Below are 288,358 nucleotides of genomic sequence, written 5' to 3'. Positions count from 1 at the left end.
TCCTAGACATATATGAGGTTACTTTAACATCAAATGGAGACTTTTGCTTGAGTCTCCTGCTTCTCACACGTGTCCCCTGAGACAAAAACTCTAATACTCTCACAATGGTCTCCTTTAAAGTTTTAGAAGAGATCTCAACAACATCATACACTGTGCTCAGACTTTTCTCCTTTGTGACTCTGGTGCTCTCACTCTTGTCTCCTCTAAAGTTTAAAGGAGATCTCAATAACATCATTCATTGTGCTCAGACTTTTCTCCTTTGTGACTCTGGTGCTCTCACTCTTGTCTCCTCTAAAGTTTAAAGGAGATCTCAATAACATCATTCATTGTGCTCAGACTTTTCTCCTTTGTGACTCTGGTGCTCTCACTCTTGTCTCCTCTAAAGTTTAAAGGAGATCTCAATAACATCATTCATTGTGCTCAGACTTTTCTCCTTTGTGACTCTGGTGCTCTCACTCTTGTCTCCTCTAAAGTTTAAAGGAGATCTCAATAACATCATTCATTGTGCTCAGACTTTTCTCCTGAACTAAAGACTTTGACATTCTCACATTTGTCTCCTCTAAATTTTAAAACTGATCTCAACAACTTTGCAATGTATATACCAAGTCAAATGTCTCAATGTGAACTCAAACATTTTTATCATATACTATGTATTAATAATCATATTAGTCAAGGATTGGGTCATAAGCCATTTAATGTGCCTTTCAGCAAAGAAAGTGCATGGATACCTATCCTGTAGCAATTTTCCTGGTACCTTACTATTTTGAACAACAAATTATTTGCCCTATGCACATTAACTATACTGCTTTCTTATTGTATCTACAAATAAGAGTAACGTTAACATTATTTCTGTATAATTTCACTCTTAATATAGGCTTAAACACTGAAATTATAGACTTTTTTTTTACTTTATTTGTTCACAATTTGTAAAGTAGTTGAGATCTCATCTAAACTTTAAGAGAAGACAAATGTGAGATGTCCAGTGTCTTTAGCTAAGGAGAAAAATCTGAGCACAGTGTGCGATGTTACTGAGGTCTCTGACAAGTGTTAGACTGTTGGAGTCTTTAGGAGGAAAATCTAAGCACATTGTGTGATGTTGAGATCTCGCATGAATCTTTAGAGCTGACAAATGTGAGAGCTTCAGTCACTAGTTGAGGAAAAAAAATCTGAGCACAGTGTGTGATGTTGTTGAGGTCTTTTCTAAAACTTCAAAGAAGACAAGTGTTAGACCATTGGGGTTTTTAGTTTAGGAGAAAAATCTTAGAACACTGTGTGATGTTGCTGAGATCTCTTCTGAAACTTCAGAGAAGACAAGAGTGAGAGCTCCCGAGTCTCTAGCTGAGGAGAAAAGTCTGAGCACAGTGTGTGATGTTACTGAGATCTCTTCTAAAACTATAAGAGGAGACACATATGAGTCTCTAGGTAAGGAGAAAGGTCTGAGCACAGTGTGTGGTGTTGTTGAGATCTCTTTAAAGCAGACCAGTGTGAGAGTGTTGAGAATTTGTCTCTGGAGACAAGTGTGAGAAGCAGGAGACTCAAGCAAAAGTCTCCATTTGATGTTAATTTAACCTCATTTATGTAGCAGAAACATTTGAGATGTTAACGTTTTTTCTCCCCTTTGGGTAGCTTCTATCTCATTCATGCACACCATTTCAATCAAGCACAATGCACACATTCTCATATTTGAAGTTTAGTGTAGACAGAGTTTTGTTGCACAATTACTTAACCCTTAAATGCATGACTGTTTCGCCAATCATTAAAATAAATCGTATTTTGTTACCTTTTGGAGCTTGAAAGGGCTCCGTTTGAGCAGATGTTTTATGCCATCATCACTGTCCTCGTCAGAGCTCATTTCCCAGTAAATTCAGCAAATAATGAGCTAGTTTTATGTTTGAGGTCACGAATATGAGCCCATTCGCGATCTCAAACATATTCTCAGAACTATATAATTTTCAAAATCTTCAAAATCAATATTTCGATCGCTAACAGCTTCACCAGATCCATCCAGTAACAGTTACAGTCATGTTTGATTGCGTTTAGTACTTGTTCTGCAGTAAATCGCTGAGCCATTTCATGGTTTGCTTATTATTTCATTTTCTGTCTGAATGAGTCGCCACTTCAGCATTGTGTATCAGACATTGCCACCTTGTGGAATAAAGGTGAATTGCACTTATTCCGTCATCTAAGATTCAATTATTGTTGTGCAGAAAAATATGCATACACTGATACACACCTCACACAATTTTTACAAAAAATGAATACAAAAATAGGCAAAAATAGGCATTTGTTTCTTGTTATATTCTTTATAATGAATTGATTGAGGAATACCAAGAAGGTTGATGTCTAACTTTAAAAAAATGAACAAGGAGGAGGGAAGTGAATGACGTCCCGGGTCACTAAAGACCCGAGGTATGCATTTAAGGGGAAAACATGACCATGCATGCAAAATGGGTTGTACAAGACAAACTTTACAATGTTAAATGAAGAAAAGATTATGCAACAACCATGAGGCACTGGTACACTATTAAATTTGTTAAAAAGAAAGTATTTATCTTAGCCTAAACATCTTACACTTGTCTAATCCCTTGTTTGAAATATGCACTGCATATACAATGCTGGGCATTGAAGATAAATTTACATGAGTATCCCTTCATATTCATATTCTGAAATGTATAATGCTATTTAAATAATAGTTTCAGTATTTACAATATTAGTAAACATAAATAAAATTTAACATGATTCTCCTAAAATAAAACTGAAGACATCAGGGGCTGGTTGCAAAAACTTCTTAGAGTAGTCTTAAAAGTTAGTCATCTAATTTTTTTTTATTTATTTATTATTATTTTTTTTTTACTTCAAGCCTGGTAATAACATTTTAAAGTCAGTTGCATAAAAAAAAGGTATATCTATTTAATTTGAATCAGGAAAGTAAGACTGACTGCCCTTTGGTTAACTGTCAAACTAGTTCTTAAGTTAATATGCAACTATGCAGCTGGCACCAAAAGACAAAGCTGATACCTAAATGAGACATAATTATGAGAATAAACAGCTCTTAGTATCCTGAGCTCAGAGAATGCTCTGTCAGAACCATAGCCTTGTGGACAGCACATCAACATTGAGACACAGCAGCACCTCAGACAGCATGAGTTTGAATCCCAGCTAAAGGTACTTTCCTGCTCCTTTTCCCTTCTCACCTCTCCCATAGTTTCCTGTCTCTCATTGTCCTGTCCATTATAGGTAAGAACAAAAAACAAAACAAAAAACATGTCATCAAAAAAAAAAAAAAAAAAAAAAAAACTGCTTTTGAAAATATTTTTACAATAAAGAGATTTCTTGTTTCTCATTTTGGACTCCTTTCTCTCTGAACTTTATTATGTCTCAGTTGTGTCTACTTTTATTTCTCTTAAGGCATTTTAGGAGAAACATCTGAGACAGTGTTGATACTAAAATTAGATATTTGAGAATCGCAACTAAGTCTCATGAGCTTAGAAAGAGCAACCTCCGAGCAATTAAATATTCCTATAATGGAGTCTTGATAGAGACTACAGAAAGACAATAAAGAGATGTTCTAAGTTTCTTCCACCACTCTCTCAGTTTTGACTCTTTTTCTCTCAGATATTTCTCATGTCTCATTTCTGTCTACTCTTATTTCTCCTAAGGAATTTTAGGAGAAACATCTGAAACTCTATTGATATTAAAATGAGGGACATATGAGAATCACAACTAAATCTCATGAGCTTAAGAAAAGCAACCACTGAGCAATACATTTTTCCTATGGGAGGATAAAAGGTTTAAGATTTGGATGTTCTGGGTTCATTCCGACTCTGATGAACCCAAGTTACTACGTGTACTTCTTTATTAAGATTTTCAACGTCCTCATCATTTTTTATTACACCCCAAAAATGTGGCAAACAGTTAAATTGTTATGCCCAGTTACTAGATCTGCACCTGATGGAGTCATCAATGTAACAAAGACACGACTTAATCAACCCATCACTAGGTACAAACACGTGTAGCCAATAAAACCACCAAATATTACAAGTTATTTAGGTATAATTTACTTCAACGCCTTTTGTACACCATGATTCATTCATTTATAGGTCATTCTGAACACCTGTAGTCCAGTTAAATCCTGATATATCAAACAGTATTTTGGTATAAAAAGTATACTCAAGTGAAAGCATGCATACAGTGTTTGCACATTTTCAAAATAAATAAAATTATGGTTAATTATTTGTTGTTGTTTTTTTGTAAAACTAAAATAACAAGTAGATTTACCCTAATAACTGTGGTAAAATTTAAGGGCTTTTAACTTTACAAGGAAAAAATACATTCATATTTATGCAAAATACAAAATAATAATGTGGCTTTAATAAAAATTTAATGGGCTTGCTCATTGAAGTTTACCCATCCAACTACCTATTATATTATACACTACATAAAACCCATCTATTTTTTTTAGCTCATAGCATCCATCCAAGTACTCCTGGGATAGGTTCACAAATAATATGACTGGTTATAAGGATTGAAAACAGATGGCTTTTGACATAAACCATTCTTCACAATATGGAAATGAAGTTGATCGAAATGTCTGTTTCATGCCAACGTTAAAACTGTTTAGAGGGGTTATATGATGCTGCTAAAAACAACAACATTATTTTGTGTATTTGGTGTAATGCAATGCGTTTATGCAGTTTAAGGTTATAAACACATTATTTTCCACATACTGTACATTATTGTTTCTCCTCTATGCCCCGCCTTTCTGAAACGTCAATTTTTACAAAGCTCATCGGTCTAAAAAGCAAGGTGTGGTCTGATTGGCCAGCTATCCAGTGCGTTGTGATTGGCCGAATGCCTCAAGCGTGTGACGGAAATGTTACGCCCCTCACCATACTGTGATGCCATCTCCCGGCACGACAACACAAAAACAATAAAACCCATCACAAACAAGGCCATGCATGCATGCAGTGGGGACATAATTACTACTTATAATGACTTATACTGTCTTTTTGCATCTTGCGTATCGTGCTGCGTAAACACAAAACCATGTATGCGTTTGTGATCGGAGAAACAACAAACGAGCTGCGCTACTCTACACTGCTCAAAACTCACGTCTGAATCATTAGGCCTAATTCAAGTAACCCACATTTTTCTTATTTTGCTTTCAGCCAAGTTACATATTTTTGATTTCTCTTTTATAAGGTGCACCCACTTTACAGATTTGACTCAACAAAGCAAAACAGACAATAGAGATACAAAAGCAGAAGATTCTTCATCTTCAGGAAAAAGTTGACTCTCTGACAGATGACAAAAATTTTCTCAGATCAAGATTGGAGGATGGTACGTAATAGGGTCATGAACTTTAAAAACAATTCTGCCAGTCAGTATGTTGCAATGTTTAATTAGAAATACTTTCATCAGACAAGAAAGGCTGTGGACCCTTAGGGTGACATTAGCTCCTTTTGCACTGGGAAGTTATAGGAATTTGGTTTTAGGAACTAGCCACCAGGGAGGACTATCATTCATCAGACTATCAGTTCATTATTTAGAACTAAATGTTCCTCTAGGGCAGTGGTTCTCAAACATCACCATGACGTACCCCTAGCACTGCACATTTTGTATCTCTCCCTATATCTGACACATCCACTTCAGGTCTTGCAGTCTCCACTAATGAGCTGATGAGTTGAATCAGGTATGATAGATGAGAGAGACATACAAATTGTCGTAATCATACTTTAAAACTAATATTGTCACATGGAATCGATATTGATGCCGTTGAAATTCTGCAGCAGAGTGACGACATCTCAGATCATTATCTAGTCTCATGTATCCTACATTTAGTCAAAGAGGCTAAACTGCCTCCCTGCCATAAATATGGTAGAACCATCACTTCTACCACCAAAGATCGCTTTATAAATAATCTTCCTAATCAGTTTCATCGCCTTAGCATACCAGACAGCTTAGAAAACCTCAATGTTGCAACAGAAACTATTGCCTCTGTCTTTTCCAGCACATTAGACTCAGTTGCTCCTTTGCGTTTAAAAAAGATTAAGGAAATTAATCCAACACCATGGTACAATGAGCACACTCGGGCCCTAAAAACAGCAGCTAGAAAAATGGAGCGCAGCTGGAAGAAAACAAAACTAGAAGTATTTCGCATTTTGTGGAGAGAGAGAATGATTGAGTACAAAAAAGGCCTTAAAACTGCTAGATCTGCCTATTTTTCAAAACTTTTAGAAGAAAATAAACACAACCCTAGTCATTTATTTGATACAGTGACTAAATCACATGCAATTACCATCACCTACCCTACCAAAATTCATGTTGTAGTTGTCTATCGTCCCCCAGGTCAGCTAGGTAACTTCTTGGAGGAGTTGGATGTGTTACTCTCATCCTTCCCTGAGGATGGCACTCCTCTGCTAGTACTTGGTGACTTCAACATCCATCTAGACAAACCTCAGGCTGCTGACTTCCACACGCTGCTTGCCTCATTTGATCTCAAGCGAGTGGCTACCTCAGCTACCCACAAATCAGGTAACCAATTGGACCTCATCTACACACGCTGTGGCTCCACCGACAATACACTGGTTACTCCACTACACACCTCAGACCACTTTCTCATTACTTTCACACTCAACCTGACCCCCAACTCATCACACACCCCACCACACGTCACTTTTCGCCGAAACCTACGCTCCCTCTCACCATCTCATCTATCCTCTTCGGTCTCATCCACACTTCCTCCCGCTAACCAATTCTCATCATTGGACACTAACACTGCTACTGACACTCTCTGCACCACTCTATCATCCTGCTTAGATGATTTCTGCCCCCTCTTAACCAGACCAGCCCGCGCCACCCCCTCTGCCCCCTGGCTCTCTGATGTTCTCCGTGAGCATCGGTCTAGACTCAGGGCTGCAGAGAGGAAGTGGCGCAAATCTAAAAATCCTACTGACCTTAGCTTATATCAGTCACTCCTTTCTTCTTTCTCTACTAATGTCACCAATGCTAAAACCTCCTACTATCACACTAAAATTAACAACTCAAATGACTCCCGAACACTTTTCAAAACCTTCTCTTCTCTTCTTTGCCCTCCTCCCCTCCCTCCCACATCAGTTCTTACAGCTGATGACTTTGCCACTTTCTTCACACATAAAATAACAACCATCAGCGGCCAATTCTCCACACCACACACTGACAAGAACATCTTAATTGAAAACACACAAATTCTCCCCTCCTTCTCCATGCTTTCTGAGGCAGATGTTTCCAAACTCATTCTTTCCAATCACCCTACTACCTGTCCGCTAGACCCTATCCCCACTCCTCTTCTTCAGGCCATCTCCTCCTCAATTCTACCTGCACTCACTCACATTATCAATTCCTCCCTTCACACTGGAACATTTCCCACAGCTTTTAAGCAGGCTAGGATTACCCCACTGCTTAAGAAACCCACTCTGAATCCAGCTCTTTTAGAAAACTACAGACCAGTATCCCTTCTTCCTTTCATTGCTAAGACACTTGAGAGAGTTGTATTCAACCAACTGTCTACTTATCTCTCACAGAACAACCTCCTTGACAACCACCAGTCTGGTTTCAAGAGTGGCCACTCTACTGAGACTGCCCTGCTCTCAGTCACTGAAGCCCTGAGACTGGCACGAGCATCTTCAAAATCATCAGTACTCATCTTGCTGGACCTGTCTGCTGCCTTTGACACAGTGAACCACCAGATCCTCCTGTCTACACTCATGTCGAAGGGCATCACGGGAACCGCGCTCCAGTGGTTCGAGTCTTACCTCTCAGGTAGGTCCTTCAGGGTATCTTGGAGAGGTGAGGTGTCCAAGTCACATCATCTTGCTACTGGGGTACCTCAGGGCTCTGTGCTTGGTCCACTTCTCTTCTCCATCTACACGTCATCACTAGGATCGGTCATTCAGGATCATGGTTTCTCCCATCACTGTTATGCTGATGACACACAACTCTACCTCTCATTCCAACCAGATGATCCGACGGTTGCTGGTCGCATCACAGCCTGCCTGACAGCCATTTCTGCCTGGATGAAGGACCACCACCTCCAACTCAACCTTGCAAAAACGGAACTGCTTGTGATCGGTGCAAACCCAACACTTCATCACAACCTTTCAGTTCAACTTGGGTCTTCAACCATCACTCCTTCCAGGACAGCCAGAAACCTTGGAGTGGTGATGGATGCTGGTCTAACCTTCACAGATCATGTTGCAGCAACGACCCGGTCCTGCAGATTTGCCTTGTACAACATCAGGAAGATTAGACCCTTCCTATCTGAACATTCCACACAAATTCTTGTCCAAGCTCTTGTTCTATCCAGACTGGACTACTGTAATGCTCTCTTGGCTGGCCTTCCAGCATGCACTATCAAGCCTCTACAACTGATCCAAAATGCTGCAGCAAGACTGGTCTTCAACGAACCGAAGAGAGCGCACGTCACTCCTCTCTTCATCAGTCTGCACTGGCTGCCAGTAGCTGCTCGCATCCAATTCAAGGCTCTGATGTTTGCTTACAGAACGACAGCTGGCTCTGCACCGCTATACCTTAACTCACTACTTCAGACTTACGCGCCCTCCAGAAACCTGCGTTCTGCAAGTGAACGGCGCCTTGTGGTGCCATCACATAGGGGCACAAAATCACTCTCACGGACCTTCTCCGGGACTGTTCCTGGCTGGTGGAATGACCTACCACGCTCTATCCGAGCAGCCGAGTCTCTAGCCATTTTCAAAAAAATGCTAAAGACGTATCTTTTTCGTCAGCACTTGACCCAGTAGTAGTAGCACTTACCTTGACTAATATTCTTCTCCTATCTGTGTATTTATTTATTTTAAAAAAAAAAAAAAAAAAAAAAAAAAAAATTCGCTATGAGCACTTTACTGACATAACTGTGACTTCACTCAGCACTTATACACTGTTGTTCTCATGTTGATTTAATTGATTCTACTACTCTCATTTGTAAGTCGCTTTGGATAAAAGCGTCTGCTAAATGACTAAATGTAAATGTAAATGTAAATTAACAAGAAATAAAGCTTCAACTTCTGATGTTTCCAAAGAGCACAGCAGTAATGACTTTAAGAACTTCTTTACTTGCAAGATTGATAATATTAGAGAAAAAATTATAACCATGCAACCGTCTACTACAGTATTGTGTCAGACAGTGCATTGTAGTGTCCCTGAGAAACAATTCAATTCATTTACTGCTTTAGAAAAGGAAGAATTGTCTAAAATTTTTAAATCATCAAAATCAACAACATGTCTGTTAGACCCTATACCGACTAAGCTATTTATAGCTATTAATTGCTTCCAGAGGTCATAGATCCTCTTCTTAATATCGTCAATTCATCTTTATCACTAGGATATATACCAAAAAACTTTAAGCTGGCTGTTATTAATAATCTTATTGAAAAAACTTGATCCTAGAGAATTAGTCAAATACAGGCCGATCTCAAATCTCACTTTTCTGTCAAAAATACTAGAAAAGGCAGTTTCACCACAACTATGTTCCTTTTTAGAAAGAAATAGTATCTGTGAGGATTTCCAGTCAGGATTTAGACCGTAACATAGTACTGAGACTGCTCTCATCAGAGTTACGAATGATTTGCTCTTATCATCAGATTGTGGTTGTATCTCTCTATTAGTGTTACTGGATCTTAGTGCTGCATTTGACACTATCGTTCCCATTCAGTCGGTCACGTTCAACGTACGTCGGACAGACCGACGAATAGGAATCTCGCTAGAGAGGCCAATCTACTTCGAGTGTAACTAAACGAGCCAATGCACATTGGCATGCAATCATATGCATCAGCTGCTCGCCTCGCAGCGCGGGTATATAATGAGCAGCAGGTGCGTTGCATCTTCAGCTTTTCGCTTCGGAGCCGAACGGTGTTTGTTCCTGTTCTCTGCAAGCGAGTGTCTGCTAGAAGACGAGTCAAGCTTTATGGTTGAACTTCTCTTTTTTTCCGAGTGCGGGCGAACAGCACAGCAGCGGGGTCGACGTCCTCTCTTTTTCTGTTTCGTTTGCCGTTTTTGAGCAAATAGCTGTTTGACAGCGTCAGAAGGCTGTTCTCACAGCCGGTACGGTGCGCTTTTGAGCGCTGAAAAGCCGTTTTTACGGCTGGTAAGAGTGAGCGCCTTCAAAGAGAGAGAAAGCACATGACAGGCTGCACACAATCCCTGTCTGTGTTGCGGTGGCCGTTCCCCTGCGTGCTTCAGCACTTCTAAAAGAGTAAAGTCCCTGAAAGAGCTTACACAAGTAGATTCGCGTCTTTTTAAAGACGACATCTTACTTGTGTTTCTGGATGCGATCGTTCCTGTCCTCACTGACGGCCACGATCACCGTTTCGCATGTCTGGGCGCGTGCTGAAATGATGTTCGTGGGTGTTCATGTTTTCATATGAGAACATGATCACGTCGACACGCCGGTCGTGACTCTTCTTTCTCCGGGAAGCTTGAGTCCCCTCTGTTGTTGGCCAGCTGCCGCTTGTGTGTAAAAGCACAGCCGCGGCTCTGCCCGACACCCTGGGTGACCGTGGAGATCAGCGAGAGCAAACCTCTCGCTCCTCTGCGTGTCGTGTGCCGTCGAGCTGCCGGGCTGCAGCGCGGGTTGTCACGGCAACCCAGCGCTCGCTCGGCGCTTTAGATGCGCGGTTCCCTTGCGTAATCTCCATTGTAGCGCCCTCTCTGGTGCACCAGAAGAGGTCTACTTTGCTGATATGGCTTGGGTGACATGAGGTTGAGGGGTTCCTTCGGGGAACCAACCCCCTAGGGCCCCTCCCTCTCTAGCGCATTGCAAGCTGTGCAGTTTCTGGATTGGATTGCTGGTCCTTTTCATAGGGGAACCTAGCATTTCATTCAGAGCTCCAGCTGAGGGACAGACGTCGATTGCAGCATCGGAGAGAGTGCTGTTATGCTCTGGAAATGAGGGTGACGCTGCCCACTGTAATGGTGTGTGCTTATGCTGACTCAGATTCAGAGTTTACAGCCATGCTTTCCTGGGTCTTCCAGATGTGCATGGAAAACTTGGCAGTATGGGGGTATATTGGTGCCATAAATATGGAATGCCAAAGGTGCCAATCTGCATAAGTTTTTCCTCTCTCACTACCCTCTTGGATGGGGTGGCTGTACACAGACCATACCCACCCTGCATGTGAGGCCAAGGCACTCTTTTTGCATGAGGGTAGTTCTGTGCTGGGGTTGAGCTGCGCTTGTTGACTAACCATGATCAAAGTCACGGCGCAGGCCCTCAGCCAGACGATGTCCACCTCCATGGTCCAGAAGTGCCCCCTGGCTTACCTTGTGAGGTGTGAGAGGTTGTCAAGCTAAATGCTTTCTCAATGCTCCCATCTTACGAGGTGGCCTTTCGGTGACACTGTCGAGGACTGAGCCCAGCGGTTCTCCTCAGTTAGTAGCGGATAGGGGAGCTTCCCATGACAAACCATTGAGTTCCTCTTGGGCCGCCCCTCAGTCTGCTCGTCGCCAAGGGTGTCGTCCCCTGCAAGAAACTCCGGCCCAGCAGGCTCTGCTGTATCCATTGCGGGGAGATGACGCCTCCCGTCTCTGCAGCTGTTTAACTGGTTGGTGAGAATCACCCCTGAGACGGGCGACCCAGAGATGGGTGGGGCTGCTCTTCCACCCCTGGAGGAGGGCCAGGTGGTAAATCCTTTATTGGGTTTGTTTCTGTTCCGCCACTGACCCAAGAGGCAGCGGTACCCAAATTTTAAAGAGCGGTTCCTCCATTTCCAGGTCTGAAGAGGGTTTGGAGAGCAGTGGGAGGAGAAAAACCTCACCACTCTCATCCCCCTCTTCTGTCGCCAGCGGACAGCAGCGAGCAGCGGGCAGCCAAAGCCTCGACTGCTCCCTCTGTCCATCCGTGGAGCCAGGTAAGTGTTGCCTAGCACACTGTGACGCCGCTTCGGGCCGCCTCACAAAGAGAGCCCCCGAGCCGCGTCCCTGTGTTCCACCTCGCTGCCCTGCTGCGGGTACACCGGTGGTCCCTTTGGTCCTGCTTGTACGGTCTCTGCGAGCCGGGTTAGCGCTCCCCAGTCCGTCTCGCTGGCTCCTTCGGACCATCAGGGTCGGCTTTGCGATTCAGTTCGCCCGGCTCCCCCCCCCCCAAGTTCAGGGACGTCCTCTTCACTACAGTGAAAGATGCCGATGCCCCTGTCCTGCGTGCGGAGATCGCAGTCCTACTGGCGAAGGACGCGATAGAGCCGGTCCCTCCAGCCGATTTGAGGTCGGTGTTCTACAGCCCCTACTTCATTGTACCCAAGAAAAGCGGCGGGTTACGACCGATCTTGGACCTGTGAGTTTTGAATCGGAGCCTCCACAAGCTACCATTCAAAATGCTCACGCAGAAACGCATTTTCGAGTGCATCCGTCCCCGAGATTGGTTTGCAGCGATTGACCTGAAGGACGCGTACTTCCATGTTTCAATTCTTCCGCGACACAGGCCATTCCTGAGATTCGCGTTCGAAGGTCGAGCATATCAGTACAGAGTCCTACCCTTCGGGCTGGCCCTGTCTCCCCGCGTCTTCACGAAAGTCGTGGAGGGAGCCCTTGTTCCCATGAGAGAACAGGGTGTTCGCATTCTCAACTATCTCGACGACTGGCTCATTCTAGCACAGTCCCGGGATCAGTTGTGCAAACACAGGGATTTGGTGCTCAGACACCTCAGCCAGTTGGGGCTTCAGGTCAACTGGGAAAAGAGCAAACTCGCCCCGGTGCAGAGGATCTCTTTTCTCGGTATGGAGTTGGATTCGGTCGAGCAGATAGCACGCCTCACAGAGGAACGTGCTCGGTCAGTGTTGAACTGCCTGAATACATTCAATGGCAGGACAGCGGTCCCACTGAAGTTCTTTCAGAGGCTCCTGGGGCATATGGCGGCTGCTGCGGCGGTAACACCGCTCGGTCTGCTTCATATGAGACCGCTTCAGCACTGGCTTCACGGCCGAGTCCCGAGATGGGCGTGGCAGCGCGGCACATTCCGGGTGCCAATCACTCAGGAGTGCCGCCGAACCTTCAGTCCGTGGTCGGACCCCTTGTTTCTTCGGGCAGGAGTGCCCCTAGAACAGGTGTCCCGGCATGCTGTGGTGTTCACAGATGCTTCTGCCACCGGCTGGGGTGCCACGTAATACGGGCATGCAGTCTCAGGGATTTGGACGGGACCCCATCTGCATTGGCACATCAATTGCCTCGAGTTGCTGGCAGTACGCCTTGCTCTGAGCCGCCTCAAAGGCCTGCTTCAGGGCAAGCATGTACTGGTCCGTATGGACAACACTGCGACCGTTGCGTACATCAACCGTCAAGGTGGTCTACGCTCCCGTCGCATGTCACAACTCGCCCGCCATCTCCTCCTGTGGAGTCGGAAGCATCTGAGGTCGCTTCGCGCCATTCATGTCTCCGGTGTGCTCAACCGTGTGGCCGACGAGCTATCACGAGCTGCGCTGCCAGGAGAGTGGCGACTCCACCCCCAGGTGGTTCAGCTGATCTGGAGAGAATTCGGAGAGGCTCAGGTAGACCTGTTTGCCTCACCAGAAACCTCCCACTGCCAGTTGTTTTACTCTCTGACCGAGGGGACACTCGGGACAGATGCACTGGCTCACAGCTGGCCCCGGGGCCTGCGCAAATATGCGTTTCCCCCAGTGAGCCTACTTGCACAGACCCTGTGCAAAGTCAGGGAGGACGAGGAGCAGGTCTTGTTAGTTGCGCCTTACTGGCCCAACCGGACCTGGTTCCCAGAACTCTCACTCCTCGCGACAGCCCCTCCCTGGCCCATCCCTCTGAGGAAAGACCTTCTTTCTCAGAGACGGGGCACTCTTTGGCACCCGCGTCCAGACCTCTGGAAACTCCATGTCTGGTCCCTTGGACGGGATGCGGAGGTTCTAGGTGACTTACCCCCTGAGGTACTTAACACCATCACTTCGGCACGTGCACTGTCTACGAGACGTGCTTACGCCTTAAAGTGGAACCTGTTCGTCGAGTGGTGCCCTTCTCGCCGGGAAGACCCCCGAAGATGCTCGATCAGAGTCGTGCTTTCCTTCTTGCAGTAGGGTTGGAGCGTAGGCTGTCCCCCCTCCACCCTCAAAGTCCATACTGCTGCTATATCCGCTTACCACGACCACTTAGATGGCAAATCTGTTGGTCAGCACGACCTGGTCATCAGGTTCCTTAGGGGGGCGAGACGGTTAAATCCTTCTCGTCCCCTCTCCATACCCTCTTGGGACCTCACTCTGGTGCTGAGAGCACTTCAGATTGCTCCCTTTGAGCCTTTACTGTCAGCAGACTTAAAGATTCTGTCTATGAAGACTTGCTTCTATGCAGATGCTGCTGGTGGCATTGGCCTCCATCAAGAGGGTAGGGGACCTGCAGTCATTTTCGGTCGACGAATCGTGCCTGGAGTTCGGGCCGGGTGATAGCCACGTGGTACTAAGACCCCGGCCTGGCTATGTGCCCAAGGTTCCTACCACTCCCTTCAGGGACCAGGTGGTGAGCCTGCAAACGCTGCCCTCGGAGGAGGCAGACCCAGCCCTGGCTTTACTCTGTCCAGTTCGCGCTTTGCGACTGTACATAGACAGAACCTAAAGCCTCAGGACCTCAGACCAGCTCTTGTCTGTTATGGAGGCCAGCAGAAGGGAAAGGCTGTCTCCAAGCAGAGGATGGCCCACTGGATAGTGGATGCCATCGCCCTGGCTTACCAAGCTCAGGGTGTGCCCTGCCCGCTCAGGTTGCATGCTCACTCCACGAGAGGTGTCGCATCCTCCTGGGCGCTGGCTCGTGGCGCCTCGCTGACAGACATTTGTAGAGCTGCGGGCTGGGCGACACCTAACACGTTCGCTAGATACTATAGCCTTCGTGTCAAGCCGGTCTCCTCCCATGTTCTCGCCACAGGTCAGAGGCACGGAGAGGCCCCGGCTTAGTGTCGGCTTGCTGCGCTACATGCGCTTCTTTTCTCCAGAGAGTCCCTACAAGGCAGACCCTGTCGAGTCCTCCGATATCCCTTCGGCAGCCGACGTGGCGGAGCGTCTGGCGCCAGGCCTATACTCCGTTGTATCCTTGAGAACCGGGTTTAGGCTGGGTTCCATATGTGTGACCCTACGGGGATCCCATATGGTTGGTTCCACGGTTGCTCCTAAACGAAGCCCGTGTCTTTCCCTCTGGGAGAACCTACCCTTCATCGGGTTGGAGTCACCCCAGCTCTTCCATATGTAGCACAGCCCTACAGGGTTAGTCCATATGTACTTCTCCACATAACTCCTTCGGGGAAGGATGTGGCTTCCGCAGCGTTCCTTTCCCAGCGAAGGGTACGCTTTCCCAGCGTTATCCAATAGTCTCACTGAATGGGTTTTGGGGAACAGCAGTGATCGACTCTCTCTGTGTTAGCCCTGTCCCACCATCCTCAGGCAAGGGGGTCCAGGTGGCTTACAACAGAGCGCTGGAAGGGGCAGCTCCTGTGGCGCTTTGGTAGGGATTCCTATTCGTCGGTCTGTCCGACGTACGTCGAACGTGACCGACTGAATGGGAACGTCTCGGTTACAAAGGTAACCCTCGTTCCCTGAAGGAGGGAACGGAGACGTACGTCCCGTCGCCACAGTCGCTGTACCCCGCTGATGCTGCCGCCTATCCGGTTCGGCTCCTCAGCGAAAACCTGAAGATGCAACGCACCTGCTGCTCATTATATACCCGCGCTGCGAGGCGAGCAGCTGATGCATATGATTGCATGCCAATGTGCATTGGCTCGTTTAGTTACACTCGAAGTAGATTGGCCTCTCTAGCGAGATTCCTATTCGTCGGTCTGTCCGACGTACGTCTCCGTTCCCTCCTTCAGGGAACGAGGGTTACCTTTGTAACCGAGACGTTCACAATATTCTTTTAAATAGACTAAAAAATTATGTTGGCATTAGTGGAATTGCATTGTCATGGTTCAAATCATACTTATCTGACCGTTATCAGTTTGTAGTATTAAACAAAGAGATATCATATCAATCACAAGTTAAATATGGAGTACCGCAAGGCTCAGTACTAGGACCGTTGCTTTTCACTCTGTACAGATATCATTAGGAAGCATGGCGTTAGTTTTCATTGTTACGCTGATGATACTCAGCTCTATATTTCTTCACGCCCTGACGAAAATCACCAATTCGCTAAATTAACAGAATGTATAGCTGATATAAAAAACTGGATGACCAGTAATTTCTTACCACTAAATTCAGAAAAAACAGAGATTCTAATTTTTGGACCAAAAACTTCTTCACGTAATAACCTAGAATATTGTCTAACACTTGATGGCTGCTCTGTTAAGTCTTCGTCGTCAGCTAGGAACCTGGGTGTGCTCTTCGATACCAATCTTTCATTTGAAAGCCATGTTACTAGCATCTGTAAAACCGCATTCTTCCATCTTAAAGATAGTTCATGCGTTCATGACCTCAAGGCTAGATTACTGTAATGCTCTGCTGGGTGGTTGTTCTGCTCCCTGATAAATAAACTAAAGCTCATACAAAATGCAGCAGCTAGAGTCCTTACTAGAACTAGGAAGTATGACCATATTAGCCCAGTTCTGTCGTCACTGCATTGGCTTCCTGTTAAACATTGTATAGATTTTAAAATCTTGCTAATTACTTACAAAGCACTAAATGGTTTAGCTCCCCAGTACCTAAGTGAGCAGATTTTCCTGATGCAGATTTTCTCATGATGGCCCCGTCACCCATTTCAAGTGAGGCGGCAGAGGGAATCAAGAAATGTGAACTACATGCAGAACTTGATTCAAAGCCTTGAAGATGAAGGTGACATCACTGCTTTTACATCATCAGTTCTGGTATGGTGCATTCAGTCCAAATTATTATATTTTTTCAAATATGATCTTTCATGCAGTGTGGAATGGAGCTGTGGGGAATCCATAAGTGCATGATAAATAAAGTTGTCTCTCAAAAGAAAGGATCGACTCAGAATCGCCTTTGCCTAAATGTTATCCGCCCACGATCGACCCGCACCACCCTCAATCATCACTTGTTGTGTACATGTTTAAAAAACACGGTGAAATCAAATTCTTTTTGTAAACAAGAGAAATGACCAGTGCGATACAACAGCAGTATAACCTTTAGTTGTTTTCCTGACATTTTACTGACAATTGCTGCTCAAATCTCTGCACATCAACACGGCTGTGCCAGCTAATGTTCGTCATTCTTACTTCTTATTAGTAGAGAAAGGTTGGAGCAAGATTTGTTTTACAAACTGTAATGTTATATCAGTCATTCACGTACTGAGGTGGACAAACGATTGTTCTCTCATCATGTACAACAAACTGAAAAACACTGTGAAATGTCCTGTGCAGATCATCCTTGTGAAGGAGGTTTGCGTTGAATAACTAGTTTTTTCCAGTGTTTCATCATAAGATATGGTAAAATCGACGCTGTTCCTGTCCTTACACTGTGTACAGTCGCTGGAGTTGTAAAGCCTCCGGAGTCGATTGACATAATGGGCGTTTCATTTCTGACACGCTGTGAACAATAGACCAGTAACAACCGACTGGGCCATGTGACCTGTCAGAGCAGAGAGGGCTTGTGGAAAGGTGTGATTTAGTGAGACTGAAGATTTGGATCTCTTCACACTAGTGGAATATAAACGTGTTGTAGGAGACCTCCAAACAAGTTTAAAATAGTAGAATCAGGCACTTTAAAATGTTAGGTATTGTCAGTTCAAGTTCAGGTGTTGTTAACACAAGTAAGGTTGCAGAAAGAGATGTGTGTGTGTGTGTGTGTGTGTGTGTGTGTGTGTGTGTTTTGCAGAAGAAGGGAGCAGCAGTAAGGAGAGGAGGGTTGAAGATGACAGCGAACAGGAGGATAAAACAAGGAGACGCAGAACAAGACAAGATGACCGTCAGCAGGTCATGCAGTGGATTACTGGTCAGGGGCATGTCCCCATTACTTCTGCACAAAGAGAAAAACCTAAAATACATTTTGAATTTGATCATGACTGTCAGCTTCCATATGGTCAGCACAGTTTATGCTTCCCTCTAGTAAATGCATGTTCCTGTGCTGTGACCTTTCCTACACACACCTAGAGACAAACACAGAGTTCCTCGGCATTATGAGGCAGGCTGAGAGCAACAGTAGAGAGGTTGGATTCATGAAATGGATTCCTATTATAGAGTTTACTCACTATAGTGTGTACCCTCTGTAACTGGTATGGCGTTAATAATATGTTAAAGATATAGGGGTCAGTAGCTTTTGGATATTTAACTGTAGTTTATTTTACATGTATATTTTGATATGTATTACAGCAAAAGCAGCTAAGATTGCTGCCAAATTATTCCAAACTAAATTATTCCAAAATAAATTTATTATGCTGTTCAGTCTTTATGCTTGGTGTTTTTATTCATATTTGTTGAAACAAACTCCCATCAAAGCAAGTGCAGTTCTTCGACAGGGATATTAGGATCAGCTGAATTCAGCAGATGTTCAAGAGCCCTCAACTCATCTGAACTCAAAGGACATTCAAATTCTCTGAAATCTTCACAGCCATCGTAAGGAGCTGCTGCGTCCCAGTCTAGATCTGACTCTTCGATGTCCTAAAGGTATAGCAGGCGTTGTGAACACCAGTCAAGATGGCATTCCAGGGACCAGTTTACGACAGGGCCCCGCTCTAACTTCTGGTTTGTAAGAAGATGTGCCACACCGTGATTGGATCTTTGGTGAATGAACATAAATAAATTTTAAATAAAGGGGGACCTTCTGCACCCACCAAAACCAAGGAGAGGACTTCTCATTGGACGACACATTGACTCTAGCCACCAAACTCATTCCTTAGGTTTAGGCAAGGACTGCCATAAAAATTCCTTCAGGACCTCCTGGATAGAGCAGCAGTGACTGAAATAAAGAGAGGCCACAGAGATCTATCTAAATCCATTCATACCTATGTTTGGAGGCCTTAATTTGATCTAAACTGCATCACATCCACTCCATCTTCCTGCAAAGCACAGTTTATGTTAATGGTTACTGACTGCTAAAACAGCAGGTCATGGGACAGACCTGTTAACAGATAAACCAATGCATGGACGATGATTTAACCATTTGGTGTCTATCTGTTCCCTATGATGCCTTTAATAATTTGAAAGAGGTTTGGTAAATAAATAATGCATGGGTAAAATGTTAAAGACACTAATTTAACACTGTTCTTTATGCTATGCAAATGAGTTCCACACTAGGGTGGGCAACACCGGGGCTGCTTCAGATAACAGTAGCCAATCACACTCCAGGATCGGCAAAGCGCCACATTTCAATCTCCTCCTCATCAGAAAGGGATAAATATGTCCCCCGGGTAGACACACCCTTGTTCTGCGTTTCCAACTCGACGGGGAAGGAGACATTAACAGACACTCCACGTCCTGAGTTTCTGACCTGACGAGGAAAGAGACTACAAGATGGTTAAGGTGAAGCTTTTGCGAGCAAAACCTTTTACATTGCTTTCAGCTGCATTCCAGCTGCAAAAGGGCCCCAGCGTTGAGTGACTTCATCTGACCCTTACGGCTCCTACAGCAGCGCAACCTGTGAAGATTCATCTGACCCAGCTGCCCAGTCCATCCTAAAGGACCCTCCTGGCACAACCAAAGTTCAGCATCCTCCAGCCCAGCGTGGCACGACTACTGGATCGCAACTCCGCGCCCTCCCACTGCACTCCACTCTTTTTTTTTGGGGAAATCTGTTATTGATAATGTTAATTGGAAGACTGCTTGTTTAATCCCCCTTAAACATTGTATTAATAATACAACTAAAGAAATAGCCATCTACCCTGTTAAATCATTCATTTCAAGATACTCTGATACTGATGATTTATGGTCTTTCTCTAAAAGTGAGAAAGAGTTGTTGACACGTTTATTTTTTTTATTGTAAAATTATCCAAAGTTAAATACAATTTTACATTAAAGGATATTATTTTGTATTATGAAAATAATGTCAACGAAGGTCTTGAATACATTTATTAATGATTAATTTATTTATATTATTGGCAAAATTTTACATACATAAACAAAACTGCTTAAATTCATCCCCAATATTTAAGGTGTTTATAGTGGAATTTGATTGTTTTATGTCTTCTCTGAAATTGTAAAAAAAATATATAATAATAAATTCATTAACGTTTAAAATATTATGATATAATTTTTGGACCCCTGTTACCAATTATTGTCACAATTTGTATTGCACTATTTCATGCTATGCTATGTTTGCTACTTGTTCTGTCTTTAAAAAATCAAAAAGGGTTTAGGAAAGTCTATCCCTTTAATTGCACTTTGATACTTAACCACTAGAGGGCACATATATTTCCTACTCAGCTCTCCTGTCAGATGCGCACAGGCTGTCACGGTGAACTTCAGAGCTGTGTGAAGAAAAGTAAGTTTATTTCTCATGTTCAAGTAGAAACGAGCACGTTAATGGTTTTGATGTTATTATGATGATGTGATGTTATGATGAAAATCTTGCATGTTTTTATTTGTACAATATGATATCATTCTATGTTGGGAAACTGAAAGTGAAAGTGAGATGTGAAGGCGTAACCCACACTCTGAATGTGTGCTCTGCGTTTAACCCATCTGGTTGGAGCACACACAGTAGGAGTGACGCTATGAGTACTGAACACACACACACACGCCTGAGTGATTTCTGCCTGTCCTAGAATATCTAAAGCAGATGCGCAACAGATCGGAAACCTCGTGACGCGGGGTTGGTTCCACTGCGGCTATAAGATTAATGTGCACTTTTCTCAAATGTCGCTTCTTACCTTTTCTGCTTTGTCTGTTTTCCAAAATACTGCTTTATAATCTATAAAGAAATTAATTTCTGCTTGTTAGCTTGCATTCACTCAGACTGTTGCTCGTAATTCACCGGCGGATGTCATACAGTATCTATAGGCTGCACAGCTGCTCGTACCACCGTATGACTAACATTATTTATATCATTTATTCATAAAAAAACTGAACTCCCAATATATGCTTCAGTGCGGGATATAAAGTCGTGAGAGAGACATAATATTGTCGCCAAGACCGTTCAAGCATTTTCATGACATTTAATTCATAAAAAGACTTTGATTCCCGAGCTGGTTCTGAGGCTCGACTGTCTGTCACTGTTATCCGGCGTGTCGCCATTTCACCACAACCTGTAAGTATGTTTTATTCTTTGGTGATGTGCTTTCCATTTATAGTTTCTATGTAATAGTTATTTTTATGCTGTAGCAAAGACGTAAACAAATACAGTTAGTATTACTAATTCAAACTTATTCGACAAACATCTTTTTAAACCACCAGAGAACTTCGGATGTGGATGTTTGTTGGAGTTCATGAGATCATTGTAAATTATTCTTTGATTAACGCTTTTATGTAGTGTTTACCCACATCTTCTGTGTAAACATGGTTCTTTACTGTAGTAAACCATGATAGTCTTGGTGACTATCTCATAGTTCTGGCCACAGATATTTGGCTACACTCGTTTTATAAAGACAAACATTACGCTTCTATACAGTCAGTAGTGATCACTGTAGATCAGAATCAAATAATGTAGATAAAGAATGTAAATAATCTGTTAGAACGATTATATATATATATATATAGTAGGCTATATGTAGCTTTGTTTCTGTGGTCTTCATATTAATATCCAGTAATTCAGTTTATTTATTTATATAAATACATTTTTTTAAAATAAAAATAGTATGTGAGTACACTAAGTTCTGTTAATAGACAAACACATGTTACTGTTATAAATTAAACAATTACTCTAGATTGGATTGCTTTATAATGTTTTTGTGTGTGTGTGTGTGTGTGTGTGTGTGTGTGTTGTTTTATTGTAGCCTATACTTAAATGTTCAGAGTTATTTTTATTGTAAGAAAAAAGTTATTAAATCTGTTTGGAAGACAACACTTTATTCTAACCTAATTTAATACATGATACATATAGGCTTCCATGATAAAAGCCTCAGCAATTATCTTTAAATGAAAATTTGATACCGTTACATATATAGTTCAAAGTAGGTCTATAAATAATTACATGATTATTAAAAACAGTTTGAAGCAGAAATATTTAAAAACCTTGTGTACTTTTAACTGTCGTTAAGCTAAAACACATTTGAAAAATTTGCATTGCGCCCCTAAAGTTTTTAATGCCTTCTTAAATTTTTCAACTTACGAGCACATGTGCTCCTTGGGAAAAAAGTAAGCGTCAAGCCATGCAAGCCCTAAATACAATATAGCTAGATCCGTAAGATATCGCCCAGCTCTAAAAGAAGATAAAGCACTGAGGCATAAGAAGCAAATGACTTTCTGTTTTATAAAAAACAGCAAAATTTATGTTAAAAATCTCAAAAACAGAAGGAGGATTATTAGTGCTGTTTGGTGGAAATAAAATGTAAAATGTTTAAACGCTAGCTGTAACAGCCATAACAAACATATAATCAGTTTATAACCTCAGCAGCAGTTTGAATTAGTAATAGGAAAATTATTGTTTCAAGTTTTGATGCTTAACTCTGCAGATGGCAGTAAAGATATATAATGTTACGTGGAGTGACTGATTGCGTGTGCAAGAGAGATTTCTTTTTTATTTTATTTATTTATTTATTTATTTTTTTACCTCCAAGACTGAAATGATAGAGGGGTTAGAAACATGAGGCAAAACTGAATGGAGACAGTTGAGAGTTGTAAAGTTACATATGATTAATTTGTGTTACTTTGTGTTAACAATAAACAATACTGCAAAAAAAAAAAAAAAAACTGCTCTTGCAGATCATGTCATCTTATCACCCGCCTCCAGCCCTTAATGTTTCGGCCCCTGATGTGTTTAAATCCTAGAAATGCCCGTGTCTGTAGCAGTTTCACAGAAGGATTGTGATATTCTTTACATCTAATTTGCTCTATTTTCCTCAGTTTCAGACCACACACACATACCATCACCCTTTTCCTGTTTATATTTATGCTATGCAATTGCTCACAGACGTGACCTGTACTTTTGTGGCCAACTTATTAAAGGTTTTTTTTTTTGTAGCTTCACCAGTTTTCAAGGACGATCTGGTGTTGCTGGGGCTGTGCAGGACGGGACTGCTGAAGTGAATCTAGAGGATGGCGAAGTGTAAAACAGACTGCATCGAGAGGCCTCTGTCTCTGGCATTTGAAAAGCTTGGTGGTGTCGTTGGTAGATATCCATGTGTGTTTCTTTTATCAGCTGTATGTGTAGCTGCTTCCCTCGGAGGTGGTTTCATCTTTCTTCAGGAGAGGAAGGCCAATGATATTGAAGACCAGTTTACACCTGTCAATGGACCTGCCAAGTTGGAAAGGGCGATCGTGGTGGAAAATTTCCCACAATCTGAAGAGTTTTCTCAGTTTCGGCTTGTGTCTGAAGGCACTTATGCCTCTTTGATCATCACAGGCTTGCATGGTGAAAATATATTAACTGAAGCTGCTTTTAACGACATCATAGAGCTAGACAGACGAGTGAAAAGTATGAAAGGAAACACTTTTGACAAGCTCTGTGCCAAAACAAAGGGAAGGTGCATGTCAAATGCGGTTTTAGACATTATAAATTACAATGCTACTGAAATCGTTTCTTCAAACATAAAATATCCAGTGAAAAATGGCATGTTTTTGGGAACAACCATCGGCGGTGTGGAGCTAAAGCCAAATAGCTCAGAGCTCACCAGTGCCAAAGCGGTCAGGCTTTTTTATTTCTTAGATGAGAAGAAGACAGAAGAAAACTCTGACTGGCTTGATGGCTTTCTAAAACTCCTCTCAAATGCTACAGAGCAGAAAACGGTAAGTAAAATACATTTTGTGAGTTGTATCTAGACATACTGATACCTAATGACCAGGGTTTGACACCGACAGTGTGTGTGGATTTCAGCAGGGCTTCGTGTAACTCCTTCTAGCCACTTCGGCGGGTTGAATTATATTGTAGTCTTTTAAAAAGGCATTTGAAATAAAAAAACTAATGCAACGTAGTGTTGTCAAAGATTTTTCAATACATATCGATACTAAAATATCTAATACTCAATACTCATTTCCCTCAGAACAGACACACGATACCAGCTGCTCTTGCCCTCTCTCATCTCTCCGACAGCGAGACAACTATTGTGCATAATTTTACTCATTCACACAGATATTGTTCTCACACCCAAAGTGCGTGAGCATAAACCACCTCGTAGTACTAAATTGAGCTCTTTTCGCTGCTTAAACAGTCAAATACACACAAAATAATGTCAAAATGCTGATCTTGGTGAGTATTCACATCAACACAGTCAGCTATGCTTTAAGTCAAGTCACCTTTATTTATATAGCGCTTTTTACAGTGCAGATTGTGTCAGAGCAGCTTTACATTGATAACTGGTACATAATTTGGCTGCACAGCAGCTCTTAAAGAATAGTGTCAATGCAGACAGATCAAAGCACTGTTGAATAAATGTTACTGTTGAATATCAAATGTCAAGTCAAATGTCAAGTGTCCCCAACTAAGCAAGCCAAAGGCGACAGCGGCAACGAACCCAAACTCCAACAGGTGACATCAGGTGGCAAACAAGTGGCAAATAAGTGAATAAGTAAATTAAGTGAATGTAAACAGTTGAGAAAGAAAAAGCATGTGTAACAGTAAAATGGATCTGTGCATCAGGTCTTAAAGTTACAGCAGGTATATTAATATACCTGCTGCTAAATTATGAGATAATATTAAAAGTATCTATATGGCTGAATTTCCCCATGGTATCGATGTCAAAATTGTGGCCAGTGAAAATGCTGAGTTGCTAGTAACTTTGGAAAACCACTAAAAGTTGAATGTCAAGCCCTGTTAATGACCGATGTATGTGCAAATGTACCTGTTACGGTACAGAGACACGGAGGCAGAGGTATAAACAATCCAGGTGAGTTTATTAATAATAAGCAGAGCACTGGGTTATGGTAAGCAGATAATGAGTACTGGAGAGATGAAGGGAATATGATACTGTCCTGATAATGTCTTGCAGATGCAGCTGAAGAGATGGGATGGTTGAAGCTGGCGGAGACACTCACACACACAGGCAGGTAATCACACAAGGAGGACGGGAGACGAAGGAGATGGATGAGACGACTGGAGCAGGTAAGTATGGCGTTAGGAGTCCTTAAGGTTAGCATACATAGGTAGTAGTGCAAACGAGACCGGACAGTGAGTGTGTGTGTGTGGAGAGTCTTTGTAGTGGTGTTGATTGCAGTGCTGATGAGTGGCAGGTGGTGGTGATTAGTACTCCGGTGATTGGGTACGTGGGTATGGCAGTGAGGTGGAACCTGACGTGTCTGTTACAGTACCCCCCCTCCCACGGCCCGCTCCTGAGGGCCGCGGACCCCGACGTCGTGGTGGTCTTCCTCTCGGGCGTGGGGCAGGTCTGTCAGGGTGATTGGTATGGAAGTTCTGTAATAGGATAGGATCAAGGATATCATTCTTGGGGACCCATGAGCGTTCCTCGGGACCATAGCCTTCCCAGTCGACGGGGTATTCCAGCTGACCACCACGGCGCCGGGAATCCAGGATTTCGTGAACCACGTAGGCTGTGCCGTCCTCCAGGATGAGTGGAAGGGGGGGCTCGGCGGCTGCCACGTCAGGTTCTGTGGAGGGAACAACAGAAGGGTGGTGAGGCTTGAGCAGTGATACGTGGAATGTGGGATGGATTCTACTATACTGTGCTGGGAGTTGAAGACGGTAGGTGACGGGGTTGATCTGCCGGATGATGGGGAACGGGCCAATGAAGCGGGGACTCAGCTTCTTGCAGGGCAGACGCATCCTGATGTCCCGGGTGGACAGCCAGACCTTCTGCCGCGGTTGGTAGACGGGAGCTTCGGAGCGCCGAAGGTCGGCTGTCATCTTGCGTCTGCGCAGGGCTCTCTGCAGTTGGTGATGAGCTGAGTCCCAAACCCTCTCGCTCTCCCGGAACCAGTAGTCGACTGCGGGGACGTTGGAAGGTTCCCCATCCCAGGGGAACAGTGGGGGTTGGTAGCCGAGTACGCACTGGAAGGGTGTCAGTCCAGTTGTGGCTTGGCGGAGGGAGTTCTGTGCGTACTCGGCCCAACCCAGGTACTGGTTCCAGGAGTTCTGGTGGCCGTGACAGAAGGTACGCAGGAAGCGGCCTATCTCCTGGATCTTGCGTTCCGTCTGCCCGTTCGACTGAGGATGGTATCCGGATGACAGGCTGACGGTCACACCCAGGAGGGAGAAGATGGCTTTCCAGACGTGGGAGACGAACTGGGGTCCTCTGTCGGAGACTATATCTTCAGGTATTCCATAATGACGAAAAACATGATTAAACATCAACTTAGCAGTTGCCATGGCGGTAGGTAGACCCTCCAGGGGTATCAGGCGGCAGGACTTTGAGAAGCGGTCTACCACCACCAGGATGCAGGTGTTACCGTCAGACTCAGGGAGATCTGTGACGAAGTCCACTCCCAGGTGTGACCAGGGTCTCTCAGGAACGGGCAGAGGTAGGAGCTTGCCGGTGGGAAGATGGCGTGGGCTCTTAGAGATGGCGCACTCCCTGCAGCCCTGCACGTACCTTCTGACATCGTTGGCCATGTTGGGCCACCAGAAGCGTTGTTTGAGCAACGAGAGGGTCTCATTGACCCCCGGGAGACCAGTGCCAAGTGATGAGTGGGTATTGTGCAGCAGTGGAGTGCGACGTGCCCGGGTGACGTATTGCAAGCCTTGGGGGCAACCCGGCGGAGTGCGTGTGGAGGCATTGGAGGAGGGTGTGGTTTCTTCGGACCACTGGATGGGATTCACGAAGATGGACTCCGGCAGGATTGTTTCAGGGTCTTCAGGCTTTTCCTCCGGGGAATGGAGGCGAGACAGAGCGTCAGCTTTGGTATTTTTAGAACCAGGGCGGTAGGAAATAGAGAAATTGAACCTTGAGAAAAACATGGCCCAGCGAGCTTGGCGAGGGTTGAGTCTTTTGGCAGCTTTTAGATATTCCAGGTTTTTGTGATCAGTGAGAACTTGGAATGGATGAGTAGCCCCCTCCAACCAATGCCTCCACTCCTCGAGGGCAAGCTTGACGGCCAGGAGTTCGCGGTCACCGATGTCGTAATTGACCTCCGCCGGGTTGAGCTTGCGGGAGAAGAAGGCGCATGGATGGAGTCTACTAGGTGTCCCCTGCTGCTGTGAAAGAACCGCTCCCACTCCGGTGGTGGAGGCGTCCACTTCCACGATGAATGGGAGCTCTGGATTAGGGTGGACGAGGAGGGGAGCGGTGGTGAAGGCTCTTTTAAGGGTCTCGAAGGCGTTGGTGGCTTGTTGGGACCAGGACAGAGACTTGGGCTGGTTACGGAGTAGGTTGGTTAATGGACTGACGATGGTGCTGTAGTTCTTGATAAAACCGGCGGTAGAAGTTGGAGAAACCTAGGAAGCGTTGGAGTTCTTTGATTGAAGATGGAGTGGGCCAGGACTGAATGGTGGAGACCTTCCCCTCGTCCATCCGGATGCCACTGTGATCTATTACGTACCCCAGGAATTGGACAGAGGGCTGGTGAAAGGAGCACTTCTCAGCTTTGAGGAAGAGGTGGAATTGCCGTAGGCGTTGGAGGACCTCCGCAACGTGGTGGCGATGTTCGGCCAAGCTCCGGGAGTAGATGAGGATGTCGTCTATATACACCAGAACGAACTTGTGGAGAAACTCCCGGAGCACCTCGTGTATGAAATCCTGGAATACGGAGGGGGCGTTGACCAGGCCATACGGCATAACAAGATATTCGTAGTGTCCGGTGGGCGTGACAAAGGCGGTCTTCCACTCATCCCCCTCGCGTATCCGGATGAGGTTGTACGCGCTGCGGAGGTCCAGCTTAGTGAACACAGTGGCACCACGGAGATGTTCCAGGGCCGCTGGGACGAGGGGAAGCGGGTAGCGGAATTTGATGGTGATTTTGTTGAGGGCACGGTAATCAATGCAGGGCCTCAAGCCTCCGTCCTTCTTCGCCACAAAAAAGAAGCTTGAAGCAGCAGGGGAAGTAGACGGGCGGATGTAACCTTGGTTGAGGGCCTCTTTGATGTATTCCTCCATGGCCTTCTCCTCCGGTATTGACAGGGGGTAAATGCGTCCCCTGGGCACTGGTTCACCCGGTAGCAGATCGATGGCACAGTCCCATGGCCGGTGTGGAGGAAGCTTGGAGGCGCGTTGCGGGCAGAAAACGTCACTGAAGGGGGCGTAGTCCGGGGGAACATCCACGGAGCGTTTTTCGACAGGGCTTTCGATAGAGGTTGCATTCATGGAGAGAGACTTGGAGAATGGAGACTTTGGAACAGGAAGCGTTGGGAAGCAATCTGGAAAGCAGTGGTCGCCCCACTTCAGGACTTCGCCTGAAGTGTTGTTCGAGCCACGGGCGCCCTAGAACCACGTCAGCGGTGGACTCCTCCAGAACCAGCAGATGAATCTTTTCAGAGTGTAGAATACCCACGCTGAGTTGAAGTGGTCCCACACAATGACGGATGTGCTTACGGCTCAGGGGTTTGCCCGTGATGGAGTGGATTTGATAGCTAACCGGAGACGGGGAGATCTTGAGCTTGAGTTGTCGACAGAGGGCGCCGGAGATGAAATTTCCTGCAGACCCTGAGTCGAGGAGCGCCACCACTGGAACAGAGGTATTTGCAGCAGTAAGGATTACAACAGTTGTGAGTGGTTTCATTTTATGAATGGAAGGGAAAATCGCACTCACCACGGGCCGAGGAGGACGGGTTGGGCATGTGGAGAGAACATGCCCCGGAGATCCACAATATAGACAGAACTTATGAGTCAATCTTCTTTGTCTTTCATTGGAAGTTAGACGGGAATGGTCGATTAGCATTGGTTCGGTGGCTGGTTCTGGGGAGCTGACGGGTTCAGACCAGCGGAGGAGGTTGGTGGCAGGTGACTGGCCCTGGTGCTCGAGGAGACACGACTGCATACGAGAACCCACGCGGATGGCGAGTTGGATGAAGCGTTCAAGTCCCATTGAGTCCTCGTATGCAGCGAGATGCAGCCGCACGTTGGGTTCCAATCCTTGACGGAAAGAAGTTGTGACGAGCAGGGCGGGCGAGAGCCGTGAGGGAACGGCGCGAGGCCGGTGACGCGAGTGATAATGAGCGTCACCTGCGAGGCGTGCCGGCCTCGAGTCTCTCACGGAGGAGCTCCGGAGGCATAAAAGGAGGAGCGACTACAACGAAGGACGAGAGAGGACCAGGCCTGGACTTTATTTTATGGTTTATTATGTTTGTGTGGCCGGCAGACGTCCGCGAGGGTCTGCCGGCATTACTTTCGTTTTGTTCTTTGTTTATTTTACATTAAAGTTTTGTTGAACGTTAAAAAAAAAAAAAAAATAAAAAAAAAAAATAAACATAGAACAAAACGAAAGTAATGCCGGCAGACCCTCGCGGACGTCTGCCGGCCACACAAACATAATAAAACATAAAATAAAGTCCAGGCCTGGTCCTCTCTCGTCCTTCACTGATGTCGCTCCTCCTTTTATGCCTCCGGAGCTCCTCCGTGAGAGACTCGAGGCCGGCACGCCTCGCAGGTGACGCTCATTATCACTCGCGTCACCGGCCTCGCGCCGTTCCCTCACGGCTCTCGCCCGCCCTGCTCGTCACATACCCCCAACGCCCCTCGCAGGCCGGGGGGTACCTCCGAGACTGCGCTTTACTCCCCCCCGGGGCCTGTCTCGGCGGCCGCAGCACCTGGGGGTAAGGACAGACGAGACGAGAGAAAGGAGACGGAAGCAAGGGGAGCGACAGGACGAGAGAGGGGAGAGAGGAAAAAGAAAGAAAAAAAAAATGCTGGGTCCGGCTCCCAGACACACTGCCGCTCGGTCCTCAGCCTGCCAAGAGGCTCTTCTTCGCGGTGCCATGCGGTGGCACTGGACGCTCGGTGGACGGCCCGATCCTCGACCGCCTCCTGGCGGCCGGCGATGGCTCCTCCGACTGAGGGCAGCCGGCAGCGAGTCCCCCGTCCCCTGCTCCTCCCCTTCATGGCGGACGGCAGCAGGCTCCGGCCCACGGCAGACGGCGGCGACTCCTCCGCTCCCTCCAGGTCCAGGACGGCAGCCACCCCACCTCGTCCCAGGAGCACGGCATCCGGGTCTCCGTCCCACCTTTCACAAGGCTCCAGCACCACCGCCTCGGGCAGCCTTTCGCGGTCTTCACTTCCGCGCTGCCCGAACTCCGCAGCACCGCGATCCCCCTCAGCAGCGAGGGCTCTCCGACAGCATGTCCCTCCTTCCTCCCGGGTTTCGGCACCAATGTAACACAGTTCGTAAATGTGGGAAGAAGGAGGCGGGAACCGGCGAACATTCAACGTAACTTTTAATTCAAAATAAACATAGAACAAAACGAAAGTAATGCCGGCAGACCCTCGCGGACGTCTGCCGGCCACACAAACATAATAAAACATAAAATAAAGTCCAGGCCTGGTCCTCTCTCGTCCTTCACTGATGTCGCTCCTCCTTTTATGCCTCCGGAGCTCCTCCGTGAGAGACTCGAGGCCGGCACGCCTCGCAGGTGACGCTCATTATCACTCGCGTCACCGGCCTCGCGCCGTTCCCTCACGGCTCTCGCCCGCCCTGCTCGTCACAGAAGTGATGAGGGCTTGTTCATTCCATCCGCTGGTGGCGGCTAGCGTTCGGAACTGCAAGGCATAATCATTCACAGAGAGATTTCTTTGCTTTAGATTGTAGAGTTTCTCACCAGTAGAAGAATCCTTCAGAGGTTTCCCGAAGACCTCACGGAAGTGAGAGACGAACGCCGAATATGATTGTACAACAGGGCCTTTTTGAGTCCACAGGGAATCTGCCCATTGCAGGGCCTTACCTTGCAGTTGCGAAATGATGAACGCAATTTTTGCTGTGTCGGAAGTGTAGAGGTGCGGCTGCATCTCCAGGACCAGTTCACATTGGAGAAGGAATCCGCTGCATTCCTCCGCCGATCCTGAGTAGGGCGCCGGTTTGGCCATGGGACTGGAGGTGAATGCTGGAGAAGGAGAGGTGACAGAAGGTGCGGAAGCTGAAGTGGTGGATATTGATGGTGAGGATGGCTGTGGTGTGAGTGCTCGGCGCAGTGCGTCCACGAGCTCTTGAAATGGGTCGTTGGTGCTCATGCTGTAAAGTTGTTAAGGTCCGGTCTTCTGTTACGGTACAGAGACACGGAGGCAGAGGTATAAACAATCCAGGTGAGTTTATTAATAATAAGCAGAGCACTGGGTTATGGTAAGCAGATAATGAGTACTGGAGAGATGAAGGGAATATGATACTGTCCTGATAATGTCTTGCAGATGCAGCTGAAGAGATGGGATGGTTGAAGCTGGCGGAGACACTCACACACACAGGCAGGTAATCACACAAGGAGGACGGGAGACGAAGGAGATGGATGAGACGACTGGAGCAGGTAAGTATGGCGTTAGGAGTCCTTAAGGTTAGCATACATAGGTAGTAGTGCAAACGAGACCGGACAGTGAGTGTGTGTGTGTGGAGAGTCTTTGTAGTGGTGTTGATTGCAGTGCTGATGAGTGGCAGGTGGTGGTGATTAGTACTCCGGTGATTGGGTACGTGGGTATGGCAGTGAGGTGGAACCTGACGTGTCTGTTACAGTACCTCATATGACATTAATATAATCATCTCCAAAAGTCATTTGTACAGCAATTGAAATATACCAAAATAATGAACTGAATGCCATGTCCTGTCGTAATTTATAATAATTAGTTCTGCATTGTGAATCCACTCAATGAAACACATTTATGTATACAGTAATTATACAGTAATTAACAGTGTTTTATTACTGTATTTTTTCTTCTTCTTCATTTCTACAGGTCCATGTGTCTTACTTTACATCAGTATCAAGACAAAATGAGCTCGAGACCAATTCAGACTCCATCATCCCCCTCTTCTCTGTTACGTATTCCCTGGCCATTACCATTTCAATTCTGTCCTGTTCAAGGTATAAAGACTTAAAAATAATCACATTATCACATGTGTCTCTCACTAGCTATGTCATTTATCCCTGGTCTGCTTCCACAGGTTAGACAGTGTCAGGACGAAGGTGTGGGTGGCCGCGTTCGGCGTCGTCTCCGCTGGTTTGGCCGTGTTGGCCAGCTTTGGACTGCTGCTGTTCTGCGGGATGCCGTTTGCCATGACCGTGGCCTCAGCCCCCTTTCTGATCCTTGGTAGATGTCATTAATTTCATCACCTAGTAGGTGTCTCACAGCTGAGGCTCACTGTCTCTGTTTTCCTCCAGGTATTGGTGTAGATGACATGTTCATTATGATCTCCTGCTGGCAGAAGACTGAAGTTAATAAAGCTGTGGAGGTTCGTTTAGCAGAAACGTATAAAGAGGCCGGCGTGTCCATCACTATCACCACGCTGACAGATGTGATGGCTTTCTACATCGGTCTCATGACGCCCTTCCGCTCAGTCCAGTCTTTCTGCATGTACACCAGCACAGCTCTTCTGTTCTGCTACATCTTCAACATCACCTTCTTCGGCGCGTGTCTCGCACTCAACGGACGGAGAGAGAAAGGCAACAGGCACTGGCTGACCTGCATGAGAGTCCCAGAAGCCACCGGTGATGATGGAGGTTGTTGTGTCGGTGGGGCGTATGATAAAATCACACAGAAGGAATTCGAAATGCCAGTGGATTCATTCTTTAAAAAGTATTACGGCCCTTTTCTGACGAGAGCGTGGGTTAAGACGCTCGTGTGTGTGATCTATGCCGGGTATTTGGCAGTGAGTATCTATGGATGCTTCCAAATGCAGGAAGGTCTAGATCTGAAACATTTAGCAGCAGACGGCTCATATGTTGGTAGTTACTATGACAAAGAAGATGAATTCTTCTCTTCCTACGGTCCCAATGTCATGTTAGTTATAAAGGATGAAGAATTTCAGTACTGGAACCCAACTGCTCGCGAAAGTCTCGACTTGTGTTTGGAAAACTTTCAGAATCTGACAATGGCTCGTTCAGGCATTCCGCCTGTTTCTTGGCTGAATTCATACATGCAGTTTGGACAGAGAGCAGGTGTCAATTTAGACGATGAAATGCAATTCAAACGCTATTTAACTGCATTTCTTAATCAGTCTGGATTTAGTCGAGATGTTAATTTCACTAACAGTCAAATTCATGCATCACGAATGTTCATTCCGACTGTGAACATCCGCACAGCGATCGATGAGAAGAACATGCTGAACGCATTTAGAGATACCGCAGAAAAATGTGGGAAGCTGCAGACGCCCGTTGATCTGATAGTGTACCACGCTGCTTTCATCTATTTCGACCAGTATGCCGTCATCATCAGCAATACAATCCAAAACTTAGTGGTCGCTACATGTGTGATGTTAGTCATTTCACTCCTGTTGATCCCAAACCCTCTCTGCTCTCTCTGGGTGACTATTTCTATCGCATCTGTCATTGTGGGAGTGGCCGGATTCATGGCATTGTGGGATGTTAGTTTAGACTCCGTTTCTATGATTAATCTTGTGATTTGTATCGGGTTTTCTGTCGACTTCTCTGCTCACATATGCTATGCTTTTGTGTCAAGTGAAAAATCCTCAGCGAATGAGAAAGCCACGGATGCCCTCACTAAACTGGGCTATCCCATCATTCAGGGGGCCGTGTCCACTATCGCAGGAGTGGTGGTGCTCTCGACTGCCAAAAGCTACATCTTCAGGACCTTCTTCAAAATCATGTTCTTAGTCATTCTGTTTGGGGCCATCCATGGCCTTGTGTTCATACCGGTGTTCCTGACCTTCCTCAGCGCTTGTAGTAGCAGTCAGGAAAAAAACAAAACAAATCTTCCGACGCAAAACGACATGACTGCTTTTACTCACCATTCACTTGTGAGCCAGAATGAGTCTGCTGATCCTGACTGTTACTTTTCTGAAAAAATTCACCTGTAGAATTTATTATTCAAGGTGAATTTCTCAATATACTATTGTGCTCTAGCATTTTGTGTATTTAATCAAGTTTATCTTTTTATTTTCATCCTTGTTATCAGTATTATTATCATCCTTGTTATCAGTATTATTTTCAATGCAGTTCTGTTTAATTTGCACATCTATACTAACACAACTTCACTTTTGTAATCCAGCTACGCTCAAGTACATTGATTAAACCACATTACTAAACATTGGGAATTTATGTTTGGAATTAAAAGAACTTGATCTCAGCATGACTGTCACTGAAGTGAAAGAGTGAGTAATTTATGACAGTATTTGCACGAATGCATAAACACCTCTGCCGCTTATATTCTCTGCTGTCTCTGCTTGTTGGCAGTGTAAGGGTAAATAAAAAACTGGTGCTTCATATTAGGACAGTGTTTTCTTTATTTAAAACACAATGTGTGTAAAGGTCTTGTGTGTTTGAGGAGAAGAGTGTCTTTGTCTTGTATTTGCTGTCAGTCATTGCCAATACAGCCTGTGCGTAACACTTTGTCTTTTATAACAAGCTTTTGGTCAAATATATTAAACAACAGTAAAAATAAAGTGCCCACATATAGCTATAATAACCTTTGTGACCTGTAAGTTGATAACTTGCACTTACTGCCTCACACATCTAGAAATGTAAAACATTCACTGGTGAAACACCTCCTAACTCCATTTGAGCTTGATTTTGGTAAAATGTTAATAATATAACACATAAGTGTTATACAACAAGGTTATGGAGTCAATTTAAAGCCATATATTGTTGCAAAAGAATAAAGTATAGGAAAATAAAGTATTGATCAAAAAAAAAAAAAAATTGCAAAAGAAAAATAAAGTAGTACAAAAATAAAGATATAATTAATTGCAAAAATCAATGATCCTGTTTTATCTCTGCAACATGTTTTCCATGGTCACACCTACTCATTCATTTGCAACGCTCCTTTTATTCTGTGTTTCAGTCAAGTGTGATCTCATGATTTATTATTAGCCATAGTCTACTCGCTAACGTGAACTATCTGAGATAGCCAGCATCTGCTGTTCTTTTCTGTGTTTATTGTTTCATTTTGTTAAATAAATGTGTATTACCAGTGTTTGCTTAAGTTAAAGAAGTTAGGGATCAGTTAAAGTCTTTGAGGATACTCCTGAAATAGCAGCACCTGCTGTTTATTTCTCTCATTGTGCAGACTCCTGTATGTCACTGTAATCGACTTTACCTTCATTACAATCGTCATCCATCAAAACTCTATTAACAACACTGGTTTTCTTTCTTTCTTTATCTAAGTGAGAGATTTTCTTGATTTTTGATTTTCGTGATTGTGAAAAATGTCGCCATTGTAGATTATTTATGCTGAATCGAGAACTGTAACAGAAGCTCACATCATCGTTCAGGGAAAAACTGGACGGTGTAATACAATTTTCACCTTTTCTACGTGTAAACACACTGAGGGAAGCCGGCTGAGGAGGTGACGGGAAGACGCCGTATAGCAAATCTAATAATGTCACTGATTGAACCCACTGGCAATAAAATAATCCCACAGCTGAGTGTTTTTGAAAGCGTTGTGTTTCGTTTGGTTCAGTAATTAACATTATATTTGCTAGTATGACTCTCAGTCGGTTTGAGAATGAGCAGAAGGGTCAATATCACTATAAAGTGCCTTTTAGTCCTCATCAGAATCGCTCGGTCATCATGAATGTGATGCAAAATAATTCAGTTCTGAGCTTTGATTAGAAATGGCCAAACATTTACACACAATGATAACTCTCTTGAAATGTGTTTTTCTCATTTTATACCATTTCCTTTGATTGGATGTGTGCGGTTTTGGCATGTCAACATTTGTGTGATTTCTTTATAAAGTGAAGAGAGCCAGTTAATATTGCTGCAAAGTTTGACCAGATATCTTTGTTGATAGACGTTATTTACAAAAGAAAGTGCAACTATTGCATATTTTATAGGGAAACAAATATTTTCAGTAGTTTCATTATTATCAGAAGACTTTAATTAAAATGTATTGTTGAGAAAAGGACCAAGTATCTTACTGAAAATCTACATTTTATAATCACTATGCAATGAAAATATCTTTAAACTACTTTGATTTTGTCTATGACAGGGTGGACATGTTTTATGGTTTGCTCGTATGTTGTCTGATCGCAGTTAATTTATAAAAATGTTTAATTGTTTAATTTTGTGATTTTAACTTCTGCTTTAAAAAGCATTTTTTAGATTGTAATGTTCTAATGTTCTTAACTATAAAAGGTACTACAGCTGCCAAACAAAACCAGAGAGAAATATATTCATATATTTTAAAGCAATCTAATTAAACATTAACACACACACACACACACACACACACACACACACACACACACACACACACACACACACACCATTCAAAAGTGTGGAACCACTAAGATTTTTAATGTTTTTAAAAGAAGTTTCGTCTGCTCACCAAGGCTACATTTATTTAATTAAAAATACAGTAAAAAAAACAGTAATATTGTGAAATATTATTACAATTTAAAATAACTGTTTTCTATTTGAATATATTTCACAAAGTAATTTATTCCTGTGATCAAAGCTGAATTTTCAGCATCATTACTCCAGTCTTCAGTGTCACATGATCCTTCAGAAATCATTCTGATATGCTGATCTGCTGCTCAAGAAACATTTAATGTGTACAATTGTACAAAATATTTGAGTACCATATTTTTTTTTCAGGATTATTTGATGAATAGAAAGTTCAAAAGAACAGTGTTTATCTGAAATCTAATCTTTTGTAACATTATAAATGTCTTTACTGCCACTTTTGATTGATTTAATGCATCCTTGCTGAATAAAAGTATTAATTTCTTTAATTTCTTTTCAAAAAAATTAAAATAAAAATTCTTACTGACCCCAAACTTTTGAACGGTAGTGTATAATGCTACAGAAGCTTTGTATTTCAGATAAATGCTGTTCTTTTGAACTTTCTATTCAGGGAATCCTGAAAAAAAAAAAAGTACACAACTGTTTTCAACATTGAAAATAATCATAAATGTTTCAGCTTTGCCATCACAGGAATAAATTACTTTGTAAAATATTTTCAAAAGTTATTTTAAATTGTAATAATATTTCACAATATTACTGTTTTTTACTGTATTTTTAACTAAATAAATGCAGTCTTGGTGAGCAGACGAAACTTCTTTTAAAAACATTAAAAATCTTACCGATGCCAAACTTTTGAACGTTAGTGTATATATATATATATCTAAGAGAGAGAGAGAGAGACACTAGAGAGAGACTAGAGAGAGAGAGAAACTAGAGTATGGATTCCCAGAGGTCTATATTTGAGTAAATATGGGCCTTGGAAAAGGCTAGCTTTCTTTATTGTGCTTTGACTACAGTAGGTAGTTCTGCAGGCTGCGATTTACTCTGTCACTCTTTTCACAGCTTTTGCTGGCTCTGAAACACTCGCTTGGTATTTCTCCTGCTCTTTGTCTAGCAAAAAAATCCCTCCTCACTAAATGAAAGCTTAAAATGAAGGCCTGATTATTGTCACAGGTCTATTGACTTTGAATGTCTGTGTTACCTTTGCTATATTTTCACACTTAAAACAATGCTTTGGTAATCCTCTTGTCCTCTTCTGTGCAGAGGAATAAGTCTCCTGACAGTTCTCTCCCAAGTGTTTCCATTGCTGTCTGAGAATGATTCAGTGGGCTATATAACACTTTAACTGTCAAGAAATTACTTCTCTTTAAATGTTTTGGTTCATCATACTTACCTTTTAATCAAAATTACCTTAAACTTACATCATTTTTTTAGCTCTATTTAGTAAATTGGTGTACTCATTTGTTGCAACACAACATTTGATCACTTTGATAAGAAAATCTTTTTTCCTGAATAATTTTGACATGCTTCTTTGATAATTGATCAGGCAGACTTTCTTTGTTTCTATAGAAGCCTAACATTGTTTCCAAGTAAAGAGTGATTTCTGACTCTAAGTTTCAGACTTGTGAAGGGAGTGCGGGGCACAGCCTAACGCCGGGTTGGTTTTAATACACATGGTTTAAACACTTCCACATATGCTAGCATGATGAATCTCTGTGCATTTACTAGTTGCCATATCGACAATATATAGAGAAAAATATTTCTGCAAATATTCAGAAATCTCTGGGAGATATCTCTGAACATTTATTTAACAATAGCAAAAGTAATTTGTTACAATGTGCCCCGCTGCTACTGGTGTAATGGGCATAATTAATGTGTATGAATTTCTGTTGAGAAACCATGAGGGGAAAAGGTGAAAAACACAGAGAGGAAGAACCTGAACATTTAGAGAAGATTATTTCAAGAGCATTTGTTCTGGCTCGTCTGTGTCTCTGGAGTTCTGTGAGAGCTGTGAGTGAGGGATGAGAGTGTTTGATCAGCTCTGTGTTTCTGAACGTCTGAATATGTCTCTTCATCTCTCTGTCTGTATTGTTTTGACCTATGCTGTACAGCTGTGTTATTTGTCAAACTACACAATTATTATAATTTGAATATCTAAAAAAAAAAAAAAAAAATTGCTACTTTATATGAAAAAAAAAATAAAAAAATCATCTTTTATTGACAAAATATTTTAGTTTGTCGTATTTTTTTTTTTTTTTTTTTTTTTTAATTAAATCAGATAACATTTTTAGCTGGCATATGTTCATGTTACAATGTGTCACATTTCACTTCCCTTCTTTCAGGGTAAATAAAGACAAAATAAATATTTATTTATTTACTAAGTAAATAAAGTATACACCGTATTAATGAAACAAAGCCACATATTTGTACCAGACATGTGTGAAAATAATGTGGAACAAAAGAAATTCCCTGAACCCTAAGCAGATTTACACAAACTGAGAAAATCAAAAAGCGTTTGGTTGTGCCCTGTTCTCCCCTACTCATTTATGCTGTGTGTTTATATAGATATATAGATTTATTTATTTTTGGACTGATAGTGGTTAATAAAGTCAAATAATTGACTCTCAGCACCTTTCTGTGCCCCGTACGGTGAACATCAGGCATGCTATGTGGAGATTCTCTATGCCATGATCACCTCTTACTCTAATTAATCAACCGTGATCATGCTAAAAATAATTATAAGTGAATAAATGAAGCATTTACAACATTTTCCTGTCAAAGCCTTCAGTTTTGTTTCTTCAGATAAGAATAGTCAGGATAGTTTACCCAAAAATGAAACTGTATATTGGCATGAGGGTGAGTCAATGATGACAGGCTTTCTCCTGTGGCATACTAAAAATATTCTGGAAGATGTCGGTAAGAAAACAGTTCCTCTTGGTCAATAGATTGGAAGTCAATGGGAACTGAAACCGTTTTGTTACCAAAATATTGTTTAAAGGAAGTTATATTGGTTTAGAAACACACGAGAATGAGTAAATGATGACCAAATGATGATTTGTGGGGGAACTAACCCTTTTACATCATGCATAGAGATTTTATTTAGACACCCAACTAAAACTCTGAAAACGTGCAATTTCAGCTCAATACTGTTTAACGCTAGAATCAGCAGGTTAACCGAAGAACTAGACACACACACTCATATAGTGCACACGTGTATTCCTCTGCATTTAAACATTACACTCCAAATGTGTATTTTCCATAATCAGCTGCTGCTGCAAATATTGTTTTAGTTGTTTATTAAACTACCTCAGTGGAAATCAGTAATGTTCAGTGGACTGCTGGAAGAAGCCAATGCCAATGACAGATTGGTGTTTGCTGCACTTATTTACATGATCTTTAGAAAAAATAAACAGGAGAATATAAGTGAAGAAAGCTTGTTCAAGCTGACTTTGTGTTGACTTATGTTTTACAAGATATTATTATTATTATATTACCTTTCTGGAAAATCCATCAATGCCACCAAAGATGACTATATTGTACCTAGATATTCAATAGACAACTCTCATTATAGAATTCAGCATTTCTTTTAGACAACAAAAACACTTACATTGAAAATGTTTTAGACAGACAGACAGATTGAGTTAAATAGATAGACAGACGATAGATAGATAGATAGATAGATAGATAGATAGATAGATAGATAGATAGATAGATGATTGATAGATAGATAGATAGATAGATAGATAGATAGATAGATAGATAGATGGATGGATGTATAGATGGATGTATAGATGGATGGATGGATGGATGGATGGATGGATGGATAGATGGATGGATGGATAGATGGATGGATGTATAGATGGATAGATGGATGGATGGATGGATGTATAGATGGATGGATGAATGGATGGATGGATGTATAGATGGATGGATGGATGGATGGATGGATGTATAGATGGATGGATGGATGGATGGATGGATGGATGGATGGATGGATGGATAGATGGATGGATGGATAGATGGATGGATGGATGGATGGATGGATGGATGGATAGATGGATGGATGGATAGATGGATGGATGGATGGATGGATGGATGGATGGATACATAGGCAGGCTACATTCACACTGTCAGTCCAAATCCGATTATTTGAGTATCTGTTTGGTTGTGTGGGCTGTGAGTTGTAAATTGCAATATATATGGGAACCACTGCACTAAACAACACCATCTTCTGTGTGCATATGAACTGTGAATAAAGATACTACTTATAGTACATTTGAACCCATAGTGTACTACAAGTAGTATCTAAATATATTTTTTAAATATAGAGATAGTATATTAAAAGCACATTTAAGTTCATATTTCATGGTGTCTCAAAATAGCACAGTTGAGTACACTTAGATGTTCTTAAGATGATCTTAAGTAGTATTAAAGAGGAATGTTTAGTATATTAAGTACAAAATTAGTGCAAGAAAATAGAGCACTTTAAGTACATTACAGAAATGTACTATTTTTTCACCTGGATTTAACCTTGAAGGACTCCGCATGTCATGGATGTCCACTCAGACTTATGGTCACCGATACTCACATAATAACCTCTCCCTTCTAAGTATGACCTGAACCATTTTAGGACCATCCCAGAAAGCCCAACCCAGTTTTCCAGCCTGTCAAGAAGAATGTTGTGATTGACAGTGTCAAACGCAGCACTGAGGTCAAGTAGAACCAGCACTGTTAATTTACCTGTATCTGTGTTAAGGCGAATATCATTTATTATCTTTATGAGTGCTGTCTCTGTGCTGTAATGCGGTCGGAAACCAGATTGAAAGTTATCAGAGTATCCATTCAAGCTTAAGAACTTGTTCAGCTGATTGAAAACAACTTTTTCAATGATCTTGCCTATGAAAGGAAGATTGGCCTGTAGTTGCTCAATATGGTGTTATCCAGATTGCTCTTTTTCAGGAGGGGCTTAACAACTGCAGTTCCCATTCAGTCGGTCACGTTCGACGTACGTCGGACAGACCGACGAATAGGAATCTCGCTAGAGAGGCCAATCTACTTCGAGTGTAACTAAACGAGCCAATGCACATTGGCATGCAATCATATGCATCAGCTGCTTACCTCGCAGCGTGGGTATATAATGAGCAGCAGGTGCGTTGCATCTTCAGCTTTTCGCTTCGGAGCCAAACCTTCTATGAAGACAGCTACTGAAAGCGAGTGTGGTGAACGAGTCTCTCTTCAAGACGTCTCTTTGTTGCGTGGTGCAGGCGGACAGCGCAGCAGCGGGGCCGATTCTCCTTTTGTTTTTGTTTTTGCCTTTTGTTTGATTGAGCAAAGCTGTAATCAGCGTGAAGGCCGTTCTCACGGCTGGTGAAACGGTGCGCCTAGAGCGCTAAAAAGCTGTTGTTACAGCGGCTATTCCCCTGCGTGCTTCAGCACCTAAAAGAGTCAGTCCTTGAAAGAGCTAACACGAGTAGTTCGCGTCTTTTTAAAGATGTCGTTCTACTTGTGTGTTTCTGGATGCGGTCGTTACCTGGCGCCTCGGGATGGTCACCAGCGCTGTATCGCGTGCTTGGGCTTAAGGCACGCTGAGGCAGCGTTTGTGGAATAGTCATGTACCCATTGTGGGATGATGACCATCGCGGAGTTGCGGTCGAGACTCCACTTTCTGCAAAGGGGTGGAGTCCCGGTCCCGACGCCTTGCTCCAATCCTCCTCAGAGGGTTGCTGCGAGCGGCGGGGCTGGTGACTTGAGGATAACGGTGAGCGCGCTTCCTTCGGGGAACCAACCCCCTAGGAACCCTCCCCCCTCGTGCGCTCCGCAGCCAGTAGAGCTGCCCGCGGAACGTGGTGGACCACCCCAGAGGTGTGTACCATCCGTTTCCTTCGGAGCTCCCCCAGACGACCGGATGTCGATCGCTGCATCGGAGGGTGAGCCTGATACTTCTGGGGAGGATGAGTCGGCGCAGTTGCCTCCTTCGGGGGTGACAACTGTGCCCGACACGGACCCGGAAATGATGGCTATGCTTTCCCGGGCCGCCAACAGGGTCGGGCTCGTGTGGAATCCTCCACCGTGTCCCGAACCCTCGAGGTTGGATGACTGGTATCTCGGGGTGGCCAGGGCTGGTTCTCAGCCCCCCACCCCAGTGCCCTTCTTCCCGGAGGTGCATGAAGAGCTCACAGGCACGTGGACGGCACCTTTTACTGCCCGAAACCGTGTCGGTGGGTCCTCCTCCCTCACCACCCTTGATGGCGGGGCAGCGAAGGGTTACACGCGCATACCCCCTGTGGAACGGGCCGTTGCTATGCAACTGTGCCCTAACTCCACCTGGCGGGGGGAGCCGTCTCTCCCTTCCCGGGCCTGTAAGTACTCGTCGGATCTTACCGGCAAGGCTTATCAGGCCTGTGGGGAAGCTGCCTCTGCCTTACACGCTATGGCGTTGTTGCAGGTCCATCAGGCCAAGGCACTGAGGGACCTGTACGAGGGTGGTCATGATCCACAAGTTCTCCAGGAACTTCGTGCCGCGACGGACCTCGCGCTTCGAGCGACGAAGGTTACGGCGCGGTCAGTGGGTCGTGCGATGTCCACTATGGTGGTCCAGGAACGCCATCTCTGGCTGTGTCTTGCGGACATGAGGGATACCGACAAGGTCAGGTTTCTTAATTCCCCCGTGTCCCAGACCGGCCTTTTCGGCGACGCGGTCGAGAACTTTGCCCAACAGTTCTCGGCTGTACAAAGGCAGTCTGAGGCCATCAGTCACATCCTGCCGAGGCGGTCAGCTGCTGCACCTCCACCGCCGGCAGCACCTCAGACTACCCTTCGCCGTGGGCGCCCCCTGCAGCCGCCCCCGCGCCCCAGCAGCCTCCATCCAAGTGGCGCCGTGGAGCCGGTCGCGGGCGGGGTGCCCAGCCCGTCCAGCCACCCCCCAAGAAGAAGGGTGGCAAGGCCAAGTCCAAGCGGCCCCAGGACGGGCTACCCGGAGATGGAGGGGACTGCTCTTCAGGAGGTGGTGACTGCACCGCTCCTTCCCCCGGAGGAGGGCCGGGTGGAGAATCTTTTGTTGTTTCCTTTTGTTCCGCCGCTGGCTCAACAACCAGCGGTACCCAAATTTTCTTCACTTCAGTGAAAGATGTCGATGCCCCTGTTCTGCGTGCGGAGATCGCAGTCCTACTGGCGAAGGACGCGATAGAGCCGGTCCCTCCAGCCGATTTGAGGTCAGGGTTCTACAGCCCCTACTTCATTGTACCCAAGAAAAGCGGCGGGTTACGACCGATCTTGGACCTGCGAGTTTTGAATCGGAGCCTTCACAAGCTACCGTTCAAAATGCTTACGCAGAAACGCATTTTCGAGTGCATCCGTCCCCAAGATTGGTTTGCAGCGATCGACCTGAAGGACGCGTACTTTCATGTTTCGATCCTTCTGCGACACAGGCCATTCCTGAGATTCGCGTTCGAAGGTCGAGCATATCAGTACAGAGTCTTACCCTTCGGGCTGGCCCTGTCTCCCCGCGTCTTCACGAAAGTCGTGGAGGGAGCCCTTGTTCCCATGAGAGAACAGGGTGTTCGCATTCTCAACTACCTGGACGACTGGCTCATTCTAGCACAGTCTCGGGATCAGTTGTGCGAACACAGGGACTTAGTGCTCAGGCACCTCAGCCAGTTGGGGCTTCAGGTCAACTGGGAGAAGAGCAAACTCGCCCCGGTGCAGAGGATCTCTTTTCTCGGTATGGAGTTGGATTCGGTCGAGCAGATAGCACGCCTCACAGAGGAACGTGCTCGGTCGGTGTTGAACTGCCTGAATACGTTCAATGGCAGGACAGCGGTCCCACTGAAGTTTTTTCAGAGGCTCCTGGGGCATATGGCGGCTGCAGCGGCTGTAACACCGCTCGGTCTGCTTCATATGAGACCGCTTCAGCACTGGCTTCACGGCCGAGTCCCGAGATGGGCGTGGCAACGCGGCACGTTCCGGGTGCCAATCACTCAGGAGTGCCGCCGTACCTTCAGCCCGTGGTCGGACCCCTTGTTTCTTCGGGCAGGAGTGCCCCTAGAACAGGTGTCCCGGCATGCTGTGGTGTTCACAGATGCTTCTGCCTCCGGCTGGGGTGCCACGTACAACGGGCATGAAGTGTTAGGGGTTTGGACGGGACCCCATCTGCATTGGCACATCAATTGCCTCGAGTTGCTGGCAGTACGCTTTGCGCTGAGCCGCCTCAAAGGCCTGCTTCGCGACAAGCATGTACTGGTCCGTACGGACAACACTGCGACCGTTGCGTACATCAACCGCCAAGGTGGTCTACGCTCCCGTCGCATGTCGCAACTCGCCCGCCATCTCCTCCTGTGGAGTCGGAAGCATCTGAGGTCGCTTCGCGCCATTCATGTCCCCGGTGTGCTCAACCGTGTGGCCGACGAGCTATCACGAGCTGCGCTGCCCGGAGAGTGGCGACTCCACCCCCAGGTGGTTCAGCTGATCTGGAGAGAGTTCGGAGAGGCTCAGGTAGACCTGTTTGCCTCACCAGAAACCTCCCACTGCCAGTTGTTTTACTCTCTGACCGAGGGAACACTCGGGACAGATGCACTGGCTCACAGCTGGCCCCGGGGCCTGCGCAAATATGCGTTTCCCCCAGTGAGCCTACTTGCACAGACCCTGTGCAAAGTCAGGGAGGACGAGGAGCAGGTCTTGTTAGTTGCGCCTGACTGGCCCAACCGGACCTGGTTCCCAGAACTCTCACTCCTCGCGACAGCCCCTCCCTGGCCCATCCCTCTGAGGAAGGACCTCCTCTCTCAGAGACGGGGCACTCTTTGGCACCCGCGTCCAGACCTCTGGAAACTCCATGTCCAGTCCCTGGACGGGACGCGGAGGTTCTAGGTGACTTACCCCCTGAGGTACTTAACACCATCACTTCGGCACGTGCACTGTCTACGAGACGTGCTTACGCCTCGAAGTGGAACCTGTTCGTCGAGTGGTGTTCTTCTCGTCGAGAAGACCCCCGAAGATGCTCGATCGGAGTCGTGCTTTCCTTCTTGCAGCAAGGGTTGGAGCGTAGGCTGTCCCCCTCCACCCTCAAAGTCCATACTGCTGCCATAGCTGCTTACCACGACCACATAGATGGCAAATCTGTTGGTCAGCACGACCTGGTCATCAGGTTCCTTAGGGGGGCGAGACGGTTAAATCCTCCTCGTCCCCCCTCCATACCCTCTTGGGACCTCACTCTGGTGCTGAGAGCACTTCAGATTGCTCCCTTTGAGCCTTTACTGTCAGCAGACTTAAAGATTCTGTCTATGAAGACTTGCTTCTATGCAGATGCTGCTGGTGGCATTGGCCTCCATCAAGAGGGTAGGGGACCTGCAGTCATTTTCGGTCGACGAATCGTGCCTAGAGTTCGGGCCGGGTGACAGCCACGTGGTACTGAGACCCCGGCCTGGCTACGTGCCCAAGGTTCCTACCACTCCCTTCAGGGACCAGGTAGTGAGCCTGCAAGCGCTGCCCTCGGAGGAGGCAGACCCAGCCCTGGCTTTGCTCTGTCCAGTTCGCGCCTTGCGACTGTACTTAGACAGAACTCGAAGCTTCAGGACCTCAGACCAGCTCTTTGTCTGTTACGGAGGCCAGCAGAAGGGAAAGGCTGTCTCCAAGCAGAGGATGGCCCACTGGATAGTGGATGCCATCGCCCTGGCTTACCAAGCTCAGGGTGTGCCCTGCCCGCTCAGGTTGCATGCTCACTCCACGAGAGGTGTGGCATCCTCCTGGGCGCTGGCTCGTGGCGCCTCGCTAACAGACATTTGTAGAGCTGCGGGCTGGACGACACCTAACACGTTCGCTAGATACTATAGCCTTCGTGTCGAGCCGGTCTCCTCCCGTGTTCTCGCCTCAGGTCAGAGGCACGGAGAGGCCCCGGCTTAGTGTCGGCTTGCTGCGCTACATGCGCATTCTATTCTCCAGAGAGTCCCTGCGGGCAGACCCTGTTGAGTCCTCCGGTTACCCTTCGGCAGCCGACGTGGCGGAGCGTCTGGCGCCAGGCCTATACTCCGTTGTATCCTTGAGAACCGGGTTTAGGCTGGGTTCCATGTGTGTGACCCCACGGGGATCCCATATGGCTTTTTCCACGGCTGCTCCTAAACGAAGCCCGTGTCTTTCCCTCTGGGAGAACCCATCTCTCATCGAGTGGAGTCACCCCAGTTCTTCCATATGTTGTACAACCTACAAGGTTAGTCCATATGTACTTATCCATATAACTCCTTCGGGGAAGGATATGGCTTCCGCAGCGTTCCTTATCGCATGTAAGGCTACGCTTTCCCAGCGTTATCCAATTGTCGCACTGAGTGGGTTTTGGGAACAACAGTGATCGACCCTCTCTGCGTGAGCCTGGTCCCACTGTCCTTAGGCAAGGGGGTTCAGGTGGCTCACGACAGAGCGCTGGAAGAGGGCAGCTCCTGTGGCGCTTTGGTAGGGATTCCTATTCGTCGGTCTGTCCGACGTACGTCGAACGTGACCGACTGAATGGGAACGTCTCGGTTACATAGGTAACCCTCGTTCCCTGAAGGAGGGAACGGAGACGTACGTCCCGTCGCCACAGGCGTTGTCCTGCTGATGCTGCCGCCTGCTCGGTTCGGCTCCTCAGCGAAAACCTGAAGATGCAACGCACCTGCTGCTCATTATATACCCGCGCTGCGAGGCGAGCAGCTGATGCATATGATTGCATGCCAATGTGCATTGGCTCGTTTAGTTACACTCGAAGTAGATTGGCCTCTCTAGCGAGATTCCTATTCGTCGGTCTGTCCGACGTACGTCTCCGTTCCCTCCTTCAGGGAACGAGGGTTACCTATGTAACCGAGACGTTTTCAGGGATTTTGGAAAAGTCCCAGAGAGAAGGGAGGCATTTACCACTTCTAGGAGATCTGCTTCTAAACAGTTTAACACTCTTTTGAAAAAAGATGTGGGAAGTGTGTCAAGGGCGCAGGTTGATGTTTTAAGGTGCTGTACTGTTTCTTCCAAAATTTTACCATCAATTGCTTCGAAATCAGACATAATAGCTACTTTCTGAGGCTGTGATCTGATCTGTTTTACCCCAGTGCAGCTCAAGGATGTGCTGATCGCCTTTCTGATATTATTAATTTTCTCAGAGAAGAAGGAAGCAAACTCACTACATTTGCTGTCTGAGAGCATTTCACTGGGAATCTGACTTGGGGGGTTTGTTAGTCTCTCTACTGTAGCAAAAAAGAGTGCGGGTGTTGTTTAAGTTTCTGTTTATAATATTTGAGAAGAAGGTCTGTCTAGCTTTGCCTAATTCCACATTGAAAGCATGAAGAATATCTTTATAGATGTTATAATGAATTTCAAGTTTTGTCTTTCGCCACATGCGCTCAGCTTTTCTGCATTGTCTTTTCATATTTTGCACTGCTGTTGAGTTTCTCCATGGTGCTTTTTGTCAAGAGCTCTAATTAAGAGATCAATTTAAGAACTAATTAAAAGCGATGGGGCTTAAATTGGTTATGTAAGTGCATTACTTCATGTCAATGCATTACTCCAATTCCTGTAAAAAGTTTTTAATAGTTTTCCCTGATGTGCTGGGGAAATCATTGGCTGACAGCTCCCTTATCATCACACAGACCTGATCCGATCGTTCATAATGAGAAGCAGAACCGCTCACACCCTGGATGTTTCTGGACACATCTATCATAAACACCTTCTGTCATATTGCATCTCATTCACTCACATATTTTCCTGTCGTCATCATCTTAAACTCTGTAATATGCACAGTATTAACAAACTACGGTGACCGAGAGAGCTCAAATGAAGAAAACACATGCAAATAGAAAAAAACACCAGCAAATAAAGAAAACATCTCCATCAGTTTGTCAACACATGCAAGTAGAGAAACGTGCTGCAAATAGCAAATACCAGGCCGGCGATCTCAAGCCTCTTCTGAATGATGATGATGATGATGATGATGATGATTAGGTTACTTTTAGAATTTAATTAATATTTGAATTTGCCCTGCAATAATTTATAGTGCATCACGCATAACCGACGCACTGTAATAAGATTACCGGTAACACTTTAGAGTACTGATCCTTCATTAATGAATAACTACACAGGAACAAATGAATAATGCATTATTAACACTCTAGTAATTACTATTAACTAACAATAAACTCTGATTAATGAATTAGTAAGTAATACTAATAATACACAAACTCCACATTTCAAAACACTAAAAACCTTTTTCAACCAACACATACTAACTCTATCAAAACACTGCAAACCTGATTCAAAACAGAGTCGTTCTGTCAAAACATTGCATTCTGTCCAACATGAACATATAGTCAATCAATGACTGTCAAAATACGAACAGTTGATGGCATTATGAAAACTGCATTACTGTCATGTTTCAGTTCTACCTGCAGAAAATATGAAATCCATAGTTTTTAAAATTCAGTTTCCTTTTACTACAGTAATAGTATAATGCATGCAAGCCATTCTACATGTTTGGTTGAGTGTTGAATGTGTGCATTCTTGCCAACAGAAGTGAGTCATTACTTTATAGAATGAAGAAGAAGAAAGTAACAGAATTGCTGAGGGCAGACACTGGTCAGATGAGTCTCCTCTGCAGAACTTCAGCTGACCCTCTGTTGAAATCTCTTTCTGGGGGTGGGTGTGTGGTGTTGATGGTGCCCTCATAGAGGGTGGGATTGTGTCCCCTTGGTAGTTAGTGCCCTAAAAAAATACTAATATTTTAAAATGTTTAAACTGTAGACTATTGCTTCCGGCCAGCTGTCACCAGTGCATGCATGAGAGGGTTGAGTTTATGCTTGACTTGAAGCGTGACATAAGCGCGCCGAGAAACTGTAGCAGAAGTCGGATGCCATCATTTTTTTTCTATTACAGTTTTTTTCAATTGCTAACATACTTTTGTCCAATCTGTAGTCACATTTTCAAAACTCTAAACACATTTAGCAGAACATCCGTCTGTTGTGACCACACCATTGACACAATTCATGTCGTTTTCACACAAAATGCAGTCAATTAACACGTTTCTTAAATGCTTAAATTTTCTTTTCATATAAGCTTACCTCATACCAAAATCATGGATCTTTCTCATCTTATTTGCAAATGGACACCATCAACACCACACACCCACCCCCAGAAAGAGATTTCAACAGAGGGTCAGCTGAAGTTCTGCAGAGGAGACTCATCTGACCAGTGTCTGCCCTCAGCAATTCTGTTACTTTCTTCTTCTTCATTCTATAAAGTAATGACTCACTTCTGTTGGCAAGAATGCACACATTCAACACTCAACCAAACATGTAGAATGGCTTGCATGCATTATACTATTACTGTAGTAAAAGGAAACTGAATTTTAAAAACTATGGATTTCATATTTTCTGCAGGCAGAACTGAACTCGTATACAGTGGGTACGGAAAGTATTCAGACCCCCTTAAGTTTTTCACTCTTTATTATATTGCAGCTATTTGCTAAAATCATTTAAGTTAATTTTTTTCCTCATTACAGTTTTTTACAGACGCTAGGACACATTTCTCAATACTTAGGTCACTTTTGCAAAACTCTTCACACAGTGAGCACAACAGAAGTCTATGTGGGCTAAACTGAGGATCAATTATCATTGCTTTGGCACAAAATGCATTCAATGACTACATCTCTCAAATTTCATGAATTCTTTTCTCACTCAGACACAACAACTGCCAAAACTCTTTGTATGTACAGACCGATTTGCACATGCTTACATACTGTTTTCAAAACTGTTAAACTTGTGTTCAAAACAAAAACATAATACAAAACTCAATAAGACAGCAATTTGCTACATTCCTACAGTAATATTTTAATGAAATATATTTTAAATCTTAAAATCAAATGCTATGAAAACAATTGAATTGTATCTGTATCAGTGGATGGTGTGTATAAAAATTCTTGTATTTTGGAATTATACAAAAAATATAAAAATAAATAAACAACATAAAATATTGACGAATTCTGCATCATGTCTGATTCATTCCAGTAACATATATTGCAGTGAATTATAAACAGAGATGTGTCCTTGTTTTACACAAGAAAACATTGTATAATGCTACATGTTGTTAGTGTTTTTCAGGTCATTGTTTTGTGGGTGACAGAGTGTGTTTGTCGGCTGTCAACCTTTGCTAGTGTTCTGAAAGAATGAGTTGATTTGAGACCTGAATGAAGTGTTTTGGTAGTTGTAGTGCATTTTGAATGTGAAATTAACTGCTTTGCCAAGATGAAAGTAGGTTAGGAGAACTGTGTGAAGAGTTTTGCAAAAGTGACCTAAGTATTGAGAAATGTGTCCTAGCATCTGTAAAAAACTGTAATGTACACACAGCACCCCATATTGACAGAAAAACACAGAATTGTTGACATTTTTGCAGATTTATTGAAAAAGAAAAACTGAAATATCACATGGTCCTAAGTATTCAGACCCTTTGCTGTGACACTCATATATTTAACTCAGGTGCTGTCCATTTCTTCTGATCATCCTTGAGATGGTTCTACACTTTCATTTGAGTCCAGCTGTGTTTGATTATACTGATTGGACTCAATTAGGAAAGCCACACACCTGTCTATATAAGACCTTACAGCTCACAGTGCATGTCAGAGCAAATGAGAATCATGAGGTCAAAGGAACTGCCTGAAGAGCTCAGAGACAGAATTGTGGCAAGGCACAGATCTGGCCAAGGTTACAAAAACATTTCTGCTACACTTAAGGTTCCTAAGAGCACAGTGGCCTCCCTAATCCTTAAATGGAAGATGTTTGGGACGACCAGAACCCTTCCTAGAGCTGGCCGTCCGCCAAACTGAGCTATTGGGGGAGAAGAGCCTTGGTGAGAGAGGTAAAGAAGAAACCAAAGATCACTGTGGCTGAGCTCCAGAGATGCAGTCGGGAGATGGGAGAAAGTTGTAGAAAGTCAACCATCACTGCAGCTCTCCACCAGTCGGGGCTTTATGGCAGAGTGGCCCGACGGAAGCCTCTCCTCGGTGCAAGACACATGAAAGCCCACATGGAGTTTGCCAAGATGGTGAGAAATAAGATTCTCTGGTCTGATGAGACCAAGATAGAACTTTTTGGTCTTAATTCTAAGCGGTATGTGTGGAGAAAACCAGGCACTGCTCATCACATGTCCAATACAGTCCCAACAGTGAAGCATGGTGGTGGCAGCATCATGCTGTGGGGGTGTTTTTCAGCTGCAGGGACAGGACGACTGGTTGCAATCAAGGGAAAGATGAATGCGGCAAAGTACAGGGATATCCTGGACGAAAACGTTCTCCAGAGTGCTCAGGACCTCAGACTGGGCCGAAGGTTTACCTTCCAACAAGACAATGACCCTAAGCACACGGCTAAAATAACGAAGGAGTGGCTTCACAACAACTCCGTGACTGTTCTTGAATGGCCCAGCCAGAGCCCTGACTTAAACCCAATTGAGCATCGCTGGAGAGACCTAAAAATGGCTGTCTACCAACATTTACCATCCAACCTGACAGAACTGGAGAGGATCTGCAAGGAGGAATGGCAGAGGATCCCCAAATCCAGGTGTGAAAAACTTGTTGCATCTTTCCCAAAAAGACTCATGGCTGTATTAGATCAAAAGGGTGCTTCTACTAAATACTGAGCAAAGGGTCTGAATACTGAGGACCATGTGATATTTCAGTTTTTCTTTTTTAATAAATCTGCGAAAATGTCAACAATTCTGTGTTTTTCTGTCAATATGGGGTGCTGTGTGTACATTAATGAGGGGAAAAAATGAACTTAAATTGTTTGAGCAAATGGCTGCAATATAACAAAGAGTGAAAAATTTAAGGGGGTCTGAATACTTTCCGTACCCACTGTATGTTAATTGAGTCAAACTATCTGAGTCAAGACATTTAGGAAGTATTACCCCTACACCACACTGGTTATATCCATTAAAATTACATTACACTATAATTACGTGTGCGCGTGTGTGTGTGTGTGTGTGTGCGTGTGTGTGCGTGTGTGCGTGTGTGTGTGTGTGTGTGCGCGCGTGAGTGAGTGAGTGCATGTTGCCACCATAGTATGATCAGTAGTACCTGAACTATAGATTAATGCTAGTTTCCTAAGACAAAGAACCAGACAAAGAAAAAAGAGTCTTCAGTACCCACTTTGGTGGCATTGATGGATTTTCCAGAAAGGTAATATAATAATAATAATATTTTGTAAAACATAAGTCAACACAAAGTCAGCTTGAACAAGCTTTCTTCACTTATATTCTCCTGTTTATTTTTTCTAAAGATCATGTAAATAAGTGCAGCAAACACCAATCTGTCATTGGCATTGGCTTCTTCCAGCAGTCCACTGAACATTACTGATTTCCACTGAGGTAGTTTAATAAACAACTAAAACAATATTTGCAGCAGCAGCTGATTATGGAAAATACACATTTGGAGTGTAATGTTTAAATGCAGAGGAATACACGTGTGCACTATATGAGTGTGTGTGTCTAGTTCTTCGGTTAACCTGCTGATTCTAGCGTTAAACAGTATTGAGCTGAAATTGCACGTTTTCAGAGTTTTAGTTGGGTGTCTAAATAAAATCTCTATGCATGATGTAAAAGGGTTAGTTCCCCCACAAATCATCATTTGGTCATCATTTACTCATTCTCGTGTGTTTCTAAACCAATATAACTTCCTTTAAACAATATTTTGGTAACAAAACGGTTTCAGTTCCCATTGACTTCCAATCTATTGACCAAGAGGAACTGTTTTCTTACCGACATCTTCCAGAATATTTTTAGTATGCCACAGGAGAAAGCCTGTCATCATTGACTCACCCTCATGCCAATATACAGTTTCATTTTTGGGTAAACTATCCTGACTATTCTTATCTGAAGAAACAAAACTGAAGGCTTTGACAGGAAAATGTTGTAAATGCTTCATTTATTCACTTATAATTATTTTTAGCATGATCACGGTTGATTAATTAGAGTAAGAGGTGATCATGGCATAGAGAATCTCCACATAGCATGCCTGATGTTCACCGTACGGGGCACAGAAAGGTGCTGAGAGTCAATTATTTGACTTTATTAACCACTATCAGTCCAAAAATAAATAAATCTATATATCTATATAAACACACAGCATAAATGAGTAGGGGAGAACAGGGCACAACCAAACGCTTTTTGATTTTCTCAGTTTGTGTAAATCTGCTTAGGGTTCAGGGAATTTCTTTTGTTCCACATTATTTTCACACATGTCTGGTACAAATATGTGGCTTTGTTTCATTAATACGGTGTATACTTTATTTACTTAGTAAATAAATAAATATTTATTTTGTCTTTATTTACCCTGAAAGAAGGGAAGTGAAATGTGACACATTGTAACATGAACATATGCCAGCTAAAAATGTTATCTGATTTAATTAAAAAAAAAAAAAAAAAAAAAAATACGACAAACTAAAATATTTTTTTTCATATAAAGTAGCATTTTTTTTTTTTTTTTTTTTTAGATATTCAAATTATAATAATTGTGTAGTTTGACAAATAACACAGCTGTACAGCATAGGTCAAAACAATACAGACAGAGAGATGAAGAGACATATTCAGACGTTCAGAAACACAGAGCTGATCAAACACTCTCATCCCTCACTCACAGCTCTCACAGAACTCCAGAGACACAGACGAGCCAGAACAAATGCTCTTGAAATAATCTTCTCTAAATGTTCAGGTTCTTCCTCTCTGTGTTTTTCACCTTTTCCCCTCATGGTTTCTCAACAGAAATGCATACACATTAATTATGCCCATTACACCAGTAGCAGCGGGGCACATTGTAACAAATTACTTTTGCTATTGTTAAATAAATGTTCAGAGATATCTCCCAGAGATTTCTGAATATTTGCAGAAATATTTTTCTCTATATATTGTCGATATGGCAACTAGTAAATGCACAGAGATTCATCATGCTAGCATATGTGGAAGTGTTTAAACCATGTGTATTAAAACCAACCCGGCGTTAGGCTGTGCCCCGCACTCCCTTCACAAGTCTGAAACTTAGAGTCAGAAATCACTCTTTACTTGGAAACAATGTTAGGCTTCTATAGAAACAAAGAAAGTCTGCCTGATCAATTATCAAAGAAGCATGTCAAAATTATTCAGGAAAAAAGATTTTCTTATCAAAGTGATCAAATGTTGTGTTGCAACAAATGAGTACACCAATTTACTAAATAGAGCTAAAAAAATGATGTAAGTTTAAGGTAATTTTGATTAAAAGGTAAGTATGATGAACCAAAACATTTAAAGAGAAGTAATTTCTTGACAGTTAAAGTGTTATATAGCCCACTGAATCATTCTCAGACAGCAATGGAAACACTTGGGAGAGAACTGTCAGGAGACTTATTCCTCTGCACAGAAGAGGACAAGAGGATTACCAAAGCATTGTTTTAAGTGTGAAAATATAGCAAAGGTAACACAGACATTCAAAGTCAATAGACCTGTGACAATAATCAGGCCTTCATTTTAAGCTTTCATTTAGTGAGGAGGGATTTTTTTGCTAGACAAAGAGCAGGAGAAATACCAAGCGAGTGTTTCAGAGCCAGCAAAAGCTGTGAAAAGAGTGACAGAGTAAAACGCAGCCTGCAGAAGTGACGTGGTTGTTTTCCACACCGATTATGGTTGCTCAAATCGATCAAATTGAGAAACCACAATGAGCTTTTATCGTTTATGTCAGTGAATCTCATCCTCTTTTGAGTAATGAACCCCGTCATATTTAGACCCGTCCTCAAGGACCCCAGAATAATATTGGCTTATTGGTTTCATTAACGACCAAATACAATCAAATATAATTTACTAAGTTAGTTGACTCATCCAATATTCAGTCTTATCGTCAGTTATATTATACGTATATTATCTTCTTTTATGGGAACATGTCAAATGTCAAAATATACAAAGATATTTTATAAGGACCCCTGGCATTACGTCGGACCCCTGGTTGAGAAACACTGGTTTAATTTATCTAGTTTTCTAACTTTAAAAGTTGTCTCCTTTTATAGTGTTTTGCGTCTGCTTATGCTTAAATTAATATGGGCACCTGCTTACCCTTATTGTTTTTGACGTGGTTAAATGTTCTCATTCTTCATGGTCTCGTTTGCAGGGAAGTGAAGCTATTTTATCCCATTGAATGATCATTTGGTGTTTTCACTTCAGTTTTGTAGAATCCCGTTCACAATGTTGATCTGTTACCGTGGAAACAGTGTCACGCTGCTGCTTCAGCATCATATGGCAGAAAATGTCCAAATAAATAAAAGTTCAACAAGCTGACAGAGTCGATCCATGTCTCTGTTGGAAGGGTGTAAATGTAACTGCAGTTTTAATGTTGTCTTTGTAAATATTCACTTTCCCATATGACCACGGAGGAGAATCGGAGGGCATTCAGTGGACAGACACCCTTTACAGTCTATGACAGACACGACACACTGTGTTTTTATTTATTTCAACAAATGACAACCAAAATCAAACCCGTAGAAGCTCGTGAACAGTTTTGAAGTGGCTGCGTATGAGTTAAGGGTCATGATCACTATAAAGTGCCTTTGAGACGTCACAAAATCCAAAATAAAAAGCTGAGATTTTCCATTGAACTTCATATTTGAGGTGTTAAAGAGACCTTGGGCTGTTGGAAATGCATGTTGGTCAAGCTCCAGCACTTTTTATAAATTAGCTGCAAGCAGACAACATACGAGCAAACCATAAAATATGTCCACCCTGTCATGGACAAAATCAAAGTAGTTTAAAGATATTTTCATTGCATAGTGATTATAAAATGTAGATTTTCAGTAAGATACTTGGTCCTTTTCTCAACAATACATTTTAATTAAAGTCTTCTGATAATAATGAAACTACTGAAAATATTTGTTTCCCTTAAAATATGCAATAGTTGCACTTTCTTTTGTAAATAACGTCTATCAACAAAGATATCTGGTCAAACTTTGCAGCAATATTAACTGGCTCTCTTCACTTTATAAAGAAATCACACAAATGTTGACATGCCAAAACCGCACACATCCAATCAAAGGAAATGGTATAAAATGAGAAAAACACATTTCAAGAGAGTTATCATTGTGTGTAAATGTTTGGCCATTTCTAATCAAAGCTCAGAACTGAATTATTTTGCATCACATTCATGATGACCGAGCGATTCTGATGAGGACTAAAAGGCACTTTATAGTGATATTGACCCTTCTGCTCATTCTCAAACCGACTGAGAGTCATACTAGCAAATATAATGTTAATTACTGAACCAAACGAAACACAACGCTTTCAAAAACACTCAGCTGTGGGATTATTTTATTGCCAGTGGGTTCAATCAGTGACATTATTAGATTTGCTATACGGCGTCTTCCCGTCACCTCCTCAGCCGGCTTCCCTCAGTGTGTTTACACGTAGAAAAGGTGAAAATTTTCTCCCTGAACGATGATGTGAGCTTCTGCTGCAATTCTCGATTCAGCATAAATAATCTACAATGGCGACATTTTTCACAATCACTACAGAAAATCAAAAATACTGCCCTTAACGTCACTAGAAAGGCAGAGCGATATAAGCAAACCCAGACCTGAGCGCTGCATGACAGCAGCTTCACATTCTCTATATCTTCCTCCTCGATGGCAGTCAAGTCTTTCAATTCAGTGGAAAAATAGCTCCTCTTCGTAACATAAGGGTCACCTCCAACATATGTTGTGATTTTCTGTTTATACCTTTCTAAACCAGCACATCTTCCAATTTTCACTGCTTGCCCTCCACAATAATTTCACACGTCACCAGAACCACACGATTGCAAACAACCTATTGTGTAGGTCACAAAATAGCTTTACACCAAAACTTCATTTCAAATATTTTATTTGTAGCAAACACAATATATCACGATCACCACACCACTATGCATTTACATTGCAGTCATTTCTTTTACTGAGACACTTCCACTTTCCTTTCAACCTCCCAAATGCATGTTCAGCCACACAACAGGCTTGACTTGTTCTCATGTTGTATAGTTATTGACCCTCTGTAAGCCTGCCAGTGTCATGATATGGATTTAACTACCATTTCTGCAATGGTTAACAGAATCACCAAGAATGAAGTAGCCAACATCAGTTCCACACATGTTTTTACTCTGCCAGAAAAAGCATTACTGTCTCTGGCCTAAAGGCGTGACTTTCTGAGGACCCTGGCATTGTGTTCCCTCCCTGGCTGTCCAACATTAAGGTCCCAGAACATCCCTTTACAATCCACAACTGCTTATAAAATTATGGAGAGCCAGCCTTTTCTGTTGTGGAAATCCGACTGGTATTGTGGAGGTTTCAATATAGGGATGTGAGAACCATCAATAGCACTGTGGAATCCCAAATCTCTCTTCCAAGTAATCTGCCATCTCAGACAGTTTGAATCGTGTCAGCACCTGAACACTTTCAACGGCGAATGTCTCAAATGCTGGAGGATTTCAGTGGTGTTATATGTCATGCAGATGACATTCTTGTTTTCGACCGAGACAAACTTGAGCATGATCAGCGTCTGAACAAGGTCTCAAGCAATGGGACTCACACTGAATGAAAAATGTGAGTTTGCTAAGACTGAAATACTTTTCGTCTGACACAAAGTCACAGCAAAAGGGCTAGAGGCGGACCCAAGCAAAGTCAGTGCTATTCTACACATGTCAGAATCAAAGTGCATGGCAGATGTATGTAGAGTCCTAGGAATGGCAAATTATCTTGCTAAATTCCTACCACAGCTTGCTTCAGTTTCATTTTCATTCACCTAGAGCTATGCTACACACTACATGAAAGCTAATTTTCAAAAAAACACAATAGGGGCACTTTAATAAAGATTAATAAATACAGTAACAAAGGTATTGCACATTGTTAGTTCATTTTAGTTAATACATTACCATGTAAAGCATTACCGTAAACATTACTAACCTAATTATGCTAAAGGTCTATACATTTACAGTAGGTACTACCAAAATGCCTATTACCGCCACGTGTAATGCCACCGCGAGGCCGCAGCGTTAAATACAACCCAGTGGCATGTGACACTTGTCAAGAAATCACCACCAGGTGGTGCAACATTGCGTAAGGCTGCTGTGACATTTGTACGTTTAACCTTACAGACACAAGCTGTCATTACCGCAGCCATTATTTATTTTAATTAATAAGACTGTTGTTTTATTAAGAAGTTTTTTTAACCCTTCACTATAGATGATTTATACATTCAAATGACAATATTTGTCATAAAAAGCAAAATATTTTATCTTTGGCGTGTATTACAACAATTTATATCTAAGGTTAGCGTCAAAATTTTCCATGGCATAAAGAATATCATAAAATCCCCTTATTTTAAATAATTTTTAATATAGGTATTTACAAAGATGGGCAAATCTTGAAAGTAACTATGTAAATGTATTCAATTTTATAGAAATTAAAAAAGAAAAGTGTATAAAATTACCGTTACTGTAATGTTGCAGTAAGGACATTTTGTGAGAGGAAGAGATGCAAACCATAAAAAGTATGTTCCAGATTAAAATCTTAATGTCTACATTAAATTTTTTGTAAATTTTTATATATTACAGACTAATATTCTCAGCGGAGCATAGTCTACTCCCAATGCCACCAGGGAGGCCGACCTTCTCCTACTTTAGTAGTAACCTAATCTGCCCAGCAATCCCAAACACTTCCCTCCAGAGGCGGCGTCCGGAAAGAGGGACTGCAAACGGGCAGAAACCAACTCAGACCGGATCGTAGAGATGGGCATCCGGGGGAGCAGGACGCAGCATAGCGCTTTTGAACCCTTGCAATCGAGGGGAGTTACCCTGCTCGACCTAGGATCTACAGAGCGCTTCTTGAACAAAGCACTCTAGAGGCTGAGTACTCTACATAGGGTCCCTAATGAGAGGCATACCTCCAGCTCCAACAGGAGCTGATGTACCAAGGGAGTTCTTACTAAAAGAATCTCTTAGACCTCTAAGACCAACTCAGGGGGTGAGGTCCTCTATATGATGACCCAATCAAGAGAGGGGAGAACCGACTAGACTCAACCGAGACGAGTATTGACCAAGCTCCTGAAGAGCCTACACTTGACCTAAAGTATCGCCTTCAAGGTCCAGAACTGGCAATTACTAATTGGTAGAGCAAACAAGTGTCTCTGGAACTATTTTAATATTTGATCATTTAAATATCAGTGTATAATGGATTATGAGCATGTGCATTGAAAAAGCAAATGTATGGCTTATAAGTAATAATAAAAACAATATAAATGTTAACTGTTGTTATGCAGTATAGGTCTTAATGAGTGTTTATAAATATATTTATGGAATAGTAGTACTTACTTATTAAATAAGTATAAATGAGGCTATAATTCATTATGAGGATGGTCTTCATAGAAAGTATTACCAAAGACTTCATTGTATTACAACATACAATTTATAGTATTATAATGATTTGGTGTTATTTATGAATGAATTAATATATTAATAATATATTAATATATAAGTGCTGTGATTTAATGAGGTCTAATGGTGTTTAATCTACTGTAATATGGTCTGTCTGACTTTATCAGTCTGTCTGGGGACAGATGCTACAAGCAAACAGGCGAAGACAGCACTTGTCTTGCTATCTTGTTGACTGTGTGGAGTTTTAGTTAAGTATGGTGTTGGGCTGTTGAATGTAATGACATTTATGACATTTTACTCAATTGTTAAAAAAGTAGTTTTGTTAACCCTGACCCTTGAGCTTCTAATCCTAAAACAATGATTTAACTGTACTGCTGTGCTGTTAACATTCTGGATTGCCCACATTAATCTCTCATGTTGGCCCCACAGTGAAAAACTACTGTGTGCCCTGTATGAGGTAAACCTCCGGGGGGCCCGTGAGGGTGTTCTGTGGGCAAACCCACAGTGTGTTGCCCAGAGTAAACCCTCATGGGGGCCAAACAGGCAAAACTGCTATGGGCCCCGCATGGGCTAACCCACTGGGGACCCGTGTGGGTTTTCTGTTGGAGGGGTCTACCCTTGCCCACACTGTCCCACAGAAAACCCACACTTACCCACAGGCCACAGGCATAACCTGATATTGCTGAGTTCAACATGTTCCTGGGACAAAATTTTTGTTGATCCTGGAACAACATTCAAATCAACCAATCAGATTTGAGGGACAAGTTTACAGAAAATGTCAAGTTTAGGCTTAAACTACATCAGTGTTATTCATCTATCATTTCCCTCTGATTTTTGGGGTAACTTATTGGTAGGGTTAGGTTTAAGGGTAGGAATAGGGTTAAGACTAACTTTTCAGACTAGAATGTTCTAGTGTTCTATATGTTGACCCAGGAACGCATCTAACTCAGCAGTATCAGGACGTGCTGCCCACAGTGGGCCCACACTGCGGTGTTTGCTGGGACTGAAGACAGAAGTGTCCTTATTCAGCTCAGTTCAGTGTTTGTTCTCATTCAGTGGTGTCAGTGAAGACAGATCGATAAACACAGTTTTATTCAATATTAAGTGTCTTTAAACCTCAGCTGAACAATTGATGCAATAACTGTTTTGTCAGAATTGAGAAGAAGGAAAATACGAACCATGCAGTCTTTGATATCACTAATACATTCTGATAACTTGGCAAATTGAGCGGTTTCGTTGCATTTGGGGGAAATATAAAGCTAAACTGGGTTAGGCTATAGATGCAAATCAAAAATGTGAGTCAACTTTATCTATTCTCGGGATTTTCTTAAGAAATTGTTTGATGATCTAACAGGATGACATTTGAAAAAGTCTGAACTTTCACTTCTCCTTTAGCTTAAACAAATATTGGGTAGATTTGGCCTCATGTAAGCATTTTCAACAAGACAAGATTCAACATGAGTATCCAGGTAAGTCAAATTAGATTCCATATTTGATCAGATTTTCATATTGTCTCTACATTATACAGGACATTTTTTTCTGGTTTACTAGTAATAATTGTCCATTCTGAACCAGAGGTCCTTGGCTAAAAATGATTTATTTTTTTCCACTTTATTTTTAATTGTTCTGCTGAAAGAAATGCATAAAGAAGAAAACCAAAATATTAAATGGCATGGATAAATATTTAGTCAACTGTCTCAATTATTATTTTTTTGCTGTCTATAGATTGTAAAATCAAATGTATTTGCACACAGCATATGAAACATGATGGATGATGACGTAGAATTAGCTGTTGTTGGCATTGGATGCCATTTTCCTGGAGGTAATTGTTAACAATTTATGGTGCTTCATTATTTGTTCATGTTATGATTTTGGCCTAAATTGTATTTACATTGTATTTACTCTCATCCATTGTAGGTGAGGGACTTGAAAACTTCTGGCGAGTCCTCCTTCATGGAGAGAACTGTACAGTTCAGATACCAAACGACAGGATTGATCTCTCTCAATGGTACGATCCGGATGAGAGAAAGGCAGGAAAGATGAATACAGCAAAGGCAGCACTCATCAATGGGTAAGACTTCATTTCATTTGCCTCATTAAAAGAACTTGTGATGTTTGTTAAGTTCAAAAATGGTCAAAATAATAATGCATGAGCATTTATCAATCTGTCTCTAACCCTCTGAAATGTGACATTAAAAAGCATATAAATCATCTAATTTTCTAAAGTGACACTGTCCAACAACGACACCAGCTGTTAGAAACAAAGTTACAGCGGGACGCAGCATCTCTGCCTCCCTTGAGCCCATTGAGTTTTAATAAAACCCCCTAAAGCAGGGTTCCTCAAAGCCGTCCCTGCAGAGTCGAGCTCCAGCTCAGATCAAACTCACTTACCTGTGATTTTCAGGTAACTCTGGGCCTATTTACACCTGGTCACTTCATGCGTTTTCTCTGATCAGATAGCTATCCGATCGTGAAAAGACCAGGTGTAAATGCCCTCCGAAATGCATTCAAGACGGATTTAAATCTGATTGCTCAAATCACTTCAGGAGGTGGTCTGGGACTCATTCCAGAGGAAACTGGTCAAGTCTGAATACATCTGGTTGCTGAAACCACAAATGTAAATTTTACTCCTCCCAAAAATGCTCAAAGATACACGTGTGAGAGCGTGTTATAGGCTAAATAACATGTTATAGACAGATATGACAGTGCTACTGCAACATGCATCGCCACAGATGAGCAGCTGAGGATCTCTGCCACAAACGCTCAAAACACAACATCTTAATTTACAGTAAACGATCTTACCAGTGCTGTTGCCGCTCTCTCGCCTGTTGTGGTCTTTGATTTTTAATTTAACCGATGATCAATAAAACACAGCTCATATTTGTTGCTTTCGGTGACTGAACTCCATGACATCTGCATATAATGCGGGAAGTGAAGATTAGATTTATTTTTTGCAGAGACACATTTATGTGGTCAAGTGTAAATGAAATCGTTTTGATAAATCAGATAAAAACGCATGAAGTGACCAGGTGTAAACAGGCCCTTTGATTAGCTTTAAGTAAAGTATCCCATTTTATTATCTCTCTCAGGAGAAATTTGTCTCATGCAATCAATCAAGAGAGCAGATCAAACATACAACAATCAACTATCAAAAAATTAAAAAATACACAACAACATACATCTCCCATTACACAGCAGTAAATATTACGTTGCCCATCACTTACCCTCACCCACACAATTCGTCACTTATTGTTCAATAACTCAATTGATAATGGAATCAGAGAAAACCTATTTAACTTACTGGTTGGTACCCTATATCTCCTGCCTTAATATGGCTGTATCGTCTGAAAATGTAATAATGTAGTTATTTGTGTACTGATTCCTACAATGTAAAAAGAAGGAAGGAACTTACGCAACATTTATGACATCTGTGTCAGAGAGAGTTGAATGAACCTGCTGTTGTCGTCCAATTAGAAATGCATAATACCATTTAATTATAAAAGGATTCACCTCCATCTGTTTTAACTTATTTAACAAAATATCTGGAAGTATGGTATTAAATGCCGAACTGAAATCCATAAACGTCAATCTAACATAAGCTGCCAGATTTTCAAGGTGTTTTAAAATAAAATGTGTCATAATATTTAAAGCATCCTCTGTACTCATATTCTCTTTCTGAGCAAACTGGTAATGATCTAATTTATGCAATACATTCTCCCTCAATTTCTCTATCACATTATGTTCCAGTGATTTCATCACTGTAGACGTTAACGCCACTGGTCTTTATTTTTCTGTGATGGATGACAGCCCTTTTCCATAATGTGGGAATATTGCCCGAATTGAAATAAGGGCCTCCACGCTGGGGTTAATTCATCAGCAAATGTTTTAAGTAAAAGAGCTGTAATACCATCTGGCCCACTAGCCTTTTTGGAATAAAGTCTTTTGCAAATGTTAGTGACAAGACCTCGTCTGTGTTGAATCACGTTACTTAATTAGGCAGGTCTCTGCATTTATCAATATTACCACTCACAGCCAAATCAAACCATTTATAAAGATTATTAAATTCATTTGCTTTAGCAAATTAATTTAAAACCTGCATTTAGTTCTTGTTTGAATTTAAATTAAAATCTAAATTAACTTTTTAAAATTCTTAGTTGAAACCACTTCTCTAACACTCAAGTTCCCATTCAGTCGGTCACGTTCGACGTACGTCGGACAGACCGACGAATAGGAATCTCGCTAGAGAGGCCAATCTACTTCGAGTGTAACTAAACGAGCCAATGCACATTGGCATGCAATCATATGCATCAGCTGCTCGCCTCGCAGCGCGGGTATATAATGAGCAGCAGGTGCGTTGCATCTTCAGCTTTTCGCTTCGGAGCCGAACGGTGTTGTTCCTGTTCTCTGCAAGCGAGTGTCTGCTAGAAGACGAGTCAAGCTTTTGGTTGAACTTCTCTTTTTTTTCCGAGTGCGGGCGAACAGCACAGCAGCGGGGTCGACGTCCTCTCTTTTTCTGTTTCGTTTGCCGTTTTTGAGCAAATAGCTGTTTGACAGCGTCAGAAGGCTGTTCTCACGGCCGGTACGGTGCGCTTTTGAGCGCTGAAAAGCCGTTTTTACGGCTGGTAAGAGTGAGCGCCTTCAAAGAGAGAGAAAGCACATGACAGGCTGCACACAATCCCTGTCTGTGTTGCGGTGGCCGTTCCCCTGCGTGCTTCAGCACTTCTAAAAGAGTAAAGTCCCTGAAAGAGCTTACACAAGTAGATTCGCGTCTTTTTAAAGACGACATCCTACTTGTGTTTCTGGATGCGATCGTTCCTGTCCTCACTGACGGCCACGATCACCGTTTCGCATGTCTGGGCGCGTGCTGAAATGATGTTCGTGGGTGTTCATGTTTTCATATGAGAACATGATCACGTCGACACGCCGGTCGTGACTCTTCTTTCTCCGGGAAGCTTGAGTCCCCTCTGTTGTTGGCCAGCTGCCGCTTGTGTGTAAAAGCACAGCCGCGGCTCTGCCCGACACTCTGGGAGACCGCGGAGATCAGCGAGAGCAAACCTCTCGCTCCTCTGCGTGTCGTGTGCCGTCGAGCTGCCGGGCTGCAGCGCGGGTTGTCACGGCAACCCAGCGCTCGCTCGGCGCTCTAGATGCGCGGTTCCCTTGCGTAATCTCCATTGTAGCGCCCTCTCTGGTGCACCAGAAGAGGTCTACTTTGCTGATATGGCTTGGGTGACATGAGGTTGAGGGGTTCCTTCGGGGAACCAACCCCCTAGGGCCCCTCCCTCTCTAGCGCATTGCAAGCTGTGCAGTTTCTGGATTGGATTGCTGGTCCTTTTCATAGGGGAACCTAGCATTTCATTCAGAGCTCCAGCTGAGGGACAGACGTCGATTGCAGCATCGGAGAGAGTGCTGTTATGCTCTGGAAATGAGGGTGACGCTGCCCACTGTAATGGTGTGTGCTTATGCTGACTCAGATTCAGAGTTTACAGCCATGCTTTCCTGGGTCTTCCAGATGTGCATGGAAAACTTGGCAGTATGGGGGTATATTGGTGCCATAAATATGGAATGCCAAAGGTGCCAATCTGCATAAGTTTTTCCTCTCTCACTACCCTCTTGGATGGGGTGGCTGTACACAGACCACACCCACCCTGCATGTGAGGCCAAGGCACTCTTTTTGCATGAGGGTAGTTCTGTGCTGGGGTTGAGCTGCGCTTGTTGACTAACCGTGATCAAAGTCACGGCGCAGGCCCTCAGCCAGACGATGTCCACCTCCGTGGTCCAGAAGTGCCCCCTGGCTTACCTTGTGAGGTGTGAGAGGTTGTCAAGCTAAATGCTTTCTCAATGCTCCCATCTTACGAGGTGGCCTTTCGGTGACACTGTCGAGGACTGAGCCCAGCGGTTCTCCTCAGTTAGTAGCGGATAGGGGAGCTTCCCATGACAAACCATTGAGTTCCTCTTGGGCCGCCCCTCAGTCTGCTCATCGCCAAGGGTGTCGTCCCCTGCAAGAAACTCCGGCCCAGCAGGCTCTGCTGTATCCATTGCGGGGAGATGACGCCTCCCGTCTCTGCAGCTGTTTAACTGGTTGGTGAGAATCACCCCTGAGACGGGCGACCCAGAGATGGGTGGGGCTGCTCTTCCACCCCTGGAGGAGGGCCAGGTGGTAAATCCTTTATTGGGTTTGTTTCTGTTCCGCCACTGACCCAAGAGGCAGCGGTACCCAAATTTTAAAGAGCAGTTCCTCCATTTCCAGGTCTGAAGAGGGTTTGGAGAGCAGTGGGAGGAGAAAAACCTCACCACTCTCATCCCCCTCTTCTGTCGCCAGTGGACAGCAGCGAGCAGTGGGCAGCCAAAGCCTCGACTGCTCCCTCTGTCCATCCGTGGAGCCAGGTAAGTGTTGCCTAGCACACTGTGACGCCGCTTCGGGCCGCCTCACAAAGAGAGCCCCCGAGCCGCGTCCCTGTGTTCCACCTCGCTGCCCTGCTGCGGGTACACCGGTGGTCCCTTTGGTCCTGCTTGTACGGTCTCTGCGAGCCGGGTTAGCGCTCCCCAGTCCGTCTCGCTGGCTCCTTCGGACCATCAGGGTCGGCTTTGCGATTCAGTTCGCCCGGCTCCCCCCAAGTTCAGGGACGTCCTCTTCACTACAGTGAAAGATGCCGATGCCCCTGTCCTGCGTGCGGAGATCGCAGTCCTACTGGCGAAGGACGCGATAGAGCCGGTCCCTCCAGCCGATTTGAGGTCGGGGTTCTACAGCCCCTACTTCATTGTACCCAGGAAAAGCGGCGGGTTACGACCGATCTTGGACCTGCGACTTTTGAATCGGAGCCTCCACAAGCTACCATTCAAAATGCTCACGCAGAAACGCATTTTCGAGTGCATCCGTCCCCGAGATTGGTTTGCAGCGATTGACCTGAAGGACGCGTACTTCCATGTTTCAATTCTTCCGCGACACAGGCCATTCCTGAGATTCGCGTTCGAAGGTTGAGCATATCAGTACAGAGTCCTACCCTTCGGGCTGGCCCTGTCTCCCCGCGTCTTCACGAAAGTCGTGGAGGGAGCCCTTGTTCCCATGAGAGAACGGGGTGTTCGCATTCTCAACTATCTCGACGACTGGCTCATTCTAGCACAGTCCCGGGATCAGTTGTGCAAACACAGGGATTTGGTGCTCAGACACCTCAGCCAGTTGGGGCTTCAGGTCAACTGGGAAAAGAGCAAACTCGCCCCGGTGCAGAGGATCTCTTTTCTCGGTATGGAGTTGGATTCGGTCGAGCAGATAGCACGCCTCACAGAGGAACGTGCTCGGTCAGTGTTGAACTGCCTGAATACATTCAATGGCAGGACAGCGGTCCCACTGAAGTTCTTTCAGAGGCTCCTGGGGCATATGGCGGCTGCTGCGGCTGTAACACCGCTCGGTCTGCTTCATATGAGACCGCTTCAGCACTGGCTTCATGGCCGAGTCCCGAGATGGGCGTGGCAGCGCGGCACATTCCGGGTGCCAATCACTCAGGAGTGCCGCCGAACCTTCAGTCCGTGGTCGGACCCCTTGTTTCTTCGGGCAGGAGTGCCCCTAGAACAGGTGTCCCGGCATGCTGTGGTGTTCACAGATGCTTCTGCCACCGGCTGGGGTGCCACGTAATACGGGCATGCAGTCTCAGGGGTTTGGACGGGACCCCATCTGCATTGGCACATCAATTGCCTCGAGTTGCTGGCAGTACGCCTTGCTCTGAGCCGCCTCAAAGGCCTCCTTCAGGGCAAGCATGTACTGGTCCGTATGGACAACACTGCGACCGTTGCGTACATCAACCGTCAAGGTGGTCTACGCTCCCGTCGCATGTCACAACTCGCCCGCCATCTCCTCCTGTGGAGTCGGAAGCATCTGAGGTCGCTTCGCGCCATTCATGTCTCCGGTGTGCTCAACCGTGTGGCCGACGAGCTATCACGAGCTGCGCTGCCAGGAGAGTGGCGACTCCACCCCCAGGTGGTTCAGCTGATCTGGAGAGAATTCGGAAAGGCTCAGGTAGACCTGTTTGCCTCACCAGAAACCTCCCACTGCCAGTTGTTTTACTCTCTGACCGAGGGGACACTCGGGACAGATGCACTGGCTCACAGCTGGCCCCGGGGCCTGCGCAAATATGCGTTTCCCCCAGTGAGCCTACTTGCACAGACCCTGTGCAAAGTCAGGGAGGACGAGGAGCAGGTCTTGTTAGTTGCGCCTTACTGGCCCAACCGGACCTGGTTCCCAGAACTCTCACTCCTCGCGACAGCCCCTCCCTGGCCCATCCCTCTGAGGAAAGACCTTCTTTCTCAGAGACGGGGCACTCTTTGGCACCCGCGTCCAGACCTCTGGAAACTCCATGTCTGGTCCCTTGGACGGGATGCGGAGGTTCTAGGTGACTTACCCCCTGAGGTACTTAACACCATCACTTCGGCACGTGCACGGTCTACGAGACGTGCTTACGCCTCCAAAGTGGAACCTGTTCGTCGAGTGGTGCTCTTCTCGCCGGGAAGACCCCCGAAGATGCTCGATCAGAGTCGTGCTTTCCTTCTTGCAGTAGGGTTGGAGCGTAGGCTGTCCCCCCTCCACCCTCAAAAGTCCATACTGCTGCTATATCCGCTTACCACGACCACTTAGATGGCAAATCTGTTGGTCAGCACGACCTGGTCATCAGGTTCCTTAGGGGGCGAGACGGTTAAATCCTTCTCGTCCCCTCTCCATACCCTCTTGGGACCTCACTCTGGTGCTGAGAGCACTTCAGATTGCTCCCTTTGAGCCTTTGCTGTCAGTAGACTTAAAGATTCTGTCTATGAAGACTTTGCTGCTGGTGGCATTGGCCTCCATCAAGAGGGTAGGGGACCTGCAGTCATTTTCGGTCGACGAATCGTGCCTGGAGTTCGGGCCGGGTGATAGCCACGTGGTACTAAGACCCCGGCCTGGCTATGTGCCCAAGGTTCCTACCAGTCCCTTCAGGGACCAGGTGGTGAGCCTGCAAGCGCTGCCCTCGGAGGAGGCAGACCCAGCCCTGGCTTTACTCTGTCCAGTCCGCGCTTTGCGACTGTACATAGACAGAACCTAAAGCCTCAGGACCTCAGACCAGCTCTTGTCTGTTATGGAGGCCAGCAGAAGGGAAAGGCTGTCTCCAAGCAGAGGATGGCCCACTGGATAGTGGATGCCATCGCCCTGGCTTACCAAGCTCAGGGTGTGCCCTGCCCGCTCAGGTTGCATGCTCACTCCACGAGAGGTGTCGCATCCTCCTGGGCGCTGGCTCGTGGCGCCTCGCTGACAGACATTTGTAGAGCTGCGGGCTGGGCGACACCTAACACGTTCGCTAGATACTATAGCCTTCGTGTCGAGCCGGTCTCCTCCCATGTTCTCGCCACAGGTCAGAGGCACGGAGAGGCCCCGGCTTAGTGTCGGCTTGCTGCGCTACATGCGCTTCTTTTCTCCAGAGAGTCCCTACAAGGCAGACCCTGTCGAGTCCTCCGATATCCCTTCGGCAGCCGACGTGGCGGAGCGTCTGGCGCCAGGCCTATACTCCGTTGTATCCTTGAGAACCGGGTTTAGGCTGGGTTCCATATGTGTGACCCTACGGGGATCCCATATGGTTGGTTCCACGGCTGCTCCTAAACGAAGCCCGTGTCTTTCCCTCTGGGAGAACCTACCCTTCATCGGGTTGGAGTCACCCCAGCTCTTCCATATGTAGCACAGCCCTACAGGGTTAGTCCATATGTACTTCTCCACATAACTCCTTCGGGGAAGGATGTGGCTTCCGCAGCGTTCCTTTCCCAGCGAAGGGTACGCTTTCCCAGCGTTATCCAATAGTCTCACTGAATGGGTTTTGGGGAACAGCAGTGATCGACTCTCTCTGTGTTAGCCCTGTCCCACCATCCTCAGGCAAGGGGGTTCAGGTGGCTTGCAACAGAGCGCTGGAAGGGGGCAGCTCCTGTGGCGCTTTGGTAGGGATTCCTATTCGTCGGTCTGTCCGACGTACGTCGAAACGTGACCGACTGAATGGGAACGTCTCGGTTACAAAGGTAACCCTCGTTCCCTGAAGGAGGGAACGGAGACGTACGTCCCGTCGCCACAGTCGCTGTACCCCGCTGATGCTGCCGCCTATCCGGTTCGGCTCCTCAGCGAAAACCTGAAGATGCAACGCACCTGCTGCTCATTATATACCCGCGCTGCGAGGCGAGCAGCTGATGCATATGATTGCATGCCAATGTGCATTGGCTCGTTTAGTTACACTCGAAGTAGATTGGCCTCTCTAGCGAGATTCCTATTCGTCGGTCTGTCCGACGTACGTCTCCGTTCCCTCCTTCAGGGAACGAGGGTTACCTTTGTAACCGAGACGTTATTTTGCTCTATAAAATGTGGGGAAATGTTTTTGATTTGATCCTTGATCCCTGATTTGAGCCTCCCTGGTAGAACATTTTGTACGTTTTAAAGATAAATTCATTCATCTGGTGAACTTTGAGAGTTCAAAATAAAGAGCTCCAACCCGTGTTCAGTGTTCAAATTGAACAAAGAAAAGGTCTGTGCATTGACTTGTACCTGAATCCACTGTTAAAAATAAATCATCCACCCGCCAACCGCCCGATGATGTTCTCTGATTTAGATATCTGAACCTGATTATCACATTACAATTATTCACATTCTCAGTGTTAAGCATGATGATATGGTAACATATCACACTGAAATGTACTGCTTATAAATTAACATTTATTTAAAAACAGGCTTTACTCTCTTAAACCTTAAAGTGTCTCTGTTTCATTATACCATTGATGGAAAACACTCTTATCAGAATAATGTCTGTTAGTTAAGCTTGTGTATATTTTTAGTTAAAGCTGTTAAGCTATAAAGCAATATCTCATGGAGGGTTTTTCCTTTGTGTTTTATATAATGACCACTAGGAGGTGCTCTAGGCACATGTTTTCCTTGATTGGTTTCCTTGAAGAGAAATGCGTTCAGTTGAAAATGAAAGTAAAAGAGTTCATTGTGTCTTACTGTGAAATGAGACTTCTGTGTTTTTTTTTCAAACCAACACATTAAAGTCCCCCATAGTCAATTATTTTATCCCTTAAAACTAATCTTTGATCACCAAAATGGCATATTTAAAAAAAAAAATCAAGTGAAAAAAATGTCTTCAAGCCTTAAAATGTATGTAACTCTACACCCTTGCCTCAGTAACTTTTTTACATGAATAGTTTTCTAAGTCCTTCCTTACGATGGTTAATTGACCTGTAGTGGTGTGTTTGAGGCGTGCACTAACCCCCTCTGGCACGTCTACGCCAGAAAACAGCAATTTGAGCTGCACTGACCCGAAACAATCTCGCCTCATGTTCACGTTCACGCGAGAGTGACAAAATGCTTTACGGTAATTCAGAAACAATGTATATATTATGACTTTATAAGACAATTTCGAAAATTACCCACCTCCATCGAGATTTCTTGTACTGTATTTGCAAAACTACTGCGCTGGTGAGCGTTGTAGTCGTTGTAGTCCAGAGCTGCGCTTGGAGTATTTACGACAGTGTGATTCACTGAAGGAACCTGTAGGGGGAGCTTCGCAAATCTTACTGAGTTCTGCTTTAATATACACGGATCAATGAATATGCAAATTAGCCCCGCCTCCACTCGCTCACGCCAGCTCAGAATCTACTGTTGCTATAGACCTTATGTAGCCCCGCCCCTTTCAGCGCTGCGCTCGTTGTCTTTTGACTTCCGGCTTGTATTTCCACAGTGATCTTATGTATTTATGAATGAACTGCTCATTTTAAAATCTTCCCGTTCTACTGACATTTGTTAAGACACCCGCTTTAAACATAACAATGCTCATTTTGTTAACTCTACAACACGTAAATTCACTTCACCAGCTAATTATTCCCAACGAAAGTATTGTTTAGAGTACAACATGCTGAAGATTGGCAAACAGGCTGTGGATTAATTAAATGATTAGCATCAAAGAACAGCTCTATTTCACCAAAGACAAAGTCAAACAAGATGCCATTCTTCTGTCTCATATACCCCCTTTCCACCAGTTCAGTGCTAGTTCAGAGCTAGTGCTAGTGCCAGTTCTGAGTTGGTTCAACTGAGGAGCCTTCTAAGAGCCGGTTTGCCTTTCCACTAGAGAGCAGCACAGAGCCAGGTGTTACGTCACTGAATACGTCTCATATTTCACAGCAAAGCTAGCGCACTTTTTCTGGTTCGGAGCTGGTGCTTTGTGTGTCGAAAGACAAAGAACTGATTTGAAACTAGGCTCTGGCTCCGAACCAGCACTCAAACTGCCTCGGTGGAAAAGGGGTAAAATGGAAGCTATGCCATGTCATGTAAACGGAGGAGGCAAAAAGTGGAGCCTGAACAGAAGAGACATGTGTTAGATCCCTGTGTAAAGAGGTTTGTCTACTGTTTAGTTTTGAAATGATTGTGCTCTCATCTTTTCTGCAAGACGCGAGCGCATCTGTTCTTTACATAGAAAAACAAAGAAAAAGTAGCGCATTGGAATGGAGCGCGTTCTGTGTGAACAGCCCCAAAGAAAACAATGTGCTCGACATTTAAATACGTGCTGTCGTGGTGACCGATGTGCCACCCTGCAGTCACCAGTAATCCAATAAAAATACAAATCATACAAAAATACACTTTCTGAAAACATTCAATGAGGTACTGTACTTAAAATGTTGAAATTAACAATAAACAATACATTTATTAACCTTACAGATGGAATCTTATTATAAAGTGTCATTTCATATAAATCCAAACAGTCATGCTTAAAGATGACCATCTTTAAATATCTACACAAAGGCCATAGCTGTAACGGGGCAGCAGACTCGGAGAGATCCATATGTAGCTTTATTAAATGTGAGCGTGGTCGTACAGGCAAGGTCAATCAGGAGCAAACAGGAACAGCAAGGGACAGGCAGAGTCGTAGTCAGGATACAGACAGTATATCAAGGCAGGCAGATATCATACACAGAACAGCAGACAAGGCAAGGATCAGGACAGACAGCATGGGGTCGATAACGGGTAACAGGCAGGAACAGCAACAGACAGGCAGACAAGATAATAATGCTTAGAAATGTAACAAAGGTAAACAAGACTTCGCACCCCAGTGATGTGTGAGTGAGTCCTTTATAGTCCAGATAACTAGCTACAGGTGTATGTGGCAATTGGTGATTGGTGTGGAATGTGAACATGTGACTGGCAGGGAGGATTATGGGAAGTGTAGTCCAGGAACTGACAGTGATTGTGACAATAGCATTGACATTAGACACATATTGTATGTATGTATACATTATTTGCTTCCATTTTAGAACACTGATTATTATTTAAATAAGATTTGTATTGTATTACAGTGATGATAAACGAGAACTGAAATCGAATGCATTTCTGATTTGTTTCTATATGTCTGCTGCATGAGGATACAGTTTGCTTTCTCATGACACTAGTATTAGTTATGCAACTTTGCTGCATAACGAATCGATAAAAGTGACCAGCTGGATATAAACTAATGCAAATCGATGGTAACAATCATGACATTAAACATTTGGGTCGAACTTGCATGTGTTTTTGTCACATTGTTTTAAAGACCAGGATAAAAAGTAATTTTTGCCTTAAAGAATGAATTGATTCTGAACTGCTGAAATGAGTCTTCAGCAATTCCAGTCTCACTTCCTGTTACAAACCTACATAACAATGTAAAAATTTGCGTAATGGCAGCCGGTTGCTCACGAACAACGTCTATTTTGACCCGCCTTCAAACACTGAGACTGGAAGAGTTTGGTTTGTGTTGTTGACATGTTGACATGACATCTTTACGGTGTAAAAGCAAATCCACTTTGCATGCACTTCCAAAAGACAAGGCCTTTGTTACTGTTTGAATCTGCATCTCATTTCAAAGACTGCGTCCTCCGGAGGTCGCATTTGAAGGCTGCATGCATCATTAAGGATGTCTTATTTAAGAAAAGTAGCCTAACCATAATAAAATTCATGATTATTCCTCGTGAGGTGCAGAATGCTGTATTTTCTTTCTTGCTTTGCAATCCAACGGTTGTTTTTCTTAAATGAGCCGGCCTCAGTGATGTATACAGCCTTCAAATGCGACCTCCAGAGGATGCAGCCTTCGAAATGAGTGCCTGTACAAATAGTTCAGACTATGTGCCAATATGTAGTTCATGCAGTGATATTTATATTTTATAACAGACCTATAAGTTCGGATGTTTTGGTAATGGTATTTATCCATGCAAAATAAAAGGCTGATAACTTTCACTGATTAAGAAGATTGAGTGAATGTAGGAAATAGTTCTGGTGGATGAAGGGCCCCCTCAAGAGGTAAAGCCCAGGGGCCCCTTGTAGTCTTAATGCGGCCCTGGAGACTTGATCCACACATTTGTTGCAACAAAGGAAGCTGAGATTAAATGTGGTCATGTGGTGTTGACTACGTATTGATGATGACAAAAGATCATCATGAAAGTAGCTTCATTCACCAATCTCATCTAAATTCTAATCACTGATATTAAATGTGTTGCGTCATTAATATTTTGCATTACCAACCCTCTGATATTACATCATGAGATCCAGCAGTTGCAGCAATCATTTATTCTGAAAAATATAAACACATGTTGAGCACAAAGAACTTTAATCTACTGTATAATTGTTGAAACAACAGACATCAACAATCAGCACTTGAAACTCAACAATGGTGACAATCAGATAAAAGCAATGCATGCTGGGTGCCACCAAAACTCAAAAAGTTACTGCACTGGAAAAACACCTAATGAACACTTCCATTGAACACTTGTCACTGAATGATATTTAGGTTTTGTTTGAAGCAGCTGGTAGTAATTTAAGAGATAATTCAGTAAAAAAGGATTATGTTAATTTTTACTAATGCTGTTCCAAACCTGTATGGCTTTCATGCTATTTTGCTTAAAGTCGCCATGAAATCAAAATTGACAATTCTTTTTTTTTTTTTTTTTATGGAATATTGTAGTATTTATTATAAATTAATTATCTGTGCACTTCATTTTTTTTTTTTTTTAATTCTCGTGCCCTTGTAATCTTTAATCAAAAACATTAACCTTTCCTCCCCCTCAGAATGATTTATCGTTTCTTCCTGTCACATGCTATGACTCGAGGGCGGAGCTATCTGGAACTGCCAGCAGATCCAGTGATGTCAGTGACATAAAGGGGTAAATGCAGTCTCTGGGTTATGTGGGTGAAATGATGAAGCTATGGACCCTCTTGAAGCAGAAGTTACTCTTTATTGAGAAACACGCTGTGCGTCGCTGCGGTCATCCAAAATCCAGGCAGTGACTTGGTAGTTCATATACATTCAAGGGGGAGGGATCAGCCCATTCTCTACATTTCCCAGCCATGATCTAATCAGCATAAATGTGTGATTCAAATGCATAGGTGCTAATCCAATCAGTCTGACAGTATCACCCATACCTTTACATTATCATAGAGACAAAGGCACTGCTGTATCTTGAGCTTGTCATGCCAAATGGTCAAGAAGACAAAAGGTTTATGTCACACACACCTGGGCTGCCTGCCTTGATCTCCTTAGAATGTCATTATCTTTACCTTAACATGCTAAATACAATATACTTCACCTTAGTAATTCATGTGAGGTGATGTCAGTATGTAGGATCAACAGATCTTAAACAGATTATTAAATTTGTAATCCCACAATATCAATGCATTAACCACAGCTAATGCCAGTCATTGGGGTCTACAGTACCCTAAACACTGAAAGGATATTACGAAAACATTACTCTTTGGACATGGCAAACCAATTTTTTTCATGAATGACTTAACCTGATGGAGGACACACTCGCAACCCCAGCATTTTTAAATTCATTCCTATGGAAGTGAAGCTTATGTGCGAGCGTGAGGCTCAACTTCCATAGGAATGAACCGAAAATGCTCACTCTTCTCCACTCGCTCTGCGCCAGCGTACACACACCGTCAGTCAATCTCTATCGCGCACATTCTCTTGCTGGCATTCAGATCTGCCTCCATTTTGTTAGCAACACCCAAATTCCAACGATCCAATCAATTCCCGTAGGACGAAATCAAGTCCTGCCCTCTCATTTCAGATGCTGTTTAACTCGGATAGACGTCACAGTAGAGAATAAAAGACAATCGCATCTTCCACTTCATGACGACTTTAATGTGGGTTTTTTCACCTTACAGTGAAAGTCAATGAGGTTCAGTGTTGTTTGGAGCCCATTGACTTTCAAAGTATCATCTTTCGTGTTTCACTAAAGAAAATATGTCATACAGGTTTGGAATTACGTCACATGAGGATGAGTGATGATGATATTGTCCTTTTTGGGTGAACTAACCCTGTAGTATATGAACTCCAAAAGCAATAACCCCATCATTTACTTTATATTCTCTGTAGCTTGAACGAGTTTGACCACAAGTTCTTCGGCATCACTAATGCTGAAACAATCACCATGGACCCTCAGCAGAAACTTCTGTTGCAGTGCACCTACAGGGCCCTAGAGGATGCTGGGATACCAATGGAAAAGGCCAGTGGAACGCGAACAGGAGTATTTTTGGGTAACATATAAGTTAAATATAAGATAAATAAAGTAACATTTAGTGTCTTAAATCCCAGTGCAGCTGTTCCTGGTCCCAGTATATGCACAAACTGCATTTTTTGTTTGCTTGTTTTTCAGGCCTAATGAACAGGGACTTTGAGTTGAAAAATATGAGGAATAATCCAAAATACATAGACCACAACACTGGCACTGGTGCCGCTATGAGCATCGCTGCCAACCGCATCTCATACATATTCAACTTCACTGGCCCCTCGCTGTCCATTGATTCTGCCTGCTCGTCATCCCTCGTTGCCCTTCACTTAGCTTGTCAAGCCATAAAACAAGGTAGTCTTCAAAAATATTTATGTAAACCCCATGGACCAACTTTTTTGCACATTAAGTTGTATAATTATCTGTATTCCACTCAACAGGAGATTGTGATATGGCCTTGTGTGGTGGTGTGACCTGTATATTGGAGCCAACCCTTTATGTGACTCTCTCCAAGGCAAAATTAATCTCCTCTGATGGAACGAGTAAACCTTTCAGCAGCAAAGCAGACGGATATGGCAGAGGTGAAGGATGCGGGGTTGTTCTATTAAAGCCCCTGAAAAAAGTAAATAAAAAGATTGTCTCATCTAAACACAGCACTATGACAGCAATGTACCTAATGATAAACTACTGCAAGAAACATCCATATGTTTTCTGTATTTTGACAGGCTTTAGAAGACCATGATCATATTTGGGGTATCATCAGCAAAACTGCAGTAAATCAAGATGGCCACACTGTTAGTCCAATCACCAAACCATCCATGGTACAGCAGGAGGAGCTTCTTAGAAAAATCTACTCAACAGAGACTGACCTGACTAGTGTCCAGTACATTGAAGCTCATGGGACTGGGACTGCAATTGGAGATCCAACAGAGGCAGGCAGCATCTCAAAAGTCATTGCCAAAGCAAGACCTCAAAAGTCAGGGCCACTCATCATTGGTTCTGTTAAAGGCAATATTGGACACACAGAATCTTCCGCAGGTGTTGCAGGGCTCATAAAGGTTCTTTTGATGATGCAGCATGAAACCATTGTGCCCTCATTGTTCTACTCCGTGGAAAACTCCAGCATAGACATAGAATCTCTCAATGTGAAAATCCCCACCACAGCAGAGAAATGGGTCAGTGACTGCAGAGCAGGGAGGTCAGCAGGAATCAATAGCTTTGGGTTTGGTGGAACAAATGCACATGCAGTTATCAAACAATACGTGCAGTCACAAAAGCCAAAAGCTCAGCTGATAAGCAAATCCCATCAGTATTTTGTGGTCTCTGCAGCCTCTGAAAAATCCATGAAAAATATAATTGAAGATACTGCAAAACAGATCAGTGCAGGGAAAATATCAGATCTACAGTCGTTACTGTACACATCCGCATGTAGAAGAAGTCACTTGAAACACAAATACAGGAAAGTATTTCAAACATCATCATTGGCAGATCTGCAAGAGAAACTTTCTGCTGCTGTAGAGAAAAAGCTTGTACCATCAAAGACAGACTCCAAGCTAGTTTTTGTGTTTTGTGGAAATGGTGTTACATATCAGGGTATGTGCAAGCAGCTCCTAAAACAAGAGCCAGTTTTCAGAGAGGAAATCGTAAAAATTGAAACTTTGTTGCAAAGCTATAGAAGTTTCAATCTGATGGAAATGCTGGAAAGTGAATCTGAGAAAAGTACAAAGCCATCTGATCCAAAGATTGTCCAGCCTCTTCTGTTTGCTATTCAGGTTGCTGTTTTCAAACTTCTGAAACACTGGGGCATCAATCCTGATGCTGTTTTGGGCCACTCAGTTGGAGAAGTCGCTGCAGCTCATTGTTCTGGTTTGCTTTCACTTAAAGATGCAGTGAAAGTCATCCACTATCGCAGTTCTTTGCAAAGCACTGTGACAGGAGGCAAGATGCTGGTAGTCAGTAATATGGCTGTTTCTGAAGTCTTGAAAATTGTTCCATCTTATTCAGGAAGGGTTTGCCTGGCTGCCTATAACAGCCCTCAGTCATGCACCCTCTCAGGAGATGCAGATGACATTGATAGGTTGCATCAGAATTTGAGCAACTCAGCCAGTGGGAAAGATTTGTTCCTTCGCATTTTAGATGTACCTGCAGCATACCACAGTCAAAAGATGGATCCCATTTTATCCAAAGTGAAAGACAGTATAGGTTCATTGCAGGGACATAATTTGGAGACAGAATTGTTCTCAACAGTGACAGGTGCTAGTTTGTGTTCCTCAGATTTTATTACTGGTGAATATTGGTCAAGAAATATCAGAGAGCCAGTTGAATTTGAACAAGCTGTAAAATCTGCAGCTAAAAACAAAAGGAGTGTGGTATTTGTTGAAATTGGTCCAAGAAGGTCTTTGCAGATGTACATCACTGAGACTTTGGGAAATGACTTCACTGTGATTCCCTCAGTGCAGCCTGATAAAGATCACGAGACAATGCTTGTAGCTGTTTCCAAACTGTTTGAGCTTGGGATCAAAGTGGACTGGGAAATGTTCTACAAAGGTTTTGAGACTGAACCAATTCCCTACCCACGATACCAGTTTGATAATGTGAAGAAAGATGTCTTTGCTTTAAATTCGCAGTTGATCAGTCCCACTGGCAACCATCCAGTAGTTACACAAATGGGTACAGACAGTTCAGTGTTCAGCTGTGATTTATCCTCTGAATCAGTGGCCTTCCTGAAGGACCACAAGCACAGTGGGGTTGCCATCATTCCTGGGGCATTTTATGCAGAGTTGGGTTTAGCAGCTTACATGGCATATGCAAAACCTAAGGTTCCACTAAGTTCTCTGCAGCTCAGCATAACATTCCAGAGTCCATTCGTTTTCACCCAGAATGCCCGAGATTTAAATGTACAGCTGGATCATTCAGACCATTTGGCAGATAATACATGCAACTTCAAAATACAGTCTACTTCTGCAGTCTATGCATTTGGCACAGTAAAAGCAAAACCAGGTAGAAGTCCTGAAGAACAGTTCATTTCATTAGACAGCATTTTCAAAAGATGCACAATCCTCATGACTACTGAAGAATGCTACAAACTACTAAGTCAAGGAGGATTTGAGTATGGGTCAGTCCTCAGAAATAACGCATATATTTATTGTGGGGAAGAATTTAGAGAGGCTATATCTGTTGTGAAGGTCCCAAAGGAAATATTGCCTCAATTACATGACTATCACCTTCACCCTGTGGTCTTGGATTACATCATGCATCTTATTCCTGGAGCTGTAAAGGGTGTATCAATAAGACCTCAATATCCTGCGGAAATAGGAAGCCTGGCTGTATTTGAACCATTGCAAGAGGAGATGGTTGTATATGTGAGATTAGTACATGTGGGGGAAGATGATTTTGACATTTGTGGCTGCTTAGCCAACAAACAGGGTAGGGTGTTAGTCGAACTGATGCATGGGAAGATCAGAATACTAGGAAGTCGTTCCCAAGTGGTCAAGGAGTACTTCTTCCACAACAATTTTAGTATAATCTCTGATGTTGCCACATTTGATACACTGATTACGGCACTGGTCTTTTCTGACCAGGTAGGAATTTATAACGCTTTGCAACAGTACTTGGACCCAACATCTAGATATGTGTCTTCTTCAAACAGTAACATACTGTTAAAAGATGGAATTGAACTTCTTTTGTCAAAACTGAACATTTCAAGTGTAAAGAAAAACTTCAGGGAAATTTTGTTCATGTGGGGTCATGCAGACCTAACCTCTCTCAAATCAGAGAAGGTCTTGGACAGCATGGCGGGGTGTTGTGAGATTTTCCGAAATCTTGTCAGATATCTCAAGGCACTTAATTTCCCGGGTGATATCAGAGTAATAACCTATAGGTGCTCTGAGAGCTTAGTGGACCACATAAACCCTGGGTTTGTTCTGTCAGGCATGGTAAGAGCATGTGCAGCTGAGTTGCCAGAACTTTCCTTCCAGCTGATTGACATGGGCTCTGCCACTTTTGAAGACGTCAAAGCTTTGGTTCAGGTCCTCAGATCATACCCCTGTAACAAATATCCAGAGCTGGTAGTGAAGGAGGGCAAAATTCTCACACCCCAAATCACCCACACACCTTTGCCAACCATGGCAATCTCTTCAAGAAACCTCCACTGGTTGGATGAAGAAGTCTTCACCTTGCAAACATCTGACCCATATATAATGACAAATGTGTCAGCGACTCAAATGGATAATTCCATTGAACTGATTCAAGGAAAAAATATTGAGCTTCATCTCAGTAAAATATGTGTCCATTCATCAGATTACTTCCCAGTCAGCATTTCTGACCTGAATTATGGTAAGACACTGTACTGGAACAAGCACACAAATGAAAACCATAAGCTCTTAGCCCTTGACTTCAGTGGCACTGTCACAGCTGTGGGTAAAGATGTCAGCAAATTTAAAGTTGGTGATCATGTTGTGTCATGTTACCCTGTGGCTGCCACCACTAAAGTAGTTCTTCCAGCAGCTGTTTGCTGCAAAGCAAAAAAGCTTTCATTCCTGAATGAAATCCCTTGTGTCTCTTATATGGTACTGGCTTGGGAGATCTTGCATGAGGCCTTACCCAAAGCTAAACAGAAATGGAAATTGGGCATTTTCTCCACTGTTCCTGACTCAGCTTTGATGATTGTGTTAATTGCTATTGCAAACAGATCAGGTTGGAATGTCAGAGTGAGCACACAGGCTGATCAGCTGTCTTGTGATTTCAGTGATGTTGTAGGAGCTGTTCTTCTGCCTCCTTACAATGTAAAAACAGCTGAAATAGCCAGCAGTGTTAGAGGCATCAATGACATTGTTCTTGTCTATGACAACCAGACAGAATTTCCATTCAATACTACAACATTCCGAGGTACAAATAAGGAAGTCCACTTCCATGCCCTCCTCATGTCCCAGATAATGCAAAACGGGTACCTGCAAACGCAAATGCCACGCATCTACCGTTGGCTGAAATCCATGAATTTGGACAGAAAGTCCTTGTCTTTGGACGCAACAGCTGTTCAAAGAGTGAAATCTCAAGTCACTGATCTTCCATCTGTAAAAGTATCTGAATCATACTTTAGATGCCAGATCCTACCCATTATCGTCCTGAACAGTGAAGACAAGAACCAGCTGTCTGACATTCCAGTGATGGCCAAACACAGTCTATTCAAGACAAATGCTGTCTATATTGTCACAGGTGGTCTAACAGGGTTGGGCTTCGAGACAGTAAAGTTTATTGCGCAGAAAGGAGGAGGAAACATTGTCATTCTGTCTAGAAGAAATCCAGACCCTCAGATGCAACAAGAGATAGGTCAGGTCAGTAGCCGTTGGGGTTCTGTCATTAAGTCTCTGCCATGTGATGTTTCTGTATCTGAGCAAGTGGACCAGACAATTGATCATATTGGAAAACTATTTCCATCCAGTCCCATCAAAGGGGTATTTCACAGTGCGGTTGTCCTGCATGATGGGCTGATTGAACATCTTGACAAATCTCTTTATGAGAAAGTTATGAGGCCAAAAGTAAATGGAGTGATTAACCTTCACCGTGCTACCATACAGTGCAATCTGGATTACTTTGTGTGCTATTCCTCCATGTCTGCCTTCATTGGCAATGCCTCACAAACTAATTATGCTGCGGCTAATACATTCATGGACACTTTCTGTCAGTACCGCAGAAACATTGGGCTTTCTGGACAGTCCATTAATTGGGGGGCTTTGAATCTTGGTCTTTTATTGAACAAAGTCCATGTCCAAAGATTTCTGGAGTCAAAGGGAATCATGCTTTTGGAGATTCCAGAAATCCATGAAAGTCTTGAGCAGTGCCTCTTGATCAACAAACCTCAACAGGCTGTATGCAAATTCAACTTAAAAAACAACTGGTTTAAAATTCTCAGTCAGAACAAATCACTAAAGTTGCGGTTGTACAAATTAGGAGAGGAAATCACGATTAAAACTGGAGTGAACATGTCTAGACCTGAGCATCCCGCAACTCCATCCTCACCACATGATTATCTGAGGTTTGTGATTAGCGAAACGACTGGCATTGAGGTGGACGAGCTGAATGATGATGTTCATCTTTTCAGTTTAGGCATTGACTCAATGTTAGCCATGACTCTGCAGAATCTCATCTTCAATGATAGAGGTGTGAATGTCCCTCTAGTGACTCTGCTGGATCCAAATACCACACTGGCAACTTTAATTAAAATCCTGGAGGAGAACTGTTTAGACAGAAATCAGAGTGAAGATGAAAGCAATTCCACATACTTTTGAGTTGTAATTTGTATTTCTCTAAATCAATCTTGTTGTAGTCTCAAAACAAGGACACAGCAAATTGAGGTTCTGCAGACTGTGGACTTAACATTGTTTATCATTGTTTTAATTTAGGTTTTGATCTTGAGATCACACTGGGTTTAATCACATTCACTTCAGTTTGTAATACTGTAATTCATACTGAGATGATGATGATGATTAAGATGATGATTATTTTGTCAGAGGTGACAGCAAATGTTAAATGAAATCATTAAAGTATGAAATTAAACTTAATGAAAACAATAATATCAGTAAGATTTACAGTAATTTAAAAATACATTATGTTTTGTATGCTGGATGATGTTTAAAATACTGTCTACAATCACAATTGTAAAGATGCGTTAATGGATTAATCACTTTGTGTAAAGATTGAGAGTTTCTGTGGTAAATACAAGTATCATGATATTTTACAAAGCAAATGTTGAATCAGCAGCACAACATGAGAAGTCAATATGATATGATCATTTATTAGTAAAACTACAATGAAAGAAGTAAATGAGTAATAAACAGTAAAGTACTGTTATGATTAGATGTGACTGTAATAGTATATGATGTGTGGGTATATTATATATATATATAGAGAGAGAGAGAGAGAGAGAGAGAGAGAGCAACCTTATTACCCAAGGCAAATATCTGAGAAATAAATAAATGTAATGTAGAAAGTCATGTCTTTATTTATATTTTCATTATATTCAAGATTTTTATTTATTACATAGCTCTCTGTATACCTAGTTCTTATTAGCCATTGCATTCTGATTTCAGATATTTTTATACATTGATGCTAAACTATATAATTGTCTACTGTTGTAGGCAAATGATTTCTGTCATGTTTCCCCATCACATTTTTCTTCGTGATCTGTTGTCATGGCTACACTGTAAAAAAAAAAAAAAAAAAAAAATGTCTGTGATATTAAAGGGATAGTTCACCCAAAAATGAAAATTTGATGTTTATCTGCATACCCCCAGTGCATCCAAGATGTAGGTGTCTTTGTTTCTTCAGTAGAACACAAATGATGATTTTTAACTCCAACCGCTGCCGTCTGTCAGTGGTATAACGCAAGTCAGCGGGAACTTGGACTATAAGAGTAAATAAAACACGACAGACAAATCCAAATTAAACCCTGCGGCTTGTGACGACACATTAATGTCCTAAGACACGAAACGATCGGTTTGTGTGAGAAACCGAACAGTATTTATATCATTTTTTACCTCTAATACACCACTATGTCCAACTCCATTCAGCTTCCTGCTAGTGAGGTCAAAAAACGCGTTCTGGTGACGGAAGTGATGTCTCGCCCATATACTTCAATGAGCGCGAGACATCACTTCCGTTGTCAGAGCGCGATCAGACGTCACTCACCGGAAGCTGAACGGAGTTGGACATAGTGGTGTATTAGAGGTAAAAAATGATATAAATACTGTTCAGTTTCTCACACAAACCGATCGTTTCGTGTCTTAGGACATTAATGTGTCGTCACGAGCCGCAGGGTTTAATTTTGATTTGTCTAAGCAAGGTTTATTCACTCTTATAGATGAAGTTCCCAATCACTCCTATTATTTGAATGACAGAGGGCAGCGGTTGCAGTTAAAAATCATCATTTGTGATCGACTGAAGAAAAAATGTCACCTACATCTTGGATGCACTGGGGGTAAGCAGATAAACATCAAATTTTCATTTTTGGGTGAACTATCCCTTTAACTGTGAAATTCTGTAAAATCATGACATCACAATTTTGTAAATAGAAAAACAATGAAATTTTGTTAAATTTACAGCAATAGTTTGAAAATACTAAAAATACTGTTGTAAAATTCTGAACCAAACAAAACTTAATTTTACAGTAATAATGTTAAAATAATCATAATTATTTGCAGAATTTACAAAATACAGATAAAACAGTAATACAGATAGCAATACAATGCAGTTAAAATTACAACATGACAGTGTTTCATGCAGATTTTCAATAGCACAGCAACATCGCCAGAGTTAATCCACTGAAATTCAACAGCAGAACTTTAACTCTTTACTCTAAGAGTCCTTAACACCAGGATTTTAACACAGTAAACAGCTATGGAGCTAGAAATATGACTAAATGAATTTGAATTGTGTAAATTTGAATTATTGACAAGTGTCAATAGTTAACAGAATTGAATATTAAGTGCCATTTTATATAGATTTGAATTTGAATTTTTTTAAACTTGAATCCTGGACATTTGAAATTGAATTTTTTTTATGGCATAATTTTCTATGTATTTTCAAACAGCATATTTTTTGTCCTGAATTCTAAGACTGCAAATATTCACTTCTTAAAAATACAGCTTCATGTTTTCAACATGAATAACAAATTCAAAACACCAAATTCAATATTCTAAAATTCAAAACGCAGAAATTCAGATTGTACTGAAAGTAGGTCAGAGGTCCAACTTCCGTTATAAAGTATATTTAGTATTGAAGTGATTAGCATGCTTAACATTCACACATAACTCTATAATTAATATATTTCTGCTGTATTCTGTTATCGAAGTTGGATGTTAGGCTATTTCACTCGCTGATGTTTTCAGCTCAAGAACATCACAAATGATCATTCAGATATGTGTAACATAGCAGGCGTGATTACATAACTTATTTCCGCACAATATCATGCAAATTATAGGCTTATTAAGGCATTTAAAGGCTAATTCACACTACAAACTCAAAGAAATACAGAAACGCGCTGCAAAAGTTCACAACACAACCAAATACAGAAATACGCTACGCTGCAATGATCTTGATGATGATGATAATAATTATAGGCAACTTTTATTTCCTAGCGCATCACCACATAACCGTCGCGTTGCAATAAGATGTTATAGCTAACGCCTCATTAAAAAACACAACTTGTTTAACACTAAATATATTCTCTTTTTTCCTACTACGTTTGGGCCACAAAAGAAATATTAAGAAAATAAATTAAGGTTATATACCGTTGTAACAATCTTGAATTGTCACATTAGGTGCCCTGGTAAATGTAGATCCACTACCTGACACTAGGGGCAGTGTGGCCCTGATTGCTGTAGTATATCAGCAACGTAGAGGTAGAAGAAGTAAGATTGGTTTGGTGCTACAGCATGGTGGATGGTGTCTGCAACCCACTCTTATGAGTCCTGACTGGGAATCTTTGGGGATTTTCTGCTCAGTCAATGTAAGGTGTTGTTTTTGCTTTTGTGTTTTTATGTATAGTTGTTTGTTTTGTTTTCATTTATATATGAGCTGATGTCGATTTTGTTTGCTTATTTGTAGAAGGACTCTTTAGTCTTTATGAACAATACAAAGGTGGATTATTCACCAAAAAGGCCCCTTTACCTCAGGAATTGTTGCCTTCAACTTCCTTGTGATTTCATGAGGCGCTAGGGGAAATGTATGCTGGTATGCTTGGGCACTTGTTGGATTATACCTGACTGGTTCAACTCACATCACTTCAAGATTTTTACTCCCTGGACTTCAGCTGCAAGGACTTCAACATTGCGAACTATCCAGATAAGTTACCATGTCACTTGGGAAGGGTGTTTATTTACACATGATCCTTCCCAGTGGTTAAATGATCTGACTCCAGTGGTTACTTGCTTACGGGTGATTTCATAACCTGATATTGATGATTGAATGTGTTCATTGTTTTTCTCTTTTACAAATTATATATACTTTTGCATCTACCGGTTGCCTTACTGAGTATTTTTGATTTTCATGGATCTTTTGCTGATGGTCCCTCCCTCATATAAATCTTGTGACAGTTTAGCTTAAAATACTAGGCCAAGTGTTACAAAGTGGCGCCCGAACAGGGACCTTCAGGCGTTTATAATCTTTGGTGATCAGTGTATGCTTTGAATACGTCAGTATGGCAGGTGAGGCTGCTCTGGGAGAGGATGGATTTGGTCCTGAACCAGATTTCTCATTGGAGACATTTACTACTCGAAGAGACCCATTTGGTGAGATGATTCACACGTTCAGCAGCTTATACATTGATTCTGGTGAAGAGGAGGAAAAGATCTGTGATGATGTACAGGAAACATTTCCACCTCCACCACCGCTTGAGGTTGAAAGTGAGGATAAATCGGCTACACCCACAATGACGTCAATGACGGTAGAGAGGCTATCAGAACGACTAACTACACTCGAAGGCTGCTGGGAAGAGAGCAAACGGAGGATGATTGAGTGTGTTTCTCAAAAGATGTTGGATGCCAAGTTTCAAGCCTTGAGGGATAAAATTAACTATCGTTTTGATAGAGAGAGAGATAGAATGAAGGAACAGCTGGAACTAGCAGTAAGGGATTTGGGACAATCCATGATAGACTGTTTGAAACGGAGAGATGCACAAATTGACCAAAAATTAAAATCTATCAATGCTAGCTTATCTAACTCCAGACAGACAGTTCCTAATTGCTCTACCCCATATTCAGCTTCGCAAAACCAAACTTATAGTGTACAGAACATTCCCTCAGTATGTCCAGAAAGTCATACTTCCTTGCAGTACAATCCTCCAGTAAAACTAGAGTTTCCCAGCTTTTGTGAAACGCAGGAAGAGGATCCTGTAAACTTCATTGAGCGGTGCGAGGAGTACTTTGCAGTGCGACCTCTCAGTGATGCGGAAATTATGGCTGCGTTGACTGCTGTGCTCAAAGGCACTGCTAAGGACTGGTGGATGGTGGAACGGCAACATGTGAGGAGTTGGAAGCAGTTTCGAGAAGTCTTCTTACAGTCCTTCTTAAGTGAAGACTATGAAGAAGTAGCAATTAGAAGATTGCAAGAAAGGAAACAAAAGGGGAAGGAATGTATTCGAGACTTTGCTTACCAGTACCGAGCGCTGTGTATGAAATGGAAAAGTGAGATGAGTGAAAGAGACATTGTCCATGCTATATTAAGAAACTGTAACCCTCGGCTAGCTAGTCTGTTAAGAGGGACAGTGAAGGATGTTGGTGAACTGGTAAGAATTGGCACGCAAATTGAAAGAGATTTTGAAGAGTCAAAGAGGTATTGGAGTCAAGTTAATACAGCTGATCAGAAAAAGAAAGTTCAGTCAACTCACTGTCTCCAAGTAGGACCTTCTCGTACCAATACCAGTATGTTACAACCTTTTCCTAACTTGGCTCTAACTGAAATCAAGACTGTCAACATCCCCATTATTCTCCAAGACCGGTACTGTTCAGCGATGATAGACACGGGTAGTACACTCTCCCTCATTCAAAAGTCAACTTGGGAACAGATCAGCAAGAATGAGCCATATCAGCCATGCGGTGGTCAGGCATTCCTTCTCGCCAATGGACAGCAGCAGACTGCAATTGGAAGGGTGACTTGGAAATGTGAGGTCCAGGGACGTAAGATGGAGCTAACGTTATACATAATGAATGATACAGATTTGACCGTGCCAATCATCCTAGGGATGGACTTCCTGATGGATTCTGGATTGACTTTGGACTTCCAGAGATCAAAGTACATCATACCTGCCAGTGAAGGAAGAACTGAAGAAGCGTTTCCTTTCTCTCCACATGGACCCCAAGCAACAGTAAATTTTTATATAGCCTTACCCATCCCTCTTACATCCAGTGAAACCCATCTATCCATCCGAAAACTGGTTCAACAGGCTAATACTAGTGGTCAGTTCAAAACCAAATTGGAGAAGTTAATGTTGCAATGGCCTGCAATATGCACACATGAAATAGGGCATTCCAACCTGGTAAAACACCAAATTCTCACAATTGATGAAGTTCCTGTCAGGAAACGCCCATATAAAGTGTCTGTAGACAAGCAGCAGTTCATTGAATCTGAAATAAATTATCTGCTGACTAAGAAGATTGTCAGGCCATCAACTTCTCCGTGGGCAGCACCTGTTGTAGTAGTGCCAAAGAAGGATGGTAGTTCAAGACTGTGTGTGGACTATCGTGGTTTGAACGCAAAAACCTACCTCGATGCCTACCCTATGCCCCAAATTCAAGATATTCTTGAATCTTTGCATGGTGCCGCAATATTTAGTACACTTGACCTGAAAAGTGGATACTGGCAAGTGGAAATGGCACCTGACAGCATCCAGAAAACTGCCTTCGTCACTTCATCTGGGCTATATGAATTTTGTCGTCTTCCGTTTGGGCTCAAAAATGCTGCTGCAACGTTCCAGAGACTGATGGAACAGGCTCTAAGAGAACTCAAAGGCAAGTGCTGTTTCATCTACATTGATGACGTTGTAGTGTTCTCCAAGAATGAGGAAGATCATCTCTGCCACCTACAGCAAGTTTTTCATTGTCTCCATAAAGCCGGTCTAACCCTCAACCTGAGTAAGTGTAACTTTATGCAGCAGACTCTCACCTTCTTAGGTCACATTGTGTCAAGCAGTGGGATAAAAACAGATCCAGCAAAAGTGGAGGCAGTCACTTCTTTCCCAACCCCTCAGTCACTCAAGGATGTACAGCGCTTTCTGGGGCTTGCTGGTTGGTATCACCGCTATATTGCACATTTCTCTGAGAAAGCTGCCCCACTTCATGCACTGAAACAAAAAAAAATCTACTTGGGTGTGGTCAGAACAATGCCAACATGCATTCAACACTATAAAACAGGATTTAACCCAAGCACCCGTGTTGAAACCCCCTGATTTCAGTAAACCTTTCACAGTACAAACGGATGCTAGTGAGGTTGGGTTAGGTGCGGTACTCACTCAGGAGATGGCAGGTGAAGAAAAGGTCATTGCCTATGCTTCACGCTTACTACGAGGAGCAGAGAAAGCCTACTCTGTCTCTGAAAAAGAGTGTTTGGCTGTAATTTGGGCTGTGGAAAAGTGGAGGCCATATTTGGAGGGGCGTTCATTTACAGTTATTACAGACCATGCAGCACTGACATGGGTGTTCCAACACCCAAAGCCGTCATCACGTCTCACCCGTTGGACATTAAGGTTACAAGGGTTTCACTTTACAATAAAATATCGTAAAGGCCAATGCAATGTGGTGCCTGACATCTTGTCCAGAGTTCATAACCATACTCAGGAAATGATTGCAGTAATAAAACCCACCGACGTGTTACCAAATAACATGGAAGTGGATCTAGCACAAATTGCCAATGATCAACAAAGAGACCCAGAGTTACAAGAATTGATTCAAGAGACACAGTGCAAGGATGTTGCTGATCCTAACCGCATCCATTACGTGATGCAGAATGGTTTTCTCTTTCGTAGCCTACCAAAAGGACAAGGACAAAAACTCCAACTGATGATTCCATCCAGTCAACGTGAAGCTCTGTTACATTATGCACATGACAGTCCCCTTAGTGGACACCTGGGGAGATTGAAAACTCTTCTAAAACTACTCGACATAGCATATTGGCCGAACGTGAGAAATGATGTGTGGAAGTATTGCAAGGAATGTACCATCTGTCAAAAATACAAACCTGCAATAACCAAGTTGTCTGGTCATCTCCAATCAACGCCTGTCGTCGAACCTGGGCATATGTTAGGGGTGGACTTAATGGGACCTTTCCCTAAGAGCAGTAAACAAAATGAATACCTCCTTGTGGTTGTTGACTATTGCTCTAAATGGGTAGAAATGTTTCCATTACGGAAAGCCAAGACACCGCAAATAGCTCGGATTCTTGTGGAGGAGATTTTCACCAGGTGGGGCACGCCTACGTATTTGGTGTCGGATAGAGGAGTACAATTTACATCTCAACTACTCAGTGCAGTCTGCAAACAATGGGGGGTTATCCAGAGATTGACAACTGCTTATCACCCCCAAACCAACCTTACAGAAAGGGTTAACCGCAATCTCAAAACAATGATTGCCTCTTATGTCGGTGACCAACATCGACTATGGGACAAGTGGCTTGCAGAATTTCGTTTTGCCCTCAATACAGCATGGCACGAGAGCACTGGGTTTACACCTGCAGAGGTTGCATTGGGGCGAAAATTGAAGGGACCCATAGAAAGAGCCATCCACAAACCACCTGATCCAGACAATCCTACTTACTCCCTTATCGACAGACAACAGCAGCTCCGCAACGTGGTGAAGGCAAATGTTGAAAGAGCCCAAGATAAACAGAGGAGATACTACAATCAACGGCATAAATCAGTTCAGTTTCAGGTGGGAGATGTGGTGTGGGTCCGAACCCATCCTCTTTCCAGAGCTAACGAAGGGTATATGGCTAAGTTGGCAGCAAAATGGAAAGGCCCGGCAAGAGTAGTAAAAGTACTTGGACCTGTTAATTGTTCTTTGAGGTACATTGATGATCCTAATGTTGTAGAAACTGTACATGTTCAAAATATGAAGCCATGTTATGGTTTTAGTCAACCTTCTTCTGAGGGGGAGGGTATGTAACAATCTTGAATTGTCACATTAGGTGCCCTGGTAAATGTAGATCCACTACCTGACACTAGGGGCAGTGTGGCCCTGATTGCTGTAGTATATCAGCAACGTAGAGGTAGAAGAAGTAAGATTGGTTTGGTGCTACAGCATGGTGGATGGTGTCTGCAACCCACTCTTATGAGTCCTGACTGGGAATCTTTGGGGATTTTCTGCTCAGTCAATGTAAGGTGTTGTTTTTGCTTTTGTGTTTTTATGTATAGTTGTTTGTTTTGTTTTCATTTATATATGAGCTGATGTCGATTTTGTTTGCTTATTTGTAGAAGGACTCTTTAGTCTTTATGAACAATACAAAGGTGGATTATTCACCAAAAAGGCCCCTTTACCTCAGGAATTGTTGCCTTCAACTTCCTTGTGATTTCATGAGGCGCTAGGGGAAATGTATGCTGGTATGCTTGGGCACTTGTTGGATTATACCTGACTGGTTCAACTCACATCACTTCAAGATTTTTACTCCCTGGACTTCAGCTGCAAGGACTTCAACATTGCGAACTATCCAGATAAGTTACCATGTCACTTGGGAAGGGTGTTTATTTACACATGATCCTTCCCAGTGGTTAAATGATCTGACTCCAGTGGTTACTTGCTTACGGGTGATTTCATAACCTGATATTGATGATTGAATGTGTTCATTGTTTTTCTCTTTTACAAATTATATATACTTTTGCATCTACCGGTTGCCTTACTGAGTATTTTTGATTTTCATGGATCTTTTGCTGATGGTCCCTCCCTCATATAAATCTTGTGACAGTTTAGCTTAAAATACTAGGCCAAGTGTTACACCGTTATCAGAACATGTTGAAGCTCTCACTACTCAGTTTTTAGTTTCACTTTCTGCAGTGAATAATTGACTGGGATTTGAGACTTCTTCACCAGCATAACTCTAGTGCAAAGTACAGTCCTAGTGCCTTCATGGTTTAAAACATAAACAATTCCAATATTGTGTCATGACATTTGTCTGTCAACAATTGCTCTCAAAATGATGAACAATGATTCACATTTCATATCCCACATTTCAAAAAACAGTCTATGTAAAGTGCAAATATGAAAATAAATGAAAATCTGAAAATAAAATGGCCAGTAGGTGGCGGTAAATCTAAATGTGTGAGTCATTCATTCAGTCGTTCAAAACGCAGATTCATTCAGGAATCACCGTTGCTTGGAGATGCGCCACAGCTCTGGTGCGGCCTTGTTTGAAAGTAATTTCATGAAATAGAGTGAAAACGGACTGTACTGTGGCTAATGTTAAGTCACTTAATATCAACTTGTTTACTGACTTCAATAAGATCAGTAAGTATCATGTTACGTCCCCCTTTTGTCTAGGGGTGGCGGGAGAGTAACATATAGAAATAAAAAGTAATAAAGATATATCCCTTCAGAAACACAGGGCAAAAATGAGAGCGTTGGTTCAGTCTGCACTCCCAGAACTCACACGAACACAAAATAACTCTTCAAAAGGTTTATTTAAAGTAAAGTCTCTTATAACAATCAAGGATAAGGCAAAACAATAGAGAAACTCAAACAAGTAATGATAGACAACAAGACGCTTCTGGGCTTCAGGAGGGGGATAAAGCCAAAATAACAAACAAAAGGAGTAAGCTAACTGGAGTAAGGGAGTCTAAATAACCTATCAAAACAAAACATCACATAAACAACAAATCTCTTACCTGACTACCTTACTAACCAAAAACAGGGGAAAACTGGGGTTAGTAAAAAAAGAAAAGGGCACCCACCTCCCTACTGTGTCTGCAACATTGATAATGGGGCAATTACACACTGCCACAACAGCAGATACAACAGGTGTCTCTTAAAGAAGCTTTCACAGCAGCCAAGACAATAAAAGTTCTGGGAGGGAAGACAGGCCACACTCTCTCTGGGGAAGAGCCAGCTCCCTCGGTGTAAATGCAAGTTCCTCTCCATACTCTAACGAGGAACAGGTGGCATCAATTGGGCTCCTGCAAGAGGACAGGGAGGAACAGAGGAAACGGGAGAAAAACTACACTTCCCAGCAGGCTGTTGGGCATCAGGGAAACAGTGTCACATACACATTCACAAAATTACAAAACAATGAACGATATACGTCCTGGGATGTAACAATCACATTTGCAATCATGCCAATACTCAGAGAAACAGTCTTCTCGTCTGATATTACTTAACTTAGCTACATATTAGGCTTGCATCACTTGCCCACCATGACCGCAGCACTACCCCCACCGTCATTTTGATTTTTTTATAGTAATAAAAATCATTTAGTTCAGTTAGAGAACAGATACCGTTAAAAACTCAATTTAATGAACAGAACGAGAGTCGCAGGACAGATCAGCAGCAGGAGTCAGATTTCACCCATTTCGCCTCACTTTTCTGAATGACAAGACGACGGATGAAGATTTGGTTGAAAAGCGAAATGTAAACGCACATATTTAAGTGAGTTTGTCATTGCACTGTTTTGTTGTTGTGTTTTTCATTACGAATAATAATGAATCCAGCCACCATTCAAGCAATTGCCTCCTCCGAATTGCCGCTACTTCAAAAGGGAAAGTAATATGTGCACATTCATTTCATAAAGGTGTGTTTTTTAATTAATTTTGGAGGCATTTTCCCCCCAAGCCCCCGTTAATTTCCGACCTTGCTTATTATAATCCAAATCTAGTATTTCGAGTTAATTTGGCAGAAAAAACCATCAGTATGAGACGGTCAGGTAAGTGCATCATACCCGTTTCACCTTGTAAAACGTCTCTGAAGTGTAGTCCGTCGCGCACGTCTTTTGCACTTGCTCTGCTGACTGAAGCAAAGTCTTTGAATGAAGGCATGAAAAGCAGCCGATTGCAGTATGAAACATAACTGTTGTTCAGTGAAGATGCATTTTAGGAGTTGTACTTTTTTATTCCTGTTGTATTACAGATCTGTTCATGAGAATCAATTGGGTCACTTGCACTGATGCACCTAAATATTTTTTCACACTCAAGTTATTTTCACTCACAGATGTACATTTAATGGTCGCAGTGTAGAGGCCTGTTTTATTTCACTGACTCTGCGGAGCATATGAGGATAGAAAACACCGAAAGAAGGTGTTTTATCTGATTTACAACATGTGTTTTATAACATCATATTGTTTTGGAATTATATTTATGTGATGTGTGCTCCTTGACATTTTCCCTGAGACATTTTCTTAGACTTGTGATGTGGAGCAGACGAGGAGGTGCTTTTATTGTTGTTGTTGTTGTTGTTTACTTTATTTACAATACGTATTTTGTAACATCATATTCAGAATTTACTCAATACATGGCAGCCACCTGAAGTATATATGTGTGTGTGCAGAAAACTCAGGAGGTAAGAGCTGTTGTCTGCAAAATCCGCCCTCCCCATATCTAACAGGACAGGTAAGACGCATCGGTAAGGAGTGGTCCTTAGTACAAGTGACTCAGTGAAGCTGAAACTGTTTATGTTAATTCTAACAAAAAATTTACTAAATGTATTGTATTTTGTTTAGTTTTCACAGAAGGAGAGAATCAATTTCAAGCTCAGTCAATTCAAAATGAAATAAAGTGAAAAAATAAAAAATCAAATTTGTCAGTTTCAGTTCAATCTCAAATAACAAAATAACAATCAGTGCCACTTTTCAACCACACTGAAAAAAAAATCACATATATATAAACTTTCAAATAAAGTTCACTTTGAAATTCACTTCAAAATTCACTCCAGTTCAGCTCAAAATCTCAAAAACCAATTCAAAATTCCAGGGAAAGAAAGGAAAAAGTTATACTCTGTCCATTCACGAGTTCACGAGTCAAAAAGTTCATGAATGCACACAGACGAAAGTATCCCTTCTCAGGAAAGTTCGGTAACACTTTAGATTACCGAATTAGTACTGAGTAATTACAATTTAAAGCGTAACTTCTGCTAATTATAGTGTACCTATAAAGTAAGTAGTGTAAGTATCGGGGAACAATATGTAAAGTCCTGGGAATTCAATTCAATTCATTTTTTTTTTATTTTTTTTTTTTTATGAAGCACATTTAAAACCAAAGTGCTGTACATAGAGTTAAAAGAAAAGGAAAAAGAAAAACATAAATACAAAAGAACACATACAAATTACCAAGAATTAAAAGCACAGGAAAAAAGATGTGTTTTTAACATAGATTTAAATTCGGCAAATGTAGGAGCAGTTCTGACTGGTGGTGGCAAGCTATTCCACAGCTATGTATTATAATTTATATAATTATAATCTAAGTAATAATTTTAGCAGTGTGTCAAATTGAAATGAAAGATCAACAGTATAGTAGATATATAAACGGAGCCGGGCCCGAGTGTATTTTATCTTTTGGATATTTAGGAAATAAACCCAAGATATGAAATAAGCCCCAGACCGTTTTCATGAGATTCTGCCTAAACTGAGTCTGTAATGGTCAGAGTTCAGCAGGCAGCCTCTGTGCTGACGGATCTGTGCTGCGGCACTTCCTCTGGCGGCACAATGAGCGCCAGAGCCTGATCTAAGGCCACTGCCGTCAGACCCCACACCCGATACCTGGGGCTGTGAAACACGGGGAGCGTGTACCCGAAACGATCTCCGGTGCGGAAGTGTGTGTAGCCTCTGTTCTGGGCTTGACACAAATGCTCCAGAGTCAGGGTGAAAACCTCTTCCACCTGTCAGACAAACAGAAGCCGTGAGGACAAGCACTGCCGTGATGAGGAAGATCTGAAGACATTCGGAGGAAACTGTACCTCGCTGGGATTCGGTCGAAAACACAGAGTCTCCAGCGGTCCGAGATTGGCTATTACAGGCGCGATCATCATCCCAGACTGAAAGTTAGGAAACACGGACAGTTAGATGAACAATTACACTGATCTTTACTGCAGTTCAGAGCTTTGTTTTCTTTCTGACCTTCATCACGATCCTTTAACCGTCACTGTATTTACATACCGGAGATCGATATTCAATCACATCTGTCAGTATTTGAAAACGCACATCATATTCTTGTAGGTTACATCACATTTATAATACTTTTGACTGAGATTTCATGTAATCTAAAGCCTTTATTTCGAGATACAGCAGCTTACAGACTCATAAAGGAAGTTTTTAATGTATGTTTCTGAAACAATAATTACGCATTTTGATTGTAAATGTTCCATATATGTATTTACAGGTATGTTCTTTTGAGTCCATATATGTTTGATGTAACTAACTAACTAAATAATAAAAGAACTCCAGATAACCATTATCATCCGTTTTTTGTACTGGTGGTGTAAGGGAATAAGAATGAAACTCTTACTGCATGTTTAATCATATTTTATTAAAGTTTGGTTAGTGCATCATAGTGTCATGACTTTACTTTGAGGGGCTCAATCATTACTAACTCATTATTAACTAACATCAACTAATGCATTGTTAATGCATTATTTTGTAATGACTTCTCTTGAGAGGGCACATCATAACTAATACACTGTAAACTATTTACTAAATTCAGCACATGATTTTTTTAAACTTACTATCAAATACACATGTACCAATAAAACTAGTGTTCAGGCCAGTTAAGTGACGATGTGTGGCTTTTCACGGAGTCAGAGAGAGGAGGTACAGTATCATCACGGCCTGCGTCTGGATGGAGACTGAACTGTACTGATCCCAGGAAACGCTCTGACCATGATCCCAGTTTGGTCGTTTCTTTGGGAACTGTTCCAGTGAAGTGTTCTGTGTGGGTTTTTATTTTTTATTTAATATAAGATAAGATAAATCTTAAGTCTTTACTAGATAATCCAACAGGCAACCACAGATGAAGGCAGAGACCCAACAGGAACTTATATACACAGACGATTAACTAAAATGACAGATAGCTGTGATGATTATTGCAGTGTCCATGGTGACTGATTGTGGCGGGAAAACAGAACAAAGGAGCACATGTGACTACAAACAAAACGAAAGTCCATGTGGTGAGGGAAAAGTTGCAGGAGTTTGAAGGGAAAGACAATCACAAAACAGATAAAGAACTTTTATAGCATGTAGAAATGCAGAAAACACTAAATAGCGTATTTAGTGTAGATGAGGAGGATCAATTAATTATGTGCTATTCAGTAATGTTTATGACAAAGCTGCAGTGAAAAGTTTTAACTCTGTTAATATTATTTAAATTTGTTTCAAAGTCAGAGTACTTCTTATTCCTTCTTAAAGAGGCTGTTTGATTTGGTTTAGCCATACACGTTAATTAATGCATCAACTATCATATCAAACATGCACTAACATGTATTTAAGGCTGCTGTTATTTATTCAGGAATCCATAATGACTCTGTTGTAGTTAAGGTTAGCTCTTCATTGGTTCATGATGAGTTCATGCTTTCAATAATCATTAGTTCATGCTGAATTAAGTATTAATTCAGGTATTAGTACATGATTATTCACGGACCCTCATTGTAAAATGAGACTGTCCTCCAAAAAAAAAAAAAAAAAAAAAAAAAAGAGCCTATAGGTCGTTTTTCAAGCACCTTATTACGACCTATATTTACATTTTGAAGTCATGCGCCCTCTAGCGGGCGTAAAAATAATGACAGTGTCGTGTTACGTCTGTCATCATGAAATGACATATGACTGTCATTACCAATATAAATGCGTGTTCATTTAAATGCAATGGGTCTCATTCATGAAACATTGGTAAATATACGAGTAAATATGTGAGTGATTTGCGTGTAAAGAGACCTTCCCGAAAACTCTTCTCCTGATTCACAAATACTTCGTAAACATCAGAAGTGATAGTGAAATGTGTGTGTGTGTTAATGAAATCCAATCAGTTGTAAATGGGACGCGCGTGCACGCTCATTCTCAATTACCATAAATCCCACCCATTAAATCCGACTGACAACTATATATGGGCATCATATTATGACACCAAACGAAGGATTTTGGCCATTTTATAGGAAACAATTTCCATAACAATTAAGGGGCCATTAGTTTGCCCAACCCTATTGAAATCAATTAATTATTTGATTAAAGTGCTCCATTTGCAGATGCTATTACTGGCTCTCACTATAAAAGTAAAAAGAAAAAACGTATGTAATTACTATATAATATTTTTTCAAAATGCTGTGTAATGTACCTTATTAAGGTGAATTAAAATGCAGCCTTATTAATGAGCAAAACGTTCGGATGTTAAATGCACTATTTACGCGTGGCTGGGAGCAGGTGTAGATTTCTTTCGTACCAACTAACATTTGGAAAATACGAACATTTTAATGAATCCGAAAATTTACGCCAGAACCACTTTACACACGATTTACACAAAAATTTGTTCTGCTCGTGTTTCATGAATGAGACCCAATGTGTGGACATTTTACACCATTTCTCCTATTTCCATTTAGCAAAACTCATTTATTAATGACTACACCCACCCCACCCCTAAACCTACCCTTAGTGATTTATAGTGCATACACACTTTGAGCACGGGTTCCCTTGGATCGAACCCACGATCGCATGATTGCATATTGTTATTGCACTGCTCTGCCAAATATGAAAATATGACGCAGATAAAAGAGAACAATGCATTAAAATGAAAGTGTCCTGTTGTCGATAGGGGCGCAACTTTAGTAAACGCTCCTATGGGTCGTATTTCAGGGAAGTGACAACCTATATAGGCGTATTTGTTGGAGAACATGTTGGGTAAAGTGCTACCCATAATTTTTTTATGTTAGCTTTTGATCCTTTTTTGATCCATACATAAGTGTCGAGATACTGTTGTCACTGCTAGGCCTATTGGTTTTTAAAGTTGTTTAAAGATATTTTAGGTGTATTTAAGACTGTGGATTGAGATTCTGGGCATAGATGTTTTGAATATTTTTATTTTTTTTTATTTTTTTTTTATTTATAGTTATCTGTGTTTTGTATTTTTGAATGTCTTATTGTTTGCACAACACTGTGGTCAACATATTATGGGCTTCATAAATAAAATGGAATTGAATTGAAAATAAAAAAAACAAAATAAAATAACAATCAATAACTGCTCTAGCTGTTACAGTAGGACCAGCCAGGAGACAGAAGATAGGTTAACAGGTAGTTTATTGAACACAAGCAGAGTATATGGTGACAACAGGTGAGTATGCAGATGCAAAGTTTGTGACTGATGAATGGTATAGAGAATGATACTGTGCTTTGTGGTTGCAGGGTGATGATGGAGAATGATACTTGCTGAATGGAGTCGATGACTGCAGACAACACTTCACACACAGACTGGCTATGAAGGGAGGAACTCGGAGACAAGGGAAACAGGAAAGTAGCGAGGAGAGTCCTTGAGGTAAGCATTCAGGTAAGTCCTTAGATGTGAACAAGACCGGACAATGTGACTGTGTGTGTGTGAGTGTCTTAAGTAGTGCAGGTGATGAGTGAGCTGATGAGGTGCAGGTGACGGTGATCAGTAGTCCAGGGAAAGTGTGTGCTGTGATTGGTGGATGTTGGAGCCTGGCGTGTCTGTGACATTAGGCTTGTTTGAGATGAGCAAATTCTGCGCAGAATCGATCACCGGTGATCACCGCAAGATGCATGCCGGTTAGAAATGTGTCTGAGTGTGGGACGCCTTGGGCTGCGTTCCAGTTCGGTTTTTAAATGCCCTTCCCTCGCTAACTTCCCTCGGTCACGTTGACTCGGATGTACGTCATTGCTTACGTTGCACGAGTGCCCACTACTGGCGGAACCCTTGCAATGGGCTGAACTGGAACGTCCTAAGCCCTTGATCACTTGGAATCCACAATCGGTCTTTGTCAGGTGACGTCACACTCGTGAAAACCGAAGTGCATTATGGGTGTCGCCGCCATTTGTGAGGTATCCAAACAATCTCTGTATCAGTGCAGAGTTGTTTCTTCTTTGGCTTCTTTTCATTGTAAAAATGGCACACTTTTGTTGTGTGAAAAGCTGCAATAATATGTCCCACAATAGAAAATGTCAAAAACTTTACTACGAGATTAGATTTAGTCGGTTTCCTACTTGAAAAAAGGCTGTACGGGAGAGTATGTAGAGGCAATAACAGAGGCGCCGGATCGCATGGGTTGCCGCGGTGAGACGCAAAACATCACTTTCGTCAAGATATCTCCATTCATGTATGCTTGCTCTCTACATTTTCACAAAGGTGAGTTAGAGATTTCTGTTTTCTAAAGTAGCAAACGTTATAGCAACGCATTGTTTTGGATTGTATGTGCTATGAAACAATAGTCAATTTAAATAGTCAATTTAAACTAAACCTTTACTTGAATATGTCTACATTTTTTTTTTATTCTTAATTTTGCTAAGGCATTTTTATTTTATATACTTAAGGTACGACATAACCAACGATTGTCAACTTACAACATTTTTCACAGTCGATCAAAATAGGCAAGTATTGTTTTAATGGCATATTTACTTGTGAATGTCCACTGAATGTCCAATGTAGTGTGATTAACAAGGCTATTGAATATGTCCGAATGTGCGAATATAAAACCAACTTTACCCAAGTCAGTCAGCTGACACTATGGTCCATCAGGCTGGAGAAAGTGATCATCTTCACACTGAGAAGATGCAGGAGGCTGGAGGAGATGGTGATCTGCATGTGCAGAAGTAAACCGACTTGATATGTACAGGATGTCTGATGTTTGTTTTGGAGAGGATGATGTTAATGTACTATACGGGTCTGCCAAACCTGGGAACCTTTATGGCGTTATTACAATTTATTTTTTTTTTTTTTTGGTGCCTCTGATTCCAGATGCAACAAATACAAATTTCAAATGCTTCTGTGAACCTTGATGTACCTCAGATTTGATCTGCCTGCACAACACTTCTCATGTTCCCCTGAGACAGTATACAGAACATTCAATGAAACTGTGTCATATCTATATGCAAACCTGAAGCTTTTAGCTGTATGGGCAGACAGATGATTTGCACAGAAATATCCTTTGTTTAAATACAGAGTAGCAGAGATTATTGACTGTTTTGAGATTTTCACAGAGAAACCATCCAATCTGACAGCGCATGTTTGAATCTTTTGTAGAATTGTAGTGTAGAAATGTCTGATGCTTTATCCAGTCTTGCATGAACAATAAAGCATGTATAATTAAAATTTTCAGGGTGATTTGTAGATTTATTTTATGAGTTCACAGGTATATGCACTTATAGTATTAACAGGATAATTAATAATATACACAATCTGTAAACCAGATATTTAACTTTCTTTGTTTTTATTATTATTATTAAGGCCTTCGGACAACAACAAAAAAAAGACCCATAATGTCATTGACCCAGACAACAAAGAGGTAGATGGAGGACAATAATTTACAAATTATTTTGGCTCTAAAAGGTATACTATATCAGAATGTACTATAATAAAATACACTATTAAATTTTATACATCTCTGATGATGCCTTGTTTATTGGAACAATGTTTATTGTGTTATATATTGGTTTATGTACTTAATGCAATAAAGAAAAAAATGCATGAAAAAAGGCAAGGCAAGGCAAGGCAATTTTATTTGTATAGCACATTTCATACACAATGGTAATTCAAAGTGCTTTACATAAAAAAGAATAATAAAAATAGAACATAAGGAATATAAATAACAGTAAAAACAGAGAATTTTGCTATCTGGATGGAAGAGCTAGGAAGTCTCAGGGAGTTTGTTGTTGTTGTTGTTGTTGTTGTTGTTGTTGTTGTTGTTGTTGTTGTCGTCCATCAGAGTTGGATCTAAACGGATCTATTCATCAGAGCAGATCAGAATGGATCATCCTCATCCAACAGGACTGCTACCTGTTAAGGCACTTCAAACTGAAACACAGTTTCTCCCAGTTCTTTCAACCAGACAGCAATATTTAAAATGCATTAAAAGTCAGAATAACAAGATGATACATAAAAGATATAAAATACATTAAAAATGAAATAAAAGCAGGAAAAGGAATTAAAAGAATAAAAAGATAATACGTATAAAATAAAGTGCAAACAGTTCGGACATAGCACAGTGCTCAATCAGCAAATGCATAGATAAAAAGATGTGTTTTGAGTCTGGATTTGAATGTGGCTACTGTTGGAGCACACCTGATCTCTTCTGGAAGCTGGTTCCAGCTGCGGCTGGCATAACAGCTAAAAGCAGACTCTCCTTGCTTTGAGTGAACCCTTGGTATTTCTAAATGACTTGATCCTGATGATCTGAGTGATCTGTTAGGTTTATATTCTATGAGCATATCTGCAATGTATTGAGGTCCTAGACCATTGAGTGATTTATAAACAAGTAACAGTACTTTAAAATCAATTCTAAATGCAACTGGAAGCCAGTGCAAGGACCTGAGGACTGGTGTGATGTGTTCATGTTTTCGGGTTCTGCTCAGAATCCTGGCAGCAGCGTTCTGTACGAGCTGCAGCTGTCTTATGGTCTTTTTGGGAAGACCAGTGAGGAGCCCATTACAATAATCCACCCTGCTGAAAGCATGAACAAGTTTCTCTAAGTCTTGACTGGAGACAAAGCATCTAATTATTGCAATATTTTTGAGATGATAATATGCTGATTTAGTTACTGTCTTTACATGGCTACTGAAATTCAGGTCTGACTCCAAAATCACACCAAGATTCCTGACTTGATTTTTAGTTGTTTGACCCCTAGAGTGAAGGTACATGTTCACTTTGAAAACTTCATCTTTGTTTCCAAACGCAATGACTTCAGTTTTGTCTTTGTTTAACTGAAGGAAGTTTAGGCACATCCAATTTTTAATTTCATCAATGCACTGGCACAGGGAGTCAATGGGGCTGTAGTCGTTAGGTGATAGGGCTAGGTAAATCTGGGCGTCATCTGCATAGCTGTGATATGCAATTTGGTTCTTTCTCATTATTTGGCTCAGTGGCAGCATATATAGGTTGAACAGGAGGGGTGCAAGAATTGAACCTTGAGGACTCCGCATATCATGGATGTCCACTCTGACTTATGGTCACCGATACTCACATAATAACCTCTCCCTTCTAAGTATGACCTGAACCATTTAAGGACCATCCCAGAAAGCCCAACCCAGTTTTCCAGCCTGTCAAGAAGAATGTTGTGATCAACAGTCAAATGCAGCACTGAGATCGAGTAGAACCAGCACTGATAATTTACCTGTATCTGTGTTAAGGCGAATATCATTTATTATCTTTATAAGTGCTGTCTCTGTGCTGTGATGCGGTCGGAAACCAGATTGAAAGTTGTCAAAGTATCCATTCAAGCTTAAGAATTTGTTCAGCTGATTGAAAACAACTTTTTCAATGATCTTGCCTATGAAAGGAAGATTTGAGATTGGCCTGTAGTTGCTCAATATGGTGTTATCCAGATTGCTCTTTTTCAGGAGGGGCTTAACAACTGCAGTTTTCAGGGATTTTGGAAAAGTCCCAGAGAGAAGTGAGGCATTTACCACTTCTAGGAGATCTGCTTCTAAACAGTTTAACACGCTTTTGAAAAAAGATGTGGGAAGAGTGTCGAGGGCGCAGGTTGATGTTTTAAGGTGCTGTACTGTTTCTTCCAAAATTTTACCATCAATTGCTTCGAAAACAGACATAATAGCTGCTTTCTGATGTTGTGATCTGATCTGTTTTACCCCAGGGCAGCTCAAGGGTGTGCTGATCGCCTTTCTGATATTATTAATTTTCTCAGAGAAGAAGGAAGCAAACTCACTACATTTGCTGTCTGAGAGCATTTCACTGGGAATCTAACTTGGGGGGTTTGTTAGTCTCTCTACAGTAGCAAAAAGAGTGCGGGTGTTGTTTAAGTTTCTGTTTGCAATATTTGAGAAGAAGGTCTGTCTAGCTTTGCCTAATTCCACATTGAAAGCATGAAGAATATCTTTATAGATGTTATAATGGATTTCAAGTTTTGTCTTTCGCCACATGCGCTCAGCTTTTCTGCATTGTCTTTTCATATTTTGCACTGCTGTTGAGTTTCTCCATGGTGCCTTTTGTCTGCCACTTTTCTTCCTGACTTTCACAGGAGCAATGTTATCAATGACATTCTGTACTTTTGAGTTAAAAGAATCAAGGAGAAAATCAACAGTGTCTGCAGATATGCTTGGTGTTAAAGATATAGCCTTCATGAACAGTGCACTAGTATTCTCATTTAAACATCGCTTTTTGACCGAGACAGATCTAGCTTCAACAGTTGGAGAGATCAATATATCAAAGAAAATACAGAAATGATCAGATAGCGCTACATCCTTAATGATAATGGATGAAATGTTTAGACCCTTACTAATAATTAAATCTAGAGTGTGTCCACGATTGTGTGTGGGTCCATGTACATGCTGAGTCAGATCAAAAGTATTCAAAACAGTTATGATTTCTTTTGCCATATTGCATTCTGCATTTTCTATGTGGATGTTAAAGTCCCCAGTAATAGCAAAACAGTCAAACTCTGAGGAAATTGCTGATAACAGTTCTGTAAAGTCCTCCACAAAGGCTGGAGAGTATTTTGGAGGCCTGTAAATAACTATAAGTAGAATGCGAGGAGCACCTTTTAACACAATACCCAAGTATTCGAAAGACAAGTAATCACCAAATGACTCTTGCTTGCATTGATAGACATCTTTAAATAGAGCAGCAACACCTCCACCTCTCCTAACAGCTCTGCAGACACTCATAAAAGTAGGAGGGGCTGTTTCATTCAGGATTGTTGCACTGCAGCAAGCCATGTTTCATTTAGAAGCATAAAATCTAGGTTGTTTGTGGTTATTAAGTCATTGACTAGAAGTGATTTATTTTTAAGAGAGTGGATGTTTAAAAGTGCTAACTTAACAGTCTTACTTTCTGTCTCTACAGTAATCTTAGTTTGACGTGTAATAGGTAGCAGATTAAATGGGTTTGCCAAACGGTTTGAGAAGGCCTTAGGTTTTCTAACACGTAATAAAACAGAAATAGAGAAAGCTGCAGGCACACTGGGTTCCCACTTGTTCTGTAAACATTTGATAAAGTCACTGTTATCATAGCGGGGACCCGACACACATCACTGAGAGCTGTTATCGGTTGTTTTTGGTTCACCTAGAACAGATGGAGGAGGTTGAGGGCCCTGGCGTTGTGGCAGGGGCTGAAGAGCTCTCACAGGAGTAGGAGGGCGAGCTGGGCCCACATGCTTTGGTGGTTTCGGGGCTTGACGCTTTTTTGTTGATATCTGGGGGCTCGCAGCAAAAGAGTGGGAGAGTTTGGTTCCAGCATACACCAGTTCCTCCATTTTCTCTGAGAAGCACAGAAGAGGGGATGCTGGAGAGAGGGATAACGTGTCCGGTGAGAGGGGCTGTTGCTCTGGTGTTACCGGAGGCTGTAATATGTTGTCCTGGTTTCCCTGGCTGTTTTCCCGAAAGTCGTCTTTGGGTGCTGAATCTTGGAGCAGTTCTAACACGTCACTGTCTCTCGGTGAGCTCTGTGGGTAGGGCTCAGTCAGGATTGTGTGCGTGAGCAGTGGTTGTTGTGGCTGCGTGATGTTATCATTGACCCTGTGAGATGTGTCAACCGCATGTCCATTCAGGTGCTGAAATGAAGTCCTGTGGTCAGTTGAACTCTGTCCAGGTGTGTTTGTGCCATTCAGGTTGAGTGGATTTGCACACACTGCTGAAGGATGATGGAGGCAGAAGTAGATATTGTCCTTTAGCACTCTTGAGCCCAGTTTGTTTGGGTGCAGGCCATCATGAGTGAACAGTTGTCTCTGACTCCAGAACAGATTGAAGTTGTCGATGAAATTCAGTCCTTTTAAGTTGCAGGTTTTTTGCAGCCATGTGTTAAGTCCAAGCAACCGTGTAAATCTATTTGTTCCCCTTGCTGGGAGTGGTCCACTGATGAACGACTGAACTTTTAGTCTTTTAAGCATTTCAAAAAGTTAATTGAAATCCCTCTTAAGGAGTTCTGACTGCTCCTTCCGAATATCATTCTTCCCCACATGAATGATTAGTCGATTTGCAGTCTTATATTTTTCATCAGAATGCTCTTAAGTTCCCTGTTTACATCAGAAACTGTTGCTTGTGGAAGGCAGCATGTAGTTGTATCCCTGCTGCTAATGTTTCTGATAATAGAGTCACCCACTATCAGAGTCCTGGGCTCGGCTGCTCTCTGAGCTGAGTGCCGCTGTCTGTTCAACCTTGAGCGGCAGTTAGCATCAGTGTTACCTGCTGGCTGATTTGATCTGTGGCCGATCATGTTTGCGGATTCCTCACCCACATTAGATTCCTCACCCACATTCATTAACACTTCAAATCTGTTCTCCAGATGTATTGGTGGTGGTAGGGAGCTATTGTTTGGGGTAGAGGATGCTACTGCATTAAAATATGTGCCTCGTGACAATCTGATGTCTCGAGTGCCTTTGGGTCTCGCTCCCTGTTTGAGCCATCGATTAGTATGTTGATCAATTTCGGCACTCAGTACGGTCTGTTTAGGGGCATTAGATTCATGGGACTCACCGACTGTGTGCTGAGGACGTCCATGATGAAGCTCTGTTGTGTGTTCCTTCTGGTTTGGTAGTCCCGCAAGTAACTTTGTTTCAAGAACTGCAATCCTTTGTAGAAGTCTGTGGCAGTTTGTGCAGCAGGTAGATTCTTCAACCAGAGGAGGCATATTATTTCTAATCCTTTTGGATATAGGCAGCTGTGTTTTCCCTTCTCCGGAATGTAAGCTGATGGCTGCCGTCAGTGGGAGGCTGGTTGGATAAAAATTCCCCTTTTTTGTAGCAATTCTTCCAGTTAAAAAGATTGTTGGTGCCAAGATTTGTCGTTTGAGCACTGTGCCTATTTGCTGTAGTTAAAATTAGGAGATAAAATATAAAAAGGGGTAGTATTAGTTCAAAATTCTTCCTGATCACAACACTAAACCATCCTTAATCATGCACTTGTTATATAGTTAACACGACATCATCATCATCATTATCGTTACTACTGTGTTATCGCAGTCCTTCGTTCAGAATATAAATAAATCCTGCACCCAGCCATTAAAGAAATGTCTGTGGGCTTCAAGGGATTTATAGTTTTTAAATTGTTCACTATGCGTTTATACCATAAACAAGATAGTTCATATTTAAGTATGATGATTTAGGTAGCAATGCGGGGTCAGCAGCACTCCAACTTACTGCAGTCAGCTCGTACAGATCTATGTTATGAATGGATGACAATTTCTCCAAATAACGGTCCCTGGCATCTTTGGTGAGTTTATCGCGATATGACATGTTAACTTTTTTCTTGTTCTTCTTCATTTTTGCGAGTTATTTGCTTGTTATCTCTACTCGTGTAATCTCTTTCATTCTCACAGTCAGCAGGGATACCACAAATATGGCGCCGCGGTGACGTCACACACAACAAAATCACGTGCCTGACAAAGACCGATGGAGCTGATTTATTATTTATTTTTTCCCCTTACAAATTTGTTTAATACAGCATTCTATATGTATATGTGTGTGTTTTAAATGTTTAAAAAAATAATTAATATATCATAGAATTGTTTGTGGTAGGGTAAATTAAACGCGATATGCGGTGACGTCATAATCGTGTTGCATTGTGGGTTATGGAGCTGCCTGAAGTGTACAGTTAAAATCGAGGGATCGAGGGTCTGTCCATGTAAACTTCCATCATCCACTTCACGAAGTGGAACGCACTTCAAAATGGCGGCAGGGATTCCCCCGAGGGGAAGTGTTTAGGGAAGTTCGCGAGTGCGTGTCTAAAACTGGAGTGGAACGCAGCCCAGCTCTGATGTCATGCCGACATGTGTCAGAAACCTCTCGCGAGGGCGAGGCGGCCTCATCGGATTCTGCAGTCGAGCGCAGTTGCTCTCCACCGACTGCGCTGACCAAAAGCACGATGGGAAATGACTTGCTGACGACACAGCTTAAAGCTTATTGGTTTAAACAACCGCGATGTATTGATCTGATTTAAAATGTTTGATTTTCAAACTCTAATATCATGTTTTTATGTGTAAAAATAATGTGTGAATATTCCCAAACTCTCTGACAGTGTGATCTCTCTATGGGTTATGTGATTGTTGTCATTTATAAAAAAAAAAAAAAATATATATATAAACATCTCTATAATTAAAGTAAAAATGAGTGATACACACATCTTTCGAATGGAAATAAATAACAAGTACTTTGGGTGTATTGTTCATTATGTTTATTTTCTACGGAGCCCTAATCCTGACATAGAAGAAAAAAAAATATATATCGTGGCCACGAATTAGGAATTCGTTCCCACGATTTAACAATACGTGCGCACGTTTTATTAACTCGTTCCCTCGATTTAGTTAAATCGTTCCCACGTTTTATTAATTCGTTCCCTCGATTAAGCTAAATCGTTCCCACGTTTTATTAATTCGTTCCCTCGATTTAGCTAGTTAAATCGTTCCCTCGTTTTATTAATTCGTTCCCTCGATTTAGCTTAATCGAGGGAACGAATTAATAAAACGTGGGAACGATTTAACTAAATCGAGGGAACGAGTTAATAAAACGTGCGCACGTATTGTTAAATCGTGGGAACGAATTCCTAATTCGTGGCCACGATATAATTTTTTTTTCCTTCTATGTCAGGATTAGGGCTCCGTAATTTTCATATAAAAGCAACAGAACTTAAATTACATCCAGTTTATCAGCAACACAGCGCACGAGTGTGAATCCCGCGATATCCGCCTTTGATCTCGTAGTGACGCGGCTGCTGCTTCTTCTTCTTCTACGGCGGTTGGCATCCAGCTTATTGGTGCATTACCGCCCCCTTCTGCTCCGGAGTGTGGTTCACGACTCCACAGTGACGCTGCTGATGTGTTATCTGGTGTGCCCGAGCTTAGTTTACAGTCTGAGGGAGACGCACGCTGTATTCAAGCTATTCTACATTGTTTGTATTTTGGTATTGCTATATTTTTAAAAATGGTGCGTAGGTGTGCATGTCACGGATGTCCTAATCGCGTCACAGTGCGGAGCAGAAGGGGGCGATAATGCACCAATAAGATAATGCACCAACCGCCGTACAAGAAGAAGAAGAAGAAGCAGCGTCACTATGGATATACACAGAACCGGAAGAGAAGACAATGCTGAATGAAGTCGTAGTTTTTGATTTTTTTGGACCAAAATGTATTTTTGATGCTTCAACAAATTCTAACTAACCCACTTCTAGGCAAATATAGCCCAGTCTCTAATTTACCTCTAGGCATGCACAATATGACTCACCCCCATCACTGCTTTGACTACAGGATGTTTTCAAATCCAGCCCCAGCTAATATTATGCAAATCAAAATCCAAATCTTCCATAAGGCATTGTCCAAGCACTCAACTCCATGATGCAGGAAACTGTGCTAAATCAAGTCTGAGGGAGACAAATGAGTAGTAATAGTTTAAACTAATACTCATGACAATCTAGCAGCTGCATTAATTATGGAGGGTGGAGATGATTAATCACAATTACATTTACCAAGCTGTCATTCAAGCAGCAGCTACAAATTAAAAATGAAGGAAGACCCCACACCTAAGCTGGACATCATAGGCTACATCAGTCATCTTTACGAACTGGCCAAACATGCTCTTTTAACAAGGACATTCAAAGACAGCAAGATGTGTTTTTTTTCTTCAAGCAATAGATACGTTTAATTATATTTATATGGTCTAGCTATATATGTATACCAGGGGTGCCCAATCCTGCTCCTGGCGATCGACTGTCCTGCAAAGTTATGCTCCAACCCTAATCAAACACACCTGCCTTTAATATTCAAGTGATCCTGAAGACCCTAATTAGTTGCTTCAGGTGCGTTTGATTAGGGTTGGAGCATAATTGTGTGTAAAGCTTTTTGTACTTTTAATGAGATTCATGCCAGGACAAGTGCTTTTCATGATTTCACCATGGCATGCATGACACACCCATTTTTCACAAAATGAAAGTATATAAAAAGATAAGTGCCCCACACTTCCACATCAGCTTCAGTGTGTGTGGAGCATATGATCTGAACTGGCCCGAGCATCCGAGCTGTGTCTGAATCTCACATACACGATGACATGCAGTGACATGTATGCTCATGTGTGAAAACGCTCCTTCACTGGGTAAGACACAAACCTGAGAATCCGCTTTATTTTATAATCTGTGAGTGATTAAAATTAGGGGATCCAATTGCAATCCAATTGTTTTCTGCATGTGGACATTAATATTATATGTCAGATTATCTACAGCCAAAATAACTTGTTTTAAACTTGTCTGAGGAGAATTCTGTTTAGCTTGCTTGTTGTGTTATTAATTTTGTTTTGGGTAACGGCACTGTTTGATGTGCAGTTGTGATGATAAAATATTGGCTTATTTTGTACAGATCATGATGCTAGGATATTGATAGATTTGAGATAAGTATGTTTTGTAGAATAGGTTAGAAGATTCAGACACTCAGACAAGTCATGTCTATTTATGAATGGTTTCATTTTTGAAGTTGGTTGTTCTTGCATTACTTTTTATTTACAGTGAATTGAGAAAGAGATGGGTCATGGCAACATGTAAAAAACAAACAAACAAACAAACAAGTCAAGGTGTCAACTGCATATGGCATAAATTAATTGTAATTTCGCTCAGCTTCTGGTCAGTAAGTGTCACTTTCTGTTTCTGTTTCACAACTGTTTCTACAAACAATGTAGGGATAACAGGACTTGTAAGGGATAATGTGTGTCTCATAGATTTACACTCTTGTGATTAGTGTCATATATGGTGACAGAAGGGAAAATATTTGAGATTATTGATACACAGGTTATAGTGAGTCACATGCATTGATCATATTGAGATAAAAGATGTTTTGCAAAACTAACCAAATTTCTAATGTAACTGTACAGTCAGACTGATTACAAACACTGGGGTAAAAAAAAAAAAAAAAAAAGTAAAACTTTTTTTTTTTTTTTACATTACATGTTTTCCTCAAAACGTGCAGATAGTATAATTTGTAATTAAATATTAGTATTAAATAAAAATAAGTAAATAAATATTTGACTAGTGCCCTTTTGGACCCCATCTATTACAGGATGTATTAAATACTTAAATGAAGTGTTGTCTGTTTGCTGTTTATTGATGGCATGAAACTCTCAGTCGTCTGTATTTACTGATAAAGAGGTCTGTGAACTTTGATTTATAATCATATAGAAATTGAAAGCAATATAGAGTTCTCTGAAATCATGTGACCTTTTGCATGCTATGCAGTAAGTTTCGTTTCCTTTGCAGGGAGCAGGGGAGGTGCAGGTAAGGCACTCGGCTCTGCTCATATTTCCTCTCACGTGATGCAAACCACGACCATACAAGCATCAATGTTTTTCACATGATTTCTCCTTGTACCAGGTGTACCATGTATGCCTGGCCATATATACATATACATATATATATATATATATATATATATATATATATATATATATATATATATATATATATATATATATATATATATATATAATGTGTGTGTGTTTAGTATACTTTAAATTTTTTAAATCTATATATATAATGTGTGTGTGTTTAGTATACTTTAAATTTTTTAAATATTGTACATTTCAGCATCTATCCAAAATATATGTGACCGGGGATTTAAATTCACCACCAGGAACACATTGAGGGGTTCTACTCATTTTGTTGTTTATTCATTTAGTGTTTTCGAGACCATTATTAACCATCAAAAGCAGCTTCTCAATTTAATGGAGAAGAAAGTTCACAAAAAGATCTCGAAAAGTGAAACAGAATTAGTGAAACACAATATAACCCTTTATGAGTAATGCAACACAAATCAAAATGTTACAATACAATACAATACGGCAGTGGGAATACTGTACAAAAAGAACAAAATGACATAAGTACATTTTTATATTACCCACTTACACCATTTGAGTAAAATGAGAGAAAATAACACTCACATAACGATGAGCTCCTAAATAACATCACGTTCACCTTTTACAAAGGCTAAAATCCCCAACATATGTTGTTCACTGTGTAAGGAATCACATTAAATACACATCACATGAAAAACACAACAACATATAAAAAAATAAAGTGCATAACATTTTAGTAAAGTTAAATGAAACGGGCTAAACCGCATGGTATGACGTCATAACAGCATGGACATTATATACGACATATCGTTTCAAATACGACAGTTCTCCAAATCAACATAACAAAATATACACCTAAAATGGGCATTTAACTAAAATTTAATCACAAATCAGTATATTTACCCATAGATGACCACAATCTCCAGAGAACACGCAATACTTGCACTGCTTGCACACCTCGCAATCTCAACAGGATATTTCAGAGTGAGAGCGCATGCGCACTGTCTCATACGCAACACACACAGTGCCACCTGCTGACCACTCCAGGAAAATACATGCAACTACTGTTTATCTTAACTTAATACACTGAAAATAATGAGAATCAGAAAATAATAGATTTTTAACATGTAAGGAGAGAAAGAACTTTAAGGTTATTTACCACCCGGTTACATTCTCCCCTGCAATAAGTCAGCGTCCTCGATGACTCATTCAATCACAAATTTCGGCATTCATGGCACCTTGTAATGCCTTCTCGAACAATGCGGTGCCAATACTGGTCAACACCTGAGACACCATATCTGTGCTGACGCTCACTGCATGACAAGCAGACCTGGGTGCATGAAAAGGATTTGTGTGAACACCCGCAGTTGACCGTTTGCTTCTGCGCACAGCTGGAACTGGTACTTCTCTAAAATCAGAGTTACTCATGTCACCAGTCTCTAGCTCCTCCAACTGGCCATGTTCATCAGTAGCCCTCGGGACCATATCATCATATTCTGCAGAGTCTCTACCAGTATCCACTGATGCTCGTACTTGGATATCTTCAGAGCTCTCACCTCCTAACCCCGAAGTACCGGATGCTTCCGAGTCCAATGGACTGTTTGCGGCCACCCCCACAGAGGGTTGCACAACCTCCTCTACCACCACAAAATCTGGCTCAGACATCCCATTCTCATTCATGATGATAGGCTTTATATCTGGCTGAGATTTTTCCTTACTCCTAGGCTTAGGAATGGGTACGGCACCTGGACGCAACTCCGACCTATGAACCCTCTTCGACGGCCCTCCCTCTAAAGGTTCCACAGTGTAAGTTGTGCCTACTATTTCTACAACTCGGTACACAGTCGGGCTCCAGGCATCTTGAATTTTGTTCCGGCCTGGAGGCCGCTGGCGCAGATATACCAACTCGCCCACACTGACCTGGGGACAAAAGGTCTTTTCATTCAGACGTGTCACTCTCTCTAGAGCTTTCTCTTCAGAATACTCCCTAGCTTTCTCATGGGCATATCTGAGCCTTTCCTGATGCACAGACAACCAGTCTTGTTTCTGCTCAGAGACGTCCTCACCACCTAACAATGCATCAATGGGCAGATGTGGTAGTACCCCAAAAAGAAGATAATAAGGGGAAAACCCTGTAGTGGCATGCGGAGTCACATTATACGCATATACTAACTCCGGCAAGTACTCAGGCCAACGGCGCTTACGTTCTGGCGGTAATGAACGTAACAGGTTGTGAAGTGTTCGGTTGTACCGTTCACATTGAGCATTTCCCTGCGGCCTATACGGGGTTGTACGGGTCTTTTTCACCCCATAGAGTCTGCACAGCTCGGCGATTACCTCACTTTCAAAGTTTCGACCTTGATCGGAGTGCAAACTCTCTGGGACGCCGTATTTCATAAACCACTCCTTTAACAAGACCTTTGCTGTGGTATCAGCCTTTTGATCTTTTGTGGGAAATGCCTGTGTAAACTTTGTGAAAACGTCGGTAACAACCAAAACATTTTCACGGCCGTCCGAAGCGGGTTCTAAGACTGTGAAGTCCACCGCAATCACTTCCAGGGGTCTGGAAGCCAAAAACGCTCTCACAGGGGCACGAACTTTGGGCTGAGGCATCTTTGTGAGGATGCACCGCTGACATTTCTTTACCCATTCCTCCACGTCCTCATACATACCGGACCAAAAACACCTCTGCTTCAACAACCCCAATGTCCGTTCAATGCCCTGGTGCCCCAGATCATCGTGCACACTTCGCAGCACTTGTTCCTTTAAACACCCTGGCAACAACAGTTGCCAGCAGCTCTCCTCAGAAGGGACATCTACAACTCGATACAGCAACCCATTTCGTTCTTTTATGAGGCTCCACTGCTTCAGAAGACATTTCACAGACCTGGACAGAGACTGTCTTTCCAGGTGAACTGGTTTCTTCTTTTTATCCCAGAAACCTCGAAACACTCGCAGAACAGGGTCACTTTTCTGAAACTCAACCAACTGTTCCCTGGTGTAACCGGGAAGTGTATGAGTGTTACCTTGGAGAGTAGTGATGTCTTCTTCCCCAGCCTCCAACGCACGAATTTGCCTCAACCTACTGCATTCAACACCCTTCAATGCAAGTTCAGGTTCCAAGGTGGTACCTCGCCTTATCACACCGCAAATTGCTACACACTCATCCCAGTCAGCGTCTGGATCAGGTTCAGGCTCCCCTGCAAACTCCTGCCTAGACAGAGCATCAGCTGCAGCATTACTCTTGCCCGGTCTATACTTCACCTCGAAGTTGAATACCGACAGCTGTGCTACCCATCTCTGTTCGATCGCTCCTAACTTGGCAGTTTGCAAGTGACAGAGCGGATTATTATCAGTAATCACCTCGAACCAAGACCCAAGTAAGTAGCCGCGAAATTTCTCGACTACAGCCCACTTAAGAGCTAGCAGCTCGAGCTTCATGCTACTGTAATTACGATCATTTCGCTCTGCATTACGCAACCTACGGCTGGCGTACGCAATGACCCTCTTCTCGTCACCCTGTTTCTGGTACAGGACGGCTCCTAAGCCATTCTGGCTTGCATCGGTTTCGAGAATGAAAGGACAAGTGAAGTCTGCGAAACCGAGTACAGGTGCTGTCGTCAGCTTCCTCTTCAACTGATTGAAAGCATGGTCACATTCAGCAGACCACAGACTGCAAAAGCGACGACCACTCCTTACACACCTGCCTTCACTCAAACAAGCATTTACTAGGTCATGTAAGGGTCCAGCTATCTTTGAAAAACCCTCGATGAACTTCCTATAATAGCTGCAAAACCCTAGAAATGACCTCAACTCCTTGACAGTCTCTGGGGTCTTCCAATTACTGACTGCAGCAACCTTGTCTGGGTCAGGAGAAATCCCTTGCGCTGACACCTGGTGACCAAGGAAACGCACAGAGTCTTGTAGAAACCGGCACTTGCCCAACTTGACCTTTAAACCAGTCTCAGCCAACCGTTTCAGCACCATCTCTAATCTTTCTAGGTGTTCCCCAAATGTCTGTGAAAACAGCAAAATGTCATCTAGGTACACAATCAACACCTGGAAGATCAAGTCGCTCATAACAGCCTGCATAAGCCGCTGAAAGGTCGACGGTCCATTACAGACCCCAAACGGCATCCTCCGGTACTCAAATAAACCAAAAGGCGTGGTGAACGCCGTTTTGGCCCTATCCCTGCCACTCACCGCAATCTGATGATACCCAGAGGCCAAGTCCACAGTTGAGAAAAACTTCGCTCCCCTGAGGGCATCAAAGCTCTCGTCAATTCTGGGTAGCGGAAATGCGTCACGCCTAGTCTTGGCATTGAGTTTGCGATAATCTACGCACAACCGTAGCGACCCATCAGTTTTGCGCACCAGCACCACAGGCGAGGCGTAAGCACTCACACTCTCTTGAATGACACCCTTCTTCAGTAACTTAGTTATGTGCTCTCTAACCTCTTGATACTGATTTGGGGGAATTCGTCGGTACGGTTGATTCACTGGTATGTCATCAGTCAGATGTATCTCGTGCTGAACCTTATCTGTATAACCCAAATCATCGTCCTCCAGGGCAAACACACTTGAATACTTGCCCAGCAGAGCTTTTAACTGAACCTGCTGCTCAGCAGTGCCTCCCATGTTGACATAATCCAAGACTGACTGGGCCTGAGGCTCAGAAACAGGACCTCCACCCATAGTGACCTGTTCTGTGTCTGCAGAGATTCGCTGAAACCTTACTTCGCAGGACGAACCCTCACTGTTACCATCTACCGGGGACAGCAAACCCAAACGGGCCCTAGGTTGAAGCCAAAGGTCTTCCTGAGACAGGTTAAGTACTCTCACTGGACACACAGGTAACTCTGACGTGATCAAGGTCGGTACTACAACCAAACCTTCTGGTAAGGGGAAATTTGCTGGTTCTACCAACCACACAGAACCATCCTTTTTACTGCATTCAATCCCGTTAATCAGGACAGTGGCTGCCGACCAAGCTGGCACATGAGCAGGAGTCTTACCCACGACCCGAGCAGATGAAACTCGCTCAACTAACTCTACTGATTGTGCCTGCTGGAAGACTGCCCTCCAGTCAGAATCCAGCCTACCACCCAGCGTGGTGTCAAATTCAGCGTGAACGATCTGTCGGCACTTACTGATAATGTTCATTCCGATGAGCACAGCCACAGACGAATGGCTAGGAGCTTCTTTCACGACCAAGAACCCACACTCGGGCAGGGTCATCCCCATAACCTCCACGTCCAGCTCCATGTAACCCAAATAGGGAATATCTAAACCGTTGGCTGCTGTGATCTTCAGCCAGCTAGAAGTAGACAACACATCACTCTCATCCCCAAACAGGTGCTCTCGGAAAAAATTCTCAGTAATAGTACTGACCTGACTACCAGTGTCGAGCAAACATGACACTGGAACAGACTTGATTTTCAGTTCTACCATGGGGCATGTTCCAACTGCACGTTCCAAGAAACGGTCTCGACTAGTTCCCTCAGGCGGTAAACCAGAAACTACCCCTTGTGCAGCCTGACTCATCGCAACAGAAGGACCTTGTTTTTCTTGACCTTCAGTGGTCTGGGTAGCACTTTTAGGTCTCCCACCCCGTCTCACAGTGCAGCGTCTAGCGATATGCCCAACCCCGTTGCACCTGAAACAGATAGGTTCTCCCTTTTCTGTAAACCTGGGAGGAGATTTTGATGAAGGCGCAAAATTCTGCAGAGCCGACACTGACCGCTGCACAGTCAATTCTTTGACTACCTTAGTGAGCTCTGAAATAGTCTGCTCTTGCTCACTTATTCGCTTGTCTTGCCGGGAGATTACCTGTAAAATATCATTCAACACAGAAGAGTTTTGATTCTCAGACCCGACAGAAGTACCTTCAGGTTCCCTTAACACTTCTGAATGGACCGCTCGACTGTTCGCTACTCTGGTAGGCCTGCTTTCTTCCATGGACCAAAGAATGGCCTCATTACGAATCTCAAGAAGGGTCAAATAGGGCTTTTCCCTGATTATTTTACGCAGCTCTCGCCTCAATGCAGCATCTCGCACACCCTCCACAAACTGATCACGCAAAATCCCCTGCTCGTTAGCCAAACCATCTGGGGACTGTTTTACAATGGAACTTAACAGGCGAGAGAGAGCATGAGAGTAGTTTCGGAGATCTTCCCCCTCCAACTGTTTGCGATTGTAAAACATTTGCAACAATTGAGTCCCACTACGCCGTTCCCCAAACGCGTCCCGCAAGAAAGTAAACAAATCACTGGCCTGTCTGGACTGATTTCCCACACATAAACGCACCTCTTCCAGTGCAGGCCCCCGCAAAAGTGAGATGATAAAGTCCAGCTGTTCTTCTTGTGTTTGGTCTCTGGCCCGTAGAACCCTTTCCACCTCCTCAATAAACTCCTCTACAGACCTTCCATCTTTGTTATACTCCCCGCTAAAAGTTTGAACCTGGCGTTCTCGGGGAACATAAATGTAAGAGCGGGTTGTATTACCCCCACCAGCAGCCCTATTGGCCAGAGTGTCATTCCTCCAGTCAGTTAAATCTTGAATTTGACCCTTTATTTGCTCTATGACATCATTCCCCACAGCCCCAACATCAGGGACTTGTACGCTCTCTTCAGGCAGTTCGTCAGAGTCAGACATTTTCTACAGAAGTAGGTCAAAAAGCATTAACTCAGAATTAACTCAACTCAGTTGAAGATTAATGTCCTCATCCCGCTTTCTCAGTCTTTTTTCAGTACCTTAGACACACCCTCACACTAATGCACAGTTCCTGGGATGCAGCCATGAGATCCTGGAAGGCAACACGTTGACAGCAGGAAACGCCTCAGTCTGGAACGATCTTCTTAGCAGCCGTCACGCCTGGCACACTGGAAAACCAATCAGTCGCACACTGACCACCTCATCCGCGATCCTCCGCGCTCTGAATGTCCTGCGCCTCTGTAAAATATTCCCCACTGCCGTATTGTCTAACTAAACCGCTCTGCACAAAAAAAACTAATCAAATTGAATAAACAACCCCACTCCTGGTACCAAAATGTGTGACCGGGGATTTAAATTCACCACCAGGAACACATTGAGGGGTTCTACTCATTTTGTTGTTTATTCATTTAGTGTTTTCGAGACCATTATTAACCATCAAAAGCAGCTTCTCAATTTAATGGAGAAGAAAGTTCACAAAAAGATCTCGAAAAGTGAAACAGAATTAGTGAAACACAATATAACCCTTTATGAGTAATGCAACACAAATCAAAATGTTACAATACAATACAATACGGCAGTGGGAATACTGTACAAAAAGAACAAAATGACATAAGTACATTTTTATATTACCCACTTACACCATTTGAGTAAAATGAGAGAAAATAACACTCACATAACGATGAGCTCCTAAATAACATCACGTTCACCTTTTACAAAGGCTAAAATCCCCAACATATGTTGTTCACTGTGTAAGGAATCACATTAAATACACATCACATGAAAAACACAACAACATATAAAAAAATAAAGTGCATAACATTTTAGTAAAGTTAAATGAAACGGGCTAAACCGCATGGTATGACGTCATAACAGCATGGACATTATATACGACATATCGTTTCAAATACGACAGTTCTCCAAATCAACATAACAAAATATACACCTAAAATGGGTATTTAACTAAAATTTAATCACAAATCAGTATATTTACCCATAGATGACCACAATCTCCAGAGAACACGCAATACTTGCACTGCTTGCACACCTCGCAATCTCAACAGGATATTTCAGAGTGAGAGCGCATGCGCACTGTCTCATACGCAACACACACAGTGCCACCTGCTGACCACTCCAGGAAAATACATGCAACTACTGTTTATCTTAACTTAATACACTGAAAATAATGAGAATCAGAAAATAATAGATTTTTAACATGTAAGGAGAGAAAGAACTTTAAGGTTATTTACCACCCGGTTACATATACAAAAAAAATTGTTTTGCTAATTTTTTAATTGCTAATTTGTTTTATATATTAAAAAAATACTTTTTTAATGCAATATATTTTTGCACAGTTACATGATTTGTAAATTTTAAGACTAAATTTTGATTAAATTTATTGTAGTTTACTGACATGATTGTGTTAACAGATTATTATCACAATATTTTTTACAAAACTAATAATGACAATTATTGTAAAAGAAAAATATTAAAGGGTTAGTTCACCCAAAAATGAAAATGATGTCATTAATGACTCACCCTCATGTCGTTCCAAACCCGTAAGGCCTTCATTCATCTTCAGAACACAGTTTAAGATATTTTAGATTTAGTCCGAGAAGACAATGCTGAATAAAGTCCAAAGACCAAAATGTATTTTCGATGCTTCAACAAATTCTAACTAACCCACTGATGTCACATGGACTACTTTGATGATGTTTTTATTACCTTTCTGGACATGGACAGTCTACCGTACAAACACTTTCAATGGAGGGACAGAAAGCTCTCGGACTAAATCTAAAATATCTTAAACTGTGTTCTGAAGATAAATGAAGGTCTTACAGGTGTGGAACGACATGAGGGTGAGTCATTAATGACCAGGGACATGCACAGGAATTTTGAGGGGCAGTTGCTCTGACCTAAAAAAAGGGCACATCCCTACCCCTACCCCTACCCCTACACACCCCCCCCCCCAAAAACAAAAAAAAAAAAAAAAAACTCACGGCCCAGGTGTGCATTCTTTTTCTACTAATTCAACGGCCCGTCGTCAATTATTCCTTACTTGAATCACAGCTTAAATAGTGTTTTGACATCGACAACCCAAGTGCATTTTACCTCAAACTTGCGTCTAGTTAACTTTCTAAAGTAGCAATCGCTTCTCGGGTCGACATTAACACACTGACAAAATTATATTATAATTAAAAATATTTTTATACCACTTTTTAATGTGTGATTGTGTAAAGGTTTTCACGAGATACCAACCTTTCGCGAACTTGCTTCCAACACTCGTTCTCATGGAGGCGCGGTGTGCACGGAGGGGAGAAGCTGTGCGCGCGCGAGTATGTGAGAGAGACGCGTGAGTGAGAGACGCAGGGAAATGAAATGCAGCTGAACGTTTGCTCTATGAAAGACATTGACAAAGACGAAAACTAAGGACATTTAATCTATAATTTTATTTTATTTTAGTTAGTTTTGCCAAACACACATTACAGTTTTGGTTAGTTTTTTGTAATGCCTCGTTTTTATTTTTATTTCAGTTAACGACGATGTTTTTTCCCACCTAGTTTTCGTTTTTTCGTTCGTTTTCGTTAACGATTATAACCTTACTCACCTTTCCGACAACGTTAAGTCGTCTAACCCGACAACCGCGACAATCTCCTTCTAGTGCCGCTCATGCAGGCTCAGCTCAGGTGCCGGTCGCGTGCAGCGCTGCAGCCACGTAAACAGAGTTTGCCCTTCCCCTACTGACTTTCACTTTCAGACGGGTGTCCGAATAGGGAAGTGAATGAGGCTTTGCGATTTTTTTTTATCTAGGCCTACGTGAAATTCTGCATCCATTGTACGATTTTTTTATTTATTTTTTTCCACCTCAGAAGGGCAACGTGAGTCGAGAAGGGCATATGGGCAGTTGCCCGGGCAACCTGAGCAACCCCCCTGTGCACGTCCCTGTTAATGACATCATTTTCATTTTTGGGTGAACTAACCCTTTAATATTCTGTATTGGGTCTGGGCTGTATGAGGCTCAGGTGCGGCTCAGGTTTGGGGCTTCTGGTTTATTTAAGGCTTAGATTTGGGATCAATACTAAAACTTATTCTGGCCCAGTGCAGAGCCACTTATTAGTTATTAATTAGCAGAAAATCTGAATTGCTCTAAAAACCACTTAAACTCCTTTGTACAGTTTTTTTTTGAAGATGCTCTCTGGCTTACCTCAAATCATGCTGGAGAAGAAGATCATCGGGTTTTGCACAAGTTGCTCCAGCGCTGCTGTCAGGAAGTAAAAAGGGGCAGGATACATTTGAAACCTTTCTCAATTATTTGTTTTAATGAATTCTTTGGTAACACTTTATAATAACTGCAGACTATGAAGCATTAGTTAAGCATTAGTAAGTAGTAAATTAATGATTTATAAAGCATTAATAGACATTAGCAAGCAGTTTATAAATACAGATATAAATGCTTTATTCTTGATTTATAAGCATATCTATAAAGTGTTTAATAACTATATTTTCATACTTTATTAATGATCAGTTTATCATTTCTAAATTATTACATTATTCACAAACAAGATATTTAGGAGTTGTCAGTGGTTCATAAGATCATTTAGAGAGTTTAAGTAAATGATTAATAAACTATTTAAATGTACATTTATGCATTATTATTATGACATATAATAGTTACTTAATGTTACAAATTTTCACTAATGTACAGATAATATCATTTGTTATGAAATGTTTGCAGTAAATAAAAAAAGAAAAAAGAAGCATTTTAACTGGTTTCCTTTTGGACCCCATTTTTTTAAAGGCTGGAAATTGAATGGAAATGGAAATGGAAATTGAAAGTAATATAGAGTTCTTAGAAATCATGTGACCTTTTGCATGTAATGCAGTAATTGGTAAATTTTGTTTCCTCATTGTCCTGCTCTTTGCAGACATCATCTGAGAATGGAGTGTCCTCGATGCAAGTATGTGTCTCCAGAGGCAGCAAAATTCTGTAGTGAGTGTGGCTGCAAGCTGTCATCTGAGACAAATGAGACAGCACCAGGTAAGTGCTTGCATCTTCATAGATCACATTTATCATTTTATGATTCTAGTGTTAGTTCTTTTCATTTGTTACTTACAAATATTTATTTCCTAATTTTGAATGGTTATTTCTTCATTTTTCCATCTAAAATAAATAAATAATGAATACACAATTTACATTGAATTTATTAACTTTTTAATATTATAGAACAATCACTATTACAAACAAATAGGTTATTACAAATTATAACCCACACACACACACACACACACACACAATAATTAAATAAAATAAATAAATAATAAATTAGGGCTGGGAGTTTAATGCGTTCATATTTTTAACACACTTGCCCCATCCCTAGACCTATAGGTCATCTGGCATTTCATGCTGGGTTGATGATGCAGGGTTAGAATGTCCATAAACATATGAAAGGTGATCGATTTAAAGACTTTGAAGCATACGACAACACCGTTAAGATCAGAACGTTCTTTACACGGTGTGTATCGCGACAGCTATAGTGCCTGCGTGACGTCGCCCCTTCATTAATAATAAATGTTAATTAATTTAGTAACCTAGCTTTCTAGATAGCCTTCAGTAAATTAACTTTCTAAGAAAATGATTCATAAAACATCAGTTGACCATGTCATCATGTTTATCATCATACTGATAAAAAAAAAAAAAAAATATATATATATATATATATATATATATATATATATATATATAATTCATGTAAAATCCCTAGTTTGTGCATCCACTGATCCTAATGGAAAATTAAGAAACCTAAATGGATGATGACATGCAGAAAATATAGTCTAGATAGAAAATATATCGGCCTATAGAAAATATCTTTCCTTTGCAATGCCATAATTTAATGCAGTCTTAAAGTGGTACTGACTTATCTGCTGGATAAAATAATAAAAACAATATAGCTGAGCTAAATCTCAAACTGTGTATCATTTATATCAGCAACATATTTCTATCGCCCAGCCCTAAAACTGCTCAATATGAGGCTAAAGCTTGCAGACAATGACTTTTGTAAAGCTACTTTGAAGCGATGTGTATTGAGTGTTATACAAATAAATTTGACTTTACTTCACTTGATGTAGTCCTGGCTCTATATAGGCTATATCGAATTAGGAATTCGTTCCTCATATTTAGCAGTATATTAGACGGCGATAGTAGAGTATCATACACACTATGTAAAGGTGATTTACGGCCTAATTTATGGCCCCTAATTTTCTGTGTGTTGTCACTCAATCTGACTGGTCAGTGGTTGTCAAAAAAGTTTTATGAGTGCTGTGAGCATTGATTGGCAGGTCAGTGGTGGTCAATGTCTGTTTTTATGGCTGAATTTATGGGTGTTGTGCCCCTGATTGGCAGGTCAGGAGTGTCAATGAAATATAGGGTTTGTAGGATTTATAGTTAGATATATGGGTCTATTTATGAGGGTTATATCTCACCCCAGATTGTTGAATTCTGGGTATCTGGCTCCTTTCAGTCTGTTGGGAACTGATGATGGCCATGTTTTTCCTTTGATTGTGGGGGTGAAAGTCACCAAAGCAAATTTCACATCTCACTGTTAAAGTCTGTGCTGTTTGGTCAATGGGGCATATGTTAATTGAGTCAAAATATCAAGACATTAAGGAAGCATTACCCCTACCCCACACTGGCTATATCCATTCAAATGACATGTCTGGGCATGTTCTTTTTAGAACAACTGTCTCTCTGTGTGTGTGTGTGTGTGTGTTGTACCAGAACTATAGATTAATGTTAGTTTCCTAAGAAAAAGTATCAGAAATATTCAATATTCTCTCACACAAAAACATCTTATACTGATTTAGTATGCATAAAATTATTCAATTCAATCCAATTCAAATAGCAATACTCTGATAAAGAACTGATATTTGCAAAATGTCCCCAAGTACAGTTGTAAAGTAAAAATGTCTACTGCTGCTGTGTGACTTTTGCTTTTGTATTTATCAGACAAGTCACAAGACGAGTCTCAGTCATCCTCAGACTTTCCACATGGCACGGATAAAGAAAAGACTGATCTCAGGCCTGAATCAGAAGTGCTGGATTACCGGATCACCAGTGTATCTCCAACACGACCAAATGAAGACGTCAGCATCTCTAACTCAATGAAAAAGGTGCTGGATATCAATTTTAACAGTGAAATACTCTGGATTTAGATTTAGATAAGGTTTCTTATTCTGAAAGTCTGTTGTTGGTGATTTATGATGCACATTTTAATTCATCCTGTTTGCATGCAATTGTGAAATTAAACACTTATTTTACACAATATTCTAAATTGACTTAAAAATAATTTCAAATAGAAAATATGCTCCGTGCTTTCATGAGGGTCTCAGTTAATTCGAGAACAGGCCCCAGAGGGAGCTGAAGCCTTGGCCAGTGGCTGCTGGCTAAAGTTGATAATCACAGAAAGCATTATAAATATGAACTTAAATGATGACACTTTTGGTTTATTTTGCATTTCGAAGAATCAGGGTTCCAGTGTAGATTCACCGGTGAAGGCCAAGCACAGTCAGGAGCAACAAGAGTCTGCACATGGGAAGAAAAATTTCGCTGCAAAGCAGAAATACAATGAAAGCAAGGATAATGAAAGTCAGAGTGTTGCGCCTCCAAAAAGGTGAATGCAGATTCATGTGATGAATGCGCTTCTTCACAGCACTTGATGTACAATACGTTTTTCATGGATTCTTATCTTATCAATATTTTTAAATTGCAGAAATCCAGCATCAAAACAACAAATAAGTCCCAGTGACAGACTCACCATTTACTTTCATGCGGTCCTTTCAAAAGACTTCAGCTTTAACTCAGAAAAGGATTTTATCTGCATAAGGGCCGGTGGTAACATTGGTAACTGGGAAAGTGATTTGGTTAAACTGTCTGTGTTACGGTTAGTGAAAATTTCAAGGACCATTTATTCATTATTCATTACTGGAATCAACAGTTTAAGAAAAGTTTGATTTCAGGGATCTTGGAGAGCATGGATTTCTTGTTGGAGGGAAGTATGTATGCAAAAAGACTGATGCTGCAGATGTGCCCATCCCGTACAAGTATGTGGTTTATAAAGAGCATGATAAGAACGAGTATGAGTTATGCTATGAATACATATACAAATCAGATTCAAAAGAAACCACCAACAGATGTCTATTTGTTAAATCACAACTCCTGAATGATGAAGGTAGGCAAAGCTCATAAGATCATACTTTAGTTTAATTTTCATTATTTAATGGACTTAATGGGTTCTTTTCATATTTTTCAGGAGAATGGCATCAGTATGATGACATCATCTGTTCAGAACCATCGAAAAATGTGCTTAATCGGGTGATAGAATTTGTGTGGTCTGAGCAGAAGAGAAAAATAATCAAGGGAAGAGAAATCGCTGGTGAATTCATGCTGGAAACTATCTTTGACCTCCTGAGAAGCTGGAGCAAAATTAATCTCAGCAACTTCTTTTGTCAGCTGAGACAGTTTTATGAAGTCTATGGAAACCCTTGTGTATTTGAAAAGAAAATGGTGAAATGGGGCTCGCTAAATTATGGTGAAAAAGATGTAAGTGAACCATGTGTATCTCAGCATATAATGAAAAACAATTTATTCAAATCTTTACCCAAAAATCAACAAAAACTTTTAGACTTAACTTAAACAAAACTTAAACAATTCTGACCATCATCATTTGCCTCATTGATAAACTCATTTGCTTCATTACAAACTCAAATGACTTCGTGCCACACCCGCTCAACGTGATTTTGGCCACCGCGGCGCTGCCCCCCTAGAAATATAAATGCCCCTCAGATTTATGTGCCCTGGCACTGGCACCTTGTAAAACGCAACCAACAAATGCTTTGCCAGCATTATCATGGGCAATCCCTTAACATTTGAATGGTTTCAAAGAGTTCGCTTTCCTCAACGGACATTCTAACAAATATTTTATTGTGAATATGAGATTGAGCTGAAGAATGAATGCTATATCAGAAGCAGGTAATACACTCATTTAGTCGATCTCTCTCTACATAATACAAAAAGCTTTCAATAAAGCCACACAACATTAATTTGTTATTAATTCTAATGTTTTTGAATTAGTAATGGAGGCTTGGACTCAAATTTCAAACTTTGAACTTGAGGTTTGAATTTGTGGTGGAAAGAAGTTGTTTAAAGTTTTCTTTAAGACACTCTGGTTGTTTCTTATTTAGAACATAATATCACACTTGTAGCTGTGCAATATTGCTCTATATCAGCACATATAGGATTATCTACGGCACTTTGCGGTTGAATCACAATTGATGTGGTATGGTCAGAGTGAGGTGACCATGACACATGCAATGTTTGGTGTCAATAAGTTAAAGCATTGCAGAGATACAGCCTCAAGAGTCATTTTTGCATCATTTTTGCATCATTGCTGGGGTATATTAAATTTGTTTGATGAATCAATTTTTTGTCGGCATGGTCAAGTAGGTTTTTAAAGAAAAAACAAATGGTGAATAGCAAGTTCGGCAGCCTATGGCAAAATTGGTATCCATGTTCTTGGCATGACCCAAGAAATCAATTAAGACCAGTCTCATTGCACTATGTTAAATTATTCAAAAGCTTAATTAAAATTTTATTATAACATTTGACCACAAGATGGTGCTGTCTCAACCTTTTGGGGAAAAGAATTGGTGAAAATATCTTATTTTGGAGTTTATATGTATGAGAACATAATTTTTCGCAACGGTCGGAGTTCAAAAAAGTAGGTTTTACGGAAAATTCTAAATGGTGGGAAAATATTCATGATGTAAAAGTGGCTTCAGGGTGCAATCGAATCATCTTGAGCCAAAGAATCGGAGGAAAATATACATTTTAATTTCTTGGTGAACAATGCCCTTAGATAAACTGAAAAATAATAATAATAAAAAACTGTAAATGCAGATGTCATCATATAATTCAGCATATTATCTTAATTTCATCCTGTCAGGTGAGAAAGCTTCTGAAGGAGTTCATGCTGAAATGGGTAACCCCAGAGCTACAGAGAGGCAATCAAGGAAAGAGTGCATTCATAAAGGAGCCACTGAAAGCTGCTCTCATTATGCTCTACATGTGGAAACAGTACAGTCTAGATTTAGACAGCGGGACTCTTTCTCGTCTCTGCACTGCCCTCTGCCTGCCAAAACTGCCTAAGGAGGAGTTCCTCTCTTTCTGGACTGACATAACAGAATCATTTCCACTGATAAACATGTGAGTACTGTTATGTAGTTTACAGTTTCGTATGATTCCTCCATATGAAAATGAAGTTTATTCAAGTGTGCTTTTAGTATACTTCTTTTAAATGTATACTTTTTTAATATACCACAACTTTAATATAAAATAAACAAAGAACGAAACAAAAGTAAAATGTTCCTCACGGACAACTGCTGGCCACACAAACATAACAAAACATTAAATAAAGTCCAGGCCTGGTCCTCTCGCCCACCCAACTCGTCACAATCCCTAATTCTGAGTATCTGAATTTTGATGTAGGCTAGTCCACTAGTAGTGTATATATGAACTTAAGTAATATATATTTTACTCTTTCTCCACCACTGACTGAATGTTCCGGCAATCCATGTTTTCACCGTTATGCAGTGGGTGGTGCTTTTGAGGATTCAGACACAGTATTTATTAGGAGTAATCCAAAATCAAGTCCAAAAACAGGCAAATAGTCAAACACAGATAGGCAGTCCAAACAATGAGAACACAGGCAAACCGAACAAGGGAAAACACAATGAATTCAAGAAACTTATAAAACCAGAAAACCAAGGCTAGGGAAGCAGTGTAAACATCAGCAAGACTGAGCAATGAATAAGACCGAAACCATGGTTGTGTCCAAAATCGCCCCCTATACCCTTAAATAGGCCATTTGTAGTGGTGTCTGAAACCATAGTGGATGATGTTGAGAGCACTCATGCAATCCCACAATGCACCACAATAACATATGTGTACAACCAATACACGCTCAATGTCTAGAGAATACCCATGATGCGTGGTGAGAGTCGCATGCTGAATGAATTCCTGCGTCTTGCCAGGAGATGGCGCAGCTGAATCAATCATCCATTCATTTTCCAACTATGGTGGTCCAACATAATATAATACAAGTATAAATTGTAATCGATCATTATACGTTTTTTTTGTGAAGTAGCTAACATAGCATAATCAGACGCAGCTTTATTTTTAGTAACAGTAATACAGCATTTTCTCCATCATACAATATGTTTTAAAATGAATTGCATGCCATTTATCAACACAATCATCCAGCATTTAATCTGATATTGTAAAATGGATCTATCTTACTGCAGTGTGTAACAGTGTCTCACAGCAGCCGTCGAGCGAACGCACAGAGTAACGTTATAAAATCATTTTCAACACTCTCAAATGTATCTAATATGATAAACAGAGCTGTGTTACCTCATACTCATGACCGGAAAAGCGGAAGCGGCGCCGGCGACTGTGTCATAATAAAAGTCCCGCTGCTCGTGAGGCGTGTGTTGATCAATCGCTCCAGCTCCTCGTTCAGCTCCACAACACTCGCTCCTGCTCTGCTTCACACTACAGTAACGTTAATAATCGCATCCATGAACATGATTTCTTCACGAGTCCAATCCCTATTCTTTTTCACTGGCTGTGATGTGAAGACCACATGTCCCAAGATTCCGCTCTAAAACTTGGCATCATCAAGCTACGCCTTTGTTTTGAATAGGCCTCTAGTGGACAGAAAATATAACATAGTGCACCTTTAAGCATTAATAATCGTACATATCCACCGTCTCATCCATTTAAAATTGGGGCTTCAAACACAGGTTTGCAGCGGTGATATCAAATCTCACTCCTTAGGGGTTGTCACTTGTGATTTGTGACCATCACAGACATGCCGAATTTGAGTTGCTTTGTTGAGTTGAGGTGCAGCGTGACACGTTGAAGGATGGAAATGCAGATCAGGGGAATGTTTGCAGCAATTATACACTTTAATTTCATTCTGTAACTTACATAAAATTATGGGCATTTCTCAAGTTTGCAAAGTGTGGATTGCGTACTTAGTAGTTCGGACTTGGCAAGAACGGACTCCCAAAGACGGGAGGACACAAGTCCGGTGATACTGCAAACGGCACAGCACGTACTTGACAGCGTCTATGGCAAGCCATTTTACTTTAAATTTTTCCCAGTGTTACTTGTCATAATTACATACAGAGATCTACAATCATATTCTTACTAGTAAAAAAACTTGTATTCATTAGATGCAAAACAGATTTGGGATTACACCCATTTCCCTCACAAAATCCTGCCTGCGATGCTACTCTTCAAAATAAAAGTCCTATTAGAACATCTTGTCATTGTGTCAAGGCAGGAACACACCAAGCCGACACTGACAAACTAGTGGTGATGAAAGCAGACTGCGGGTTTGGCTCACGTCGGCAGCTTCTGTGTCCAAAGTTGCCCTGACACACCAAACCAACACTCGACAGTCGACGGCCAAGTAGCACGTCAGTTCTGCGCCTGCGTGAGATGAAATGCCTTTCCGAACCAGCGGGTGGTAGTAGCTGAACAGCCAATCAGAATGATCAGATGGCCCGACGAGCTCCAACGGCGATTCAACATTTCCAATCAGCCGTAACAAAGGCGACAAGGACCAACTTCAGTCGACGGTGCAGAACACATTGAGAAAACTTAGTCGGCCGACGAACAAAAACTGCCAAAGTATTATAATAAAAAAGTATTATAATTTCAATGCAAATGCTAATCAAAATTCCACTACTACATTCAAACAATACTGTCTGGCTGGCCTATTATGCTCTCTACTTATCATACTAAAGGAACACATGCATCCCCTCAGAGCACTTACAGGTTCATGTTCAAGACCATTCACACCTGTCCCTGAACAATGCAAAAGGCATCCCCCCAAAATCATTCAGAGCTCCTAATGCTATAAACTGCTACTTGGCCAACACTCAAAAAAATCTCAGGATCATTCAGAAGTTAAAAAAAATACAAATATACAGGGAGTTTCAGATACTGCACTAGATGATGGAGTTTCAAATTCCACATACGGCCCTGTGTTTAATTCTGGTATAGGCTAAACAAAGTACAAATTTAACAGAAAAGCACATTTAGAACTTAGTAACAATGAATCTAACAGTTTAAATTTCAATTTGTGACCATGTGAGAAGTGCAGTGTCCTTATGTGATGTGTAGGAGCACAGGCTATTTTGACTCATTGTAGAATTACAACATGGACTTAACAAGCTCTAAATCAAATTTGATTAATGTTTTCCAAAATAACTAAATATGTATGTGTTCTAGACATTGTAATAAACACACAAAACATATGTAATGAAATTTATTTACTTGAATCTTGACAAATCCAGTCATGTAAAAAAATAGGAGTTGAGCTTGACGCGAAGTTTGCAGGTAGAGTAACTTCATGGCCAGATGACCGGACCTATAAACATTTATTCTATCCAATAGCATTGTGAGAACAAACAGTGGAACCCATTAACTATGTAAATGTGGTCTTGAGAGAAAAAAACATTTGCAGGCATTTTTTTTTTAATTTTTGAAAGTGTTGTTATAATTCTGCAACAGTGGGTTTTACTGGGTTAAAGCTGAAATCCAACCTGAATGATGACAACACAGAATAAAATACTAGTGATGATCAAGTCCTTTTAACAGTTTATTTTACACACTTTGTGTTTAAGTCTCCACTTTTTCACAAAACCTTTGCTCTCCAAAAACCCAGTCAGTTTGGTTTAAAAATCTTTAAAAAGCTTATAAACACTGAATTATTACCAACATATGAAATTAAATTATGGACAAAAATTGGGAATGTTGGACAATACATATATAACAGAATATAACAGCTTGTTTTTGCAGTGTTTTCTTATATAAATGTCCATTAAAGCAAGATTATGTAAACAAAAAAACACAGCCACTGTGTCCAAAAGTGGCAATTATGGGATAACAGACACAAAGCATCATCATGTTCTATAAGATCACATTTGTAGCGTGATCCGGAACGGAATAATTTATAGTCATAAAAGTCATTAAAAAGTCATACAGTCAAAAATAAAATGTCAAATCATATGTAGAAATGTTTTTTTTTTCACTATTTTATATTGGCTCATACATAAATTATTCCCTTCAAATGTTATTGAGCTTTAAATTATTGCATATTTATGTATGACCGTATATACAGTTGTGAAAAAAGCCATTTTTACACAGTTTATTTTAATAAATATTAAAAATATAAAGGTGTGCATTATAGCTAACATGTAGATGAAGACTTTACAGTTGGTTTAATGACTGTAAATTATTTCCTTCAAATGTTATTGAAGGTGGAATAGTGCATACCAATTTCGGATGTAACTTTAGAGACGGTCCCTAAAATTACGATTATCAAATGTCTAATGGCAAACCAACTTTATGCCAGTTGTGCGTTGCTGTTGGGCTGCCAGTGGTGCGGTCCTTTCTGAATGAAGCCAATATTTCCGCTGATCTAACTCCTTTGGGATCAAATAAATTTGTAGTTCTGACACTGTTAAAACAGCTAACAGCACCACATATCCCAGACATACTGTAAACTTGCTGTGAATCTTCTGAGAGTGTTTCGTTGGCCTTTTTCTGGTAGTTGTGGATGCTGTCACCATAGACCTAAACACGGTGCGCAGCTGTGACCGGACACAAATATGGTGGCAATCAGAGATGGGCATAAATACATGGAAATGTATTTAAAATACAAATACAAAATACTGTGTGGAAAAATGTATTTAAATACAAATACAGTATTTTGTATTTTGAAAGTACACAAAATACATGTGAAATTGAAGATTCAGTGCAGGTATCCCCATTAGGCTGAAATCTATCTGGGCCTATTCTGAATGCCAAAAAGCATTTAGATGTGTGCAACTACTTAGAAACTTTCATTTTAATTTTATATACCTCTTCCCTTCCCCTGTAGGAAATAAAAAACTACAAAAACAAAAAAAATCTTTTAACTTTTATTATGTTTTATCATCATCATTAAAAGCCAATGTGACAATGTGTAATTTGTTAGCTAATTATAAATAGTCACAGTGAATTAAGAAACTACATAGGCCTACTGACTTTTAATTCCTTACCTCATTTCTGCACTCTCTGTCATTCTCTCTCTCTCTCTCTTTCTTAAGTGCTTGCTTCCTTGCTGGTAATTACCAATAAACTTATGTAGTGCAAAATAGCAGCCATTTATATACTTACTTCTGACAAGGTTACAATGTAGTCTATTACTTATGGTGAACACTATTAAATAAAACTGTAAAACTGTGGGAACCTTTTCTGCTATATAGCAAAGAATAGGGATGGGTGATATGACAATATATGGCATGGTTTCACAATTATCAATATCAGTTTTGATACCACAGCAAAAACTGAATTTCAAACTCTTTTGATGCTTTTTTTTACGCAAGTAGTATAGTAACTTTTATATTTAGTTAATGTAAAGTTTATTTGTTTCCATATACATAATTAGAAAATATAAAGTTTATCTAAAATAAAAAAATTTTTAATTAGAAATCATTTGGCACTTTTTTTGGTGAACAATAAAACTAAAAGTGTAGTGTATCTTTCATCATTGTCATCACAAATGCACACAATCACTACACTAAACTGATGGAGACAGACAATGATTAACCTAATTATTTCGTCTCTATATAAACAAACATTTGCATAGATGGGTAAACACAATCACAATTTGGAAATGTGTCCAGTTACATTTTCATAAAGCACCATGTTTGTAAAATTTAAAATGATTACATTTACAAAATGAGCCTGCATAGCAGAAATAATTAATAAAGTAATGGTCGGTGTTTAATACAATCGTTAATTGAAATAAAATAATGAATTAAAAAACATATATAACACAGTATTGTTCAATTTAGTGTTATACATATGTTATCATATTAATATGTTTTGTTCTAATGTCTCAAGTCACAATTTCAAGTTTACTGGGTTTAACTTGATTATTTGGGTAGGGTTTAAGAAGTGTACTAAAAAACTTTTTCACATGTGTCGTCAAAATGACCTACAACCTAATCAGTTTACATGTGAAGAAATCCATTTATTCACAAACTTCTCACGAGACGAGTGTTTGACATAGTATAAGAGGTGTTTGACAAATTATTCGGCAAACTACTTCCTCTCATTGCTGCTTCTTGGTGGTTTGGAGAACAATTACTCAGAGTCGCCCTCTGTCGTTTTTCACAGAATTATACAATGGAAAGCACGTCAAGCATAAAAGCCTAAAACTGTGTGTTCACACCGCCGGCGGCGAGAGCGGCAAAGTGACGCTAGTCATTCATTTTCAATGAGAGCCGGCGGCGAGCTCCGGCGAGAGCAGCGCGGCGCGTCTTGGACGGTGAGAGCGTCGAGGAGAGTTGAAATCAGGTTAACTTTATGGTAATGAGCTATGACGCTGTTCGGAGGCAACCAACTGGAATGTAGAGGTCCTCGCTTGAGAGGCTTCCGATTGGTTGACGCGACTTGTCATTTACTTTGACCCTCCCGTCGGCGGCGGTTTGAACGAACAGTACTGCGTTGTTGGCAGGGCGGCCAAGGCGACTGTTGACGCTCTCGCCGGCGGCGATGTGAACGCACGGTAATAGGTTTACTGAGGAGCGCGCGCAGTAAGCAGGTAACAGGTTCATGGCGTAGAGCCATGCGAATTGCGAAAGTATAAACAAGGCTTCAACTGCACAAAGCTAAAGAGAAAGCGGAAAGTCCTATCTAAACATTGTCATGTTTATGTGTACGAAGCTATGCTTGCTGATATTGTGGTCTATAACTCCTCCCCGAACTCACGTGAACGAGCAGCGATTTGCCTGTGATTTCGGGCATTTGTCTGCGATTTCTCAAAACCTGTCGGCGAGCCAAAATCGGGGCTAAAATCGTGCAGTCTGAACTCGGCTTAACATGCAGTAACGTTAACGGGATAGTTCACCCAAAAATGAAATTTTGATGTTTATCTGCTTGCCCCCAGCGCATCCAAGATGTAGGTGACTTTTTTCTTCAGTAAAACACAAATGAGGATTTTTAACTCCAACCGCTGCTGTCTGTCAGCCAAATAATGGGAGTAGATGGGGACTTCGGCTAAAAGAGTAAAAAAAGCTTGCTTAGACAAATCCAAATTAAACCCTGCGGCTCGTGACGACACATTAATGTCCTAAGACACGAAACGATCGGTTTGTGATGTCTGATCGCGCTCTGACAGCGGCAGTGATGTCTGACACTCATTAAAGTATATGCGCGAGACATCACTTCCGTTGTCAGAGCGCGATCAGACATCACTAACCGATGCTGAACGGAGTTGGACATAGTCGTGTATTAGAGGTAAAAAATGATATAAATACTGTTCGGTTTGGATTGGGGGGCGTGTCTGGTCTGAACCTGGTCTGAACTAGTTGATGCATGAAAACAACACCCTGATAAAGAGGTTGACTGTCTCAAAGTATTTTGAGTATTTTGAAAATACAAAAATACTCATCTTAAATGTATTTAAATACAAATTACATTTGTTTTTTTCCAAAGGCTTTAAAATACAAAATACAAAATAGTATTTTGTATTTCAAATACGTATTTTAAATGCATGTATCTGAAATACTGCCCATCCCTGGTGGCGATAAAATACAGTGACGTCCATGAAACCCATATGGATATCCTCAAAAGTATAAACTACTGTGTTTGTATCATTCATTGACATTAAACATGACATTAAACAGGCTGTTTTAAATTTTTGAAAAAAATCCATGTAAAAACAACAGCGACACAATGAAAATATCATGTGTAGCAGCGAGTTTTACTGTAACAGCCCTTTCGGCGTTGAAGAAAAGAGGCAGAGAGTTTTTGACGGGTGCCTTCGATTTATTTTTCTCAGATGCAATGAACTTCATTGCTGAAGTATTCGTAGTCTCAATTCTTTGTTGCAAATTCTCTCCATGCATCATAACAATATCATCACAGCATCATGGCATTCATAATAAAAACAAAACATTCATTACATTAACTACACATTTGACATTGTTCAAGTTAATCAACAATATCACACCATCGAAATACATGGAAAACAATCAAACATACCTCACTCATTGTATCACTAGATCCCACACACAGAACACAAGTCTGAGCTGAAGAGTGAAAGCATTTAACATAATCCACTGGAATCTCCTGACTGTAAGGCATTTATAAATGTTTATCAACTTCAAAACAAATATTCTTCATAAAAATGGTGCTTTTGAACACTGACGAGCTTACAACTACATCAAATCATATACTGATCATTTACTAAAGGTTTGTTCAACATTTGTTCACGATTAACAATTGTTTATTGAGATAATGATGCTAAAACAATTTTGACATAAATGCTTCAATGATTTATAAGTGATACATCATGTATCAACTAATAATTTATAAACCATCTACTAATGATCTGTTTGATTTATTTCATGATTTACACATTTTTAAGATAACTTACAACACATTTGTAAATTAGCATACCACTTATTAATCAATTATGACGGTATAGTCATGTTTTGAAAATTATTCGTTCATCAACTAATAATTTATAAATTACTTAATGTTATTATAAATGTTTCCACAGTATGTCACAGGTGCACTCGACAGACCTTATATTAACACAGAACATTGGTTTAATGAGCAGAGAACAGACTTGAGTCCAGCTTTTTCATTTTGATTCCCTCTTCAGCTTGTCTGACATGGTGGACACACTGATCAAAAGGGTAAGAGCAGAGCACATGTCCACTTGGATCATCGTCATTCCACTGCTGCATCTTCTCAAAGGCACTTCAAAGCCATTTCAGCCAGTGTATAATCAAGTCAGCACACAATCAGAGCAGAGCTGGGTTGGCCTGCAGGGACTGAAATCACCACATGTGATAAACGATAAAAGGTATTAAATCTAGGTATTAAATAGTTTTCCAGATTTTCATTTTAAATTTCCTGGTAGATACCATTAAACATTTGAACCCACTTGGGCTTCAGTTGAAAGTACCATGGCGAGTCCTTAGTTTTTCAGATTTTTTTTTTTTATTGTTAAATCCCTCTATTTTAGGGTGATGCTGGATCTCATGAAGGCACACAGATATTTGTTGGACGTAGACAGACTGCTGGCGCGGTCTTGGATGTACTTGATGACTGTAGACGAGTTAATCGATTGCAACTCCATCATCCATGCAGAGCTCCTGGACATCCTGCAGATTTTCATCATGAAATGCCCCAAAGAAATATCAAACAGGACTTCAACAGTGAGTATCAAGTTATGACAAAAAAATAACCATATATGCATAAACAAGATCAAATTAAATGATCATGGAGTGAGAAAAATACAGCAGTCTAAATCATGTATATTTGATTGTTATTATGTTGTCGCAGAGCATTTTGAAGATTCTGGAACACATTCAGATTCACTTGATCGAACAAAGATACAGGTAAAGTTCTAAAATTAAAATTAAACTAAAAATAAAATAAGAGCTGCACTATTAATTATTAAAAGATTACGATCTCCATTCAAACACCCATGCAATCATACAACTCACAAACATACAAATCACAGAAGTACTGGGATTAATGTTTATAGTGTGGGTATGAACACTGATGTCTATGGAAGCAATCAAAATACCTCTTGAAAGATTTTTGACACTTGTATGTATTGAATTATTATCTCATTATGCCAGGTGGTGGCGACAACTAACTATAAAAAACAGTATTTGTCTTTGAACCATTCATTCAAGAGATTCATTCACAAATGCTGATTCATCCAATAACAAAACAAATCTTTATGAATCAAACATTGACTCTGTTCAAATTATTTTAAAAATTGCTCTAATTAATATACACTCTGCAAAAAAATGCTTTTCTTACTTATATTTGTCTTGTTTCCAGTCCAAATATCTAAAAATTCTTAAATCAAGAAGCATTTTCTAGACAAGTAAAAATTTTCTTGTTTTCAGAAAAAAATAGTCAAAATGAAGTGAGTTTTTCCTTAAAACAAGCAAAATAATCGGCCAATGGTTTAAGCAAAATAATCTTGTTTTTGGACTGAAGTAAGATTATTTTGCTTGTTTGAAGGAAAAACTCACTTCATTTTGACTATTTTTTCTGAAAACAAGACAACAGAAGAACTGTGGCTGTGTCTCCAAGGCGCTTGAAGAAATCTTCCTGAAAAGCGATACGCAAGTGTACCTGGACAAACACAAAGAGTGGTCACACCAAATATTGATTTGATTTAGTTAATAGAAATTAACTGATAAATAAAATCTATTTGATAGCATTTTTGAAAGCATCCTCACTTTACAGCATTTTTACACAAATACCTAATACTCTTCACAATACTGTAGCTTTGCGGGTCGGTTTCTTCAAGTTTCCTGGAGACACGGCGACAGTTCTTCTGAATTTAGTCTGTCTCAGTTTGAGAATTCATGAGAATGAATGAGAATTAATAGTTGAATGTCTCACAAAATAGAGGTGCAATAAATACCACCAAATACAGGTGCTGGTCATATAATTAGAATATCGTGAAAAAGTTCATTTTTTTATTGTAAATTATTTTAAAAAATGAAACTTTCATTTATACTAGATTCCCTACATGTAAAGTAAAACATTTCAAAAGTTTTTTTTTTTTTTTTTTTAATTTGTTGATTAGAGCGTACAGCTAATGAAAGTCCAAAATCCAGTATCTCAAAATATTAGAATATTTACATTTGAGTTTCATTAAATGGCCATCCCTACAGTATAAATTCTGGGTATCTCTTGTTCTTTGAAACCACACTAATGGGGAAGACTGCTGACTTGACAATGGTCCAGGAGACAATCATTGACACCCTCCACAAAGAGAGTAAGTCACAGATGGTCATTACTGAATGTGGTGGCTGTTTACAGAGTGATGTATCAAAGCATATTAAATGCAAAGTTGACTAGAAGGAAGAAATTGGGTAGGCAAAGGTGCACAAGCAACAGGGATGACCACAAGCTTGAGAATACTGTCAAGTAAAGCCGATTCAAACACTTGGGAGAGCTTCACAATGAGTCAAATGAAGCCGGAGTCAGCGCATCAAGAGTCACCACACTCAGACATCTTCAGGAAAAGGACTACCAAGCCACTTCTGAAACAGAAACAACATCAGAAGCATCTTACCTGGGCTAAGGAGAAAAAGAACTGGACCGTGAACAGTGGTCGAAAGTCCTCTTTTCAGATAAAAGTAAATTTTGCATTTCATGTTGACATCATGGTCCCAGAGTCTGAAGGAAGACTGGAGAGGCACAGAATCCAAGCTGCTTGAAGTCTAGAGGGAAGTTTCTGAAGTCAGTAATGATTTGGGGGGCCGTGACGTCTGCTGGTGTTGGTCCATTGTGTTTTATCAAGTGCAAAGTCAATGCAGCATCTTCCAGGAGATTTTGGAGCACTTTATGCTTCCATCTGCTGACAAGCTTTATCGATATGCTGATTTCCTTTTCCAGCAGGACTTTAGCACCTGCCCACAGTGCAAAAACCACTTCCAAGTGTTTTGCTGACCATGATATTACTGTGTTTTATTGGCCAGCCAACATGCCTGACCTGAATCTATGGGATATTTTCAAGAGAAAGATGAGAAACAGTCGATCCAACAATATACAGATGATCTGAAGGCTCAATAGTGCCTCAGCAGTGCCACAGGCTGATCACTTCATGCCACACTTCACTGATGCTGTAATTTGTGCTAGAGCAAGTCATTTGCTGTAATATGTGCTGCCGACCAAGTATTGAGTGCACAAATGAACATACTTTAAAGAACTTGAACTTTTCTGTTTTGAAAATCCATTTTTTGATTGATCTTAGGAAATATTCTAATATTTTGAGATACTGGATTTTGGACTTGCGTGAGCTATACACTCTAATCATCAAAATTTAAAAAAAATAAATAAATAAATTGAAATGTTTTACTTTACAACAAACTGTCCTCTAGAATATATGAAAGTTTCATTTTTAAAAATAATTTACAATAAAAAAATTAACTTTTTCACGATATTCTAATTATATGACCACATGTGTTTATATACCTGTATAAACACATGTGAACAATAGACAATTCTTATCTGGAAGAAGTTGGTGAGACAGACCGAAATCCAAACAATGAAGGTCTTGCAAAATCACAAAAAAAAGTATAATCCACAGTTCCTGTTAAATCCTCAAAGACAAAAAATATGTATGTAATCCTTGTGAAACGCTGTCCATAAACAGGAATTCACACAGGTTGAGGCATTTACTGCACTTCAATATCAGATCTCCGTACACCAGCTGTTGTCAGACTCCTTGTGTATTCAAAAATCTACATGTTATTTTGTTAGATTGATCATGGAAGAATTGCAATCTCCATTTTTTTAAGAAGATTCTCAATTTATCCAGAATTGTGCAGCTCTATGAATATTTAATTAATTTGTCTCTGAAATTCTTTCTATATTTAAATAATGTAATATTGCCTGTTGTGTGAATAATAGTTTTTGAGGTGCAAATGTCAAGTTACCAATCACTCTATATCACTAGTGAAACATCTAATACAATATAATGAAATTGTTTATTGTTGCTTGCCAAAATTTGAGCACATCTTCTTTTGAGTGGCTGCCAGTGGAAAAACACAATAGTGTAGAACAGCAGCTATTAGCCAAACATGAACCACGAATGCTACAGTGTTTCCTCTACATTCTTTCAAGTGGTAGAACACCACAGTAAGAAAATTACCACCACACCACATAGGTTAATGAGAAATTGAAAATCATAATAATGAGCCTTTAATTGCCTATATATAATACATACCCTAATCAGCATACCCTAAGAAGAATTACAAAAACAAGAGGGTCTACAGCTCTTTTGGGGCTATATATATATATATATATATATATATATATATATATATATATATATATATATATATATAATATATATAATATAATATAATATAATATGTAGATGAAATCTATAATTCTCTAGATGAAAAATCCAATAACCCTATCAATGTGCACTCATTAACTGGCTTTCATTACTGTTGTAGCTGTCTGAATGAGGATTATGGCATTCAGTGCATACAAGCAGCTTGCAAACTTCTAAAGAAGATGTGCAAAGAAGTCAGGAAAACTGATATCCCTCTTGCTTGCGTGAACGTTGTGGCTTCTGTATCAAAATGTGCCCAGGTATTTCATGTTGAAATCAAATTATCTTTGTCTTAAATAACTGATTTAAGCTAATAGATGTTCAGAAGACTGACTCAATATGCCTGACATTTGTTCAACCCTAAGACTACACAACAAACAGACTCTTTTTCTGAGAAGACTTATGCGTTACTCAGTGATGCCAAGCAAACTGTCCGAGCATGGATTGGAGAAGCTTTCAGAGCCAAACTATTGAACAAAGGCTTTCGATCAGCTCTCAGCTTCACTGCAGAGATTGAGGTAAGCAGAGCAAGTATGTTCAAACAAATTACCCAATGGTAGATTTCAACTATATACAGGTTATTAAATATAATTTTGTTTGTTCTGCTTCACAGATGTGGAATAATATCATTGCCATAGATTTCATGAGTAAGGACTTCACTAAAGAATGGAGAGAGACCTTTACCGGGGACTTTGAGGGAAAATATCAACAGGTATTCATTAAAGAAATTCTAGAGTGTGTGTCTAGTAGGGTTGGGAGTCAATCCACTATTTTATTTGTACTTTTTTCCAAAATAATAATGATCGCTTTTCATGATTTCCAATTCAGTCAACATTATACAATGATACTAAAACACCCAGACAGTGAAACAATGTCACAGCAGGATTTGTTTCATTTTTTATTTTATTTTATTTATTTATTTATTTATTTTAGCTATAGAGTTTTGAGCTTGCAGTCTGAGTTGAATGTGATGAGATAGTAGGACTGACCACTGCAAAATAATGCATAGAAAATAAATATAGTCGCTTGTTTCTGCTGCTTCTGTAACGTAGCGGGGCTCAGGCAGAGATCCATTTGCAAGTAACGGCAACAGACAGGCAGACAGGAATAATAATGCTCGGAAATGATACAAGAGTAATCAAGACTTCGCGGTGAGGTGGTATGTGTGAGAGTCCTTTATAGTCAGATAATGTGCAACAGGTGTATGTGGCAACTGGTGATTGGAGTGGAGTGTGAGCATGTGACTGGCAGGGAGGATGATGGGAAATGTAGTCCGGGAACTGATAGGATTCGTGACAGCTTCTTTGCCTATGTTTTAATCCGGACTTCAGTACAGAGAACCAACGCAACAGAGTGACAATATTTGATGGGTGTGGGCGGTTAGAAGTGTAGACATTATGAAAGATTGATTGTTCATATTCATTGTGTTATAAGAGCTGATTAACTGAGAGGTCAGCTTTTTAGACATTATAAAGGGAGCGCCTTCTGTCATTCCAAATCGTGCACACAGCAGGTTGCTTTTCTGTTAAATCTAACTTGTTTGTGAATGTTGAGGCTTTAAAAACAAATATTTAATGAGATCGTTTATGCTGGGTTGTGCTGGCAACACATAACTTAATATTTAATGTAAATTTCATGGATGTACTGACAAAAATCTATATAGGCTATTTTTTGTGGGATTTTGCAGGCATGAGTGGGACAAAACATGAATGTTGTGGGCGGGAGCTGGACAAGATAAAAAAAAAAATTGTGGGAGCAGGACAGAATCCTGCGGGAGCAGGTGGCCGCGTGACAGGAAAATCCATCTAGAAGATATGCGATAGCACCTCCTACCATATAAAAGTGAAAACACAGAAAGCAGGAAAATTCTGTAAATGGCGAGGAAAGAGTTAAAAAGCTGCCCACTGTTGCTAAAACAATTCTTTCAGGTTCTGCACATTCTTTGGTTTTCTAGCATCTTATTTAAGAAAGTTCAATTATTTTTAAAGGGGTGGTTCACTGTTTTTTTTCTAGGCTTGATTGTGTTTATGAGGCACAGTTTAATATGTCTCAATGCTTAGTTTAAAAAAAAAACGCCATATTTTTCATATATTTTACCTTTAATCTACACCGCTGTTTCCCTTCTCCTAAAAACGCTCTTTTAACCCTTGTGTGGTCACTCAGGGTCTTTGGTGTTTTACATTAATTTTACTCTGTTTATTAATGTTTTTACTCAACATTTGTGCAGTTTTTGGAGGATTTATCATATCTTTTAAATTTATATAAATAAATATTTTGTTGAGTAGGTTTTATACAAAAACAGCTTTTTATGTAAAATTCACTTTATAAAAGACCCACATTTGTAACTTTCATTCATGGGGATAACATGGATAATTTGACATGGTTTAGTGTGAGATTTTTGCCCATCTTTAGGAAAATGGAGTTTTAAAAGTAAAAAAATGATCACTTTATGTGTTATTTGACTGACTGAAAGACATCTTTTCACAAGTATTTTCAGTTTGATTCAAATCTAAATATTATGAAATCACAATTATGACAATAAAAGCTACTTTTTGTCAAAGTTTCATGTCATTTGGACAAAAATAACTTTTTTTTTTATTTTTTTATTTTAGCAAACGTCGTTTGGGGTCAAAGCCCCTATAAGGGTTAGGTTCCTAGTTCTATGAAGCCCCTCCCTCAGAAATACACAATGGGCTCAGATTGGTTAGTTGACCCTGTGTATTATGATTCGCTGTCCGAAATGCGTTGTCCGGAAACACCTTGGCCCTTACCATTATGGGCAAACGTCACGTGTGCTTAGGTCAAACTTCAAAGTCCAGTCAAAGTTAGTGGAAATGTAAATAATGGCATCAACATTGCCGTATCAATTTAAGCCCGAATCAGACTCGCATAGCAGTAATGATGAAGAGGCTCAAGCAGAACATCTGCAAGCACGGCTTTTAATGGATGTTTGTGAATGTTAAGTATTTTTGTTTGTATTTGTGTCAAAGTGTTTAGATATGCTGTCACTTGTAACTGTTACTGCTGCCCCAGTGTTCTGATTAAAGCTTTACTGGTGTGTTTAATTCCCGTAAATGAACTTCCTGTAAAATTCCTGTGCGCCTACAGAAATAAAATAAAATCATAAATAAAGTTTATTATATACAAATAATAAACAAAATATTCTAAAATAGTAACACATTTTTTTTAACTTAAACTCTCTCTGAATTAATTCGAATGATGTCACAGCCACGAGGGGCTACAAGTAAAAACAGACGCTCATCCAGAAACAGTCATAAAGTCAAAACTTTATTGGCATGATAGGGCATTTACAGTATTTAACCTACAGAATACAAACTTTAAGTAACATAAAGTACAGAATATTAATTAGATAAAGAAATATGGGAAATGAAGGGTAAAATAAAGCAAATAAATGTACAAATGTAACTAATAATAATATAAACATATTAAATAAAAAATAAACGATAAGTGAATGGATTTAAAAAGACTGTTGGATGGGATTAAAATGAACAATGTTTAAACATTTATGTTTTAAACATCGCGTGCAATACAATATAATGTGCACTATGTTAATATAATAATTTCTTAATTCCGTTCTTTTTCTAAATTGAAAATAAATATTATTGGTCTTATCCGTTTCTGATGATTTCTGGTTGCTATGTTTGCGCAGGTTGTTTACACATGTAACTCGTGGCCATGAGAAAAATATATCGTTCCCTCTATGATCTCGAGGCCACGACTTCACATCGCGTGGCCATGACATAAGGATGTTGTTACCTCAACAAGCTGATCTCGTGGCCACGAGTTATCATCACCTTCCCACGAGTTTATATGTTGTAGCACGACAAAACTAAGTAAACCGATGTCCCCTCCCGGTCACCGTAGAGGCGCGTTGTAGTCCAATCGGTCATTTTTGTAGGCATTAAACTACGATAACTTTAAAAGACAATATCTCCGTTTGCATTGAACTTTCAGCGCTGTAACTTTGCAGCAACATTACACACTAACTAAAGTTAAAAAAGTGAAATCGCATTGAACCACCCCTTTAAATAATTTTAAAGAAGCCGGTTGGACAGCGAAGCATGATGGCAGGTTAAACTGCTAGCTCCCTTAAGTCAGTTTTAAAACTCCGCTAAACTTGATATTTACTTATTTAACACTTACGTGTGTTGAGAAATGAGCGGAGGGACTAAATCTAAAGCTAAAAGAAACCCCGAAAAGCAAGATAAAGGCTCTAAACGAAAAGAAACGGACAGCATGCAAGAAAAAGCAGAAGATGGCGACCGAGACATCACAGAGCTCTGGCACCGAAGCCCAAAGCAGATCAACCCCCGAGGGCAATCGTGGTAAATTTTTTACAATATAATACAAAGGAGAAAGTCCTGAAAAGAGCCTGGGAGAAGAAAAAAATGTATATGTATTGACTTACAGGAGACTTGGACATTGAAGGAAATAATATATATAGTATGAGTGCAATAACCTATAATAGGCTGCATCTCATATCTAGAAGGGGGCCCTCCGTTCAGCAGAGGCTTTCCCTCTCAATGAAGACAGTGACTCAAAACCCTAAGTTCTGGGTGAACATTTCCATCTGGAGGTCAGTTGACACCATTTTAGTTCATTTAATATGTTCTGGTTTATGTAAAAGTTGTTTAGTTGTTTATACTTGTTCAAATGTTAGCCAGTGGGGTTATCATTATATGAGGATTACTGTAGTGAGTGTTGTATGCAAGAGAGAGACATTGAGATAATGTCTTTGAATGCAAATGGATTGGGGAACCCAGTCAAAAGGGCTAAAGTGATAGCTAAGCTGAAAAAGGAAAAAAAGCATATTTTCTTCTTGCAAGAAACTCACTTATCAAATGAGGAACATGAAAAACTTAAACTTGGTTTTAAAAATATTTTTTATAGTTCATGTTCAACCAGTCGTAAGAGGGGGGTCATTATCTTAATTCCAAAAGGTGTTAATTTTGAGTGTCATAAAGAAGTAAAGGATAAGGAAGGAAGATATGTTATTGTTAAAGGAACAATTAATAGTAATGTCGTAACCTTGGTAAATGTTTATGCCCCACTGGAAAGCAATAAACAGTATTACAAAGCATTATTTGATATTGTGGCAAAGGAAATGGAGGGGGTTTGTATATGTGGAGGGGACCTAAACATAGTGCTAAACCATGACTTGGACACAACAAGCCATAAAAGGAAACAAAAATCATATAACCAAACTCATGAATCACATATGTACAGAAATGGGCCTAATAGATGTCTGGAGGGAACTACACCCATTAGAAAAAGATTATAGTCACTACTCTGCCACACATTCTGTTTATTCTAGAATAGATTATTTTCTCTTACAAGAAGAAAATAGACACCGGATACAGAATTGTCGAATTGGGGTTGCTGACGTATCAGACCATAACACTATTTATGTGAAGATTTCACTGGGTGGGGAGAAAAGAAACACGCTGTGGAGATTAAATCTAGGAATATTAAACAATGAATCTATAGTTGAGCAAATTCAAATAGAAATAAAAAGATATTTGGACAAATAACAATGGTGAGGTGGACCCCTCTATACTATGGGATGCACTTAAGGCAGTGATTCGAGGAAAATTAATAGCAATTACAAGCACTTTTAAAAAAGAAAAGAAAGCTCATTATGAAAAACTTATTTCAGAACTAAAGCAACTGGAGCATAAACATAAACATAATGCAAATAAAGAGGTGATGTCTCAAATGGGAGAAATAAGAAAGGAAATGAACAACTTATTACAGTTAGAAATGGAGAAAAAGGCTAGATTTCTTAAACAAACTTACTATGAATCAGGACCAAGAGCGCTTAAATTATTAGCAAGGCGAATGCGAAAGCAACAAACTGATAATTTAATCACTAAAATACGTGATCCTAAAACAAATCAAATTAAACATGATCCAAAAGATATAGGAAATATTTTTAAGAATTACTATGAAGAGCTATACAAACAGACCTCTGATATAAATAGAATAAAAGTATAAGAGTTCCTTAATACATTAGATATGCCATCTATTGGTAATTTACAAAATAAAAGTCTAACTGCAGAAATAACCACTGAAGAATTACAACAAGTTATGCATAAATTTAAATCAGGTAAATCACCAGGGAGTGATGGATTCCCTTCAGAGTGGTGTAGAACCTTCTGTAAAGAACTGATGCCATTATTAAGGGACACCTTCAATTGGGTCATAAAAGAAGGAAAAACTCCTCCATCATGGAAAGAGGCTATAATTTCTGTAATTCCTAAGGAGAAAAAAGATAGGGAACACTGTCAAAATTATAGACCCATATCACTCCTTAACACAGACTATAAAATCTATAGTTCCATTTTAGCATCTAGAATACAACTATTTTTATCAGACCTGATAGATGAGGACCAAACTGGTTTTGTTAAAGGTCGACAAACATATGATAATATGAGAAGAACTCTTCATATAATAGATAGGACTCATAGAAATAAACTACCTGTCGCTCTAATCAGTCTTGACGCCGAGAAGGCTTTCGACAGAGTTAGCTGGGATTTCCTTTACCTATCACTAGAAAAGTTGGGATTTAATAACAAATCTGTCCAGTGTATCAAGTCATTATATCAAAATCCAACAGCTAGAGTAAGAATAAATGGGTCTCTATCAGAAAGTTTCCTCCTGGAAAGAGGAACTAGACAGGGTTGCTGTCTTAGTCCCTCTCTTTTCGCCATTTACATTGAACCATTGGCTCAATTAATCAGACAGCACTCGTTGATTCCAGGGGTTGAAATTAACGGTATGGAACACAAAATTAGTCTTTTTGCAGATGACGTTATGATTTATTTAGCTGAACCCAAAAAACATTTCACAAATCTTATGCAAGTATTAGAGCAATTTAATGAATATGCCGGATATAAATTGAACGTAACAAAAACCCAAATACTTATGCTTAATTGTAAACCAAACATGGAACTCAAACAAAGCTTTGAAATTAATTGGGATGCAAAATGCCTAAAATACCTAGGTGTAAATATAACTAAAGATTTAACTAAATTATATAGGGCATTTTTATGATCCAATTACTAATAATATAAAGAGTGATATCGAGAGGTGGTCCACATACCCCACTAGCTTTAGTGATAGGATAAGAGGAATAAAAATGAATATCCTACCGCGCTTACTTTATTTGTTTCAGTCCCTCCCAGTGGAAATCCCACCAAAGCAATTCTTTGAATGGGACAAAGTAATATCCAGGTACATATGGGGGGGTAAAAGACCTCGAGTGCGTTACTCAACACTCCAATTACCTAAAGAAAAAGGTGGTATGGCTCTTCCAAATCTAAAAAATTATTTCTGTGCAGCACAGTTACGTCACATCTTTTATTGGTGCACTTCCAGCTACATAGCTAAATGAAAAGACATAGAAACAAATATAAAAGATATTCAAGTTCAGTCATTGATAGGGGAGAGTGAATTTCATAGCTATAGTGAAGACAAACTGGACCCAATAATGACATTCTCATTGAAGGTTTGGCATTCTATTGTTAAACATCTCAAGTTGGAGAAAGAAATTGGAATACTTAGGTGGATTACTTATGATGAGGAATTTAAACCAGGAAAGAAAGATCCAATATTTCATCAGTGGAAGGAGAAGGGAATAACAGCATTATTCTGTGTAATTGCAGATGGTGAAATTAGAAGCTTCCAGGATTTAAAGGAAAACTTTGGACTAAGAAATAAGGACTTATTTAGATTTTTACAGTTAAGGGATTACTACAATAAAAAAAGGAGAATTGGAGTAAATGACATTCATTCCCTTATTAAAATGATGATTGATGCCTATGACCATGTATTACCAAGAATAATTTCTTCTCTGTATGAGGTGTTGATGAGTTGCAGTCCCTCCTCCACATTATATATAAAATTTAAATGGGATAAAGAATTAAAAACTGAAATACCAGAAACGGAATGGTATGAGATGTGGTTAATACACCAAACTACTACCAGTTCACAAATATGGAGAGAGTTCTGCTGGAAGTGCCTTATCCGCTTCTTCATAACACCTAAGATTAAAAGCAAGCAAGTCTCCAGGCTGGAGACAGTGCGGACAGTTAGAAGCGGATCATACACGCATTTTTTGGAGTTGTGAGAAAATTCAGTCTTTTTGGGATGATGTGCAGGTGGTTATGACTGAAGTGTTTGGATATAAAATTCCTAGAACCTCTTTGTTTTTACTTATGGGAAATATTAAAGGCATTGTAGCTAAAAGTGATAGATACTTATGTAAGATTCTCCTTGTGGCTTGTAAAAAAACTATAACTAGGAATTGGCTTAAAGATGCTACTTTGAATTGTAAACAATGGTTTGGAATTATTGAAGAAATCCGGGTTATGGAAGAAATTGCATATATTTTAAAGATGAAAAAAAGTGCTTTCAAGTTTGACTGGGAAAAGTGGTTGAAATATAAAGAACGTAAAGATATCCTCAGCTAAGTAAACAGTAATTGTTATAGGAATGGTTAACCTCACCTGTTTGGCGTTTTTTTTTTTTTTTTGGGGGGGGGAGTACGTGTATATATGTATTTATTTATATATATATATATATATATATATATATGTGTATATGGGTGTATGTATTTATATGTATATGGGCATGCATGTATATGATCATTGATATCTAGGAATAAGCACGGATATGTATGTAGAAGTATACAGTTGTGAAACATACATTTGCTGTTCATATATGTATATTTTCTTTCCTCCCTCTCTGTTAATATTGCTTTTTGTTTTTTTCATTGTTATCTTTGTAATTAAAATAAATAAAAATAAAAGTAAAAAAAATAATAATAATTTTAAAGAAAGACAGTACACAACTACATATAAACATTTTTCAATCTGCCTATTTAGTATATAGGATTGATTATTATGGATGGGAGAGAATCAAGTCTTAATTTTTTGAAGGATCTGGAATTGTTAGAACAGACTAGTTCAAAATGTGACTTGAGTCTAACATTTAACAGTGACCTGGACTCATTCACATATTTCAATGTCAATGTTTCAATTTCAATGTTTTCTATATTTGTATAAATACAAATGTATTTTTTTTTTCTCTCTTATTAGGAAGATCGTCTGGACCAAATCCAGGTTTATTGCTCAAAGATTGAGGAACTTAATGCCTCCCATCCTTTATTGGTGGGTAGCGTGGAGAAGTGTGCTCTCCAGGCTGTTACTGCAATATGCCAGGTAAAGGTCCTTCAATTTGTTCCCTCTGACTACATGAGTCATATAGCATCATAGACTCATACTGTACATTAGAACATTTAATAAAATGAGATTAGGTCCAAAACCTTAGTCTAGTTTAAGAATTATTTCTCCTCTTTGTACCAGCAGAATTTAGTTTCTAGTGTAGTGATTTTTACTTTTGCCCATCCGAGGATGCAAAGTAAAGTAGGGATTGGTACTCACGTCACCGCTGACATTGTGATTTTTGGATCACATAAATAAACGAGAGAGTATTTGTTATTAACTAACATCAGCTATATTACATCTAATGGAAATTAGGAAATTATATGCTGATAAAATACAACAATGCCAAGGTCTCTGGAAAGAGGTTTGGTTAAGTGATATTTACGTTCCACTTGGTCGAGTCCGATGACGGTGACGTCTTCCACTGGTTGTGCTGGGTGACAATGCAGTGGGGAGAGGAGCCAGAATCTGTTTCAACAGTCTTGAACACGAAGCTCTGTGGGATGCTGATCTCCTGGAGCACCAAAGGGTCCTAAAATCTGGAACACGCAGATGAGGCCCTGGTGTAGGTGCAGAAGGTCCTTAACAATCTGGAACACGCAGACGAAGGTACCTTGAAGTGAAGGTTTGCTCTCCTGAGAAAAAGAACAAGGAGTGTACCTTTATCCCTTTCCGATGAGGAGGAGATTGCATTTTGGTGCTTCTCCATTTGAAGAACTGCCACACGTAGTGGTGTTTCGTGAATGAATCTGTGACTCTGAATGAATCAAAAGAGTAAATGATTCAATGACCCATTCATAAATGCAGCCACTTGCTTCGTAACTGAATGAATGAATAAATGACTCCATGTGAGTCACTCCACGACTCACTCATTAAGACAGTGCCTTACCGACAACTACTGGGGATTTAATTTAATATTTAAAAGTATCACTTTGGTTTTTTTTTACCATCATTACATATTTCTCTATTGAGCCTTTTTTTAATTAAAACATTTTATTTTAAATAAAATAATACTTTTATTTTATTTATTTATAAAGGTACAAAAATACACTGGAAAACCAATTTAAGGGGGCAACTATTGTACCTTAAAGGCCCTATGGCATGAACATTTCACTTTATGAGGTTTTTTAACATTAATATGAGTTCCCCTAGCCTGCATATGGTCCCCCAGCGGCTAGAAAAGGCGATGGGTGTAAACCGAGCCCTGGGTGTTTTGCTTCGCCTTTGAGAAAATGAAAGCTCAGACGATCTGGAATCTTCCCCATGTCGTCATAAGGGGAAAGGTTACTCTGCTTTGCCCGCCCATGAGAAAATGTGCGAGCCTGTTTTTATTTTTTTTATTTTATTTGTTTTTATTGCATTCTGTTTTTATTCACAATTTGTACAGTGTCCCAACTTTTTTGGAATCGAGTTTGTGTGTATATATATATAATATTAATATTACATACACAATAGCAAATCAGAGCAACATGAAAAGCCAACAATGTAGGCTAGCATTAGCTACATGATAATAACTGCATACATAAACAAACCAATTAAAGTACCATATCCTGAGTAGCAACTTCTTCAATCCGGTGCTTCTCCATCCAGATCAGATTCTGGGTCAAATTGATTGCTGCGCATCTTCGAGCCATTGCAATACATCCACTGTCAACATTAGCGCATGGTACCGTGGCTGCAAGCTGGTTAAGGCCACACCCACCCTCCACCTTGCCCCGCCTCCTCATTAGCATTTAAAGCTACAGACATGGAAATGGCACGTCCTGAGTAAAGCTCATTGTGGGACTGGCTTGTAGTGGCTGAAATTCTGCACCAAGGCTGAATTTCAGGAAAGGGACTTCAGATACAGTACTAGGGACCACTTAGCCTATATAAAAGCATCCAAAGAGTAGCATGTCATAGGACCTTTAATGGAAAAGGTGTGACTGCAGTCTGAGTGGAAGAGAGCAGCAAGATGTTAAATGCTTCAGGGGGTCCTCAACTCTAATAAGTTTGAGAACCACTGCATTAAATCATGAGCATATAGTTTATGCTATCTGGATAATCAATTTCTATCGGGGGAATACATGTTTTAAACTGTTATCGTACAAGTGATTTGCCTTTCTAAACTAATGCGCTGCTTCCTATATAGCTTAAACGCACGTGCAGATCGCACGCACTTTCGCACACATAATCATTAATAACTTATTGTCAGTGCTGTCCTGCGATTTATCAACAAGTTGATTAGGAACTGAAAGTTATATAGTGTATATGTGTTTCTGTTTTGAAGTTATTTAAACTCAGCTTCACTATTGTTAATGAGATGCAGCACAGACTGGTAGGACAAATTCATACAAACAATTGTTCTCCCTAATGCATTCAAATAAATGTAATCTTACTGTTACACTTCATCTGTATCTGATTTAGAATGAACAGAAATCTGTAAGTAATGTATGAAAATAAACTGTGGGTTCCTCCACAGTTTGGAAAAGTATGGAATTTTAATTTGAGTAATTGCTTAGCGATCCTTTATTTGATTATTTAACTCAATTGAGTCAATTCAAGGTGTACATTTTTATTATGCAAAGCTCTTTATCTTTTACGATAAGCAAACCTCTTTTGAACTGAAATTAATGTGAGTGGGTCACTCAAACTAGCCACAGATAAAAGAAAAAACGATCTAAAACAGACTACTTTGCTGTTTGATGAGCATCCAACATCAAACAATGATTACAGTATCAAATTAAAGTGTCAGAGGTGAATATATGCAGGTTATAAAGCGTTTAGGCTTCTCATTATGTAAGCCCAAGTTTTCACTTTGAGAAAACCAATTATAAAAATATAGCTGCAAGCAGCAATTACGGGGCCAAGCACAAAAACGGCAGAAGAAGCCAGCCAACATGGCTGGGAGCATCAGACCAACAGCAGCAGTGAGCAATTAGAAAAAAAAGTTATTAGCATTTTTGTCAATTTTGTTATAACTTTTGACCACAAGGTGGCGCTGGTCCGAAACTTCTCAGGCTCCTTCAGGGCATTGTCCTGATGACCCATACCAAATTTATGAATTTTGGTCAAACCCATCAGAAGTTATAAGCAAAAATAGCCATTATTCATATCTCCACTCCAGTAGGTGGCGCTGCGCCGAAACACTGTATGATGCCTCAGGTCATGCTTGTGATGACACGTACCAAGTTTGGTCTGAATATGATAAAGCATTGCAGAGATACAGCTTCAAGAGTCATTTTTGCATCATATCTCAAATGTTTTGCTCTGGTATACGAAAACGGTTTGACTTATCAACTTGAAATCCATAACTTTTTGTCGGCATGGTCTGAAGATGATACGGTTCAATTTTGGTGAAAATTGGAGCAACGGTCTAGGAGGAGTTCGAAAAAGTAGGTTTTTAAAGTAAAACAATATGGCGGACAGGAATTTCAGCTGACTATGGCAAATTTGATATCTTTGTTCTCAGCATGACCCAAGGAATCTACTGAGACCAGTTTCATTACAATTGGTTAATATAGACAAAAGTTATTAGCATTTTTGTAAATTTTGTTATAACTTTTGACCACAAGGTGGTGCTGGTCCGAAACCTCTCAGGCTCCTTCAGGGCATTGTCCTGATGAACCATACCAAATTTATGAATTTTGGTCAAACCCATCAGAAGTTATAAGCAAAAACAGCCATTTTTCATATCTCCACTCCAGTAGGTGGCGCTGTGCTGAAACATTGTATGATGCCTCAGGTCATGCTTGTGATGACACATACCAAGTTTGGTCTGAATATGATAAAGCATAGCAGAGATACAGCTTCAAGAGTCATTTTTGCATCATGCCTCAAATTCGTTGCTCTGGTATGCGAAAACGGTTTGACTTATCGACTTGAAATCCATAACTTTTTGTCAGCATGGTCTGAAGATGATACGGTTCAATTTTGGTGAAAATCGGAGCAACGGTCTAGGAGGAGTTCGAAAAAGTAGGTTTTTAAAGAAAAACAATACAGCGGACAGGAAGTTCAGCTGACTATGGAAAGTTTGATATCTATGTTCTCAGCATGACCCATGGAATCTACTGAAAACAGTTTCATTACAATCGGTTAATATACTCAAAAGTTATTAGCATTTCTGTAAATTTTGTTATAACTTTTGACCACAAGGTGGCGCAGTGCTGAAACTTCTCAGGCTCCTTCAGGGTATTGTGCTGGGGACCCATACCGAGTTTCGTAACGATACGCTAATGCGTTCGTAAAATACAGCATTTTAGCACGAAATTCAAAATAGCCGACGGCCAAAATGTCCGATATGGGAAAATTGGATATCATTTGACTCGGCATGATACCCCGAATCCAACAAGACCAAATTTATGATTTTTGGACAAACCCATCAGAAGTTATAAGCAAAAATATCCATTTTTCATATCTCCGCACCAGTAGGTGGCGCTGAGCCGAAACACTGCATGGTGCCTCAGGTCATGCTTGTGAAGACATGTATCAAGTTTGGTCTGAATATGATAAAGTGTTGCAGAGATACAGCCTTACTTCTATTTTCGCAAGCGCTACGTACAATTCGTTCGTGTGTTTTTCGAAAACGGTTTGAGCAATCGACTTGAATTCCATAACTTTTTGTCACCATGGTCTGAAGATGATCTGGTTTAATTTTCATGAAAATCGGACTAACGGCCTAGGAGGAGTTCGAAAAAGTAGGTTTTTCAGAAAATTCAAAATGGCGGAAAAATTTTCATGACGGAAAATGACGTCATATGATGCAATCGATTCGTCTTGACCCAAGGAATCATAGGAAAAAAGAATTTTGTTTCTAGCCCTTATGGTTCAAAAGTTATTAGCATAAACATAAGTGCAAATTTGGACAGCTGGTGGCGCTAGAGGGATTGAGTTAGAGACTCCAAATTTGCTATGGACAAAGGTCATTCTGTCCTCTAACTGTGTGCCAAATTTCACAACTTTCCCGCAAGCGGTTCTATGGGCTGCCATAGACTTCAAGAGCGGAAGAAGAAGAAGAATAATAATAAGCGTACGGGACGCCAACAATAACAATAGGTGCCTAAGCACCTTCGGTGCTTGGCCCCTAAAAACAGAGAAAATAAGAATATTTACAGAAATGATCAATCTCCCAACACAGTATGATTTCCAATGAGCTTGGGATTCTAATTGACCAGGATAAAACCACGGGTCCTGCCACGTCCATTGAATTCTGGGCATTAACTTGGATACAGTTAATTTCCAGGCTTCACTGCACAAGGAAAAATCAAAAGGATATTTCTGGTCACGTCCACCTTACTGGACAGTATAAAATGTTCTAAATGCAAATTGCTATCTTTGCTTGGCCACTTAAACTGTGTTATCTCCTCCGCTCCTGCAGAACCTTTGTTTCTCTGTCTAACCTTGGTTTCACGGCTGCAGCAGTGCTATCTCCTCCACCCATCAGAAGCTCTTTCCTGTTCATGGTCTTCATGGATTTCTCAATACTTTTGCCATATTCTTTTCCTTTTAATTAAAGGATTAGTCCACTTTTAAATAAACTTTTCCTGATAATTTACTCACCCCCATGTCATCCAAGATGTCCATGTCTTTCTTTCTTCAATCGCAAAAAAATTAAAGTTTTTGATGAAAACATTCCAGGTTTTTTTCTCCTTATAGTGGACTTCAATGGGCACCAAATGGTTGAAGGTCAAAATTAGTTTCAGTGCAGCTTCAAATTGTTCAACACGATCCCAGATGAGAAATAAGGGTCTTATCTAATGAAACCAGCGTTTTAACCTTAAATGCTCATCTTGAACTTGCTCTCTTCATCTTCTCCTCTATTTGAATTCCAGCAGTGTAGACACTGCTAAACGTAATACTGCCCTCCACAGGTCAAAGTTTGAACTAATTTTTATATGCAATATGCTAGTTCAATAGTATATAACAATTAGTTCAAACTTTAACCTGTGGAGGGCAGTAATACACTTAGAGAGCTTGTTGAAGATGAGCATTTATGATTAAAACTTGTATAATTTTCTTTTTTTTTTTTTTCAGAAAATGAGCAATGGTTTCACTAGATAAGACCCTTATTTCTCATCTGGGATCATGTTGAACAATTTGAAGCTGCAGTGAAACTAATTTTGACCTTCAACTGTTTGGTGTCCAGTGAAAAATCCTGGAATGTTTTCATCAAAAACTTTAATTTCTTTTCGACTGAAGAAAGAAAGACATGGACATCTTGGATGACATGGGGGTGAGTAAATTATCAGGAAAAGTTTATTTAAAAGTGGACTAATCCTTTAAGATGAAAAAATATAAAAACAGGCACTAACTGTACAAAACTTTTTTTTAACAGGCTAAAACTGAAAGGCTACTTTTTGAGAGATTGAATAAACTCTGCATAAACTGGAAATTTAAATTGCTTGTGTCTACCATCATCATACATGCCTGGCCAAGAGACAGCAAAGGAACCTATGTGGAGGATGAAGAAGTTGTTCTCAAACATCTACTGAACTGGACGGCAGCTAAGAATATCTTTGAGCTTTATGGTATTACATAGATTCTGCATAGTGCATAGCAATCCTATGTTAAATCTCACCATCTGAGACAGAAACAGTGATGGATATATTTATATATAATGTTTGAATATATGTAATGTTTAAATGTATTTAATTTTTTCTGTAGGTGCTGATGAAAATCTGATCAATCAGCTTTCTGAAGATGCCAGAAAGAAATTTGACATGGCAATCTCATTATTCAAAGACATTTTAAATCAGTTTGTTACGGGGAAAATAAAGATAAAGCTACTCAATCACATCCTGCAAAAGAGTAGCTCTTTCTTTGAGCTGCTTAATTTAGGTAAAACACATTACATGATATTTGACGCTTTACAAACTATAATGTGAGGGGTTATGACATTGTTGTTTTTTCCAGACTGTTTTTGTGAAATGGATACACAATACACGGACACCAAAGCCATGGAAAGGCTTCTTGACTGTAGACAGAAGGAGATGAATGCTATTTATCATGAGATATCACTGGTAGATGCCCTCATTACAATGTGTCGCAGTCTACAGGAACATGGGAGGGGTATAAGCTTTCTTTTTAACACATGGCAATAACATATTGCTTTTAAACTGAGATTTAATTTAAAATGTGTTCCATTTACAGTTGATTTTGAATGGTTGGAAAACAAACGCCATATTGACATTGATGAGATGAACCTGGACAAGTTTGTGGATGTTCATTTATTAAATCAAACTCCCTCCACAAAGTCAAGAGTACTCAACTACTTTGAGCTTGAAGATGATGTTCGATCTATGGCAGAGGTCCTAAACCCCTTCAAAGACAGCTACATCTTCAAAGTGTGTTGGATGAATGAGGCTGCAAAGTTTGCTAAAGCTAATAAAGCAATTCCTCCAGCAGGCGAGATGGTTATCGCACTCGGAAAGCTGCACAGTGACATATTTAAACCTTGCTACAATGCCTACAAAGACATATACACCGGGCTTAAAGATGGCAGCATTACTTTTGAAAAAATTGATGAAACATTCAGAGCCTACAAGGGAAAATATAAAAAACTGGCAGCAGAATTCGCAATCATATGCAAACTAGATCGTAGTGATGATCAAGGTTGGGTCCAGACAAGAATCCATCAGATTGAGCAGTACCATGAGCTTCATCTGGCAATACAGTCAGCTGAGGTGGTCACGATGGTCAAAGAGACACTTTGCCTAACAGGAGACTTTCAAGTCTTGGAGAAGTTACTTGTTACTGTAAGTCATCAAATTGTTGCCACCATAAGTGCATTTTTTTTTTTTATCAAAAAGAAATAAGCAATATGGTAAACCCACAATGCTTTCTTTACTTCAGAGACATGAGCATTTTAAAAAGGAGCGTCTTGTTAGCATTGACGATGAATTGGTGCAGGCAAAAATTGTGCTTGTGGATATCACAGAATCCCGGAGACTGTGCCTTCAGGAGCTTGGCCTCAAAAAGAATTTTGTTCTGTGGGTTACAAATGCTCTTACAGGTAAATAAAGTAATTGGATAGTATGTACTAGTAATTAGATGTGATTTCATACATTTCTATGCTCTTTTATAATCAAATGTTATTCCTCTTCATAACTTCAGACATCAATGAGTTAAAAGTCTTTGTGGATTTGGCTTCGATCTCTGCTGGAGAGAATGATTTGGAAGTGGACCGTGTGGCCTGTTTTCATGATGCAGTTCTTGGCTACTCCTCAATGCTCTATGATTTGAAGCCAGATGCCGACTTCAATCTTTTTAAAAGGATGCTGAAGAAACTGTGGAAGGCACTTGACAATGACCCCAACCTCCCAAAGAAATTGGTGAAAGAATCTACTAGCTTTAACAACCAGAAAAAGAAAGAGTGATGTGTCACATCCTTGTTCATCAACATTTTCTTTGTTTCAGTGTGACTCTGCAAGACACATAGAATGGTTAAAGACAGTCAAGGACAGTCATGGGTCAGTGGAAATGTCTTCTCTGTCTCTGGCATCAGCTATCAACATGAACGGAGTGTACGTTATTAGTGCACAAAATCAAAAGAAGGTTTGTCATTACTATTTAGGTTCAGGTGATGAACACACAGCCTTAAGTTTGCTTTAGCTGAACTTTTCAGCAGAGTTTCCTTGAGGAGCAGTGACATGCTACATTAGCACAATGCTTATTTTTAATAAGTACATAATACTTGGAAAATCTCAGCCCTTGAATATTGCTTTTTCAGTTATGCTTGGAAGGTGTTCTGAAGTTACATATTACAGAAGAGCATGATGAGGGCTGTGAGGCACATACTTATTCTCTTGAAGACCTCAGGGACCTTCAGAATAAATTAATGCTAATGTCCGGCAAAGGAGATCAGGGTCAGCGTGAAGTCAATCGATTTGCAGAGGTGACTTTCCACCTTTTAGCCTTTTTTTATTATAAATTTCACCATGGCTACTGTAATGAACTTCTTTCCTGTTTTCAGGTCTTTGCCAGTGTGCAGAGGTTGGCCTCTGCATATATTGATTTGTCTGTTGCTGGCAACCCGTTGTTCAGAGAATGGGAGGCAAAGGTCAAGTGTAACAGTAATGAAGCATGCATCATTATGCACCTCCATTTAGGAAATGATGTTAGTGTCATAGTGGAAGGTGAAGTCACAGAACAGTTGCCAGAAGTCTGTAAGAAAATGGAGAGCTGCCTTCACTTCTGGAAGGCTTTTATGGACAAGCAGAGATCTCAGCATTATTACTTAAACTATTTCACTGCAGAACAGGTGGTCTACCTGTGCAGTCAGCTCACCCAGAATAATGTGACTGATATTAAAGATGAAGTTCTCATTATGCTCTCTTTTATCAAACCTAATTGCTCACTTTCAGATTTGAGACAAGCTTGGCATAAAATGAGCAAAATGAATCATGAGCAAAATGGTGACTTAGACTTTCAAACCTTTGTGAAAGTTCCCAGCATGGATGAGCATGATTTGAATACTGGGGAGCCATGCCTATCATTTGATAACTTGGCAAGTCAGTTGAGGCATGTTAATGGGTCAGAAAAGCTAGATGTGATTTGGAATTCTTACATGCGACACATGAACAGTTTCCTGCCACACTTCCTTGATGTCAGAAATCTTGGATATCTTCTGGAAATTTTGGCCAACAGTGAATATGAAGGAGATTCCTCACAGGATGGGAAAACAAGGAATATTCAGAGAGAATTGCCAAAGGGAATGCTTACTGGAAATCCAAATCTAGTCATCTGCCCTTCAGAAGAAATTCTAATAACTTGTATTTCAATTTACATGAAGAGTGAAAAGGAGCCTCTACCAACCTACGATGAAGTACTCCTCTGTAGTGCTTCCACTCAATATGAAGAAGTGGAGCTTTTCCTCAGGCGGTGTCTCTCTGCTGGCAATGGGGGAAAGAAGATATACACAATGCTTTATGTGGACCAACTGACCTATGAAGTTAGCTACAAAGTGGAGCAATTTTTTCAGCAACAAAAGGCACAGAGCAGAAAGGATTACAGACTGGTGTTGGTCTGCAGCTCTAATAGAGAACATGCATACCTTCCCTCAGCCTTTAGTCAATTTAGATTGCACTTGCTTCCTCAAGAACCAATCATCAGCATTCAACGATACCTTGTTGGGCATTTTACAGTCCCAGCTGACGTATCCAGTGCTGCTGCTGTGTTCAAAGACAGACAGTGTGTGGGAGCTGTATATTCAGAAAGGTCAGGAGTAGGTGAGTATAAAATCAAGTAATGGATAGAATTTAAAATCAATATTTTTATTAGTTGGCCAAATAAAAAGAGACTTTTTGTGCTCATTTTGATGTGTTAATAAAAATATTTGGCAAAAAATGTGAGAAGATGTGTTACATCTGTGTGTTGCATTCTAGGAAAATCACTTTACATTAAACGAATATATGAGAAATTGAAGACGATCACCAAGAACCCTTCGCAGCTGAAGAGCATCAGGTTAATTGAGCCAAGAGTTGATGAAAATGTCATCCTTCAGTCCATGCACAACAGCTCCAAAAAAAATGAGCTTTCAGTCTATCATTTTGACATAACCACTATGGTATCTACCTGTTTTTACTTTTTTATTAATTTGATGAACACATGTGCGCACACACACACACACACACATATATATATATACGTGTTGTAAAACGTATTGTTACTTACAGGTGAAGAAGGGACTTCATGAATTTCTGTTCAGGCTATTGATCCTTGGATACCTCATGGACTCAGAAGGAAACATGTGGAAAAGCAGTAATAAGCACTTGTATGTATTTGAGATTCTAAGACCTGATGGACGGACATCCCAAAATGACAGAAGAGTTGTAAGAACATTTATATAAGTTATTTCATTAAGTCATGTAGAATTTTTTTTTTTTTTTTTTTCATGAATCAGACAAATGCCTCATGGTTTAATTTGTCTTTTTATGGCAGGGTGCAAAAGTTCCATCTTCTTTCTTGGATGTGTTTCCAAGTGTTTACTGTCGTCCACCCAAAGAAATCCTTGAGTTAGAAATGAAAATCCAGCAAGATCCATCGTTTAAAGGAGACGATCCCCTCATGGATGACCAAGAGTTCCGAAGTGAGGCCTACCAACGAACATACCAGTACCTACGTCGTTTCCACAATGGTGACAATTTAGATTCCTTTAAGTACCAAGGAACTGAAGGAACTCATGTTGAATGCCTGCAGATGTTGTTTATCTACTGTGGCATCATCAACCCCTCTTGGGCAGAGTTGCGGAATTTTGCTTGGTTCCTGAACTTACAACTTAAAGATTGTGAGGACTCGGTTTTCTGTGATGTTGCTTTCGTAGGTGACATTTTGTTCGGATTTAAAAAATTTGTTGTTGATTTCATGATTCTCATGGCAAAGGATTTTGCCACTCCTTCGCTTAGCATCTCTGACCAAAGTCCAGGGAGATTGCAAAATGACATTCCTTCTGCCAGTGAAGAGCATCTGGCTCCCTTTAGGATAAGAAAACGGTGGGAGTCAGAACCACATCCATACATTTTTTTCAATGATGACCATGTGTCCATGACATTCATTGGCTTTCATCTTCAGCCAAATGCAAAGAATGGGATTGATGCTGTAGATCCATCAACAAAAAGAGTGATCAAGCAGAACATCATGACCAGACAGCTCTATGACGGCCTTAAACTACAAAGAGTTCCTTTCAATATTGATTTTGACCAGCTTCCAAGATGGGACAAAATTGAGAAACTTTCCAGGGTGTTGGGAATACAGTCTCCTACTGACCCAGATGAAACATATGAGCTCACCACAGACAACATGTTGAAAATGCTTGCAATTCACATGCGCTTCCGCTGTGGAATTCCTGTTATAATCATGGGTGAGACAGGATGTGGGAAGACAAGGCTAATAAAATTCCTTTGTGAGATGCACAGAGGTGGAGTTGCCACCGAAAACATGAAATTAGTAAAGGTTCATGGAGGGACAAGTTCAAACATTATTTACACAAAAGTGAGAGAAGCAGAGAGCATGGCATCGAAAAACAAGAAGGATTATGGCTTTGACTCTGTGTTGTTTTTTGATGAAGCAAACACAACAGAGGCCATTAGCAGCATTAAGGAAGTCCTCTGTGACAACACTGCTGAGGGACAGCATTTGACAAGTGACACTGGCTTGCAAATCATTGCCGCTTGCAATCCATACAGAAAACACACAGACGTAATGATCAAGAGATTGGAGTCAGCTGGTTTGGGATACAGAGTTCGTGCTGAGGAAACGGACGAAAAACTTGGATCCATTCCACTTCGCCAGCTTGTGTACAGAGTGCATGCTTTACCACCTAGCATGATTCCACTAGTTTGGGACTTTGGACAGCTAAATGACCATACTGAGAAAATGTACATCAAACAGATAGTTGAAAGGGTAGTTGAAACCCATTCTATTGATTCAAACTACATCACAACCATCACAGATGTTCTGTCAGCCTCACAGAAGTATATGCGAACAAGACAGGATGAATGTAGTTTTGTGAGTCTGAGGGATGTAGAGCGCTGCATGCAGGTTTTTGGCTGGTTCTACAAAAACCACTCAATGTTACTCTTAGAGATTGGCCACTTTGAGAGTATTCAGAGAACACAGAGAAATGAGCAACATCAGGGGGACACTGATCAAAGAAACCCAGTTCTCTGGTCAATAATTATGGCTGTTGGTGTGTGTTACCATGCCTGCTTGGAGGACAAAGAGAACTACAGAATAGAAATTTGCAGGTTCCTCCCACAATACAGCCAAATGAAAGTGATGGAGGAGATCTCAGTTATTCAGGATGTTTTTCTGAATGGAGTTCGTGTGGGTGAATCCATTGCCCGAAACAATGCTTTAAAGGAAAATGTCTTTATGATGGTGATTTGCATTGAACTACGTATACCGCTCTTTTTGGTTGGAAAACCCGGAAGCTCTAAGTCCTTGTCTAAAACTCTAGTTGCAGATGGAATGCAAGGCCAAGCAGCTCATTCAGATTTGTTTAAAAAGCTAAAGCAAATTCACCTGGTTTCCTTCCAGTGCAGTCCTCATTCTACACCAAATGGGATCATCAACACATTCAAGCAGTGTGCCCGTTTTCAGGAAGGCAAGAATCTAAAAGAGTATGTCTCAGTGGTTGTGCTAGATGAGATAGGCTTGGCTGAAGATTCCCAGAAAATGCCCCTGAAAACTTTACATCCTTTGCTGGAAGAGGGATGCATAGATGACCAGACAGGACCCCACAAGAAGGTGGGATTCATCGGTATTTCAAACTGGGCTTTGGATCCAGCCAAGATGAATAGAGGGATAACCGTTTCCCGTGGTGATCCTGATGAAAAGGAATTGATTCAGAGTGCCGAAGGAATATGTTCCTCGGATGCCATGATCCTTGAAATGGTGAGACATAACTTTAGGCCATTTTCCCAGGCTTACCTGAACATCTGTAATGGACAAGGAAAAGGTTTCTTTGGTCTGCGAGACTATTACAGCTTGATAAAAATGATGTTTTCTGTAGCCAAAGCTTCTAATCAGAAGCCTAGTGCAGAACAGATTGTGAAGGCTGTGCTGAGGAACTTCAGCGGCAAAGATAATGTGGATGCTGTCACAGTTTTCACCAATAAACTAAACATCAAACACAGTCTTGAGAATATCAGTGCCATTGAGCTTGTAAGAGAAAACATCACAGCTATTGGTCAAAATGAGGAATGCAGATACCTGCTGGTTCTGACCAAAAACTACGCAGCCCTTCGAATTCTTCAGCAAATGTTTTTTTCAAACCAGTGCCAACCAGAGATTATCTTTGGTTCGAGCTTTCCAAAAGACCAGGAGTATACTCAGATATGTCGCAACATTAATCGTGTCAAGGTTTGTATGGAAACCGGTCAAACCGTTGTGCTTCTGAACTTGCAGAACTTGTACGAAAGTTTGTATGATGCTCTCAACCAATATTACGTCTGGCTTGGAGGTCAGAAATACGTGGATTTGGGGCTCGGAACCCACAGAGTCAAATGCAGAGTGCACCGAGATTTCAGGCTCATTGTCATTGAGGAGAAGGACATTGTGTACAAGCAGTTTCCCATTCCACTGATCAACAGGTTGGAGAAACATTGTCTTGACATCAATACCGTACTAAAGCGTGAGCAAAAAGTCCTTGTTGAGGAGCTTGAACAGTGGATTGAACGGTTCATTGCTATTAAAGAAAATCAGGCAATTGCTCCTCAAGTACGCAGATACCTTGCAGCTGATGCTTTCATTGGCTATAACTCAGACACTTGTGCCTCTGTTGTCCTGCAAGTTACAGAGCAGCTCAAAACAGACCCTACAAAAGGGATCTTAGATGAGGCTAAACTGATCCTTTTGAATTGTGCTACGCCAGATGCAGTGGTTAGGCTAGACTGCACTTCGCTCCCTAAAGTAGAAAGTGAGCACTTGTCAAGGGTGTACTTTCAAGACCAGAAGCATGGCTCATTTGCTGACTTCATCCTTTCTCAAACACAGCAAGCAGGGTCTAACCATGCCTTTTTCACAGAGGTAAGCCTAATGTATTTAAAATGCTTTATTACTCTAGAACAATTCATAACTTTTGTATCTGTGCAAGTTTAGTGCATAAAGTTTCTTTCTGTCTTTTCCTGATCTTGTAGGTAACTACATTCTCAAGGCTTCTGACTGCAGCAGAAACTGAAGAGCTACAGAGCATAGCTCAAAACGTACAACTCCTCTCTCTACAGCAGTTTGACACGGAAAACTCATTCCTCAAGAAAATCAAGTATTGTACTTACAACACCACATCATATCATATCACAACAACAACAAAAAAGTAAATTTAATCATATTTAAATTAAAATTTCTGTGTTCAGGAACTATTTGGAAAACACCACTGGAGACAAGATACTTATCATCCAGACCAACTTTGATGAAGGCTCACAAAGTTTAAATATCATTGGATCTGCAAAGTGAGTTAAATGTGGTTAGTGGCACACTTTACGTGTTCAGTAAATGCAATCAAAAAACATCATTTGATATATTTCCCAGGTATTCTTCTCTCAATGAAATCAACAAATTCAGGAAAGAGTGCAATGGAAAGATTTTTGTGTACTTTATCACTAAACTATCCAGAATGGAAGGTGGGACTTCTTATGTTGGATTTCATGGTGGTAAGTTTTTTTTTTTCTTTTGCATCACTGACCAACATTATGTTTGTTTTACACAAAATCTCATTAAATATCATTTTTAAAAGGCCTTTGGAAGTCAGTGCATATTGATGACCTGAGAATATCGAAAGATATTGTACCTGATATAAAAGCCTTGCAGTGCCTGACCATCAGTGAGTTGTTTACAGATAAAGCAGAGGGAGCAGATGAGCCTGAAGGTGATGTTGTTGTTGTTGTTGTTGTTGTTGTTGTTGTTGTTGTTTTTAATATTAAGACTCATCTTTAAAGGAGTGATTGGTATTTTCTAACAATTTTTATTGCTTTCACCTAAAGAGGATGAAGACATATGTACAGAAGAAGAGAAGATGGAACTAGAAGACAATACTGTGGGTCACAATCTCAACAACAGCAATACATTTTCTGCATATTTGTGATACTATTTTCACCCTGTTGAGTTTAGTAAGCTTCAAACTTTAGTTATGTTTCTTGTGTTCTTCAGGGCTTGGAGAATGTTTTAGACAGCAAAGTGCTGGTTCGTAGCTGTGTTCAGAGTGCAGTTGGCATGCTGACAGATCAGACAGAGGCAGGTGCACGCAGCACCAAGAGAGTAGAGATTCTTCTGATGCTCTTGGCTGACAATGAGACTCTACATGGTGAGACTTATCACTGTTTCTGTTGTAATTTTTTATTGCTTTCATTTGCCTTTCATTTTTTATATGCTCACTGAAATGTACATATTTATGTTACCAGATGAATTTATGAAAACTTTAAAGAAGAGACTTCATTCTCTACTGACGGCTCATGATGATAACACGATTTTACCCAGGAGCTGGGTCATCAAGGAAGCACTAAATATTGATGCATTACAAGAGGCTGGGACTTTTAGGTAGGTGAAAGAGGAGATAAACTGCATAAAGCCCTTGAATTGAAGCTCTTTGAGAAACTCTGTTCCTTATATTTAAGATAACTCTTCTTAAAATATTATTCATTTCTGTATTTCAGTCATGCCCTGTGGAGACGAGTTCAAGCTGTAGTAACTCCTATGTTGGCGCAAATTGTTTCAATTATTGACCGTGACTGTAATCTAGACCTTTTGCTGGATACAAACTGTAATGAATCCTTGAAGAAACTGTGGTTGGACATTTTTGGAGATATCCAGTTACTGAATGTTCCTTACACAAGATTGGAGAACAAGTATGTTATTATTTGAGTTGTTATATTGAGTTATTGAGTTTGAGTGTCTGGGCCCAAAAGACTCTAATGCTCCTATAGCTACATTTTATTTTGTTCCACAGTGTGTCTGACAACAGTTCACAATGAAAATATGCATTGCATTCCCAGCAGTACTAGACAGTTGTTTTTTTTTTTGTTTTTTTCTTTCAGGTCAACTACTGTTAAAAATAGAATTCAAGTTAGTTAACCTGTTTATAGCTAGCTACCCAAATGATAACATTAACACAGACTCAAGGTAAATTGTCTCACAATATGGAAAGCAAAGTATACATGTTAAATGTGCATGTCTATTGTAAATTTCTGACTTTAAAAGCAATGACATTGAAACTAAAAAATCCTGTCTTTTAACAGCTCAGAGAAAAAGACAATCTTGGTTCAGAACTACATTGCAGTTCACAGCAATGCGGCTTGCAAAATGCCTTTTAGCTGGAGAATTAAAGATTATCTAGAGGAAATCTGGGAACATGCTTTGCAGAGAGAAGGTATATTTATATATTTTTTCTTTTATTTCTTTTCTTTTTTTCTTTTCTTTTTTGATCAATCATGCTTAGGTCATAGTGGTAAGTTCCAGTGGTGGACTAGACGTTTGGGCGAAGGGTGTTGTATAATGTAAATTCGAATTAATTTAGCGTGCTCTGACTCAATGCAGTGGATCAAAAGCGCTTTTCAATGTCAAAATGTCAGAAATAGCCAAACAAATCGAAGGAAGCATATAAATCCTTATTGTTCACGACTTGGCGCTTGAAGAATGCAGTGCAAGCTGAGGTAAGATGTAAACAGCTGAACATAACGAGACAATACAGCAACATTTGCTAACTGTCTTCAATAATTTTTTTAAAAAAATGTTTCCATGCAAACTACTACTACTGGACATTTTTCGAATTTCACAGATTTTAAAGCCATTTACGTTATGCGTCACACAATATAGGTTACCAAGAGACAAAAACATTTTCAGCATATTAGTTATGAGATAAGAACAAATGCTTCAGTAATTTCACTTGCCTAAGAAAATTATTCACAAATCTCAAAACATCGTTCTCAAACTTACATTAGAACATGGTAAATCTGACGACTTGTCATGTATTAAAATAAAAAAAATATATATATAATGTGATAATTAGTTGACATGCATTATTTTATTTAAACATTAGTGGTCAAAAGTTTTTTTTCGAGTAAGAAGGTTGAGTTTATTTGATCAAAAAATATGCTACATTAAAACAATATTATGAAATATTATTCCAATGTAAATCAGCTGTTTTCTATGTGAATATATAGTAAAGTGTAATTTATTCCTGTGATCAAAGCTGAATTTTCAGCATCATTACTCCAGTCTTCAGTGTCACATGATCCTTCAGAAATCATTCTGATATGATGATTTAGTGCTTCATTATTATAAGTAATTATTATAAGTTATTAATTGTGCTTAATATTTTGTGATATTCAAATTTTTCAGGACCATTTGGTGGATAGAAATTTAAAAATAACAGCATTTATTATAATAGAAATAAAAATCATTTGTAATAATTATAAATGTCTTTACTGTCATTTAAATCAAGTTAATGTGTCCTTGTTAAATAAAAGTATTGATTTAATTTTTTTAAAATATTACCCCAGACTTAAATGACTTAAATGGTAGACTTAAATGTAGTGGATCACATTTTCCATTAAAATTAGATGCATCACAACAGTTTTCAACATTGATAATAATCAGAAATGTTTCTTGAGCATCAAATCATCATATTAGAATGATTTCTGAAGGATCATGTGACTCTGAAGACTGGAGTGAAAATTCAGCTTTAAAAAAATATATTCAAACTGGAACAAATATAAAACTACAATAATATTTCCCAAAATTATTTCTCATAATCATGAGAATGTGTTTACTTTTTTTCCAATAGGAGCTGTATTCCATAAAATGACAAGAAATGTCAAGCTCCTAAAAGGACAAGTACTGTAACCACGATAAAGTCTTACTGATACCAACTATACTAATGCTATATACTATACTAACTATAAAGTCTACTGATACCATACCAGAGCATTGTGTTAAATTAGATTTTATGGTAGGTAGTTGAACGTGAGTGATACTAAACTGTCCCTGTATGGAAATGAGCTTTCTTTCTTTCTTTCTTTCTTTCTTTCTTTCTTTCTTTCTTTCTTTCTTTCTTTCTTTCTTTCTTTCTTTCTTTCTTTCTTTCCTTTCTTCCTTCCTTCCTTCCTTCCTAGGAAAAAAAGTGAACAATAAATGTCAATGCATTTTTTCAACAGGACACACGCTAGAGCAATTTGAAGAGTTCTTTCGGGAGATCCCCTTGGGCATGTACATCTCTGAAGCAACCCAAGAGATGCAGAAGGAGTTTTTCCACAGGTATCTCCAGGATTTCATCTCCATGACCTTGAATGTAACACTGGAGGTGGATCTTGAGGTGAGAGTCGGACTTTTTCAAAGATTTCTATACATCATCTGCTGATATCATCTGTTGATATTGTTGTGTATCTGTTTTTACCTTTTAGCTCTTACATGAAGCCCTTACCTGTGGTGTAAATGAGCTCCGAGGTGGTCAGGAAGAAGAAGTTATTTCTCTGCCGTTGGTTCATGCTGCTTACCATCATTTCAAGAACCGAATACAGAACCTCCACAGGATGATCATCATACAGCCTGAGATAGCTCAGATGCTCCTAGATAACAGATTTGCCAGAGAGGGTACAGAACTGGTAAGTGCTTGCAACTTTCTTCTGTTTGCATATTTTCTTGCAATGTTTGTGTGCATGTTGTCCTTTGTTTACTTCCCTCTGACCACCGTTCTGTTTCTCAGATGCTAGATCTGTATGCGGCGGTGGCCTGTATTGAATGGCTGGAGCCCCGGTCTCTGGATGGAGATCAGAGTCTGGCATGGCTTAGATGGGTAAAAAAGCTACAGGTGCCGATTGAGCTGGTCTGCTGTGAGGAGAGTCAACGCCATTATGGAGGAAGGAGCAAACAGTTGGCCACCAGCATCCAGTGAGTTATATGCTCCAAAAGATATAGTCCTGTCATCAGTGTTGAGGAATGTTATTTACATGTAACAGCCCACCACTGTCTACAACAATTTTTATTTTAATAGGTTACTTTACTGTCCTAACCACAACCTATAAACACACTTGTCAAAGCCACACATTTTACCATGTTCTAGTAGGACTTGAGGATGATAAGTGAATTTACTCAAGAGGGCTATCAGGAAAGTATAATAACCGAGTTCATAAATTCAGCAACAATATGCCCACATTAATTCTTAATCTTAACCCTCCATATTGCTTTCAGGCATTTAAAGGTCCCATATTATGTCCATTTTTACAAGATGTAATTTGAGTGTTAGTGTGCCCAGAATGTGTCTGTGAAGATTCAGCTTAAAATACCTCACAGATCATTTATAAATCCATGTTGTAAATACCCATTTCTGACTACAGTCAAGAACAGGCTGTTTTTGTGCATGTGCCTTTAAATGCAAATGAGCTGCTGTGCCCCGCCCCCTCTCTACATCACAGTTCCTGCCTCAATCAGATTCTCTGCCAAATACTAACAAGACATCTGCTTGGTTTTGATTATCATCTGTATCGCGATCACTCTCATGGATAGCATAGTTTTTCTTTCATCATTAAAGTTTATTATTTCCACGTGTTTTAAAGCTATACCAGTTTAAACTTCTAATGGATTGTTTTCTGAGTGCAAACACACACAGACAGATGGCTGTCAGGCGTCAAGACTTCTCTTTTACAGTTTTTGTTGTGTTTAAACTGTTTAACTGTTAAACACACAAGGTTCTTGTTCACCGTTGTCGCTTGTGAAATCAAAATGGCAGCTCAGTGGGTGGAAGCGTGCAGATTAAGGGACGTTAATATTATAATAAGATCCTCTTCCTACGTCACAAGGGGAGCGAAATCTGAGCGGCTCGTTTTTTCACATGCTTGTAGAGAACAAAACAGAGTTACTGGGTTGTCCTTTTTCACATTTTCTGTGTTGGTAGATGCAGTGGTTATAGCACTTTTAAACTGTAGCACTTAAACAGAGGAATTCAGATTTTCATGATATGTCCCCTTTAACATATCTATAGTAACACAGTTAAGACAATCAAGTATTAAATGATTAGGTTAGATACATCTTGCATCTCACTTTTTGACTAGATCACCGTGATGGAATTTACACTCAGCTTCTGTAAACAATAACAGTAATGCCCAATGCCTTTAATTTGATTGGTCATCTCAGTCATTTTGACTTTGGCAGGTACTGTTAGACCACTGATCAGATCACATGAGTCGTTGGTTATATTGCTGTTGTACAAAATCTTTGTAGCAGCAATGTACAGCTATTATTAAGCAATTATTTCACAACTTTTATAATACACCACACTTCAGTGGTGGGCCCCAGTTCCTTGGTTGAGAACCACTGCTTTAGGTTGCATTGCATTGATATAATTATTTACAGTTCAAAAGCAGGTCATTTAAATACATTTTCATTCATTTAGACATGGTTGGCGTCGCATTTACTGTCTGGCCTTGTTTGTGGAGCACATGCTGCTGGGTGTTGAGGATGTGCATTTGGAGCTGAGACCACTGGTTCTTGACTACACTCGACACCTAGCACAAGTGAGTCAGCTTTCAGTCCTTCCTTGAAAATAGCTAATCAATTTAATTTCTGCTAATCAGTATTCATCTCTTTACTAAAGGCCCTAGAGCAGGACTCAGACCTCAAAAAGAAGCAGCCCTTTGATGCAGTGATCACCGTACTCAAATCCTGCAAAGATGAAGCATCTCAGAAGATTTTAAGGTATGATTTGTTATTATCTATACTTACCTTAAAGGGTTAGTTCACCCAAAAATGAAATTTCTGTCATTAATTACTCTCCCTCATGCTGTTCCACACCCGTAAGACCTTCATTCATCTTCAGAACACAAATTAAGATTTTTTTTTTTTTTTTTTTATCCTGCATTTTTATCCTGAAAACAATGACATTACCACTTTCAAGGTCCAGAAAGGTACTAGATCAATGAAGGTCTTACGGGTGTGGAACGACATGAGGGAGAGTAATTAATGACATTATTTTAATTTTTGGGTGAACTAACCCTTTAATCCAGGGGGTTGGGCAATACAGTAAATCTGCTAATTGTTTATTGTTTGGTTTGTCTGTCTCTCCATCCATCCATCTGTCCATCCATCCATCCATCAGTCTAAAAGATTATTTTTTCCGTCATTAGGGGTCTCATCAGTGAAAATGCATTGCTCAGAAAGCGATGCAATGCTTTCTTCATTGATCTGGTGTCCACAGTGTGCTTCAGGGACAACACTCCTCCCAGCAGAGACATCATCCTCCACCTGTTGTCCCTGCTAAAGGTAGAGATCTGCTCGCTCCCTCAGATCAGAGGTATGTCTGTCTGTAAAACATATGTTTGGAGTTCTAGATTATGATTAAAATGATTGAATGACCAGAATGTTGTTCCTCATCCTCTCAGGGCAAGACCGGAGGTCCTTGACTAATACTCTTTCTCCCTTCAATGACTCTGTGGAGAGAAATCCAGTGGTGCATTCAGTGGTGCTGAAGCTCCTGCTCAAGTACAGGTGAGTGGAGGGCTTCTAACGGCTCACACCACAGTCTTCTTAAACATTTTATATATATATATATATATATATATATAAGTATTTGTCTCTGTTCTTCTTTCAGCTTTGATGATGTTAAGAATTATCTTCAGCAGAATCTGACAGAAGTTGAGCAAAGCAACATCATTGAGGAGACTAATAAAACTGAGCTTTATTCCTTGTACATAAACTGTTTGGAGGTGTGTATATCACTGCTTTGACCACTTCAGTTTGCTTGCCATATTTTACAGTATAGTTTTAGAAGATTATGATTATGATTTTTGATGATGGTTTACGGTCACTTCTGTGACAGATGAATTGGGAATCTTGCCAGAGTGACCAATCTATTTTTGACTGTAAACTAAGTGAGCCAATGCACATTGCCATGCAATATTTGCATCTGTCTGCCACACCTTGCTGCGTGGGTATAGGCAGCAGGTGCAACGCATATGGATAACACATATGCTTCGGAGCCAAAGGTTTGTTTGTCTGCTCTTATGATCTAAAAGAGTGTTTTCTAATAGAGCCAAGTTATACAGGGAAGAAGCCTCTTCAGTGTTGGTGTGCCCCTCACCTCTCTTGCACTGTGCAGCCAGTAGATCTGCCTAAGGAATGTGCTGGACCATCTATTCGATGTGTACCAGCCGTATCTTCAGTACCTCTCCTTGAAGAACAGATGTGTCGATTGCTGCATCGGAGGATGAGCTCAAGTGGAATCCTCCATCGTGTCCAGAGCCCTCAAGGTTGGATGATTGGTTTCTGATGGTGGCTCACGCTGGTTCTCAGCATCCCGCCCTGGTCCTATTCTTCCTAGAAGTGCATGAGGAGTTTACTAGGTAGTGGACGGCACCTATTACTGCCAGAAGCAGACACCAGTTTGTGGGGCAGCCAAGGACACGGGCAACCCAGGGATGGAGGGAGCTGTTCTTCAAGAGATGAGGGCTGGGTGGAGAATCTTTTGTTTCATTCTGTTTATGTTCCACTGCTGTATGGCCAGCAGTACCCACATTTTCAAAGAAAGAGCAGTTTCCTCTGTCTCTGGGTCCCAAGAGGGCACAGAGAGCAGTGGGTAGCGAAAAAACCTCACCACTCACATCCTCCTCTTCTGTTGCCAGTGGGTAGCAGTGGGCATTTCGAGACCATGACCAAGTCTTCTCACGCACCCTCTGCCCAACAGTGGAACCAGGTAAGTGTTGCACTGCACACTCAGATGCCACTGCAGGCCACCAAAGTGCCCCCTGGCCGGGTCCTTGTGTTTCACCTTTCTGCCCCACTGCAGGTACATCTGTGGTTCCCTTGGTCCCACTTACTCGGTCTCTGAGAGCCTGGCTAGTGCTCCCCAGCCTGTCTCTCTGGCTCCTTCGGACCAACAGTCTCGGCTATGCAATTCAGTTTGCCTGGCATCCTCCCAAGTTCAAGGGCATCCAGTTTACCTCAGTGAAGGCTGGCAATGCTCATGGCTGATTTGGAGACTTTTTGGAGCTGCTCAGGTAGATCTGTTTGCCTCTCCAGAAACCCTCACTCCAGTTGTTTTACTCCCTGACCAAGGGAACACACGGCATGGATGCATGTCTGGTCCTTGGATGGGACACTGAGGTTCTAAGTGACCTACCCTAGGAGGTAGCGGACGTCATCACTTCAGTGTGAACACCGTCTACACTTACTCCTTGAAATGGAACCTGTTCAGTGATTGGTGTTCTGCTCACCAAGAAGACCCCCAGTAGTGCTCGATCAGAGCCGTGCTTTTCTTTCTGCAGCATGGGTTGGATTGAAGGCTGTCTCCCTCCACCCTCAAAGTATATGCTGCTGCAATTTCTGCATATCACGACTGCATAGGAGGCATGTCCGTAGGGCAGATCAACCTGGTTGTCAGGTCCCTTAGGAGGGCCAGAAAGTGGAATTCTACTCTGCCTCCCACCTAACCCTCTTGACACTTGGCTCTGGTGCTCAGAGCACTTCAGAGAGTCACATTCGAGCCTTTGCACTCAGTAAATCTAAAGTTTCTGTCTATGAATACTGTCTATGGTTGTATTGGCCTCCAACTCCAAGAGGGTAGGGGACCTGCAGGTTTTCGGTCGATGAATCTTACCTAGAGATGGGCCGGCTGACTCCAGTGTAATTCTTAGACCCCGGCCTGGCTATGTACTCAAGGTTCCTAACAGTCCCTTCAGGAACCAAGTGGTGAACCTGCAAGGGCTAACCCTGGAGAAGGCAGACCTAGCCCTAGCTTTGCTCTGTCCTGTCCGCACTCTGCGACTGTACATGGACTGAACACAAAGCTTCAGGGCCTCAGAGCAGCTCTTTGTCTGTTATGGAGGCTAGCAAAAGGGAAAGGCCGTCTCCAAGCAGAGGATGCCGGGTCACTGACGTGGCAAAGCGTGGCAGTCAGATGCAAATATTGCATGCCAGTGTGCATTGGCTTGTATAGTTTATATTCGAAGTAGATTGGTCTCTCTGGCAGGATCCCCAATTTGTTGGTCACTAATGTGATGTCTCTGTTCCCTCCCTCAGGGAATGAGGGTTACATATGTGACCTAAGTTAATTACAATTTTAAATTTGTTAGGGAAATTCATAAAAATGAATTTTATATAATATTTGTCTAAAAAACGTATTTTGAGCAATAGTTAAATCAAAATATTTTTAGACTATGTGAACAACAATTAATGATTAATAAAATGTTTTAATTTTCTCTTAATTTTCAATTTTAATGTCTTAAGAATTAGGTTTTTAGTACACGTTATTTTATATGTTTAAGGTTTGGTTAAAAGTACATTAAGTTCCTCCTGTGTATGCAGGACTCCATGTATGATCGGGCACAATGGCACTCTGTGGTGGAGAAGCAGGCCTGTTTGCAGCAGGAGACATGCTTTCTGCTGGAGTTTCTTGATTCTGTGTCTGCACAAACTGCATCTATAGAGCACCTGCAGCAGGTGGCCAGAGTTCGACTATGCCTAGATATGGCTGCTGACCTGCTAGTCAACAGAGTAACTAATACTGGTAAAGTCTTTAGTCCTCAGTTTCACTCTCTGGGTGCCTAATATGCAGTGTTGGGGAAGCTACTCTGAAACTGTAGTTTGACGAGCTACAAGCTACTCATAAATTAAAGTAGTTAAACTACAGTCAAGCTACCCTTTTGAAAAAGTAGTTAGCTACACTACAAGTTACTATCAAAAAGTAGCTAGCTACATTGAAACTACTTTTAATTATTATTATTTTTTTTAATTACATAGCTTATTACAAATAACTATAACTGAAGAATGTTTAAGTAAGATGTCTGGGGTTTAAAACAAAGCAATGCACTACAATTATGATTTCAAAGCGTACTGTTTTATTTTGAAAACTATATCAAAAGATACAATACTCAAATGTAGCCTATATCTCACACTGACTCTCTTTGCACACTTTATATATAATACATTCAGAATTTTAAGTTTAAGTATATAATATAAGTTTTGTTTTTCATGCTATGAGAGGACCGACCACCAATTGCACTCTTCAGTTTCAGAAGAGATATCTACATATAAATGCACTAGGATTCATGCTCAAAATTTCTATCATAACCATAACACGGGACAAAAATATGCAATAATAATAAGCAATGTAAGTGCAGACTACAAAAATATTAGAATTTTTGTATCAATATTTTTGAAATTCTATTTAAAATTATTTGTAAAATGACTTAAAATCTTAAATGTCTCACTAATGCTATTCTTATTTTGGTGGAGCTGTTGTTAACACATTACATCTGCACTTTACTATAGCAGCCTCACTGATTTCAGAGGCACCCTCAATTATTTGATTCTGGAACCGGACCTGCAGTTAAACCGAACCGGAACTTAAATTGGATACACAAAAAAAAAAAGCATGTTAAACTCACAGCACATGCAGTGATGAAAATTTGAGACGCGAATCATGCGCTTTTTGTGTGATTGAACATTCTTATACCCGACCAACCGGTTTTATTAGATCAGCCTTTGCCATGTGATAAGCGCACTAAACTATATCGCGGTTTTGTTTTCAGTTAAGTTGACGGATGCTTTGCCAATACAGTGACTCAAAACACTGCGTTAGTGATCTTATGTTCATTATAAAACTGGCAGGACAGATTATGGCGGGTCACCACTGTAATAAAATAGTTTGCATACATTTGATATCGACTGCAATAAAGCAGGACAATCCATTTTAAAAGGCTATTATTCACCTGTATGTGCTTGAAGTCTTTGACACAGACAGCGTTTTAATCATTTGTTTATAAATTAATCGATTCATGCAGTGTGAACCCACTCCTGTCCTTTACATAATCACCAGACGATCTCTTCTCGATGAACTGCTGATGAACTGATAAAGCCGCAAGATGCGTGATATAACAATAGATGGCAGTGATTTTAGTTCGTGATCTGAAGACGCTGTGCTGCTTCATGAATGAGCTCGTCAGAATGCAACACAAAACGGAATGTAGCTTGTAGCTTTTGGTCGTGCTACACCGCTACTTGCTGGAAAATGTAGTTAACTACTGGAAAAGCTACTCTGTTTTAAATGTAGCTGAACTACATACAAGCTACTGAAAAATGTTAAACTAGTAGCGCCGCTATATGTAGTTAACTACTCCCCAACACTGCTAATATGATTTAATCTATCACATGATTTATCATTTCTTGAAATTCTTGAAATGTTTTGATCACTAAAATAAATGAATTGATGAGCAGAGCTGAAAGTACCATTAGAAGAATCAGAGGGTTTATTTCACGAAAACTGTCATTACATTTCACCCAAAAAACAACAGGAAAAAAGAAAGAAAGAAAGAAAGAAAGAAATACTGTATATTGTGCATAAAGTGATGAAACGTATTTTATGACTATTAAGATATTTTGTATTGTGAATTAACTTTATTGAAAATTAACTGCATTTCTCATCAGTTTTCAGTGGCATACTGTATGATCTGGAAAAGATTTCATGGGACTCAACCAAGTGCAACAAATGTTTATCTCTTGCCATGAAAGGCTAGAGCACTTTGTGTTAACCAAAAGTGAGAAATAAGTGTATCATTTTAATTTAATTTTATTTAATATAGATAATGTTTCTCTTTGTTTAGGTGCACAGGATGATCATTCATCTGTTATCACAGAATTTTTGAAAAGAGTGGTTGATTTGTGCTGTCAGAGCAGAAATGACTGGTACAGGGTTTACCTCATCAGAAAGATATGCAGTCTTCATGGGATTGAATATGTCCAGAAACTACTGCCACAGAAAGAGTTCAGATGGCTGTTTCCTCAGGAGATTCTTGAGTCGGTGGGTTTTAGTTGAAATAACTTCATAATGCTGACATATTATTTGTGTTTTAGCTGTTTTCATTTTTTTTTTCTCTCAGAATCAAGATAGCAGCCAGATTGACCACTATCTAGCATGTGGACCGGACTACAAAACTATTAGAGATGCAGTAGCCGAAGCCATGCTAGATTGCAACATGAACAGAATACAGAAAGCCATTGAGGTATTAATTTACTCATTTACAACACTCACACACACACTCACTCAGTCACACACACACACACACACACACACACTGTGTTCCAAAACATAATGAGCTGCCTAGGCCATACCAGAATGCATCTGTGTGGCAGTGACCATTAACAAAGAAATCCTTTACTTGTGAAGTTCTAGTTGGGTTTTGATGCCACATTAGACAGAAGCGAGAGTGTTCTCTAGGTTTTGGAACAGATCTATTCTTTCTGGCTTTGGTTGAACAACAGCAAACAGGTATGGCAGAGATCAGGCAGAATCGTAGTCGAGAAACAGGCAATGGGTCAGGGCTGGCAGATAACAATCGTAAATCCAAAACAGAACAAGTAGTCCAAAGGGCAGGCAGCAGAGAATCATACACGGGGAACAGACAGGAACAGTAACGGCCAGACAGACACAAGGATAAACGCTCAGAAATGTAACTAGAGTATACAAGACCTCGCCATGTGTGTGAGGATGTGACTAGCTTAAATAGTCCAGATAATGTGCTGCAGCTGGGTGTGGTGATTACTGATTGATGAAGTGAGTGCAGGTGATGACCAGGGAGGATTATGGGAAATGAAGTCCGGGAATGACTGGAACTGTGACACCCAATATGCTATATTATCACCAAATATTGGATTCAGTATATTTCTTAACTTGTTTTCTTTCATTTAGGACAGGTTTTGTGTTTCTGTTTGGATCAGATTAACCTCAGTTTTTGAGTGAAAAAAGTGTTTTTTTGTGATTTTTTTTTTTTTTTTTTTTTTTTTTTTTAAATTTTACAAAAAATATGACAGAAATTGCATTGTTTATCACACTAGTGTGCTTTAATGTTTAAGCAGGAAATGTGTGGCTTTGTGTTTTGGCTTTTATTTATTACAAAAAGGCATAAAGTCACACTTGTGGTTTTCCTGGTCAAAATTGACTGGCCTACAAAAATAGCTTATAAATCACTTATTACACTATTTTATCACCAAATACTGGATTCAGTCTTTTTGGCGCATGTGTGGATACATGCATACTCATGCATCCGTGCACATACACACACACGTTCATGTGCACAAGCAAACCATTCTGAGTATTACAGACTTTCTTTTACACAGAGATGAACTTTTTCCTCAAATCAGTGAGGCTCAGATCGGTTTCAAAGATCAATCAGTTTCAAAAAATAGATACAAAACCTGTCCAAATTTAAAGAAAACAAGTTGACAAAAAGACTGAATCCAATGTTTGGTAATAAAGTAGTGTAACAAGTGATTTATAAGTTATTTTTCTGCAGGCCGGTCATTTTTGACCGGGAACACCACAAGTGTGACTTTGATATTTTGTAATAAATAAACTAAATAAAACCATTTCAAAACAAATTTCCTGCTTAAACATTAAAGCACACTAGTGTGATAAACAGTGCAATTTTTTTTGACACAATTTACAAAATTATCCACTAAAAAACGGAGGTATGTAAGCTCAGATAAATAAGGCCTGTGATCGAGCCATTTTTTGCACGCCTGTCATTTTTGACCTGGAACACCACGAGTGTGAAAGGGTTTTCAACACCGCACAAGGGTTAAATATTATACCTTAATATAAGTTTAGATTCTGTTTTTTAAGAGATTTTTCTAAGACATAAGAACAGGCAGTAAATATTCTTTCATGCCATTTAATATGTTGGCTTTCATCACTATATCTCTTTGTCTTTCTTTAAAAAAAAAAATAAAAAGAAAGAGAGAAATAACAAAATCCAGAATTTGAGCCAGGGAAGTTTCTGAAATTTGGTTGATCTGACATGCAATGACTCTATTGTGTCTGTTTTCAAATAATCAAATGTTTGGCATTTCTTTTCCTCACTCTAATAAACTATTTTATCAGTGCTGATTTTGCAAAAAATCTTTGTTTGAAGGACTGCAACTGCACACCCATGAAGAAAGCTGTTTACGTGCTAATGGCTTTGTTCAGAGAAGTCACCTCCCTGTACAGAAATGAAAACTCCACCTTCCACCCTAAACCTGAGGTAAAAACACAAACATATGCTACACAACAAGGCACTTATTGCTTTACAATTCAAAAGTAGTGCTTCTAATTTGAAAGAGCAGTATGTTCTTGTTACAACAGAGACACGGAGGCAGAGATAATGACAATCCAGGTAAGTTTTATTAATGTTAAGCAGAGCACTGGGTGATGGTAAGCAGATTATGGGGAGATGAGAGATGAAGAGAAGATAATACTGTCCTGATTTTATCTTGCAGATGCTGGTGATGGAAGGAGTCGGCGGAGACACTCACACACACAAGCAGGTAAGTACACACGAGGAGTAGGAGACGAGGGAGCTGGAGGAAACGTCTGGAGCAGGTAGATATGGCGTTGGGAGTCCTTAAGGTAAGCATACGTTTGAGGTAGTGCAAACGAGACCGGACAGTGAGTGTGTGTGAGTGTGGTGTCTTTATGCTGGTGGTGATTGCAGTGCTGATGAGTCACAGGTGGCGGTGATCAGTAAGCTGGTGATTGAGTGCGTGGGTAAGGGAGTGAGGTGGAACCTGACGTGTCTGTGACAGTACCCCCCCTCCCACGGCCCGCTCCTGAGGGCCGCGGACCCCGACGTCGTGGTGGTCTTCCTCTCGGGCGTGGGGCAGGTCTGTCAGGGTGATTGGTATGGAAGTTCTGTAATAGGATAGGATCAAGGATATCATTCTTGGGAACCCATGAGCGTTCTTCGGGGCCATAGCCCTCCCAGTCGATGAGGTATTCTAGCTGACCACCACGGCGCCGGGAATCCAGGATCTCGTGAACCACGTAAGCTGTGCCGTCCTCCAGGATGAGTGGAAGGGGGGGCTCGACGGCTGCCACGTCAGGTTCTGTGGAGGGAACAACAGAAGGGTGGTGAGGCTTAAGCAGTGATACGTGGAATGTGGGATGGATTCTACTGTACTGTGCTGGGAGTTGAAGACGGTAGGTGACGGGGTTGATCTGCCGGATGATGGTGAACGGGCCAATGAAGCGGGGACTCAGCTTCTTGCAGGGCAGACGCATCCTGATGTCCCTGGTGGACAGCCAGACCTTCTGCCCCGGTTGGTATACTGGAGCTTCGGAGCGCCGAAGGTCGGCTGTCGTCTTGCGTCTGCGCAGGGCTCTCTGCAGTTGGTGATGAGCTGAGTCCCAAACCCTCTCGCTCTCCCGGAACCAGTAGTCGACTGCGGGGACGTTGGAAGGTTCCCCATCCCAGGGGAACAGTGGGGGTTGGTAGCCGAGTACGCACTGGAAGGGTGTCAGTCCAGTTGTGGCTTGGCGGAGGGAGTTCTGTGCGTACTCGGCCCAACCCAGGTACTGGTTCCAGGAGTTCTGGTGGCCGTGACAGAAGGTACGCAGGAAGTGGCCTATCTCCTGGATCTTGCGTTCCGTCTGCCCGTTCGACTGAGGATGGTATCCCGATGACAGGCTGACGGTCACACCCAGGAGCGAGAAGAAGGCTTTCCAGACGTGGGAGACGAATTGGGGTCCTCTGTCGGAGACTATATCTTCAGGTATTCCATAATGACGAAAAACATGATTAAACATCAACTTAGCAGTTGCCATGGCGGTAGGTAGACCCTCCAGGGGTATCAGGCGGCAGGACTTTGAGAAGCGGTCTACCACCACCAGGATGCAGGTGTTACCGTCAGACTCAGGGAGATCTGTGACGAAGTCCACTCCCAGGTGTGACCAGGGTCTCTCAGGAACGGGCAGAGGTAGGAGCTTGCCGGTGGGAAGATGGCGTGGGCTCTTGGAGATGGCGCACTCCCTGCAGCCCTGCACGTACCTTCTGACATCGTTGGCCATGTTGGGCCACCAGAAGCGTTGTTTGAGCAACGAGAGGATCTCATTGACCCCCGGGTGACCAGTGCCAAGTGAAGAGTGGGTATTGTGCAGGAGTGGAGTGCGATGTGCCCGGGTGACGTATTGCAAGCCTTGGGGGCAACCCGGCGGAGTGCGTGTGGAGGCATTGGAGGAGGGAATGGTTTCTTCGGACCACTGGATGGGGTTCACGAAGATGGACTCCGGCAGGATTGTTTCAGGATCTTCAGGCTTTTCATCAGGGGAATGGAGGCGAGACAGGGCGTCGGCTTTGGTATTTTTTGACCCAGGGCGGTAGGAGATAGAGAAATTGAACCTTGAGAAAAACATGGCCCAGCGAGCTTGGCGTGGGTTTAGTCTTTTGGCAGCCTTCAGATATTCAAGGTTTTTATGATCTGTGAGAACTTGGAATGGATGAGTAGCCCCCTCCAACCAATGCCTCCACTCCTCGAGGGCAAGCTTGACGGCCAGGAGTTCGCGGTCACCGATGTCGTAATTGACCTCCGCCGGGTTGAGCTTGCGGGAGAAGAAGGCGCATGGATGGAGTCTACTTGGTGTCCCCTGCTGCTGAGATAGGACCGCTCCCACTCCGGTGGTGGAGGCGTCCACTTCCACGACGAATGGGAGCTCTGGATTGGGGTGGACGAGGAGGGGAGCGGTGGTGAAGGCTCTTTTAAGGGTCTCGAAGGCGTTGGTGGCTTGTTGGGACCAGGACAGAGACTTGGGCTGATTACGGAGTAGGTTGGTTAATGGACTGACGATGGTGCTGTAGTTCTTGATAAACCGGCGGTAGAAGTTGGAGAAACCTAGGAAGCGTTGGAGTTCTTTGATTGAAGATGGAGTGGGCCAGGACTGAATGGCGGAGACCTTCCCCTCGTCCATCCGGATGCCACTGTGATCTATTACGTACCCCAGGAATTGGACAGAGGGCTGGTGAAAGGAGCACTTTTCAGCTTTGAGGAAGAGGTGGAATTGCCGTAAGCGTTGGAGGACCTCCGCAACGTGGTGGCGATGTTCGGCCAAGCTCCGGGAGTAGATGAGGATGTCATCAATATACACCAGAACGAACTTGTGGAGAAACTCCCGGAGCACTTCGTGGATGAAGTCCTGGAATACGGAGGGGGCGTTGACCAGGCCATACGGCATGACGAGATACTCGTAGTGTCCGGTGGGCGTGACAAAGGCGGTCTTCCACTCGTCCCCCTCGCGTATCCGGATGAGGTTGTACGCGCTGCGGAGGTCCAGCTTAGTGAACACAGTGGCACCACGGAGATGTTCCAGGGCCGCTGGGACGAGGGGAAGCGGGTAGCGGAATTTGACTGTGATTTTATTGAGGGCACGGTAATCAATGCAGGGCCTCAAGCCTCCATCCTTCTTAGCCACAAAAAAGAAGCTTGAAGCAGCAGGGGAAGTAGACGGGCGGATGTAACCTTGGTTGAGGGCCTCTTTGATGTATTCCTCCATGGCCTTCTCCTCCGGTATAGACAGGGGGTAGATGCGTCCCCTGGGCACTGGTTCACCCGGTAGCAGATCGATGGCGCAGTCCCATGGCCGGTGTGGAGGAAGCTTGGAGGCGCGTTGCGGGCAGAAGACGTCACTGAAGGGGGCGTAGTCCGGGGGAACATCCACGGAGCGTTTCTCGACGGGGCTTTCAATAGAGGCTGCGTTCATGGAGAGAGATTCGGAGAGTGGAGACCTTGGAACAGGAAGCGCTGGGAAGCAATCTGGAAAGCAGTGGTCGCCCCACTTCAGGACTTCGCCCGTGCGCCAAGAGATGGTGGGATTGTGTTGTTCGAGCCACGGGCGCTCCAGAACCACGTCAGCGGTGGATTCCTCCAGAACCAGCAGATGTATCTTTTCAGAATGCAGGATACCCACGCAGAGTTGAAGTGGTCCCACACAATGACGGATGTTCTTACGGCTTAGGGGTTTGCCCGTGATGGAGTGGATTTGATAGTTAACCGGAGACGGGGAGATCTTGAGCTTGAGTTGTCGACAGAGGGCGCCTGAGATGAAATTTCCTGCTGACCCTGAGTCGAGGAGCGCCACCACTGGAACAGAGGTATTTGCAGCAGTAAGGATTACAATAGTTGTGAGTGGTTTCATTTTCTGAATGGAGGGGAAAATAGCACTCACCACGGGCCGAGGAGGACGGGTTGGGCATGTGGAGAGAACGTGCCCCGGAGATCCACAATATAAACATAAGTTCAAAGTTAGTCTTCTTTGTCTTTCATTGGAAGTTAAACGTGAATGGTCAATTTGCATTGGCTCGGTGGCTGGTTCTGGGGAGCTGACGGGTTCAGACCGGCGGAGGAGGTTGGTGGCAGGCGACTGGCCCTGGTGCTCGAGGAGACACGACTGCATACGAGAACCCACGCGGATGGCGAGTTGGATGAAGCGTTCAAGTCCCATTGAGTCCTCGTATGCAGCGAGATGCAGCCGCACATTGGGTTCCAATCCTTGACGGAAAGAGGTGATGAGGGCTTGTTCATTCCATCCGCTGGTGGCGGCTAGCGTTCGGAACTGCAAGGCATAATCATTTACAGAGAGATTCCTTTGCTTTAGATTATAGAGTTTCTCACCAGTAGAAGAATCCTTCAGAGGTTTCCCGAAGACCTCGCGGAAGTGAGAGACGAACGCCGAATATGACTGGACGACAGGGCCTTTCTGAGTCCACAGGGAGTCTGCCCATTGTAGGGCTTTACCTTGCAGTTGCGAAATGATGAACGCTATTTTTGCTGTGTCGGTAGTGTAGAGTTGCGGCTGCATCTCCAGGACCAGTTCGCATTGTAGAAGGAATCCGCTGCATTCCTCCGCCGATCCTGAGTAAGGGACTGGCGGTGAATGCTGGAGAAGAAGCGGTGACTGAGGGTGAGGAAGCTGCAGCGGTGGATGGTGATGGTGAGGATGGCTGTGGTGTGAGTGCTCGGCGCAGTGCATCCACGAGCTCTTGAAACGGATCGTTGGTGCTCATGCTGTGAAGTTGGTAAGGTCCGGTCTTCTGTTACAACAGAGACACGGAGGCAGAGATAATAACAATCCAGGTAAGTTTTATTAATGTTAAGCAGAGCACTGGGTGATTGTAAGCAGATTATGGGGAGATGAGAGATGAAGAGAAGATAATACTGTCCTGATTTTATCTTGCAGATGCTGGTGATGGAAGGAGTCGGCGGAGAACTTAATGAAATAGTCATGATTAAAGGGCCCATGTCAAATAGAGAATGTCTGAATAAATTAAAATGGGTTCATGTACTATGAACTCATACTGTAACTTTTAGAAACTCAAACTTTCTGCCCAGTCCAACAGGCATTTATTGCACAGATGAATGGTGATTAGAATCATGTTGAGGTAATAAAGAGAAAGCAGAGTAAATACTATTATTCCTAACCACCTGAAGAATGGGTAGCAGAGTAAAATGTGGTGAAGTATGTTATACCATGTGGTGCTCACATTTACATTTAACAGATGCTTATATATATATATATATATATATATATATATATATATATATATATATATATATATATATATATATTTTAGGGATGTGCATCTCTATAACCAATGCATAGCCAACGATACAACACATTAAAGATACTGATGCGAAGTGATGCAATTTCAGTTCGGTGAAATCAGTCCCAATCAGAGCAGAGCAGGCTCTCGGACATGAGGGATTTAGAGAGACTGATTCACCCATCGAGTCGTTTGAGAATCATTGAACAATGTGGTGATGTACAGCGTGTAATATGAGAAAATGAAAGTGTATTTTGACCTTGGATGAATGTAAACCTGTTGTAGGAGAATCAAAACAACATTTATTAACCTTTCAAATACCATATAGAGGCACTTTAAATTGATGTGAGCAACCAGTGCAATATTATGAGGAGAGGTGTGATGAGCATCTGTATATTTATAAATATATATCCCTATGCCTGATATCCATGCCTTTGTTTTCCATAGCAATGTAGTGGCCTTCAAGTTTTTATCAGAAGTGCAGAAATCTTCGTCAATGAGGAAGTGAAAGCGTTTGCTGAAGCACTGGTGAATAATCATCTGCATGCTCTGCGTGTACAGCCACAGACCTCAGACAAAGAGTTTCGTCTGGTGGAGGTCACAGTTCACATGGCTGCAGTCCTGCTATGTGGAAATTTGCCTTTACTGCAGCCACTGCAGCAGCTGACACTGTCCCCAAACAACATGACGGTATGAACCCTTCACAGTATGATATCAAGGAGTCGCATGGAGACTAGAAGGTGTTTGAGTGTGATATTTCTGCCATGTTCTCCTCACAGGCTTCATTCATCCCAACTATGCCGGATGGTGTGTGGGCTGTTGCCCAGCAGGCCATGGCCATGACCAAAAAGCGCTTTCGGTGGTATTGTGAGTCAATTCTGTGTATCGTTGCTGCTATAGAATTTTCACAGACTGGAAGGATTTGTAGGATTATTTGTTGTATAGACTTGTAGGATTTCTAATCAGGTGACAAATTAAATCCCCCACAATTTCTTTCAGCCAATAGAATTGCTTTGGAATTTTGAAAGGTCCTTGGAACTGACACAGGGTTCTGCATTTGAACACTCTTCCTTTCTTTTAAAAACATTTCTTAATCTCTGGTGTTTTTTGTTCTTCACAGACTGTCCTAATGGTCATCCCTGTACAGTTGGTGATGTAGGGTCATATGACTTAATTCCTATGATTTGGCTTGTTATCACAGCATTAAAGGATTAGTTCACTTTTTGATATAGTCACCCTCAAGCCATCCTAGTGTATATGACTTTCTTTTTTCTGATGAACCAACATCCATCATAAACGTGCTCCACACGGCTCTGGGGGGTTAATAAAGGCCTTCTGAAGCGAAACAATGCATTTGTGTAAAATAAAAAACATATTTAACAAGTTATGATGTCAAATATTAAGTTTCCACCAGACCGCCTTCCATATTCAACTTACAAAGAAAGTGTAAACTGTCCTTGTGTCAGTTAAGCTTTTTCCGTAACTTGAATATTTTACTTCATAACTTTTTAAATATGGATATATTTTTCTTACACAAATGCATCATTTCACTTCAGAAGGCCTTTATTAACCCCTGGAGTCGTGTGGAGTACGTTTATGATGGATGGATGTGGATGGAGACACTTTCTTCTGATCATACTCATTGATCCTGCTCACTGCCATTATAAAGCTTGGATGCATCAGGATATTTATTAATATTTCTCAGATTGAGATTCATCAAAATGAAGAAAGTCATATAGGCTTGAGGGTGACTAAAGCTTGTGCTAATTTTCATTTTAAGGTGAACTAATCCTTTAATTACATTCAGTATCTTAAAGTCACAGTATTAGATTTAATTTGATTTGATCAAATAGTTTTTTCCCCTTAAATAATAAACATTCATTCTCTTCATGCATCTATCCAGTGTGGCCGACCCACGCAGACCAGCAGATGTATAGAGTGTAAAGCAGTAATAGGTGGTACCAACCACATACCTGTTCGCGGCTTCCAAGCCATGGAGACACAGTGAGTTACTCGTGCAGTGAATGCTTGTTGTTCCTGTTTTATTGTGTTTAGTTTGGTAAATATAGTTTATCACCTGGCACCTGTCTGTTCAACCAATATGCAACCATTGAAAAGTTTGAACACACAACAACTTGTTTCTCATGATCTTAAAAAAAAAAAAAATAATAATCCAAAGGATTCTACTTAAATGCTGAGATTAGTTTTGTAGACAAACCTACAATAAGGTTCAATTCGTTAACTTTAGTTAATGCATTAGTTTTTATGAGCTAGTAATGGACAGAATTTTTTTCTTAAAAAAAAAAAAAAAAAAAAATCCCAATAATTTACTCACCTCCATGTCATCCAAGGTGATTCATGTCTTTCTTCAGTTTTTGATGAAATCATTCCAGGATTTTTCTCCATATAGTGGACATTTGAAGGTCCAAATGTCAGTTTCAGTGCAGCTTCAAAGAGCTCTACATGATCCCAGACGAGGAATAAGAGTCTTATCTAGAGAAACCATCAGACATTTTCTAAAAAAAAATGTAAATGTAATCCTGAAATGTTTTCATCAAAAACCTTAAAGGTGCCCTAGAATTGAAAATTGAATTCACCTCGGCATAGTTGAATAACAAGAGTTCAGTTCATGGAAATGACATACAGTGAGTCTCAAACTCCATTGTTTCCTCCTTCTTATATAAATCTCATTTGTTTAAAAGACCTCAGAAGAACAGGCGAATCTCAACATAACACCGACTGTTACGTAACAGTCGGGATCATTAATATGTACGCCCCCAATATTTGCATATGCCAGCTCATGTTTAAGGCATTACACAAGGGCAGCCAGTATTAACGTCTGGATCTGTGCACAGCTGAATCATCAGACTAGGTAAGCAAGCAAGAACAACAGTGAAAAATGGCAGATGGAGCAATAATAACTGACATGATCCATGATAACATGATATTTTTAGTGATATTTGTAAATTGTCTTTCTAAATGTTTCGTTAGCATGTTGCTAATGTACTGTTAAATGTGGTTAAAGTTACCATCGTTTCTTACTGTATTCACGGAGACGAGAGTCGTCGCTATTTTCATTATTAAACACTTGCAGTCTGTATAATTCATAAACACAACTTCATTCTTTATAAATCTCTCCAACAGTGTGTAATGTTAGCTTTAGCCACGGAGCACTATCAAACTCATTCAGAATCAATGTAAACATCCAAATAAATACTGTACTCACATGAAGCGATGTATGCGTGCAGTATGCATGACGAACACTTTGTAAAGATCCATTTTGAGGGTTATATTAGCTGTGTGAACTTTGTTTATGCACTGTATTATAGTCGAGAGCTCCGGGGGCAGGGAGCACGAGATTTAAAGGGCCAGCAGCCCCTGAATCAGTGCATATTTAATGATGCCCCAAAATAGGCAGTTAAAAAAAAAAAAAAAAAAAATCTATGGGGTATTTTTAGCTGAAATTTCACAGACACATTCAGCGGACACCTTAGACTTATATTACATCTTGTGAAAAAACGTTTGATGGCACCTTTAATTTCTTTTCGACTGAAGAAAGAAAGACAAACATCTTGGATGACATGGAGGAGAGTAAATTATCAGGAAATTTTTATTTGAAAGTGAACTAATCCTTCGATATAGGTTAGGGTTAGTTTATTTATATACTACTTTTGTTAATTGCTGTGCATTAATGATACTTTAATGCAAATTTGTTGCCATCTGGATTTAAATAAGCAAATTTTTATTTCTTTTGTTTTTTTGGCAGTGATTAATGTGTTTCTGGAATGTAATGTTTGGCAACAATTCTTTGTGCATAGCTTTTTACTTGTCATACGACTGCCTGTCCAAACAGAAAAAGAAAAAACAGAAAAAAGAAAAGTTGCACAGTCTAATATTTCATTGGACTGCCTTTAGCTTGATAACATTGTGCTTTCGTTTCGACAACATTATGCACCATCACAACATTTATTTCTGTCAAGAGGTGATCATTTTTGGCTGAGATCTTTATTTACAATGGCCAGGCAGTGTATGTAGAAATCAAAATGAACCAAGATTAATAAATGTAGAAATATTGGTAACACTTTACAAAAGTCTCATTTGTTAACAATTCATTAACTGATATGAACTAACAATGAGCAATGTATTCTTACAGCATTTATTAACCTTTGTTAATGTTAAAAAATGTTAATAAATAAAATGTTGTTGTAAAGTATTAATATTATATCTTGTTAATTATTGCATTGATGTTAATGTATAGAGCATTATTGTGAAGTGTTACTGAAATTAATTACAACACTAACATAACTTTTTTTTATGCCTCTAAAAAATCTGTTGTAGATCATTTTTTGGTCTAATTGTTAAAACATCATTTAATCAACTTTGCAGAAGAGAGGACACTGAATCAGGACACATTCTGGGTGATGCACAACGCCGTGATCATCCCGATATGCAGGACACGAAGAATATGTCACCTGCCCCCTTCGCTCTTCTCAGACTGTTCACACACATGGCCATGCTGCTGGGAGCTGGGAAAAACCCACAGGTATTACATTCTTTCTGCCTTTTTATGGTTTTGTGATATACAGGGGTGGAAAGAGTGCTGAACAAATATACTCGGGTTAAAGTAGCATTACTTTCCAACCGCCACGGCTCGTGGGGCAGAGCCACCAAAATATTCAGCTGAACATAGACCTCTATATAGACTGAGTAATAATAGAGCTATGGAAGTAAAATAATACCATATGTTTTTTTTTGTGTTTTTCTTTGTTTTTTTTTAAAAAAGCATCTTGAATTGCACTACTTGAAGAAAAAAATATGCATTGCATTAACCGTGCTTGTATTTTAATGCATTGTATTTTTAGGGCTTGCATTTTTATGAGCTGAAATTCAATGGTTGTATATTTAAGCTGTGAATATTTCAATTCAAAACATTTCATACACATTTTCATTGTTAAATTCAATAATCCATATTCACCTTTCAGATTTCACTTCCAAAATATTCATTCTGTTTAAAAATAAAACCTATAATATTCAGCAGAAAATTTTTGGTCCATTTTATTTTGCGTTCACAAATTCAGTGGTTCAGCAACAGTTAGAGCCATTCATTCTGTTCTTTAATTAAAACAGATTTACATTAATGGAGCAAGCGGTAAGTGAATGTGTGATGATTATCAGGGACAGTATAAATGCAGAAAAGCTGATAAAGACACAAAAGCTGCATTTATGTTTAATTCAGTGTCTTTACTGTTACTTTCCCTGTTTAGGCTAAAGCTTTCTCTACAGTGAACGAGATTATAACGTTATTCCCCAATGCTGATGTACAGTTCAAACGTTAACTTTCCTTAACTTTATATCACAGTGCTGTGCTGCAGTACTGGGGTTTCCCTCAATATGTCATGCTCCAGGTCCCCTGCCGTCGGGACATACAGAACGCTTAACTCATATTTATAGACTAAATACAGTGATATAAACACCACCGAACTCGCACCTGTACTATACTATATAGGCTACAGACAAGCAGGTGGACTCAGAATATGGACGAAACGTGCAAAGTTTGACACTAAGCGTTTCCCAGTGAAATACTGGCATAAAGTTGGCATCACACCAACATGAACACCCTACAGACTGTAATTCATTCTCTTCAAATACTATAGAGCTTTAAATTATGGTATATTTTGTGTATGAGCATACATTAGGCTAAGTGAAATATATAACGATATTTACATATAACTTGACTGTTTAATTTATTCAATATCAAGAATCTAAAAGGTGTGCATCATACCTGAAACCTACATGAACACTTTACAGTATGACGTATTGAGGGAAACCCCAGTACTGCAGCACAGCTGCGATGTAAAGTTAAGGAAAGTTAAATGTCTATCTCAGATTTAAAATGAATGAATCAGCCATTTGAATTTCAATGACTCACTCATTAATGGTGACTTGCTGCCACCTAGTGGCAACTTTGTATCTTTTCACATTTTAAATAATTTCAAATATCAGTATTCAACATTTTGTTTAAAATATCTAAAGATTGTTCATGCATTTATAACTGCAGGCCGTTCATTTGTCACCTCAGAGCTGAATTAAACTGTCTGTGTAAATGATCTAAATGCCTCTTCAGATGCAGCTTCTGTTTCCTCTATTGCAAAGATTCATTTTGTTGAGACTTATTTAATTTGATTGGCCATAGTCCTATTGTGTCTTATTATTATTATTATAACTGAATTTCATTAAATTTATGAAATTGACATAAAAGATTATGCATGTATAATTAGGTTTAAAAATTGATTTATAAAGGTAACAATTTAGCCCTTCATTGGTTCATGATTAGTTCATGCTTTCATTAGTCATTAGTTCATGCTGAATTAAGTATTAATTCAGGTATTAGTACATTATTATTCATGGACCCTCATTGTAAAGTGCTACCCAACCCCTCAAAGTCCTGGTCTAGTCTTGGTCTCAGATTAGGTGATCTTGACTACAACACTAATAGATGGGTAATTTAGTGTGAACACCTTTAACTATCTTCATCCCATAATCTTGCATGTTTCTGTTTAGAGTGTCCTGCAGATCATCAAGCCTGCTGTGCCGGATCCTGGGCCGTTCCTTGTGGCCCATCTTTTGAAGGACATGGAGCAGCTGAGCAGAGCTTTGGGCAAAGGGGTGGATGAGACAGACAGTACCATCCATTTGATCATCCACAGTCTACTGGAGCCCCATCAGACCCGCCAGTGTAAGAGCTCACACAACTCACCTTACATTTGCCACTGGCCATATTGATCTCCTGCCACAGAAATTCAACAAATGTAACATTTTGATACAGGGCCTGTTCCTTATGATCAAACACTTTCCACTAAAGATGCAAGAAACGGATGGGAAAATGCCATGAATAATGATGTCATTACCCATCAGCTGAAGGTAAACAGCATGCTTTTAGTATATTATGTATCATCAATATTTAGTGTATCCTGCTTGATTTTCCATTTTTTAATTTTTCATTATGTCTAAAATGGATAGACAATATCAAATTTAAATGAATCAGTCTGTTGTTGTACCTGGACTTTAAATTTGACTCAATCTTTGTTGAGTTGTCATATAATATCTATCTTAATAATAGTACAAATATTAATATATTACTGCACTGTAAAATAAATGTGGGATTAAGTGAAGCTCTACCGCAGCAGAATCAAGTTATGCGGAGTGCGGCAGTATCGTTAGTTAACAAATATAACCATTAAAATAAATGGTCCCACTTTATATTAAGTGGCCTTAACTACTATGTACTTACATTTATATTAATCATTTGATACAATGCACTTATTGTGTACATACATGTTTTTACATTGTACTTATATTTTAAAAACACCTGCATGTAATTACATCTGTAATTAATTTCTGTAATTACATTTATAATTACACTGTTGACCCATCCCTTAACCCTTACCCCTACCCTTAAACCTACCCATACCACCAAAGCTTTCCCTAACCTAACCTCTATCCTCCTCAATAGCAGCAAAAGTGTTTTGCAATTCAATATGAACCCAACAAGTACATTGTACTTATTTTTTGATGTAAGTACATAGTAGTTAAGGCCACTTAATATAAAGTGGGACCAAATCATTTTTTACAGTGCATGTACAAATACTATTATTTAACCTTATAAAAACTCACTTTAACCAACACATGATTCATTCATTCATTCATTTCTTTATTTAACCAGGTTAAAAAAACTCATTGAGATTAAAATCTCTTTTACAAGAGTGACCTGGCCAAGAAAGCAGCAGCAATAACATAGACATACAAATACACATCAAGACACAAAAAAACAAAACAAAAAAGAATCAAGGATCACAACAGCAATTTACCAAAGGATAAAACACATAATCTGTTAAAAGTAACTTAAACTCATTTAGTGATGGAAGCACAGTCAGCTTTAAGACATTTTGTAAGGTATTCCAAACAGTGGAAGCATTATATTTAAAACCTTTTTTACCTAGCTCTGTTCGAACTCGAGGAACTTTAAGATATAACAAATTGTTTGAACGAAGATTGTAACAAACATTTGTGTTTGAAAAGCTAAGAGACAAGTAAGATGGAGCTAGACCACAGATAGACTTATAAATAAAACAGTAACAATTGAAAGTTCTTCTAGTACACAGAGATGGCAACTCAGCCTTGTCATATAAAGTGCAATGATGTGCTTGATAGCCATAACCAGTAATAAAACGTAAAGCACTATGATAAACAGTATCAAGTTTTTTTAAATAATGTACTGGGGCAGTCATGTAAAGCAGATCTCCATAATCCAATAATGGTAAAAAGGTTGCAGATACCAAATATTTCCTTGCACTAAAAGAAAATAAAGTTTTGTTTCTGAAATAAAAACCCAATTTAAGCTTAAGTTTTAAAAGTAATTTATCAATGTGTGGCTTAAAGGTTAATTGATTATCAAGTAAAATACCCAGGTACTTATAGCTCGCAACACATTCTATTTTTGCTCCCTGTGAAGATATTATATCAGGAAGATTACTTGATAGAGCTTTAGAATTTGAAAAAAATCATTAGTTTAGTTTTATCTATATTTAAAACTAGTTTAAGTTGACATAGTCGAGACTGAACAATATCAAATGCTGACTGTAAATAATGAAGAGCTTGTGAAGCTGATGAAGCACAGCAATAAATAGCAGTGTCGTCTGCATAAAGATGGTACATAGCATTGGGAATGTTATCACAAATATTATTTATATACAAAGAAAATAAAATGGGTCCCAAAACAGACCCCTGAGGGACACCTTTAGTGACTGACAGAACAGATGAAGTACAACCCTTTAAAAACACACACTGTGTTCTCGCTGAAAGGTAGTTTGCAAACCATTTGATAGCATTATCTGAGAAACCAACAATGGAAAGTCTTTTTAGAAGGATGTCGTGATCAACTGTGTCAAAAGCCTTCGATAAATCAAGAAAAAGAGCTGAACAAATTTCTTAAATGGTAAGAAAAAACCATTTAATCAAAAATCTTAAATGGTAAGAAAAAACATGTTTAATGTCTGCAGATTTATGTAGTTTTTTCCTTTTTTCTATTTTTACAGAAAAAAAATTTGTATATAAATAATGAAATATTAATTAACATTTTATATAAAATTACACATTCTGTAAAAATACAGAAAATTTCCTTTTAAAATCTGCAATTCCGTGTTAATTTAATAGTAGAAATTTAAAATTGCACCATTACCTGTAAAATTACTTTTATTTTAATCAGTGTAGCCATAAAACTGGGCCCTGGAATATGTAAACTGCACATTCAAATAAATAACTGGGGCTGCACAATTAAAATAAAACTCAATTTATCCTATCAAACTGTGATAGGATAAAAAGAAGCACATGTAGTTGCACTGATTCTGAGTGAAGAGTAGCAGTGTGTTCATTTACATGTGTGCAGCTTATAATAATGTGTTCTCACAAACTCCATCTCTGCAAGCACTGTGAGTGTGACATAATTAGGAACACAGTGTGCACAAAATGCATGTTCACTTTATTTATACTCACATTTGCATAATTTCCAACTATTATGTGAACAGAATATAGAATATATACATTCACCAATATTCCACCAAAATAAAAGCTTGTGGATTTGAAGTTAAAATGATCAATATACTGTTTACTTGCATGCCATGTGACCATTAGCTGCCATCAGAGAACTGTACTTCAAGCAAATAGACCACATCTGCTGTCTAAAAGTTGAGAAACCTCTGGATTAAAGCTCAACTCTACTGTGATCTTTCTCTCAGGATCTGGACAATCAGCTAAATGAAGTGAGTGCATTCATCAGGAAAGATGAGCGAGTGTCTTCTAATCCAGTGATGAAGTTGACGTTTGGGAAACCAGAGCTTTTCCTGCACTGTTTACCCCAGAACTCCCTTATCCATAATTCATCCATCTGGAGCTGCAGGAGGAAGGTCTCGATGTTGAGTCTTGCCCACATTGTGGAGCAGAACAATGGCCGAGACACTTTACCTGTACTCTGGAGGTTCCTTCAGAGGGTAAGATCTGAAGTGATTATTCCACAATAATAAATGTGTATGGGGGAAAAAATCAAAATAAAGGTAAACTGGTGTAGAGGAAACACAAAAATAGTGACAAAAGTGACTTTATAATACTCATGCCCAAAAACAAATTTTCCTAAAAAAAAAGTACAGATTAAACAGGTTCAAGTTAATATAGTTGGATTAAAAAAAAACCTCTCTGAAGTTGTGTAAAGTCATCAGATTAGGTGCAAGATTGAAACTTTCAGTTCCCTCAATATTCTATCGATAGCTAACATTATGGGAAAAACAACATTCTCCACAAAAATATGAAGCCCATATTGAATCATGCCAGTGAAATTAAGCGGTCAATGGTATTCGAGCATTAATTCATCAACTTCATCCTGTTTATAGAAGAAGCAGCCTGAAGAAAGTGTGCGCATCAGCCTTGTTCTTGACTCGGCATGTTTCATGAAGAGGAGCTTGTAGGGTGCTGTCCTGTTTGGGTTGCCTCCACAGCGAATGTTTCAAAGAGCACTGGGTTTAAAGGCGGCAGCATCATCTGTGATTTCACGAGGGCTGTTAAACATGCTCACTTTTACTCGAGCCTCACATTCCCAGACCATCTTGCCCTCAGGCCACGTGAGAATCGCTGTGGCATGTACTTGCCTCACAGCTTTTTACCAGAGGGGCGCGGAGATAGAGCTGGTCTCCAGGCAAAAACACAGTCATAACAGAAGCATCTAGCTCGAGCTAGGGTGCATGGCCTTAGAAGCTTGGCTTTACAGTGTATACGACTAACTCATAATAAGTGTTTTCAAATTTGCTATAATATAAGAGAAGCACCATTTATATAGTGTGAAAAATATGAGTGAATTACTTGAAATGAGCAGGATTTCATCGTTGATGATTTGACGTGATCCAGGATTGTTAAGTTCTTTGCAGTTCATCCCGGAGTTGCCATCAGCATCATCTTGTCTTCATCTTGACAAAATAAGTTTAACTGTCCCGGGACTTTATGTAGGCCTGTGTTGAAAATGTTTAGTATTTACAGAGCAACATTCTGACATGCAGGGAAAAACAACTCATGCATGTTTATCATCATCCTGTTTAGTTGAAACATGAGGACGCTTCATTGGAACATTACATCCCTGCGTTTTGATTCCGCTGTAGTTAATTTGTGGCTACATTTTAGCCTATTTTTTTGTTTCTTCATTTTTCAAATCAAAAGAGCAAATTAATAGCAAGTTCTCACATTTTAAGTAGGCTGGAAGGCTACAAAGAGACATTCAACAATTTCTTAATGCATGGATTAACTTTATTTTTCTGCATGTTATGTGCAGAGCTCTGGGGGACTAGTGTCATGTTAACCAACTGTTTATTTCAGGATGCAGAGCTACGGCTGGTGCGGTTCCTTCCTGACATCTTGGTTCTCCAGAGGGATTTGGTAAAGAAGTTCCAGAACATGACAGACCTTAACTTCAAAACCATTGGAGAGTTCCTGGATAGCCATAAAGAAGGTACGGCTATATCAGAGAATGAAACATCATTTTCCATGGCTAAATGTTGTCTTAGGGTAGGAGTGGACAACTTTGTCCGGCACTGTCTATTGAGGTGGGATATGGAGAAGGAATCACCATCTGTCTCTGAAGCTTGCAGAGAGCTCCAGACACCGTCTCTGTTAAGGCCTTTGAAGAGAACTGGTTTTATGATCTTTGGGGCCGGTGACTTAGTTTGAACAAAAGGGGAGAGGCTTTTATGATGCCTATTGCATTTCAATCAAGTCTATTTGTTTCAAGAGTTTCAACTGAACCCTAATCAAACACACCAGAACAAATGCATCAGTGTCTTCAGGATTACTATAAAGATACAGACAGAGTTTGATCAGGCTTGGAGCTCATCTCTGTAGGAAAATGAACCTCGGTGGCCAGAGTTGTCCATCCCTGTCTTAGGCTCAGTGTGAGGATGTTCATGATTGATTGATTGATAAATGAACTGTTGTTAAATTGTAAAATTGTTGTTTATGCTTGTTTATAGTTAATTTGCCCATTTCAGTGCAAAAGTGTTCAGTAATTATGCAAGCAAATGCCATTTCTCTGTAAATAAATATTATGTTCACTACAAACAGTAAAAGTGCCATGTTTTCAATCGACAGCTTCACTAGCTTGGTATGAAAGGTACATAAAGATCTTCTTGTCAACATGGAACCAGCTCAGGGTGTCTCTGGCTACCACAGGTAAACCAGCTCCTACTGAACTAACCATGATTTAAGAGACTGTTAAATCAATGCTTGAGCAGACAGGTAATGTGTATTGTTTTCATACATGATGTTTTCTGTCAGGAGAGATAAAGCTGCCGGCTGAATATACTCAAGAAGATCTGGGTCTGAAGACTGACCTGCAGGTGCTGCTGCCACAGAGACAGGGTCTGGGCCTCTGCTCCACTGCCCTCGTCAGTTACCTCATCACCCTTCATAATGACCTTGTGTACACTGTGGAAAAACACACCGGAGAGGAGTCTGGGTAAGTAGATGTCCCATGTCATTTGATATAGTGATCATTGGCCATGTTGGGTTATTGCGTTGAACAAAACCTTAACCCTAGGATTAATTGTTGACTCATCCTACACCGTGGATATGAGCGATGTTTCAAATCATGAGGCTTGATGAAGAAAAAAGCCCAATGATGGTGGATGAGGAAAAAAACACCCATAGATATGCATTTAAAGAAGCTTCTGAGCAATAGCTAGATGACTTAATGGGCTCTTTTGATTTGGACCAGTAAGCATCTACCTACAGTAGTGACCCACACAGACACTCAAACTAGGGCTGCAACTAATGATTATTTTGATAACTGATTAATTAGTAGGACACAATTTGTAGGAATTTTTAATTAAAATATCCAAAAACCATTAGAACAATGTTTAGCTCCAACATCACTCGCCCTGCTCTTCTTCATACTACAGTAATGGTAATAATCTCATCCTGAACATGATTTCTGCCCGTCCTGATTTTTTTCCACCAGCTGTAGATGTGAAGACAACACCTCCCATGATTCCACCAAATCAATGTGTCAAGCTACGCCTTTGTTTTGAATAAGGGTGAAAATTTACATATTGTGGCTTTAATTGGATGAAAAAATCTAAAAAGAAATAATTAAAAATAAATTGTAATTTATTATTTTAAACAATGTTATTCCATATCCTGCCCAGTGGTGTCCTCCAAACAATGTGTAATGTAAAGCCTTGCAAAAAATATATTTATAGTGAATGTATCTATGTAGACTATGCTGTGCGTTATAAGTAAAAAAGGGTTAAAACATTACATTCAAACCTAAAAACAACGGATTGCCATTTTAAAGTTGCTTTTAATCATTATATAGTGAAAGTTTTATTATTTGAAAATTGTACTTGTCATTTTAAAACACTCAAGCATTTTTTAAACCTTTCAAATGTAAGAAGAGGCAAAAGAGATCTCGATTCACAATCGCGATTTGTTTTCTGTGCACATACTCAAAGCACACGTGCACACAGAGACACCTTTAAACATAATCAAGCCCGGTTTTGTGACTCCTTGCACTTGAACGGACACATACAAAATAATCTCAAAATACGCCATCTCGACAAGTATTCTCGTACACAGAAATCGGACATGTTTCATCATGTTTGTTCTGTGCATTTAGTGACAGCAGCCTAAAAATAACTACAATCTCATTATTTGTCAAACAACAAAACACAGCTTTAACAATGATTATTCAGTATTTCATTTATACATTGAACACTAGTGTAATAACAATTATATTTAGCCTGTATTATTACATTTCTGGATCTGAATACTACCGTTAGACCTAACTTTATTTGTAAGTGTTCTATAGTGTTTATCTATGTTTTAATTTGTATACTCTTATTTTTACTGTCTGTTAACGTGTCTTTAACAATGTTTGAACTTTATTAGTTGAGAGTATTTGCTGTAGTGTCAAAGTACTTAAAGTGTTCTTTAAATAAATTAAATAATTCAAAGTTACATGTGCAACACCCCCACCCACCCAATCATTTGTATTTTATTTATTTACTTTTATTCTTTTTTATTTATTTAGTGTTTTTTTTTAATCCGGTGACTTGAAAACCATAATATGATCCAAACGGTGAGTTTTGTGATCCGTTGCACCATCACATCTGTCAGAGCGTGACTGGGAGAGACTTAAAAAACACTTATGCCTTTGTTTGAAGCGCTTATAAATATAAAGCACTCTCGTGTTTCGGACAGCTTGCATCATGAACATTTCCTCCAGCTGCTTGTAACGAAATGTAGCGGTTATTAATCAATTTATGGATGAAATATGAATATAATAATTCATAAGGTTATGAATAAATTATGATTCATATATCGACCCAACGGGGAATTAAACATATATCGTGAATCAATTACAACGAATTATAATCAATTACATATATGATTAGTTCTGGTTTAATAATTATTTCGAGAAACTGTTCGTTTGTCCAGCAAACTACGTCCCTCACAGAATATTATAAACAAAGTTATCTGGCCATGAAAACAACCTGTTATTATAACATCACAGAATAAAACGATCGAAAAACGTTAAAGTGACTTGGGTTTTCAGCTGAAAGAACAAACAGAACAATCGAGCATGAATAACGTTTTAATATATGCAAACTACGAATACAGAGGTTATACATCTAAATATATATACAAGAAAATACACACCTATGTACAAGAATAAGTAGAGAAGGAAAGAGAGAAGGCAAGTAGCAAACTCACAACCAGTCCTAAGCCAGCACGGAAATCAGTTTCATCATCTAAGATTGAGAAACGGCAGTATACTTGCATTGGTTGCGTGTGTCGAATTTCAGGTTAGCGCTGGTGCAGTTCGTTGGCTTCCTCCGTTCAGCGGGAAGGTTTGAACTGAGGACGAGAGTGAGGTTCGCTGGAAGATGGCGATCCCGAAGCTGAGCGCGATGACAGTGCGTGGTCACCGGAGGGGTCCGGGAAAAACGTGCACGAGATGCTCGTGAGACAATCAGGAGAGAACACACAAGAAATTGTGCGTCTTTGCTTTTATGACAGATAAGCCGACACACCTCCTTGAGGTGGGGTAGCCAATAACATGGGTGCAAAGTTGGCGGGAAAGCTTTCCCATTGTTTGGCCTCACGACTTAATCCAATGATTTATGACTACCAGATCAGATCTCCAAAAGGAGTGTGTTCTTCACAGTATCATTAAACACATAGAAAAATGCATTTGTCCGTTTGGTGACATGTCTCAATGAATAGCTCGAGTCCGGAGCTTTGAAACGAGATCAAACTCGATAGGTCAGAAAGGCATAGGAGAGAAGTTATGGTTTACAGACAAAATTATATCATTAAAATATATATATATATATGCAGTTAAAAGTGTATGTTTGTGTGTTTCTGTATGTGTGTCTGTGTGTGTGTGTTTTTGTGTGTGCCAGTGTGTGTGGGTGCTGGAATGTGGATCTGGCCCGTAGTCCACATGAGGGGCCCCTTTGATGTCCTAAGAGCAAGGAAATTGGGCCTGCTGTGTTAACTCGGAGGGCCACAAAGGTGTCAAGTGGGCTCATCTTTAGTAGACAGTTCGGAGCCGATTTAGTGATTAAGAAACAAAGTTCATCAGGTTAAAAGCGTTCTGAAAACTCCAAAGTTTATTGATTATCCTGATACGTGTGCATACGCTACAGATTCCCCCTTTCGGCCAACAAAGTTCCTGTGCGGACTTCGTTGGATGGTAGCCAAGTTCGATGGCACATGGATCCGGATGGTCACGCAGCAGGTGCTTCCTACTGGTCCTTGAGGGAGAGCAGATAAGCACCTGTCCATGGATTCTTGCATCCCTTTGATCCCTTGGGATAGGATGAAGGACAGGCCCAGGGCGAGTGCGTACTTGATTGCCATGGAGAGGCAACGGATTGTGTTGGCAGCAGTCCAAGCTCGGGCTCTAGGTGAGCTGGTCAGGACAGGCAGTCGTGAGAGTGCTTGGAAGGCTGCATCAATGGGAGTACTGTCACTTAGCTGGGACCCCCCTTTGTCAATCCTCAGTTCCATTCCTGGATCTAAGGTGTGATGGTGATCCCTGGGGGAAGATGGGATTTCCAGTTCTGACTGGTCCTCTTTGCGTGAGAGACAGTGCACCGCCAGATGGCTGCGGTGAAGGATGGAACCCAGGGGTACCTGGATCCACTTACTTGGATTGGGCAGGTTGACACGAGTGGCGGTGCTGTGCTGATTGTAGGTTAGGGTGGCAGCATGAGTGGGGGTGTGGATGAGCAGTTGATCATCCACAATCTCGGCTTGTGCTCTGCTGACTGGGGCGCGAGGCTTGGCCTCGGCAGGGCAGCGTGTGTTGCTGGTAATGGGCTGCAACCGGCCCATTCCTTCAGTGTGGTTTCTGAGGAAGAGCTGGTTTGGGCAGAAGTACTGAAAGTCTTTGGTGAAACTACACCTGCTAAAGTGGGGAGCCGGGCACAGCCGTGGGTTGCTGTTGTGGTAGGCTACCGCAACTGAGGTGTGTTTCTGGGCATGGGTGTTACGTTGCCGCCACCTGACATTGACCGTGTCTTTGGGTCTGCCAGTAGCAAAGTCCAGCACAGTTTGTGTAGGATACTGAGGAATCCTATTCATAGCCACTCTGTCCATAGGGAAGCTAATTTCTCGTGGCAGGTCTGTCAACAGAGCTATAACCAGCTGATTTTGGGCAAAGTCATTCTGGAGGACTGTAAACAGTTGCTTCCTTGAGTTCGCCGTTTGTGTGAGTGCGGAGAACCACCGCAATACCTTTCCAGGATTTGCAGGTGGTTTGCAGGGTTTGGCTCTGTGTTGCGAGTTGCTTTCTCAGTTGTAGGCGGAGCTTGTTGTGATGCTGATGAGGGGAGCAGGCTGTGATGAGACTCAAGTCTCCTGATTGGTACAGGTGCAACGGCAGTGGCACCTGCCGTGCCATCAGTAGTTCCGTGGGGAACACCGGAGTTGACTCCTGTATGGTGTCTGTGATGGCCATGAGCATAAGAGGAGGTTTTACCATCCAGTCTTTCTGGTCGACTGACCGTGGAAACGTGACTCCTCGGTTTTGCAGTGGAGCTCGGTGCTTTTCGTTTGCAGTCTGGACGTGACGGCAAACTTGACATCCTCTGGCGTGCTCTGCCACATCTTTCTGCATGCTGGGCCGGTACGCCACTTGTTTTAATGTCTCGTCCGTAGTTCTGGTGCCATGGTGTTTGGCACATGGTGTGTCGTGGGTGTATATCAGTTCACCCCCCTTTTGGCCCTGTGGCAGTACAAGCTTTGGCGCTGTGAAGACATCAGGGACATACTTTAGAAAGTTTATTCCCACACGCAGCATGTGGTCGGTCTCGTGCAGTCGTTTGTTGCTAGGGGCCGCCGTGGGACCAGATGCCGGGAACGGGAGGTTGGAGGGGTCTGAGTGGTGGTACAAAACATTTCGAATGGAAATGTTGGAAAGTTTGGTTGTCAGTGGCAGTGGCAGTGGCAGTAAGGTGGGAAATGTTGCAGGAACAGTCCGCTGGCTGCGGGTTGTTGTTGCCACACTAAGGGTGGGTGAATGGGGTGGGTGTGACCATAGCTTGTTATGCAGTGTGCCAGTCTTGGCAAGGGCATTAGTTTGGTCGTTCACACCTTTGTCACGCCCTGGTTGCTTCAAGCATCTTTTCACCTTTTCCCAGTAAACGATCATGTCGTGTGCTTCGGTGAGGTGATCACGTGTCTGGAACATGTGTTGATGTTTCACCTGCTTGTTGCATTCAGTCTTGAAACCAGTTTGTTTCCAGCCCAGAAGATGGCATGTGAAACAAGGTCTGGCAAAGTGTGAGTCTGTGCACATGAGTTCCCTGATGTTATGAGCTGAGGAGACGTGAAGGGTTTTGAGGGTAGCTGCTGCTTCACCATATTGACATGACTGGGGACCCCACCTGCTGTTCTGTGGTTGGCAGGGTTGGTTTCTTAACCATCGTACCCCTGCATTTGCCTGTGGGATGCCCTCATGGTTGTAGGAACGTCCATCGACGTAGGCCGTGGGCATTCCTTGGCACGCATTCTCTTTGAGGTATCTGTGACAGGCTGGTCGCTGTTGTTGGGGTACCAGTATCTGAAGTGTCAACGCTGGTGTGCTGTTATAGCAGTTTTGACAGGCAGCTGAATCTCCGCTCCGTGCAGACTTGTGCTTTCTGGCACGTTGTGGCAGTGGCACCTGCTGGTTCAGCCTCCTGAAGTCGCTGGTGGGTCGCCACTTGCTGTCTGGTTTGACAATGGACCAGGTAGGGGCTGAATAGGTGCTGTTGCATGGGCAGATAACACCTTTTCCTTCTGTTGAATGAACAACCTCCTGTACTGATTCATGTGGGGCGATGTGACCTTCGTACTGCCTGATTAAGGTGGGAGGAGCATTTGGGTGTGTTGCACTATGCACTGTGTGAAGTTTAGTGAGACCACAGCATAAAAAGTCTTTGTCAAATGTCACTTTGAGTTTGTGCAAGACGTTTCTGAGTTTTTGACAGTCTGCATCATTCTTTAGCGCACTTGCATCTTTCTGGATCTGTTGGCCTTTAGGCTCAAACCTTGGGAAGGGCTCCTCTGTTGTGGTGTTAGCTGTCAGGTTGGCTGTCAGAGGTGCAGCGCTTTCCTGAGTTTCACAGGCAGGCTGGTTAGCGACTGTGGGTACTGCAAGGTGTTTGTCCTCCATCAGCTCCGTTCTGTGCACCTGTTCTGTGGGTACCAGTTTGATGGAAGTGATGGAGATGCTCTTGAAGGATGCTGTGAAACTTGTGTTGCTTAAGCTTCCTTCTGGGACCATGGCAGCTGGTATTAAGTTAATGACTGTTAACTTGCGTTCAAAGTCATAGGGCCGTGGTCCATTATCCATTCTAGATGGTGGGCTTTGGGAATGCTGATGTCTGTGACCATGCATTCGTTGAGCCAGCTGTGAACTACGTAGGGTGACACTTCAGTTAGCGGTGTGGCTTTTAGAGCAAGTCCAAGTTCCACGCCTTCAGGTGACAGTGTGAAGGAGCCCAGAATGTGGCTTAGGGTTTGACCACATTGCCTGTTGAGCCAAACAGCACTCCCTTTGGTGTAAGGTGGTACTACAATTTCCTGTATGTTGATCCAAACAGCACCCCCTTTGGTGTAAGGTGGTACTACAGGTTCCTGTATGTTGATCAGGATGCAGACCTGTTGGATAGTCTGGCCTGACAGGAAGTTGGCAGTGTTGACAGGAACAACAGGAAGCTGTACAGTCATAGGGGCCCACAACAACTCACTTGCACTGTCCGTATGAGCATTAGAGTGCATCAGGAGGTCTGGAAGGACCAGGAAGTGATGGGTAAAATGCCGGTTGTTCCATTTGAAGTTCAAAACGCAGATGTCCTTGACAGTCATCATGGTTGGCAGACGAAAGTCTAGTGGAAAGTGTGTTTGCTTGTTGACAAATGGGAGGTCCGGTGTTCCTTCACTGACAGCACTTAACAGCGTGTGGCTGAAGGCTGAGTTGTCTGCCCACAGTGTGAGAATAATGTCTGTTGTAGTTACATCATTCAGCTGTGAGTCTGTCGTGACCTTGGAGCAGAGAGAGTTACAGTCTATGGTGAGTTGAAGTACGCCGGGTGGCAACCTTGAACTGTGCTCTGAGCCGGGGTTCCCGCGGTTAGCTGGGAGATTTCCCGCGACCTCTGTGACCTGACCGTCTGGCTCAGGTGGTCTGGGTGACTGGGAAGGCAGAAGTTCACACACTTGAGCCCAGATTTTCAGTGGTCTGGCGTTCAATAAGGGCTCAAAACAGTCTAGCGGGTCTTTGTGGGTGAAACAGAGAAACGTGTCCATTTGCGCTACGCACACAGGAGGTACCAGGCTCACTCGACCAATGGTGTGGTGCATGGGAGCTGTGTGTTCAAGGTGGACCTCATTTGGACTGTGAGACTGCACATTCAGCTCACATCTTTGTGACTTGAGAGTCTGGCTTTGTCTTTCAGCTTCATTTCTCAGTCTTTCAAAAAGGTGAGGACAGGTTTCTGGGCAGTGATCGGAGTCTGGGTAACTGGTTGGAATTTCTACAGTCTTTTTAGACGCAGTTCTCTGCTTGGCTTGAGCTTCGTCGACCAAGTCTCGCGGCTGCTGAATAGACATGCTGCTTGAGCAGGCCAAGGCTGCCAGATGATCACTCACCGCAGGGTGCAGCTCTCGGAGAAGCAGAGGGTTGAAGATGAAATCTTCCTCCGTTGCTGGCTGGTTACGTGCTCCGTAGTACCCTCTTTGCATTCGGCTGTAGAAAGTGTATGGGTTATTCAGTCTGCCCCGTTTTAGGTCCATGGCAGCAGGGAGCCCTTGATCTGATGCAGGGTCAGAAAGCTTTTGGATCAGAACCTGTCGCAGGTGCTGGCAGTTGGATGTGACAGCTGCTGGCGAAGGTTCTTGGCCGTTGGACGTTTTGGGCAGTGGACTTTTAACCCCATTTGGAATTAGGGCTTCTTGACTGGTTAGGGAAACTCGGTGATGTGTGTTTCCCCTCCCATGCCACTTTTCAGTACTCTGTAACCAGTGTCAAGTTCATTCACATAGTCTCTTTGTTGTTTCGGAGCCATAACTCCTTTCTGGGCCTGTTTGAGATGATTTTCACAGGTCAGGGCTTTAGTGTGTCTGTCTTTCAGCGTAGTCTCTGCTTTGGCTAGGGGAGCTTCGCTGTGTTGGAGTTTTCCAGTCAGTTTTCTAAGCTCCACCTCCAGGTGGAGCTCTGCAAGGGCTTTTTGAAGTCTTTGCAGCTCCTCCTGCAGCTCGGGTTTGGATTCGTCCGCTGTCCAACGCTGGTTCTGGGTCTCGACAAGTCGCTGATCGTGGTGACGATGAATCTGGGCCTGATTCCTCCGGGCGTCCTCCGCCTGGAGCTTGAGGTTGTGGGCGATGGCTCGGATGACTCTCGCCCACTCTTTGTAGCTCGGCATTGGATCGTGGGCCATTAGTCGATTCAGGTTGTCGTCCAGCTGCTCGTTGCTTAGGTGCTGGGTATCCACAGCGTCGTTGGGCAGGATCGTGCTGGTCAGGGAGCCCAACCCGGTCTTGAGTCCGTCCCAATGGGTGCTGGGGCTGGCTGCTCTGAACACGTTAGCTTGCTGTTGGCGAGAGAAAGACAGCACAAACAGAACCAATGCAAGCACGCGCAGGGCTAACGACTTATAATAATGCATGATTATATAATTCTTTGGTTTGGTTCCAGTTAACTGGTGCAGACAGTTAGTGGAATGTAGGCTAGACACTTAATTGTCGATAGCCAAAAGGACCACGCGGGTCAATTTGTGTGGGTGAGTGCCGGATTTGAATAAAGATTTTGACAGGCGGTAGCCCTAAGAGTCCTTTGATGACTCTCGCTGCTCGGTCGTCTATCTATTACTCAGTTTTCCGTGATGGCTCTCACAGGCTCTGCTTTTACATGAACTGAAAGAAACAAACACAGTAGAGAAGCAAAACAGAACAGGGTGGATGCAATTAAATGAGAAATAGAGCAGTAAACAAATAGAAAGGAATAAAAATAGAATCGCAATAAACTAAAACAGAAGGGCTAGAGGGGAGAAGTGAAACTTAAACTTCCTATTCCAGCTGGGTTTTGTCATGATCACCAGTGAGAGTGCCCTATCAGCCACTAGAGGGCACTCCATCTTGGACTCTTATTTTCACCCCTTGGACTTCAATACCCATACTCACTCCTGGACTCATTATCTCATTGTCATTGCACCCAGCTGTTTTGTGTTTGTTCATTAGTGTCTGCCTATTTAGTCTCTGTTGTTTCTGCCTTTGGTTGTGGTTTGTTGTATTGTTACGTTCACCGTTTGTTTCTCTGGCCTTTTGTTTTGTGGACTATCTGGATTTTGACCCCTTGCCTGCTTTTGGACTTACGTTTCTGGATTTCCCAATAAATACTTATGCTGCAACTGGATCTCTACATCTTGTTCTTGTGTGTCCGTGACAGAACAAACCACCACACAAAGGATCCAGCAGCATGAGTATTCGGGTTAGTTCCCCAGCCTCCATTGGAGAGCGGATGGCTCTGGTTCGGGCAGTATTGGCGCTGCGACAGGAGGGGAGTGAGGTAGGGTGTTTTGCCCAATTTTTCTGGACATTTTCAAGAGGACTGCGGTATAATGATGAGGCGTTAAAAGGGATTTTTAATGGATGCCTCGACAACCCTCTGTCTCAGTGGGAGTTGGAGGGGCTCCAGACCCTGGATTTTTGGGGTTTCGTTTTCTACCTCGAGGATCGGGGTAGGAGAACCTCACCTAATCTACCAGTCAGTGAGTCCGTTCCCGCCTGTGAGTCCATTCCAGAGTCCTCAGAGGAGGGGGGCACTGAGCCTCAGCTTCACTCCGGTAAAGGGAGGAGGAGGAGAAGGAAGAAGGCTTCTTCCATCCTTCAAGGCCTGGAGTCAGCTCCAGCCAGTGAGCCCGCTCCAGCCAGTGAGCCCGCTCCAGCCAGTGAGTCCGCTCCAGCCAGTGAGTCCGCTCCAGCCAGTGAGTCCGCTCCAGCCCGTGAGCCCGCTCCAGCCAGTGAGTCCGCTACAGAGCCCGCTCCAGCCAGTGAGTCCGCTACAGAGCCCGCTCCAGCCAGTGAGCCCGCTCCAGCCAGTGAGCCCGCTCCAGCCAGTGAGTCCGCTCCAGCCAGTGAGTCCGCTCCAGCCAGTGAGTCCGCTCCAGCCAGTGAGTCCGCTCCAGCCAGTGAGTCCGCTCCAGCCAGTGAGTCCGCTACAGAGCCCGCTCCAGCCAGTGAGTCCGCTCCAGCCAGTGAGTCCGCTACAGAGCCCGCTCCAGCCAGTGAGTCCACTACAGAGCCCGCTCCAGCCAGTGAGCCCGCTCCAGCCAGTGAGCCCGCTCCAGCCAGTGAGTCCGCTCCAGCCAGTGAGTCCGCTCCAGCCAGTGAGTCCGCTACAGAGCCCGCTCCAGCCAGTGAGTCCGCTCCAGCCAGTGAGTCCACTACAGAGCCCGCTCCAGCCAGTAAGTCCGCTCCAGCCAGTGAATCCTTGTTGGGTGAGCCACCGCCTCACCCTCATAAGCGGAGGAGAAGGAGGAAAAGGGCTTCCTCCGTCCGACAAGGCCTGGAGACCACTCTAGAGGTTTTCTGTGGGTTCTCCAAGCGCCTTGCCCTGCCGGCGCCAACGAAGCGCCTTGCCCTGCCGGCGCCAACGAAGCGCCTTGCCCTGCCGGCGCCACCGTAGCGCCTTGCCCTGCCGGCGCCACCGAAGCGCCTTGCCCTGCCGGCGCCAACAAAGCGCCTTGCCCTGCCGGCGCCAACGAAGCGCCTTGCCCTGCCGGCGTCGCCAGAGCAGCCGGAGCACGCTGCCGTCCCAGAGCAGCCCCAGCCTGAGCACGCTGCCGTCCCAGAGCAGCCCCAGCCTGAGCACGCTGCCGTCCCAGAGCAGCCCCAGCCGGAGCACGCTGCCGTCCCAGAGCAGCCCCAGCCGGAGCACGCTGCCGCCCCAGAGCAGCCGCAGCCGGAGCACGCTGCCGTCCCAGAGCAGCCCCAGCCGGAGCACGCTGCCGTCCCAGAGCAGCCCCAGCCGGAGCACGCTGCCGTCCCAGAGCAGCCCCAGCCGGAGCACGCTGCCGTCCCAGAGCAGCCCCAGCCTGAGCACGCTGCCGTCCCAGAGCAGCCCCAGCCTGAGCACGCTGCCGTCCCAGAGCAGCCCCAGCCTGAACACGTTGCCGTCCCTGAGTCCTCCGCTCTCCCTGATACGGCCACGGAGGCCGTCACCGAGCTGCTCGTTCTCCCTGATACGGCCACGAAGCACCCTTGGCCAGCCCTGTCGCCACCGCCCAGAACTTCTGTCCTGCCGCCATCATCCAAGCCTTCTGCCCTGCCGCCGCCCAGGCTTTCTGCCCTGCCGCCACTGCCCAGGCCGTCTGAACCGTTGGAACCAGCCTGGTCAGTTCCTCCAGCGCCACCCTGGCAATCAGCCAGGACTCCAGAACCACTGGAACCAGCCTGGTCAGTGCCTCCAGCACCGCCCTGGCTATCAGTTGGGCACCCTGGATCTGGCCCACCATCCCTCCCCCTGATCCTCCTCCTGTCCACCTCCCTCCTGAGTTTTTTGTGTTTTTGTTTGTTTTCTGGTGGAGCGTCTGGTAGCCGCTCCTTTGAGGGGGGGTAATGTCATGATCACCAGTGAGAGTGCCCTATCAGCCACTAGAGGGCACTCCATCTTGGACTCTTATTTTCACCCCTTGGACTTCAATACCCATACTCACTCCTGGACTCATTATCTCATTGTCATTGCACCCAGCTGTTTTGTGTTTGTTCATTAGTGTCTGCCTATTTAGTCTCTGTTGTTTCTGCCTTTGGTTGTGGTTTGTTGTATTGTTACGTTCACCGTTTGTTTCTCTGGCCTTTTGTTTTGTGGACTATCTGGATTTTGACCCCTTGCCTGCTTTTGGACTTACGTTTCTGGATTTCCCAATAAATACTTATGCTGCAACTGGATCTCTACATCTTGTTCTTGTGTGTCCGTGACAGGTTTATGACGGTGTCAGGCGAGTGCACGGTTGCGTCATAAAACCTAGAGGGATGGTATGGATCGAGAGCCTAAGGGTTGGCCCGCACCTGAGTAATTGAAGAATATGTAATATTCTGTGGCTTTCAATTAGGTGAAGTGACTGTATGTCACTAATTTAGGCCTGGGTGAATCGTGGGTGCTCAGATAAGAACTCAATGGCAGGCCACCTTTCCTCGACGATCAAACACTCTACTGCGGTGTCCGTGGCCACCTGTCCCCTTTGTACCACGGTGCAACCTCTCAAACAGGGAACACCAGCACAATTGCGCACTTTGGCAAGGTATTTGCGCCAACGGCCCGAGTGACCAGTCAAGATTGAGTTTTCCCTGAACTCAGAGTCTGTCCCCTTTACGGGCAGTTACTCCAAACGGGCGGTTCTGTCGTGCAGAAGCCTGAGCAGGGAAATTAAACAAAATTGCCGCTTGTTGTCACCCCGGGTCTCGTTGCCTCCCTGTACCTGATACACAACTCGCTGATGTCCTTGCGTGTTGCCCGTGATACGAGGTCAGAATGTCCACGATTCACACACGGTTAGTGTAAGAAGCGCCAGGCCAGGTAGCTCCACTCACTGGAACTCACTGGAGCAACCGTCAGCTCACCCCAGGGCGCTAAAGGGCCTTATCTGCAAGTGCACAAACAGTCAGGTAAACACGACTTAATTGTAAATTTAAAACTCAATTTAAATCTTGTTTAAATAGAATTTAACTAATTAAGTGTGTAGGATAAAAGAGTAGGGGTCTAAAATAAACTAGCTAGAAGCAGAACAAAAGTAAAAATAACATAAAACAAAAACAAATCAGATGCACTTGATTCAAATTTGAATTAAACTCTGTTCAATTAAATTTAAATGAGTGCGTAGAATAACAGGATGGGAAAAAGCGAAAAGAGGATAATTCAGAGGCACTTGATTCAAATTTGAATTAAACTTGTTCAATTAAATTTAAATGAGTGCATAGAATAACAGGATGGGAAAAAGAAAAGAGAAAGCCTTCCCTATTTGCAGATTTTTCCTAAAGAGAATTGCTTGTTGATAGCAAAATGCCAACTGATTGACACTACTTAATTTTAAAATTGAATTAAATGTTATTTAATTAAATTCAAAATAAGTGTATGAAATAAGGGAGGCTTGGGTGTGCGTGAATATTATTGCCAGCCAATAACACACAGGACCCAGAACTAAGAGTGAATAAAATAAAACATTAAGTAATAAAAGGGAATGAATTTCCAAAGTAAAACTAAAGAAATAACTTGAAAGAGAGAAAAGACAAAAAGGGAATGGATGAAATAACACAAAGTAGAATAAAAATAAAATAAATAAACTGAAATAAAATAAAATAGAGTAGATCTGTGAATCCAGGAAAAAGAATACAAGGGAAAAGAGAATTGACTTATCTGGTAGTGTCCACCAGGGGGCGCACTCTCAGAAAGTGAATTCCCTTGTTGGAAGGGAAACAATTTAAATTAAAAGTTTAAACGTGTTTAAATTAAATTTAAATCAGTAAACCACATTCCAACAATGATTGGAAAGCATAACCACCAAAAGCAAATTACTTTTACAACTCCCCGCAGTATAGAGAAGCAAAAGATAACTTGGAGATAATTTCAGTTCAAAGTATGGAGCGGCTTTAACTCAGAACGTCCACGCGGTGGCGTCACTGAGTCCACACAACCAATAAGTAGGGAGGGGTGGCACACCTGAGCAGACTGCCCTCTGGCGTCTGGTCAGAGTTACTGCATCCCCTTTCTTTAATTCGTGATATAAAACGAGCGCTTTGTGGGGTTCTGACCCTTACGCTGTTTTAACTGCACGGTCACGATTACAACTATAGAACCTCAGCGGATTCTTTCATAAATATATGTGTACCGTTTTACTCACGGGTACACAACTCTGGGAATCAGTCCCTTTGGTGCAAACTTTAATGTACGCGAATATGTAACGCTTGCGGGATTCCTTCGCCGCGGGTTACAAATCAACATTGGATCAGAATGTTGATATAGCTCCAAATTTTACACATCAATCGATAAACCAGGTGAACTGCTCTCCGATTAGATTTGTAACGGGGATCACGTGGTTTTGGGTAGCTAGTCCAAACGACGTAACCCAGGAGCAAACCGGCTATTGTGAATTTTTGGACGACACAAGAAATTTACATTACATTTACATTTATGCATTTGGCAGACGCTTTTATCCAAAGCGACTTACATTGCATTATACTACACATTTGTATCTGAGTATGTGCAATCCCTGGGATCGAACCCATGACCTTGGCACTGCTAGTGCCATGCTCTAACCACTGAGCTACAGGAAAGCCAGGAAATTCAGATTTAATAGCGGGTAAATATAATGAGGCCTCGAAAGAGTGATCGCAGGAATCTCGCCACGACCCTCTAAACTCGCTGAACACGATTCAATTTGTTTATTCAAGCGGAAATTAATATTCAAAACTGTAACTTACTGCAAAGATTGTCGTCCTTCACAGATACGAGCTTGAGATATCAATGGACTGCAGTGTATTTCACGGTCAACCAAGGCTATGCCTGCAGTGTTTCTAGACACAAACAGCAGCTTGTTAACGGTGCGTAGTGAGGACCCGTGCGTCTTCTCACTGAATAAAGCGCGCATGTAAGTTAAATCATACAAAATTATTCTACATTGCTCTTTTACCGAAAACCAAGTTTAAAACGTTGCCCGCATTCTCCACCAAATAATATGTAACGAAATGTAGCGGTTATTAATCAATTTATGGATGAAATATGAATATAATAATTCATAAGGTTATGAATAAATTATGATTCATATATCGACCCAACGGGGAATTAAACATATATCGTGAATCAATTACAACGAATTATAATCAATTACATATATGATTAGTTCTGGTTTAATAATTATTTAGAGAAACTGTTCGTTTGTCCAGCAAACTACGTCCCTCACAGAATATTATAAACAAAGTTATCTGGCCATGAAAACAACCTGCTATTATAACATCAAAGCATAAAGCGATCGAAAAACGTTAAAGTGACTTGGGTTTTCAGCTGAAAGAACAAACAGAACAATCGAGCATGAATAACGTTTTAATATATGCAAACTACGAATACAGAGGTTATACATCTAAATATATATACAAGAAAATACACACCTATGTACAAGAATAGAAGTAGAGAAGGAAAGAGAGAAGGCAAGTAGCAAACTCACAACCAGTCCTAAGCCAGCACGGAAATCAGTTTCATCATCTAAGATTGAGAAACGGCAGTATACTTGCATTGGTTGCGTGTGTCGAATTTCAGGTTAGCGCTGGTGCAGTTCGTTGGCTTCCTCCGTTCAGCGGGAAGGTTTGAACTGAGGACGAGAGTGAGGTTCGCTGGAAGATGGCGGTCCCGAAGCTGAGCGCGATGACAGCGCGTGGTCACCGGAGGGGTCCGGGAAAAACGTGCACGAGATGCTCGTGAGACAATCGGGGGAGAACACACAAGAAATTGTGCGTCTTTGCTTTTATGACAGATAAGCCGACACACCTCCTTGAGGTGGGGTAGCCAATAACATGGGTGCAAAGTTGGCGGGAAAGCTTTCCCATTGTTTGGCCTCACGACTTAATCCAATGATTTATGACTACCAGATCAGATCTCCAAAAGGAGTGTGTTCTTCACAGTATCATTAAACACATAGAAAAATGCATTTGTCCGTTTGGTGACATGTCTCAATGAATAGCTCGAGTCCGGAGCTTTGAAACGAGATCAAACTCGATAGGTCAGAAAGGCATAGGAGAGAAGTTATGGTTTACAGACAAAATTATATCATTAAAATATATATATATATGCAGTTAAAAGTGTATGTTTGTGTGTTTCTGTATGTGTGTCTGTGTGTGTGTGTTTTTGTGTGTGCCAGTGTGTGTGGGTGCTGGAATGTGGATCTGGCCCATAGTCCACATGAGGGGCCCCTTTGATGTCCTAAGAGCAAGGAAATTGGGCCTGCTGTGTTAACTCGGAGGGCCACAAAGGTGTCAAGTGGGCTCATCTTTAGTAGACAGTTCGGAGCCGATTTAGTGATTAAGAAACAAAGTTCATCAGGTTAAAAGCGTTCTGGAAACTCCAAAGTTTATTGATTATCCTGATACGTGTGCATACGCTACATGCTCAATCTGTGACTTCTGATATTTTCCATTTGCATTTAGTCTATAGAAATGGGTTATTCATTACTGTAGAGCTAGTGACTAGATGATGTTTCCGAGCACAACTAATTGATAATCCAATTCGTTGTTGATTATTTTCATTATCGATAATAATCGATTTGATCAATTAGTCATGCAGCCCTACACTAACACTAAACCATCGTCCTGTCAGAGCTGTGATCTAGGGGTTAAAGGGAGCATTTTTGCCGCATTTCCCAGTTGCCCTTATATTTCTCTGTGTCATTCTCTGTCCCGTCTCCTCCAGCTACACGGTAAGCCCAGCTGACCTGACGGAGCTGCACGTGATCCGTTATGAGTGTGAGCGCGATCTGCTGCCTCTCATACTGTCCAACTGCCAGTACAGCATGGAGTGCGGACAGGAAACACTGATGGAGTACGACCTGCCCAAGATCCAGCACCAGATCATCACCCGCTTCCTACAGGGCAAACCCCGCATAACCCTTACTGTACGTCACAGCACCACGAGGATTGAAAATGCAATTTTTGGGAGTTATTCAGGAGTTGACAACCACTAGAGTAGATATAAATACACAATTATATTTATTTATATGTGTTTCGTTTTTTAGGGTATTCCAACATTGGTGAACAGACAGGACAGAAATTATGAGATCATATTTAAGGATGTGAAGAGTAAAGTTCAACAGGTAAGTAGCATTATTTGTATTAGCATAATACATGTTTAATCTGTCAATGTCGAACCTTCATTAGGGGTCATATTGGGTATTTATTGGGTATATAATTGTTTTTTTTGTGGACTATATATAAATGTCTTTTATGTAAAATATCTTACTCAGGACAGTACTTAATAAAAAATAACATGCATTTTGTATGATCTCTCTTATTTTGTTAAAATTGTTCACAGATTCTGCAGGTGGCTCACATACTTTTTCTTACAACTGTAAATGTATTCATGTTATCTAGCAACTACATGTAAAGCGTCCTTGGGTTCTTGAAAGGCGCTAAATAAATAAAACATATTATTATTATTAATATTATTATTAATTCCTCTTCCAGTCACCATATTGAGAAGGGATTCTCTCTGCTGGAAGTTTCTTTTTTTTCATTCATTTTTGGCATTTTCACCTTTTTATTGAGATACGACAGTTAGGAAGTGAAGTGGGAGAGAGAGGGGTGGACAGGATTGGGAAAGGTCATATCTAGTGTCTAAACATATGTTTAGTGTTATATTTGCTTCTACACATCTACATATTTACCCAGTAAAATCTGTATGCTTGGTACTGACAGAATTGGCCACATGACACACTCCATACTTAAAGCAGATTATTAAATTATTGGCTAGATGATGTATACTGCTGTCTCTGTGTGATAACTTGTGTGTGGTGCTGGTAATGCCATCGCTCCCAACACGTTTGTATAGCTTGATTTGGATGCGCCTGCAAACGCTGCAGCTTTGAGTGATGAACTGGGAGTTTGTCACCTCAACCGCTGTTAGTTTAGCATGTCTCAGGTTTGACTCTAATGGGTAGGGCAGGTTCATGCTGGCTACGGCATAACTGTATACGGTTTTCTTTAGTATCAGCTACTGTCAGTGTCTAGTGAACTGAAATCGAAAGGACTCCACCAGTTACTCACGTAACCTCAACATCGAGTTAGACATGTTTGTAATGCAGAGATATATTTCTATAATTGTGCTTGTGTATCCAAAGGAGCCGCTGCATCCTCTCACACAACACAACCTCGTGAAGGAGCTGCAGTCCTACAGAGATGTGTGTGAGGCGCTGTCGACCGCTGAGCTGGCCCTGGGTTTCCTCGCCCTGACGGGGGGAGAGCCACACGTGCCACTGGGCACTTATCTGACGGAGGTGCTGAAGATGACCGACAACATGGCCCCGCACATCTTCAAGGTTGGTCATGGACACAGACTTTCGTCTTATTTATCTGTGCAAAGCAGTGTTTATAGCTCGTAATTCGGAGGGAAAAAAGTCAGAATTGTTTGAAAGAAGGTCGGAATTGTGAGATGATTATTATTTTTATATCCCATGGCGGATACAAGCTTCCATAGAAAACACCCGTGTGGCATTTGTGCTTTTTTTTTGTCATTTAATGTTGTTAATATAACAAAGTATAGTGTTATTAATGTACTTTTAAAAAAAAATTCTATATTTACAAGACCTATGCATTATAACATCACACTGCTTTGATGGCTGTAGCACTAAAAATGATTATATTGACATTATATAAATGAAAAGATAATTGTGTAAAAACCTAAATAAACATGTCAGTCTCACTAATCTAACCCACTCAATAGTAACTGAGTAAGTGTGTGTGCAGGCACTGAGCAGGTGCTGTCTGAGGCACTGTGTGGCGCTGTGGCAGCTGCTCAGCTCTCTTAAATCAGAGACGATGATAAGTCTGAAGAGGGTGAGACACTCAACACAGTAAACACTGTATTTGTGCTTTCATTGAGTTTGTATGTGATAACTGTATGTGTCCCCGTCAGGACCCGTTTGAGAGCTTCAGCGAGGAGTACAAACATCCCCTACAGGAGGAACACAAGACAACACTCAACAGTTTCTGCACTAAATCCAGTGCCGGCGCCGTCCTGCTGGAGATTCACGAGCTTCTGCTTTTGGTTCTGAAGCACCCAAATGCCACAGACACCTTCAGGCCCGACTGGGGGTACGTCCTGATGGGAATATTACCAGTGCTGCAAGTTTTCTTTGAAATTTAAACATGATTTGTGCGTAACCAGTGACTTTTTAAAGTACGAATGATTACCAGGGTACAGGTGAATAGATGCATGTAAATGTGGCAGATTTCCACTGTGAATGTTTCTGTTCTGTTTGACACATCAGACCAAACTTATGAAAGTATTCTGAAAACACGTATGAAGGGTAACTTACTGATGTAGTAATAATAATAATAAATTATATATATTTTAATATACATATTTAGTTGTGTCTTTGGCTGGGTGACCAGTCAAAATGATAATTTTTGATTTTCAATTTTGTGATCTGAATTAATTGAAATTATTAATTAAGAAAATGCACGTCCTTCTGTCCTTTTACTATGTTAAAACCATGGTTAATTTTCATAAGTGTTCATGATAGTTTTCAATGCAAGCAATGTATTATTTAACTAACTTTTCATACATGCAAATAAAACTAACGAATAATACAAATTTACAAAATAATTCAGTATGTTTTATACAACTTAGAAAACTGTGTGCACGTGACGTCACTTTGAGGCGGGGCAATTCGCTTCCTTAAATCCTTTTCGTCTGATGCCGTTTTTGTCTGAGGCTGTTTTGTCCGATGCCTAATTGTTTGAGACCTGACGTCGTTTTTCCTGAGACCTGAAGCCTTTTAGTCTGAGGCATGAAGCCTTTCGTTGTATGACTGTGGTGTGAGAATGTCCTAAAATGGACACCGTACACCTGGGATCAGACTAATCAAGTAGAAGATACAAACCGACTATAAAAACAGCACAGGAAACACTTCAGTATAAAAGACAAACACAGGGAATCTACATCATTGCACCCCACCTCACCCCATTTAGGGAGCAGATACCACCAGAAACATCTGACTCACTTGGTGAACTGCATCTGCAAGCCATTTGTGTGTCTCTTGATTTTTGTGTCTTATGAAATGTTACTTGACGTAATTTCTGACTGGTTGTGTGGAGCCCCACTGTCACATTTATATGTAGCCTACCAGCCTGCCTCTGTCGAACACAGAGTAAGAAGCAATCACACTAGGGTGAATTGTGAAACTGGGAAAATTAATTTCACGAAGAGGCAAAAAAACATTGTAATCAAGTTAACCAAAACATTTCAGAAATGTACAAACAATTGTTGGGGAATATCAGGGACATTTGTGACTGGCAGAGCAGAATCCATAAATGCCTGATTTTCATTGTGGTGATGTGCAACGTTAAGTTCATGTTGAACATATAGAAATCTATTCCAACTCATTGATTTCTGTCTGTCCCACAGTCTGAAAGACACTGTTGTGTCCTACATGGAGCGCAAAAATCTGGATTTTCCTCCTGAGGTGGAGGAGTTGTTCCCTGAAGAGATTCTGCTCTCACAGTGCATCGATATGTGGAAATACTCTGTTGGTCTCAGAAAAGAAAGAAACCAAAGTTAGATCCTCGATGAAATACTTAAAGTTTTTTTGTTTTGTTTTTTACCCTGGGAAAGCTTAGTTTTAATTTACAAATAGTCTTTTTTTTGCAAATTGAAGAATCACTTTCTCCACTTATACAGCATTGTATTCTGTAATATTATGTTCTGATCTGTCAAAGTATCTCTATGATAGTTAGCAAGTACAGTACGACTTGTCACAAAGTATAAAATGTTTCTGACAATTGTTTAACTTTTTTTTGTTTACCTGATACTCTAATAGAATGTAAACTTTTCAAGTCTCGACTCGAGGACCTTTACCGTCCCATCCCTCTCACTCCACTACTTCACTTCCTGCCTGTCTATACTGTCCTAATAAAGGCTATATATATATAAGAATGTTTTTGATCAGTAAAATATCATTGTATTGCTTAGAGTAGATTTAAAAAAATCTTTTTTTCCATTTTACAATTTTTCAAGGATTTTTGTGTAGAATCAATGGACCAACAAGTATGCTGAAACAGTGCAGCACGAAAAATGAATTTTCCTGTGATTAACTTTGATTTGAATAAAAATAAATGTTTACCTCCACTGGCATGTTGTGTAACAGTTTGTATTTAAGCATTTTTAAAACTGATCTTTCTTTTACCAAAAATGTATGTTAAGTTTGGAAATGCATTTTCTCACACTTTGAAGCATTTGAAGGTTTAAATGAAATATATTTCCAGTTGGTTCATTAAGCCACGCTATTTACAACATAATTTTATTATTGGAAATACCCTTCAATTTTCCAACTGTACTTGTATAACTGCCTCAACTACGTTAAGTGACTGCTATAGGTCTGATTTTTAAGGAAGGGAATGGTTAACTTACATAGACAATCTAAACCAGGTATAAATCACATGAAACAGTAAGGCAATGAAAATGTTTTTGCAATTTTATATAAACAAACCACCAAAAAATAATAATAATTACATTTTTCACTCTGTTATATTGCAGCCATTTGCTAAAATCATTTAAGTTCATTTTTTTCCTCAATGTATACACAGCACCCCATATTGACAGAAAAAACAGAAATGTTGACATTTTTGCAGATTTATTAAAAAAGAAAAACTGAAATATCACATGGTCCTAAGTATTCAGAGCCTTTGCTCAGTATTTAGTAGAAGCACCCTTTTGATCTAATACAGCCATGAGTCTTTTTGGGAAAGATGCAACAAGTTTTTCACACCTGGATTTGGGGATCCTCTGCCATTCCTCCTTGCAGATCCTCTCCAGTTCTGTCAGGTTGGATGGTAAACGTTGGTGGACAGCCATTTTTAGGTCTCTCCAGAGATGCTCAATTGGGTTTAAGTCAGGGCTCTGGCTGGGCCATTCAAGAACAGGCACGGAGTTGTTGTGAAGCCACTCCTTCATTATTTTAGCCGTGTGCTTAGGATCATTGTCTTGTTGGAAGGTAAACCTTCGGCCCAGTCTGAGGTCCTGAGCACTCTGGAGAAGGTTTTCGTCCAGGATATCCCTGTACTTGGCCGCATTCATCTTTCCCTCGATTGCAACCAGTCGTCCTGTCCCTGCAGCTGAAAAACCCCCCCACAGCATGATGCTGCCACCACCATGCTTCACTGTTGGGACTGTATTGGACATGTGATGAGCAGTGCCTGGTTTTCTCCACACATACCGCTTAGAATTAAGGCCAGAAAGTTCTATCTTGGTCTCATCAGACCAGAGAATCTTATTTCTCTCATCTTGGTAAACTCCATGTGGGCTTTCATGTGTCTTGCACTGAGGAGAGGCTTCCGTCGGGCCACTCTGTCATAAAGCCCCGACTGGTGGAGAGCTGCAGTGATGGTTGACTTTCTACAACTTTCTCCCATCTCCTGACTGCAGCTCTGGAGCTCAGCCCAGTGATCTTTGGGTTCTCCTTTACCTCTCTCACCAAGGCTCTTCTCCCCCAATAGCTCAGTTTGGCCGGACGGCCAGCTCTAGGAAGGGTTCTGGTCGTCCCAAACGTCTTCCATTTAAGGATTATGGAGGCCACTGTGCTCTCAGGAACCTTAAGTGCAGCAGAAATGTTTTTGTAACCTTGGTCAGATCTGTGCCTTGCCACAATTCTGTCTCTGAGCTCTTCAGGCAGTTCCTTTGACCTCATGATTCTCATTTGCTCTGACATGCACTGTGAGCTGTAAGGTCTTATATAGACAGGTGTGTGGCTTTCCTAATCAAGTCCAGTCAGTATAATCAAACACAGCTGGACTCAAATGAAGGTGTAGAACCATCTCAAGGATGATCAGAAGAAATGGACAGTATGGAGCACAGACATGCAGTGGAGGATAAATCTGATTAAAGGTAGATTAAACTGCTGGAAAATGAATGTCCGTGTGCAGGACTGAGAATCTCCGCTGTAAAACATTCAGTACAGTAAACAAGAACCTTTAAAGCATCTTTTATTATAAGCACTGGTGTTAAATAAATGAACAGATTCACATTTAAAACAACCATCGAGGTTAAGATGATGAAAACAAAACTCATAATGCTAAATCCCAAAAATACATTCAGTGTATGTTGTATAAACTGAGGCATGATGTCAAACACACAGTCATTGACCCTAAAGCCTAAACACAGCCGAGAGGAACTCAGAGAACTGGACAGGGGTATTGCATCTGAAGATCTTTTGGATACTTGGATTAAACCCAGAGTCTGAAATAAGCCCCTAAACTGAGTCTGTAATGGTCAGAGTTCAGCAGGCAGCCTCTGTGCTGACGGATCTGTGCTGCGGCACTTCCTCTGGCGGCACAATGAGCGCCAGAGCCTGATCTAAGGCCACTGCCGTCAGACCCCACACCCGATACCTGGGGCTGTGAAACACGGGGAGCGTGTACCCGAAACGATCTCCGGTGCGGAAGTGTGTGTAGCCTCTGTTCTGGGCTTGACACAAATGCTCCAGAGTCAGGGTGAAAACCTCTTCCACCTGTCAGACAAACAGAAGCCGTGAGGACAAGCACTGCCGTGATGAGGAAGATCTGAAGACATTCGGAGGAAACTGTACCTCGCTGGGATTCGGTCGAAAACACAGAGTCTCCAGCGGTCCGAGATTGGCTATTACAGGCGCGATCATCATCCCAGACTGAAAGTTAGGAAACACGGACAGTTAGATGAACAATTACACTGATCTTTACTGCAGTTCAGAGCTTTGTTTTCTTTCTGACCTTCATCACGATCCTTTAACCGTCACTGTATTTACATACCGGAGATCGATATTCAATCACATCTGTCAGTATTTGAAAACGCACATCATATTCTTGTAGGTTACATCACATTTATAATACTTTTGACTGAGATTTCATGTAATCTAAAGCCTTTATTTCGAGATACAGCAGCTTACAGACTCATAAAGGAAGTTTTTAATGTATGTTTCTGAAACAATAATTACACATTTTTGATTCTGTAAAACAACAACACCATTTATTTTGTACTTGAAAACAGAATATCTAAACAACCATTGATTTTCAGGGGCATTTTGTAAATGAAAATAATTAGAGCAATTTATTAATATAGAATTGTTTCTATATTAATTCTATATTATGGAATTAACAAAGAAAAGGTTTAGGTCACAGATCCATCTGTCTCCGGGAAAAATCACAAGCGGTTCTGTGTTTTTGATGGGTTTGATGTTGTTGAACTCTGAAACCAGAGAGAAAAGCTCTTGTGCTTTGAATGTGTTCTCGGCCGTGTCAAACCGCGACTGGATTGACTGGTCAAGGAGTTAAAGATTGTTTCAACATGCAAAGACTGAATATTTCAGAGTTTTTATGGACCCTAAACAAATGTGTTCATACAGGACAACTGATCTGCTCTGTGTCCAAACCTGTGCTTAATGTCAGATGAGCTGATCCACTTCACCAGCGGCGTCTTATATTGCATATTTAATAACATTATATGTGAAAATAAGCAGCGAATTTCAATTGTCGCATTACTCTGTACATTTTACAAATGGGATGCAAAAGTTATGAATTTGCAATATATGCAAAATTATGTATGGAAACAGCTCAAGGGCAGATTTTTTTTAGCGATATATTAAAATATGTTTTGTGTATGTTATGTATGTTTTCTGTCAAATAAATCAATATAAACAATTGATAAAAAAATAAAAAAACAACAGAATAATAAGATACTATAGGCCAGAGTTTAGGGCTGGGCGGTGTATCAAGTTTGTATGATATATCGATATATTTTTTATACATGATACAGAATGAGGCAATAGCGTTTATATTGATATACAGTAACGCTAGTTTGATTCGATTTGAAACAGAGAGGAGGACGCTGAGTGCTGCTGCGGGGAAATACATAACACAATCTGTCCTAAACATGACATGCAGGAACTCGTAAGATATAGTTAACACGTTTAGTTTAAAGCGGCTTACACCGCCAGATGCTCTAACAAACGGGCTAATAAATATGCCATGAAGAATTTTAAACCTACAAGTAAGTGTATTTTAGTGATTGCAGTAACTGTAAAGTGACTATTGTGATGGGGAAATCAAAATAGACTATATTTTATATTTTTTATATATATATATATATATATATATATATATATATATATATATATATATATATATATATATATATATATATATATATATATATATATAAAATTTAGTCTGTGCTTTTGTTTTTATTTATTTTAATTTTTTAGTTCAGTGAATTTAACATCTGCTTTAAAATGCATTATATCATAGACTACATGTTTACATAAATTTACATTTGTTTTCATAGCCTTCAATATGAACATTGTAGGACATTGGACAGGATGTGAAATAAGATTTAAAATAAATAAATAAATAAATAAATACAGTTTTTCCAGAAAAAATGTAGCAAATACCGAGGTATATACCGTATATCGCTAATCAGAGATATGATTTTTTGGCCATATCGACCAGCCCTACCAGATTCACCTCTAACCCCAATTAAACACACCTGACAGAGTGATGAGCTGAATCTGCAGACACCAGTTTACACACTTCTGCTGATAGCAGTCACACTGTCATGGGACACAAGCTGCGCCTGACATGGGCTTCACTCACACAGACTGTCAGTGCTGCTCCAATGGATTTACACAACAACTGCACAGTTTTATGAAATTAATGCCGTTTTAAATTCAAACATAAATAAATGATGAAAAAGCTCTATCATCATGACAAGAGTTGAAGGATTCTCTGATTTATTCCCTTTATTCACACAGAACTGACCTCAGGAGGGTCAAAGCAGAATCTCACACACATTACAGTTTAGAGCCGCAAGATTATGACAAAAATCATTAAAAGATACATTAAAAACATTTTAGTGTTTGGGGAAACAGACGAAACAAGCTGAGAACTGTTCATGAATTGGTTTATTAGTAAATCAAGACCTCACATTGGTTCACTTTCAGCAGCAGCAGGAAAAACAAAACGGTTATTTAAGCTGGGAATAAATTGTGTGCAGGAAGTGAGCAAAGAACGTTCCCCAACAGTCAATGACTTTAGTTATGATCGTTGTGGTGAATGAAGCCGACTGCACTGCTCTAAGAGTCTCTCAGTATCTGCTCTGGTTTATGAGGAGAGCAGTCAGAACGTCAGTGAACGAGTGCTGCATACATCTACAGCTGACTGCTTCTGCTCCAGAGACTGATCCAAATGATGCAGTCATGTGCTCTACAGACACACTGTGATTGGTAGCAATGCTCAACACTGCAAAAAAACAAAACAAAAAAACAAAAAAGAAAAGAAAGAAATCTTTGACACAACCTGAGCAGATCTAAATGTTATTCTGTAATAAAAACTTATGATTTTTTTTTTTTTTTTTCACATTTGATTTTAATCGTGACAATCGATCAAATGATTGCTAGAGTCGATTCAGTACTGATGTGTCCCCACTATCTACTCAATTTGATGCATTTTCTGCCCCCGTGTCTTGAATTTGGTAGCCATTTTTGTGACATTTACAATGAATGTAAACATATACATGGATGAATCATTTACAATAAGATTCATAACATGTATTTATTTTTCATTTCATTCTGACTTTAAGTTGTGTCAAAGACTACAGAATAACACAAGACGTGTCACTCGTATTGTTTTGAATGGGAGAAAGTGCAACGCGCAATATGGCAGAATAAGTCCCGCCTTCTAAATAAGAGCCAATCACAGACTGGTAAAGTCATCGCATCACTGCAGCGGCTGTTAGAAGCTCCGGTTCCTATAGAAACAGTCAGACACGCGCCTCCGAAATGAGGCACAAGAGACGCATTTAGGACTGCACATGCGCATTAGATTGATCCAGCCTAAAGAACGCAGTTTTTTGTCATGATTCGAGCGTTTAGAAACTAAATTTATAAGACAGTTGTTGTCAGATTTCATTGTTTATTTCAAATATGAAATTTAATCGAAACAGCTTTGGAGAATTTGATGTTTCCTCATTCAAAGAGATGGGAGCTGCACTTGCATGCCCGAGAAAGATGGCCGCCGAGTGAAATGACTTGTCTGAAAGGGACTTTGGTTGTGTTGATGAGGCGCTGAAATGTCAATTTCTTTTGCTATAGCGTTCTGTGTTAACTGTATGAATGCTTGTAATTTATTTGATGGGAAAGGAAACAATGTTTGATATGATTTTGTATGGATCGGTGTATGACACGTACACATTTGTTCATCTCAGAGGAATCTGCAGTGTCATGATGTCCTCAGTACTGTGGAGACAGAGATGGGAGGGTTGCTGTAATATGTGTCCCGTTACAGTTAAAAATGACTTCATAAAGAAGAATTCAGTAACGTAATCCAAGCACTGCAACATGAAAGTAATGTAATCTGATTACTTTTGGATTCCTTCAGGGTCACGTGTGTAAATAAAGTCAGGTGAAGAGCAATATCAAAAGTTCTTTATTTAACTATCAATTTAAAAAAAAAAAAAACTATTAAAACTAAGCAATCGTGGTCCACATAGCACAGATTTTGTTAAAAACTCTTGGTAACTTGACCTTGGTAGAGACTTTACTGATATAGAGTGGAGTGGTATTTTAGACAAAGCACATTCATCATCATCCTGTGCCAGACATGCCCTCATCCAATTTAAAATACTTCATAGGTTGCATTTCACAAATTCAACATTAGCTAGGATCTATCCTAATATTAGTCCTGCATGTAACAGATGCCAACTCTCAACAGCCACAACAGTTTTGGTCATGCCCAAAACCGGAGGGGTTTTGGAAAGATATTTTTAAGTCTTTTAGTGAAATGTATGGTGTCTCTATTGACCCTGACCCCCTGCTAGCTGTCTTTGGTACTAGTCCTGAAAACATTGTGCTTAAGGAAAGAATATATAAGGTAATCAATCACCTTTACCACACTGTTGGCAAGACGCTTAATTCTTCTTCATTGGAAAAAACCTGAGCCCCCAACACATAGCAGATGAGTTAAAGGTGTAATGTATTATATCCAGCTGGAAAAAAATCAAATTCACTGTCCGAGGTTCTAAAAGCAAGTTTTTTTTGAAACATGGTCACCTTTCTTAGTATATTTGGATGATTTGCAATTTTCAGAGGACACCTTACCATATGGGCACCTACAGATTTTATATTATTCTTTTCTTTATATTTGTTTGTGAGGTGATTTTATAATTTTTTCTTCTTATTTTTTATTTATTTATTTTCCTGATGATATGTTACTTTTTGTTTTAAAACCTTTCACGTCAGTCACAACTTTGGAAAACTGGGCAGTTTGAGGCAGGTATAAGGTCATTGAGTCCTCTCAGTTATAGAGTTGTTCTTTATTTATTTATTTATTTATTTTTTAATTAGGGGTTCAAGCACGTAGTGCTGAAACCTTATTGTAATTGTCCTGATTTTTATTATTTTTCCCGTGCCGTAAAACTGCTCGTGCAGCCCAAACCGTAAGTGCTAGAGACTTGAAACTTTGTCAGATGATAGTAGATGATAAAAATCGAGGAGAGGTTGACAAAGTATGACCAAAATCGGCCAATAGGTGGCGCTGCAACCCTTTGTCCTAGAATCAAGTGTCTTATATCATTGTAATCCTTGGGTCAAGCCAGACAAAACGTATATCTCCGATTTCATTTCCGCCAGGAAAAATTTTCGGCCATTTTGAATTTTGTCCAAAAACTAGTCCTAGGATTTTTGCCCGATCGGAACCAAACCAGTGCAGAAATGTTCTCTGGAGTCTGCATATCAATAATTATCGAGAGAAATTTGAAATTTTGATTCACGGTCGCTAGGGGGCGTAAAAATCTATGTAATGGGAGGAGCCACTTTTACTAAAATGGCTATAACTCGAGAACGAAATGACATATTTGCACCAAACTTGGTACACATATGTAGGGGCTCAATGTTTGGTCACGATAAAAAAAAATCACGCCGATTGGACACTAGGTCTGTAAGAATTTTGAAAGAAATCGGCCACAAGTTGGCGCTAACGAGTTTTACGCCTCAGTAATCACGTGGTGTGTCACAAAACCACACAATATGCATATCATTTGATAGATCTCCTCATGCTGAACAACTTTGCCTCAAGAACCAATGCTGTCAATCAAATCGTTCATTAATTATTCACAAATATGTGAAAAACCTACTTTTGCGAACTAGTCCTAGATTTTTTGCCCGATCGGAATGAAACCAGTGTAGAACAATTCTATGTACACTCTAGATCAATAATTATCAAAAAAAAAAGTTGAACTTTACCCTTTCAGTTGCTATAACAAGGTCATTTATAAAATGGGCGTGGCAAAATGTATTCAAAAGCTTATAATTCCTAAATTAAAACTCAGAACTTCACATAATTAAGTGAGCACATGCAGCATATGACTCTAAAGAAGCATGCCAATTTTTATGGAGATCGACCCATAGGTGGCACTATAACGGTAAAAGATTTAAAATACATATATTTTCAATGGTAAATTGCCTGTTTTGGCTGAAAATGGTAATTTCCTTCAATGATTTAGGTGTTTACATGCTTGCTAAATAAAACTTAAATATCTTTTAAACTTTAAAGTATCTTTTTATGCATATCTGCTTAAAGGTCTTAAATGCTTGAACCCCGGTAAATGCTGCTTGCAGCTTTAATTATTTTTATTATTGCTATACCTTTTATAATATATGTACTTTATATGCATATGCATAGTGCTGCTACACATCTGTTGTGTTGAATGTCGGATGATTGTACTGTTAGCTGTGTTCTTATAGTTAAGCTGCGCGATGGGAAATGGGAAGTATTGTAGAATGTTATGTTAATTTTTGTTGGTTTTCTTTGTATACTATGTCATAAATACCTATAAATAAAGAACTCAAAAAACAAAACAAAAAAAAAACTAAGCAATAGTGTCTTGTTTCACCAACTCCAGATTACACAGTCAAAAGGCTATACAGACATCTAGTGGCTACAGTATGGTATTACAGATGGCTTTACTTTTTATTTCTTTAAAGGATTAGTTCATTTTCAAATGAAAATGACCCCAATCTTTACTCACCCTCAAGCCATCCTAGGTGTGTATGACTTTCTTCTGATGAACACAATCTGAGGAATATTAATAAATATCCTGATGCATCTGAGATTTATAATGGCAGTGAAGAAAGCGTCTCTATCCACATCTATCCATCGTAAACACAATCCACACGGCTCTGGGGGTTAATAAAGGCCTTCTGAAGCGAAGCGATGTGTTTGTGTAAAAAAATATCCATATTTATACAAGTTATGAGGTAAATTATCTAGCTTCTGCCAGACTGCCTTCTATATTCAACTTATGAAGAAAGTGTAAACTGGCTCTGCCTCAGAGTTTTACACTTTCTACATACATTGAATGCAATAAAAGAAAGCAAAAACAAAAATAAGGACTTTATTCAACAATCTCTTCTCTTCTGTGTCATTCTCATACGTTGTCCATTGTCTATGTGAGGAGAGTTTATGCAATGACAGTCATAGCCAAAATATTGCTGCTAATAACTGTGCTAATAAGGCTTACATGTACTCAGACACATGCACAGTTCTCCTGTTATATCGAGGAACAGAGGCGTCAGAATGAAACACTACAGGTCACTGCTTATGACAATATTTCTTTTTTTTTTTACTTTGAATGAATATGTCTCATATTGTTCTTGTTTATGGAATTAATAATAATAATAATAATAATAATAATAGTAATAAAAAGCTTAATAAAATGACAATGTTGTTAGCCTACTGGAACCTGTAATAAACCTTTTTTCCAGGCTTCTGATTGGCCAACATGGCTTGTGACAGCGCTTCATAGCGTGTTTTTGCATTTTCATGTGGATGTGATTTTTTTATAAACACAGCTTATAAAAATACCCATGCACATGTGAACTAGGCCTCATTATTGGCAGGATCCTGCATCAGCATCACTGATCACGTGACCAGCTTTGGCCAATACTGAGCCAGACGATGAACCTGGAAGCGCTGGACGTAAACAGCATATGAGAATGACACAGAAGAGAAGAGATTGCTGAATAAAGTCATTCTTGTTTTGTTTTTGCACACAAAAAGTATTCTCGTCTCTTCATAACATTAAGGTTGATCCACTGCAGTCACATGATTGTTTTAACGATGTCTTTAGTTCCTTTCTGGACCTTGAAAGTGTTGATTATATTGCTGTCTATGGACGAGTCAGATACCTCACAGATTTCATCAAAAATATCTTAATGTGTGTTCTGAAGATGAACGAAGGTCTTACAGGTGTGGAACGACATGAGGGGGAGGAATTAATGACAGAATTTTAGTTTTTGGGTGAACAAACCCTTTAAAGGCATCACACATCAGCAACAGTTTGGCCAAGCACTCCTGCTGAGTGAAGTATGTTTCTAGAATAACACCTTATACATTAGGAAGTGCCTGTATGATGTTTTCAGATATTACCCTCATGCAGTGTGTAACAGAGCTTTGTGTGAAAGTAAAAGCTCTGCAAAGGGTTAAAGAGGGCAGATAAATTAAGTTATTGTCTCCTAGAAACAATCAATTCTGAACTGCTGAAACGAAGTCGTCAGTAATTCAGTCTCACTTCCGCTTCAAAATGTAGATTTTTTAACACATTTGCATAATGTCAACATATGGTCTTCATTGGCTGTTCACGTCTGTTTGCCCCGCCCTCAAACTCTAGTTGTGTCAGGAAGAACTCAAGTGAAAACCGGCAGCATCATTACTGTTCGTAAACTCAAATATGGTAATGAGCGTCTTGTGTCTGACACGCACTGTAAGCTGTTGACCAATCACAGCAGACTGGGCCATCTGACCAATCAGAGCAGAGGAAGCTCACAGAAAGGCGGGGTTTAGAGAGAACGAATCCTTGATGGAAGTGTTTCAGACACTGAGAGAGAAGAGCTGATGCTGCAGTGGATATTGTGAGAGAATTAAAGTGATTTTGATGCGTGTAAACCGTCGTGACAGACTCCAGAACAAAACCTCCTGTAACTCACCATGTCCCGCAGCGGCTTCATCACGCCCCACACCTGATCTTCAGTGACGTGGATCCCCAGCTCCTCTGCAGCTTCTCTGAGAGCCGTGTCCACCACAGATCTGTCACACGGGTCTTTCTTTCCCCCTGCAAAACTAACACAGCAGAGTTTAATTGAAACACATAATGCACCTGTGAGCATCAGAACGGAGCTTTATCTCTGGACACGAGGCGTACCTGACGTCCCCTTTGTGCCGCCCCTTCAGCTGGGCAGACCTGAGCGTGAAGAGGAGAGCGGGGCGTCCGCTCACGGCGCACAGACACACCAGCACCGCCGCCCAGCTCTTCCCGCTCCGCTCGTACAGAGCAGCGTTGGCCTGCAGCGAGCGCCGGCAGCGAGCCTCGTTCCCTGCGGACAAACACTCGTCTGTAGCGCCGCGTGTGTGAGTCTGACCCGTCAGCGCCGCGGATCGGCCCGCGGCCCGCCGGGAGACGCCTGCGCTATCTGTGCACGTTTGTCTTTTAATCCTGCTCTCGGGACAGCTCTGGCTGTTCTCCGGTGGGCTTCTGGGCAGAAGGCACTGCGATGGAGATCCGTTCAAAGACGAGCGTAAAAACAGGGAGAAAGTCTTCGGTGTGTGTGCCCAGCTAATACTGCTGAGACTCATGTGTGCTAACAGAAGATGAGAGCTACTGCATATCCGTCTCGCGGCCCGTGAACACACGTGTTCGGAAGTGTTCGAAACGCCAGGAACCCCACTGGAGGCGGAGCAATGCTGATCTCGCAGGACACTGGAAGAGCGGCAGACCACGTGAGCGTCTCTGAGCGTCAGCTCCAGTCTGTGAAACCTCAGCTGATCCACACAAGCCTTCACGTGAGGAGTCCTCAACATCCTGCAAACACACACCAGCTTTACAGGATTAGTTCACTTTCAAATAAACTCTCCTCCATGTGTAAATTATCAGGAAATTGTATTAGAAACTGAACTAATCCTTTAAAAACAGGTTCATCTGTCTGAAGACCATGACGATGGCTTAAACTCTGGGTTACAGTGACAAAACCAATCCAGTGATGACGATCATCCACTTTCTGTGTCCACTCAGGGCTCTGAACAGTGACATCAGCAGTGAGCAGCCAATCACAGTCAGAGTCAGCGTGATTGACTTCACTGAGAGACCGGTCTTTATCAGGACGGCACAGAGCATCTCCTCAGCGGTTCATTAAACACTTAATGGAAAAATAAAACCCACTGCATGAAGAAATCTGTGGTTATGAACGCAACTGTAAATAAAGGGCTGAACTTCTTAGATTTTTCTACTCTTAAATCACACCTTCAAAGTCAACTGGATTAAGCAATTCCCTAAAAACAGCAGCATGTGTCTGGAGTGTTACTCCTCACTTCATCTCTGGTCTTCAACTGGCTTTGCTCTGCGACTGCAGCATTAGCAGGATTCCTTTAAAACCAAACAGATGCTTCTTTCCTGGAACTGAATCTATAAACAGGTGTTTTATGTGGAATAAGAAGCACATTCTGTATCTTAAGAACTGGTTTTGTTATGATATTGTTTTTGTTAGCCAACTTGTTAACTCTGAAGGACTTATAAATATAATATAATGTTCCAGTCACTCCTATAGATTGTGCTGTGGTTATGGATAAAAACACGTCTATCCCTGTGGATCCTGCTGATACTGCAGTCGCTCGTATCCGTTTCTCTCTTTCCCTGTTAAGAACAATAATGGCTTCAGAGGGATCTCGTCTGGTTGTGTTGATGATCTGCTGGGGAGTAAAATCTGGAAACTTGCTCAAATACTAAATAGTAAGTACTATATTGTAAACAGATTTCATTGTGATTGTAGGTGTCTTTTATTTTGCATTTCCAGGTATTTTGTTCTCACAGGTGTAGGTGTGCATTTACGCGACAGTGTTTCTGAATTCAGCGTGTAGAGAGGTTACAGGTTGGTGCTATAGTGATATTGAAATCTTTTGTATATTTTGTGGTTTGATCAGTTCTTTAGGAGTTGTCCTCGTTCAGCTTGTTTCTGGTCAGATTTCTGATCTTTTATTGAGGTTTACATCATGCCCAGCTTTCAACTGTGCTGTAATAATGATTGATTTGTTGTTTTTTCTTCTATGACAAATATTAACATAAGTTAATTATATTAACATAAATATTACTGAATTAATCTGCTGCTTCTTCTAGCTAAATGTAGTATTCATGAATGTAAATTTGGGGGAAATAAGCCTTTGTTTTTAAGAAGTTAAACAATACCTAAATACAATGTTATGTTTAAAAAACAAGAAGGCTGTAAAATGTGTTTCTATTTGTAAACATTTTCATATTTTTATTTAATTTTATTTCCATATTTTAAGTTTGTCACTGTCTTATGTTTGATTATTCAGTGTCCCTCTGACTGTAATCATAAACCTCTCTCTTCTGCTGAAGATTAAGACATTTTAAACACATTTACACAGCAAAAACTAAAGAGATAACCTAAAAAGGGGACGAATAAAAGAAACATCTGGCTCTGTTAATGCATGTGAAACTAGTTAAGTCTAATAGTTCATAATACACTGTATAAAAATAAAGCCGGTCACAATCTGACAGGATAACAACACAAACTATCAAATTCATGAACTTTAAAATCACTGAAGCACATTTCTGCTGATATGAGGGAAACAGATCCTCGATGTATTTAAAAGTTATTTATCATTATTATGAGCATACATTAGACTCAAAATCTTAACTGGGATCTTGTGGCAGCTTGACAGGGATCTTCAGAATGATTTATGAATGTATAGTCACGGATTAACAAGATTTATAATGATGATTTAGTTGAATATAAACGAACATGAAGGAGCAAAACAACATTATTCTCGAAACTGATCACTGTCAGTCATTTATATTGATTTAAACACGTTCATTATCATAATTCACAGCGATATAAGCACACTTCTGTTTCACTCGAATAAATGATTATAAAACATAAAAACACTCACCTTAAAATAACCCGAAATCAGCGCGATGACGTCTGCCGGATGTTGTGACAGAAACTTCTTCTTCTTCGGTGGTGTTTGAATGTTGAACAGGCGCATTCCGCCGCCTGCTGGACACACACAACACGTGTTAAAACGAATTAGTTAATTATTTTAACATTTCACAGTAAATTATTTAAAAGAGTCCAGTCCAGCTCACAACAAACGTTTAAATGCTTTAATAGCTTTCATGATGGAAATAATATTGTATATTGTATCGTATAATGTATCATAATGATATGAGTCATTATCATTATCATGTCATTGATAAAATAAGTCCGTTCTTTATTTTATTGTGCTTTTTAAAATGGTTTTATTTTTTTATTCACATATTAAGCTTTTGTAATCATTTAGCCTATTCATAAACGTATAGTCTTTTATTTTATAATTATTCTTTACTGTGGTATTCTTTTAACAGCGTTTAAAGTGTCTCTGTCACTTTGTATTTATTTATTTATTTATTTATTTCAAAGTGTCTCTCCGTTGAGTGTCGAATCTTGATTCGGTTCGATCGACTCATCAAAAAGAGTCGATTCACAGAATGATTCATGACTGATCAAACGCGTTCGGTAACGCGTTGTTTTGATCGCTGGTGTCCTGAATGACTGAACTCTGCCTCTCGACTGTACAGTAAGTGCATTAAAGGGTTACACATGAGCAATATCTGCTGATATTGTGATAGTTAAACGAGTAAACACAGCAGGACAGTCACAGATGATCAAACTCAATATAAACCTCGTGTGTGCTAGAGAAACTAAAACATGTAGTGTAAATATGAGATCATTTAAGATGATTTAAGACAAAAAAACAGTTTTAGGAAGAATGTTTTGGTTAGTGTTTTATATTCTTTTATTATTTTAATTTTTTTTTAAATATATATTTTGCAACTATTTGGTAACTTTTATAAAAGGTCTTGAAAGAGACTGAATGGATGTATAAATCTACTATAGTATTTACAGTAGCTTTCTGCTCCTGTCAGTGAATTCAGTGGTGCTGCTCTTCTCACCTGAAGGAGTCAATAAAGCATTAATATTTCTAGATGATGTGGTGATTCTGACAGTAGATGAGCACTCAGGGACCTGTCTTACTGACAAACACAGTATGGAGGAACATCTGAGTCCCAGAATCACTTGAGTTTACTCACATTGAGCTGGACATGAGTAGCCTGACCTTCAGGAACCTCTTGGAAGGTCTAGTGAGTTCCTGCAGGTAATGTCTGACACTCCTGCTTCCTCTGCTCAGTCTCACACAAGCCTGTCCTCGTCCGTCACAGAAGAGCCTGTGGTGTCTCACGGTCAGCATGAGAGCGTCTGACCAGCGCTCCGGACAGGTCTTGCTGAACCACACAGAAACACGTCACTCAGGGATGTGACGAATCTCCTCAGTCGCTGAGATCAGCAGGTTCACTTCTCTGACGTAAATCATGTGTACAGTGAAATCATATTTGCCGCTTGCGTCCTGAACACGACTGATAAAATAACAGTTTAAATCATCACCTTGATGAACTCAGCGAGTCAGTGTTTGATCCTGTCCTGTGATGAGATGAGAGGATCGTTCTGCTTCTGTCATGTCTCAGGGTTCAGGAGTTTCTTCTCATCTTCTCATCCATATTCGGCTGTAGTGATGGCCCTGTCAGGTTCTGATCAGAGGGGTCTGGTGACACACAGCGGTCCTCTGTGTGCTCGACTGGAGGAGAGCGATGGATCTGCTTCAAACAGCTGCTCACACTCCACAACAAGCTTCATCAGTGAACAAACGATCACAGGGAGATGGACAGCAGCTGGTCCACACACTCCTGAGAATGATCAGAGAGTGAATCAGTCTTTACACGTCTCTCAGCAGCTTCAGCTTCATGTGTCTGATATTTCTGCTGTTATATATAGTTCTGTACTATAAAATCACGTCTGTTGATATAGTTTTCATAATTCATGGCAGTTGTTAGGTTTGTTTTTTCTTCATTTTTAATATTTTTTTATATATTTAGTAACTTTATTATCTATTTTTTACATGTGTATTTTTTACTTTTTTGTTTTTAATACTGTTTTTTTTTTTTTTTTACCCCATAACAGATCTTGTATCAGTAATGTTAGATTTGATAAAAACGGGCTAATCTTATAAAATAACTATTTACATCACTGAATATTTACAACACAAGCTTTCTGCTCATTTAATTTAAATTTAATGTATTTAAGATGACTTACATATTTAATATATTAATTTTATCTGAAATGCTATTTTTCTTAAGGATTTTTCTAACATGTCTATTAATAATAATATTTTATTGTTTAACAGCTCTTGTATCAGTGTAATGTTAACTTTAGATTAGATGTAAGCAGTCTGGCTAAAGAGCAATATAATATGTACAGGATTCTGTCACTGACTCGTCCACTGCATGTGTTGTTGTTTTCGTGAGATAACGGTATAAGGTTTTCCTCTCTTGAAGCAGTGTTCAGCAGTGGAGAATGAGCTGAAGCAGAGACATCACTGCATCTTTCCTGCAGGAGTTTGCACACAGACTCATTCAGCTTTTGGACAGCATTGATCATTCATTCTTTTACTGCCTCAGCTGAACAGTATTTGTGGGAAAGCCCAGAAGAAGGTCAGCTGATGCACTGTGATCAGAATGTCAACAATGACTTCCTCATTCTCCTAACACATGTTGTGACTTCATAATGACTGGTCCTGTTGAGAAACGGCTGAACAAAGAGTGCAGGAGACCTGACAAGTATTGTGGCATGTGATTTGCCGTGTGATTGAGGTGAAGCTGGAGGTCACAGCAGTGGATGCAGGTGGATGTGACCTGAACACTCATCACTGATGCTCCTTCATCACTCTGTATTTACTCAGACCGGTGACGTAATGATGATCTGCCTCACGCTGCTGGAGCTTCAAGCCAATGAGATGTTCCTCTGCACAAACTGAACTACAGCAGACTCATTTCCAGTGTCTCACGATCCCTCACAGTCTTTCCAGTTCTGCAGTTTTCCTGAGGAATTGAGCTGATTTAACTCTCGCGGGTTGTTTTCATGATTGAAGCAGCCCCAAACAACATGATATTTAGACCCTGCAATGCTAATTTTACCAGAGGAACCCCATCAAAAACAGATTTTACCCAACAGAAAAACTCACTTTCTAACACAGTGCAGCTGAATCAGCAGTGTCATATTTCTTTCTTTCTCTTCTTTTTTCTCAACCATTGAATTTCAATCACTTCACTTCTTTAAATTATGAATTTGTTCTCATAATTTAAGGACTTTTTTCTCATAATTTAATGAGTTTATTCTCAACATTTTATTTTGACTTTGTTCTCGAACTTTAACAAGTTTTTTCTCTAAATATAACAACTTTAATCTCAAGATGGTTTTATTTTTTATTATTGCTTGTCCCTAATCCTCTTCCGTAGCATTCTTCTAGCAGTATTTGGTTTGGTTTTTTTGCAAAGTGAGTGATATAGTCACTAATGTCAGCTCAGGCGTTATGAAATGAACAGTTTTATACTGTAGATGATACACATCACACAGCCAGAAATCACTATCACACATGAGGCATTACAATCACCTAAATTCAGTGCCGTTATTCAATCAAACATTCAGTCCAAACTTCTAATCTTTCTTATTTTTTAATATTTAAACACTGATGAATCACTATTTGTGTGGGAAATGTTTCACAGAATGAGAATACCCTGTTCCTAATCAGTCATGTGACACATTATCAGAAGATTTTCATGACATTACAGCATGGTTTAGCAGGCCGTCCCTGACCAGCTGGACAGGTTTGTCAGCCTTCCTCTCATTTCTTTCCCTCTGTGTCATTCTGGCCGTGGAAAAAGTGTGTATTTCTCAGCTAGAAGCTCCGGAGAACTCGTAATACTAGTTATAACCACACCCATTCAGCTTTAAAAGAGATGTGCCTCAGTTAGTGAAGCCATCGTTGTACTAACCCTCCAGTATCTCCAGGATCATGGCTTCATCCGCATGGGCTCCAGAGGCGTTTTCTTGCCCTATATGTTTGGAGATCCTGAGAGACCCCGCGACGCTCCCCTGCGGACACACGTACTGCCTCCTCTGCATCCAGACGCACTGGGATCAGGCAGCGGGGAAAGGCTGTGAGTGTCCTCAGTGCAGACAGCGCTTCAGCCCCCGGCCCGTCCTGGCCAGGAGCAACGTGCTCATGGAGGCCATGGAGAAGCTGAGACTGAGTGGACAGGACGGCCCAGACTCTGCTCCGTGTCCAGACGTGCCCTCGACCCAGCCCGGACTGTACCCCGCCCTGCCCTCGGGCTCCCCGCAGCTCTGTCCGCTGCATCAGCAGGTGCTGGAGCTGTACTGCTGCCACGAGAAACTGTGCGTCTGCGAGGAGTGTGGCCTTCTGGGACACAAGGGTCATCAGGTGGTGCGGCCGGACGAAGAGCGACTGAAGATTCAGGTGCGTGTCCCATTACATGTCATAAACACCTCATATTTCACACCAAACGTTTAAGAAAGAATTATATATGTAAGGAAAGATGTGAATTATCACATAAAATAAGTCCCAACAGGGTGATTAAGTCTACTGTACAGATTCACATTTCAGAAGGTAATGATTGGACTTTAGATCAGCAGGAGTTGAGGCATCAAAAGTTTTATGGATGATAACTGAAATATTACTACTGAAATCACATTAGTAATAAGTTACACTACTAGTTACAGCGATAAGTAAGTAAATAATGAGGATTGTAGTTTATTGAGGGAACAGTCGTAGTTAATAGTGAATGTTCTCTAAGCTGAAGTGTCTCTACACAGCAAGAGCTGATGGAGCTGGATGCCCGGATACAGGAGAGCATTGCAGACAGAGAGAGGGTTATTCAGAGCCTTCCCCAGGTGTCTGAAGCACACAGGGTAAAACACCGCTCAATAATCATGTAAGGAGCACTGCAGCTCTGTGTTACTGATGTAGTGAGTCTGTGTCCCGCAGAGCTCACTGCAGAAGCTGATGATGGACAGTCAGGCCGTCTTCATGGAGGTGTTGAGGAGCGTGGATCTCAGCAGCTCTCAGGCGCTCGAGCTGCTTCAGGCTCACGAGAGATCGTCCTCGAGCCTCATGCAGGCCCGGACCCACCAGATCCAGCAGGAGATCGTCCATCTGCGCCGGAGACGAGACGAGCTGAAGACGCTGGACAGCATTCAGGACCCCATCGTCTTCCTGAACGTGAGTGTGACGTCACTTCAATAATAACACTGAGTCTGAAAACATTGACCTGTTTCTGTGTTGTTGCCTGAACTGCTGTTTTAGTTATCATTTATTAACCGTTACAGAACGTTTAGTTTAAGTGCACTTAAAACAATATCATCATAATAAATGTCACATTGTGTGTTCAGTGACAAGTCACCTGATGGAGTTTGGGTTCCTTGCCGCTGTCGCCTTTGGCTTGCTTAGTTGGGGACACTTGACATTTATTCAACAGTGCTTTTGATCTGTCTGCATTGACACTATAAATTATGTACCAGTTATCAATGTAAAGCTGCTTTGACACAATCTGCATTGTAAAAAGCGCTATATAAATAAAGGTGACTTGACTTGATGATTGTCTCTGTTTGCACAAGCGCAGTCAGATCATTTTACCCAGTTGAACATTTATTTTGCACATTTGTTTTAAAAAAGTAAGAAAATGACTAATTTAAAGAGTTGGTAACAATATTTTATATGAGGATCGATCCTTTTGATACATCAAGTGACTCATAATCTTCTGCAATCCTGTAGTAAATCCCTAAATATTGTCCTTTCAAAACATTATTTATCATGAGTGATTGGATTATTGTCATCTTGGGTGTGTTCATTTGTTCATACAAACATATTCATAAAAGCAGACACGTGATCAATAATAAGGAAGGGTTATTATTGCACTGATTCGCAGACATTCATGGCGGTGGACTCCTCAGATCCGGCGGGAAGTGTAGCGATGGAGATCCTGACTCCAGAGACGGTGACATCAGGGGTCAGATCGTGTCTGGACGCGTTCAGAGAGGGGGCGGAAAATCTCACCAAAACCAGCCTGGCCAGTATCTTCAGAGTCGGTGAGTGAGTGAAGCTCTTCAGCGTCTCCCTGCCGAGCGTCAGCGTCACCCGTTCCTGTCCGTTTAGACATGAATCATTTGAGAAACGACAAACTCTCTGCATTCACATGACCGTGGTAAAATCACTGTAATGCACCGCCTTTCACAGCTCATTGATTTGAGTGAAATGAATAAATTGCAATTAATAACTGCATTAATTTATTAATAACTAGAATAAAGTTTATCTTTTTCAAGCAACATAGCTATATAGTGCATTATTACAGAATATGCATCTCCCATGTGTATATATATATATATTTGCACTTTACAGCAGCAGAATTTACTGTGTGAATCAGTTTTTCACTGTTGACTATAATAATCACTGAAGTGAGCGTCTCTCGCGTCTCCAGTGCCGTTCAGCTCAGAGTAATGCTTTATCTTCACACCACTAATGAGTCTGACTTTAATGAATGTTGTATCAGTGATGTAACGATCCGTCCCATGTGACCCTGCAGTCAATGATGCGGCCGCTCTGGCACAATCATCCAGTCAGTCATGTGACAGAGGCGTCAGCTCCAGCCAATCACAGCCGCCCTCACAGACCCCAGGTAGGCACATGTTATAGTTAGAGTACACTGAACTCATCTGAACAGGGTTATTATTGAAATCTCTTCTTCAGCTGTTCAGGTTACAGAAGTAAAGTCTGACTCTGTGAAACCGGACGTTAAACCCAAAGCCAAAGCGTCGTCTCCTGCAGCACAAGACCAGCACAAGAAACAGGACCGTCCCTCTGCCAGCCCTGGTACATCCTTTCCCTTCACGTAGAAATCATTTGTGAAATATTGTGCAAAAAAAGTATTATTATTATTTTACAAAACCCTCAAGAACATGTCCAGGTCCAGAAAATAAAATGAAATAAACTGTATAAAGTAATAAATACATATATCGAAGCAGAAAATTAGGATAATCTAGTGAAGCACACAGTCATTTTCACTTAGCACAATAATACAGTAAAGTTACTTTTACTAATAATAATGAGAAATATAAACACTCAAAAGGACAACACTTGCATTACAGGGACGGGGTTTAGGAAATAAATGTTACAATGCAAGAAAATCGTAAAGGTCATAAAATCAGTGATGGGTGCTTTAAAAACATGCATCGACCTTAAAAACATGCATCAACGTGAATCGCTTCGAACCAGAGTGTGTATCAAACTGCCAACGTCTTCGTCACGTCATAATGGTTTAGAAACGTATCAATGTCAGTGGTTCACCACTAGGGGGCGATGATCTCTGTCAACCCATGAACGCTTTTACACCAAAATTACACAGAACAATTTGAACTTTTCCCCCCAGACCTGTTTCTGTGTGCGTTTCCATCACGGTCTAAAGTACCATGAAGATTAGTCATGTGACGTAGGACTGTGTGCAGTTTTCCAGTTCCAGCTGGATTCATCCTCCGCATATAAGCTTAATAAAGCGTGAACCTCGCCGTCGCTCCATCGGCTGTATTTTTAAACTCTTGTTTATTTGAATAGTAAACCTCTCTTACAGCACCGAAACAGACTTTACATACAGTTGTTGAAATAAAATGCCGCTTAAGTCCCACCCCAAAAGCTCCTGAACTTTGGAGAAGTACCACCCCGTGAGCAGGGACTTTCTGAGGGGGACATTTTACCAGAACTTCATGTAGACCCTGATTCCTGCGCTCAAAACACACAGAGTACCATCCCTAGATCCTGCAGTGGAAGATTTTTACCTGATCTCGGATCAGTTTTATTCATCTGTAGACATTTAATGACACATTTGTATAATAAGTTGTATATATTTGGGCTAGTTTTTGTTTATTAACATGTTCTGACCAGCATGTGGTGTCTCGAGTGAATCATTTTGAAAAGCTTTGTTTCTCGCATCAGACCTGAAATATGTGTATATTATGTACTGTGACATGTCTGATCTGTGTTGTGTGTCCGCAGTGGAGGGATCAGCATCCTGTTGTCCGTCTACACCTGCTCCTAAAACCAGAGAGGAGATGCTCAAATGTGAGTCAGCTGATTCTGCAGAAATACGTCCTCTCTCTTGTTCAGGGTTTGATGGTGTGTATTTTCTTTCAGTCCGCATCGAGCCTACACTAGATCCCAACAGCGCTTTCCATCAGATCCGTTTATCCGACGGATATCGCAAGGCCACTCTGTGCGCGGAGAACCAGAGTTACCCGGATCACCCGGAGCGCTTCCTGTACTGGAGGCAGGTGATGTGCGTGGAGCCGCTGGCCGGGAGCCCGTACTACTGGGAGCTGGAGTGGACGGGACAGAGGGTAACAGACTCACTGAAGCATTATGGGCAATGTGCAGATGAGCGTTTGCTTGTGCTGGGGAGAGTGTGACGTGTGTTTCTTCTGTGGTCAGGTGACTGTTGGCGTGGCGTATAAAGACATGGAGCGCTCTGCGGCCGAGGACAGCTCCAGACTGGGCCACAACACGCGGTCCTGGAGCCTGTACTGGTCCGGAAAGGCTTTCTCCATGTGGCATGCTGGGAAAGAAACGGCTCTGTCTGGTCCCAAAGCCCGGCGTATCGGGGTGTATCTGGACCAGCAGGCCGGAGTGCTGGCTTTCTATCGAGTCTCTCACGGTCAGGCGCAGGAGATCTGCTGTGTCCACACGCACTTCCACGCTCCGCTCTTCGCCAGCTTCCGCTTCTGGTCCGGAGTCGGCTCCTCCATCACCATCTGTGAGCTGTGAGCAGAAACACGCCTTCATAGCTTTCTCTGTCCGTTTCTCATCACAACTTCACTGTCAAATAAAAACACAACACTGACGCATCATGAGGTTTTGTGGTGAATGTGTGTGTAACGTCCATCTGGATAACAGCAGAGACGTGTGAACACAGAACATACGTGACTTCAAGAGCTGCTCCTTATAAAATGTGAACTTCTCTATCCATATACATGTATTTTTATGATTGTAAAGAGCATCAAAATCGACTGGATCAAACAGAGCTACAAATGAAATGTGTTTGTTTTAGTCCTTGTCTTTCAGAGTCATCATTAACAGGTTAAAGATGTTCCAGGTACTTTTGCTCTCTGACTTGATTTCTGTCACTTTTCTTGTGTGGAGAAACAGCAAAACCACACACTGATCTGAAGTCTGTCGTAGAGCAAAACGTTTAATCTGGATCAGAATGATCTGGATTTGGAAATCCCATGTTTTGCTATCCAGGATCAGGTAATCCATCTTACTTTTGTGCAGGTTTTTCAACGCAACATCGGATTGGATCACCTGATCCAGATACACTGAATAAATCTGGATTATCAGCTCTGAATGCGATCACATGACACAGTGAAGGCTGTTAGCTATATAAAGATGTGCGTCACTTTAAGTGTTTTATATGAAGAGAAACAAACATCTTTTCAATGTTCTTTAAATTCATGTGACCCACAACAAAAACAAATATTCAGTAAGAGATGCAGCTGTTAGAAACTAGCTTGGACCGGTTCATCTCTGATGATTGTGTCAGTGTAGTTTATATACAGTGATTAAAACACTATATTATTTAGTTTGATATTATTTTATGGTGGCAAAATCTCATTTTGTACTTCTTTTGTACTACTTGAACACTTCTTTCTGTCTTCTTTAACTAATTTTCAATATCTGCTCATTTTCAAGAATTGGTCAATCCAATAGTCGAAATCAGATAAGTTTTGAGGAACTGTGTTCTGGGATGATGAAGAGCAAAACTGCTGAACTGATCAACAGGTGATTTCTGGCGCCATCTGGTGGACTGAGATCCACAACATCAAAGTCTTTCATCAAGATCTTTATCTTTACTTGATGTTCACTCAGTTACCAAAGATGCACATATTTGTCATTAAAAAAACTTTCAAAATCTGCTGTTCATTCATAATTATCATGCGCAGTCGCTGCTGTCACGTGATTCATGTCACTTTTCTCAGCGTTCCTAATCATTCACAGCGGATTTAACAGACATTTATATTTAATAGATATTATTGAATATTCATAATAAAATAGATAGAGATTATAGATATCGATGGGGCAGATTTCCATTTTAAAGATTGAATGTTTCAATAATCCAGAAGGAAAAGCATCAAGAGACAGTAGTTGCCCAATATTATATTTAAGTTAAATCATTTTGATATATATATATATATATATAATAATAGTTTATTATGTTGGGGAAGTTCATCATACACCAGGCCGAAGTTCCTTCAGTTCTCCAGGAGATCAAGGTCCCGATTGGGAAGAAGAAAGACTTGTAATAGTTTTCATGGCTATACAGTTTAATGTTTTGTATCTGTACATATATGTCTATTTTTGTATATTCTGTTCTGTTAATTAATAATAATAATGATTAATAATAATAAACAGTGAGAGTGCGCACACCGGATATGTCGTAACAGATGACGAAAGCGGATGTTTGGCGCAGCAGGTTGAGTTATGATTACTGTCTATGAGGATGACTCTAAACATCTCGACAGTGAAACACACACGATAGCGAAATAAATCCTCCTCTCTGAAGGTAAGAAGAGTTTCATCTTTATTGATTTCTGTCTGTCAGATTCACTGTCTGAGCGCTGATGTGTTTAATCAGGATACTTTATCATGTTCCTCATTGCGTGTTAATGAATTTAATTAGGTACCACATTACAAAACGAGCTGATGTATTATAATATTATTATTATTATTATTATTATTAAACAGAGCCGCATGTTTTGAGTTCTTCCGGTTTCACACACACACACACACACACACACACACACACACGGCAGGTATACAGGGAAACAGAAACACTATATCAAAGCAGTGTAACACGGAAATAGATCAGTTTCAGTTCATTCACTGCAGGATTAAACTGGTCTGTTCACGTGATTTTAACGGCTGTAACTGTGCAGTGAGTTAGTAATGATGTCAATATGGGATCAGGATAATTCTCTGTAGTTTTGTTGACAGCTCGTCTGAATATGATTACTGTTAAACAGTTAATATCTGGAGCGATAAAGTGGATTAATAGATTAATACATTTGAGTAATAGGCTAACCAAGAAAGTCATGTGGTCAAACAAACATGTCAAATAAATATTAAACAGGAAATGACATCATAGAGAGGACTTTTGGCAGCCCCTCTTAACCTTTTTATTGTCTCTCTTCTCTACCATCTATTTTAGTATTCATCATAAATTAGGTGTCGTTTGAAGCTTACACCCTCAACATTCATCCCGTGAAAACCGTCTTTGAGCAATTGGTTCTTTAAATTTCTTTGATTCAGGCTCCTTCATCTAGTGGACAGTGTCTTGTTTCATCTTTTACAGACTTTATTGCACTGTTTATTTCATAATCACATCTTTTTCTAATCTTGAAAACACACATCATTGTAAAAGATGACGGGAGAAGGCAGCAGACATGTCAATGGGAAGTGGGCTGTTTTTGGTATGGAATAAGGCTGGCTTTGATTTTATAACAATTTTAGAGTCTGAATTATTTTGTAACATATTTTGTATATATATATATATATATATATATATATATATATATATATATATATATATATATATATATAAAAACTTTAAAGGGTTAGTTCACCCAAAAATAATGTCATTAATTACTCCCCCTCATGCCGTTCCACACCTTCATTCATCTTAAATTGAGATATTTTTGATGAAATTTGATGGCTCAGTGAGGCCTGCATTGACAACAATGACATTTCGACAGAGGGTGAGTAATTAATGACATTATTTTCATTTTTGGGTGAACTACCCCTTACTTAACTTTTATTTCTTGTTTTTGAAGTGCTTCTACAAGTGTTTATGGATTATAACTATTTAAGTTTAGAGCTTTCAAGTGTTTGCTCAGAAAGAGGCGAGACATTAACATCATTAACAGGTGTTTCTGCCGCATCTGTTGTGATTTACAGAAGATTTAACAGGCTTACATTTGATTAGTGATAATGAAGTCATTTCAAATCTTAACATGCCCAGCTTTAACCCTTTCATGTGCATGAATTAATGAATCACATATTATTTTTTAATTTTTGCATTTAAACCAGTGAAAAAATATAACTTTATTTTTAATGTTTTATTTTTAGAGAGTTACATATACACTGGACACCATGCATCAATTACATGAAAAGTGATTCAATACAACTCATTGTTTGGTCTAAAAAAAACATGTTTTTAAACATTTACTAAGAGCAAATGACTTGGGTAAAGTTGGTTTTATATTCGGACATCCGTATTCAATAGCCTGGTTAATCACACTACATTGGACATTCACAAGTAAATATGCCATTAAAACAATACTTGCCTATTTTGATCGACTGTGAAAAATGTTGTTAGTTGACAATCGTTGGTTGTCAATATCATGTCGCTGCTTAAAATTAATTTAAAAAACATTAATTTATTGCACATTTATTGGAAAGTCTGCATTTATCAGAAGTCCAAATGTGCAAATATAAAACCAACTTTACCAAAGTGAGCAAATGATATGAATACACATAAGAACATTACATTATTAGTAATGTTAATAATTATTAAACTATTAATAAAATGTCTTATTCATTTAAAGATTACACTTTTATGTGACCTAATAAAAAAAATATATTGTAAGCATTGAAATAAATAAGTATTTATTATTTAATATTGCTTTTTAATAAAACTAATCATGTAAATTATATCATAATTTTAACTAAAACACAAAATAAGGCAGAATCTAAATATAGGCATAATATAGATGCATTTTCAGTCACAGAAAACAATGTACAAGAAAAATATTTTTTAAAATCTGGATAAAAGTATTTCTAACATTTTATTCAGCTGAGAAAAAAAAAAAAGCTAATATATATATATATATATATATATATATATATATTTTTTTTTTTAGCTTTTTTTTTTTTGTACCTGTCTGGTTTTCTGAGAATAAAAGGATTTAGAACGTATTTCTAAAGTTCTTGGTGCTTCTCCTCGTCCATACGGCATTTTGAATGCATGACGCGATATCTCAAAACAACAAAGACACACAAAGACAATAATTAAATGGAATCGTAGACAAGACTTAGTAGTGGACACCATGAAAGAGTAAATGAAATCTTCCCCAGTCTCTGACATTTGAAGCGCACTATTTCATGATGCATTACATGCAGTTTTTCATTCATTGAGATAATCCGATGTCCGTGATGTGTTTGTGTCCGGTCTGTTCCCCTGCAGCTGATCTCATGTGGAGCGTGTGTCGTGCTGACTCCAGCTGACATGGCATCATCTGCCCAGATGTGTATGGGTCTCTATCCTCTGCTGCTCCTCACGGTTTCTCCTCTGCACTGCCTCTCCTCCTCCGTTCCCTCCCGCGCGCCCTCTTCCTGTGGACCTGGCCGGTCCTGGGCGGTGCGGCTCAACGCGGCCTCTGTGAAAGCGGGACATTCCCTCGACAGGCTGGCCCAGAATGTGGCCGAGGATGTCGGCCTGGAGAATCACGGGCAGATCGGGCAGCTGGAGGGGCACTACCTGCTTTGCCAAGGGCTGGAGGACACGGCGGATGTGGACCCTCGTTCAACGAAGTCAGCTCTGGAGGAGAACCCTCATGTGGTCTGGCACTCGCAGGAACACATCCTCAGACGCTCCAAGAGGAGCGTGACCTTCAATGACCCTAAATATCCCAGTCAGTGGCACCTGGTGAGTATTATGTTGCATTTAAGGCAGTTAAAATACATCACGATTGGCTCAAAGTGCTTCGATTTCAGCCATGTGACTTCTCCAGCACAACGATGTGAAGCAGGGGATGGACATCAACGTGACTGGCGTCTGGGAGCGTAACATCACCGGCGTCGGGGTCACGGTGGTTGTAGTGGATGACGGCGTTCAGCACGACCTGGCAGATATTCAGCCCAATTATGTGAGTGAATCGCCATCAGGTTCATAATGTGTTATCCTCTATTAGCAGCAATCACCCGAGAAATAATTTACACTTGAGGGGAGCATGACACATTTTGTATGAGGTTTTGACAAAAGCACAGAACTGAAACTGCACAGGTCACACTTAAACATCCTGTAGAAGATGATCAAAGTGTCAAAAGTGATTGCTGTTTTCGACAGAACTCAAGACGTATTGAGTCTTTCTTATATCCAGTGCAGATTTATTGCATTTTGTCCTGTGCTCTCCCAGAGTCCTGAGGGTAGTTATGACTTAAACTCCAACGACCCGGACCCCATGCCCCATCCCGACGGACACAACGACAATCATCACGGCACCCGCTGTGCTGGAGAGATCGCTGCCGTGTCCAATAACAGCTTCTGCGCTGTCGGAGTGGCGTACGGTGGCAAAGTGGCAGGTTGGTGAAGTAAATCATTCAGCATTTATCACTTTCATTGATAAAATAATAAAATAATATACACATAATAGATAATACATAAACTCTGTCATTTCAGTAAAGCATCCAGTTTAGCCATGTAAAATCAAAATGTTAAATGCTATGTATGTTAATACTCCGTCTGTAATGCTGTCTTCATGGCCCAGCCCTGCTGTCGTGCTTCACTGAGATGAAATGATTGTAAAAGCGTGTGTTTGTGCTCGTACTCGCAGGCATCCGGGTTTTGGATGGACCCCTGACAGACAGCATGGAGGCCGTGGCTTTTAATAAGCACTACCAAGTGAATGACGTCTACAGCTGCAGGTACTTCTTCTGTCGCGAGCTCATTCAAGAATCAACAGTCATTTATCTGCTTTAGTTGATGGCACTTGATGTTTAATGCTGTCAGTCCTATAGCATCCTATATATTTCCTGTCGCTGATTGCGCTCCCCTAGTTCTCATTGTAATATAACATGTTGCGCTCTGTCTCAATCACCCGTATCCACTTTTTAGTCCTTAAACGCTTGTTTTTTGGGTCGACAGCTTATGGTTCTGGGTTTTTTAGCTTGTTTGCTGTACATCTCGTCACACAGCAGCTCTTAGACATTGTTCTGTTTTCTGTCTTAAGTCACACAACGAGGCAGCCTCACGCTATACAAAGTCAACGGAGACGGTTGGATTGTTTGCCCCCCTCTTTTTTTAAAAAACGTCCGGAGTTCAGGTTGTAATCGGCAGATAAAAATAAACGAGGGTAATGCTTTAGAGCAGGGTTACATTCGTAAGTGAACTACATTAGTTAATGTTAACAAACAATCAACAATATTTCTACAGGATTTCTTCATCTTATTGTTAATTTCAACACGTGCTATGTTCACGTTAGCCTGAATGAACAGAGAACAACTGTACTCTTATTAACAATAAAATGATTATTTATTAGATTAATTATTTCTGAAACTTGGGATATTGTCCACCTGATACTGTGACATCAGCTCTTTAGCAAACTAATGTTGAGCTTAAGTCTTCTGCTTTACATCTTTATTCTGTTTTGTAATATCACAAAATGACACGATGATGGTCATGTGCTGTTGGTCCATATTGAACATGTCATTTTATAGTTTATAATTTTGTTCAGGTAACTTTATTTTTCCCCTATAAACAGCAATTTTATATCATCAACAAATATTCAGAGTTTTTGCTGTGAAATAATTAGTAAAAGAAGGTTAAAAGTGTCTTTTTTTAACTTAAAAGTAAACCATTTACTTAAATTAATAAATTAAAAATTTGTTATTAGAATTGTGTGTGTGTGTATTTTTAATCCTCTTTATTCAGACAAAAGTATTCACAAGTTTTATAATTATTGTTATTTTTTATATAATCTTGTTAGTATTTTTTCTGTGACACAAAAGATTAAGCAGTTATGAATGTGTTCATGATTGGGTGGACATTTTGTGTCAGTAATTTCCTTTTACATTTTTATTTATTTACTTTTTATAAATGACAGTTTAATTCTGTAAAACTGTTTTTTTTATCATATATCATTTTTATGGTATGTTCCACTTTTAGTTTGCAAACATTAACATTAGTTTAAAGCATTAGGTTTCAACTGATAACTAACAATATTTATAAATAACATTTATTTTTGTTCACAACATTTATTAATCTTTGTTAATACTGATTTATAAATATGTTGTTGTTCATTGTTAGTTCATAATGCAACTTTTCATGTTAAAAATTTAATGAAAATGTTTAACCTGACATTTCTACTTTGTGTTGTAGTTGGGGACCGGATGATGATGGGCGTACAGTTGATGGACCTCATCCCTTAGGCAAGGTTAGTCATTAATGTACTGTCGTTCATGAGATTCTCCATATGATTGGCTGAACCTCAGCAATGCTGGTTCTCTTTACTTTTACCAAGACAAAGTGCTGGTGCTTCACATGCTTGATCATGTCAGTAAATCACTTACGTGTGTGATATTCAAACAGCTACATGTAAAACAAGGTGCATTTCCTGCCATCACACATTTGAGTTCAAATCAACTCCGAGTGTTTCAGTCTGATTGTGAAATATCTCTGGTCTCCCGCAGGCGGCGCTGCAGCATGGCGTCATTGCAGGCAGGAAGGGCTTTGGTAGCATCTTTGTTGTGGCCAGTGGCAATGGAGGACAGTATGATGACAACTGCAACTACGATGGCTACGCCAACTCCATCTATACCGTGACCATTGGTACTAACCCTTCTCTCCGCTCACTCATGAGGGTCTGAGGAAAGCTGTCCAGAACATGCCTGATCCAGATATCTCCCTAAATCAAAAGAAAGCAAACTGCATTTCTTGATTCTGTGTTTAGTAACCTTAGATGTCAGTAATGAGAATGAGGTCATGTGAGCGTGATGATGTGTGATTGCAGGAGCGGTGGATGAGAATGGCAGAAAGCCGTTTTATGCAGAAGAGTGTGCGTCCATGCTGGCCGTGACGTTCAGCAGCGGGAGCAGACAGCTGCGCAGCATCGTAAGCACCAGCTTCCTGTGTGAAAGAAAATATCTAGTCAAAGAAGCCCTTTTCTCTTTGATGTGAAGATCTGATTGTTAATTTAATCTAGTATACAGCTTACATTAACACTTTAGAGCTCAGTCTAACATTATCATTGTCAAATAGCCGGCACTGGTCAAGAAGGAAAATTAGTGGATGTTTTAACCAGAGGATCCAGTTTTGATATTTTGATTCAATATTATAAGGTCGAATTAGAGCTGCACAATTAATCATTAAATATTCTCGATTCAAACACCAGCTTGATCTTATTCCTAAATGACATTGATTCTGCGATCACCGTGAACATTCAGATCTGTGTTGTGTCCAGAGAGAGCAGTTGTCATGTTTAGATATGAAACAGCTTCACTAAATGTCTTTTCAACCACACTCCATTATTCCTGTCTTACAATAATTCATATCACAGAGATGAAAGTTTATAGTTCAGATATAAATGATGTCTACGGTAGTGATCAAAATTGAGCAAATTAAGTTTTGAAAGTAACTTGAAAAGATTGTATCAATTGCACCGGTACACCAGTAGGTGGCGACAAGTGTTAAAGAATATATTTGTCATCGATCATTCATTCAAGAGTTCAGAAGCTGATTCATCCAGTAATAATACAAGTGATTGTTTTATGAGTGAATCGTTGAATCATTCATTCATTCCAACAATAAAAAAAAATCTAATGGCTTTTAATTGTTAGACTGGTGAGAGTTTTTGTAGTCAGGCTCAAAAAATTATATAAAAATTTGGATTTAGATTTATCGGCCAATATATCAGTTATCGGCTGTCATATATAAAGAATTACCTGTTAGCAGTATCAAGAAAAAAGTTTCCTATCGGTGTATCCCTACAAATGTTTTATTTTATTTTTTTTTTTTTAACATTTAGTCAGAACCTTTAGTAAATTGCATGTTATTTTGTTTAGTTGTTAAAATAGAATCATGGGAGAATCGTAATTGTGCTGCGCTGATATACATGGATGAATCATATCTTTAACATGCATTCAGAAAATAGCATTAAATTTTAGTTTCACATAAACTTTAACAAAACTTTATACACTATTAAAACAGAAAACTTAAATCCACTAAAATGTCACTTTAAGACAGTGCTAATTCAAGTGCAGTACATTCACACTTTAGTCAGACATGTGTTTTCACTCTTTTTCTCCTGTTTTCATAAACAATAAAGAAAAGCAAGAGATAGAAATAGCAGTTCTCGTATGTTCTCAGGTGACGTCAGACTGGTCTCTGCAGAGCGGCACGGGCTGCACCGACGGGCACACGGGCACGTCTGCGGCGGCACCGCTGGCAGCAGGGATGGTGGCGCTGATGCTGCAGGTGCGGCCCTGTCTGAGCTGGCGCGACGTTCAGCACATCATTACTTACACAGCAACACAGGTATCACTTACTCATCCTGTAATGTAATCCACTGTTCTGAATATCAGCTGCTTCAACTGTGCTGACATTCAGCTCTACAGCAAGATTGTTTGTTTGTTCGTTTTCTTTCTTTACCTAAACATGGTCCAGATTTCACATGTCCAAAGCCTTTTTAGACTGTCGGTGCAAGTCCGTTTGGAATCGGATCATGTTTAGCAAGTGTGAACGTCTGTGCCCTGCCACAGCTACACATCCTCATATTCTAAGACAACATCGCAAACCCTTCCGTGTTGTTTTTGACAACCTAATTGGAAAACGAAAGAGAGCCACGGGACACACAAATCAGATCCGAACAATTGTAATACACAGTGTGCACAGTCGTTCATTTACATCAGATTCCAGTCGGATACAAAAATAATCAGGATTTGGACTGACGGTGTGAATGTAGTCCAAATGTCATATATAATATATCAATTAAAAACAAAAACATTCTGTGCTTGATCAGTTATTCACATCTAATGTTAAATTGTGTCTTCATAAATATATTTTCACAATATCCAATGTCCAAGAAACATACAGCATTTTACATTTTTGTACTATAAATTAAGGCCAGTATCACCAATAATGACAATATTTATTTATGTATTTATTTATTTTTTTACAAAATTTAAATGAGTCAATACACCATCAGTCCTTCCTCCAAAACATGTTTTTGTCTTGCCCTGATTCACTATGGACTATACGCACGGAGCGTTCTTTAGAGCTTCCGCATTAATATAATCCAGCTGGAAAACGTCCGGTGAGAGTCATGTGCTGGTGTGTTGAGCATCAGTAGTGTAATACTCAGTTTATAATCAGAATATAGTCACTTAAATAGTGTGGCATAGCATTAATTTAGTTATTCGAACGCAAGACAGCATAAAAAAATAATAAATAAAGACGTACCTCAGTGTTCCTCCTCGGCTAAATTCAATTCGACCATCAGTTTTCACACTTTTATGTGAAAAAAAAGCTTAAAAAATTAAATATTTATTGTGCACTTTAGTTAGATTAATTGAATAAATTGTATGCTGAAATCATTGATCTTGCGCTGCACTGACTGACAGCTGCTGTGATTACAAAGGGAGAGCACGGTGCTCGCTTTCTGTGTAATTCACAATAAAAGTTATTGTTTTTCATGAGATTTCAGTATTTCATTCTTCACATTGACAAAATGTATTTTAAACCTAGTTATTTTATAATGTTTAATATTTAGTCAAAAACGAAGTGAAAAACGTTTAGAGGAAATGGCTGATATCTGCGCAAATAAATGCTACTTTGCCGCCATCTGGTGGTTAAAATGCTAATTACTGTCTTTTTATTTTTACATAAGTGTTTTATATCAAATGTTACATTTCCTATATTTTTAAACGTTCGGTTTTACAATGGGGACAATCTCAGAAGGATGAACAAGTAATGTTTGTGGTCATCACATTAAAAATGACATTTGAAGTGCTGGGGAATAATGTGTGTGTGTGTCTAATTACAGATACGGCGTTTTTAAACGCTCCCAATAGCTTCGTCTTTATTGCAATCAATCAAACTGGTTTATTGGCAAATTAGGTAAATGTGATAACTACATTAAAATATGAATACAACATTAAAAAGTCAACCATAGATGGCTTTGTGTCGATGTACAACGACTACAGAATGAACAGCTAACAGTTCACCGGAAGTGCTCGAGCTGGCTTAACCACAAACAGGAAGTAACCCGTGCATATAGTCTATTGTAAGCCGATTATAAGTGTTTATATTTTAGAGCTGAAGGTTTTCAGGGGAGATTGCCTTCATCTGTTTTTCTCCCGTGTGTGTCTCGTCATATCTGTGAATAGTGTTGTGTGGTCTGGAGCACCTGGAGTAAACAATTATTCGGATCTGGGCAGTTTAGCACCCTTTTTAAGCCAGTAAAAATTTGAGAAGCAGAAATCATGTTTTTATTACTTGCAATTAATAGTGCAGGTAATACCATTTTTGTCCACACCTGATTTGGAAAAAGTCATTCATGTTTGTTTTCGTTATACGTGGATATTAACAAATCATTACTAATCCGTTTATAACTGGGACAAAATGCCTCTGCGACTCGGCTCTTGACGGGTATTTGTAAGAGGAACTACATTACTCCTGTTTTGGTTTCCTTACATTTGCTGCCGATTCAGCCAAGAATTGATTTTTTTTAATTGATTTTTTTTTTTTTTTTTTTTTTTTTAATTTACTTATTTACTTTATGTGAAAAGTAATGTTACATTATTTTTGCATAACTTTTTCTCACCTGGGCTGGGCTTGCATGTTTGTTTGTTAAAATGCATTTGTTTTTGGCAAATGCATGACCCTTTCACACCAAAAGTGATGTGAATAAGCCTGAGGCTGAAGGAAATGCATATTTACTCCTGTACAGTTCGAGCTGCGCCTTTTACAAACCTTTCAGGTGTTTTACAGGAGGAGGAAGTTCAACACTCTTGTTTCTAAATCTAATCTAAAGTCATTTTTGCTTATGAGTAGGTTTGAATTAGATCATTGATGGTCAGCAGAAAAGACATTGGTTAATAAAGTGAGATTAAATAGAAAAACTATATATTATAATATAATTATTACAGGTTTGCACAAGATTCTGAGTTTGCATTTCACTGTTTTGATCATTTTGAGGGATACTGAATGTTTTAGTTCAGGTGACATGAGTAAATGCACGTTCACATTCGGTCTAGATCTACAGTAACATCATGTTCACACGGTGACACAACACCTGACCTTTATTTCACTCAACACGTGGACAGGAGAGCTGTCAGTCAATAAATCTCACAATTCTCAATACCAATATTGATATCGCTGCAAATGTTATTTTATTATTCGTACTATTAGTCTGAATTTGAGTGTTAATGTTTTAATGCTGATGTCATGTCCCCATGTTCCCACACAGCATGACACACAGGCTGACTGGAGAACGAACGGAGCAGGTTTCCATCACAGTCACATGTACGGCTTCGGGCTGCTCAACGCCTGGAGGCTCGTCAACGCTGCCAAGGTGAGTCTGCGCTCATCACAGCTCAAATACAGTCCACATGAGGAAGCTGAGGGTCTGTGTCTGTATGTCGGCAGGTCTGGGAGTCCGTCCCCTACTTGGTGTCCTATCAGAGCCCAGTTTTAAAGGCCAATGAGATCATCCCAGCCTATCCCAAAACTCTCTCTCACACGTGGAATGGTAAGAGATTTATCTGTAGGATAAACAGAACACCGCATGAAATGCTCTTAAAAACACCTAACCCTGAAATCAGAAGGAACTATAAAGATGTTGCATACATAAAACAAAAAAACATTTTCATTATTTCAGTATTTAAATGTTTAACTTGACTGTGATATAATTATTTACTGTGTTTGGACCAGTAATTGAGAGCAGGCCATAAAAAGGGCTATTATGACAGCGGCGTGATGAGCGAGGCTCTGTTGAGTGGACCCGTGCCACAGACGGCAGATATCTGCCCTTACTTGGAGATGTTTGTGAGCGTTCATGTGTTGAAGTATACAGTGAAAGTGAAATGTTGCTTCCCTTCTCATTTCACTCACATCTTCCTCACTGTTTTCCTTTTGTCTCTCTGTCTTTAGTCAGCTGGTTGAGAACCACTGCATTTGTTGCTCTCTTTGACAGTTGATCTCTCTCTGTGTCAGAAGATTCAGCTCAAAAGATGAACCGTTTTCAGTTTAAGCAGCAGTCGCTTATGTGTCCACTAATACATATAATACACTAATAAATAGGAAGTCACTTTTGCAAATGAGCATCACAAGACGGCACTTCTGAAGCAACATGCAGAAAGCTGATGTATTCATTTGTATTCTTTTTTTTTATTATTATACTTTTATGTGACACTAATTTGCTATTTTTTAAATGCAAACATAAAGCTTTTCATAATAGTCTATTAAACTATAAAAATAACAGAAAATATGTTCCCCAGCACTGTTTATTTAATGTGGAAGTCTGTAAAAAAAAGAAAAAGTGAAATAGATATATTAGTAATGCATTATGTGCCGTACATTTAGAATTAGTCAAGTGTAGAAATTGTACGTGATATAGAAAGGTCCTCACAATCTAAATGTATGGGCAAATCGGGGAAGATTCCTATAAATGCATTCATAAAAAAAAACATTAATGGAATATTCTTAAAGGGGTTATGATATGGAAAATCAATGTATTTGATATTTACACATATAAGAGGTTTCTCTAAAATCATACTGCAAGTTTCATAACTCAGAGCAAACTCTCCAGTCTAAAATATGAGACTGTAATGATATTGAAAGATTCACAAAACATGCACTACAGTTTAGGTTATTTATTTAATTAATTTATTTTATACAATCACTAGAATCTATTTCTCAAAGGTCAGTTTTTCAAACCTTCACACAGTGATCACAGCATCAGTCCATGTGGCTAAACTGTGGATCATTTATCATTGCTTTGGCACAAAACACATTCAGTGACTGCGTATTTCAGATTAAATCAACTCTTCTCTCACTCAGACTCAAACACCACCAAACCTCTGAACCTGCAGGCCAATTTACACAGTACAGAAACTGAATAAGACAACAAATTTGCAACGTTTCTAAGTAATAATGAATTGAAATAGTATTTCATTCGTTAGATCTGGAATAGTTAGATGCATCTGAACTCCTCCACAGATGTTAGTCTGTCAGTTTCATTACCATCTATACAAAAGAGGAAACTTTTGTGATGTAAACCGTGTAACATAAACTGCAGTGAATTCTGAACGGGAGAGAGTCATTCTGTCATCCTTGTTTTGTAAAGAAACTGTGTCTGAAGAGAGTTAAAATGAGGATGGAAAATTATAATTTTTACAACTTTTGAAATGTTTCATGAAAAAAAAAAAAAAAACATGCTAATTTCATAAGCTAACCTCCACCATGATATGAAGATCTGACCCCATCATGACCCCTTTAAAATTTCTGGACTCAAATGTATTGACATTTAGGGAAAAACAGTTATAAAGCAGCTATATACAGAATACATTTATGTTCACTTAAATATACAGTCCAAACCAGTGAAAGGAAGATGGCACTAATGAAACATTATTATATTAAAAAAATTGGATCTTTTTAAATGCAAATTTGTTTTGTAAGTGTAACAGAAGTAAAATGTGAAAGAAATGGAAGCAAATAGTTTCTGAAGGCAGAAGTAGGAAGATACACATTAATATCAGCATTCAACAGAAGTGGTGATTGTCTTTTCTTTCTTATTTTGACGTATATCTGAGTGAAACAGCTTCTGGAACAAGAAGAAGTATAGGGTGGGACTTGATTTTGTTCATCGGGAATTGTTTGGATCGTTTTCATTTGCTGATCGCTGCAGTCTCATTTGAGTGACAGGTGAAGGGAAGAGGTTATTCTGCACATGCTGTCATGAGGGGGAGGGAAAGCTTTTGTTTTCGATTAAAGGGGTAGTTCACCCAAAAATGAACCTTCTGTCATCATTTACTCACCTTCACATTGATCTAAAGCTCGAAGTGATTCGAAGACATGTTGAATGCTGGTAACAGACAGTTGATGGAAGCCATTGACTTCAGTAGCATTTTTCCCCCTACTGTTGAAGTCAATGGCTTCTGTCAACTGTCTGATTACCAACATAGTGTAAAATATCTTATTTTATGCTTAACAGAGATACTCATACAGTTTGGAACAACTTGAGGGGTCATTTTTGAGTGAACTATCCCTTTAAAACAACATGCACCCCCCACCAGATCGACATCAGCTCTTAAAGTGACAGCAGCCTAATAAACCTGCTGCTGTGTGTGTCATTACTGCTCATCAAAGAACAAAACACAAAATCACTCACTGCTCTCGACTGGAAACCTTTTTTATTTATTTATTTTAATAAGAATTCATCTATATTCGGGGTCAGTAGAAAAAAAAAAAACCTATAGTGTTGAGCGCTGGCCTTCATAGTAAAAAGATGCCATTAAACAAATATTTAAAATATACCATTTTTATGTTGTTTCTATATTATTTTGGAAATTCAGTGTGAAAATATTACAATATAAAAATATTTGAAAAAAAATAATGTTAGATGCAATTAATTGTGATTAATAACAGAAAAAAGTGTGATTAATTAGATTTTTTAATCAATTGACAACATTAATAATAATAATAATAATAATAATAATAATAATTATTATTATTATTATTATTCCTTTGACAGTAATAGCCATATATTCTAAAACAAGTGCACAGTAAAAACAAGTGAAAATGAATATTTCATAAGTATGTTATTTTACTTTATGCTAAAGTTAGGAAATTACAGTTTGTTTGTCCTAATGTCTACACTTGAGCGAGGTAAACCCTTGAGCTTTTATTTGGGTGGAAAACTACCGTTTCTGTGAACAGATTTACAGACGAGTCTCATTACAAATCTAATGAAATGCTGTAGTCATCTTACCACAAAAATGTTGGAAATTATGCGAATGTGCAAATAAAGTGTAATGTTGCCCGCTACTTTCCCAAGATCCCAAAACACCGGATCACGAGAAGATCGCGTGAGGAAAGTGCGCACTTCACTTTGAAACACTCAGCTCAAACAGGATATATACCTGTTTAATTAAATCACAGTCTTTTGTGATTTGGTAAGGGCAAAAAGCCACATTTCTTTTGCGATTTTAGTTCATCTGACAGATACTTTTCCAAAGCAATGGCAGAAAACAACGTCATTATAAATGTCATTATGAGAAGTTTAAATATATTTTTGGTCCATTATGAAACTGGTGGCACAGATTAGATAATGGTGGGCCGGTGGAGTCTGGGTAATCAATGGAAATCACCGCATTGAAAAAATAATTGTCCATTGATCAGAGATACCCGAAAACCTTAATTTAAAAGTAAAAGTAGAGATTTTAACAGTACTCAAGTATTGTACTCACTCTGAATGTAGTCTCAGAGATGCACTAGTCCTCAGCTCCTAAGGGACGGATGTGCTGGTTTCGGCCTCATCCTCATCTCATATATGAAACACCTGCGATTCACACCTGCTAATGCACTCGCATTTCCCTAAAGTCGTAAAACTGCTGCAGAAAAAGTTAGGTGCCATGCAGGCTGTAATGAGTAATGGCTTTATTCATCACAAGTGTATCGGAGTAAAGAGTACATATTTTAAATAGTAGAGTAAAAGCTGCTAATATCTTTAACTCTCCGTCAAAGCACAGAGTAGACAAAAACGATACTTAAGTTCAATAACTCATTTACACCACTGCCATTGATTGATTTCATGGTGACTTTAAAAGGCTGTGCACAGTCTTCACATCTCATATTGAATTTTATTTTTGTTTATGCCTTTCTCTAATTGTTTACCATGATGAACTCTCTTTCTCTGTCTCACCCTGAGGAAAACATTCCCCTATATGGTCAGAGAGTATTGAGCTTGAGTTAGGAAATGGAGTTAGTGTAGCCTGATGTAAGAGTTCAGAAGGACTGATGGACCGCACTGTTCCCTTTCAGCAGTCCTTAAGTTAACGCATTGATGACGATGTGTTATTTTCAAGCAGCATCTGCAGCATGTGAGTGTAGCAGCAGCGTAACTTCATCGGCAGGAACATTTCAAGCTCGAACATTGACATTGTTGCTTCAGCTCTAAACTTTTAATAACTGCTGTAAAGTATAAAATGGTTAGCAGCAAAAGGCCATTGAGAATTATTACAAACTTGAACATTGTGAAATCTAATTTACATGAGAAGCAACACTGCAAGAAACGTTTTGGTGCTTTTTTTACAGAAAATAATGCACTGTAACCTAAACTACTATACCAACAAAACCTTTTGCAATATAGGGTATATTTACATGACAGCGATGTAAAAAATGTGAAAGCGCTGTGTTATGCATGCCAGTTAAGTAGTTGGCAATGTCACTTTTGTCACAATGTCTTTTACAGAGCACTCATGACAAACACACATGCCTACAGACTGAACATGTGATACACATGTGCACGTCGTCACCGTTTTCACAGATCTGTGTTTTTGTTGTTTACAAGGAGATGATAATGGCATCGTTTTCAAAAACTTGCACTTTGAAACCGGTTTTCAAAAGTTTGTGTTTTCAGGCCCCCTAAAAGCCATTGTCATGTAAATGAACGGCCAAAACGCATCAGAAGTTTTCCGTTTTTAGTTGAAAATGGTGTCATGTAAACAGCCCATAGAGTGTCGAGTGCTGCAGGCGTGACGTCAACCCAGAAGACTAATTCGCCAGTGGTTCCTTCAAGATTTTCTGAGATTTTCCTAGCTTAAAATAAGGTCTCTGGTAAACATAACTTGAGGATACTTAGACATATTGAAAACACACACTCATATTGAAAATTTTGAAGCCATTTTGTTTATTTAAAGAAAAAAGTATGTTTCTAATAAGTAGCTAGATTAGGGGTATGGGTAATTTATGTTGTAGTGCAAAACGTCCAAGTATCGTAAAAAAAGTCATGTTTACCAGAGACCTTATGTTAGTTTTAAATGGGAAAATCCCATTATAAAACCATAGGAAAATCTTGAGGGAACCAGTGACGAATTAGTCTTCTGGGTTTTGACGTCACATGCCTGCAACACAAAATAAGTGAACTGAATTGCTCAACAGTGGTTTGATGACATTCACCTGGCCTGATCCGAGGGACACAAACAGTCCAACCCAGTGAAACACAAAGGATGTCTGACTAAAACCTGATTATTGAAGCTCTTTAATGCTTTAGAGTTTGCCTGTAGATCAAGTACTGCTAGTATGTAAACTATGCTTAAATATTAACCTTTCTCTTTCATTCGTAGTCACGGTATCTGACTTGATGCAGTCAGGCATGCAAACGCTGGAGCACGTGTCTGTCACTGTGACGATCGTCCATCCTCGGCGTGGGAACGTCGAGATCACGCTCGTGTGTCCCAGTGGAATGACCTCGCTGATCGGAGCCAAGAGAGCGCTGGATGTGTGAGCGTCCAAACACTCCTGATTCACTACACACACTTGTGTCTGTATGCTGCCAGTGTGAGTCTGTGATGTCAACCGGTTCTGTTGTTTCAATAGAGATACGACTGGATTAACGGACTGGACGTTTTCCACGGTTCGATGTTGGGGAGAAAGAGCAGAGGGACAATACAGTCTACAGATCACTGACAACAGTAAGACAATACAACACTCGCCTTATTCTGACATACAGAAGTGTGTAAGTGTTATGTGTGGAACACTTCATCTGGTCAGCTGCTAGCCTTTGCTTGCTAATGATCTCATGGGAGCGTCTTAAACACAGGAAAGGCTGGTGGCACTACAGGAACATACACAGTGGCTATTCAACTCTCCTTGCAAAAAACAACAATATTCAGTCAGAATATATAGCTACTTTGGATCAGTTATCCTCTGCTGGTAAATGCCAAAAAGCATTTTGTTTTAAATCACAACTAAAAATAGCTAACCTGCTAAAACCTGACCCTTAGTAAAGCGTTTCATGAGCAGTGTCCACTCAATAAGCTAGCTAGCATGTATTGAATCAAATTAAACAGCTTTCCTTCTCTAAAAATATTATTTTTAGCTAAATACTTAGCTAAAAATATTTGAGGCCCCAGTATGTTCATGGCAAACTGCGGAGTGAAAAGAAGTTTGGGTAACACTTCAAAGTACAGATGCTTTGAGGTTCAGTACATGTCCTCCTGCAGCTACGGGTCTTGTGGCGTTGTTTGCAGACCGGTGCCGTTACGTCTGAGGATTCATTTTTCTTCTGTAGCATCAGGCGGTGATGCATCACCTGTTTCTGTGTTTCAGAAGAGTCGACTCTGTCGTCGGGCGTACTGAAGTACTGGAAGCTCACTCTGTACGGCTCATCTCTGTCTCATCAGCAGGTGAAAGAGAGACGAAGGTGAGCTGAGAGGACTAATACTCTGAATTAATTCAGTGAAGTTACTTGTAAATATTTTAAATGTTGAGGAAATGAACAGCAAACATGTAAACGCTCCGGTCTGTTAAACAGATTGTGCTGCTTGTATTTTTGCAGTATAATCACTTGATTTATCCACTGAATATGATGAACCTCAAATTTTACCGTTTACCATTTTAGTATTAAACCATTTGTATGCAAGCAAAGCATTTGTATGAAACTTTGTTTCGATTGCCAGAGTTGTTGAAGACGCCATGGGTGGCCAGTATCTCAACAGCAGTTTTGCTCTCCCCTGCCCGCCTGGTATAGATGTTCCTCCTGAAATCGTGAGCCCGTTCACCTCGAACAGCCTGAAGGTGTGTGATGCTGTCAGTGTGCAGAGAGGGAAAATCACACATGCAGCTGTGCTCAAAAGTTTACATACCCCTTCCAGAATCTGTGAAAATGGGAATAATCGTAACAAAATAAGATGGATCATACAAAATGCATGCTATTTTGATTTAGTACTATCCTGAATAAGATATTTTACATAAATTGACCAATGTTCTTCAGTGTATTTGAACCCTTTCCAGATTTTGAGATCCATCTTTTCACACTGTCACTGCTGGAAAGGGTTCAAATATGCAAAAGATGCTGGAAAATCAAAGTATTTTTGGGACCTGGAAGATTTTTCTGAAGAATATCTGGCAGTTTAACTGTTCAGGACAAACAAGAGACTCAAGAAAATACATTACAAAGCAAAAAAACAGCTGTGGATCATTAAAGGTGACCTATAACGCCCCTTTAACAAAATGTAATATCAGTCTCTGGTGTTTCCAGAATGTGTTTGTGAAGTTTCAGCTCAAAATCCCCCACAGATCATTTATTACAGCTTGTCAAATTTGCCCCTATTTGAATGTGAGCAAAAACACTCCATTTTTGTGTGTGTCCCTTTAAATGCAAATGAGCTGCTGCCCCCGCCCCCTTTCCAGAAGAGGGCGGAGCTTTAACAGCTCAACAACAACAAAGCTGGAGAATCTCACGCAGCCAAAATGAGGAAAGTGTTCATCCTTACATTGTTCAAACCGGAGTCGACACTGATGGAGAGACTCAGGAAGAAGTTACAACTTTTAGACGTTTCTGAATGGTTAGTGGATAAATTGATGTAGTTGCTGTGGAGTTGATTCAACTCATCGGTCGGTGGAAACGTGCAGATTCAGGGGCGGTGATATTATAATAAGATCCCCTTCCTACGTCACAATGGGAGTGAAATCTGAGCGGTTTGTTTTTTCACATGCTTGCAGAGAAAGGCTTACCAAAACAACTGGGTTACTGGGTTGTCCTTTTTCATGTTTTCTGGGTTGGTAGATGCAGTGGGAACCTGATTATAGCAGTTAAACACTGAAAAGGTCTGATTTTCATAAGAATCAAGGGTATGTAAACTTTTGAGTGGGGTCATTTTTATAAATTCAGCTATTTTTGTCTTTTGTGGACTATATGTAAACATATTTTATGTAAAATATCTTACTCAGGACAGTACTAAATAAATGCATTTCGTGCGTTTCCACTTATTTTGTTAAAATTATTCACATTTTCACAGATTCTGCAAGGGGTATGTAAACTTTTGTGCACCATTGTATAACTACAGTATGGCTTACACTGAAAACAGTTTTTACATGTTCAAAATACTGTGTTAAATTACTATATAATAATCAGTACCATGAAAGTGACCAGTAATCTGTCGTTTTGTGGTTCACAGTCTCTTCTGCTGCTGGGCTGTTTTGCGCTCTTCTGGTCGCTGTATTACACTCTTGAAGTGACCCTGACCCATTGGGACTGGCGTGGATGTAGCGTGGCCGTCAGGGGAAGAGACAGAGGATTGCAGGCTGGATCCACAGGCCTACAGGACAGTCAAGTGGTTGAAATCCAGCCCGAGATGGAATATGAGTCCAAAGTCCCACTCATTGCTGCTGATATGAACACGTAGCACTCAGGAAAAACTGGAAAATGGACCCTCTCTTCTCCTCTCTTTTGTTTCTTTGTCTCCAATTCATTTGTTTGGAATTTCAGGTTGCACTTTGCTTTCTTTTGAGCATGTGAGCAAACGCTCTGTATTGAGTTGCCTTATTTTGTTTTTGATTTATTTGCTGATATGTTCATGACAATGTTACCTTAAAAGAGTGCCTGATAAAGTGAGTGAGTCTTTGCAGTATTTGAAACATTTATTGCATATAGGATTGGATGGATTGCACGATTGAAAGTGTGTTTGGTGACTGCTGCGTGAGTGATGTTATAGAGTTTAATATAATTACATTCTTTTACATAATTGTTTTTTCTTGATCGTGATGCATTGAATGTGACACGATTGGAACATTTTCAGAGTATAAATACCTCAACACTTGAATTTTGACATAAGAAAAGAGATCTGCCGAGGTCTGCTTAACTGCAGACGTTTTACTGATTTTAGCCAGTTTTCTTTTTTACTGAAGCGTGGTATTCTTGTGAACAAGAACTCAGATGTGGTTTAAATAAAAACAAAAAGGGAAACTGTTTTAGCATCTCTTTTACCGTGGGTTACAATATTATATGCTCTCAGACATGCCCTTAAAATCAACAAAACATTATAAGAATTATTTCTGTAATGAGACGAGTGAAGCCTACTTGATTTTGCCTGTGAGGAATTGATTGGTTAGCCATTTTTTATAGAAAAACTTCAAAGAGAAAAGACATTTCATAAGTAGAGCAAGTTGTTAAATTTAGATGAAAGATTAAGGCAACAAAGATTATTTTTCCCCTTTGGAGTAACATGCACCAGTGAATCATTGACAATAACACCAGGAGCGTGCATTAAGAAAGTAAATGGGGCTCGTTCTGATTTCATGTCAACTTGCAAATACAGTATTTGAAAAAGACACAATTGGTCATTTTAAAGCATTACAATTCAACCAAATATGTGTTACACAAAAATAGGGATTGAATACTGACATGGAAACTTATTTTAGTACCAAGTGGTGTTATTTTTTATTTATATTCATTACACTGTCATTCTGGTCGTATTCTGAAAGGAGCATTTGGAGACGAATGATTAGGATGCGGTGATGGTCAGGGAACCGAGGGAAGAAAGTTTGGCTCATGGATTCATGATCTGTCGAGGTCGGCCATAGCCTGTCATGCCGCTCTGGGACGCCCCTTTATTGGATCCCATCTGCAGGCCGATGACATTTTTCCCTTCTTTCATCTGGTAGTCAGAGAAATCTCTCCGGTTCTCCTGAGCTTTCCTGCAAGATATTAAATTTATCAGCATCAATAAATTAAAGCCATACCGTTTGATTTATAACCCCAGACTAAACAGTCCATGTAAGCTCTGAAGTGTGATCCGCAGTAACTCACTTGAAGAACCAGTTGGGATCTCCACGGAAGGCGCCGTCATCTTTTGTGACCGCGATGCTACCCAGAGCCATGAGTGTCCTCTGCACTGCGGCCAAGTCCTTTCCTGACGGCATAGTGGCAGGATGATTCAAATAAAAAATATATAATAATGCAGATATACCCTAACTGTTGTGGACTTTTCTTTTTGTGGATCTAGCAGGGAGATGTCCACTGTGATTCCTGCTTCAACACTGTGTGTTTGACTGCATTTAATATCCTGTTAATTAATCAGACATGCTTACTGCATATATGGGAACTACTGTAAGTCAGTTTAGTTTTGCTCTTTGTCTCATGATACATAAACAATTATTCAACCATATGTATTTAACCTTGTTTAATGTAAACAAAGCTGTAAACAATATTTTACTGGATTGTTATGTGGGATCAGAATGTGTATGAAGAATAAATGTTTGTTGGAGAAAGCTCTGTGATATGTTGGTGAACTCACCCTCCCACAGATCTACCGTCTGAAACATGTCGGTTTTGATGACGCCGTATCGCTCCGCAGCATTGAGGAACTGTGACACCTGCTCCATCTGTTTGAACGCCATACCGGAGCTCTGGATCTTCTTTACGGGCTTGTCCTTACACAGACTATTGATGAGCTCACACAAAACCTGAGAGCAGATAAAGAAACAAGATTTCATTCTACATGTCAGCGTTTTCCATAAATGTAATCATAATTATGAATGACATTATAAAAACGCTGAGTGAACAGGTTACTCATGCAGATAACTCGTCTGGTTTGATGATGTATTTGTGTCACTCAACATGAATGTTATGAAATTTGATTTTGGTTGGTCCCAGCATTCATTGTGCTAATACTGAGGAGTCTGTTTCAGTCCCTATTCATTTTACCTTCTGAATAACCTAGATTGTTCCCTTTTCAAAGAGGAACTCAACACTGCATCTTGGATTGACGCTATGAGGAAACCATCAGTGTGACCGGTGTCTGAAGCATGTGTAAAAACACTCCAATTTCGCCGACAGCCTTTCATGTCATAAGCGAAGCTCCCGGAAGTATAAGCCATCCATCATCAACTTTTTTGACTTCAGGAGACAGTTTGTCTAAAACAAATGCTCCTGGTGGAGCGTGTTTGGCTCCTCGAGGAAGCTGGATGTGTACATTATTAAGATTCACAAGACTGGTATAAGAGACTGGTAAGAAGCTTTTTTCTTCCTTGATTCTCAGCATTTGCACGAGCGCGTTCAGCTAAGGGGAGTTGAAGACAGTCATAGTGATGCATTCATGGTAGCAGACTCTGTTCTCTCCTGATTCTCGATAGGGTGATAAGAATCTAGCATTGAATGGAGCGTGTTTGGCTCTCGGGGGAGTTGAATGCATGCTTTGTGATGCAGTCTTGGTGAAAAGCTCCACCTATGTTTGACTCTCTTGAGGGATGAGAGTTGAGTGCCTACACCCAACCTTCAGGACCCCTCTTACTACCTCTAAAACTGTCACGTTAATGTCTAATCTCAAAAAATGAAGAAAAGAAACTGATTAATGTGAATATCTAATTCTTTCGCCATGCTCCTCTGAAGCCTAGGTCTAGGGCCGGATTGATAGGTTGTAGAGGTCCTTGATTTTCAGACTCTACATTATCATCATGGATTAAAGCAGATTTTTTTTAGCAAAACAGGAATCTGAAACTGTTCCATATGTGCGCTGAGCAGTGCTTGACAGTGATTTATGTGTGCTGCCGCAAATATACTTCAGTTTAGGTAGGAGGATGGGCAGGACATCCTGAGAGTGAGAGTGGCATGGGCTGATTGTGGCAATTACTTCCCTCTCCTTCATTTACCTCCCTCTCCAACCACTCTTGGATCTTGAAGTAGTGATATATGCTCCCCTTCCCCTAGGCCTCGCTAGTTTGACCTGCTTGCTACAATGGAGCAGTGCCTTTATCTGAGACAGAGCTGCTCTCCCGTCATGTAGATTGGGGAGTGAGTGGGGGTTAGGTGCCTTGCTCAAGTAATGAGAGTGGAAGAGAGCGCTTGTTCATTTCCCACCAGTACTGAGACTCGAACCATGTCCTTCCGGTTACAAGTCTGACTCTCTAACCATTAGGCCACAACTGCCCCTAAAAACTAGGCACTGGATATAGCAGGTCCTAGAGGAATGTTTGTCCTATAAGGGTCAATTACCCCTTGCTCCCCTTTCAGTGGTCTTGAAGTAAGGCTAGGCTCCCTTGGGGTTGAGCCTCTCTTTTGGCTCCATCAAAGATGGTAACCGCTGAGGGGTTTTTAACAACATCAGCTGTCCTTTGAGTCATAGGTTGAGTGAGGTGTTTTATTTCCTCGCTTCCCTTGTTAAAAGCAGGGTTTGAGCCTCCTTCCCCAGACTTCAGGGATCTTGAATTTAGGCTAGGCCGTGGCTTTATAACATTTTTGGACTCATCCTACAACTTTCATTGGATCTTCATGAAATGTGGTTCAGATGATCCGGATCAATGGTGGTAAAAATATATTAACCTTTTTGTTCTATTTTAAACTGGGCATATACTTCATAACACATGAGAATGAATTTAAACCTTTAAAAAAGTGGGGTAGCATCTTCACATCACTTTTGACCAAATTTTGCTATTATGAAGTCAAACTTGCCCAAAGTCATATTTGTTTAATATATATATATATATATATATATATATATATATATATATATATATATATATATATATATATATATATATATATATATTTATTTTTGGGGGGTATGTAGAATTCTGATTAGCATCTGTTTGAAATCAAATACATTGCTGAACAATGACCAATAATTAAATTATATATATATATATATTTCGTATTGACAACTTTATAATTGTTTTATATACTACAAACACATGGTCAACATGGATTATACAATGTAAAAAATGTAATTTTATCACAAAATAAGGCAGAAAATAGGCTATTTTGATAGTTTTTATACTGTTGACAATTAGCACTGCATTATTTATATACTTTATTGTTATGGAAATACCTTAAAAAAAACAAACATAAACCATATGTTGTTAATCATGTGTTTATTGTCTTCTCGTTTCATCAGATTTTATTCAGCTACAGTGATAGCTGGATGCCTTTGTCCATCTAAGGGATTTCCTGTCATAATAAGTTATTACTACGCCCATGCTTGGCAGCCCTTTCTTAAAAGTGTACCAATTTTTGCTTGCATGATTGCCAAAATGACCTGACAATAACAGACATGCATTACTTACACATCCATCTTTGAGCCAGGTCTGGAAACCCAGTTTTCCTGCCTCTGGCTTTCCCACCGCCGGCCCACACTGAGCCACAATCCACTCCACCAAACGCACCTCCAGTTCAGTGTCGTACTTCTGCTCAATTTTGTCCTGCACTTGGCGGCTCAGCCCATAAGCGGGACCCTTGTTTGCCATAGTTCCCTGCTTAGGTGAGAAAAGAGGAAACTGTCGATAGTGACGTATCATTGTTCAGTGTGAACTAATCTTTGGAGTAACTAACAAATGTCCATGTCAATTCTGTTATAATTTTATATTGTTTTTTGCTCCATTGTAGTTCGCTGAAAATTCCTTTAAACATAAAACCTTGAATAAATTTCAATTTAAAATTAATTTAAGATAAAACATCATCAGAATAAAGTGGAAAAGGCCAATGATGCAGTTAGAAGCAGCCACAAAGCCATAAAATCAACTTACAAATCATGCATAGACATTTTGTGCAGTGAAAACTGTCCAACATGTTTCCAACAGCAAACAGCTCAATCATTTAAAAAACAAAAGTGTGTCAAAGCTCATCTTGAGCTAAACTGTTACATTAAAAAAAGCAACCATAAAGGCAGGTTCACAGATTCACATGTTCATGTAGTCCTTGAGCGGATGGAAGAATTGTCACTGGAGTCAGATATGCATCCATAATGTTTATGACAGGATTAGATGAACATGTTCCTCAGGAGCATTTGTCTATAAACACCATCGATTACATTCAGACATTTCAGCAGTCTGTCTCAGCGAAGCACACACACACACAGCAGCACTGTCACCTGTGCTGCCATTCTGCGGTTTAGGACACCACCTCTGAAGTTCCAACCTTAAGGAGTGAGTTTATATGAGCATTACAGCAAAAATGTGCACTTTCTTAGATGTTTTTCATAGAAAAAAAGGACAAAGCCACCATTAAAATGTAAAGATGTAATATTTCTTTGATATTTGTTATACTGTCTGCTCAATATCTGCTAACACTTTCTTTTGATGGTCCTCAACAGACATTCTACTGATTATAAGTAACTTTGTAACTACATGTCAACTTATTCTACTAACCCAAACCTAACAGTCTACTATAATCTAATACACTAATGAGAGTTCATTTACATGTAGTTGCAAAGTTACTTATAGTTAGTACAATGTCTAAAGTGGAACTTTCTACATAATTAATTTAAAAAATGGGTCATAAAAGTGAGAAAAACTAGCAGCACTTGCTTCAATTGCAAGTGTCACATAAGTGTCCATATGCTTTTAGGAGCCATATTTTATGGTATTTCATGTTATTTTTAAATTGTACACTCACTATGAGCATTATTGATTAATTATTTTTGTAATTTGAATGATTATAGTTAGGTAACCTTCTTTTCTCCCCCCAGTCTGAGTGGCCTAGCATTGGATAAAAGATCATGTTATCAGGACACTTTAAATAGGAGAGGTCTGCATTAGCTGTTCGTGAAGAAAGATATGTGGTTGATTATCGTTATACACTTTACAGTTTACAAGGTCATAACAAAGAAGCTCACGCGATATAAAAATTTCAGATAATACTGAAACACTGAAATGATCTAAGTAATAAGCTGTTATCCTTTTTTAACTGTAGTACATAGATTGTGCATGTTATGTATTGATGTTTACGTCGTGTCATTTACAAGCTAAAACAATCAGCAAAATAACTGACTGAAAGGACTGTGGAATTGATAGCATATGAAAAACAGACTTACTCAAGTACAAATGAAGATGACCTTGTCCTTCGTGCAGTCCCCGTCACCCTGGAGCGATGGCTTTTGTGTGAGTGGGTCCAGATTCAAGAGTTCAGCAGTGTCGCTCCTGCTGCTGTTTCAGGAGGAGATGTCTTTTCCATTAGAGAAATAAAAAAAAAAAAACAAGGCATTCAGTGAGGGGCAGAGAAAAGGAAATTGACACCTTAAAAGGACATGGTGTTTTTCTCAAGCCCACCCTCCTCACCACTCTGCACTTGAGGTTTGTAGTTCGGCTCTTTGTTAAAGCAAAGCCTTATTTGGGAAGAGGCCTGGATGAGGACAGGATCCAAGCCAAGAGTCTTTAGTTTGGTCAGAGACCAGAATTCTCCAAATACCACATCAGTGCATCAGCAGAGAGAGAAAGACGGCTGTACTGATGCCTGCTGGAAGGTAGGGGTGGAGCGAGGGAAATAAGTCCAGGGCTTCAAGTTCAGACAGGGACATAAATGGAATAGTTTGACAGATGTACTGTATAGTTTTTACACGTCAGAGAAATCTGTCAGCAGTTCGCTATAAATGTTTCGGGATGTAGCTGTACTGTAGAAGCACTGGCAGTTAGGAAATAAGAGAGAGAGAGAGAGTTTAAGCTGAGAATAAGCAAAATGATTTACTGACACTTCGGAAGCAACCATTAACAAGGCCTTCTATGTACAAAACACTTCCCAGTGTGCGTTCAATATTACGTTATCTATAGCTAATGCTGAAGACATGTTAAGCTACACTATTTTTTACTAACCCTTCAAGGAATTAATTTCATCTACCCTTATTTCTTAAATGTCAACTATATCTTGTCATCTCAAATATACCACAAATATGCATGCTTTTCAAAATAAAAACAAAACCTCAACTTCACTTCTAGGTTATTTTTTTTGATTTGTGACGACATAATAGAAAAAAACTGATATCTTCTGAATAAGCAGATTCTCTTTATCCACATTTACTTCTTCTGGAGCCACAAACACTGCATAACATGGGACAGTGTGTTAGCTGATATTTTACATGAACTTTCATGTTTAATGGGGACATTCCATAGACATAATGATTTTTATATTGTACACACTGTATATTCTATCCCCTAACAGAAAACTTTCAGCAGTTTTACATTTCCAAAAAACATCACAGTGTGATTTAAAAGCTGTTTTCCTCAATGGGTTAAACACGTGTCCCCACAAGGTCAAACATTTCTGGTATTACTATCCTTGTGGGGACATAGCAGAACTTTTGCACCTGTAATGTAAAAATTACAACCTATGCAATGCAAGTGAAAACCAGAGACACATTTCAGAGAAAAATAAAAACATAAAAGTAACTGCATCAGTGTGCACCCCCTTTTTTAATTGGTTATGTGGCTGTAAAGTAATAAACTAATCAAGTTCATGTGAAATAGTGCATAGCTGTCTTGTGATGTGACTGATTATCTCCAAATAAATCTCAGCTGTTTTTTAAAGTCTTTTCTGACATTGTCATGGTTGCTGCTACTACTAGAGTCATGGGCCACAAAGAGCTTACAAAGCATCAACTGGATCTCATTGCTGAAATGCACATAAACTTTAATTAAATGTAATGTAACAAAAACATTTACAAGGCATTAGATATGCCATGAAACACAGAGAAGACAGTCATCAACAAGTGGAGAAAGTGGTACAACAGTGACACAGGGCGTCCCTCCAAAAAATAGAAGAGAAGACAAAGAGAGACTTCCACCTCCGCCCGAATGGAGTGAGCAGCAGAGAAGGAGTAAGTGATTTTTGCTTTATAGACTAGTCAGCCTTTTAAAACTTTAACTGTGAGTTCACAGAGATGGGGAAAAACGCTGAGTGACATGATGAAATAGTTGCTCATTTTCATTTCTATTTGACAAAGAAAAAATCCTAAAGCTATTCAGAAATAAAGGCTGTCATACTATAAAGAACCCCTGTGCACATCTAGAGGTTGGCAGACCAGCTATGAGCTGCTGGGATAAACTATAGTTTCTTTTTATCTGTAACTCAAGCACCAAATTATGGTAAAGTTAAACAAAAGAAATAAAAGACTGTAAATAGGTCTATAGAGTCATTTTTATGTTTTTAGAAAGGAGCTAAGTGGTAAGTTGTTGTTGACTCACTTTTGTGTTTATATGATGTACAAAAAAAGTATTTTCTCAACCTGCTTTGTTCTCTTTTTGCATAATTTTCAATCAGAGAAAGAAAGATAGATGGAGCTATTGTTCAAGTTGTTTGAGGTTAAGATAAGCCCCATTTCACCTGTCTCCAAGAGCTGTTCGTCACAGTAATTTCTCAAGTCTCTGACCAAAAGGAAAGTAAATGCTGTTAAGAAAAAATCAGTACAGTGTGTCTCATGGAGCTGTAAAGGGCTTAATGAAGCTATAAAGCAGGGGCTATATTAGCTCATATTGGGAGAGTAGGTGCAGATTATGGAAATGCAGATGGCATGCTGTGGATTCATCGGGTGGCAGGCTTGTATACCATCCAGCAAAAGTGTGCAAGATTATAAGGGCGTGTGGTGTTTTGCACAATATAGCACTGAGGAACGGTATTCCTCTCCCTCCTGATCCCCCTTTACCCCAGCATTATGACCCCGAGCCACAGCCACCTGGCCGACAAGAGTGATATCATCGAGGTGCAAGAATCCGTGAGGATGTCATGCGGCGTTTGTAAAGAGAGACAAAACTCAAGGTTCATGTTTTAACTGCATCTTTTAATAATTGTGCAATTTCTTGTATCACTTCTCTCATCTGCCGTAGCTCATCTGCAACTCTGTTGACAGTGTTTATCGTGTCTCGCTGTAACTGCAGGACTGCGTCAGTGAGCACCCCACCACTTTTGGACGTGCCAGACGCGGAAGGTGCACCGCTTTGAGCCGGACGCTGTGCATCTGCATCTGAGAACCCCTCACCCTGAACCTCCTGTTCACCCACAGCTTCAGACTCCAGAAGGACTGGAAGACCCCAGAATTACCCCACACACTCAAATGTACAGCGTTAATGATTAAAAATCTGTTTAACCGTGCTCCTCTGTGGCGTCTCCCTCCTTTTCCGACACAATCCCACACACGCTGACCTCCCCAATTATGGCAGCGATTTTGCTGTCCACTGATTTGAGATCAGCCGTTCTTGGGCCCCCATCAGTTGCAGCCACGCTCTGGCAGTGGGAGGACAGTTTTCTCTTTGCCTCCACCTTGAATGAATGAGAATCTATTTTACGTACTGTAAGCACATGTAAACAAAACTTTTTGAAATGCATTATTGCTATTTATATATGTTAAACACAAATTTAATGTTTTTTTAAAATGTTTTTTAATTAAAAAAAAAAAAAAATTAGTATACCTTCAGGTCGGACCATTTTCTCTTTAATTCTGCATCTGTCCGTTCTGTCCCACTGACACAATTGACGGCAGCAGCAACACTTTGCCACTCGCAGTGCTTCTTTATATTAGTGACCCCGCTGCTGTGTCCACCAAATAACACCTTTCTCACCTGTCGCCATTACTTACTTTACTTTATTTATTTATAAAGGGACCATGTACAATTTTTAACATAAATGTTTCCATTCCATGCATTGTACCAGATTTAGCTAAAAGCTAATTTTCACCTGCAGTCCCCTGGCAGGTCGACATAAACAAGTAACACACACAATACATATATACAATAAAAACACATACTATCAGGACAAGAAAACAATTAAACATCCACCATGTCAGTGTCTACAAAGCAGATTCAATTTTAAAAAGACCAATAGATTTACACCCCTTTATATCCTCTGGCAAAGCATTCCAGTGAGTCGTAGCTTTCACAGCAAAAGACGATAGTCCAAAAGCAGAATGGCAAAAAGGAACAACACAATTGCTTATAGATGATCTAGTAATCTCACAGAATTATTAGGACGAAAACTAACAAAGTCATAGAGTACAGAAGGAGCCAGGCCATTTAAAATTTTACAAACCATACACAAATTTGAAAAAAGCACATAATTGTCAAAACTCAATAATTTATGTTTCTCCAAGATCCTACAGTGGTGAAAATGGTTTGTTTTTTTACCTAGAGTTTTTACAGTCTGTTTATATATGGATTTTAAAGGCTTAACCACAGTTTCACCAGCTTGACCCCAATATGTAAGACAGTATGAAATATGAGAAAGAATTGTAGCATGCATAAAGGTCTTGGCTACATCGACAGAGAGACATTGTCTAATTTGTCTAAAATTCGCTAAGTTATATTTAATATTCCTCACTATTTTCTTTACATGTTTTTTAAAACTAAGATTTGAGTCCAATATTACACCAAGATAATCAAACTCGTTGACTATTTCTATCTTTTCACCATTTATAAAAATATCAACAGGAGATTGAACCTTTGTTTTTGAGATAAACATTCCTTTTGTTTTACCAATATTCAAGCTAAGACACGATTGCTCCAGCCACTGTGTAATTCTTTCCATAGCAACATGTAGCTTTTCAGCTGCTAGCTCTGCGGTTTTCGCGTGTGTAAAAATGACAGTATCATCAGCATACATTTGCACTTGCATCCCTTCACACTGTTGTGGGAGATCATTAACATAAAGACTAAATAATAAGGGACCCAGCACTGATCCTTGGGATACACCCATTGTATAATGCAAGATTTACAGGACTTAACCCCTTTAATTTTTACACATTGTTCTCTATTTGATAAATATTAGGATATCCACGCTAGAGCGTCAGATGAAAACTGGAAGTTAGACAATTTAGAAAGGAGAATTTCATGGTTAACTGTATCAAACGCTTTACGCAGATCTAAAAATATAGCACCAACTAATCCTCCTTTGTCAACTTTAGATTTTATTTGCTCTATTAAATGTAAAGTAGCTGTTTCAGCAGAATGATTTACTCTGAAACCAAACTGCATACAGTGCAAACCAGACTTGGATGTTTTCAGATAACAAGTCAGTTGTTCAAAAACAATCTTCTCTGCATCCTTTGAGAGTACTGGCAATATGCTTTTGGGTCTATAATTGCTAACTTCATAATGATCTCCAGATTAAAAAACAGGAGTAACAACAGCTTGTTTCCATGCAGTAGGAAAAACACTATATTCAAATGACAAATTAATTAAATGAGTAATAACAGGAGTTAAAATGCCTTTATGGGTTTTTACAAACATGGTTTCCAATTGATGAACATCTCTACATTTAGAATTTTTTAATAAGCTAATAATTTTGTTAACTTGCATTTCATTAGTCTTAGTAATATTAAAACTTTTACTCCCAACATCAATGGGAAACATATTTATTTCTCCCTTTACAAATTTGTTCCCTAATTCACTAACAGAGTTAATAAAAAAAACTATTAAAGGTAGCAGCAATTGCATCATCTTCAATTGACTTTCCCTGAACTTTAAGCTTAAAATCTTCTATAAACGTTGGCTCCTTCCTTAAAAGAGTGTTTTCAATTTTCCAAATTAGCTTGCTATTACCTTTTGCCTCCCTCATTAGCTGAAGATAATAATTAGATTTAGCTACTCTCATCTCTCGGATAACTTTATTTTGCAAACCTTTATAACAGAGCCTATCTATATCTCTTTATTCAAAGTAACACAAATACACGTTTTCACTTTCTTCGATGAATTAATTGGCGGGCCGCATGCTAGTTTTTCAGGTATATATGGGATTCCAGTCTCATTTACATGCCGATCAGCAGTCACGAGGTGATTTGCATTGACTATTTATGGTTAAAAATGGGCGTGTGCAGGGCGGCATATGAGGCTGGTTCACGTACGCACATCTGCGGGTGATCTGTGATTTGTAAAGGGAACATTGCTTACAGGGATCCTACGCACAGTTTTATAAACGAGACCCCTGGTCAGTTCAGTAGCAGAGGGGGTTGTTAATCAATTTCAGCTGCTTTGGTGTTAATGAAATTAACAACAGGTGCACTAGATGGGCAACAATGCGACGATCCCCAAAACAGGACTGGTTTTACAAGTGGAGGCCACTGACATTTTTCTCCTACTCATCTTTTCTGACTGTTTTTCACTAGTTTTGCATTTGGCTAGGGTCAGTGTCACTACTGGTAGCATGAGGCGATACCTGGACCCTACAGAGGTTGTAGTATATTCAGGTGCATATAGGCTATGAAAGTAAATATGTCTGTGATTACTGATGCTATTATATCAAAGTCCCACTAGAGGGCAGTGTTACGAAGTTTAAGCGAGTTTTTACGTTCTACCTCTGTGTATGAGTGAAGCATTAAAAAGACGACTAACAGTCACAGTGGTCTCTTCTCATGCTTTATGAATAAAAACCCACGGATGATAGAGGTTGCACAGGCAGTCCAACTCCTCCAGGAAGGCACATCAATGTGTGCCATTGCCAGAAGATTTCTCCAGAGCACGGAGGAGATTCCAGGAGACAGGCAGTTACTCTAGGAGAGCTGGACAGGCCCGTAGAAGGTCCTTAGCCCATCAGCAGGACCGGTTTCTGCTTCTTTGTGCAAGGAGGAAGAGGTTGAGCACTACCAAAGCCCTACAAAATGACCTCCAGCAGGCCACTGGTGTGAATGTCTCTGACCAAACAATCAGAAACAGACTTCATGAGGGTGGCCTTATTGATACCACTGTATGGCCTCCACGCTCGCCTGACCTAAATCCAACAGAACACCTCTGGGACATTATGTTTCGGTCCATCCGACGCCGCCAGGTTGCACCTCCGACTGTCCAGGAGCTCAGTGATGCCCTGGTCCAGATCTGAGAGGATGTCCCGACATTGTCAGGCATGCATACAAGCATGTGGGGACCATACAAACTACTGAGTACCAATTTGAGTTGGTGCAATGAAATTTCAGCAGAATGGACTAACCTGCTTCATCATTCTTCACTTTGATTTTCAGGGTGTCTTGGAATTCAGTCCTCTGTAGGTTGATAATTTTAATTTCCATCAAACAGCAGGCTGTCAGCATATATAATAAGCACAAGCCAAATGTTAATTTATAAAATAACGTCAACATCGATTTTTGGAATTTTCTTTGAAATCGTGGAGTTTCAGAGGAAAATAAGATGCTGGACAAGGCAAGTATTGTAGCCTACATGTTAATGCAAACATGCAGACAGGTTTAGGGGTTTGTAAAAAAAAAAGATGGACAAAACTAATGACAGCCTACTCTAATTAATTATAGAGCACTGTCTACAGTCTATTTACTGTCTACACTATCTATTTTACAGGTAGAATTTAAATTGTATATAATTTATATATTCAAAATACAACAATTACGATGTTGTTTTGTCCTATTCCAATGTATTGTAGTTATTACTAGTAATTTATTTGAAAACGAAAAATGTACATTAATTAACTTTCAAATAAATGTAAATTCCTGTTTGCCAGATGTAATAAAGCCATTGTTTAAAACAAATGAAAAAGGGAGGAAAATAAAAATATAATAAACAATCAATATTTTTATTTATTTATATATTTTTTTAAATAACCAGAGAAAAATACAATAATATACAGTAATTTTTAATAAACAGATAATAATATCTGTCGATTCCTTCTGCGCATGCCCAGGCTCCAAACTGACGTTATTGCGTAACATGGCAACGCCCATCGTCGTACATTTTACGTTGCGGTGTCCATCTTTTTTTACAGTCTATGTTCTGACTCTGCATGTTTCGATAACATGTTCTTGTTGAAGACTGCAGCATTTATATCATTAAATATTAAATGTATTTATATCATCTTTAAATATTAATGATTAAGTGGACATTTGAATTAAATGTTGTTTGGCTAATATTAAAAAAAGGATTTGATCATGCTGTAACAACAATAACATGAAGCGTAACAACAACAATCACCTAGCCACTGGCACCCTCTGCAGGCATTTGATATTATACATAATGTACGTAAGTTGATAAAGGTAACATAAAGGTCAACATAAAGGTAATAAGTTTGTGGAGGGGGTTGGGGGGCACAACAACACAGTTCTGCTTAGGGCACCCATATGGCCAGCAGCAGCCCTGAGTGCAGCCAGACTCTATTAGAGGTCACACTAATGGTTTTTCAGAGCTGCGTGCTTTCATTGACTTGTGCAGTTTAATTCTCACACTTTAATAGTATTTAAAACTCCTAAAAAGCAGTGTTGCTATGAGAAATAATTACCTCAAAATGAAGATCTGAATGCAGGTGCAAGTTACTTTATCTGAATGAAATGCATACACTTCTCTTGCTTTTGCTCATGTGCCAGAAATTGCCTCTTTGCGCGCCACGGTTGGCATGTGTGCCATAGGTTGCTAAACCCTGGTGTAGTGCATAGCCCCTAATATATGATGTGCTCTTTGGGACCAATATTTGCATCTGACCTGGGTCATTTCCTAGTCCACCTCTGGAGTTTGGAGTTTCCTATTACTTCTCCACTATCCACACTAATAATAGCCAGTAAAAAAGAACATTATTGTTATTTTATTACATTCTAAAATAAATTAAATACTTCTAATAAGAGAGAAAATTGGTGCTCTATTTATGGTTATTGCAGCTGATGCTTGTTTGAGCAAATCAATATAAAAAGCTAGAATATATCAAAAAAATGCTCAACAAATTGGACGGTATAAGTGCCACAGAAAACTATTAAAATAACCTTTATTCATTAAGCCATATGCTGTCTTACATGTTAATTTTGTACATTTTACATGAAGAATTCCAGATTCACCAGATTACTATCTTTTAATCTCAGATGACAGGCATTACAATGAAGATTGCTGTGTATGTGTGTGTTTACAGGTTTTTTTTTCCTCATTGCTCAGAGAATGGATAGATCAGGTATCCACTGAAAGTGTTGCCGCCCTGGGTGTCTCCACAAAGCTGTCTGCCTGAGAGCAACTCAATATAGACCTGACAGCCACGTCTAAGCTGGAGAAGAACAGTCTGAGTACTACTATCCTCTGAATCCTCGCGGTTATCTTCCCAGGAGGAGGCAATCAGCTGACCGTTCTTCATCAACTGCACCTTTTGGTAGAGCCGCTCACCTGCATCGCCAACTTTGGAATAAGCCGAGAAGGAGAAGAAGTAGAGACCAGCGTGGGGGGCCGTGAATGTACCTGTGAAGAATCAGGCTGAGGTTGAGGTCTTTGTATGGTTGGCTTACTCAGGTAATACTTATTGTGAGAATCTGTTTCAAGTGGTATTGTGTAGGGTCTTGGCTCTCTGTCCAGTTACCCTGTAGCATTTCACTTTTCTCTGGATTCGAACTACTTGCCTGGTTAAGGACATATCGTCACCTTGGAATTATAAGGTTCTATCTGACATTTTTGTCAAAAATGAGTTATTCACATCTTTTATATTCTGTCCATCTGTCCCTTAAAACCATTTCAAACTTAAAACCTTTTAACTTTCTGGCTAAATCCATTTTGATCTCTAGAGAAAAAGCCATTTTACCTGTCCCACTTTCTGTGAAATAAAGTCCAGGTATTACAGTAGCTGCTTTCTGTCTAAACAGAAAAAAAAGAAACATAAACTAATGGTTCCTGCAATTATGTGTTTAATTACCCACTTCCATATTCCTGCCTAAAAATGGCATCTTCACTGGACACAATATTTTTGACTGCCTTTTATGCGTAACTTGAACAAGTAAATAATTATTTGTCCAAAAATATGAAATAAACATAATAGAAAGCATAACATTTAACTTTTTTATGCATGTCAACACATTGTTACAACACTAATTTTATGTTTTAAAACAAATAAGTAAACACTGTTTGTGTTTTCTTAAATTATAGCTTCAATTAACGTTTTTTTTTTTCAGATAGAACCTTAAAATTCCAAGCGGAAAGTGATTTTTTAGAATTAGAAGGTTCTATCCCATTTCAAAAATCCCCATTTTCAAATTTGAGAGGATTTTGATATTGTACAGTTAGAAACATTTAGGATCTCTGTCGTTTTCATGCATAAAACAGGCTTGTTCCCCATATCATTTTTGCTATATGGAATGCAAAATCTTTGAAGCTCAATATCTCAAAACTGTTCAGAAGTTAGAAGCTTATAATTAATAATAGGTGGCAATATGCCCGCCTGATGCATTCTGCACTTGCTTTCCCTCTTGCATTGGCTGACTTTTACCATGGACTGACTACTGATTTTGAGCTCACCACCTGGTCCTCAATCTCTCTTCTCCAGTTCAGAGACTGCACCATTGGCTTCTGATTATTAGATTTAATCAATAAACTTTCAGAACTGTCTGTGAGTCCTCCAATCATTTTTTGACGTTAGGTTTTTGACACAGCCCTAAAATGTGAAGTTTTATTGTTGTATGGTGCATTTACTGCTTACCCAATGCAGCATTGTACCCATTCCCTTGATTGAGTGAGACAGACTGGTAAGAGATAGACATGTTGCTGGTGAAAGGCCCAAGACATCCACTCATTGGTAGCATTGCCGCAGTGAAGGCTATCTTGCATCCAGCTTGAGGAAAGGACAGAAAGCAAAGAAAATTCTGCAAAAATTTGCATAATGTTTTGTCTTAGATAAGTAAATGTGAGGTGATGATTGTGATGGCTACCTGTGACTTCCTCTATTTGGCTGTTCAGGCGAGACAATCCTTCCCATAAGCCAACCAAACGTATGAAGGTGGCTTCCTCCAGCTCAAACAGTGGCTTTGCAACACAACAACAACCCTGCTGGCTCCTGAATGCACATTCACAGTCCCATCCACCACAGGGCAGGGCCCCTGTCCAACTCACTGAGAGCATCATTTTGGGGGAATGTAAGGAAAAAAAAATGTAACAAAGGTAAGTAGAAGTGAGGCAAAGACCTGCAAAACCTGTATTTATATGAACCTGAAAAACATAATGATCCAATTATTCACCAGCAGTTTCACGCAGGAGGTCAATGGCAGTGGCAGCCTCTGCACTCGAGCAGAGACAGAGAATCATCAGAATACATGGACCCGCTAGTGTCTTCATCCTCAGAATCAGTAGAATCCAGCTGTCCTTTAAAATACAAATATTTTACATATTCTTTAAAATAAACAACACACACACACACAGTAGGGCAGAAAATATGATGTTATTTAAATAATAAGTAATTAAATAAATAATTATTTAAATAATTTAAACCTTTGAAATGTGAATGAAAAATGTATAATTCAAAATATAAAACTTAAAATAAAGTTAAAAGAAACTTAAATGAAGAATAAATATTATGCTCCAGCCAGCCCTGTTCCTGGAGGCACACCTGCTGTACATGTTTTGGTGTGTTCTTAGTCTTCCAGCTCTCGGGCTTACGGACAGCCTGGATCACATGTGTTGACCAATCACATTATAGCCTTGACGTCACTGATTTGCTGTCAGCGTTGTACAAAAGCTAAATCCTTTTAAAGGCATAGTTCACTCAAAAATAAAAATTATTCCATGATTTACTCACCCTCAAGCCATCCTAGGTGTATATGACTATCTTCTTTCAGACTAACACAATTGGATATATATTAATAAATATCCTTCCTGACTATTCCAAGCTTTATAATGGTTGTGAATGGGGGACAAGATTTTGAAGGTGAAAAGCTACATATTTTACTTTATAAAGTTTTAAATAAGGATATGTTTCTTACACAAATACATCGCTTCACTTCAGGAGTGCGTATATGATGGATGGAAGCACTTTCTTCAGCTCATACTCATTGGTCCCGTTCACTGCCATTAAAAAGCTTGAATGCGTCAGGATATAACTCTGATTGTGTTCATCAGAAAGAAGAAAGTCATCCACCTAGAATGGTTTGAGGGTGAGTAAAGCTTGGGGTCATTTTAATTTGAAAGTGAACTAATCCTTTAACACAACTTAATGAAAGAGGCATGCTTATAGGCCAAAACACAGGTAAAGCTAATAAACTAATGAGCAGCAACACGAATTCTGCAGCAGCTGGGGCCACTTAGAGGCCAGGAGAGACATTACAAGGCAGAAGTGTCAATGCCAGCTAGTTTAGTATTATCACTAAAGGCACTCTTATATTATTTTCAGTTTTATAGATTTTAATTATTTGATAAATACGTGAGTCCTTATATACAGTATACACATAAGAAATTAAGTAACAGGGAGATGTTTAATTGCTTTGAGGGATCAATGGTCTCTTGGTTTAATTTCACGGTTTAACAACAACAGAAACTCAAAGAAGCTAAAATACGTCATTAAAAAACTACAGGGTAACCATGACAACAAAGAGCAGGCTAAATACACCCAAACATGAACCAGACATTTGTGAATTATTAATATAAAACTATTGTGTCTAACTAGAAACAAGTAAGCCTGTATCTGGCTTTTAACATGTAATTGTTGTATATTCTGTTGATTTTACATTTAATCAGGTTTATGTATACTGTAAAGTTGTATATACAAAATAAATGTACATACAAATGAGTATTCTGCCCACTTTTGACATTTTTTAAGATATAATTTATTTTAATACTCACTGTGATGAAGACAACAGATCAGGTGCAGAAGAACTGAGTCAGTTACAGAGCAGTTTATAAGAGACAAATGGAGTTGTAAGTGGACCTTTCATTGCAGCTTTATGCAGTGGGTGGAGCTGGTCACAGAGTTGCCCAGCCTCTGAAGCATCTGATAAGACCAAAATGTAAAGAAAGAATATGGGACACCACAACATCTTTCATTTGTTCCACTTGCATGAATAGATGAAAAGGTTATTTTGTTACTGATACCCACAATAATATTTCTTACCAGGATACTTTTTGTCTCTCTTTGAACTCCTCATGGACTACAGATAATGATATCATCAACAGTCATTTGTCTATTATTGCAATAAATGAAGAATGTGGCAAAATCTGAAGTCCCAATCTAGAGATGGGTGGAGGTTTCCTGATTCTCAGAAAAGGGTGTCGACTAGAGAAAGATGTGGATCTAAGATCATTGTTTACAGTGTGGTCTTATATATGCCTGTATTTGAATGTTGTCCCAAAGCTTGAACACAATTGTCCTGCAATTGTTATGTAAAATTAAAGTGATATATTTGCAAATAATCACTTCTTTAAACCATGGGAGGGCCACTGAAGATGTGTAAAATTATCCCGAAGAGATAAAATGCTAAAAGCGATTCTTTCATGTGACAGACAAAAGAAATCAAAAAAGGAAGCTGCAGCCACGTCTCTGGCAAACTGCCATGCACACAAACTTAAAAAAAATGTCCCATGCCTGGTCCTCTCTCACCTTCCACTGTCCCCCGTGGCATCTGAGACAGGTGTGTCGCATAGGTGTCTCACTTTAGGTTTCATTCCACCGACCATGCTCCGCTCCCATGGCTCCCGTCTTGGAAAAGTTTCCTACATTGTAGTTTTACAACTAATGCAATCAAAACAGGCAATGATGTGCAAATGTGGATGTTTTACATGTCTTAAGCATATACAGGAAAGAAAAGGTGTCCATGTTTTGTCTGATCAGCTTTGATAAAAAAAAAAAAAAAAAAAAAAAAAAAATTGTATCAGTCTCAATCATGTGCAGGGCCATGATAGAAAGGTTAGTCTTGGAATTTAATTTTAAAGAGAAACTCAAAAAGGCAAGAATAAACAGCATCCATTGTTATTGCTGTCTTAAGCTTAGCTGTCTTACAAATAAAACACTCTTTTGGCCAAACCTAAACAAGTTTAGGGATTTGTCTTATGGGTAAGACAGGAGTATTAGGGAAATTTCTTACGGGTTTGGAACAGTGAGGTTGAGTAATTAATGACAGAATTTTCATTTTTTTCGGTGAACTAACCCTTCAACAAGCAGAATCACTGAAGGAGAAATGGATCCATATGTACAAAGGCAGTGTACTTTATCAAAGCTAATTTTGTAGTGTTGCTTTTACTTACAGGCTGAATATCATTTAAGCTGTGCTTCATTTCAACATATGTTGGACACAGCATTTTTCCATTTGTGAGACATGACGATTATGGCACAATAGCAAGAAGGGTTTCAAAGGCAATTTCTCCATGATCATCTTTGAAAGACGAGGTTGAAGGGAAAAAAAAAAATCTATACTACATGACTGCGTTTGTGGACCTAATTTAATTTGCACTTAGACACAGCCAAAACAATTTTTACAATATAAGTTTTTGTATTGTAGGTCTCCTCAACTTGGCTGTGAAGGCTTCTTACGTTCTTTTGCCACTCAATCATTGTCAGTCATCAGACAACTCAGACTCTATTGAAATTAATAACATACTGTATTAAAACGAGGTAGGACAGTTGAAACAACAACACTTATTTCAATAGCTCACCCACATTGTAAAACTCAATAAGTTCAGAATACTCAAAACATTTGAGGAAACTTATTACCTCAAAACATTTAAGTTAACTAACTTATTTTTTTTAAGTTAGTAGAACTTAATTTTTTTGTGACAAGTGGGGCGGGGCCGAGAGCCATGGAAGTGGAGCAATGCTAGTGTGGTGCACAGGTGTCTCTCATTAACAATCACATCACTGGCATTCCTTCGCTCCCACAGTTCTCAGCCTCGCCCTACTCAAGTACATATAGTTAATTTACATAAACATCACATTCAAATCTTGGTTAAATGTTAGTTAGCAAAAAACACATGCTATTATAATTATCAAAGAGACTGTCAATATATACTTGCATGTATATAATCAAACAACATACAGTATATGTGGTCTTAAAAGTTTTGCAGCCCATCCTCAACCTAACCACACGGTCTACTCTTCACCAGAATGGTAACCCTACAAAACTAACATAACAGAACCCCCTGTCAATCCCAACATAACACAACATTAAACACTAACTTATGTCTCCCTATGTTAATCTTATGCAAAAACACACAAAATAACACTTTATTTCAACATTTAGACAGTCTGATGCAAAGCATGCTGGGAATCAGAAATCTGCTGCAACTAAAACAGTTTAGTTTACTTGAAATATGTCAGTGCTGTGAACTCAAAAGTAAAAGAAAGTTTTAAATACTCATAACTGTTAATTTAACTGAACTAATTTGTTTAATTTAAGTTTGTCCTACTCAAACGAATTAAGTATTTTGAGCATTAGGGTTTACAGTGCACCTTGAAATGTTTCAATTAAATGACAGAGGTTCAATTGTTGTAGTGTTTGCTTAACAAATTAATCCATTTGTCTAAAACATAAATATAACATATTTAGTAAAACACATTTTAAATAAACGCAAAAACTGCCATACATTCATAAGAAAAATTATTGCTTCAGCTACTTCTGCAATACATTTAATACAGTTACATGCATGATTACATTCATAAAACAACATTCATTATGAATATACCACATTTCTGCCAAAATACTATAGTTGTAGTTTGTGTTACAGTAAATCTAATAAACAGTAAATCTAGGTCATTTGTGGATTGAAAAACATTATGTTGTTAACAACTGTTGTTAACTAATCGTGAACTAATGATTCATTGGTAGCACAATGTTTCTCCTGTTTTCTGGGTCAATGCTGTTGGGAATATCTGCGCTCTTTCATTTTACAACTCAATTCAAAAGCTTGTCACTGGATTTCACAGTGCTGTTGTGGTGTCATGTGACCGAGGTCTGAGATCTCGTGCTGCATGGGCTGAGCGGATAAATGCGGCACGGTTCAAATGAGTAGCAGTCTTTCGTTACACATTTGGAGAGTTCTGTAAACACATAAAACACATTTTTAAAGATGTCTTTACCCCCATGTATTTCTGGATATTTGGTCAACAACTATCTTCATCAGACGCCACAATCGCTGCATTAGTTGACTGGGCCATTCCCATGCTCAGGCAGCTTTTGTGGATGGTACATGCACTCATTGGGCCCTATCATACCCCTGGTGCAATGCGGCGCCAGGCGCAACGCAAGTATTTTTTGCTAGTTTCAGCCCAACACAGTTATCATTTTCACGTCCTGCTCAATGTTGTTTAAATAGCAAATGCATTTGAGCCCATTTGTTCACCCATCTGAAAACAAGGTTGAGGCAACTGACATAGACTACGCCACTGACAAAGTCAATTCCGCAATATTTGTTTTGTTATTTAAGGAGCGCGTCAGAAATATGCGCCTATATGCAGGTGTACAATCTGATTATTACACACACAGGGATGCGCTGCAGCACACAAACATGCCAAATATTATCAATAAAAGGATTACATTGTAAAAGATTACATTGTAAAGATAAAAATGCTTTGGTGGAATCCAGCTTTTCCTGTAGATGGTCTGATCACATGCTTTAAACCTTGTATATGAGTAGATCCGTTTCCTTACTAGAGAAGCGTTCAGTTTTTCTGTTTGCCTTGTAAATAGCGAATCCGCCACAGCACGAGCGCAGCCAAAACACACTCATGACTCATTAAGAGAATGGGGACAACCCTTTTAGACAATGCACTGGGTGCCGACCATTTTTCCCATCCTAGCAAAAGTGGATTTGGACATGCCCTAAGCGCACTTGCACTATGCGATTTTAGACCCTGCGCTTAGATTGTTAAAATAGGGCCCATTGGGAGAGTATTGCCATGAAAACATTGCATCATGACTTTTCTGCTGTATTAAGCAGAAAGTCACGTCAGTTGCTCCCTGTCCTGGTCCTTCTGCTACACTGATAAAAACAACTTGTAGGATTTACTTGATAAAAATCATTGTAACAATTTGCACTCAGTTTTTCTAAGTAAATTTTACTGCTGTGATATCAAGTACAATTTACTTGCCAGTATCAAGTAAAATGTACTTAACTCTAAATGTAACATTTGTGAAGACATTAAGTAAATGTTACTTAATTATATTTAACTTAGCATGTTGTATTTATTAAAAGTAATTAAGTAAATTTAAATTGTGAAAATATCAAGTAAATTTTATTAATCTTTAACATTTTACTGTTATGAAGTAATTAAGTAGATTTTATAATGTCTATCCATTTCACATTTTGAATTACTTAGTTTAATAAATGAATATTACTCACTATTATTATATACACTGCAATAATTCTTGCCTTGGTTTTACTCTAACTTTAGCAAAACTCACACATTCTAAGCAGAATGTTGTAAGAATAAAACTTTTAACAGTATTACTACTTACAATTACTTATTCAGTAATTGTTTTACATGCCGGTCTAACCTATCGTCAAACTAACGTCAGGCTCCACTTGTCACCACAAAACTCCCAACATGACAAAAACTTTTCTAAATCCCACCTTAATAGAACATTAAACAATAATAACAAGTCTTTTACTTATTTATCTTGCTTAAAACACATGAAGATAAACAAATTAAACATTTTCTCTTCAAATTAAATCCGATGCAAAGCATTCTGGGAACTATAAATCCCCCAGTAGATTATACACAATAAAATTAAGTAAATGTTCATTTAAATATAGGCCTATTAAAAAAAGCAGCAAACATCCTCGTTTTAAGTGAGTGCTTCCATTTCAGTAGCAAAACCAAACAAAAAACATGACTTTCCAAACAATTAAATAAATAAAGACGATTACAGCAATGCGCGAAGCTTCCAACAGCGGTCAGGATTAACCCAGTTCAGGTTATTAAGCACATTAACTCTTTTTCTTATGTAATGTGGTATTTATAAGGTTTTATGATCCAGATAGTATCATAACAGTTTCTGTGTGCTCAGTTGATACATTTATGAACTGCCCCTTTAAATGTTACGGTGAACTATAAAGTTTGTTTGTGATGCACTTGCTGAAAACGTGCTTTTGCCCAGCATGTTTGTTCCTCCTTTGGTGATTTGTTAATTTTTGACTTATTCCCGCCCTGATAAATATAGAAAAGTCTGATTGGACGGGGGGGGAGAGCGAAAATGGCAGATGAGAGTAGAGTGTTTGATGGGTCTTGTGAGTTATTAAGCCTAAATATAGAGAATTAACTGCTGAATAAGTGTGTTAACGACATATTTTAGATTAAGTAAGTTTTGGGGAAACCTGTCTTTATTTTTATTCTGCTTTTACACTCAGTAGAAGAGTTAATCGTGAATCTATTTTTTCGGATTTTTTTCTAAGAGCACCATAACATTTCATTCCTCACTGTGTGTGAAGGCGAGCGAGAAATCAGACAGCTGACTGGTTATTGACTGCAAGAGACATTAAAGTCTAGTTCATTTGTGGAGGAGACTGATTTCGGAGAACAGAAACTTCTGAGCGAGGCCGCACACTATATCCTCGCTGTTTACGTGAGAGACTTGCGGCGCCCTTCTGCCGACTGCCGGGGGGAGTTGAATCTCTGGGCGAGGCCGCACGCGATATCCCTTACTCGTTGCTCATCCGGGAGAGATTCACGCCGCCCTTCTGACGACTGCCGGGGACACGACTGGATGATTGGCCGCTTCCAAGGAGGAAATTGCGGAGTTCAGCTGCCTAAAAAAAAGGGCGTTCAGGTGATCTGTTGTTTGTTTGGCTCATTGAGTGAAGAGGCCATTTGTTGTTTTCTAGGCCCCGACGCTCCCCAGCAACGTTACAGGCCTGCAACGTGTGTGTGTGTGTGTGTGTGTGTGTGTGGGCCCACATAACTGTTAAACTAATCTTTTACGTTCTACTTTGGTATTTCACACTGTTGGTTGAGGTTATTGTTACTAAGTAAGTGTATTATGAGGTTTTGATTTTCCCTCATCTAATTCTTACAGTGTCCTGTGTTGTTAATATTTGAGTGATTCTCTGAGATGGGTGCCTTTTGGGTCATAACTTTTTTTATATATATACCTTAAATAGTTATATTTCTGATCATTTCATGTGATAGTGGATTAGTACAACCTTTAAGAAAAAACATTTTCCCACCTCAGGCATGAAATTCTAATTGATATTGAGTGTTTTTTCTTACTGAAAGTTGTTTTGGAGTTCAACCCCGTCACAGACAACTTGGACCCTGTTTAAATATGATTTAAAAAGATTTTCAAGTAAATTCTTGTAGAATCTTTTCAATGAGATGTCCCTTGTTTGATATCATTTATTGCATGTAGAATTTTATTTTTAAATACTCACCATTTGAATACCAAATCAGGTCATGAAAACTGTATCTAACATTGGTCTTCATATCTTATCACAAAATATGCATTAACATTAGGATTTAATCAGGCTTTCGTATTTTTTCAGACTGTCCTGTAAGTTCTGCACACAGCAAAACAAACATTGACCTAATTTGTCTTCTTATCACGAAAATATTAATAAAAACTATCAAATAACAGGGTTGAACTCAGCATAACGGGGTTGAAAATGATAACAGGGTTGAAGTGATGATCATTATTTCAATAAAGTATGGATTTCTTACCTGTAAAATGAATGATATCACATTCAATAACATTTTATTTTATTAAAGTTGGCAAAAACTAACAAACATTTTAGTAAGTATTTAACATTAAATCAAAAGCATTAATTAATCACAAACATCAATCGATCTTTCCATTTGGTCCAAAAATCTCTTATAAAAACAACATAGACTATGGAAAACTACCTTGCTGGGATCTCATTTTGATTAAAACTTGTTTTTAGTGCTTAACATTGAACTTTGAAAACAGGACTGTAACATGTCCATTAATTCATTCTTTATTCAGAAAGCCTGGCCCAAACATCTTTTTGAATTTCCATGTGCCGTGTTGTCACTGGCTTAGGAGGTGGGATGAGCTCAAGCACATCATCAAAAACATACCAAAGCACATCCTCACGAGCAGGCCAAAAGAACCTGTTTGGCCCGACACGGTGCATGCATTTTACTTGCACATGCGTTTCATCCATCGCAAGTATTATTCCTGGGAACAAATCTTTATCATATGTGAGCACACACCACTGCCCTAGCACCTCTGGGTCTTCCCAATGGATTCGTGACTGCCTCTGTGACACAGCATCTGGCACCTTCTTAACAAAGCTGAAATGATTTGTGTTCCAACACTCGCATTGTAACTGCTTCTGGGTCGAGCACATACAGCTGACATCACGAGACAGTATCTCTCCTGGAGCAAGAGTTACCACCTGATGTAGCCGCATGGTTGCTGGGACTGCTGGTAGGTTTGATGGCATCCTCTCAAGAGCCTGCTCAATAGTATCACCATTGACAAAGAACAACTTGATCGATGTGTTGGTCTCCAAAAGGGCCTTGAAGAGCTCATGTGCATCTTGAATGTCCCGGCCATGGCTTATTAGCATGTCAGCAGTCCTCTTCAAGGCTGCTCCAACACCATCGGGTGCTCCTTTGCCATGGCTGGCCTCAAAAAAATTCCATGTCCCTGCCTTAATGCCTCTTTTCTCCAGCTCAGTGCTAAAAAGGAAAAATTGCCCTTCTGCTTATACTGGGTACAAGGCCCATCACTAAAAAAGTGTATCGCAGAAACCTCTGGGTGTGTTGTCTGCACATAATCCAATACAGGGTTCAGATGCTCCCAAATAGCTGCTGGGCTTTTGTGCTTTGATGGAGATATTGTGCTGAAGCAGGTCAGTTCTTGGCTACCGCCCACACAAAGAATCCCTGTGTGTAGTG

The 288,358-nt window shown here is 40.5% G+C and overlaps 9 protein-coding genes across 13 annotated transcripts; 5 read left to right on the top strand and 4 right to left on the bottom strand.

Moving 5' to 3' along the window:
• The first annotated feature begins 20,366 nt into the window (after positions 1-20,366).
• On the top strand, positions 20,367-35,583 carry LOC137005325 (patched domain-containing protein 3-like). 2 transcript variants are annotated; one of them, XM_067366168.1, is made up of 5 exons: positions 20,367-21,170; positions 23,043-23,806; positions 31,834-31,961; positions 32,042-32,187; positions 32,259-35,583. In XM_067366168.1, the coding sequence occupies exons 2-5, from the start codon at positions 23,117-23,119 to the stop codon at positions 33,911-33,913; spliced, it is 2,619 nt and encodes an 872-aa protein (XP_067222269.1). In that variant the 5' UTR covers positions 20,367-21,170; positions 23,043-23,116; the 3' UTR covers positions 33,914-35,583. The 2 variants fall into 2 exon arrangements, with proteins under 2 accessions (XP_067222269.1, XP_067222270.1); XM_067366169.1 differs by having other exon boundaries at positions 20,368-20,405.
• A 25,887-nt stretch (positions 35,584-61,470) lies between these two features.
• LOC137005324 (uncharacterized) lies at positions 61,471-82,743 on the top strand. Its single transcript, XM_067366167.1, has 6 exons — positions 61,471-61,528; positions 61,624-61,777; positions 76,101-76,261; positions 76,381-76,587; positions 76,674-76,855; positions 76,959-82,743. The coding sequence occupies exons 1-6, from the start codon at positions 61,471-61,473 to the stop codon at positions 82,518-82,520; spliced, it is 6,324 nt and encodes a 2,107-aa protein (XP_067222268.1). The 3' UTR covers positions 82,521-82,743.
• Positions 82,744-95,320: 12,577 nt separating this feature from the next.
• On the bottom strand, positions 95,321-95,972 carry LOC137005329 (mitochondrial coenzyme A diphosphatase NUDT8-like). Its single transcript, XM_067366174.1, has 2 exons — positions 95,652-95,972; positions 95,321-95,573 (listed from the first exon to the last, which is right to left on the bottom strand). The coding sequence occupies exons 1-2, from the start codon at positions 95,721-95,723 to the stop codon at positions 95,343-95,345; spliced, it is 303 nt and encodes a 100-aa protein (XP_067222275.1). The 5' UTR covers positions 95,724-95,972; the 3' UTR covers positions 95,321-95,342.
• Positions 95,973-109,826: 13,854 nt separating this feature from the next.
• Positions 109,827-217,410, top strand: LOC137005330 (E3 ubiquitin-protein ligase rnf213-alpha-like). The gene is made up of 65 exons (XM_067366175.1): positions 109,827-109,934; positions 121,817-121,929; positions 123,895-124,058; positions 124,410-124,558; positions 124,658-124,828; positions 124,905-125,116; positions 125,198-125,487; positions 126,890-127,149; positions 135,677-135,880; positions 136,043-136,235; positions 136,363-136,418; positions 140,016-140,154; positions 140,260-140,412; positions 140,508-140,606; positions 149,014-149,136; positions 155,453-155,645; positions 155,782-155,955; positions 156,031-156,186; positions 156,268-156,872; positions 156,970-157,129; positions 157,231-157,448; positions 157,534-157,671; positions 157,847-158,011; positions 158,090-159,344; positions 159,501-159,682; positions 159,792-159,947; positions 160,057-163,644; positions 163,755-163,879; positions 163,971-164,066; positions 164,146-164,267; positions 164,351-164,482; positions 164,598-164,650; positions 164,764-164,917; positions 165,015-165,150; positions 165,267-165,458; positions 165,849-165,979; positions 167,766-167,923; positions 168,012-168,212; positions 168,314-168,498; positions 170,000-170,120; positions 170,201-170,301; positions 170,730-170,896; positions 170,985-171,090; positions 171,194-171,308; positions 173,905-174,106; positions 176,202-176,398; positions 176,478-176,600; positions 178,509-178,619; positions 184,395-184,637; positions 184,727-184,814; positions 185,068-185,102; positions 185,851-185,951; positions 188,334-188,490; positions 190,509-190,683; positions 190,774-190,868; positions 193,742-193,993; positions 195,363-195,495; positions 196,131-196,211; positions 196,317-196,497; positions 212,986-213,187; positions 213,308-213,385; positions 214,409-214,606; positions 215,034-215,123; positions 215,203-215,381; positions 216,697-217,410. The coding sequence occupies exons 2-65, from the start codon at positions 121,830-121,832 to the stop codon at positions 216,848-216,850; spliced, it is 14,673 nt and encodes a 4,890-aa protein (XP_067222276.1). The 5' UTR covers positions 109,827-109,934; positions 121,817-121,829; the 3' UTR covers positions 216,851-217,410.
• Positions 217,411-217,725: 315 nt separating this feature from the next.
• nudt8 (nudix hydrolase 8) lies at positions 217,726-231,353 on the bottom strand. Its single transcript, XM_067366172.1, has 5 exons — positions 231,273-231,353; positions 228,511-229,167; positions 228,296-228,428; positions 219,872-219,949; positions 217,726-219,793 (listed from the first exon to the last, which is right to left on the bottom strand). The coding sequence occupies exons 2-5, from the start codon at positions 229,164-229,166 to the stop codon at positions 219,563-219,565; spliced, it is 1,098 nt and encodes a 365-aa protein (XP_067222273.1). The 5' UTR covers position 229,167; positions 231,273-231,353; the 3' UTR covers positions 217,726-219,562.
• On the top strand, positions 229,222-240,320 carry ftr86 (finTRIM family, member 86). The gene is made up of 10 exons (XM_067366170.1): positions 229,222-230,091; positions 235,265-235,733; positions 236,090-236,185; positions 236,262-236,495; positions 237,202-237,361; positions 237,856-237,948; positions 238,020-238,142; positions 239,319-239,384; positions 239,457-239,659; positions 239,751-240,320. The coding sequence occupies exons 2-10, from the start codon at positions 235,269-235,271 to the stop codon at positions 240,081-240,083; spliced, it is 1,773 nt and encodes a 590-aa protein (XP_067222271.1). The 5' UTR covers positions 229,222-230,091; positions 235,265-235,268; the 3' UTR covers positions 240,084-240,320.
• Positions 240,321-241,730: 1,410 nt separating this feature from the next.
• On the top strand, positions 241,731-261,568 carry pcsk7 (proprotein convertase subtilisin/kexin type 7). Its single transcript, XM_067366267.1, has 16 exons — positions 241,731-241,878; positions 244,558-245,019; positions 245,105-245,239; positions 245,510-245,675; positions 245,927-246,017; positions 247,471-247,525; positions 247,782-247,920; positions 248,102-248,202; positions 249,457-249,624; positions 252,557-252,661; positions 252,736-252,838; positions 258,435-258,591; positions 258,688-258,782; positions 259,420-259,513; positions 259,770-259,887; positions 261,270-261,568. The coding sequence occupies exons 2-16, from the start codon at positions 244,600-244,602 to the stop codon at positions 261,495-261,497; spliced, it is 2,175 nt and encodes a 724-aa protein (XP_067222368.1). The 5' UTR covers positions 241,731-241,878; positions 244,558-244,599; the 3' UTR covers positions 261,498-261,568.
• A 145-nt stretch (positions 261,569-261,713) lies between these two features.
• Positions 261,714-268,027, bottom strand: tagln (transgelin). 4 transcript variants are annotated; one of them, XM_067366268.1, is made up of 6 exons: positions 267,897-268,027; positions 266,955-267,001; positions 266,152-266,340; positions 263,388-263,556; positions 262,901-263,003; positions 261,714-262,788 (listed from the first exon to the last, which is right to left on the bottom strand). In XM_067366268.1, exons 2-6 carry the CDS (start codon positions 266,964-266,966, stop codon positions 262,641-262,643), a joined length of 621 nt encoding a protein of 206 aa, XP_067222369.1. In that variant the 5' UTR covers positions 266,967-267,001; positions 267,897-268,027; the 3' UTR covers positions 261,714-262,640. The 4 variants fall into 4 exon arrangements, with proteins under 4 accessions (XP_067222369.1, XP_067222370.1, XP_067222371.1 ...); XM_067366269.1 differs by having other exon boundaries at positions 266,152-266,337; XM_067366270.1 differs by lacking the exon at positions 266,955-267,001.
• Positions 268,028-276,688: 8,661 nt separating this feature from the next.
• Positions 276,689-278,853, bottom strand: cbln18 (cerebellin 18). Its single transcript, XM_067365313.1, has 4 exons — positions 278,757-278,853; positions 278,451-278,630; positions 278,222-278,353; positions 276,689-276,993 (listed from the first exon to the last, which is right to left on the bottom strand). Exons 1-4 carry the CDS (start codon positions 278,851-278,853, stop codon positions 276,689-276,691), a joined length of 714 nt encoding a protein of 237 aa, XP_067221414.1.
• Between the last annotated feature and the right edge of the window lie 9,505 nt (positions 278,854-288,358).

This window comes from Chanodichthys erythropterus, chromosome 17 (assembly GCF_024489055.1).
Source record: "Chanodichthys erythropterus isolate Z2021 chromosome 17, ASM2448905v1, whole genome shotgun sequence".
In the NCBI taxonomy this organism is placed as follows: Eukaryota; Metazoa; Chordata; class Actinopteri; order Cypriniformes; family Xenocyprididae; genus Chanodichthys; species Chanodichthys erythropterus.
The sequence above is the reverse complement of the archived record's forward strand: the minus strand, read 5'-3'. Positions and strand labels throughout refer to the sequence as shown.

Bases quoted from the DNA above. Each gene is read 5' to 3' on its own strand.
- ftr86 (XM_067366170.1), top strand. From the start codon at position 235,269: ATGGCTTCATCCGCATGGGCTCCAGAGGCGTTTTCTTGCCCTATATGT. The intron at 236,496-237,201 runs GTGAGTGTGACG...ACTGATTCGCAG, and splicing joins ACCCCATCGTCTTCCTGAAC to ACATTCATGGCGGTGGACTC. The intron at 237,949-238,019 runs GTAGGCACATGT...TCTCTTCTTCAG, and splicing joins GCCGCCCTCACAGACCCCAG to CTGTTCAGGTTACAGAAGTA.
- cbln18 (XM_067365313.1), bottom strand. From the start codon at position 278,853: ATGAAGACACTAGCGGGTCCATGTATTCTGATGATTCTCTGTCTCTGC. The intron at 278,631-278,756 runs GTGAATAATTGG...TGATGCTCTCAG, and splicing joins CCTCCTGCGTGAAACTGCTG to TGAGTTGGACAGGGGCCCTG. The intron at 278,354-278,450 runs GTAGCCATCACA...CCTTTCCTCAAG, and splicing joins CCAAATAGAGGAAGTCACAG to CTGGATGCAAGATAGCCTTC.
- LOC137005329 (XM_067366174.1), bottom strand. From the start codon at position 95,723: ATGATGATCGCGCCTGTAATAGCCAATCTCGGACCGCTGGAGACTCTG. The intron at 95,574-95,651 runs GTACAGTTTCCT...TTTGTCTGACAG, and splicing joins TTCGACCGAATCCCAGCGAG to GTGGAAGAGGTTTTCACCCT.
- pcsk7 (XM_067366267.1), top strand. From the start codon at position 244,600: ATGGCATCATCTGCCCAGATGTGTATGGGTCTCTATCCTCTGCTGCTC. The intron at 247,526-247,781 runs GTTAGTCATTAA...GGTCTCCCGCAG, and splicing joins GACCTCATCCCTTAGGCAAG to GCGGCGCTGCAGCATGGCGT. The intron at 249,625-252,556 runs GTATCACTTACT...GTTCCCACACAG, and splicing joins TTACTTACACAGCAACACAG to CATGACACACAGGCTGACTG.
- nudt8 (XM_067366172.1), bottom strand. From the start codon at position 229,166: ATGTTGAGGACTCCTCACGTGAAGGCTTGTGTGGATCAGCTGAGGTTT. The intron at 219,950-228,295 runs GTGAGTTACAGG...CCTAACTTTCAG, and splicing joins TGAAGCCGCTGCGGGACATG to TCTGGGATGATGATCGCGCC. The intron at 219,794-219,871 runs GTACAGTTTCCT...TTTGTCTGACAG, and splicing joins TTCGACCGAATCCCAGCGAG to GTGGAAGAGGTTTTCACCCT.
- LOC137005325 (XM_067366168.1), top strand. From the start codon at position 23,117: ATGGCGAAGTGTAAAACAGACTGCATCGAGAGGCCTCTGTCTCTGGCA. The intron at 23,807-31,833 runs GTAAGTAAAATA...TCATTTCTACAG, and splicing joins ATGCTACAGAGCAGAAAACG to GTCCATGTGTCTTACTTTAC. The intron at 31,962-32,041 runs GTATAAAGACTT...CTGCTTCCACAG, and splicing joins TCAATTCTGTCCTGTTCAAG to GTTAGACAGTGTCAGGACGA.
- tagln (XM_067366268.1), bottom strand. The intron at 263,557-266,151 runs GTAAGTAATGCA...ATCTGCTCTCAG, and splicing joins CCTGGCTCAAAGATGGATGT to GTTTTGTGTGAGCTCATCAA. The intron at 262,789-262,900 runs GTGAGTTACTGC...AATATCTTGCAG, and splicing joins GATCCCAACTGGTTCTTCAA to GAAAGCTCAGGAGAACCGGA.
- LOC137005330 (XM_067366175.1), top strand. From the start codon at position 121,830: ATGGAGTGTCCTCGATGCAAGTATGTGTCTCCAGAGGCAGCAAAATTC. The intron at 188,491-190,508 runs GTATTACATTCT...GTTTCTGTTTAG, and splicing joins GAGCTGGGAAAAACCCACAG to AGTGTCCTGCAGATCATCAA. The intron at 190,869-193,741 runs GTAAACAGCATG...TCTTTCTCTCAG, and splicing joins TCATTACCCATCAGCTGAAG to GATCTGGACAATCAGCTAAA.
- LOC137005324 (XM_067366167.1), top strand. From the start codon at position 61,471: ATGATGGATGATGACGTAGAATTAGCTGTTGTTGGCATTGGATGCCAT. The intron at 61,778-76,100 runs GTAAGACTTCAT...TATTCTCTGTAG, and splicing joins AAGGCAGCACTCATCAATGG to CTTGAACGAGTTTGACCACA. The intron at 76,262-76,380 runs GTAACATATAAG...CTTGTTTTTCAG, and splicing joins GCGAACAGGAGTATTTTTGG to GCCTAATGAACAGGGACTTT.